We start from the raw sequence: 253746 nt of genomic DNA, 5'->3' as shown, positions 1-253746 counted from the left end.
GGAGGGCGGGGCTTCCAAGAGAACTTGGACCTTGTCATTTTTTTAAAGAAAAAAAAGATTAAAAAAATAAACATACCATTTAAAAAAAAACTCTAAAGATGTGTTTCTTTTTCCTTTTGATTTTTCACATTAACAGATACATCTCAGCTTTGTGATTTAAGTAAGCCTGGTAATGAAATTAAAGCCACAAGAGGGCGATGTTGCTCAAAGAATAAAGAAAGCAGCTTCCATCTGGAACAGGAGGGTATTTTCCAGAAGTTTGCTTACCCTTGTATTTTTTATTTTTCGTAGTGCTAAACAAGACCTGAGCACATTTACCAGTTCTTTGTTTGGTGCTGAAAGCCACGTTCAACTGGATTTTTTTTGTGTGCTAGTTGTCACAAATTTCAAGCTGCATTTCCCCCACAGCTGCTTCTGAATGAAAACACACCCCTGCCTAAACGGATCAACAACTAGGCTTCTCTCAACCACCTGAAAAGTTTACTTTTGATCATCTCAGGCAATTTATTTTGAAGGAACACTATAGATCATTTCTGTGGGACAGTCGGCAGGTTTTTGAATCTTTAAATATGTTTCAGAGTACATGAGAAAAGCCCAGCATCAGCTGTTTAATTTCAACTGTGGCATGTATGGATCTGCAAAAAGTAATGGTGTAAAATTATTGGCATTAATAAAAAGCCACTAGATTACAGTGTAATTTTGACAAATACGTTTTGTCACTTATACAAATACCCTGGGTCAGACTGTAACAGGTGTTTTAAACTGTACTATATATAAAAAATACATAAAATATTGTATTATGATAGAAAATATATAATACTGCTAAGGCGCTCTATATAATGTGCCTCATTCACCCATTCATGCAAGCACTTTTTTCCACATGTATGCACTTTCTGTCAAAAAATATACCGATGGATGCATCAGAGAGCAACTAGGAGTTAGTATCTTGATCAAGGATATTTGGGAGTCTGGAGCATCCATAAGTTGAACCTTCATCACTTCTTCTTTCTTTTCTCTTTAACTTCTGCCTCTAACGTCCAGTTTGACTCACTCACTATGAGGGGATCCTTGTCAATGACGCTGATGAGCTCTTGGGAGCTCTCGTCCTCTCTCACACACACAGGAACTGCAACACATGCAGATAAACAATGCACAAGATCCAAGCATGAGCCAGCTCAGTGTGCTCTTACAAATTCCTTTCACACTCACACATACACAGGTTGCCGCAGCTCCCCAGAGCAGCATCAGTACCATCTCTCTCTCACCCATATACAGACAGAGCAGATAAAAGTCCCGAGGCCATGCCTCTAATTAGCTACAGTGAGCTCTAAAGGGCTACAGCACCACAAGGACTAAAGATCTCCTCTGTATCCCACATCCCTCTGACAGGAGCCTGCCACCCCGCAGCCAGCCGTCACACAGGATTTTTAGTCACACATTCTCAGAAAGCCTTTTACCACCAAATTATCATAGCTGGTTCTGACATGCCCAAAACTAAACTTTCACTTTTTAAATAGTTTCAGCACAGGCTTTATTAGGTACACCTGTTCAACTGCTCCTTAGCATAAATATCTAGTTAGCCGATCACGTGACGGAAACTACAGTATACATGTAGACATGATCAAGAATACGATGACCCGCTGAAGTTTAAGTGAGCTTAAATGTAGCATGGTTGCTAGTGTCACATGTGCTGATATACTGCCCCACATAAAAACATCTCTATGGTTTACAGACATTTGTCTGAAAAAGAGAAAATGTCCAGTGAGTGCTCTGGGACAAAACGCCTTGTTGATGCCAGAGATCAGACAAGAACGGCCAGACTTCTTCAAGCTGATAAGAACACTTGTTACAACCAAGATATGCAGAAGAGCATCTCTGAAAGCGCAGCACATCAACCATCAAAGGACGTGAGCAGCAGATGACCCCACTAGGTGCCACCTAGTGGCAGCTATAAAAAGAAAACTAAGAACATAACGGTGAGTTCACAGCACTCAAACAACCTCTACAGTCACCACATGTCAGTCCATTAGAGCAGCATTTTCACGTGTTGGAACAGGAAATTTTACACGATGAACGCGAAAGCTGACAAATCTGCAGCAACTGTGCGATGCTATCATGCAAATATAGACAGAAATCTCTGGAATGTTTCTAGAACCTTGTTTAATCTGTGCCATGAAGAATTAAGGCAGTTCTGATGGTAAAAGGGGGGCTAACCTGATGCTTGCATAGGGTATATACTTGCATAGACAGTATATTTGGAGTCTATAACTGACCCCCCGTTATACAGTTGATGAAATTATGTACTGGGAAAACAGCACTTTGCAAAATCACAGTATCACAGAATGGATGTCTGTGTTTCTGTGTGGTGGTGTCACCAGAACAAGGATTTTATTTTCCAGGCGCTTCATGATGATGATGACTTAACATGAAGATTGCCTCTGAAGCGTCCCAGTGCTGCTTCATTACATCACGCTGAGCCACAAAATTACAGAAAACCAAATCACAACACACGTAATGTTGAACCGATCGTGTGTTTCAAACACTTTTTTTTTTTCATTTTTTCATTGTTCCTTTGTCTTCACTTGTTTTCGTGTGAAGCTGGATGATGTGAGAGGAGCAGTCAGGTTTGGGTGGATCCTGCTGCGACTGCAGAGCCTTTGATAGCAGAAGATGTGAGGGCTGACATTTGGGTGGGCAGGGGGAGACGGAGAGGGGATCAGTGAGGAAAATGGGAGGCAGAAAGGTGCTGAGAGAATAGACACACTGTTTTGCTCTACACCTGCTCGTCTGAAGGAAAACGGAGCGTGGAGGCACAAACGACAAGAGAGTGACGCGGTCACAGAGAATGGTTTGCAAACGTTTCAAACTAAAGTCTTCTTTTTGCTGCTTGATATTATTGCTAGCTACACCACAGTATAAAAAAGCCAAAATATAAATAAATGAATAAAATATCTATTTGATCTCTGGCTTTCTTCCACAACTTGTATCCTATCCTCACCCCCCCAACCAGTCGGAGCTGATGGATGCCCCTCTGTGAGCCTGGTTCTGCTGGAGGTTTCTTCCTGTGAAAAGGGAGTTCTTCCTCCCCACTGCCAAGTGCTCACTCAAAGGTCGTGTGATTGTTGGGGTTTTCTCTTTATTATGTAGGGTCTCTACCTTACAATTTAAAGCGCCTTAAGGTGACTGCTGTTGTGATTTGGCGCTATATAAATAAAACTGAATTAAATTGAATGGATGACAACCTTTTTCAGTGAAGGTCTTGCTTATTTCAGCAAGACAATCCCAAACCTCATCCTTCGTCTGTCATACATGTAGTGCTGAGTCCAAATCTGCCCCTCCCTAAAAAAATAAGAAAGAAAAAGGAGGTTATTGTGTATTACCTGAAAAAAAAAAAAAGATGCTGGAAGATATAACATCTACAGGACAAACTGGCAGTGTTGAGGGAGGCAAAAACTTCTCTAATTCTCAGAGAAAATGTAATCTGACATGATGAATTTAGCAGGATCTGACTGCGCTTTGGGAGGGACAGCTGGGCTCACGGTCCACTGGACATCATATAATCGAGGTCGGTGTCTTTTAACATAACCTTGGGACAGCTAAACTGTGTGAGGCAGAGTTATGTAATGCACTCACGATGGCCTGGTTTCGATGTTTTTGTCGAACTCCACAGATGTTGGTTTTTACCTCAAAGCATGAATATGAAGGCACGGCCCTCCGCTTTCTCCATCATCGGACCGTCATTAGTATGGACCACAATTGACACAATTGACTTTTCTTTCTTTTTTTAAAAAAAAGAAAAGCTTGATATTATAGTCCCGAGAAGCACAGTCACTCCACATCAGAACAACACATGCATATATCACAGGTGTCAAATCCATCTAATATTATATTTCTGTTTTTTAATCACAAACATCAGATCACTGTTTGTTTCAGTGATCTGATGCAGGATCAGTGAATAATGCTCAATGGACATGATGAAAGGGCAATATGAAAGCAAGCTTATTACAATGGAAGCATCAATTAATTGACTGGTTGAGCCCAAACAGTCCTAAGCTCTCAGTTTAATTGGAGGGAAGCGCTCGTTCAGATGCTTGGTGAGAGCGAGATTGCAGAGAAGTAATCAGATTGTACTCGGAGTCACTGGCATTCATTAATACAGTGATGTCAGAGGGATGTTGGGTACAGTAGATAACACAGTGTGAGAAAGTAGACAAGATCACCGATCCGTCAGGCAAGGATTCTGTGATGTTTTTGCATCAGAAATCTCACCACAGCAGGTTTTCAGTTTTCTGTTGTGCAAACTGAAGCCTCAGTTTTCTGTTCTTTCCTGACAGCGGTGACTCCTGATGTGCTCTTCTGCTGCTGTTGCCCATCTACTTTAAGGTGCTTGATTCAAAGTCACGCTAATCACTTTCTTCAGCACGTTATCATGACCATGTTAACATGTTTTTAGAGCTTTGTTGTCCTGACAGAGAGTTATAAAGTGGCCACTGCAGTAATTTATGCTTGGTGATATGGCTTTTTCTGGGAGCTACTCAGCTTTCCAAAGGCATACACCACTGGTCAAAAGTTTGAAAACAACCCAGTTTTTTATCAGAAGTTATGCTTTTAATGTCTCATTGCACTCTGAAATGAAAGCATAGTACAAATACTTAGTAATGGCTTTCTTGCTGCAACTCATCCTGTCAAACCTGTAGCTTGAAGTCTTCTCTTCAGAGTTGAAACTGGGACTTGTTTACTACAAACACTATTAAGCTGTTGTCATGTGAACAGCCTCTCTTCCATTGCCTTTTTCTCACCAATTTTGTAGCAACACACAGTACAGCACTGTTTAGCTGATGCTCACGAGGATATGGTACCACAATGTGTTCCAACACTGCTTTTATGCAGACAGAGGGGGTTCAAGAAAAGTTTGGAACACCTGTAGGAATTAGTAGCACCAGGTTTCAAGGCTTGATCAACCTCCATTGCTGCAGAACAGCTTTAAATTATAATTCTGAAATGTACATTATTTTTCAGTTTGGAGTAACCTTAACTTTTTTTAACCTCTGGCAGTTCACCATCACTTCAAGCTAATGGCAATAGGTCAAAAATGTGAAAACCGCACAAAATGGAGAAGTTGTTGCACAGACAACAGCAACCATGTACTGACTGTGGGAGCTTAAAGGGCGCAACCCTATGCCCCTCCCATTCAGTCACTAATTCACCATCACATCAACAAAGACCAGCAGCTGGATCATCACACAAACTCAACTTTTGAGTTTGTACTTCTGTGCAATAAACTGCAAAATGTATTAAAATGACAAAGATCTGAATCCTACTATCTGTTGCTTTGGACAGACCTGGAGCACATGGAGTCTCTTTTTTGGATCAAAGTAGTGACGATTGATTAAACAAATACTGTAAAACCAACTAACTAATTACCAGCTACGAATGTGTGTAAAATCTAATTCTAAATCCAGCTTTTCAAAAGAAACTGTTCTGTGTATTGGTGGCCTGGGAGTGATACATGCAGCGCAATGACATTCAACCTGAACATCCCAGAGAGGCTCCGGGTGATTAACTGAGAAAAGTGTGTGTGTGTGTGTGTGGGGAAACAGAGCGAAGTGTGAGATGTAAATGAGAAGGATGTGCAGATATAGATCTAAATAAAAACAAGGAGCTGCAGTGAGGAGAAAAAGAGAGCAGAGCCAGAAAAAATAATAAGGGAAGAGCCAGTGGTGACCCCAGAGAGGAGAGAGGAGCTACAGTGCTGTTGTTCAGTGTGATTAACTCCAGAGAAAGCAGCCTGCTGGAGGACTTACTGAAATAGCGAGTCCTTATTAGAGTCAACTACGGCAGCTGCCACTCACCTGCTGCAGTTTAGCATTGCAGATCCACATGACATGACAGTAGCTCACAGCGCCTATGGGAAGCCTGGTGCACTGATTGAACACAGGTAAATGGAAAGGTGACCATGTTTATGTTTAGAATATTGATCTGTCTAAATTCATCTTCTTTTACATCATTGCTGAGAAAAAAACAACAACACTTTTCTGACAAGCCTGTTTTGCCATTTAAGCTGCACTGCACATGGTGAACCACCAAACATGCAGAAAGATGGCCTTTTTTTTTTTTTTAGCAGAGTCTACGGCTACGTTCACACTGAAGGTCTTAATGCTCAATTCCGATTTTTTGATCAAATCCGATTTTTTTGTCTGCTCGCTCACACTACAGATAAAATGCGACAGCAAACGCGCTCTAGTGTGAACGCTCAAAGCGGCCCGCATGAGCAAAAGAAGACGTCACACACAACGCGCTCTGTTTAGACCCAGAGCAAACAGTATTGTTTGACTGATGGCCCTTAATATAAAGACTTCGGACTTTACGTTTCCCAATTTTTGCTTTATTTTGTTATTTACACAATAATGTAGATAACCTAATAATTATCCTTATTGCTGTTTTAGAGAGGAGCAGTCAAACAGCAGTCGCTTTCAAAAACATCGGATATGTATCGGATTCAGTACCACATACGAAAGTGACCCAGATCGGATTTGAAAATATCGGATTTGTGCCGTTCACACTGTCACACCATGATCGGATATGGGTCGCTTAGGGTCAAAAAAAAATGGGATTTGATGCGCTTTCGCCTGCAGTGTGAACGTAGCCTAATTGCAGCAGGTAGTGTGTGAAGTGTGAATACAAAAAGTGTTCCCTGTTTTACTTTGATGGTCCCTCAGCTTGCGTGTGTTGTGTTCAGTTTTGCTTCCCTTGGTTCATTTGTTGGATTTTGTTCAGCTGTGTTCCTCAGATGTGTCTCCACTATTTAAGTCCTCAGCTTCCCTCTGTTCTTTTTCATGTTGTTGTCAATTCTTCTGTCAATGTTGTGTTTTCTTTTGCCCTGTGTGTTTAGTGTTTCCTGGTTCCATCTGTGACATTATACCATCTAATACAGTAAAAAGACATTTAATTTTTTTCCCCACGCATTTAGTGGTGGACAGTTCCATCAGTGTTACAAATTTGGTGACCGATAAGTTAAATTTGGGCAACACACGTGGAACGTAAGATGAAACAAACAGAGAGAATAACACAACATTCACAGGCGATGATGATTCTTTTGAAATATATAAATGTTAATACGTGTGATGATGGTCTTGCAAAGTTTTTAGTTTGGCACACCCATTAAAGAGAACATAGAGGTGATTGCTTATACCTTAATGGCAGAGAAAATACATAGTATTAGTTCCAAACCATGAACTATTTTGTGACCAGTAATTCATTTGCGAAGTTTAAAAAGGATATTATGGTTTTTTTTTTCCATCGATCCTGCAAACACAGTGTGTAAATTATTTATTTACTACAATATTGCATCCACAGTCTGGTGATAATCACATTTGTCTGACAAACAAAACGTCTTCGGTAAGCTCAACCTTAAGGATCACAAGCCAGTGGGAATAAAGTAGCATTTACTCACTACAGCGTGACATCACTGTGTCTGTGTATCATATTTATCAAATTTTAATAATATACACATCTGAATAATTATTTCTGATCAGCTTTTTATCTGCCATTTCCCACTTTACATTTCTTCATAGCTGCAAACTGATTAACTTGCATTAATTTCATGCTCATTCATGATGCAGTTACTCTGAAAAGTCAAATTAGAGTGCAGGATTAGTTTAGATCTGCTGTGTTCAAAAACTGTGTAAAAATAATGTTGTTATCAATGTATTAGTAATCCTTCTGCAAGAGGAAGCCACGTTATTTCACGTATTCTGATATTTTCTTTCACCGTATGTCTCTAAAAGTCCAAGTCTAAAAGTCAAAAAGCCTTCAATGTGCCAGTAACCTCAGTTATAATGATGTCACGTTCTCCTGGAGCATACATATGCATTAATACTTGCTATAAGAAAAAGGGATTTCAGGGCTTTTTAAGTTATTCTTGTGTTTAGGAGGTAGCACACCAAAATAACCACTGTGGTGTGTATATGCATGAATCTGACTGGATGCTTCCACTAAGCTAAAAAGTGGCCTCGTATAGTCTTTGACTAAAAAAATGTGTGTTTACCAACTATTGCTGAGTGGTGTTACGTGGACAGTTTTTAACAGTGTATCTGCAATGATTTAAAACTACTGATCACTCTCGTGGCACATTAAGTGTTCTCAGATTCAGACAAAATAAACTTGACGACTGTCACATGAAACAGTTTAAGGCAGAGGCAGCAAATCTCTGCTGAAGTGTGTGGCGTTTTTAAGGCTCCTGCCTCTTTTTCATCACAATGTACTCTGTCACACATATATAGGCTTTGCACTCATCCACTAAGCCATCCCTCATTCTTCTGCTGCATTTTCTCTCATACACAGATTACAGATTTTCTCACATCCCTGCCCCGAGTCTCAGTCGGTCGTGCGTTTCTGTTCCATTTACGTGAGAACATGATTAGATAGTCAGTTTAAGATTGTCATTGGGTTAAGTGATTTAGATGAGTGATGGAGATTAACCCCTGATATTCCCCACACTAAAGAATTTGTACACGCTAGGCAGCAGTTTCATGTCAATTTTTTAAATATGTATTTATTAAACTCTCGAGATTAAAACTCTCTACTGCAACTTAGCTTCCACTTCAAATCAGTTCAGATGACAGAAACTGTGTCTTTTCGACAGACTGACACATGATGCCTGAAGCAAAAAAACAGTTCTAAGCTTGGCTGATGTAATGGGAAGTGCTGACACCTTGACCTTTTCCAGCTACAGCCCAGAAAAGTCCTTAGCTGAGTAGAAATCAATGACTTGACACAATTAATGGACTTTATGTCTCATGCATTGAGTTGTTTATTGAATTGTAAAATTAAACTCCAGAAAATGTTTGAAAGAGAGTGGGCTCTCTTTTACTTCTAAGATTTTAGACATGATGAAAATTATTTGGCCCATCAATCTATGAAGGGTTAGGACTTCATTATACTCTGCTGTGATAAAGGTGGTTTTACAAAGTCCTTAGTATTTCACACTGCCTCTGTATTTCGGATTAAGTTTGGGGAAAAAAGATAACACAATAAATAATTTTAGAATCTGGTAATGACGAGGTGATTTTATTTTAAAATTACATTTGACACATAAAACCTTAGATTTCAAAGATGTGCACTTTTTTCACATGTTGTTATATTGTGTCTAGTTTAGAAAACAACAGAAAATCAGCATATAGATCATTTTTAAATTATTACAGTCTATGATAAATGTAGTTAATAAATGTTGCACTGTAACAAATATTACTGCAAAAATTCAGTGGAACATTAATAGGTGCTACATATACTCATCCATGGTTTGAGAGTTGCCTCCTGAGCTGTTAACAGTTACTGAACTATAAATACAGCATTCTGTTATATAATGGGGTTTTACAGTAAAATGCAAGGGATTGTGTTGTCCTACATTTTATACTGTTTTTATATTATGATCTTTACAAGACAACACAGCTACAAGCTAGTTTAAAAAAAAGTTTCCTACAATAGAAATGACCCTGATAATAAACATTGCACGAAAAGTAAGGAAATTTGTATTTGGTTGATTATTTCTTTGTTCTTTGTAACAATGCTTCTTGGCAATAAATATCACACGGTTGGTAAGTTGGTTTATTTCCCCTTAAATGGTGCTACATTTGTAAGGAAAATGAATGTGGCAACCATGAAAAACTTTCCAAATCTTCCTTCCAAACCTTGTTTGGCTCAAGAGTTGGGAGTTCGCCTTGTAATCGGAAGGTTGCCGGTTCGAGCCCCGGCTTGGACAGTCTCGGTCGTTGTGCCCTTGGGCAAGACACTTCACCCGTTGCCTACTGGTGGTGGTCAGAGGGCCCGGTGGCGCCAGTGTCCGGCAGCCTCGCCTCTGTCAGTGCGCCCCAGGGTGGCTGTGGCTACATTGTAGCTTGCCATCACCAGTGTGTGAATGTGTGTGTGAATGGGTGGATGACAGGTTGTGTAAAGTGCTTTGGGGTCCTTAGGGACTAGAAAAGCGCTATACAAATACAGACCATTTATTTTATCAATTTTCCTTCTGACGATGCTGTCTGTGTTGAGCGCTCAGTGAATCTGTGTTCGACTACTCCGCCTAGGCTGCACTGTCCAGCGCAGATCCACTGAGCGCTCAACACAGACAGCATAGTCAGAAGGAAGAGCGCAGGGCAAGCTAGCGAGACAGAAGTTAAGCTCTCCTTGCAACAAGCAAATTGAACCTCATTCAGATCTGGCGTTTGGAATTATTTTGGTTTTCATGTGACGTATGACCCTGAAGGTAAGCGAGTCATGGACTAAAGTAAAACAGTATGTTGGATGTGCCATGCAATGCTCAATTACATGGGTGGGAACTAGTGTGTTAGCGCAGTTAGCTCGTTAACGTGTTGGCCGTCTAGCCCCATGCACGGAGCGATCGGCGGTAGCTCGTTAACGGAGATTTGCCGTGTTGTGGCGTTAAGGTCATTTCAACGAGATTAACCTGAAAGCACTAGTGGGAACACAACGAATATGACTGCACGTTTACGCCGACATCATCCTAGTGCAAAGACAAAAACAACAAGCATGCTACTAACTTTAGCCGAGTCATTTAGACAGCTGTTAGCACAGGATTCTCCTTATGCTGCTGAGAATATAGCCCAGAAGAAGCGGATAGTATAGCTTTTATTTTGGAAAGAGACATTTCTCTGTAATAAACTCTCTTTTCCAAAGATGAGTGATTCCTCAATCAGATACAGGGCTTGCAATATCGCTAGCCCGACGTCCCGGAGCTAGCGATTTTTTCAGTCGGGCTACCAAAATCTATCTCTTCCCTGCCCGTCGGGCTATTGTACGAAAAATATATGTCAATGCTTTTGCATTCTTTCAGAAATGTAGCTGGGTAATTATGTCATTGGCATCGGTGAGCCACTGTCAATATGTGACATATTGAAATCGCGTTTGAATTTGCGCTTGTTTTTTTGCTTTCACTTTGCAATCGTGCGAACTGTGTATAGAGAGCGACAGCACTGATCTGTGAGTGATGATAATTTGTGCACCAATTCCTCTGACATCGTCTTATTAATCGTTAGCTTACTATGCAAACATGACAAGTGAAATCTCCCGCAGCTTAAACATGTGAGAGGTTGGTCGCGCAGAGAATCGCTGAGCTTATGTGAGTGCGTGTAAAAGCATTTCAGTTCTGCTGAGCCAAATAAGACAGGTCGGGATGAAGAAGTGACAGCCAAAGAAAAGCTTACCACAAAACGGAGAAGTTATGACAAATCAGACTATAAGGCAAAAAGAAAGTGCAGCTTTATGGTTTCATGGACAAAAGAATTTCTGTGGCTGCAATATGATGAGCTAAATAACCAGGGCTGCACATAAGTGGTCCGCAGGTGCACATTCGCTGTCAAAATAAAAAACACGCACAAGGGTTAGGGTTAAATTTAAAAACTGTACTTTTGAGTTAAAATATATATTTATAATTTTAATAAATGACAAATTAAAAATGCATGAACATTTTTTTGTATCGAAAAAATATCGAACCGTGACACCAAAGTATCAAACCGAACCGAACCGTGAATTTTGTGTATCGTTGCACCCCTAATATTTAACAATTTGTTCATTTACCAAACAGGGTCCTTAGTAGCATGTGGAAGAAGAGCCATACACAGCCACAATAGCTTGGCACATCCTCCTCATGCTGTTCACCGGCATCGTCACACACTGCTAAGGGATGGTATCCCTCGTCCACCGTCTCCACTTCCAAATTCTGGAGGTAGTCTGAGATGGAATAGAACAGGATAGCCCTTTATTGTCATTGTACAAGTACAAAGAAATTAACAACAAAAAGGTGATTTTATTTACACAAACTTTCTTAAAATGTGATCTCTGGAAGGAATCATCGTCACCTTGTTTTTCCAGTGAGCAACATCAACACATTGCCTCCACGAAAAGCTATTCCAGCAATCAGCCTCTCTGAATCTTCTCCACACCGTGACCCTATTGTCATGGTCCTGGGTCGGTGACCCAGCGCTTTTAGTTTGTTATCATTTTCTAGATGATTGTTTAGGTTCTGTGTTATATTCGGTCTGCCTCTGAGTCTGCGTCTGTATCTGTCTGTCTATGGTGTCTCCCCATCTGTTTGTGAATCTGTCTGTTTAGTTCAATGTCTTGTCTGGTTCCATGTGTCTGAGTTTCCTGTTTTATTGTGAAGGTCCGTGTCGTATGTGAGTGTGATCAGTTTACGTTTCCCCTGTCCCGTCAGCCCAGATTCCTCCCAGCTGTGTTGCCCTCTTGTCTCTCATCCCCTGATTACTGGTGTGTGTATTTAAGCCCTGTGTGTTTTCCTGCCTGTTGCTGGTTCGTCTGTATTACTCAGTGTCAGTCTGTGTATCCACCATGTCTTCTCCCTGCTGTTCATCGTCATCCTCCTCTGCTCGTTTTCATTCAGGTTTGTGCTCTGTAGTTTAGTTGTTTCCCAGTTTAGTTTAGTTCGAGCCCCGTTTGCTGTTTGTCCACATTCTTTTTGTGTTCAATAAATCACCTTCACTTCTCTACGACTGCCTGCGATTGGATCCTCATTTATTCCACACGGCTCGCCTCGGCAGCCGTGACAGTACGAACCGGCCACTATGGACCCAGCAGCAGTCAACCCGCCCGAGGAGCTCCGGGAGGACATTATTTACTCGGTAGACAAATTAATTAACTTATGGCTCGAGCATGAGGGGAGAGAATTCCGCCAAGGCATAGCTGTTCGGCTACAGCGCTTAGTTTCTGGTCTCCCCTGGTTGCTCAGCTCACTTCACCCGCTCACACAGAATTTCGTTCTGAACAAGCTTCATCTTCTCCCCCCTGCTACCACCCACCCTGCAACTCATGCTTCACTCCCTGACCCGACGGAGAGTGTCCTGCCCGGCCCGTCGGTCCAGCCTTCAAATGGGAAACGGCACTCACGCCGTCGACGCCCCTCGCCACAGTCGGACCCAAGGATATCAGAGCGGCCGACTGTGGTGAGTAAAAAGGATAACAGCTCCAATCTGAACTTTAAGACTTTTTCTTCTGGGGTTGTTCGGGGTGTGTCAGTGGGAGCTAATTCACAAAGCTTACCTACCTTCGTGATAACCGATCTCTCCCAGGTTGGCATTTTTAAGACTTCAGTGAAAGCAAAGGGCTGTTGTTCTTCTGAACCTGTTAAACCCATGTCAGCTAACCCAGGGTCTGCTAAAACTGTGGCATATATCAAATTCAAATCAAATTCAAATTTTATTTGTCACGTACACAGTCATACACAGTACGATATGTAGTGAAATGCTTGGACAACTGCTCGTGACCTAAAGAGAACAAAAAAGGAAAGGCTATGAATAAGATAGGAAATAAATATGAAAAATTAAAAAGGGTAAATTTAACTAGGAAGGAATAAAATATAAATTAAGGTTAAAAATGAAATAACTGTACAACACAAATTAGAATGAAGGGTAAATTTAACTGGGAAGAATAAGATAAAGATAAATATATAAATTAAAGTTGAAAATAAAATAACTGTACAACAAAATACACAATATAGAACTATATAAGAATGTATGAAGAAATCTAAATATAAATAAATATATACACAATAACAGCAGCTGTACAAGTATTAACCGGAAATGAAGAATATAGTGACCAGTGTTGTGCACATATCCCAGAGACAATTAACACCAGCTCTGATAATACCAGGACTGTTTATTCTTTTGAACTGCAACCGGATGCTCAGGTAGCCGCCCGGCCTCAAGCTCAGTCTCCAATTCCACCACCTGTTGCCGGTTCGTCTGTATTACTCAGTGTCAGTCTGTGTATCCACCATGTCTTCTCCCTGCGGTTCATCGTCATCCTCCTCTGCTCGTTTTCATTCAGGTTTGTGCTCTGTAGTTTAGTTGTTTCCCAGTTTAGTTTAGTTCGAGCCCCGTTTGCTGTTTGTCCACATTCTTTTTGTGTTCAATAAATCACCTTCACTTCTCTACGACTGCCTGCGATTGGATCCTCATTTATTCCACACGGCTCGCCTCGGCAGCCGTGACACCTATAATCCATCTGCTGTAAGGCAGAATCCGGACTCCTCATTGAACATGACTTTCCTCTGCATGTTCACGTTCTAGTGCACATGTTGCCAATACCGGCGCATATGGAGCTGAGGGTGAATGACAGTCATGCCAGGCTTCTTGGCAGCCCTATGACACTGTAAAGTGGCAAATATGTTAAAGAAACAGGAGTCACAAAGATTTCTAAGTGCTGACAGTATAAGACAACTTACTGTGGTGTCTTCTTTGGGTGTTCAGTTCGTGCCAGAAGCTCAGGGTTATGAAAAAATGTGTTTCATAAGTTTGAAAGGGCATTTGCATTATCTATGGTTCATTTTTACAAGTGTCCTGTTTTATTGTGAAAAGTTTTGTAAGAGGAAGTGAGTGGTGTTTTGATCGGAACCCTGAGAGAAGTTGTGATGGAAAATACAAGAAGTTTGTGTTTGTATTGTATTAGTACAAGAAGCATGTATGAACTGGACTCTCTGCTTAACAGTCTTTGTCGATTAGCACATTTTGCAAACCGTCTGTGAGAAGCTGGGGGCATTTCTGTTTGAAATCCATGGTGCAGCTGCTCACTTTTGTTTTAGCATCAAGAGCCCGTGCCATCCTGGAGATGGCAGAAACATACCCTCCACTCCCTAAAAACATGAGATTACAGAGCCTACATGTGTAGAAGCATTATAAAAACGATATCTAAAATGAGTCAAACTTTGACTTTGAAAGACATCCCCAACAACCACATTTGATAAATGGAATGATTCTTCTTTAGCACTTTTCTACTCTCCCAGAGCAATCTATACAACATGCCACACTCACTTTCTTCTATGCTTTAAGTGCTTTCTACATAAGCATTTACACACATTCATACTTGGGATTAGTATCTTGCCCAAGGATACTTGGCATGCAGATTGGGATAGCCAGGGCTCAAACCACCAACCTTCCAAATAGCAAGTAGTCTGCATTCCCTCCTGAGCCACAGCCAGCTATTTATTTGGACTATACACAGCCCATACACGGAGGTCCTACCAACGTCAATCCAAGACGTTTAGCAGACGTTGAAAAAAAGACATCCCCTGGCATTACAAACCAACACCTTCTTCCATCCATCATCTTCCTCTTATCCTTGTCAGGGTCTCAGGGGGACTGGAGCCTATCCCAGCTACCATACAGCGAGAGGCAGGGTGTACCCTGGACAGGTTGCCAGTCTTGCCAGTAGGACTAACACAGAGAGACAGACAGACATGCACTCAACTCACATCTAAAGGCAATTTAGAATGACCAATTAACCTAACCCCACAAACGGCATGTCTTTGGACTGTGGGAGGAAGCTGGAGTACCCGGAGAGAACCCACGCAAACACAGCAAGAACATGCAAATTCCACATAAAAAGCCCCTGGCCAGGTGGTGGAACTGAACTTGGGATCTTCTTGCTGTGAGGCAACAGTGGTAACTTGAGTTACAAAACAACCCCTTCAGTAAACCAAAACTGGGGGTCCAAAAATGACTTATAAAAGATGTCACTCCAGCATCACTTTTCACAGTGAAAAAATATAGTTTATAAGGTTCTCTATCTATATATCGAAAGCCTTGTTCTTGGTGTTTTGTGTAGTTATTTTGATTGTCAAGAATCCTGCTTGCCCTGACTAGAGGTTATGCTACACTTACATGTTATTGCGGCCTGTTGGTGGCCTCTGACAGCCCCATTAGTCTTTGAGCTCTGCATTGCAGAACTAGAAGAATCTGAAAAGCAAACCTTATTTTGTAACTACAGTATTTGAACCCTTATTGTAAAAATGCCTCAACATTCCTGTCTTTATGTGTACTGTGTGAAGTAGACGGACTGGTAAGTATGGCTTAAATATTGTGTTAGTAACATTGCAGAGCATTTACAGTATTTACCCTATTTAAGAAGAATGGCAGCAATTTACTAAACTTTATTTCATGCCCTTCCTTCCAGGAACCTGGGCATTTGCTGATCTATTGCATCCATTTTTTCACCCACCTATCTATTCAGTTTTATCAGCTTTTGTCCATTTGTCTGTGACATGACTGATATTCTGCATCAAAGGTGCATGCCACCCACAAATTAAATGCACTTTGTTGGATATACAAACTTAAACAGAATGAACACAGATGTTTATGAATGTGTAAAGTAAAAATGTAGCAAATAATCCAACACTGGTGTTAAAACTATATGAGAGGAAAGAGAAGCAGCGGAGAGAGACGTGAATGCTGTGGGGAAATGAGATTCATTACAATTCTCTCCAGAAATGATGCCAGTAATGGACGCGGCAGCGTCAGGGCTGATTTGTGTCTGTTGAGGAGAGTCGAGGGCTGGGGGCCGAGGCCCTTCAAATTGCTAATCAAAGCAGGCCGTGAAGACTGACAGCTATTCTCACAGGGCGTCTGCACAGAGCTCATTCACTTCTATACGTTTCTGTATGTGCAGTTGTAATAGGCCCAAATGAAGCTGGATATTAGCATCTCCTTTGATTTAGTAAAGGTCACTGCTGACAGGGAGGTCCAGGGGGGTACTGAGGAGAGAGATGTACACAGTACCCTGATTGGACCCAACACTCTCACTCTCTTTGCTGCCCCTGCTTTGTGTCTAAATCATCCAAAAGGAGCCACTGCATCGTTTTCTTTTTCTTTTGGACACCTTGTGCCTTTCCTTTTCAATTAGCATACAGTCTCTTTAAACTGCACGCACTTATCTTTTACATATTTAGTACTTATTTAGCCTCAAGTCTTCCTTTTTACCTTTTGTGAAATTGTGTTCATTCCAGACAGCTTTTTACATCTCATCCTTTCTGCATCCCAAAACACAAAAATCTCCATAACCATCATTTTTTATTATTTTAAAGTCAATAAATAGACAAATCTAATAATAATAATAATAATAATAAGCAATAAAATTCAGAAAAAATTAAAATTTAGAGTTGTTTTAAAATTTTTGTTAATATATCTTAGTGAGGGGAGGCCGCAAAGTCTGTTTACAATAACTAAAGTCATTTGTGTGCGTATTGGGGATGTTGTGGTCATGCGGGCCGATTCAGGCCCTGTGGGCTCTGCTGCCCTCTTTGTCTTTGCTTTTTCTAATTGGCCGACTGTGTGGAGCTGAACATTCAGAGAAATGTCACTAATCATTCACCTAGTTGACTCTAATAACTTGGCTCTCTTGCTCTCTCTCTCACTCACTGTCCCTCAATAAACACCCTTTTCTGTCTCTTCTGGGATGCTGTTATTTCCATGCTGGAAAACCAGACTTCTGTCTTATCAGAACATAAAATTTCTGAAGATGATGTGGCTGAAAAAGACCTTCTGAAATACTGTGACAATCAGAGAATGGTCCATGACCTTAAGGACTGCTGGCTAGATCTGATTAAGTACAAGTCTTTATTTAGATCACTTTGGTTTTCTGAATAATCCCTGCCAAAAATATACTTTATTAGCATGTGACTAACAAACCTCTAACTTTACTCTCAGCGAACATAAAAAAAACAACTTTGACATTCGGACCTTTTTAAATCCATTGAGAAGTGTTTCAGTCTAATTTCAAAAGAGTTTACTCTGCATTTAAACTACCAGTCAAAAGTTTGTACACACATAACTTTCTACACTGTAGTGTCTACATACTGAAGACATCAAATATATGAAGCAAGATATGTGGAATTATGTAATAAAGAAAAAAATTGATAAATATCAGAATCAGAAGACTTTATTTATCCCCAAGAGGCAATTAACAAACAACCAAGCAGCATACGTTGAAGATAAGGACAATAAGAACAGGCAATGGGAGTGAAATAATAAATACACAGAATATACAGTATATACAGTTTTAAAATTAAAGTGACTGAAAGTGAATAAATAACTGCAAGTGGCTTAAAGTGAATAAAGTGTCAGTGGTGTAGGAAGAGTGTAGTTTATGTTTATGGGTGTGGGAAATGTTCTTATCGGCTGGAGTTAAAAAGCAGAGTGGCTTTGAGGACAAAGGTGGCTCTCCTCCTCTCAGTCCTGCAGGAAATGCAGCGGAGGCGTCGCCCAGAGGGGAGCCATTGAAATGCGGAGTGAAGAATGTGAGTGGGGTCGTTGATGATTTTGGCTGCCTGTCTAAGGGCCTGTTGGCTGAAAACCTGTGCAAGAGATCTGACAGGCAGGCCAATGACTTTAGAGCACACTGATGCAGTGTGCTGCAGTCTGTTCCTGTTCTGAAGGCTGAGGGAGTGGAGCCAGCAGGTGATGGAGAAGGTCATGATGCTTTCCAGGAAGGCATAGTAGAAAGTCATCATGATGGGTTTGCTGACTCCAAAGGAGTAGAGTTTCCTAAGGAGGTGTAGCCGTTGGTGGCACCTCCTGAGAATCTCCTCGGTGTTGACAGAGAATTTCAGGAGGTTGTCAAAGATGGTTCCCAGGTATCTGTACTCCTCAACTACCTCCACTGGCTTCCCGTGGATGGTGGTGGTGACTGAAGCAGCCAGATCTCTCTGCTTACTGGAGAAGGTCACCACCATCTCCTTGGTTTTGCTCACGTTCAGTTCAAGTTTGGAGCTGTCACACCACTCTACAAACTCCTGAAGAGCGGGTCCGTGGTGTTGTGAGGGGTCTGACAGCAGTGACAGGGGAACTGTGTCGTCAGCATATTGAACCAGGTGACAGTTGGGCTGTGTGGATCTGCAGTCATCAGTGTAGAGGATGAAGAGGAGGGGGGAGAGCACACAGCCCTGGGAGGAGCCAGTGGAGGTGGAACGGAGACTTGTTGACCCGAACTTTCTGAGTCCTGTTGGTCAAAAAGTCCAATATTCACAGGATTAGCTGATCATCCAGGTGAAATCAGGAGGAAAGTTTAGTGGCCAGGATATGAGGCTGCAGAGTGTTGAATGCTGATGAGAAATCAGCAAACAGAAGTCTGGTGGAGGAGTCAGGGAGCTCCAGATGTTTGTGGATGGAGTCTAAGATTAAGATTTTTGCATCATCAACACCTCTGCGTGCACGGTAAGCAAACTGGAGAGGGTCCATCAGGGGGTCAGTTACTCTTACGATGTGCTGTTTTATGATCTTCTCCATGGCCTTCATCACCAGGGAGGTGAGGGCCACAGGACGAAGATCATTCAGAGACTTTGGGTTGTTTCTTTTGGGGATGGCGATGACTGGAGTGTTTCCACAGCTGGGGGGGACGGTGTGACTGTCAATTGAGTGTTGAAATAGAGTCCAGAACACACGTCCTAGTTGCCCTGCACAGTGCCTCAGAACTCGACTGCTGATGTTGTCAGGGCTGGGTGAGATCCTCTCCCTGGCCCTCCTGAGGGCTCTCACCACGTCCTCAGTCCTGAAGGTGAGCGCAGAGCTGACAGGTTTGAGTGAGGATCTGGACTCCTCAAGTTGGGTGATAGTGTCCGTCTCAAACCTGGTGTAGAAAGCGTTGAGGTCGTCGGGGAGGGAGGAGGGGTTGCTGCCCTCCACCTGGATGGTTCTGGGTTTGGTGACCACAGTATTCACAGAGGCCATGGTTTTGAGGCCCTGCCAGGCTGAGTGGAGGTCCCCTGTGGTAGATGGCGAAATACAACAATGAAAAGAGCATTAAAGTATTAAAAGAAGCATCAAAGAAGCCACCCTTTGCTTTGTTGACAGCGCTGCAAACCCTTGGCCTTCTTTTAATGAGCTTCATGATGTAGTCACCTGAAATGGTTTTCACTTCACAGGTGTGCCTTGTCAGGGTTCATTTGTGGAATTTCCTGCTCCTTTGTCAGCCTTTGTCTATGAGCCAGAGAGGTGCAGGTCCATGACACCATGTAAAACTAATTTGAATTTCTAATTTATTTTCCGATATATTTTGAAAATTTACAATTTGAGCATATTTGTTTTGTCTCTCATAAAATGAACCTGACACAGTCAGATTTAAATACCCCAGCGGCATTACCAGAAGAAGGCGATTTGTCCTATCTGAATCCATTCAGGCTACTACCGTATAAGGTGCACCGGATTATAGAGCAGTATGATAAGTCAAACTTTACTCAACTCATTCTTCTTGCTTCCTCCACTTCCGTACCATTAATGTTGAATTCTCTCGCAGCTGCTCTATTCCCATGTTGTTGCAGTATATTAATGACTAACCTCGTATTGTGGATGGATTATCTCAGTTGTTCTCCTGACTGACGTTTGGTCCGTTTACAGCATCCTGCCATGCGACTGCATTTGTCCCTAACCGGCCCTCCCATTAACATTTATTGAGTGGAAAAAAAGTTAGCATTCATCCAGGTTCCAAGTATTGCTTCAACATGCAACAAGAAGAAATGAGAGTTGCAAACATGAACTCAGTAATGAGTAGCTCCACCGTTATTGTTGATCACTTCAAAAATTTGTTGCGGCGTTCTTAATGCCATTGTTTCTATGAGGTGAACGATGTCAGGTGGGAGTTCCTGGCAGTGAACCCCATAAGGCTGCTGGTCAGACAGAGTACCTGGCAAGGTGCTAAGAGTGAGTGCACACCAGCTCACCCTCAACTTCACCAGAATCTTCAACCTCTCACTACATCAGGCAGCCATCCCATCCGGTCTACAATCAGCTACAATCATCCCAGTGCTGAAGAAGTCTCCCATCACTAGCATGAATGAATATCCCCCAGACCTCGACCCCTACCAGTTTGCATATCGTGCGAACAGATACACAGAAGACACCATCGCCATAGCTCTCCACTCTGTGCTGCGCCTCCTGGAGTAGTGGCCAAGTTACATCAGAATACTTTTTGTGGATTACAGCTCAGCTTTCAATATAATCATCCCGGATATCCTCATCACCAAACTGGCCACTCTTGTCCTCCCCCTCTCACATGTGCCTGGATAAAGGACTTTCTCAGTCACCGCCTCTTGCCTATTTGGTGCATAACGAATGAAACATGCAGCAATGTGTCATCTTAAGTTCTCCTATTAAAGTGCCAGACAAAGAATGACCTTATATGGTCTCTGCTGCGTTAATGTATCAGATGCATCAAAACAAACTGCAACAGATTGACACATTTAAATTATTCTCCAGGCAAACACTATAGAGCCAGAACACTTCCTCACATTACATCCCATGCAAACAAAGCCCAGCACCCTGAGGAGGACTGTGAGGTCTGCAGTGTTTACTCCAGTCAAAACATGCGGAGTGCTAAATGTCTGACAGAGTCTCTGCTGGGTCGTGCAGTTCTACGGCGAAACACGGGTTCAGTCCTGCAGCATCAGAAACATCATACTCACTTATTAGCTTTGTGCTATGAACTCACAGTGTAGGCTGTCAGGTTCACGCACACACAGACACAAATATGTATGCAAATGCAGACTGACTAAGGAGATAAGACAGGAAAGACTGACAGCTGATGCCTGAGTATTTGTGCAAAAGTGAGAGACGATATGAGAATAAATTGCACATGAGAAGTAAACATCACAATGAAGCAGCATCTTCTACAGAGTGGAAGTAATACTATTTCATTTTCTGTATGTTCAGTATGTTTGTCTAAGGATGTGTGCATTTAGGAGCGCACACACTCAGTGCAGTACCTACTGCCCTCACAAGGTGATGTTGATTTTTAATTCCCCTTTTCAGCTCCCTGGAGTTTAAAATCTTTCTAATATAATGTGGACAAATGAGACGTGAACAAATGACATACACACACACACACACAGTATCCTCAGCTCCAGCATGTGCTCATGACCATATGAATGTAGATAAAGCAATGCCTGAATTAACATATGTAATTCGTATTCATGTAAAGGCCCTCGCGTGAGAGTTTATCTAGCTGAGCTCATTAGAATTGTAAAGCTGTAGCTGTGCTGTTTTACCAAACAGTGATGCGAGCCTTCCGATGCTAAGTTGTTCTGGATTATTTTATAAATACTTTCAGATTTCTTTTATATCCCATGAATGAACAGTTTTTTACACTTTCATAATTTAAGAGCTTCAGGTCAATCATATTATTTTAATTGTGATTTATTTCATTTTTGTTTATGTTATTCTTATATGTGCAATACTATCATTCAGTGTATGTACTGTAAAAATATGTCAATGTATCATTCAGGACTTTCACACAAGCCCTGGTGTGGTTGCATGCACTCGATTAGCCAAGATCAATAAGCTTATGTTTGTGATCAATCACCTTCCTGTTTTAAGTTTTTAGTCAGTCTGTTCGCACTAAAGGAGGTGACCTTATAATTGCCTGACCCAAACCCCTTGGAAGTTGAGAATTAGATCTGACTTTTACAACCCAAATCCAAAAAAGTTTGAACTTTGTGTAAAATTAAATGTTTTAAAAATCCAGCAATTTGAAAGTCGCACACACCTACATTTTATTCATAATAGAACACATAAAACATAGCAAATTGTTAAACTGTTAATTGCTAATAATACACATCTCAAAAATGTTGGGACCGGTATAACAAAAGTGGTGCAAAATAGAAACAACTTGAGGAAAATTTTGCAACTAATTGCAACTTAGAGAGGCAGAGTTTCTCAGAAGTAAGGACGAGCAGAGCTTGACCACTCTCTCGAAGCTGAGGAACAATTTCAAAATGAATGTCCCTCAACATGAAGTTGAGAAGACTTTGAATATATCATCATTTACAGTACATAAATATCATCAAAATAATCTTAAAAACCGTGAGAAATCTCTGTGTGGAAGGGATATATCTGATAATAAATATTAGATATCTGTGATCTTCAAGGCCTTAGGCAGCACTGCATTATAAACAGGTATGATTCTGCCGTGGAAATCTGTGCATGGGTTCAGGAACATTTTCAGAGGACGTGTCTCTGAACACAGTTCACTGTGCCACCCAATGCCGGTTAAAGCTAATAAAGAAAACCGATATGTGACCATGATCCAAAAACAATTGTATTTTTTTTTGGAAAGATGGACTGAGACAGAGTGAGAAACTGTTCTTTTGTCAGACAAAGGAAATTTGAAATTGTTCTTCAAGGTAGGCCTTGCATATTTCAGCAACATATTGCTAAATTGCATACTAGATCTATTACAACAGCATGGCTCATAGTGGAAGCGTTTGGGTGCTCAAGTGGCCTGCCTGGAGTTCAGACCTTTCACTGTTGAAAACATTTGGCACATCAAAAAGCCAGGATATCTGAGCAGCTGGAATGCTATATCTCTATATAACTATATATATGTAATGCATATACATTTCTATGATAAAACATTAGCGAAACTAATGTTTGCTTTAGCTCCACAACAGCTAAACCCTGTAAAGGTTACCTAACCTTTAAAAACATCTTGAAAATGGACTCTCAGATATTATGTATGGAATACTGCTGTGCTGTTTATGGAGCCACACTGTAGAAAAAGCCAACTTGTCACAGACCTTTACAAAATCTTAATGTATAACAGCGCATGAAATAAAATTTGATGGCTTGAAAAATCAATGATTGTGGCACAATTCTGGCTAACTCTCTGAATAACCTTTACTCTTAAGGCTGTGTTGATGCACACACATTTAGATTCAGTTGTTTTACTCAAACATCAAGATGCACAATCATTTCTCATGCAATTAAAGCTGGAAAGCTAGAAACAAGTACTGGTCACAGAGACACACACACACACACACACGGACTGACCTATCGCCTGAAACAGAAGACAACAGAAGCACTCTGAGGCTTTGATATGTGCAGACAGACGAGATCGACACAATCAGGGTTGTGGCGACATTGGGGTAGCGGGCAACTCACAGTAGTACTGGCAGTAGTACTCTTTTCAAAGTGCATTCACTGCATATTACAGTTTTTGCCCACTGCTTGAACACATTTTGCAAAACTCCGCTCTCTGTGCCAAAACTGTACACACAAGTACACATGACACAACACTGGGAAATATACCATTCACATCTGTGCCAAATTGAAACTCCACTCCCAAAACCTAAACTCTGCTGTCAAAACCTAACATTTCTTTGTCAAAATGTAACTCTGTTGACAAAATGACACATACTTGCATCATATGCAAACACTTACAGATCAGGGGGAACACACTAGTCTTCTTTACATAAAACACTGCAGTCCTTGATTTCCATTGTTTATTCAGAAGGCACATTTACAGGAGACACATTTCCAAACAACCAAAAACGCAAATAGACCTACTCAATATTGTACATTGCAGTACCATGAATTCAGATAAAGCAAAAAAAAAAAAAACAACAACACAATAATACTGCAATAGAAAAAACACTATACTGTAAACACAAAAAACCATGACAATTGTGCATAAGTGGGCTCATGGATCCCGCCGTCTGTTGGGGTCTGGCCACAGGACCTCATCAACATCGCAAGCAATGTCCTCTCCCGCTAGGCACCGGGGAAAATATCCTCTTGCATGTCGAAACCATCCATGGATTGCTGTCACCTGAATGTCGCCGCAGGCCTGTTCCATTGCCTGCAGAAGAGGCATGCGGGCATGTGGTTGGCGGTCATATACTCGCCATCTCCAAGCCGAAAAAAATTCCTCTATAGGGTTTAAAAATGGTGAGTAAGGGGGCAAGTATACCACTTCAAATTGATTGTGGTTGGAGAACCAGGCCTGGACCAGAGCAGCCCGATGGAAACTGACATTATCCCATATCACCACAAACCTGGGCTGATCTGGTCTGTTCTGTACAACTATATCATGGAGAGCATCTAGAAATGTGAGTATGTGTTGGCTATTGTATGGACCTAGTATTGCATGATGGTGCAGAAGCCCTCGAAGGCATATGGCGGCACATAATGTGATGTTTCCCCCGCGCTGCCCTGGGACGTGCACAATTGCCCTTTGGCCAATTACATTACGACCCCGTCGTCTTGTTTTGCTCAGGTCGAATCCAGCTTCATCAATGAAAATGTATTCATGAGGCTGTGCAGCTCCATCCATGGCCAAGATTCTCTGAAAAAAAGGGGAACATATCACTGTACTACAGTGCTACACATACAGCACCCTCACCCCATCACACAGGTACCTGTGTAGCTCTCAGAATAGATCCATGTGGTACTGATATGGTACATATTCAGCTGCTACTGGACTTCACCAATACTCTATTGTAAATGTAAGGGACAGTTACACGTACCCGTACATATTCAGCTCGAAGTCCTTTGACCCTGTCACTGTTCCTCTCGAATGGGACTCTGTAGAGCTGCTTCATGGTGATGCTGTGTTTACCCAAGATGCGTCTGATGGTGGTGATGCTCACATGGTCTATGTTGCTGAACACTCGCCTGTCTGCAAGTATTTTCCGTCGTAGCTGGTGGAGACGGATGGCATTGTCTGCCCTCACTAGGTCCACAACGGCAAGTTCCTGCTGTTGTGTGAACAGGCGTTGCCGTCCTCCCCCAGAAGGTCTTCGGGTCATTCTGGAGGAATACAACCACATATTGTCATCGGTTTGCTTATTTTTCTTACAGTACTTTACTGTATGTACTGTGTCATCCACTGTACAACACTGTACTTCAATATAAGGAATCAGCCACTTTGGCTGCAAAAGGAGCATTAGCACCCCGTACACTTGATATGGTAATGTGATATACTGTAGAACAGTGCTATGAAACCATCTGAGTAGAGCAGAAGGTATGGAGGTGCAGACAGACCTGTTTTCTAGTCGGAATGTTCGTATTACAGATGCCACTGTGAAGCGGCTTAGATGTGGGTGGACTCTCTGCCCAGCTTCCCTCATAGTCAGGCCATGGTTGATGACATGGTCCACCAAAGTTGCTCTTATTTCATCAGAAATATGGGTCCGTGCATGGCCTCTTCGGCCTCCTCCTCCTCTTCCTCCTCCTCCTCCTCTACCTCTTCCTCTTCCTCTTGCTCTCCCTCCATCCATGCTTGCAAAGTTCTTGAAATGGCTACGCTGAGGGCTTTTTGTTGTTGGCTAATTGGTGTTCGGTTTTGCAAGTAAGTGCCTTCAGGTGTGTATTTGAGTGGTTGCAATTACCCGATGTGTTTTGTATTTTGGATACATGTGTTTTCCGAATGGCACCCTGAAATTTCATTTTGTGAGCGAAGTGTCTTATGTATGAAATAGAGTGTAGCATGCAGGACCATGTGTGTTGCATAAAGGAGTAGGTGTGTTGCATAATTGGAACTGGGGTGCAAAGCAGCGCTTTTGTTTAAGGTAGGGGTACATGTGTTTGAGGTATGGTAACAAAAGCTTCAAGTTGTGTTACTTTAGTCTAGGCATGGGTTCATGGTGTTCAAGCAACGGGCAAAAACTGTAACGGTGCCTAGAACACATATGCGGCACACACATACTACACATTTACAGCATCTAGCAAAGACAGGCACAATGATGACAATAATTGAAGTAAAAAACACACAATCAGAAATATCAGGGTGGCTAAATATACAGTATGTGTGTGTTTTACAGTGTTGGAAAAGAAATGACACCAACTTCCCCCACAGGAGAATTGTAGAAAAGGGGAGAGGCCAAAGGGTTACCTAATATTTATAGGCTTGCACCAAAGAAGAAGAAGAATGAGGAGGTGCTCTAACTGATAATGAACATAACTACAGGCCTGGAAGTCCTAAAAGTCAGGTATGAAAGGAACAGTTTGGGGTCTAGAACACATTTTGTGTAAGTATAACAATATGTGATTTGTGACTCTACACTTGCCGTGTTGTTGCTTCTTCTCATCTCTTCCCTACATGGAGCTTCAGCGCCAGTTCATTCATTTTTTTCTGTCCAAGTGATAAAAACTGACATCAAACAGTAAAGACAACACTAAAAAATGTGATCCAGAGAATGTTTGCCTTCAAAGTGGTGGATTTACAGTCAGTGTACAAACTACAGACAGCTATAGTAGTGATCAAAGCTATTGAAAGGAGGGTACTGGTGCAGCACTGTATACGTCTGTGTGACTGATTTCTCCTAGCGACTGCCTGAGATCTCAAACAAGCATTTTCCACACATTTTTCTATAGTGACTGGTGATTATCAATCGGTCTCTAGGTGTATGTCATTGGGGTATAGAATATTGTATAGTAGTATGGATGTGAATTAAGAGTAACACTTGTCAGTAGAGGCACATAGAGCTAAAATACAAATATTCATAGATTCTGGGAAGTCATCACATTAAATATTCAATACATCTGGGCAATGTTGCTGCATTAAATGAGAGACCTGCAGCCACTCTGCACATCTCTAAATGAACTTTAATTAAACAAGATTATTTAGTATTCAACAACAGCCCTTCTGTGTTTTAACTGTATGACACACACACACACACACACACACACACACACACACACACACACACACACACACACACACACACACACTTTTATATTTCCATTCACTGCTTAACAAAAGCTAAGAGAGTTCTCATTTTGACCTCAATTTTCCTAAAAGGTTTTACGATAGTAGAAACACCAACTGGGATGCGAGCTGCTTTTGCACTTTTGCACTCAGGATGAAAATGCAGTTGGCACGTATAAGCTATAAACATCTGCAAAGTAGTGATTTTCTGTAACTATATATACATCACTCAGAGAGACATCTGAGCTGTGTTATCGGTGCATGTGTGAGTTCAGGGTGGTTATGGCCTTTGGGAAACTGTTTTTGAGTCTGTGGGTTTTGTGCTGATGCACCTGTAGCGCTTCCCTGAGGGAAGCAGGCTGAACATGTTGAAACCAGGGTGGGAACTGTCCTTGATGATGTTTGCTGCTCTGCTGAGGCAGCGGGAGGAATAAATGTCTATCAGGGAGGGGAGAGGGCAGCCGATGATCTTTTGTGCTGTCTTGACTACACTCTGAAGCCTCGCTCTATCCGCCTTAGTGCAGCTGCCGTACCATACCGTGACGCAATAAGTTAGCAGGCTCTCAATGGACGAGTGGTAGAAGGTTAGGAGCAGGTTGGAGTTCCTGAGGACTCTCTGCCTCGTCTCCCTTTGAGATAAGTCCCACTACCGCAGTGTCATCAGCAAACTTGATGATGATATTGTTGTTGTGGGTCGAACTGCAGTCGTGGGTGTAGAGAGAATACAGGAGGGAGCTCAGCACACAGCCCTGTGGGGAGCCGGTGCTCAGTGTGCGAGTGGAGGAGAGATGAGGGCCAAGTCTTACAGTCAGGGGCCGGTTTGTGAGAAAGTCCTTTATCCAGGCACATTTGGTTTGGGAAAACCCGAATGGTTTTGTCCACAGTCACATTTCCAATACAGAACTTGATATAGTCCAGTACTGATCCTGTGAAAGTTTCTGGTCCTGGTGTTCAAATATGTCCCAGTCTGTCTGTGTGAAGCAGTTCTGTAGTTTGGAGAGAGCATTTTCAGGCCAGGTTATTGTTTTGATCACTCTTTAAGATCAAAACAATAATGAATAACAATCCAAAAACACAAAACACTGGGTCAAAGACCCAGAATCACGACACTACTGCCTTGTCAAAATTCACTATTTAGTGTAAAAGCGTGCCAGGATTATGCAGAAAGATTAAGGCGGCGCTAGTTCGTCACCTGGGTGTATAGTCTGGTATTTTAAGAGTCACCCAGCTTTAACATCACATAGTGATTGATAGTCATCCACAAAGTCTGATGTTATTTTTTGATTACTCGTGTTGGGAATGTCTGTCATGAAGCAGCTGTGTGCACGCAGGAAAAGGAACCAAAAGCAGACTTCACGGAGTCGGAAATGTAAACTCAAAAACATGTTTATTGTTGGCAGGGAAAACTACAACAAACTACACTGGGAAAATATGAACTAAACATACAGAGAGGCACACAAAGAAACACACAGCCATGGAAGAGGGACAACAAGTAGGGGACAATAGAGGACTAAAATACATGACGGAGTAATCAGGAAACTGGAGACAGAAGGGAAACACAGCTGGTACTAATGACACAAATGAGACGGGGAACAGGGGCTGAACATAGGGCAGAACTGTCAAAATAAAACAGGAAGCAAAAGACAATTAACAAAGATGCACACTAGACACAAAGACGTGGAAACATGACAGACCTAAGAAAGCTGGATCAAAGTAACCCAGAACCATGAAAATGATATTCTGAGGATGATGCAAATTTGCAAACAGAGAAATAAAGAAATAATGCCAAATACAACACATTTGATAAGATCTCTTTATCATCAGTGTGAACATGAACAAACTGAACAGTAAATATAGCAAAAAATGATTTAAATTAAAACTCATATATGCAAATTATTATTTAGTTCCTTTAAAAAAATTGTCACATGGTTCAATAAAGACTCCAGTTTAAAAAATGAAAATGAAAATCTGACAATTATTTCATGGTTTGGGCTTTATGGGGTTAATTTATTGCATTTTTATGACATAATAAAGGGATGAGAGAGTTTAACACAGTTCCAGTGCAGAGCATGAAACTGATGATGTTGCAGAGAGTTTATAGCCACTGCCAGTTTCCAACACTTGTCCCTGGTTGGGCTTTTACATCCCCAGCACACAAATTAAACTTTACAGTATTCAAAGGTTTTCTTTTCCATCCTGGTTCTCTTTTAAAGCTTCTTGCTTTAAAAGTTTGCTGTTCCCAGCTCGATGACCTGCAAATCACTGTCCCATCGGCGCTATAGTCCTATTCTCACATAACAGGCATCTGAGTTTGTCAGCATCATGAGTCTGAAAATGATGAAGAAATGGACTTCATCCAGAAAAGAAAGTCCTTAATTTCATTTGCTTTCTAATCCTCCCCCCTCTCAGTCCTGCATCCTGTACCTGTCACCTCTCTGCTCCCTTCATCCTGTTCTCAAAACTCTCACCTCTACACCCCCCACCCAACTCCTTACTCTAAAACCTTCTCTCGCTTCCTTTTCTCAGTGTTTCGCCTCTCATCTTCAGCCGGTCGTTTCCCCGCTCCGCTACTCCACCTCTCCATCCCCTCTTTCTTTCCTTCCTTTCTCTCTCTTTTTTTTCTTTTCAATCAGCCTCCTCTCCACTGCCCTACATTGACTCTCTTCTTTTCATTCCCTCTGTTACACTTTCTCTCCCCTCTCTCTTTCTCTCTCTCGCACTCTCCCTCTGATATCCAGCACACAATACAGTGAGAATCGGAGGAAAATGAGGGAAGCAGTGAGTCTGGAATGACAGGACATAAAGAAGGGGATTTTTGGGACAGGCGATTAGCGGGAAGCAAAACAAAAAGCCCCTTGTCAATCTGGCTTATAATTCCATTAAAATTTGTAAATGTGGTAGTTTACTTTGAGAAAAGCTCCTATAATTGGCCTCAGTGGAGGCATATGAATATGTGTGTGAGTGCATGTGTGTGTGTGTGTGTGTGTGTGTGTGTGTGTGTGTGTGTGTGTGTGTGTGTGTGTGTGTGTGTGTTAGTCTTCAGCGGTGTGTGCCAGTCTCGGCTCCCAGTTTCGGTATTTCCTGCGCAGGTTGGTACTAAAACACAGGAGTAGGCAAAGCTAGAGTTGGACCCTCCTGACTCCTGAATCTGACACAAACAGATGCTTACAAGACACACACGCACACACCTACATGCACACACTCGACACAGAAATCCACAAACAAGTGTGTTACCTAAGCCTGCGGCAGGAGAGGAGGGCGGGGAAGAGACATGACAAGACGGAGAAGGGATAAGGATGGGGAGGCAGGGTGGGTGGACGACGAGGTGGGGCTTCTGTGTGTGTGTGTGTGTGTGTGTGTGTGTGTGTGTGTGTGGTATGATAGGGGCCAAGATTTCAACATATAGTAAACACACACACACACACACACACACACACACACACACACACACACACACACACACACAAACATTTGAGTTTTTTTCTTTTTTATATTTTCCCCATCTCTCTCCTTCCAGTCCTTTTCCCCTCTGGGAATGATGGGAAATGCAGCTGGATATAGCGCCCCTCTGCCCCCCCCACCCCCCACCCCCCACACACACGCTCTCTCCTATCTCTCCTCTCTCACTGTCTGGCACTGAGTGGAAGTAAACAGAGGCGGAGATCGCATTTGGTTCCTGAACTGTTTCAGGGCTCGGTGCAACCACCACACACACTCTTTTGATTTCTCTCTCACACATATGGACAAATACATACACACACACACACACACACACACAGCGCAAAGGGGATCTTGGCAGTAGAGGAGCCTAAAAGTCATTGACCGAACTCACATCAGCCGCCTTTGTCTGCACAGCGTTTGAAGAAGAGAAGAAGAGCAAGAGGTGATAGAGAGGACTGTAAAGACGAGTGTAAAGAGGGTCAAAGGAGTGCATCGCTTTGGGTTTGTTTAAGTCGTTCAATTAAATCAACGGCTGAAAATGGAGAACACGTGAGGGGAAAGAGGAGCGAGGGTAAACTTGGGGCAAAAATGCTGCTGGCTAAAGTTTGTGGATATTTCTAGAGGGATTTCATTTTATTGCCCTTGAACTTTGAGGAAGAAACGCACAGGGTCGACAGAGGACTGCGAAGAAGGTGAGAACCCAGTCAATGATTTTCAAGCATGAAATGACTTGCCTATTTAGCTCTTTCAAAACTAAACAAAATTGAACTGTCACTTGCTTTTCTGCATTTTTTTAATATCTTTGAAAAGTAAGTTGAGAAGTCTCCTTAGACTGATTCTCCCAGCTGATTATCGAATCGAATAGAAACGAATAGAATAGAATAGAATAGCCCTTTATTGTCATTGTACATGTACAACAAAATTGTGAGTGCTCTACACCAACTGTGCTGGAATAAAATATTAAATAGTAAGACAGCATGAGTAAATAACAAACATGAAAAATATTAATAATCACGAGGAACATAGGAGGAAGAAACACAAAAGAAGAACAGGTTGCAAAGTGTTTGGAAGTAGTGTAATGCACTTGGTCTGAGTGGAGTCGGTGTGTGATTAGGACAGGATATTGTATGTTAACGGTGGCAATGGCCCAGGGGAAGATGCTGTTTGTGAGTCTGCAGGTGTGGAACCTGATTGACCTGAGGCGACATCGGGAGTGGCAGCGGGTCAAACAGGTGGTGAGCGGGGTGCAAGAGGTCACCTGTGATGGCCCTGGTTTTACTGAGACAGGATCTGGTGATGGGCTCAAGGGATAGCAGAGGGCAGCCAATGGTTTTTTGGGGGTAGTGTTAATTAGCCTTTGCGTAGCCTTCCTGTTGTTTCCCCTGCATACCAAACACCCAGGGAGTAGGAGAGAGCAGCGAGTGTGTATCACATCGCCTTTTATGACAAAAGTCTCCGATAGTGACCTATTTAAAAATGTACTCTGCCCTCTTTTCATTATTGATTTCATAAATGTGTCAGATCAATAGATAAGTCATGTGTTTTAACAGGAACATGCTTTGAGATACTTCTGGGAATTTTTTTTAGACTGTGGGGATTTTTTGGTTTGCTTTTCTCAGTAAAACTACTTTTACCTTGTTTGATGTCTGTGCTGTTTCTCTGTTGCTAACACTCTTCCACCTGCTTCCCTCCTATTCAAAGCCTGTAGGTGGAACATTGGGTTCTCCAGGAAACATGGCAGCCACCAACCCTTTCTCCTGCCCCTTTTTTCTCTCCTTCCTCTTTTTATTCTTGGTGATCCGGCCAGCCTTCGCCCAGGGTCCATCAGTTACAGCTGTGGGAGTAACTGAGGATTCACCTACCACACTGACTAACCAGACAACTACCAGCTATACAGAGACCACCCAAAACACTCCTCCAGAGACAGGGCTTTCCACTCCCAACAGTGGTGGAGATACAGATGATGAGGATCTCCCTCCTGCTGGTGGGACACGTTGCCAGGGTTACTATGATGTCATGGGTCAGTGGGACCCACCTTTCAACTGTAACGCCGGTGTCTTCCTGTACTGCTGCGGTACCTGCTTCTACCGTTTCTGCTGCCAGTTCCGTCAGCAGCGCTTGGACCAGAACATCTGCTCCAACTATGACACTCCCATCTGGGCAAACACTGGCAAACCAGTTGCCACCATTACTGAGGGACAGGGAGACCTGGACCGGGACCGCACGCAACTTATCGTGTACATCATCTGTGGGGTGGTGGCCATCATGGTACTGGTTGGCATCTTTACTAAACTGGGCCTGGAGAAGAGCCGTGGGGGAAGCGGAGGAGGAGTAGGAGGGGCAGCACAGGCCGACCTCAACTCCAGGTGAAGAAGCGTGTGTGTGTGTGTGTGTGTGTGTGTGTGTGTGTGTGTGTGTGTGCCCGCGCGCATGTGTGAGAGAGATGCATGGGTTTCCAAATTTCTAGAAAACGCTCATTTATCCCCTAATTAAAACATACGACAAAAGACATGTTTATTCTTTATCGATGGGTCTTTTTTTCTTGTTGTATATGAATGTAGATCGTTTGTTGTATTGGAGTAAGCCCAACCACAGACACAGGAGAGGTACTCCTCTCCTTTGGCACTCTGTGCACACCAGCAGGTTAATAACCAAGCAGTAGTCATGAGGGAAAAGGAGGAGGAAGGTTATTCGTGAGGATTCATTTTTCCAGCTTACAGAGGTTATTGTTAGATTGCTAATAAATGAAGACAATGTTCCCAGCCCTTATACTTTATACCTAAAAGTCACCTCAAAACACAGACACGTGCAAAAACCATTCTGAAATACAAAACAGTTACAGTCAAGGGATAACAAATGCACATTTTGAATTTGAGACTGGTCTGTGACCCCCTTGTAATTACTGGTCTCCAGGCAAAAATATTGGACTCCCCAATTGCTTTGGTTGCTATCAAATTGTTATGGTCACCTGTACTTTGCATGGAACATGTCTGTCTGCAAACACTAGCCAGGTATTCTTCAAGCAGCATAAAACTGAAAAGTGCAACTAAAACCTGCCTTTAAAGGAAACATTGGGATATATATTAGTATAATACCCCTTTGCCACTGATTTCATCTACAGACAGCCAGAAACTTCTATGAACCCAACCATTGGTTGCATAATGTCCAATATGGTGGACGTGAGTCAAGCAATGTGTGTATCACATGATGCGCAAAATCGCTATACTAGGCTAGGCGCTGCTGAAGAAAGTCCATCAGACCATTTGAAACTGAGTCTGACTTATTTATTAGGAGAGTAATATTAGCTATTTGGCAATTTACTGGTATCAACATTTATCATGTTATGATGAAAAATGAAAATTTAAAAGTAAAGAAATGGAGAAATGCCCTCCAACTACAAACTTGGGTCATCTGTCCACCAGAGGGCACCCCACAACTTCCCCACAAGCATCACAACCAGCTGATCTGAGCAGAGTCAGGCAGAGGGTAAGAGAGTCGAGAAATAGAACAAATGCACTTGATAAGTTTTAAGAAAATGTGTTTATCTTTTTTTTTAAAGTAACTAAGTACTGTATTTTTAAATCACCAAATATTTTTTCCTCAAACATCCAATAGACAATGAAGCTTTAACCTGAAGTTGAGTTTTATGAGTGCAAATTTGAACAAATTCAGTAAAAACTTGATCTTCTCAGTCCAAACATCAGGCACATTATTGACATGTCTGAAAAGTTATAATGAGTATGGCATGTCCTGGGAAATATCTGCACATGAATGAAGATCACTTGCAAATATTACCAAAGCTCAATGACATAAGCGAACATCAACAAAAGTTCCCAAAGAACATTTTAACATTCGTTAACTCATCAGTTTTGAATCTGAATCTACTTAATGACGCATCTCATTATTTAAGTGATTACATTTTGTGCAGTACCAGCACTTTTTATTTCTTGGTTTTTGGAGATGCTGATGTATGATCCTACAGAGGTTTACAGGGATGTGTTTAGATTAGAATTGGCACTGAATGGGGCCTTCGTGGATGGCACTACTGAAAATGACAGTTCTGCTGAAAGAGAATAGCACAGGAAGACGCTTGCAATTGCACAAATACAATGTCAGTATTATTTGAGAGGTGAAATAGCGTAAACAACATCACAACAACACACAGTGTTAAACTTATCTCGGCTTTGAGGCAACCACCAATGGGAGTGAAGCGAATTGTTGATTGACATAACTGGGGGTTGGTAAACAAACATGAGGGTGGAATGTCAAAAATAGTGACCAGCTGTCAGCTACAAAGTAATGTGCTGTGAGCAAATTGCTTTATATGTGGGTGAGGCTTAATTTTCAGTTTAAAGTCTAAAGTGTCAGCTATGGATGTGAACTAGTTTATCTTCACCTGTGTTAACTAAGCTTTGAGCTAGTGCTTCATCGGTGTACACACCTAAAACTTTACATATTTATTCTTGTTTATTCTCTTGTCTATTCTTAGGGTTCATTTACTTGTTTCTTTTTCAGTTTTTCTTTTATATTTCAGCTCTTTGCGTACTGTTTGCTTTTCTTGTAAGCATGAAACAGAGAAAACCAACTTTCTAGTTTTTGAGGGTTTGTTTTTTGCAGCTAGGCACTTTTAACTTGTGCGTCTGTGTTAGAATGTCTCATGTGTACAAATGTGTCAGGGTTTCAGAAAGAGCACATGAAGTCACATTTTACACTGTGAATCTGATGCTTTTAAACTGAGTTACTGAAACACAACCTTGAGAAGAAAAAAGATTTGTAGTTTGAGTTTTAGCCTTTCTCCTGATACAAATGCAATTGTGCATACACTCCAGCTGCAGTATAGAGTTAAATACATGGTTCAAAGTTCAGTCTATTCGCCTCAGGAAATCATTACAGCGCAGCATGGGCTCACATCTCTCTGCTTTCATCCTGAACCAACTCTCTAGCTGCCTCTTCTTTCTTTTCTCCATAGAGTTTGTTCTTCTTATCTCTCCAGGCTTATTTTTTTGATCTCATTTTCTTGCTTGAAAATCTGTTTCATCACGCGCTATTTGTCCCTCTCATCCTGAATTACTTCACCACAAATCACTTTGTTTTGGTTCGTAAGAGTCCTCTCCTTCAGCCTTCTTCCACATCTCCTTTGTTCCTTCTTTACCAGGTCAAATGTCCTTCTATCAACCTCTCTTGCTTTTTATCCCCCCTGTTACGTTTCGGTGTTGTCAGTGTTTTGTTTTTGCGTGACTGTCATGTGTTTCCTGTTTTATTTTGAAGGTCTGTTGTTATCTTAGTGTGTTCAGTTTACATTTTCCCTGTCTCGTCAGTTCTAATTTGCCCCAGCTGTGTTTCCCTCCTGTGGTCCATTCCCTGATTGCTCCTTCTATGTATTTAAGCCTTGTGTTTCAGTATGTCATGGTCGCGATCTCCCCCGTGTTGTAAATAGTTTGGTGTTTTGTTATAAATAAATAGTCTGTTGTAAATACTTTCGTCATGGGATATTTTCGTTTTGGGATTTTGGTGGAGAGCCTTCGTGGTTTTATTTTCTTTATTTTTGTTTTTCTACGTTGCACCCCGGTTGCATAGGCCGGGGTGTAACATATGGGGGCTCGTCCAATCGCTGGAGGGTCCGAAGGAGGGAGGGACAGCTTCAGCCGTCCGTCTTCGCTGGAGGGCCCGGGGGCCGCTTCAGCCGTTCGCCGTTGCTGGAGGGTCCGTGGGAGGGACTGCTTCGGCCTCCGTCTGTCTTCGCTGGAGGGCCCGGGGACCGCTCCAGCCTTCATCCGCCTTCGTTGGAGGGTCCGTGGGACCACTCCAGCCTTCGTCGTCTGCTGGAGGGTCAGGGGGACCGCTCCGGCCTCCATCAGTTTCATCTGCCTCCGCTGGAGGGTCCGTGGGACCGCTTCAGTCTTCATTTGCCTTCGCTGGGGGGTCCGTGGGGCCGCCTCAGCCTTCGTCGTCTGCTGGAGGGTCCGTGGGACCGCTCCAGCCTTCATCCGCCTTCGCTGGAGGATCCGAGGGACCGCTCCAGCCTTCTGCAGCTGGTGGGCTGCGTGTCCGTGTGTGCAGCTGGTGGGCTGCGTGTCCGTGTGTGCAGCTGGTGGGCTGCGTGTCCGTGTGTGCAGCTGGTGGGCTGCGTGTCCGTGTGTGCAGCTGGTGGGCTGCGTGTCCGTGTGTGCAGCTGGTGGGCTGCGTGTCCGTGTGTGCAGCTGGTGGGCTGCGTGTCCGTGTGTGCAGCTGGTGGGCTGCGTGTCCGTGTGTGCAGCTGGTGGGCTGCGTGTCCGTGTGTGCAGCTGGTGGGCTGCGTGTCCGTGTGTGCAGCTGGTGGGCTGCGTGTCCGTGTGTGCAGCTGGTGGGCTGCTCGTCTGCCTTCGCTGGAGGGTCCGTGGGACCGCTCCAGCCTTCATCCGCCTTCGCTGGAGGGTCCGTGGGACCGCTCCAGCCTTCGTCGTCTGCTGGAGGGTCCGTGGGACCGCTCCAGCCTCCATCAGCTTCGTCTGCCTTCACTTCAGCCTTCGTTTGTTTGATCAAACATTTCACTTGGGGTTACATGTTTGATTTTTGGGTAGGGGGAAATGTTACGTTTCGGTGTTGTCAGTGTTTTGTTTTTGCGTGACTGTCATGTGTTTCCTGTTTTATTTTGAAGGTCTGTTGTTATCTTAGTGTGTTCAGTTTACATTTTCCCTGTCTCGTCAGTTCTAATTTGCCCCAGCTGTGTTTCCCTCCTGTGGTCCATTCCCTGATTGCTCCTTCTATGTATTTAAGCCTTGTGTTTCAGTATGTCATGGTCGCGATCTCCCCCGTGTTGTAAATAGTTTGGTGTTTTGTTATAAATAAATAGTCTGTTGTAAATACTTTCGTCATGGGATATTTTCGTTTTGGGATTTTGGTGGAGAGCCTTCGTGGTTTTATTTTCTTTATTTTTGTTTTTCTACGTTGCACCCCGGTTGCATAGGCCGGGGTGTAACACCCCTTTCACTCGCAAGGATAAGAAGTGAAACCAGCAGCTACTTTCAGTCACTCTGATCTTCATGCATTCCTCCCTCCTTTTCCATTTCACTTTGCAAACATCCCATCTCTCCCACATCATTTTTCTCACTTGAATTTTAATTGAGAAGCTAAACATGAGGACAGCTGCACTGGTGCCACCAAAACCTCCATTGACCATCAGTTGTCTTTGAGTGTCTCCCATTAACTCAAACTGCAAAACTCATTCTGCAGATACCAAACCACTAGGATTAACATTTTCTGCAGGGTAGCACCTAAGCTGAAATAGAAACACTGTGGCGGCATAAACATCCTCCCTCCGTGAGCCCATCTTGACAGATTACTGCTCCCCTTTGAGATTAAACAAATTTCACTGTGATTACAGCTTTACCATTTTTGGGTTGCTCTGCCTGCTTGCTTGTTTAGTTATTAGCCTGCTGACATAAATCCCTGCTATAAAAGTGTACGTGCAATCCAGGACTTCATATACAGCACACACACTTCATGAGGTGAGATGCACAAATTCTGCATGCGCTTTAGAGACGGATGTTAGAGCGGCCAAGCACAAAGCAAGACTTTTGCAATCTGCACGTGTGCTGTTGCAGCTCTCAAACTCGTGCTGTGCACCTGCTTCCCACCACAGGTTTCTCTTTCTCTTAACATCCTGCAAGCAGAGGGTGATTAGCGGGCTAAAATCCTAACAGTTTTCCCAAATCAGCTTTGAAAGTTAAAATCCAGAGTGATCCTCCTCGCAGACCTCCTTCCCCTCTCCTTCCATGCACACACACACTAAAACCACATTTTGAGTTTGAAAAATGCCTTCAAACTTGTGGGGACCGGGATTTTGTCCCCATAGCATCGTAAACTTCCAATTTTCGGTTCCCACAAAGATATATAAACAAGGACATACACACACACACCTTCTAATAGCCCTCGACTCGTTCCAGCCGCACAAGGTTCGGGGTATTTGCAAGCCGCACTAATCCCCAGCCAACAATGGAGAGCGCCTTAGGTCACGCGTGTCGTGTTTAATGAAAGGCTTCAACTGGAGCGGGGCTGGTTGTACACCGTAAACAAACAAAAATGACCTTCATGATTTTACGTGTACACGCACACATACACTCACACTCATCTTGATTTATAGTTCAATTAACAACAAGAATAATAGCGGTGGCATTTGGGTTACATGTGCATGGGTCAGATCACCACAGTGAGAGGTCAGAACAGCCATGAGGCGAGATGTGTTGCAACATAGCGTCCAGCTAGCAAAGCGGGAGAAACCTGGAAACAACATGGTGGAGGTCACATGGTTGGGATGGAGGGCTGTGTTTTTGCGCAAGTAAGTACATTAATGAGTGTGTGTGACACAGCGCTCCAGGTGCTCTCAGAAAAGAGAGGAAAAGATTGGGTGGATAGAAGAAGCCTCGCTTCCGAAATCTATTTATATTTTACTAATTTCTAGCAGCTAGCATGTTTCGAAGACAAGACAGCTGTGACAACTGTTAATTAATCTATGTGTCAAGGCACAACAATAATGACAGGAATTTTTAATTTAATGTATGAGTGACTTTTTGTTGCCAAAGTGATTATAAAATATTCATTTAGTCTTAAATAATAGCAGCGGCCAAAAATGCTAGTTTCGTGATGTCCCTCTGGCGTCACTGATCAGAGATAATGTGTCAAATACAGCACTGCACCTACTCTTGTCCTCAACACACTGCCAAGACTGAAACAATCAGGGGAACAGTCACAAGAGACAAGCATACACAGAGTTGTTCATTTAAAGATCCATTCATCAGAGACCCATTTATTCATTCATGTATTTTTGAACTGCTTGTCCAGTTCAGGGTCACAGGGACTGGAACCTTGCCCATCTGACTTCAGGCAAGCGGCTGTGTACACCCTGGACAGACTGCCGCTGCAGGGCTAATACAGAGTGACTGACAGCCATTCATGCTCTCATTCACAATTGTGACCAGTTTATAATCGCTGATTAATGCTAACAAGTGTGCGTGAACTCAGAGTGAACCCATGCGGGGACAATTGTGCCCCTAAAAGATTGAAAACTTTTTCTGGTGAAGAAACCTCAAACAAAAACCCTTCCTACATCAAAGGACGCTTCTGTTGGAATTCTTTTTCACAACATTATCCTTTCTGTTCTTGAGGTTTCCATCCAGCATCAAAGCTACATCTTTGACTGCTCTGGCATGTCATCTTCATCCGGTGTGTTTTTAAGCCAGCTGCTTTTTTAGTCCTTGCATTACATAACGAAGGACGCCATTGCTTAAATGGTTTGACTGCTCTGCCCTGTATTAAGGTCCGCAAATAAGTGATACTCAATATAGCATGGGCATATATATGGGTCCATCACCACTCACACAAAGCACATAGAATCACTTTGCTATTAACCCTTTCTCTCGCTTCCAAATAGAAAATATTGAGTCACATTTTGTAGCTCAAGGGCACTAGTGACACGTTGATGTAAACTTTTTAAAAATGAAATGTACAGTGGCCCTGAGAGGTCAAACACACGATCTGAGAAAACATAGGAAATGCAAAAAGCAGAGAGAAGAAAAACGGAATTTAAAAAAGAAGCAAACAACAAAAGAAAAAAACTACGCAACGGAAGTGATTTAGGGGATGACTCGCCTCCTCTTTCAATTCCCTTTTCATATAAATTAATATATTTTTATTAATATGTAAGTATACATATTTGTTACTAATTTCAGACTGAGTTTCTGTTATTATTGTGACCAACCTGCAGTACTTCAACAGGGGGCTCCAGCTCTCGCTACATGTTCACTATTCAATGCTTCTGTTAAATCATGTTATTGACTCACTAAATTACTTCTGCTGTGATTTGTGTGGTTTTGCAGTATTTTCATTCTATTTGCTAGTGTTTTTTTTAAGTTACAGTGTGTTTGACCTCTTAGGTCAAGCAGAGGAGCGAGAGAAGAGCTGTACCTCAAGCTATTTTAAAGCCTTGAGATAAGCATTTTGGACACTTCTTTGTTGTTGTTTTTAGTTTTTTAAGCCAGATGTCATAAGGGAGGTGAAGATGTTACTGATAAACTGCTAACAGGAGACTGTGATTGACAAGTTGCTACCTCAGGAACATGCAAAATACCCACACCTTAAAGCATGCCCTGCTTTATCATGGATTCAACTCTAAATGGGATAAAAGTGTACAAAATGAACATTAAGGCATATTAATGACGACTTGAAATTAGCAACTGAGAACATCTGCTCATCACAATGTTTTTAATGAGATCATACAATGAGGGAGAACTATGGTAAAACTTTTTAATAGATTTCTATACAATCTCTGCTCTTTTTACAACCAGAGTTATTGCTCTCTGCTGGCCATTACAAAGAACGCAGGTACCTCGTGATTTCACTTTTCAGACCCAGTTGCTCCTTATCTTTTATTTGAAATATTTTGGATTAGCAGAAGAAAAATGATGGATGTACAAAAGAGGGGGATGAGATGTGTCTCATACTTTTTAACTGAATCCAATCAATAGATATTGGCATTTGAAAGTTCCAAACCAAGGAGCATCAGACAGTCTGCATCCACAATGCTGTGCACACCTAAACCAGACCAAACTTGAGGAGATGCCCTTGATTATTAACAGCTCAGCATTAACTGCGAGGTCTCACCAGTGATAATTTCACATAACTGGACAGAGAAGGGCCAAAGAAAAAGATCAAGGATGAACAGAGACTTAAGGTCATCAGAGTACAACAACCACACCAAATGAAGTTAAATCCCCACTGTGTGCCGTTCTCTTTGCTCTGTGGCTCAGAGTAATGGGAGGTGACAGACAGCGACCTCAACAAACTTTCAACCTTTCACACCAAAAGCCTTTGGAGAATCCTGGCCATCGTTTGGCTGAAAGCGATCTCTAACAGAGCCCTGCTAACCCAGTGTTATAAATAACTCCATCACAAACACGGCTCTACGCTCAATGGTCAAAAGACACAAGAGAGTGACCCAACAGTACTTTAGCTCACATTTTTGGGCTCCAAATCAAGAAACTAGTAATAACGTTACAGCTATCTGCAGTTTTATAATGTAAATAACAATTTAAACAAGCTTGTCCTCTGAGGGGCTCAACGATATAAGGGATCTCTCTCTTAATTAGCTTTTAATAAAAGGATCTTGATTGGATTCTCTGGAACTGATACTGGAGGTGCTTAATCTGTGAAGGAAAAGCACCATGAAACCTGCATGAACAGCATCATGGTTCACAGCTTAACAGGTATACTAGAAAAGATAGATGTGAAGTTATCCCTGCAGCCTGCCCCGTACACGGACTGCAGACAGGAAGCAAGTGAAGCCACTACAAGCTGTAAATATCTACTACTACTGAGTTTCCTCCGCTCTCTCCTACACTTCCATAACCCCACCTTCCAAAATTTCTCCTACTTTTTCAGTACCTCCAGGGTTGAGCTGTCACTCTCTATCACCTCTCACCTGTCGCCACTGTTTGTGTGAGCATGTCTGCATGCATGCATACTTGCAAACAAATGTGATAAAGTGTGCATATGCATGTGCCTGCATCATCACTCGTCGCAGTTCCTCCCAAAGTGAAAGAACATATAAGCTGACAGATTCCTGGCTCCATCAGAAGTGACAATTTTCACCCTGCAGCTACTTTACCTTCCTCTCTCCTCCTCCTCCTCACCACTCCCGGGCTTCACTGGGCCCACACACACTTAAATGTGGGTCAACGCACACTGACTTAAGGGTTTGGCACTGTGTTGTTTCTGTGTTTGTGGTCGCCCCCCCTTTTTGAGTAAAGGTGCTGGGAATTGAAAATATCAAAGATAGCCATCCTTACATCTCTCATGTCTCGAACAAGGCATTTCAAAAAAAATTGAGTCGTAACAATTAGAGTTTTGTCTGTTTGTCTGTTAAAGTTTTATTCTATTACATTTGGATCATTTTTTGAAAAATTTGAACTGAAAAGGGTTATGAAGCAGAAATGCTGTCTGTCCATTAGTAATACTTCCGCAGGTTTAATGTTGATAAAAGAACATGTTGAATTTCCTAAATTGAAAGGTGTTCTTGTCCTTATGCATAAGTTGACTGACAGGTAACAGGCCAAAAAGGAGAAGCAGTCAAAAACAATACTGCATGAAGTGTGCTTGTCTAGACACTGGCACAGCTTCTTGTAAGTTTTCCTTTGCTTGTTCAATTTCAATTTCAATTTGTTACGCTGTGTAAAATGCAACAAAAAATAGAAAGCAATGATATCCAAATCACATAATCTCCTATTTTATTCACAGTAGAACATAGAAAAAGTATCAATGTCATGAAAAATATTGCAACAGGTCAGTAACATGATTGGGTATAAAAGAATATCTTAGACAGGCAGCGTGTCAAAGAAAAAACTTACAAACACTCCCACAGTTTGCAGTGCCATCCACTAATGCAGGTTAAAGCTCTATCATGCAGAAAGGAAGCAAAATGTCCAAATGGACTGAGGCAAAGTGGAAAACTGCTCTGTGGTCAGACAAATCGGAATTTGAAATTCTTTGCAGAAAACACAGACATTGCATTCTCCAGACTAAAGCGATGATGATGACACTCCAGCTTGTTATCAGTGCTCAGTGCAAAAGCCTGCATGGAGGTGGGTAAGTCCTGTTGAATTGCTCAGTGTATTGGTCATTACACACAAAAGCTTAAAGCGCTCTCATGACTTTCTGATATTCACTTCTAAATGACTGATGTTGCTGTTGGAAAAATATGCTGCCAGAATGGCAACAGAAGGGAACATTCACTTGTAGGAAGCCTGAATGAAGAGTTTTTTTGCAGAAAGTCTTAAGTATTCAAGCGGTTCTGTGCCTTCTGTAAAAATCTGTGCTCCTGCATTGAAATATTGTAGAGATGTCTGCAGATACTGACCTGCTTATTGTGCCCTCAGCTTCTCTGATTTGCATATGCACCAGCCCAAGTGGCAGGGGTGCGACCAGATACACTGACAAAAGAAAAACTGACACATCTCCACAGAGCAGTGCTTAATTGTTTTAAAAGTAGTAGGTGGAAAAAAGCAACCAAAAAAAGAAGGTCCTCTTGCCTGAAAGGAAAAAAAAAATCATAGACAGCGTAAAGATGGATGTAGCGTTCAGCTTTGGATGTAGGTTTGAAAAGTGCAGAAAGCATGGTAGTGCTGTAAACTTGCATTCTTTTTAATGGGAATGTTGGGGTGACAGCTAAGGTTGCAAGAAGAGCTCTGGTCCAATGTTATAGGTATTTTGTTGCACTGCATGCAGAAGTCCAGACTTTAGAAAGTGGTTTTGAACAGAAGACGGGTGTTGAACATATGCAGAAAAATGAGAGGAAGAAAGACTCAGAGTGGAATGACATCTGTTACAATGTGGTTACCATTTGCATGAAGCTTAACCGCTTTCAGGAAAAGGTCAGAGACAAACACTACTCATCAACGGCTAACCTGGTTGGAAGGAATTTTTATCTGTCATTATGTTTATCACTCAGACTCCACAGTTTGATGTTTTAGGGAAAGCCGTAAAACCAAAATCACCAAGAGCTTATAAAAATGTTTACATAGTAGATATTTACTGCTTGTAGGCGCAGTGTACAGAAATGGTGTAATGTACTCACTGAGAACATCTTACATTCAATCAGTGCAGTCATACAGCAGAGAGGATTTCACATTTCGAGAGTTACTGTTAATATTTGTTGGAACGACTCACTGTGCACGCTCTAATCTGGGTGACCTGAGAGGACTAATTGATTGTTACAGGACATTAGTGAAGTCTCATTTCACTGTGGCTCTAATGTGATGAGATAGGATGGAAGAACTGATGAGCTCTCTGATCTCAGGCACAATACTTTTATATAATATGTCAAAGGAAAATAAGCGCAGTGAGGGCAGAAGCTTACAGAATATATAAGTATAATACACATATAGGTTCCATAAGGTTTCTCCAAGAGTACAGAGCAGAAACAATAATTTTCACAGGGAACACTGTTGAGGGAACTTTAGGGCAATCCAGTGAAAGTAAAAGCTACTCTTCTGAGCTTTGGCCTGCCCTTTCATATCATAGAGGCATTTACATTGGGAGTCTGGATACTTTTGCATGTTTTTTTTATTAGCTTTCTAGATGTGAGTTTGTTGGGTAAATACAAAAAGTAGTGTAACAAAGGTGGTTGCCAATCTTCCCAGGAGGGAACAGATCAGAAAGTTTAACCTAAGGTCAGATCCTGCAAAATACAAACTACAAAACCTCTGGAACAATGGCTAAAGTGGGGCGATCGTGGCTCAATCGGAAGGTTGCCGGTTCGAGCCCCGGCTCCGACAGTCTCGGTCGTTGTGTCCATGGGCAAGACACTTCACCCGTTGCCTACTGGTGGTGGTCAGAGGGCCAGATTCTATGAAAAGATGTAAACTCAAAACACTGTTCACCCGACAGCACGTACATGGACATGCAAGTGCTGAAACATCTCATGGATTCCGAAACTGCAGGTTTCGTCACTCTCCGACCAAAATTCACTGAACCAAAAGCAAAAGAAGACAAAACTACGCATCATGTTTGAATAACATTGTAATGAATTCCATTCAAATCCCACTTCCTGCACAGTTCTCTCATCAGTGAGCTTTGAGACCAGTTTTCCATCAAAAATCTTTATTTTTGGGTTATTCGCTTGCTTATGACGCAACAATCTACCGTTGTTTACAGTGTTGTCAGCCGCTGGTTCTCCCCGCCAAAAAAAATTACCTCTGACAAGAAAGCGTAGTTTCTGCTATTCAATACCGAAGAAATTTCAACTTTCACAAATTATGCCAAAATTCCAAAATGCTTAGCTACGTCCCTAATAGAACCTCTGTAACTGTTTTTGTAATTATAATTTTACACATTTATTTCTTAAGATTTAAGTCGAAAGAGTCGTGCTGACAGATTTATGTCTTTGTCACAGGAGCTTTTTCTTTATCGTGTAGAAAAACAGCTAAATATGTAACTTCTTTACACTGGTAGAAAGGGGAGTTTCACTGGTCTGGCCTGGTTTCAGTGGGCTGTATGTGGCCCGGGATGTAAAATGAATTTGACACTCCCGTTGTAAACCAATAAACAAACATGAAGTCCAAGAGTAGTCACTAGCTGGACTTCAACTGATTCTGGTTCATTAATGAATGTGTTCCTCTTAATGTTCACATCTGGGTTGTTTTTGCAGATACTACAGACTTTTCTTGTCAATCTAGCCCACACTCCAGTATTAACCTCTTAACCAGCGACAAAGACGTCTTCATTATTTAAAGGCACCCACAGAAACTCTCATGAAGCTCAGCCAACGCTCCATAAACACCACACCGCCTGAAGACAGGTGCAGTTTTTGTTGCAGATTAAAAGTCCAAATCAGCAAGTTGTTTGAGCAGCAAGCCAAGAGAAGCGTGCGCAGAGGCCCGAGGCACTGTGTGGTGGTGAGTCACAGAAGGGATGAGGAGCAGAGAGAGGGTGAGGGAGGAAGACAAACAGTATGGTTTGAAGTGGAGGGAAAAGACAAAGAGTCAGATTTAGAACTGAGTTTAGGAAAGGAGGGGGGTGAGAGAGAAAGAACGAGACTCAAAGAAAAACAGACTAAAGAAATGAAAGAAGATGAGAGAAAATGATTCAAGACGTTTGGGTTTTTTTCCTCGTGTGTCAAATGTTGAGAAATGTTGAATGAGTTCAGAGTGAGAAACCAAGAATGGAAGACTCATTAATGAGAAAGGGTCTTATTAATGTTGGAACTAGTGTGTTTAGTCTTAACCATTGGCTTACTTTTATATAAGTGAATTAGACTCAGCATGAAGAACTGAAGATGAGTCGTGTCTGGATTCCAGTGCAAGCATTTACAGTACTGTGCAAAAGCCATGGATCACCCTTCATATCTTTATATTTCACTATGAAGAACTGAAGGAAATAGGTCGAGCGTTTTACAGCGTGGTATGATCACCTTTATTCTTCAACACAGCCAAAATATAATCTAAAATTGGTTCTTTGCTAAGTAGACACAACACTGGTATATTCCATATACTGTCTGGAATCATTATCATGCTAAAATGAAACCAATCATATGCTTTTGGGTAGTTGTGGAAGGTGGATCAACATCAGCTTTGACAGGATCCTCATCACCACTGGCTGAAATTCAGCCCCAAACCATGACACAGCCTCCACCATGTTTTACAGATGGCTGTAGATGCTCATTGTTGTAGCTCTCAGGTGACAGTTTTTTTAAGGCCTGCCATTTGTTTTGTCCTCATTGTCCAATGTTCTCAAACTATTTAAGACACACTGCACATCCCAAGTTTTCAGCTCTGAGAATCCACTTGCTGATACAAAATTCTTTTAAAAAAGGGATGAAAAATGCAAACAAAGAGAAAAAAGTCCATCTGAAAATGGTCGTGTACAGGTCTGGACTGAAAATGAAATTGGAAAAGCATTTCAGGAAGCCTGGAGAACTATTGCTTAAGACCTCTTTCAAAACAACAGGAAGGTCTGGCTTCTTGGAAGCCAATTATAAAGAAATAAGGGGTGACTCAAGACTTTTGCACAGTACTGTAGTTCCAGTCATTCAGTGAAATTATTGTTAAATCATTGTCCACGTGTTTCATCCATATATATTTTGTAGTGGCTTTATCATTCAGCACCATTTCGAGTGCTGGGAGTCAAATGTGGGTCACAAAGACAAGCAAACATGCACTATTTGGGCGATCGTGGCTCAAGAGTTGGGAGTTCGCCTTGTAATCAGAAGGTTGCCAGTTCAAGCCCCAGCTTGGACAGTCTTGGTCGTTGTGTCCTTGGGCAAGACGCTTCACCCGTTGCCTGGTGGTGGTCAGAGGGCCCGGTGGCGCCAGTGTCCGGCAGCCTCGCAGCACTGTGTCTGTCACGGTTCTGGGTCAGTTTGACCCAGTTTCATCCGTGTGTTCCCTGCCGCCATCATCATGTACCATCGTCTTCCTTCGTTCTTGTTCGTGCTCAGTAGTTTAGTTGTCCCAGTATAGTTTAGTTCTCCGTTTTGCCGTTTGCCTCTCTATTTTTTGTGTTCAATAAATCACCTTCACGCCTTCACGACTGCCTGCGTTTGGTTCCTCCTTTTCCTTTTCCACACGGCTCTTCTCACTCGCCGTGACAGTGTCTTGTATACCTGTGCATTTGTGTGTATGTGTGTGTATGAGTGGTGCTGTGGACTTCCTTTTGTAAAGCTTAACTACAAGTGTTTTGAGTCAATAGTGTTTTTCGGGGGAAATACACAGGCAGCAGATATGTGTTGGATGAAGGGTAAGTCCCCCAAACTGTGCATAAACATACATCTGTGTGTAAAGTGTGTGTGTATGTGTAAAGTGTACATGTTTAGACATCTTTCTGAGGACAGAAAATTGGCACTCTTTACTTTTGGAGACAAACAGTCACTCATAGGGACAAAATGCCTGTCCCCACGAGTTTGAAGGCCTTTATGTCAATTAGATGTCCTCACTAAGATATGAAAATGTGTGTGTGTGTGTGTGTGTGTGTGTGTGTGTGCGTGTGTGTGTGCACATGAACACTTGCACTCACACTTGTTTGGAAGCATTTCTTGCACTCAAACTCTTCTAGAGCCAAGTCTCAATGTGAACATATTGCAAACACGACAAGCAGCAAAAAGGCCGCCAGTCAATACAGCTGGCTGAGATTTAGCCTGAAAATAAAAATATGTTGCTCAGGCTCAATTATATAAGCATATTTCCTACAGTAAATGTAACAAGATGCAAACAGTTAACTTTGTCAGAATACAGGCAGCGGCATCTAATGTCTTCCAATCTGACACAAATCTTTTGCTTTATAATGTACATGCAGAGAGACCTGACACAAAGTGGTAAAAATGTTTTTTCCATGGTCATTTGTGCACACATGTACTTAACACTATGTTTGTGGCTTGGTTCAAATTGTTTGTTGGTCATAATACAGCCCACAACCAAGTGTGTAATTCCTCTGTAATTAAATGGAATTTCAGTGTATTTTAAATTAAATTACCATGAAATTATATTTACCTATAAATACTGCATATGTAATTTTAAGGTGGTGTACCATTGCATGGTCATTTAGCAGAAAAACATTATTATATTATATTTCAAAATATTTTTCCACTCACTTCGCACATTAAATATTACCATGAAATTACACAATGCTTACAATTACTCATAGTATAATTTGTGTCTCCTTTGCTGTATAATTTCCATAATTTAGGCACCACTTACAATATCATTATTCTTTTCGGTAAAATACATGAAGTTGTGCAATACACACATTTATTTATGCATGACCCACAATTACTTAAACTTTCCTTTAAATTACTTACCCAGTACTTAAATTTTCTTACAGTATTGCTTGTCTTTGTTTCCTGTCAATATATTTTATTGAGAATTCTGTTATGATTTCATCAGGGTAATTGACTGGATGAGGAGTCAAATTTAAAAGAAAAATAAGCATTTCATTAATAAAATATCACAAAAAGAAGTCACATACATTTAATATCTATTGTACTCTAACTTGGTTTATCAAATAAAATAAGTTGAGCACCGTTTTTAACCTCTGTGTGTGTGTGTGTGTGTGTGTGTGTGTGTGTGTGTGTGTGTGTGTGTGTGTGTGTGTGTGTGTGTGTGTGTGTCTTGGTCTCCAGGACGCTGACAGACCTGCTGAAACAGCAGGGGAATGAGGTGAGCTCGGTGGAAAATGCCACGGCCAGTCCGCCCAGTGCAGGGAGAGTCAACGGCGTCTCAGCCAGGATGCTGCGCAGCAGGAGTGGTAAGTGCAAAGAAAGATTGTGCACATACAAAAACACATGTAAACACACGTGCACATGTAAAAGGTAATGCAGTAAAAGATTAGTTTACTGCTGTCAAAGACTGCAAGACTATAGGCTCACCAACTAACAGTACTGTCCCTGTACTATGAAGCAAGATTTCATCTTACCCTGGTAATTTCAGGGTTAAGCCTGAGTTTCCTGTACTATGAAGATAGTTCACTTGTTACGGAGCATATTGCCATGGTAACTTATGAGTGAGTATTTTAATGCTAGACTCCTGTACAATGTTTTTCCTCTCACACACACTCATGCCACTGATTTGCTTGCAGCAGCTGTGTTGTTTTTCATCTCTATTTTGTGTTTAATCACTTCAGATTTTTCTAATAGCAAAGTCTCACGTGTCATGTGAACGTACAGGAAATATCCTGCGTTAACTTATTGAATTGATAACTAGTTTCATTCTCTCTGAAGTCTGTCTCTAGTGTCATAGGGTGAGAGGCAGCGTATACTCTGGACCGCTTGTCAATCTATTGCAGGCCTATCACAGAGAGACAGACAACAATTCACACTAAATCCCATGAATAATTTAGAATCACCAGTTAACCCAAAAAGCACGTTTGGACTGTGTGAGGAGATATCACAGGCATGTTCAAGGAAAACATGGAGACTACACAGAAAAGCCCCAACAAGCCAGCTGGTTTGAACCAATGACTGCAGAAAAGTAGTAGTTTTCTACAGTCATTGGTTTGAACCTGGAAACCTCTTGCTCAACAACCCAGTTGCTTTGAACTTCATGTTATATTCATAACATGAAGCAGGCCTGAACCCTGAAGGCAGCATGTGCCTTTTTCCTACATTTCCATCAGCAGATACAGCAACGTGGAATTTAAACACCTATTTTAACCATGTTTTACTCAGAGCAAACCACCTCTTGTGTGCTTGGATTGTTTCGGTTTGTGCATACCAGTAACTGATGGTGCACGTACATTGATTAGCGATGTGATGGTGTGTACTCTGCATCTGATGGTGTGGAAGGGTGGGAGAGGGCGTCTCGTATGAGAGACCCTGCAGCTTCTATCTCGCATTTCTCACTGTGTGGAATTTCACACCCCGCTAATGACATGATGCCACATGCAGTATGTGGCAGACACTTTAATCCAGTCATTGATCATATGCACTTGAAAAGGGCAACAAATATGCTGGCTGGAACTAAATCTAAGAGGACGATTGTTGCAGTGTGACTTTTCTCTCTCTCTTTCTGAACGTCTGCTATGTAGCCTTGAGTTGAGCATTTTCACCGTTGACATTTAGTATTTTGAAAGTGAAAGTAACCAGGGAGGTTTTTATAAACTTTGTTGGATTAGGGCGTAAGTGCAAAATGCAGGATTCTGAGACAGGTAGATGAACTAGAAGCGTTTTATTACAGCTGATAAAAAAATCCACAGAGTCCAAAGGTCCACAAGCAAAGAAAAAAAAAGAATCCAAAATAGGAAAACACCAAGAGGGAAATAGATGCTCTGACAAAGGACAAGGGCATTAGACACAGCTGAGGAATGAAGCACAGGTGAAGCCAGTTAGGATAACGATGCAGCCAAGTAAAACACAGGAGACGATGAAGATAAACTGACAGGAAAACAAGGAAGACAGCAGTAAGAAAACTATTAGTTTTATACAAACAGTAACTGCAAGTAAGATTACTAAAGAAAAGCACAGATGATAATATAATCATGTGAAGAGTCAAAGTCAAGCAGAGAACATTCATCATAAACAGAATTTACAGGTTAACCCCCCTATTGTTTGAGAATATACTTAAGAACAAAATATATTTGTCATTGAATGCTGTTACATTCTATATCTTTATTATCATTATAAATACATGAAATATAGGGAGATTAGGTGCCTTCCTTACGGAGGCGGTAACACAATTGCATGGGAACACCATCACATGTGTGCCAATATTGCACGTCTTTTACACATGGTGCAAGGTGGTGTCTAATGCCCTGATGGCTACTTGCTTTAATGCTCCTGTTATGACTCCTGTTCAGCCAAGTACATTTTTTAATGTTCTTGGCTTTCCTACGGCAGTGGGACCTGTACAGTTCTTCAAGAGAGGGTAGAGGACAGTCGATGGTTTCCTGGGCAGTCTTAATGATTCACTGGAGTGTTTTTCTCTGTGCTGCTGTGGAGCTGAAAACCACACACAGAAGCAGTAGTAAAGGATGCTCTCAATAGAGTATTGGTAGAAGGACACCCACAGTTTTTGAGAGATGTTATTTTTCCTGATGACACTCAGGAAATAGAGTCTCTGCTGGGTCTTCTTTGCCTGCTCTGCCATGTTCCTGAAATCCACAGTGAGCTCATTGGTCTGATCAGGTAGTCTGTGCACCATGCTGTCAGTCGCTCTACTTCATCCCTGTAGGAAGACTCACCCCCCCCCCCCCCCCCAGAGATGAGCCCCAGCAGAGTTGTGTCATCTGCAAATTACATTGCTAAAAGTATGACTCAGTACAGCTTTTTTAAACAACTCCAAATCCAGCACACCCACATCTCACATTTTAGTTTTAACATGTAGGGAACAAAAAAGAATGGTTATGTTTTAACAAGTTCTAGGCCCACTCTTTACCCCCTCAGGAACTCGAAATGCCCATTAGCATGGCCCGACCATCAACCCAACACCCACTTCTATGATGCAGGACCGAAAACAAAGAGAATAGTCCACCTAAAATTATTTTACATAATGCTGTATCAATATATCAACTTTGTGTCCGGTTTGCTAGTCAAGTTTGTCTGAGTGCAGCTCAATGGATGTTGGGTTTTTATATTTTCAGTGAGTTAATGGAAGTATAAGAATTGGACAGTGTGGACAGAAACAGGGTAAAAGTGAAAATGCAAATTAATTTAGATTTAAAGAAAGGGGAAGATAGACAAAAAGTTGTTCATTATTCCGTTGATTTTGTACAAAAAACATCTGTATTGATAAAAGTAGTCACTCAACTATCCCAGTCATTGAATTCAGGTGCTCCAGTCACTTCCATGGTCAAAGGTGGATAAACTCAAGCACCATGCAGACTGCATGTGAAAATATTTGTGAAAGAATGGATCATGGTAAAGCGATAGGATGAAACTTGTGCCAGTCCACTGGTGAAATTTCATCACTACTAAATCACGCTTCTCTGTCTAGAAGTCCAATAGATGAGTCTGGGTTTGCTGGTTGCTGGGGGAACGGTTCCAACATGACTACCGGTCTACAAAGCACGGTCTATAAAGGCAGGTGAATAAGAGTGGAGACTGTAAACCAGGCCTTCTCATCCAACATCAGTGTCTCACTTTACAAATGTGCTTGTGGAAGAATGGCCCCAAACTCCCACACACACTCCTAAACATCACTAACCTTTGTGGAAAGCCACCTTGAAAGAGTTGAAGCTATTAAAGCTGCAAAGGGTGAACCAACATAATATTAAATCCTATTGATTAATAATGGGATGTCAGTCGAGTTCATATAAGTGTGAAGGCAGATGAATGAATACTTTTAGAAATATAATGTGGATCTCCAAGGTGTTCAGACCTCTTGTGTTCAGATTTTGTTGCTCTTTATTTTACTTCAATTAGACAGTCAGAGGGCATTTCAGGGGCCCATACTGTCCAGGTGTGGGGTTCTTTGTTGTCTCATGTGCTTGAAAAGAAGGCAACTGGACTTCTTTACGTTCATGAAAACATTTCTAGTCTCCATTCAAGAGTCTTTGTCAGTTGTAAAACAACTGATGGAGAGTCTTAAGTAGGCATTTATCCTCAAGTGGCAACTGCCCCCTTGCAGGCGATCCTGAAAGTCATTGACCTACTATTAATCATTTGAGTCTTCACATTAGCCAAGTTGTGACAAAAAGTGCAGGTGGTTACTATCGCCTGGGCCAAGGTGTGAAACTTCTGTAAGACAGTGCCCCATTCCACCTCTGGCAAGGTGTGAGTGAGGAGTGTGTTTCATATTTATGTACATAGTAGTCATTTTTTCCCACAGGGAGAAAATGTCCAGTGGCTGTTACTGATCAATAACCAGAAAACAAACATCCAAACATAACTATCAACTTAGAAGGAAAAATAAGTGTTTGCCTTAAGACTGCCTTGTCTACCATCTACTATATATATATATGTGTGTGTGTGTGTGTGTATATATGTATGTATATATATATTTGGTTATGAAATGGTTTTAAGCAACTCACAGCATGACATTTAAGGGTCAGTGCACCATGAATCACCTCCCTCTGTCCCAGATATTCATTTGCTCTTCGCTCGTTTCTGAGCTCTTCATCTGCATCTGTTTCAAGGATTTATTTTTTTATTTTTTTATTTTTTTACTTTTCAGGCTATTTGTACTGAATCTAAACTGACAGACAATGTATGTACATGTATTCACCATCCAAACTGTTCCGTTATTGAGCCACAGGACAAAGTGGAGCACTGCATAGATTGCTGGGGTAGGAAACAGATGAACATTATTGGTTTTTCCACTGTAGACAAGAAAGCAGAGGTGGCTTTGGAAAAAAGTAAAACTCATTACACACAGAGTAATTGAACACATTTGAACTAATTGCAGGGTTGTTGAGAGGACTGCTGCCATTTTCTCTTGTGCTGACATTCACTTAAAAAAGATTGTGGACTTTATCCTTTTATGCGAGAGTGCAGATAGATCCTAAACTATAGCTTATTAGGTAACATGAAAACTAATCTAAATATAGGTTACACAGCACTCTTTTGCTGTGTAACCTATACCAGGCAGAAAATACCTTTGGGATTGTTGCTGCTGTTGGACCTGGCCTATAGGACGCTGTTAAAAAAGTTTGAAGTATCCACTTGGTTCCACTGAGCACCATAACGAGATGTTCTGCAGATCTGTGATTTTGTGCTCCTTCTTCTTTACAGCCTGTTGCTGTAGTACACAAGCCACAGATTATATCTAAAACAGCGGTCCCCAGCCTTTTTCCCCCATAGACAGGTTTATGTCCGACAATATTTTCATGGACCGGCCTTTGAGGTGTTACGGATAAATACAACAAAATAAAACCACCACCAGTACCAAAAAAAAAGAAGATTTATTCATAACACACGGGAAAAGACCCAGGGTAACCGATTTAACGATAAAAACGATTAAAAAAAATAACGCTAAAAACCGATAAAAACCATGAATTTAACACCCGAGTCTCAAATCTCGTGGCCCGTTACCAAACGACTCATGGACCGGTACCGGTCTGTGGCCGGGTTGGGGACCACTGATGTAAGAGTCACATATTACCACCCTGATGTCAGTCATTGAATTTTGGATTCCCACATAAAAAGCCTTAAGTTTGTTATCCTGGCTGTTGCCATCTGTCCATTGTCTCTAAAATATCTTATCCATCGTTTACTGACTCCATCATTTATTCCAACTTCTTTGCACCATTGCAAAGATGTCCGGAGCCCAATTCCATACGTGTGTCCACATACTTTGCCAATCAAGCTGATTCTGATTGTGGTAAAAGTGCACTTGGCCATTAAGCTCTTGGGTAGCAAGCAAACCAATAACTTTCAGCAAGCATATTTTAATATATAAATATTTTTAAATGTGGTTCTGGCAGCGTAACCAGTATGTGTTAGCTTTTGTCGTCAGACCTGTGTTTAAATCCATGCGCCCACGTTACATTTCATCTGGAAATATGTCACACTACAGAAGCTCTGAATCCTGCTTCACTCTGACTTTATAGGTTAGAAACGTCAAGAAGTCACAAGCCTTTAAAGTCACATACTTTGAGATGTACATGAACCATCCGTGATGTTAACTGGAGACAGGAGGCAAATATTTGGTCTCTAACAAATATGAGTCATTGCAGATAGAAAGCTTGAAGCAAAAAGCGATGACCTATTTATCAAAGTCGACTGCAGAAGTAGGGTGACCCAGTAACAAATCACTCCAAACACAAATTTCACCTCTTCTCCTCCCACATCTCTTTTTTCCCTGTTACCCCAGCTGTCAGAAGAGTGACTCTGAGTGCTTGTGTCATCCAAAATGTTTTCCTGCCCTCTCAACTCTTCCCTGGGGTCAATTAGAGGCAAACTACTTAATGATCTTAGTACGAATCTGTACTCCCGTGTTTTTGTCATGTTTATTATTCTCACAAAAGGCACGTGTACGCCTGACTCAGCCAGTCGCACAGAGCGAGGGTTATAAAGTAAGTGGATGTGGGAGAAGGTTGTGTTTGTTCACACTGCCTCTACTACACTCAGTGATGATGCACACGGACTTTCACGTTGGATCGTACCGTTATTAGACATTGTACCCACCCTCCTTACTCGCTTTATTCCCAGCACTTATGTCTCCTTATTCTTGCCACTGCAGTTTTGTTGTTCACGGACACACAAAGATGCTCCTGTGTTATCTTGGAGATGAGAGACGCCATGCAGTGCACTCTCTCCTTTATCTCTTTCCCCACGGCACATAAGACTCCTTTTATGTATCATTTGTATCATGCCAACGCACACTCAGAGATGCACAAACACGCTCAATGCACAGAAACAATGTTTCATGGTCTCGAGCACTCACAATTGCAGGCTGGTGCAAACAGCAGGAAGATGATTGGTGCGTGTGAATGTGTGTGTGGAAGTTATTGAGGGAGGGAGAGTGAGAGAAACTGAAGAAGTGTGAATCCCTTTGCATTAAAAAGCACTTAAACTTCTTGAAAACTCTAACTGCTTTTAAGTTTGTGACCTGAAAATGAATTTGAAGCTCCTGTTGCTGCATCATTAGCCTTCTAAAACTCTGCTAAATAGCTAGACACTCTGGAAAGTGAAGATATCTGGCAAACTATGAGCCCTTGCTTGTTAATTTATTGATAACCTAGTATTTTTCATGTTGCGAGAAAAACATATCGTCCTTTTCATCATAAAAAGCTGCAAATCAGAAAAAGTCTGTGTTATTAATAATCAATGTCTCGGTTATTTAAATCAGACGAGACGTCATCTGAACCTAAAATGATGGCCAATTACCAGCACCAGTTATTTTACCATTTAAATCAATGTGCTGTTCTCCTCAGCACAGTTTACTGAAGTTACTCTCAAATGCTCCAAAGGTTTTTTTTTTAAAAAAAGATTAGCTGAAACCCCTCAAATCTAAATCTCCAATAGGTTGGGAAAAATCTAACAAACATTTGCCACCAACGCTATGTTTTTTGCCCTCTAGGTTTTTTGGGTTCTAAAATGTTCCAAATTGCAAATCTCTGTAAGCAAAAATACAGACAACAGTTAACATAATGCCTCTAAAGTCATGTGTAAAAGACAATTTTCACAAGGTTCTATGTAGTCCTGTGTAGAAATAAGTAAACCCCTTAAACCAATAGGAATTAACAGGGTAAGTAGAACTGAGGTGCTGCTCTGTAGAAGCAGAGGTAGTAGTTCATGCTAAATAACAAAACAATAATCTTTATTTAAGACATCTTGGATGTGCTACCACACAGCAGGCTTATTATTTGACAGATCATTTCATTAAATGGCACCAATACTACAAATGTGGACTGTAGAGAAGTCCAGTACAGAGACACACTGCTGGCTACAGTTGCCTGTCTTGGCACTATTGTGTGTCAAAGTGACCCCGGCCCTAAAGTTAAACCTTCACAAAACCCAGCGGGTAAGTTAAAAAAAATCCACCAACTCGAGTTGTTGTGAAAGAGAGCATCAGTTCTTAGAGCAGTGTTGTTCTGTTATGGCAAGCAAGGCAAACAGCACTGCTTGCCCAGTGTAATCTAAATACAGACATCAATTAAAACAAACATGAAGTAATCTCTCTCCTTGCATCTCAAACAGCCATGTGTCTCATGAGCTTCTCTCACTGCCTGCGAGACAAGTTTCCCATCTTCTTGCCATCGTTGGCTATTCCCTCTGGAAGCAGGCTTGACTAAACTTATAATGTTTATCATTCAAGACAAGCTGCAGAGACAAGCTCTGTTTTCACTGAGATTATTTACGAGCTGTGTTGTGTGGAAATAAAGCTTTCATTAACAAGTAAACAAGCCCTCCGTCATCCTAACATACACATTTTCTTTTAATAACCACCTTGGCAATGTGTGATGTAGAGCTATTAGAGCGTAGTCTGAAAACGTTTTTTAATAACCTCTTAGGCATGTTAGTGAGGAAAGTCTGGATAATGGAGCGGTATACATCTCTACTTTCATAAAACAGGCAAGCTGAGAAGTTTCAAATGAGTTCCTGCTTGCCTTTCTATAAACTCACCCTATGCCACTGCTTTAAAGACAAAAAAAAATTGTGCCAGGCTGTACACATGTTCATTTCTACTGTTAAGTTGGGCATGGGGATGGACTTGGTTTCAGAGCCATGGCCACACCAGGAACTACAGTCTCACATCTGACTCTTTACACATTTACCATCGATTTGTAACACAATAATGTTACTTCCCTTCTCTAAACCGATTCATTAGGTTTAGATCGAAATGAATCAAACCTGTGGAAGCATATCTGGAAATCATGGCAAACAGAAGCCATTTCTACACAAGAACTATGCACAATGTTTGGAGAATCAGGTCGAGACATTGTCTAAAGTTGCCTGTTCTCACATGTAGCACACAACAGAAGGCAATTTTATCCGTGCCAGATGTATTCTTTTACTGGAAATACTTCTGCTTTTGGGGTAAATGTTCACTGGATGATCATTGGCTAGTCTCACATCTGTACAACACATCACAGGTCCATCACAGTGACTTGGAATAAGGAAGCTAGCATTGCACACATTTAGTGGATCCTATAAATAGGCTCACCGTTGGAGGTTGGGTGGCTGTCTGATCAAAACCATTTTACAACCAAATGTTAATCAAGTGTTGAATTAATAGCCAGTGTGTTGTGATCGCTTGGTTATTTATTGGTCCAATAGCTTCATGACAGGAAGATGGAGGTATTGATAATGATGATAAGGACGATGATGGCATAAAAAGGACTTTTCCCCCCACTAATCTGGCAAATGCTGGAACATCAGTACCACTAGGTTATTTACTTGTGTGTGTGTGTGTGTAGTCTCAGAGTTGTGTTAATGTTGTTACCATAATGGCTAACTCTTGACATTTCTCCATCCCGCTGTTTCTGAAAAATGTTCTAATTTATTCGACTAGTACATCCTACCATTTTCTGTAATACTCTCTGTCTCTCTCACTAGTGAATAACATTTAAAAGGTATACAGTGTACACATCTGTACCTCTCTCACATGTTTTCTGCTTCCAACACTGTGACACTATACAAGCACTATATTCCACCAATTTTGTCTTTCTCTTTCAGATGACCTCATGAAGGATGTTTAGGTATGTGTGTGTCAGAGTGAACATTCGTGTGTATCCATCCATCCCTGGGGCTCACATCAAGTGCACTGGCTGCATCAGTGGACTTCATTATTGCTAATAGCCAGGGATTTACTCTTTTACTCCTAGTTTGTTCCATTGTTCATTAACCTCGGTTCATTTAGCTTTGGACCGACTGCCTGTCAGGGATGGAACTGTTTCACCCAAAGTTACCAGTCTCAAAGTAAAAGGGCATATTTTTTTGTTTGTTTTTTAAACTCATGTTAATCCTGCACTTACAGTTCTCCTCTGAAGTTTACATACACTCATCATGAGAATAAATCACTTATCATTTTGGTGATTTTTTTAAACTGTTCTTTTTCCAGGCTGGTACATCTTAAATATAAAGCTCAATAAGTTTTAAATTTATTTTGGATTCTGGGTCCAAAGTATACACGCAGACTCAAATATATACATACCCTAACATTTGATTAAATGTCCCTTAAGAAGTTACACCTTGACCAGCTGCTTTTGGTAAAAAAAAAAAAAAAGAAAGAAGCTTGTGGCATAAATATTAGACCACTCTTTTATGGTTTTCAGGGTTTTTAATCGCTTTTTATCGTTATTTTTTAATCGTTAACTCGGTTTCCTGTGCGTTATGAATAAATCTTTTTTTGGGAGGGTACTGGTACTGGTTTTATTTTGTTGTATTTATCTGCGACACCTTAAAGGCCGGTCCTTTAAAATATTGTCGGACATAAACCGGTCCGTGGCGCAAAAAAGGTTGGGGACCGCTGGCTTAGGAACACCATGGAAATGGTGGAGGAAGAGGCGTAGGGAGATGCTGGTCTGGACATTGCTGCTTAGACTGTTGCCCCATAACATAGAACCAAAAAAATGGATGGATGGATGCGTGGATGGATGGATGCATGGATATCTAACATTAAATACAACAATGGATAAGGAAAAATGCTTTTTATAACAAGGAAAAAAGCAATTACTTGGAAATCTATTGCATGTGTTAAAAGTGAGAAAAGCTGGAGGCTAAAACAATAATAAACTCCTCTAAATGAGCGAAATCTCTCCATTATGAAGTTACATTCATCAGCGATTAATGACAGCCCAGCAGCATGCTGTGGCCTGTTGCTTTGGCTGGGTGTGTCATAACCCTTAGGCTGCAGTATCATCCAGCGAGGCCCTCCGTTGGTCAATCAAATGAGTTCATCCAAAGACAGATTCCTTTGCAGTGTACACAAAGAGCTATTTCTCCTTTCTACCCTGCAACTCTCATGATCAAAGATTTTAAAATACAGTAACTTTCCAGAGCTTGAAAATGCTGTTTTGGCATCTGATGAGGTTTTAAATTCACAAATCAACAAATTAAATTTTATGGATTTTATTTCATTTTTCACAATTATGTAGCTTTCTGTGTTCTGAATGTACATTTATGGTGTAACATCTTTAATGAAGTGCTTACTGGATGAACATGCAGTGGGTCTGTACAGTGTCTTTTATGCAATATTGCCTCTGGTGAGGCAAAGGTATATACTGCTGCAGACCACAGAGCGTCCCTATAGCCACAATTCATTATGTTGGTTTAGAAATATTAGTATAATCTGAACTGAAACTGTAAAAACCTTCAGGCAACACACGCAGACCTTTATTATTTCACTTTATATTACTATTAAACAAATCTGTGGGGAAATAATAAAGAAGTTGCCGCATGTACTGTGCTACAGTACAGGCACTTTGCACTGGCAGTGCTTCAAGTTGTAAGGATGCGTTGGCCATTCTTGCTCCCGGCAAATTTGTACTTCACAGTTAAAAAAAAGTCACATGGCCCAAAGCCATAACTCGTAAATGTATTTAGTGCCTGCATTTGGTAACTGCACCACAGTTACAATCAATTTAAAACACTAAAAAGCTGAAGTTACAGTTGTCCGAACGAGACAGGAATATGTTGTGAGACTGTTTTTAAAGGTAAAGCATGCATGTACTTACAACTGACTCTTTGTCTATCTCTTACCAGAACAGTACCAGCTGAATAACTCTGCTTATGGACCATTTGGACAAGGGCTTCCACAGCCTCACAGCAACCACAGCGCAGTGGGACTGAACAAATACACCTCCCTCAAAGCTGTGGGTAAGTCTGACACAAATACATGCTAAATGATGCTTATTTCAACTGACATTGCAACCTTTACAGTACAAGTTAAGAGTACAGGAGCTGTCAGATGATGAAGGGTCCCTTTACTTCGTGGAAAGCAGATTTAATCTTAAAGAGAGGCCCCCCACCATGATCCCATTTAAGTAACATTAATCATCTAAATGTTACTAAGTGATTGACGTAAACTGGACTTCACAGGAGATTTACTTCCCCATGGTACCACGTCATGCAGACAAGCATGAGCTATTGCAGTAAGGCCTTTGTGTGATTTGATTCAAAGAAACCTCACTGTACAGGAATATTTTAGGAAGATCTGACCCCACAGACCTAGTCATTGCTAAGGACAGAGCTCTATGATATATGGCGTGCAGGTAATACAGATATGATTATTTTTATTTCAACATAAAATGTGTAGCTAGCTTACTTGCATGTACACTAAAAAGTTGCACAGTACTTTACATCTTTTTATTCCATGATTCACTTTATAATCATATAAAGTCTTCCATGCAAATCATTGAATTCAGGTCTTCCAATGACTTGAATGGGCACAGGTGTATAAAATCAATCACCTAGGCATGCTGACTGCTTCTACGAACAAGTAATCGATCGCTCCCAGGAGGTCAGTGAGTTCCAGCATGGTACCATGATAGGATTTCAGCTAATAATATTCAGTCATGACATTTCTTTGCTACTAAATATTCCACAGTAAATCGTTATTGGTATTATAATAAAGTGGAAGCAAATGGGAATGACAGCAATTCAGTCATAAAGTGACAGGCCATGTAAAATCACAGAGCAGTGTCAGCAAATGCTGAGGAGTATAGTGGGCAGAAGTCACCAACTTTCTTCATAGTCAGTCGCCAAGGTCCTCCAAACTTCATGTGGCCAAGCTCAAGAACAGTTTGTTGAGAGCTTCATGGAAGAGGTTTTTGTGGCCGAGCAACTTACGTCACCAAGTGCAATGCCAAGTATTGGATGCAGTGGTGTAAAGCACGCCATTACTGGACTCAGGAGCAGTGCAGACATGGTGGAGGAGGGATTACGGTGTGGGGTTTTCAGGAGGAAAGACATTTTGGACGAGTTAGGCTCGGGTCAGCATACCAAGACAGAACACCTTTGGGATGAATTAGAGCGGAGACTGCAAGCCAGACCTTCTCGTCCGACATCAGTTTCTCATCGTACAAATGTGTTTCTGGATGAATGATCAAAAATTCCCATAAACACACTGCTAAACCTTGCTGGAAACATTCCCAGAAGAGTTGCAGCTGTTGTAGCTGCAAAGAGTGTGCATACATCATATTAAACCCTATGGATTACGAATGGAATGTCACTCAAATTCATATGCGTGTTAAGGCAGACAAGTGAATACTTTGGCAATATAGCGCACATACAGTTTCTTAACTTACTGTATAATGTCTAAATTTTATATTGACCTCAAATACAAAATCAAAACAGGTAAAATCTGAAGCCTATATTTGTAAAAGATAGGTTGAAAGTAGTCTGAAGCTAAAGTGTACTACCTCCCTGTGAGTCAAAATAGTTTTCAGTATCACAAATGGGCACATTAATCAACTAAGACTGTTTGCAGAGCGTCTGGTGGCTGGGCCTCAGTCCACGGGGCCTTGCCGGGCACAGCCCGAAAAAGGGACATCGGCCCATCTTCCTGCAGGCCCACCACCCGCAGGAGGCACCGTAGGGGTCGGCTGCATTGTGAGCCGGGCGGCGGCCAGGAGCAGAGGTCCTGGCGGACTGATCCCTGGTTACCAAGACTTGCACAAAATGTTTTCAGTTAAAAAATGAGATATTCTCATCCAATAGATTCCTTCATATCAGACTAAGAACACAGTGCTTTAATGATAGACTCTTTTTTTTAGTTGCACCACCTTACCTCACTTTTTTCCACATCTGCAAATCTCTGATTACAAAACTGCAGCTGAATTCTAGCTGCCATCTGGTTATATTATTGTTCTATTCCTACATAAAAGCAAGGTTGCTGAGTTCCTATATCATCTGCAGTTAAATTGCCGTGCCGCAGCAACTACAACACTAGCTGTGTTGGAACCTCAGATCTGTGAAGTTATTGCTGGACTCTGAATGCAAGTAACTGAATGTGATTTTTCTCTGATCTAAGTTAATCACAGTTAATCGCACCATTTTCAGAAAAATAAATTGGACATAATCGCCCACTTGACCCCATTTAATCAGAAACTCATAGCAGACTGACTCTGACTTATTGCTTTTCTATCACCATTTTGACACCAAAGTCACTTTGAAGACCGCAAATGGTTGCAGACCTGCTCCTCATCTTCAAAGCAATTGCGTTCTGCAGCAACATTTGAATGGTACTGTCAGAATTTTTTAGAAACAACATCAAAGGATGGATCCATCCTGCCTTATTTCAGCAGTTCAAACTTCTGCTGGCTGCAAATTGTGTGGGTGATACCATGGTGCTTAATCTTCGCATCATTAAAACATGAAAGCCTATCCGAGTATTGTTGCTGACTACTCCATCCCTTAATGACTGCAGAGTGTCCATCTTCTCATGGCTGCTTCCAATAGGATAACACATGATGTCACAAAGCTCAAGTCATTTCAAATGGTCTCTTGAACATGACAGTAAGCTCACAAATGGCCTCCATAGCCACCAGATTAGGGATGCAGTGGAACATGAACTGTATGGTGGTACTATCACCAGACCAAAACCTCTGAACAATGTTTTCAGCACCTTGTTGAATCTATGACATAAAGAATTCAGGCTGTTCTGAAGGCAAAACAGAGACCACATTTATTCATAGTAGAAGACATCAAACATTACAATTTTTAAACTGAGAAAATATGTCATTTTAAGATAAATATTAGCACATTTTAGAATTTAATGACAGCAACAGTTCTCAAAGAAGTTGGGACAGGGCGTATTTATTTTAGGGCCGTTATATGCTTGTTGTACATGCTTGTTCATTTGTTACTTATGCATGTAGCACAACCTTTATAGTGGCTGACTAAGTCTGTTAACGCATTTATCTAAATAACTTGCTCTCTCTTCTATGATAACTACTGATATATCACAAGCACAAAACATGTATTTGTCACCTGTCTCGTGTGCTCTTGGAGGCCCCTCCTGGTATAAGGCCCCCAAGCGGCACCTTAGTCTCCTTATGCCTCAGCTGGCTCTGAAGCTAGTTGCCAGGATATGCTAACATTCGCAGTTAAGATTAAAGGCAAAGGGTGAGGGTATTTATAAACCTCCATCGCTGTGTCCCCTCTTCCTGACACACATACCTTTACCTCCAACATCTCCATTGCACTCTTCAGTTTCTCCTGCTCCTCCTGCCCTCCAGTATCTCAAGAGAAGATTAACACCACTAATATTCACTCACCTCAAGGGCATGCCAGTTGGAAATACATAAACAACCAGCCTGCCCTTTGATCTTTTTCAGATCCTCTCTTCACCTTCCTCTGACTCTCTCCTTTCCGCTCCTTTAAATGTACTTTTTAAAAACTTTTACGCATATAAAAAAGGGCATTTTCATGCTAACACGGTCCATTTGTGAGGAGATCATTTTTTTCAATTCTGCCTACAGGAGTTGCATAAAAGCTTTCTGATATATTCAAACAATAGTGACATTGCTGACAGTTTGGAGCCAGGAGGCCAGAAATGCATCATGGATTAACCGTGATTCAGACTTGAGCCCTCCTCCTATGATGACAGATCATGTGTTTGTGAATTGACAGTTAATTTCTTAGCCTGCTTCTGCATGTGACTCAGAACTGCATCAGACTGTGATAAACTGAAAATGATTTCAAAGTGTAAACAAGTTTAAAGAGGCCAAATATAGCATGTTTGCGCTACCGACCCAACTTTTTAACTTCTACTGTAACACTGCACTGTGACAGAGCAAGAAGTGAGCAGAAAGCTATATTTATTAACACTATGAATGAGTGTACCCATATTTGGTACATAAATCCCACAGTCTACACACACGTTGCCATTGGTTAAAGGAATAAAATAGAATTAAAAAGAGTAGAGTAATAATAGCCATTTGTGCTTATTTTTTCCTCTTTGACAACTTTAAATTTGGGACAAATTCTATAAAGACTAAGATTTGAGGAAAGGTCATTTACTACTTTTATTGTCACATTGCATGTGCAGGTACACTGGTGCAGCAGATGCAAAAAGGATATACAGAGGTCAGCAGTTGGATATTGCGCAAAACAAGTGGCATTTATGTACAGTATGGAGTGCATAATGTTGAAGTTCTGGTAAGTGACGGTGAGGTGTCTACGAAGTGTTCAGCAGTCTGATGGCCTGATGGAAAAAGCTGTCTCTCAGTCTGCTGGTTCGGGACTGGATACTGCAGAACCTCCTGCCTGATGGAAGTAGTCTGAACAGTTTATGCTGAACAGTTTATAGAAAATAACAACACTAACAGTCATGTGAAAAGGACTGGAAGGAAAAAAATTAATACAACCTCACTGCTTCCATAGAAATTAAGAGGGTCAGAAGCAGCCAGGTGCTGGTCTTGAGCATTCAGGTGTGTGTTAATATAGTATCCCTCATGCCCTGCATCAATTTAGTAATCCAATTAGAAAAAGACTGAACAAGCATGGCTTGTTTGGTCAGAAACTAAGCCTCTTGTCTCTACACAGAACAAAGCAGCACGACTTAGGTTTGCCAAGTTGCGTCTAAACAAACCACAAGACGTCTGGAACAGTGTCCTTTGGACAGACAAGACTAAACTGGAAATACTTGGGCAAAATGCACAGCGCCATGATTAGTGACAACCTAGCACAGCATATCAGCCAAACATCAGCCAAACCTTGTCAAGCACGGTGGTGGAGAAGTGTATTACTACAACAGAAAACCGTAAGTTTAAAAATAGAACTAGACCTTTGTTCATGGTCACATCTGTCTGAAAATAAAAAACAGATTCGACAAGATTAATGTTGGGCTAAAGCTCCGATCTTTCTCGATGCTCATCAAACTGAAAGCCTGGAGGGTGGGGAGACTTCTCGGGTATTTAAAGGTTTTACGGCGATGGTTGTCTTTGTCTCACAGACTGTCTCCACCCTGTCTCTCTGCAGCTGAAACTGCATCTCGGAGCTACTACAAGAGCTTCCCTCTCATGGATTTCTCCCACTACCAGCCTGTAGCCCCGCCTGCCTTCCAGCCTGTGCCCATTCCACCTAAAGAGAAATCATACATCCATCACCAACCCCTGCCAGCACACCACGACATCCACTCCCCTCTTTCAATCTCCATCCCCCCCAGCCACCTCGAGCAATCACGCCTCTCTAAGACAACCACACACCCGTTTCTCTCCAACTCGGCCTTCAAAGCATGGGAGCCAAACGCCCGCCATGTCCACAGGCAGACCTCCGCCCCAGCGCATACTTCCACCTCTCTGCACAGCTCCACCCGGAGACACAACTACTCAACCCGGAGGCAGCAGAGCACAGAGAATGTCCCAGATCTCTATACTCAACCCTATGGAGGGATGTATGGAGGAACTGGAGGAGGAGCAGGACAGGGGCCACATGTCCAGGGGCAACATCCATCTCAACCCACTTATTACCACCACACCAGACAGAAGAGCTACTCCACCCACAGTGCAAATGAGGTGACTGTCTGAGCGGCAGCAACTCAGAGTGCGGCCTTCCACCATGTTTAACACAAAAACGAAAACGCTTTGGCGTAAGACAAAAGGGCCAGAGTTTGGGACAGCTCGTCCAACATGTGGTTAATTAAACAAGGAGTTTTTTTAAGACACGAAAAAATGAAAAGGGGTGTTTTCATAAGAGGAAACAGTCAGGTTCAGGAGGAAAACAGTGCAGAACCACCACTTTGTAGAAAATGGACTGTGCTGGTAAAGGTTATTACCGCACTTGACCAAATGTCTCGTATAATAAATGTTTAGATTTCACCCAAGGATATCTCAAATCCACTCTCAGGCTTCAATAGGCTGCAAAGCTATAAAAATGTCCAACTACTAAAGATTTTCCACTACAGTGTGCTTCAATTGTGGTTGTACAGGCCATATGGTACGGAGCCCCGCAAGGGACACAAAAAATAAAGATGAACATTTGCGAGATCTCGCAAATGTTTTAGCCGCATCCTTCAGAGGCCGCCAGCTCGAAGCCGACCGGGAGGTCGGGGCACGATGCGCCGGGAGTGCGGTGTTCCCCCCGGCTGTAGTGCACCTCAACCTCCCGTTAGCTTCGAGCTGGTGGGTAACAGACGTCTCCGAAAACGCCGGAGCACTTTTGCAAATATGTGATCTCTTGATAAACCGGGCAGATATTTGAAGTTTACACAGCTACATTCACGCCTAAAAATATCTTAAAAGTTTATTTTGTGACCCAGAAAGAGTAATATTAAAACTAACTAGCTGTCGCCATTGTTGGAAACGAATTGGCTGGGCCATGCTATGAATTCTGGGGAAGGTTGGGTCACAAAAGATACACTTTTGCGAGATCTTGCAAAAGTTCATCTTAATTTTTTCTCCCATGTCCCTTGCGGGGCTCCATAATATAGAAACATGGGCAGAACAAAGAACAACAAAATACTACTGCCGGCCACTCTAGAGGGGAGGGCTTGATACTTCGAGTCAAATTAGGCAAAAAGAAACAGTCAGTTTGTATTATTCAAAATAATTCTACCTGAGCACAGGTGAAGCAGGTGATCAGTACATGTGGCTACCAATTTAGCTAGAAAAAAAAAATCTAATTCCATTCCAAAGAAATAGTCACAGCTAGCATGCAGCTATTTTGACTCAAATGTAGCTTTCTGTGTACTCTTTTTTTTGTCAGTCACCTGCAAATGTTAGACCTCAGGAACATTGGAACTGTTCATGTCATTTAATGGGAACTCTGTCTGTGTTCTCCTACTCACTACCTCCTCCACTTTAAAGGAACTCATTGTAAATGATAATAGTTTGAAAACTTTTTTGAAATTAATGTTATCAAAAGAAACCCAAGAGCTGTTTTACTTTGAGGTGACAGTGCTAGCTACTGCACCTTGCTCCTTCTCCTGAGAAGCACAGGTATGAAGCACACTAACGCAGACAGTTAGCCTAGTTTAGCAATAACAACAATTTCTTGCTGGGAAATTATCAAACTGATGTTTTTCATCTACACTAAAGTATTTATCTGGATTAAACAAATGTATAAAATCTCTGTGGCTAATGGTGTGTTCCATTTGAAGTCAAAAGTTGGAATTTAGGAGTTCATAATTGGAATTTTCACCCACCCAAGTTAAATTTCCACCTTAGAAAGATGGAATAGCATCACCAACCTCAACTTCATAATCCAAGATGGTTTCAGAGCATGTAAATGTATAAAATCTATATTATGATGCTAATGCTAATGCTAATGATACATGAATAGCTCTGCCTCTTGCTTGCTTTTGCTTTTATAGCTTTTCTTAATTTACTACAGGGACGTGCTCTACTCGGGAGATCTCTAATAACTCTGACATCTGAGGCAAATGGAACGCAGCATTAATAATGAAGCCCATGAGGAAGTTTTGGAAACTGCAGTTCCTCAAATGGCCACTTGAGGTTGGCTCTTAAAAGAGAGTTAATCATTGGCGTTCATGTTTAAAAAAAAACCCAACTTGGGCTGGTGTACAAATGAATTAAAAATAAGTTCTTTTGATGGTGAGCCAATTGGAGCTGGCTTAGTTTAAGAGTTTTCTCATTGTGATCTATATAGATATCATCAACCATTCAGTGCAATCGTCGAGGTAAAAGTTCAGGTAATTTTCAGGCCCCACAAGCTTTTGTGTGCATCAAGTTACCTCCTGTTTATCTTGTAAAAACACCTCTTCTATTTTGCAGCTCTCAGTCTACCTCCATGCACAGCTGTTTTCTCCTTGTCCCTTTTTCTCCCACCAATTTTCTGAGATGAAGCGCTTTGCATTCTTCGCCATCAGGCCAAGCATACGGGGACAGCATCCCCGTGGGTCACATTAACTGACGGTGAGGACAATGGCACCATCATGTCAGGTCCCATCAGCCTCCATCCTAGCTAGAGAAAAGAAGAGAAGGAAAGAGAGGAAGAGCGTAAGAGCCAGAGGCTCAAACTCTTTAGAAAGGAGAGAAAAGGAGGAAAGAGAACAGGAAAATAAAAAACAAACACACACTGCTGCATGTTTTCCTTCCTTGGGGGAAGGAGTCAGTGTGGATCTGGTCTCCTACTATTGAACTGTCTGAGGCATAATTCAGAGTGTGCAGATGCCTGTATGTAATTTCTAACCTACAGGCGCCATTGCGGGAAAGTTTTCTGAGGCGTTTCCAGCCCTGGAGCGTTAGACATTTCTCATTTCATCTCTGAACCCCGGACAGCAAAGGACACTGTGCAGAGTTTCAGCTGTTGATTTAAACATTCAACAGTTTTTGCATTGCTTCCACTGCACTTGTTGGTGAAGATGTACAGCTGGAACACCCTCAGGAGATGTACAATGTACGACACACGTGTCCAGAAATGGTTCCATGAGGTTCGTGAATTGAATTTGTGCCGAAAGAGCTGAGGGGGGAACTTTCCTTTGATTATGTAGCAGCTGAATTAAGAGGCAGGAAAAAAGGTTGCTGTAGGTTAAATTGAGTCAAGACATTGGGCAACGCATGCAAAACAACACAGCTGCTAAATAAAGACCAAATATAGCTCTACAGCAACACATAGATGCACTGTTGGTCAAATGCAATTCTGCAGTACGGTATTTTAAACATGAAATCAAGATACTAAACAATAAGAATGTTATATGGTTAATATTTTCCTAAATGAAGGGTCCGTATATGAGTCCTTAACAATATGTCATAAGAAGACAGGTGAACAAAACAATCTGACCTATTCTGCCCTTTTGAGCAGACCAAAATTTTAACAACTCTTCCAAATGATCGAGAGGAACATTTTATTTTGGTCTCTACCCAAATTAAAGTTTAACACTTTCTCTCCTCTCACCTATATTTGTCTGTCTGCTAAGTTTTGGAGTTGTTTTCCACTGGAACAGCTGCCTGATGGAACAAGCTTGAATTTTTTTAAGACACCAAAATGTTCTGTTAAGCTGGACATTTGCATCATAATTCATTTTTGGTTCATCTCTCCATATGGACCTATTCATATTCCACCTGAACTTCTTAATAAAACAAAATACACGAGGTTTAAAATCTTGCCACCAGGCTTACAGAAGTTATCATTTATCCCTGGAGAAATGAGCATGAAAAGCAGCAACTTTGAAAATTTTCAATTTTAAAGGGATTTGATAATCTGTGACTAGCACTGTTGTCAGCTGCTGTCATGGAGGCATTCGTAACAGGGGTTTTAAACTGTTCATTTGAACCATGTGGAGAAATGTCAGAAGTTTTGATAATAGGTAAAAGTACAGTAAATGTATATTTGGTGTCTTTTGTCAGCCAAAATCTGTCATTAATGGGGATCTAGTATCATATTTTAATTTTGGACTTAATCCCACAGCAACCCATAGCTTGAAGCAATCCTCACATGTTTTATAATGAGCCTTAGTGCAGCCCCTTGATCCACTGTTCTAACGCCTCTCCCTTTAACCCATCCTCCCAACTTTGTTCTGATTGGTTGCCCCTTGCAAACAGAAGGTTGAGCTTCTTTATCCATAGCTGGAGCTATGTGCCTGAAATGACCATAACAGAGACATGTTTAACATAAGTAGCCACCACTGTAACAGTACATGAGTGACAGAAAATAATAAAAAACACACCGCAGGTCTCATTTAACACTGTTTCTAATACTCAGTCTGGTACATAAGCTAAGTGCAAGTCTAACCTGGTATTTATGAAGGCTCGAGCCACATTCACCTACTCTAAGCACTTCAAATCGCTTAACCTGTCATATCCTCCTGAGATCCAGCCTGTTCATTTATGTCTCCTGTAATGGACATTTGTTTTTGGTCTATATCTTTTTACTTATTTGAGCTAACTTAATAAGTCATGATGTGCTCAATAGAAGATATCCTGGCCTTTCCGATGATATCTCATGTGTTTGGGTGAAAACGTTAAACTGGAAGATACTTTTTTCCTCTGTTTGCAGGAGGGTATAGTCACACCTACTGCCCGCACACTGACATCACCCGTTAACATGCATGTCTTCGGACTGCAGAAGGAAACTGAAGTAAACCCAAATCTAATAGGAGCAGCAGAGATCAGCGAGACAAACACCTGCATCATTCACAATGATGTCACATTAAGTGAATGGCATTTAGAGCTCTGTGGCTCCTGCTGTGTCAAGAAAACAAAAAAAACAGGCAACTCTTTCACCGCACCCTCTCTTGTCTTCATTCCCTTGTATGTAAACACAAGAAGGACACGTCTGTAATTATGCGATTCCCCTCTTCAACAGCGCAGTGTCCTGGGCAGGCATCCGTTTCCCCTCCAAACGGTCGGTGTTGTGGGTTTAAAATGTTGAGAGCTGCTGCTTTTTTCCCCTTAAACAATAGCAGTTTAGTTCTTTGCAGTGAACAAGTGCTTCCAATGTTTGTTTGCTTTTCCCCCGTGGTATGGAAAACTGCATTTTTCTCCACCTGATCTTCTAGTCTTGATGAAACAAACCGCTTTTTCACGTCTTTGTGATAAATTCTTGACACATTTTGTACATTATTACTCCGCCTTTTGTTGATTTTTGTTTTATGTAGTGCAACCACCATCTGGGAATCATTTTGATTTGATTTATGACTATTGTGTAAATATTTTTATTTATTGGATTTCCTATATATTTTATTTATATAAGGGCTGTATGAACAGAGAGTATTTATTATTAGTAGTAGTATTACTGCTGTCAGGTTTTAACAGAATATTTGACTTTTTGTTGGCAGAGTTGGGCAATAGACAGGCCTTTTCACATAAGTGGCAAAACACAGTGGCACAAACGAACTGCAGTACCTCTGTCTAAGCCACTGGTGAGGTCTATATGGCCAGAAGTGGTGAGAAGGAACTAGATGTGCTTTGGAACATTTGTCCGCATGTTTAAAACTGGAAGAATTATTTTTTGCTGGGTAAAGACTGCTGAGTTTACACCACTTTGGCTCCCTCAGTTACTGCAAGTAATAAAATATAATAGATACAGATGAAGTCAGAGTGTATTGGAGAGAAATACAGTATGTAGTGTTTATGCTGTATGTATCCATACTTCTTACTACAACAGAACAGCTACTTTATACCCAAAATATTCTAGAGATGTTGTTTCTAACAGACTGTTTAGAAGACACTTTTAATGATGAACTATTAAATATTGATATTAAAGAAAATTTTGAGTTTGGTTTGATTGGTTTTCATATGAAATTAATATTAGACTTCTGATCCTCATGGGCATACCACTTCAGACCACTGATAAATTGGCAGCTCTCATTTCATCAGACAAATATTGTCATTTAGTGAACTTTCTGGAAACTTTTTCTTGGAGCAGCTGGAGTAAAATGTGTTTACTTCAGAGGTAGCAGGTTCAGTACATGCTGAATATTTGAAGCAGCGTCACTCACACAAATATTTGGTCATTTAAAAACATTTAATAGTCGACCTGCCTGACTGACAAATACAGCTGATGCTGCAGGACTGATCCTGTAGTGCCACCTTGTGGCTGCTCTTTATATTACATGGAACGAGAGCAGTAGCAGTTTTGAGTCCTGGAAACTTGATTTCTGAAGCGAATCAGGGATTGCTACTAATGACATACAGTGCAAAAGTCTGGCGCTGCCTCTCTTTCCTTTATATTTTGCCAGGAAAATGGAAATAGGTGCAGAAAAACTGTGTTTGTACAATTTTACCGAGGTTTGAAAGTTAGTACTTGGTATAAACACCTTTATTCTTTAACACAAAAGAAGCAAAACATGAAGAATTTAGAAGTGGGTTAAGATGCTTGATGAATACTATAGAACTGAAGAGAAAACATTTTAATAAAGTCAACAGAAAAGTCTTCAGAGAATAACAATTTTAATGGAAGATAGTATTTGAAAATGTCACACATTTAATAAAGTGCAGAGTTAAACATTTGCCTTGTGAGGTCTAGATCATCATCAATGATCACCCCAGTTTAAACAGCCCAGGATACCACCTATGATGGTTTAGATGTCAGACGAACATATATATTAATCATTTTAAGACAAACATTTGTCTAAACCACGTGTGACCCTCTGCTTGTAAGCAAACATCTTTTTTTTTTTTTTAAAGTACATTTTCCCCCCTCAACAAATTCAGGTTCAATTCAGTGATTTTAGATTCACAATCTGAATAAACTAAAGACCTATTTATATTTGAATATAAGCAAAACGATGGCCTTTTTGAGACTTGTGCATTAATGATCTACGCAGGATCAGGATGGTGAAGGAGCAACAGGTTAAACAATATTTAGAGTAAACATGTCCCAAACACAACAATTAAACACAGTTTGCCAAAACAGTGATGGAGGTAAGTGGTTGATACACATAGTTTTCCTATGCCTGGTTTAATCATGCAAATATAAACAGTCAAATATGCATAGTGTATATGAAACAGTGCGTCTTTATAAACTGAGAAAACTCTAAACCCGACAAAGCAAATGAAAGCTGTAAAGCTGAGTGGTCCTGAATTTAAAAAATATATATAATTCCCTGTGTTCATCAGATGTTCCTGGACGTGGCATTCTGAAGATAAAACTTTGGTCAAACGATACTTTTAAAGCCTGACGAGCCGGCAGAACGGGTTTAACTGAGCTGGCCTTGAAATGCATCCTGTTCTAATAACTACAGGAATACAAACAGTAAAAATAAACAAATAAAAAGAATTAAGGCACCAGATTACATTTTTTCTCCCTCTCCACCAAGTTCCATGAAATTCAAGTTAGTAGTTTTTACATTATTGGGATGACGGACAGAAAAAGTGGAAACGATTTCACACCCACACTGAAGAAAAGGCAGAACACAGCATGGCACGTTAAATAAACAAACTGACCGAAATGTGACAATAGACTAAGGAACAAATACCTCATTTTTGGCATTGGACTCAAATTCAGATTTCTGCCAAAACAACTGAACTTAAAGTATCCTGTTACATCCTGGCACTTTGTGCATTTTGATAGCAATTTGTTACCAGCGTAACACAATCAGAGTCTTTACACCACCATTTTCAACATGAATATTTTTTGTAATAAAGTCTTAGAGCAAGAAGTATAAGCCTTGCCAGTGATCTTTAAATGCCACTAGGCACTTATTTGAGTAGTTCCTAAACTAATTTTATTTTAAAAAGTCACTATAAAAACTTCACATATAGATAAATATCAAAGAAAAGGTTTCCTTTAATTCCATAAATGTCAGATTTTAAATTGGGAGTCCTTACATGCCATCTCTCTGCCTCACAAGATCTCTGGAGAAAGACACAAAAAGATCTGCTGTCCATGAAAACTATTACAAATTCTCATTATCTGTGTGAATGATTAAAACAGAGACATCCTTTAGACACATTAAAACAGAAGGATTGGAAGACAAGGCCAGTGCTGGTTATGTGATGATAGTACGATTCATGGATTCTTCATCATTCGATTTTTTTGAGCAGTCATCTAACTATAATAAACTTTGTGACAGACTGCCACAATGACAGAGAGACATACTGGAGCACCTCGTGAGAGGATGACAATACCTGTTGAAAACGCCTCTCGTAAGTAGCAGTGCATGAGAGGATGAATCCTGCCTCTAAAATGACAACTTTGAATACTAATCCAGAGGATATGCATGTATAGTGATCCTGCTGACTAGTGGTGCAACGGATCACGGTTGATCCGTAATCCGAACCGATCCCACTCCACGGTTCAGCACGGACGTGATCCAAAGATTCGAAAAAAAAAAAAAAGTATGTGTATGGTCCGCGTGGTGGGTCTGTCAAGCGATAGTTATGGCCAGCGCTAGTGGTCAAAGTGGAGAAGCAGAGGAGTTTGCGGTATTTGCTGCCCAGTCCGACCGGGCTAAAGCTATTACAAAAGCTACTGGGGTGTTTAGCTGCAGACGGGAGGGCGTATTCCGTTGTGCAAAACAAGGGGTTTAAACTATGATCAACGTGCTTGAGCCACGCTATGATATCCTGTTCGCGTCAACTTTAGTGGCAAGATCGTTCCAAGCATGTATGAGCAGGAAAAGTTTAAAGTTACGGCTGAACTGTCCCAGGCATCTTCTGTTGCCCTAACTACTACAAATGGGTGGAGCTCCAGGGCAACGGAAAGCCACGTGACCGTGACAGCTCATTATATCACAGCGGAGTGCGATATAATGTATTATTGTAGGGTCTACCTTACAATATAAAGCACCTTGAGGCGACTGCTGTTGTGATGTGGCGCTTTATAAATACAACTGAATTGAATTGAGTGGTAGATACAAAGCCCTATACTGCCCTTAATAACTGCATGGAATGAGTCTTGAGTTGAATGTTTTTAACAGGCAAAAAATACTTCAATAAGTAAATGTTAAATTTTTGTCTTTTTTCGCTGATCCGAAAATTGATCCGATCCGTGACTTAAAACTGTGATCCGATCCGAACCGTGAGATTTTTGATCCGTTGCACCACTACTGCTGACCCAAGAAAACGTAATCTTAAACACGTTAATGTACACAAACAAGTATAAGACCCATTTTTAGTCCCCTGTCCACAGAGTTTAGCACACCTTCACCCCTCGCATACACCTCAGAGTATGTTGAACAACACCATAAAAGTCAATAACAATAAGTGATGGCTGATTAAATATAGAAGTGACTTGCCAGCCACATGCAGGGATGTTATCAGTTATCTTCTAAAATCCACGACTCGGTCTATCATTGCCCAGCCAGGTTGTTGCCTCCAGGATTTATGACCATGGAATCCAGGAAGGGACGGAGAGCCTGGCCAAATGGTCTGTGAGGAAATACAGCAGAGAGTACAGTTACATTACAAACCAAAGTATTAGTCAGTTATATCATACAAGAACAGCAAACACTTAATACCACAAGAGTAATCGTTCAAAAGAGACGCAGGATGAAATGATTGTACAGCATACATCTTTAATGTCTTTAAATAACAAGAATTGGGCACTTAAGTTTCCATTTATTTCGGATTTTTCTACAAACGACACCGGGTCAAAATTAAATCACTCACTTAAATCTTTAATAAGTGGAGCTGAAAGTTCTACGTGTGAAAAAGGCCAATAAATGTCTGAAAGTGATCACAGCTGACCAAAATTAGTAGTTTATTTTGGGCAGTGTAAAAATAGTTTTCTCAACCCAGGTCTCTAATTTTTGACAACTGTACATTCATATTGTAATGGTGTATTTAATACAACATTCAGGGTGCATATAATTTCAAATGCATTTTTCCATTTATATTTATTATCTATAATATAATTGATATTATTATGCATTTTTAGTATTTTGCCATCAGTATCAGCAGAGACTCAATTTGACTGCACAGAATTAAGAAGCTTACGTGGCGAGGATGTCAGATGGAAGGTCTGTGATGTACGATGGGATCTTTCTGCCTGTCAGGAATTGAGCCACTTCACTGCTGAAAGTGTTGCAGTTGTTCTCAAACAAGTTGTAATTGGCACCTCTGCAACAAATGAAGGAGGAAGTCAGAGGAGGGAAGAAGAAGGAGTTCAAAGCGCAGAGAGAGGGAGAGAGAGGTGCACCACAGGGTGGAGAAAAGCAGGTGAGTAGCAGGAAGTGATGAGACAGAAACATTTTAAATGCAAAATAATGAGGGGGAAGAACACTATATGTACATTTTAGCTCATTCCTAAAAACTATTATTTAGACTCAAACAGGGCAGTAACGCATGAGGCTTGTTCTGTGCATTCAAGCTATGCACTTAATTCTACTGGTGCTACTTAAAAACAAATCATTTGTAACTGTTTGGTTCAGTTGTATTTTTCCAAAACAACAACAACAACAACAACAACAACAATTATAATAATAAAGATCTCATCATCTTCTTTTACCTGTACTTGGACTCTCCCAGTGAAGTTAAATACTCCTTAAAAAGGTCTTCAGGCACTTCAGTGGAGCCCATATCTACTACAGAATCAGGCGGCCCCAACAAGGTGCCTCCCTAGGAGACAAACAGATGCACACTTCAGTGACTTGTCACTGAGATTCTGACACAAGTTTCTTGATTTTTTGTCTAGATCAAACGGCTTTAAAGTGCACTGTTTATATGAGAGGATGGTGCTGATTCTTACAGGTGGACAATTGGTGATGCCTGTTGATCCACCAAAGTAGTGCTCTTTCCCGTGGACCACAACACCCGTGTGCCTGTTAGACGCCAATGCATTTGTTTTTTAAACAGTGGTATTAAAGTACTTAACTGCAGCTCAGGTGCTCAGTAAGAATACTTTTTATAGAACTTTCTTTATGTAAACTCACCATATCCCATCAATATGTCTCCCTGTAAAGATAAAATAATTTAAATTACGATCAACTTTTTCCGCCCTTAGAAATCAACAACTTTCACTTCCGAAGCATCCCACTGAGTCATGACAGAGTTTGTCAGAAACTCACCCAGCATGGAAGCACTCAGCTGACGGGCCATCCCTCTGGACAGGTCATAAACGTAAAGTTTTACTGGATAAGAATCAGTTTGGTCCATGATAACGCAAAACGATTTATTCGAAACGACAATGCAGCTAACCTTCTAGAAAGTTACTTAGTCACTACAGAGTTCCCAGCTAGCTAGCTTCCCGGTGGCAAAGAAAAGTTTAATAAACCTTCTGGTGGTGGAACTGTGAGAAATAATAAATTCAGGCTACAGGCTGTTTAAAATGCTAGTAATAACTGTAAAATAAAAAAGTAAATGTAAAACCTAGCTCGAAGTTGCCGGGAGTCAATTCCAGTGCTGTGTCACTGTCTATCAACGATAACGCTACTGTCCTATCACGTGAACAGCAGGCTTCCGGCTTTAGGGTAAATAAACCCCGCGTTTTTAAACGGGATTGGCCAATACCTTAGATTGGCAGATAAACTGCCAATAGACGATAAGACATCCAGTAGGCGTTTGAACTGTGCTTGTTCACGTATCTGAACGCGCCAGTGATTAAAACTAGCCTGGACTTGTGTGCAGAAAGGAGAAGCACACGGTAAGTGATGGAATTCTCTGACGAAAACTGTGTATGTATTTCATTTATGTTGTAAGTTTAGGCTATCAATTTTTGTGCCTCATTAGACCCATAACATTGTTACATAGTTGGCTCCTAAATGGAAATGGCACGAAAAGTGGCTAATTACAAGCTAAGCTAGCTAACATTTGCTAGCTAAAGTTAAAAACATAGTTAATTAAACATTAGTAATGCGTTAACGAGACTGTTTTGAAATGCCTTGTCGTGTGCATAATAATTATTACCTGGTGAAAGTTGCACCATATGTTTATTTGTAGGAGTACATAGGATGCACATTTTAAATACGCCACAGAAAAGCCTTCTGCCATTGATACTTTGTTTGAATCTAGTGTTGTAAATGCGGCAGTCTTTTATCCCTGGTTTTCACAGTAAATCCTGAGACGGGACTGAAGGCAGCACCAATGGCAGAGTGGAACGCCTACTACCAAAACGAGGATGAGGAGGGAGAGCAAGAAGAAGGGGAGCAGTCAGGGGGTAAAAGGAAAAACCGCTACTCAACGCTTATTTACACCGCTGTGCAAAAGTCTTGAGCCACCACTTATTTGTTTATATTTAGCTTCCTAAGAGCCCCACTTTGTTGTGTTTTGTGTAATAGCTTTCCAGGTTTTATGAAGGTCTTTCAAAGTTTTTCTTTAAACATTGGCTGCTTTCCCCCCTTTATTAACTCCAGTTCTTGAACCTGGCAATTTTCAGAGGAATGCTTTTAATTCTTAATTCACTTAACACTGACTTATAAATCATTCAGGTGTAGAAAGGCAACTAACAATAAAAGTTCAGCTGCAGAGTTAGGTGAGGCATCATCAATATGGAAGAACGGTCGTAAATCACAGCGGCATAGCTCCATATATTAAACGTCAGGGCTGATATAAGAGCATAAAATATAATACAACGTAGGCAGGTAGAAGTCAAGCCGAGCAAATGCGCCATCTTCCTGTCACAGTCAGGAAGTTTGAATGTTCTTCAAGAAGCCTGGAGAACTACTCCTAAAGACTACTTAATGAAATGACAAGAAACTTACCTTAGAGAGTTAGGGTTGTGTTGATGAATAAAAGTTGGCATACCAAATATTGACTTTCAAGTTTGTAAAATAGTATAAACTGACCTTTGTGAGAATACTTGCTTTATATACTGTATTTCCTTGTATCTTTGCACATGTTTCAATAAATGCTGCACCTGGCAAAAAGTCAAGAATTGAGGGGTGGCTCAGGATTTCTTAAATGATACTTTTGCTGTTATCACATTTTATTATCACATTTTAGTTATTAAAATCTACTTCAGCACAAGTAAAATGTTGGCATGTAGCATTGATACAAAAAGTGATACTGAAGTGACAACAGAATAAACCAGGTCTCCATCTTCAATAGGAGACTACAAAATTACAGGGAGAGACAGCTTGGTGTTCTTGGTTGATGCCTCCAAGGAGATGTTCATCAAAGGGGAAGACGGGGAACCCTCCAACTTTGATATGACCATGCAGGTGAGATGGCTGGTTATCTTTTTCTTTTGCTAGTTTTAATTTTATAGTAGTTATTTCGCTCTGCTTCGTATAGCAACCTTGTAACAATGATGGTTTGTGTGCTGCTCTTGTAGGTTGTGCGCACTGTGTACACCAGTAAGATCATCAGTAGCGACAGGGACCTGGTGGCTCTGGTTTTCTACGGCACAGAGCAGAGCAAGAACCCCAGAAACTCATTTAAGCATGTCTATGTGTACCATGATCTCAATGAGCCTGGTAAGATGCAGCTCTTTGAAACAAACACATAATTACACTTTATTTTGTTATTGTTTTGTTTCAAACACAAATGTAGGCAATCTTCTTATCTGCAGTTCTTTTTCCTCTTTTTTTTCTTTATTTCAGACCAAAACTTCAAAAGAGCAGAGCAAAGCTGCAGTCAATATTGGCTCATACTTCCTCAGTAGTTTGTAAACTGCTGAACATATCTTTCTTATACCCTTGTCTGTCTCTTGCTTTGGACAGGTGCAAAGCGAGTCCAGGAGGTGGATGCTCTGCGGGGGGAAAAAGGTGCCAAGCTGGCGGCAGAGACCATAGGCAGTGGAGAGACATCATTAGGAGATGCTCTGTGGTGCTGTGCCAACCTCTACAGTGACATCAAGCTCCGCCTCTCCCACAAGCGGCTTATGATTTTCACGTGCAGGGATGAACCACACGGAGGCGACAGCGTGAAAGATCGACAGGCTCGCACCAAGGCCAGTGATCTCAAGGAGACTGGTGGGTCTAAAAGAAGCTATTCACGCAAGCCCTTTTAACTGTAAATTTTATCACTGCCGCTCTGCTTTTATAATTGATTAACTTTACCAGCCTTTCGGGTTTCTATCTTCTGCTAATTCTGCAAGTTCACATTATTTTACTGAAGTGTGATGATTTGTTATCATTGGTAATTGTGTATGTGGGCTGTCTTCCCTCGACCTTCTTCTTTTAGGCGTCGTTATTGATTTAATGCACCTGATGAAACCGGGGGGCTTCAACATCTCGCTCTTCTTTTGTGACATTGTAAGTCCACCAGAGGATGAGAGTGAGATGGGGCTGCAGCTGCAGCCTTCTGACAAGCTGGAGGACCTCCAGAAACGGGTGCGGGCCAAAGAGCTGAAGAAAAGAACCTTGGCAAGGCAAGCAATGGCTTTCTTTGTCTCCATAGCGTATTTATTTACCTTTTCCTCTTGGCTGTTCTTTACACTATCTATTCTTTCTGCTGTCTTTAGGTTAAACCTGTGCCTCGGGGAGGGCATAAATGTAGCCGTGGGAATTTATGCAACTGCTGTGGCAGCTCGCAAACCAGGTTCCATCAAACTTTACAGGGAAACCAACGAGCCAGTCCGCAGCAAAACTCGAACCTTCCACACCCAAACTGGCAGTCTGCTGCTGCCCAGTGAGATAAAGAAAGCCCAGGTAATGAAAATCTCGTGATCCCAATCGAAAGCAGTGCTATGTTTATTCCATTATTTGAGTGCTTTTTATTTTTATTTTTTTAAGATTTAACTTACACATGAAAACTCCACTTTATCTGTGTGTGTTGTGTAGTATTATGGTGGTAAAGAGATTGTGATGGAGAGGGACGAGGTGGATGCCATTAAGAAGTTTGATGACCCTGGATTGTTTCTGATTGGATTCAAACCGATGGAAAAGCTCAAACTGCTTCACCATATCCGGCCTGCTGTCTTCCTCTATCCTGAGGAGGATGAGGTGAAAGGTAGAACTGTGTGTGCAGTCTGATTTAATTCTAGGAAGGAAGAATAAAACCACCACAGTGTTGACTCTGGATATTTCTAAATATTTTTTCAAAATAAAGTCAACTTAACTTAAGTTTCACTCATCTACACCCTGCATGCAAAGACTCTTTGTTCCAAGAACGCTGAGTTAAAGCTGAGTTATTTGATAAAATAAAATAGAATTGATGATGGGTTTAAAGTAAAAGCTTTAATTAAATTGTAAGCAGCTATAAAAATTGTCTGTTCAGTCATAGTAAATGTGGATCTCATTGATACTGAATCAGATATCCTGTGATTTTTATTTATTTATTTATTTATTTTTACTCAAGGCAGTTCATGTCTGTTCTCCGCCTTGCTGAAGAAGTGCAGCGAGAGGAACGTGTTCGCTCTGTGCCGTTTCATCTCCCGCAGAAACTATCCACCTCGGTTTGTTGCCCTATTGCCTCAGAATGAGGAGCTCGGCGAGGGGAAAGTACAGATTACACCACCAGGTAATGTGGTGCTGGGGTCAAGATGGCTAATTACATTTAATTATTTTAGCTTCTTTAAGTGCAACTTCAGAGTCTTTACAGCTTTTAGCAAAAATAACTAAATTTTACAGTAATACAGAGAACTCGCAAATACATAAATATTACTTAAACATTTGAACTTAGTTGTGTGTAATTAACTGCAGTGTGACGCGTCTTGTCTGCTCATGACTTTACCAGGTTTTAACGTCATCTACCTGCCGTTTGCCGATGATTTGCGGACTCTGGACCCTCCGCAGTTTCCCTCGGCCTCACAAACACAGGTGGACAAGATGAAAGAGATTGTCTCCAAACTCAGGTTCAAATACAGGTAACTCTAGAGCCCCTTTTTTTTTTTTTTTTTTTAACAGGGAAAACTGAGGAGTTATATCAAATTTCATAAAACTAACAACAAGAAGTACTCTGGTTTATAGCAGAGTCATGCATTTCCTTTTTTTGTTTTTTGCGTAACCACTAATATTATTTTCACACTCTGTAATGTCATGCAGGAGTGAAGGTTTTGAGAACCCAGTCATCCAGCAGCATTTTAGGAACCTGGAGGCCTTGGCTCTGGATATGATGGCTCCAGAGGAAATTGAGGATCTCATCAGTAAGATGCAGACCTAAACACAGATCCCAGTTTCCTTTTGTGGCTGCTAGAGTAATTCTGCTCATCGCGCTCTTTCTCTTCCTCAGTGCCAAAGGTTGACCAAATAGACCAGCGTCTGGGTCCTCTGGTCCAGGAGTTCAAAGATCTGGTCTACCCTGCCTACTACAATCCAGAGAGCAAGCCAGCTGCCAAACGCAAAACAGGTCAGAGCATGAACCATCAGTGAAACTACGTAAAGTTATGTGCTAGTATGTGTTGTGAATTACATCCCAAGCAAAATGTTTCCAGGTAGTCAGATTGACTTATTAATAACTTGCATCATTCAGTAGTTCGGGAATTCTGTGATTTGATAAATCTGATTATTCTTTTACTCCATGAACTCGCAGCTGATACTGGAGGTGGAGCTGAGAAGAAGCCCAAAGTAGAGCTGACAGAAGATGAGTTGAAGGCCCACGTGCAGAACGGCACTCTGGCAAAGCTGACCGTGCCCGTTCTAAAGGACGCCTGTAAGCAATTTGGGGTTCGAACCACTGGGACCAAGAAGCAGGAGCTGATAGATGCTTTGATTGCCCGTTTAGGCTCATGAGGAGTCTACACCAGTCTTAATCCACAACAGCTTTGCACAAAGTTCTGGTTAATTTTTGAATCTGTTTGAGCAGTCATCATGTATGGTTCCTGTGCTTGTTTTAAACTCGCTACACGGCCCTCACATGGACCAGACGCTGTGTTTTCCCGTTGGGCTTGATTAGATAAGAATAGCGTGACAGCCCCATTATGTATAAATACTGTTTGAATGTTTTAAAAAAACTGTCATTCTGTTGTGATCAAGCACTCACTCCAGTGGTGTTTGAAATGATAAAGAAGTCTAGAAGCATTGGAATACACTGATCTTATAAATACTGTAACTAGTGGTGACACTTGATGGCGTTGCATTTGCATTAATAAACTGTTTTATACTACTCACCTGATTCCTTTTATTTACATAATCACGCAGGTTAGTTCACCGTAAGCTGCATTTCTAGTTCATGTTGCACAAAAAAAGGTGTGTCCCAGGTCAAACTGCATGATCAGCATTCCTGGGCCTCGTCCTTGATTTGTTTTGCTGCATAACAAAAAGGAAGTACTGTTCCTGAGGAGGGCAGGCCTGCGCAGGCTAATACTTGCGCAAAAGCAGGAAGAAGAAATTAGAGTTTAAACCCCATGTGAGTTGTACTGACAGTCTCAAAGCTGATGTCACTTGGAGGGCGATTATCTGGCTACACATCAGGTAAAAGCTGTTCATGAGCATTTTGCTGTCGATAAAGCTCAAAAAGGACTTACCGGTAACAACATTATGTTGTTTGGTTTTTCAGCTCTGTCTTGTAGTCTAGACACCTATTAATCAGAACCCTTTCCTTTTATATCAGATGAGTTTTTATTGTTATAACTGAACACTTAGGAAAATTACATAAACATTGCAGCGTTTTTCAAGCAGTTTGTTTAACCTGTGTTAGCTCTGAGCAGAAGTGGTGCTGCCTGTTCTTCTTACCTTCACACCAACTACAGCGTTCCCATCTGCTGAGACATGGAGTGTCAGTGTGAGAAAGACACCCCTGAGGATGCAGGTAGGCAAAATATACATAAAAAAATAAAAATTTACACACAAAAAATATGATATTGACTTTTTTTTTAAATTTATTGGTCTTTTTTTAGTATCATATTCTGATGCATCTTTATTTCTGCAAAATGTATGTTACATGTAAAGTGTTGAGTTCAGGCATTGTAGTTTGCGGTCTTTACAGCCAAGTTAAGTCTTAAAAATAAGTGTAAACAATCAAAAACCATGAGACACAGCTTTCTTGGGATCCTTCAGGGGATTTCATTTCTATTTTTTTTTCTAAATGTGGGTGAAAGGCTAAACTGATGCTAAGTTGTGAACAGCTCTGCACCGCTAATGTCATGTTTGCCTCCCTGCCTTCTCCTTGATAGGCTGGTGGATGAACACCAACAGTGTCCAGATGGGACTTTTTACCGTGGTGGGGTATCTTCTCTACAGGTTCTCACAGAGTCAGTCACACAGCAACACCCACACGTGTTCTGTTTAATGACTTTTACTGATTCTAGAAAATAAATAATGAATCTGTAATAGGGAACTATTTTCAGGTAGTAAACAGATGTTTTTAAATCTTACTAGTCTTTTTTTCCATTTCTTTTTCTTTTAAACTTCTCCTGCCTCAACTCTCGCGGCCCGGTACCGGTCCGAGGCCCGGGGGTTGGGGACTGCTGCTGTAGACAGTCTATAGGCTCCTCTTGTTAGCTGTTTTCTTTTATTTATTTATTTTTTATATCTTTTATTTTAGATCTCACATTATTATCTGAGTGGTTGTCATGCCAGACCTGACAGGGTGTGAGGGCCAAGTTATCGAAAGACAGGAGATAAGGGGGGTGGAGGGGGTAATTGCGAGTAACATACCGCAAACATACGACACACTAGTCTAAATCTTTAAACCGAATCAATAACCTGTCATCTGAACACTTAAATGATTCAAAATGGGACAGAGACTAGAAAGAGAGAGCGTATTTCTCCTATACTGGCTTCTCTTTACTGGCTGCCAGTTAAATGCATAATCAAATTTAAAATCCTTCTCTTGGCATGAAGATCATAAATAATCAGGCCCTGTTCAATTTAATTCAATTCAGTTAAATTCAACTCAACTCAGTTTTATTTATATATCACCAAATCACAACAGTAATCTCAGGCATTTTCTGACAATAATAGAGAAAACCTCAACAATCAGAACAACCCCTTATGAGCGAGCATTTGGCAACATCGGGGAGGAAAAACTCCCTTTTAACAGGAAGCAACCTCCATCAGAACCAGGCTCAGAGAGGGAGACAGGACAAAAGATACACTGAATCATCTCTTAGTTACAGTGGGGCAAAAAAGTATTTAGTCAGCCACCGATTGTGCAAGTTCCCCCACCTAAAATGATGACAGAGGTCAGTAATTTGCACCAGAGGTACACTTCAACTGTGAGAGACAGAATGTGAAAAAAAAATCCATGAATCCACATGGTAGGATTTGTAAAGAATTTATTCGTAAATCAGGGTGGAAAATAAGTATTTGGTCAATAACAAAAATACAACTCAATACTTTGTAACATAACCTTTGTTGGCAAAAACAGAGGTCAAACGTTTACTATAGGTCTTTACCAGGTTTGCACACACAGTAGCTGGTATTTTGGCCCATTCCTCCATGCAGATCTTCTCGAGAGCAGTGATGTTTTGGGGCTGTCGCCGAGCAACACGGACTTTCAACTCCCGCCACAGATTTTCTATGGGGTTGAGGTCTGGAGACTGGCTAGGCCACTCCAGGACTTTCAAATGCTTCTTACGGAGCCACTCCTTTGTTGCCCGGGCGGTGTGTTTTGGATCATTGTCATGTTGGAAGACCCAGCCTCGTTTCATCTTCAAAGTTCTCACTGATGGAAGGAGGTTTTGGCTCAAAATCTCACGATACATGGCCCCATTCATTCTGTCCTTAACACGGATCAGTCGTCCTGTCCCCTTGGCAGAAAAACAGCCCCATAGCATGATGTTTCCACCCCCATGCTTCACAGTAGGTATGGTGTTCTTGGGATGCAACTCAGTATTCTTCTTCCTCCAAACACGACGAGTTGAGTTTATACCAAAAAGTTCTACTTTGGTTTCATCTGACCACATGACATTCTCCCAATCCTCTGCTGTATCATCCATGTGCTCTCTGGCAAACTTCAGACGGGCCTGGACATGCACTGGCTTCAGCAGCGGAACACGTCTGGCACTGCGGGATTTGATTCCCTGCCGTTGTAGTGTGTTACTGATGGTGACCTTTGTTACTTTGGTCCCAGCTCTCTGCAGGTCATTCACCAGGTCCCCCCGTGTGGTTCTGGGATCTTTGCTCACCGTTCTCATGATCATTTTGACCCCACGGGATGAGATCTTGCGTGGAGCCCCAGATCGAGGGAGATTATCAGTGGTCTTGTATGTCTTCCATTTTCTGATGATTGCTCCCACAGTTGATTTTTTCACACCAAGCTGCTTGCCTATTGTAGATTCACTCTTCCCAGTCTGGTGCAGGTCTACAATACTTTTCCTGGTGTCCTTCGAAAGTTCTTTGGTCTTGGCCATGGCAGAGTTTGGAGTCTGACTGTTTGCGGCTGTGGACAGGTGTCTTTTATACAGATGATGAGTTCAAACAGGTGCCATTCATACAGGTAACGAGTGGGGGACAGAAAAGCTTCTTGCAGAAGACGTTACAGGTCTGTGAGAGCCAGAGATTTTCCTTGTTTGAGGTGACCAAATACTTATTTTCCACCCTGATTTACGAATAAAGTCTTTACAAATCCTACCATGTGAATTTATGGATTTTTTTTTTTACATTCTGTCTCTCACAGTTGAAGTGTACCTCTGGTGCAAATTACTGACCTCTGTCATCATTTTAAGTGGGGGAACTTGCACAATCGGTGGCTGACTAAATACTTTTTTGCCCCACTGTATGCAGCAATATGCTTAGGATGCTGCAGACTTCCCATGATTCAATGAGTGTTTCGTCTTTAATCAGCTGTTTTCTCTCTGTGTGTTCATACACCACTCAGCATTTCATTATTAGTCACTATTCATCTCTTGCTCATGTCTACAGTGTCTTTTGTCCTGTATCAGCTGATTGAATGTAGAGTTTGATCATAGTAAATCCAAAAGAGACAAATAAAAGAGGGCAGTATGGATCCTACAGTTATGGCATATGAATAAATCCATGTTCATTATAGAAAATTATTATCACACTATTATTATCACACTCTGCGATACTCATTCTAGCCACACTTCCCTGCAGCTCTCCCAGCTCTGATTCGATGGCCGATTCGTCTCTTTTGTTCTTTAACTGGTGAGTTTATCTAAGCTAATACTTCACTTTGACTTCCAAGTTTCAGGACAAAACCAGCAAAATGAAACTGAGTTAATTCATGCACACTGATTATTTCTTTTCCCTTCAGGTCTGTCAGCTCTTTGGGGGTGGATAAGTCGGCTTGTGGGAACCCTCCGAGGTATAAAGCACATCCCCCATTTTACCATTTAAAACAAAATCTGTTAAACAGGAGCTGACTTTTTCCACTCCATGTCTCGTGTCTCAGTAATCCAGACCTTGTTTAAGTGGCTGTCTCGGATTTGGCGCTTTTTAGCCAGTAAGTATTTCTCGTATCTTTGTTGGATTTTGTTTTCTCTTCACTGCGTGTTGCAAATAGGCTTTTTCGGAGAGAGTGTAAAAGAAAACGTTTAGAATCTGAGTGGCTATCAGAGGACGTGACCCAGCAGTGCAAGGAGACATGTGACAGCAGTTTAAAATGTGAAGGCATCACAGCTGTTTCTGTGATACATGCGAGTAATTACAACACTAATGTAAATTTCTGTTTGCTTGCTTCCTCAGCATTTTCCTCAAGGTTCAAGTGGATCGCTGCTGTCATCAAAGCCATCAACAGTCAGTTTGTTGTCTTTTTTATTAGCTATATTTAGCTACATACTCTATATATCAATATGTATTTGTTCATTTTTTGTAGTTTGTTTTTGTGCTTTTATGGGATTTGTCTCACAAAACGATCAATGGTCTCAGAAGCTAGTGGTTTTACAGAATCAACCTTATGAGAGGTTTTCTGGTATGTTTAAGAACTCTCATTCAAAACTCCTTCAGTTTCAGGATATTTCAGGTTCTTGCGTCCTTATAATGCCCATTTTGCATTATAAGGATTATGGAGTGATTCATTTTTCTGAGATATATTTCTTGTTGTACTTGCAAATCTGTTCAGGATCATTATCCTGAGCACAAGATCCACTTTCAGCTCAGCCTCAGGTTTCAGACAAATGGTCTTACACTATCTCTCAAACTGGCCTAAAGCGTTCACTGATGTGACACAAAATTCATTCTTATGTCACTGACTGTATGTAAGTGAGGCAGCGATGTGCCCTCTTTTCCTGAATCACCATCTTTGGCATGTATTGTATTGTTTTCGGCAGCAAATATTGTTATTCCACACAAGTTCTTAAGGCTCTTCTTATAAATTTCCCAACTGAGAAAATGAAAAAAAAAAAAGAAATTTTAGATCATCAGATTGAGCTCTTTTTGATTTAGAATCACAGCTTTACCCCATAAGGCTTTTTTTTTTATTCTAAAATAATATTGTATTATCTCTGTAGATTCATCCAGAGACGGGTCTTTGAACTCACAGAATGATCAAGTCATTAGCAGCTTACTGAACCAAATGCTTGATCCCTCTGGTGGCAGCATTCCCAAGAAACCAGGTCTCAGGCTGGTCCTCCTGGGGCTTCCTGGTGGAGGACGGACTTCCTTAGCAGATACTTTAATGAACAACAGTGAGAGAAGCACCAAAAGGGTTCCTCTAAAGGAGAGTACTGTGCAAAGGAACTTTATAGATGGTAGAGAACTTATAGTAATTCAGACCCCAGATCTTTTGGGGACGTCACTAGGGAACAAAGAGAGAGCACTGGAAGTTCTGAGGAGTGTCCAGCTCGCCAGTCCCGGACCACATGCCTTTCTACTGGTGATGCGTGCTCCAGGCTTCACCAAGGGGGCTGAGCAGGATGCTGCCCAAGCAGTCCAAGCCACAATGGAACTGTTCGGTGTGGAAGTCAAGAGGTACATTATCCCAGTGCTCACTCGTGCAGACCGTCTGGGTCGAAGGAACACTTTAGATCAGCTGCTTGATGCAGATGCTGGAAATCTGAAAAGGGCTGTGGCACTGTGTGGCCAGAGGCCTGAGCTGGTGGATAACAGTCCCGACCGCCCTGCAGAGGAAAGAAGTGTTACACGCAGGCAGCTGGTGGAGCGTGTGATGGAGGTAATGGAGCTGAAGGGGCATTTTGTCCACGAGCTACAGAGAAGAGAAGACCACATGAGGGAGGTGCTGCTGGCTGATATGACCTCTGCACTGGCTAAAAGACTGGGATATATGTAGAGAGAGAAGAGAAGAAGAAAGGGCATTATGTGCAACAAGTTGGAAAGATGGTGGAGGTGGAGGTGTTTGCCACTGTTCAGTAGTGGACAGTGGTATGTATTATAGTTTCCAACATACCCTAGATTGTTTAAAAATATATTTCATATCAATTTTTATATTCTTAATTAGATTAATCCATCAATTTTTCATCACTTTGTGTTCTCCAGACGGCTGTTTACAGCTACTAAATGCTTAAATGTTTACTGTTTACTTTTCTCAGCAAAGTACTAATTGCTGATTGTGTGGCCCAAATATTTAGCTGTAGCTGTAGATGATAATTTGTCTACCTGTGATGCATAAAAGTCACTATTTGGAGAATTAGCATTTTAGAAATGAATATTTTATCAAATTTACTTCTGTTGTTCATTCTTCTTCCATAATTTAAGTGGGGGAAAAAACTACAAAACCTACAAAAATATATAAAAATTTTAAAGAACTAACTTGTCTGTCACTTATAGATAGATAACAAATAATTGTACGCCTAAATATGATAACATGATAATATGATAACAAATAAATGTACTCTTAAATATACTCATGAAACAACAATTACTTAAATTTTTCAAATGTATGGCTGTCAGTCAACTGTGGTTACCTAGCTTTGATAAGTAAAATTTTCCACAGACTTCTCTTGATAATGTAGCTAAAATGATGATAATGAATATAAGAATAGTGAAGCAGAGTTAGTTACATCAAATATTCAATACACTATGTGCTCTTATACTTTCACTCCCAAAAACTACAGTCAGAGTCACCAAGTATGCCAAATGTCATCTGGCTAAATAAATCCCATTAATACTAATATATTGCTATAGACTCAAAACCACAACAAGAAAAAGTTGTAATAGGATATAAGGACATAGGATTAAAGCCCATAAAATGTTTAAGTATTTTGTAGTTTACATGGTCTGAGAGGCACCTGGACCCCTACACCTCGTCTATTTTCAGGTTCCAGATTTATTCCAGATTCAAGTGTATTAAGACGCGTTTTTGACTGTTAAAAAAGTTGAGTGACAGATACAAGTAACTTAAGCTGTTCGGAAATATGAAATGATCCTCCTGTTGTTGTAATTACAGCAAATATCTATAGAAATGTTCTATCTGTTAAGTCTTTCTCTCTGATCTTTCCTGATTAGTAATGTTTCTCATATAACTTTCTACAGACACTAGAAGAACAGTAACAGTACAGTCTGTAAGCATAACACATATCAGAGAGCTGGCAGAGAGATGGGACACATATTGAGCATCTCTGCCACTCTACAAAACTATGATTTATTTATTCTTCACTATAAATCCCGTTTTCAAGTTTTTCTCCAAATCTAAATAACTCAATCTGTTATAGTAATTAACAGTAATTAATCAATTAAAGTCCGGCATCGGGATGCAAATATGTTACTTACTATCCAGGCATTTAATAATATATGCCAAAAAAAAAACGGTGAATCTCTTTTTTTAAAATAATGTTTTTATTTTTATTTTCCCTACAATTAACCTCGTTACCGTGTTGCCTCAAGCATCCTCTGCTGGTTACAAAAAGGTTTCAAAAGTTTTCATGCTTCTATAATATTTACACCTACTGCGATACACCAGCTACGGCAAGCGACGAGGGTCCATTAAGTTTAAAGCTTTCCGGGTTCACCCTGTCAACGGTCGCTGGGTGTGCTGCTGCTGCTACGGAGGAGCAACGATGTCGGAGCAGGAGTCTCTGAGGTGCTCCAGTGCCAGAAACCGTGGAGGCGTACAGAGGGTGGAAGGAAAACTGCGAGCCAGCGTAGAAAAGGGGGATTATTATGAAGCACATCAGATGTACAGGACTTTATTTTTTAGGTGAGACTTCGTTTTTACGCTTGTTCATTCGGTTATAATTGCCGTTTGGCTTCGAGGCCTGCCTGTTCCAGATCATTCTGCTGTCAACCTTGCTTCTACACCTGACTGTCTGTGATTGGTCTGCTTTCACAGCGGGCCCACCCACTCTTCGTGATCCTTGTGTTTGTTTGGACGGTCGCGTTTTCCATCTAGTCTCAAAACGGGACTGCTAACTAATGCTAGTTAGCCAGCTATGTGTTTGCTTTTGATGGCTGAAGTGTAGTTAGCTACCCGGACAATGCCTACCACAGATATTCTGCTTTTATGTGTAACTTGAAAGTCTCTTTATTCGTACATAACCGAATCTAGCGGCTAACTATTTTAGTAACTGCTGAGGTTGCAAAAACTTGTTAGTTGAAGATGTCCGGCTGAGTTAGCCAGTTAGCAACATTCTGCACTGTCGCGGTCTGGACCGAGATGGCTGGACGTGTTAACGCTAGCAAACGTGTCTTCATTCACAGCCTGTCCATTTAGAGACCTGAATAAGCCTAAGCGTTTGTTGAGTGTTTCAGTTTTTGTCATAAAAGCTCAGTCTTAACTCCCTGCTCCAACACTATGAAATCTGAGCTCTATTTAGTGCAATAACATTATTAGTCAAGGTGCAATACTGCTTAGCTCCGTATCACCAGCTTTTAATTAAAAAAAAAAAAGGTGCTATAAACCTATTTGAATCCAATTTGAAAACGTTCTTTCTCTCACAGTGGGTGAGTGTTGGCCTGCTCATTCACTGGTTTTCATGATTGAAGTGTTAACACCTGGAAATAAAGGGAGTCTAAAATATTGTTTTCCTTCATTGATACCTGCTGTGAAAAAGAAGGGAAGCAGGACTGAGCTAGTGTGCCTTGGAAACGGATAGTGTCATCTCTTGTGTAATACTGATACTCTGTCTTGCATCAGGTACATGTCACAGGGGAAACATGCGGAGGCCAGGGAGCTGATGTATAACGGAGCATTGCTCTTCTTCAGCTACAACCAGGTACATGCAGCACTGAGTTTGTTAGAAAGCAAATAATTTTGGCTGTAATAATTGACTTGTTTTGTGTAATTATAATATTTTATAGTAGATCATTAACCCAAGTTCCAGACAGTTCCTGACGGTGTAGATTTAAAAAAAAAAAAAAAAAATTACACTTGCTGTGTTTTGGTTTGCAGCAAAACAGCGCAGCAGATCTGTCCATGCTGGTGCTGGAGGTTTTGGAGAAATCTGAGACAAAAGTTGAAGATGAAATATTAGGTGGGTGCAAGACTTTGTGTTTTAAAGTTCATCTACAAGACTTCTTGTAAATAGTGGTAAATACATTTTTTCTATTGAAATAAATATTACCAAACTAAAATCACATATAGAATATGTGCAGCTTATCAAACATATCCTGATCATTAACTGCTGCAATAGCTGAACTGTGGATTTGTGCTTCATATAAATAATTGATCAGCTAAATCTCACTTCTCTATCTGTGTGTATAACTGATCGCAAATGATGTAGCAATAAATCCTCATGATAGTCAAAGAAGTCTGCACAACAGGGCATTTCATTTATATTTCTCTGATTTATTTATTTATTTTTTTAAGAATGTCTGGCTAACCTGTTCAGCCAGATGGACCAGAACTCTCCAGAGAGAGTAGCATTTGTTTCCAGAGCCTTGAAATGGTCCACAGGAGGGTCTGGCAAGTTGGGTCATCCAAAACTACACCAGCTGCTTGCTGTCACTTTGTGGAAAGGTAAAAGTTGATCATGTTGATTATGTAGCGCAGAGAGTAGAAGGTTTTTAAATGTACGTATTAAGATATCAGTAGACACCATCGGTTTACTGATAGTCTGTGAGATATATTGATTAGTAACAGTGAACCCATGACTGCAAAGTAATAATTAATGCCAGATTGCACACTTTGTCAATGGCTGATTGGCTTGATCAATAAAAAACATACAAAATGTTTCGATGCACATACACACTAGATTTAATTGTGGGTGTGTATGATGTCTAGACTACTCAGAGAAGACACACAACACCCTATTCCAAAAAAATTGGGGCTCTGTGTGAAATGTAAATAAAATCAGAATGCAATGATTCACAAATCACACAAGTACATATGTTATTTACAATAGAACATAGAAAACATATCAAGTGTTTAAACTGAGAAGAACTATTTTAAGAAAAATATTAGCTCATTTTGAATTTGACGGCAGCAACACATCTCCAACAAGTCTCCTCGAGCTGAGGAGAGCAGTTCTTTGACTCTTGGGAGAATGTTAGCAAAAGGGTCCCATTCTTGTCTTATAGAGATTCCAGCTGCTTTATAGTCCTGACTGTTGCTGAAGTTTTGCTTCATGAAGCACTAAATGTTTTTAGTTGGTGAGAGTGTAATGTACTGCAGGCAGGACAGTTCACCACCTACATCTTCTTCTAGTAAGGAGCCATGCTGTTGTAGTAGTAGTAGCTGCAGTTTGGCATTGTCTCACTGAGATATGCAAGGCCTTCGATGTAAAAGACATCCAGATGGGAGCATATGTTGCTCTAAAATCTGTACAGATAGATGAGATATTCAAAGTGTTCACAGCTTTACACTTAAGAACATTATTTTGACATTGTTACACAAGTTGTAGACTGTTTTTTGCAGATTGGTGAAACTCTGCCAATCTTTACATACTTTACTCTGCTTCTCTAAGATGCCCTTTTTAAAACCCAATCATGTTACTGACCGCTTTCCAGTTAGTTTAGAAAATATTCCTCTCACTGTTTCTTTTTGTGCCACTTGCATTTCCAGCCTTTTGTTGCACCCTTTCCAACATTTTTGTTGAAAAGGGTGCAACATCCAATGTCTTTAAAACACCTTTGAGACATTTTAACTGCCATCAAATTCAAAATGAACTAATCTTTTAAAACAATGGTGCATTTTTTTTTCATTTCAAACAATGGCTATTCTATTTTAAATAAAAGGAGTTTGTGGGTTTATGAAATCCCTGCATTTTGTTTTTATTTATATTATACACAGTGTTTCAACTTTTTTGAAACTGGGTTTAAAATTCAATAGCTTTGTATGTGTTAAAACATAGTGTCATATCACAAGGTCAGAGTGTGTCCTTATTCTAGAAACACGGGGCATTTGCTCCTTGTATCAGTCCGTCTTGACTAATTATGCTCGCATGACATCTTCTGTGTATAATGACATCCTGTTTGGTGTCTTTCCTGGTAACGTTGTTTTGTTTTGCTTGCTACATCATTACTGTCCTGATGTTGCCATCTTGGAAATTAAGATGTTGTTGTATTTTTCTTTTAAATCGTCAGAGCAAAACTACAGTGAGTCTCGTTATCACTTCCTGCATTCCTCTGACGGGGAGGGCTGTGCACACATGTTGGTGGAGTATTCAGCATCACGAGGCTTCCGCAGTGAGGTTGACATGTTTGTGGCGCAGGCCGTCCTACAGTAAGTGAACTGTCACCTTGTCACATTCTCAGATGCAAAATTAGGAAACGGGGAGGGAGCTAAATTTAAGTCTGTGAAGGTTCTCAGTCATCCAGGTCATCGAGCTAAATTTAACAGTGGGGTTTTTTTTGTTTTGTTTTGTTTTTTGGAAAGCTGAGTTTGATTTCATTAGCTAAACCCCAGATCTGTTTGATCAAGACATCAGAGAGAGCTCCAAGGAGGCCAAATACAACACAAAGTCTCACATTTTCAAAAAAAAAAACCATCTTGATGATCCCCAAGACTTTTGGGAAATATTCTGTGGTAAAACTAAGACAGCATTTCATAAAAAGTTCATACCAACAGTCACGCATGGTGGTGGTAGTGTGATGGTCTGGAGCTGCTTTGGCGCCTGCATGACTTGCTGTAACTGATGGCACCATGAATTCTGCTTTCTCCTGAAGGAGAATGTTCGACCATCAGTTCATGACTTGAAGCTCAAGTACACTTATGCATCCCATCTCTGAATGATTAAACATAAATGAATAAATAACTCAATAAGTCACGGTTTTGGAGTGTCCTAGTCAAAGTTCAGACTAAAATCTGATTGAGATGTTGGGCATGACACTAAACAGGCAGTTATGACAAATGCTTGATTGCAGGTCTTGCAGCCAAAGATAACACAACCAGTTATTAGGTTAGAGGGCAATTCATCTGTGGTTTTCTAATGTTTCTGATTGGAGTAGGTGGCACTCATAGGAATCCTTTTGTGCAGAAGAGTCACATGACATGCATTTTTATGTGAGTGACCAAGCGCAGAGTCTGAAACAGAAATTCCACCTTAACAGAGAAATTTGATGACAGTGCTAGTGATTCCTGTTATAAACGGGGGATTTAGGTTTTGTTGAACCAGCTAAATGCAAAAAAGCCTAGCTGTGTGGAGCTTGGTTTGCAGTTTACCCCTCAGGAGTATTGAGTATAGTGTCGGTGTTCAGAAGCGGTAGAAATGGAGAAAATGGTACTGACGCATCCATCTCCAACATGTCGACCAGCAGCTGCATCTATTTTTAGTCTGTCAGCCATTTCTTCAAAGAGGCTTTGAGCATCATTTACCTTTATTATCATGCCATCTCCATAACTCTCCCTTTCTTCTCTCAACTCTCAAACCCTCCAGGTTCCTCTGCTTAAAGAACAAAAACAGCGCTTCCGTGGTGTTCAGCACGTACACAGAGAAACACCCGTCCATAGAGAGGGGCCCTCCTTTCGTGCAGCCTCTACTAAACTTTATCTGGTTTCTGCTGCTGGCAGTGGACGGGTGAGGACAGATGTTGGGATTGTTGAGTTTGCTTATCATGCCTGACAGAAGTAAGCTTAAAAATATCAGTGAATTGTTTTCATCATTTAGATGCTTTTTGTTTGTTTTCTTTAGGGGTAAATTAACAGTTTTCACAGTGTTATGTGAGCAATATCAGCCTTCCCTGAAGAGGGATCCCATGTATAATGAGGTGAGTGTTGAGCTGCAGCTTCTACTGTTTGTCTTTGCCCAGAATGTATGTAACAAATGACTACGCCATGTGCACTAGGCTAACTTAACCTTTGAATTCATTTGGTTAAAGATGTTGGAGAAAGTCTGTCATTGAAGTCGCATCATGGGGTTAAACTGCCTGTAAACACAGACTCTACTCAGGTGTAATCCTCTCTTCCTCTCTCTCTTGACATTTTTGTGACTCCTCAGTATCTCGACAGAATAGGACAGCTTTTCTTTGGCGTTCCACCCAAACAGTCCCCATCGTATGGCGGACTACTAGGTGAGTTGGCAAACACAACTGATGTGTATATACACACACACGTTAATAGACTTACCAGCAAGATGAAGAGAAAAACTGATAGCGATGTTTTTCATCACCAGCTACTTTTGAATGTGATGCTACCAAGAAACTACCTGAAGCGTCTGCATCATTTATGAAGGTGCTTCAAAAGCTATTAGACAAGATGTAAAATAACAGGCAGCTTAATTAAAGGAACTGTTTGTAGTCGTGACTCTTACCCATGTAGAATGTAGGCTGTCTGACCTGGTTTTAACCCCCAGGAACTTGTATGTTTAAAAAAAAAAAAATGAGGGGAATATCATCACTGTAGTTTCAGTGGCCACATGGACATAAACACTTTGTGTCACCAGACCACCAAAACAGTTTAAAAAGCTGGATATTAACCTTATCCGTTTCTATTTGAGATTTCTATTTCTCTTTTTTACGTCTCTGTTGGAATTTGAAGTAGGAGACTAATAAGGTGGCAGATCCTCTGACAGAAGGAGGCTTGTGACCAAATACGAAAGAGCAGAAATGGAGACCGTGATGGATGGCTCAGCTTACCGCTGGAAATGTTTAATCCAAATCTTTTAAATTATTAAAGTTTAAATGTTTTCCTGCAGTTGTTTTTTGTGTTCCTTGTCAGTAAAATAAAGATATATTTCACCTTAGGGCTGTTCGATATAACGATATATATCGGATGATGATATAAAAACACCTATCGTTTCATTTTACGCTATAGTTTGTTTCGTGGTGTCGCAAAATAAACTGTTTACGGCAATATTTTTTTCATCGTTTTGATGGTCACTGTAGCGGCTATATTAATTTCTTAAAGTTCTCTCTTTCTCTTATGTTTAATATAACCACACTACGGAGGGACAAGCGCCTGTTTTTATGCGTTGTTGTTAGCAACAATGACAGTAAAACCATTGCGTGTCTGCTTGTTTCCACATAAACCTTTCACAATAAAGCTCAAGATTCTGTTGAGACTTTTCAAAATAAACCGAGTCACGTAAAAGTATGCAGAGTACTTACGGATGAGAAGCAAAAAGCCGTCAGGTGCTAAAAAATAAATGTTAGACTCAAACGTTAGAACAGGCTTTTTCCCGCAGCACGCCGTGTAATAAATACTCTCAAAGAAACGGCGGCTGTTACAACTTATGTCTAAAAATGTATAGTTTGATGCATCAGTTAAAACACTCGACTCCAGCTACACGACACCCAGCTGGAAACACTTTACACAAGTCGAGCTGCCTGCGATTCACAGAATTTACAGAAAATGTTACATTTCTGTGATTTATATCGTTATCGGGACGATGGATGTCTTATGACCAAAATCTCATATCCCGATATATCGCACAGCCCTATTTCACCTCAGTTGGCTTTGCAGCAGCCTTTGAAAGAATGATGATTGCTGTTTTGCACCTTGCAGGCAATCTGCTGAACAGCCTGATGGGTTCGGGTGAGGAGGATGACGGAACTGAAGAACCTCCAGAGGACAGCCCCATAGAATTAGACTGAGCACGCAGCCTGGGACGAGGGAATCAAGAACAAACACACGAAAAATAATGAATAAGACCACCCAGCCTCCTTCCTTCAGGTCCACCGCGGGGTCAGGGCACGGTGGTGGTCTGTGATTTCAGAGGTGTGCTGTTTAACAGAAACATCATCTCTCAAATCATCCAGTCAAAAAAAAGCAAGAAAGAAAAACTATTGGACCGGCAAAACAAACAAATACAAAAAAACACCCCCGTCAGCACTGCCTGGACTGACAACGCCAAACTGCAAACTGTTTTTGTGTTGAACTGTTATATACAATTATTTTAATCATCATTTTTGTTCTTTAAGGGTGTAAGATTTTTAAACAAGACATCACAACTGTCCTCTCTGCTTGTGAAAACCTGCTCCTAGGAGGTAGTTGGAGTCTCAGTGGAGAGGACAGCATCACAAGTCTGTCTCCATGACATAATGTCGCAGATAAGAGGGTTTAGTTGACTCACAGCAAGTCTCCAACTTGCCACGGTATAGCTGCTGTTGGCGTTTTTCAACTTATTCCGTTACAGGTTTCTTCTTCATCTTCTTCTCTCAGTAGGATATTAAATTATGCTTTTTAGTTGAGGTCAGGTTTCAGCATCTCATCTGCGGTTTAATGGACATTTAAAAAAACAAACAAACCCCATCAGAGCTCTGAAGTTATTATCAGAGGTCACGTTGCACCTTAAACATCCACCAAACAAACCATTCTGCAGTGTCATTTCTGTTGTGTAACACTACTGCAAACACACAGCTGTCTGTATCAAACGGCTCCGTTGTTGTGTGGTTCAACTTTTTGCCCTATGCTGGCTGAACTGCTGCTGAGTTGCTTTAAATCTCCAAGATGAATTCTGCCCCCCCCCCCCCCCCCCCCCAAAAAAAAGAGAATAAAAAACCCTCGGATTTGACTTTTTGTTCCAACTGCAAGACATCAAATTTTAAAGCACTTACACAGCTGCAAAAGTGACCTTTTTTTTATGAAAGGAGCGAAATCGGACACTGTGAAACGAACGTTTGTTAGACTTAAACTTGCATCGCATGTTGTAAATTGCTAATATTTAAACCAGCTGCTTCACTCTCGTTCTCGCGCCTCTGTTTTAGGTCCGAACCAGGTTTTTCTTGGAGGCGGTGAAACATCAGTTCAGCCGGTGCGAAATAAGAAGCATGATTCATTCAGTAGCTGCTGCTTATCAGTGTTAAAGTCATCGGCCCTCGGAGAGCACAGCGTTCTTGTCTTTTACTCACATTGAGAACTTCTCATTGTGACTTGTGATAACTTCAGGTCTTGTCAGTCTGTTTTTCGAAGTCCCAATTGTGCTCCATGTTATCTGAAAACACCTTTTTCAGCCCTGATTATTTGAAAAAGGTGTGCAACACTTTTCCTTCAATAAATGGCAGAAAAATTGGAATGTCTACAGGTCTTCCAGTGTAAAGTAATCTTTATTTGGTTAAACATTTTTCTTCCCATCAGCAAAGAAACAGATTTTAATCCACATCTCCGTCGCTTTTTTTAAAACTGCAAAAAAATAAAGCGTCTCTGCTCTCTGAGGGCTGTTCTAGTTTACTTTTATGTAGTTACGTGTTGGGCTGTGGAAGTCCTAAAAGGCCAATATTAATAATAAAATAAAAAGAACAGCAAATAACCAATGAAATACATTAAAAAAACAAACATTAAATGGTCTGATAATTCAATACATTAATTTCTGGGGAACTTCAGTTTTTGTGTTTTTTGCATTTAAGTATATTAAATAAAATGAAGACAGTAGGTAGCAGTCAGAATAATTTATTGAAACACATCATTACTGACATTCCCCACAGAATCGGGCAGCTGCAGAGGGACAGACTGAATAGTGTAGACGCTCCGTGTCGTCAGTGTTTATCTCGTGTTGGAGAGAGACCATTTCTTTCTGCAGTTGTCGTCAGAAATCCTCCTATTTAAACGGCTGTTGTTAGTCATGAAACATTCAGAACTAGGTTCATCCTGCTGGCTTCTGTTACCCCACAGATCCGGGTCCACCTTCCAAAAGGGAAATTCAGGCCAAAATGACTTTCAGGCGAGTACATCCAAGCACGTGTTACCGTGTTGTCAGTTACATTTTTATTCAGTGTTAATTTTTCACAGCATCCTTTGAGTTTTGTAAGCAAAGGGAAAAAAATAATTTTGTTTTCTTAACCTGAAAGTCAGTTTAGTCAGATGTGTCCTGTTGTTACCAGGAAGAAGTGTGTGACCAAAGGCCTGCAGTGTGTGTCGGTGAGCGTCATCACGACTGTTTGCTGCTGTTTCTGATCATTTTGTCCTTTGAAAGCTAAAGCGAAGTGTTTGACTTTTCAGCTGTCACTAAATAAGAAAATAAACTACAACTGAGAAGAGTGTGAGAATGTGAAACGGCTTCCTTGTTGTTATTTATTTGCAAGCACTGGGAACTACAAAAATTATAAGCTGGTAAAACAGCTAGCACCAGCGAGACAGAGGAGTTTCTCTGTGAAACCATTTAAACTTGTGTCATTAACTTGGGCTGTGAGGCTGCAGCTTATCAGAGGTTTAAAGGTGGTGGTTCAGCTCCTGATAAAAGTATGTGGGGTCCTTTATCCCCTAGCAAGGCCTATTTTAGTTTGGTGGGAGGCTGTTTGTGTCATTTGCAGAATAAATCACTCAGCTGGAGGCCACCGTCTTGCAGTCTTGGACAGTCAACACACTAAAGGTGTCAAGGTGATCTGATTCAAGTACTCAGACTATATAAAAGTCTACACAAGACACAGAAAACAGGCATATAAAATTCCTTTGTTAGGTTTTATTTACACAAATTTAAATTGAGCAGTGTAACATGTCATTGAGTGTGGAGCTCAGGTGCGAGACTGCAGCGTGAGCCTCTGGACCATATCTGACAGATGAGTCATGTCCGGCTGCTGAGTCTGATGTTTGATGAACTCCAGAGTCCGAACCTGCAGCAGACAAAGATGAGAAGTCAGTGAGGCTGCATTCACAAATACAGCAGATTTAAAGTGTACAGAGTGGGCCTCGGAGCTCTGAAACATGAACTCACGGAGGTGCGGGTCTCGCAGCATCCATGTTTGTGGCTGAGGTTCCAAAGGTTGACTGCCAGCTGGCTCAGCTTGTTGTTCCTCAGATCACCGTGAGCCAGCAGGACACCAAACAGGGAGAAGGCCAGAGCGCCCTGGCGGCGTGTGCTCTGCTGCAAGAGAGTGGGAAATGCATGTCAGCGTGGTTTTCCAGTTTTTGGTTTTCATTCCCACATGTACATGAAGGCAGCATAACTTTGGTTACACAGCATCCAGATTTTGGCAAGCTTGAAATCTGGATTTTCACTAAAACCAGATTATTTTTCTTTAAAATAATTCCTTCAGCCATGGAAGCAGTTGCTTTTTGTTTTTGAATTTAGACACATCTAAGCACCGCATCCTCACCTCATCACGACCGAGTGTCTTCAGGTGGTCGAGGATCTGTCCAATCAGAGTCTCACACAGCTTGTTGATCTCTGATAGGAATTTGGGATCTCCGCCATAGAGCGTGTCATTAGAATCCACTGAGCCAGGAAACAGAATAATTAGATTAACGGGGAAAACTCCTCACTGTCTTACTACAGATGAAGACAGAATTATTACCCCCCTGTGGAATTTGCAGAACAAGGGACTTTAATTTTTTCATTTCCTTAGCATTTCTAAACATACTACTAGTATGTTTATACTATACTACTACTACATACTACTGCTTTTTATTTGTGGGGTATTTACATGTCTATCTAAAACATTGTAATATGTAATAGTAATACATTAGCTAATACATAATATTAAATAAATTATATATATCTCTATATATAAATAAAATAAATTATATATCTATCTATCTATCTATACACACACACACACACACACACACACACATGTATCTAATATCTAATAACCATGTTAATAAAAAATCTTAATAAGATTGAGGACGATCAGTTACGATACACAACAGTAAGTTGTAAGTTTGTGTGTTTGTGGAGATGTGCTTGGTTTCAGCCCCTGGCGTCTGATCCAAACCGAGATAAGTCAGAAGCATGTAGCAGATGTCATTAAATGAAGATATATTATTTCTGTGGTAATACATTATTCTCTCTAAAGTCACGTATTCTGTAATAAGACTGATCCAGTGGTTCGGGAGTAGTGATCTTTTGGATTTCCAATTTCAAAATATAGCTTTCTTGGCAATAGAGAGATAAAGAAGAGCTTGAGAGATTCCTTAAAAAAAAAGAATGGACTGGAATCCCTCTGGAGACGTGTGAGAGACTTGTTGAAAACAGCACTGTCCTCAACTGTACATGTGACAAGAACAGGAAACGTCACAAGTAAAAGCTCAACGCGTGAAACTCTTAACTTTTAGGGCTTACAGAAATTAGCCTGGGGAAAATCTGTAAAAGTCTGTCTTTGTTAGAGCTCTCTGATGTAAATTCAGTGTTTACGTGTGTGCCGTTACCTTTGGGGATAGAGTACAGATAGGTTTCCTGGCTCATGGCTGCCAGCAGGGGCAGAGCACTGATGTAAACCCGCACCTTTGCATCGCTGTTGTCTTCCCAGGTATAATCCTGGACCATGTTGAGCAGACCCCGGACTAAGTAGAGCACCCCATGCTCTGGATGGTCCTGTTAAAAGACAACAACAACAAAAATCAAAACATTTGTCAAGCTGAACTGAGACAAAAATGGGCGATTACAGGTGTGGTCCGTCTCCTGTAAACCCACCTCTGAACCGTAATGAACCTTACCGGGATAACCAGCAGCGTTGCCAAGAAGCTGTTGATAAAGTCCACGAGGCAGCTTTCAGAAGAGCGAAGTTTTCCCTCCACGCTGATGGAGCGAGGAACCTCCGGAAGAATGCTTACGGCTGCCTTTAGGAAAGCATCGGCTGGAAGAAGGAAGGTGGAGAACGAGTCAGAAAAGGCGTGGGAAGGACAAGAGAAACAGAAATGATCGCAATACAGTAAAAACATTAGGGACACAAGTTTTGATCAACTAAATCTTAAACTTAAATCTCGAATGAGACAGCTACTTACCCTGGGACAGACACTGATTGGCCAAAGCAACCTGACCGGACAACAGGTAGAGGCTGAGTCGACTGAAGATGCTGCTGAGAGACGGGATGGTGATGAAACTGTAGGCGGCACATGCCTAAAAGAGAGAAGGAGAGGAAAATTTCATGCAATGTTATTTCTGTAAGACAGGCCTATAAAAAAAGCTTGCTAGCATTAGGTGATAAATTAGCATTAGCCAAAATGCTAATGTTGACTGTCTTTTATATACAGTCTGTGGTTTTTTGACTTTTCCTTTGGCATTGCTAAAAAGTCATCCAAGAGGAACGTACGGTGATGTGAAAAGATTAGAGACTGCATGTGTGGACTCACTCTGACGAAAGCAGCGGTCTTGCGGGAGTGATTCCCTCTCATCACCCTCCTGGTCTCCATGGCCAGCTGGTTCACCGTCTGTAAACGACAAGGTTACATGAAGGAGATGGCGTTGTGGCTTCTGTCACTTAATGCTGAAATGCCAAACACAGGCTTACATGAATGAGTTGCACCAGGACAGGCTCCAGGTTACAGAAGGTGGCTCTAGCCTCCACACAGAAACTCAACTGCTGCTCAAAGTCACGACCAAAGGAAACCTGAAGTGCAGAGAAAAAAATTTTAACCCCAAAATTGAAACAAAAACAACAGATGCAGATCAAAACAATGCAATACAAGAGGCCGAAACAGCAGTTGTGATTGTTGTTGACATAATATAATAGATGTGATAATCTCACCATGCGGATGAAGCCGATGATCAGCAGAGCCAAAGATCTTTTCTCGTCTTCGAGAGTAAGAGCACTTCAAGACAAAGAGAAAAATAAATGCGCTACCGCACGAACACAGCTGAAACGACGACTTTAAGTCACAGATATGAAAGTAGCATACGTCTGTATAACACACACAAACGAATACCCTACTTGACAGAGTCGTGCATGGTCTTGCAGATGTGCAGCATGGCGTTGAGGATCACCGGGTCTCTGGTGAGCTCCACCTGGTGTCTAAAGGCCAGAGAACAGAGTAGAACATCAATACGAAACATCAACGTTTCTGCCACAACTCTCAATAATCTCATGACTTTAACGAACTCTTACTTGATGAAGACCTCCATGATGGATTTGCAGACCTCCACCCTCACGCTGTCCTTCTGGAACATGTCCAGGAACGGCAGGAATCGCTCCTGAAGAACCGAAAAGAGCAAAAACTGAAAATGTAGCTCGACTTATGGCACTGGAATCACAGTTTCATCGTTGCAGCTCAAGCTGTAGAAGCTCACCATGGAGAAGAGGACAGAGAAGTCGTGGAAGTAGGTGAGGATCTTCCTGATCACCGACTGCAGCTACACGCAGAACAGACACGAGACAGTTAGTACAGAGCAGAAGGAAAGAGGAGGATGGAGAGTAGCAGAGATTCAGGGAAGCATCGTGCACCAACCTGAGGGTAGGCGTCCTCGAATGCTCGGTCAGGGGTCATGTGTTTGATGATGTCAGCCAAAATCGTGTTGACCTCCCGTTTCTGACAGTCACGCAGAGAGAGGATTAAGAAAGGTAGTGCATTTCCAAAACATAAATAAATAAAATTTGTGTTTGACTGCTTTCTACTCACTGTAAAGTGTCTGCAGGTAAACTCCACCCAGATTTCAGCACAGTTGATGTAGTCCTGCAAACCAAAATGAGATTTTCAGTAACAATCTGGAACATTCTGGCAGGAATAACGGGACCTTTTGAAAACTACTGTCAGCGGTTCAGAACCTGAGGACTGCGGACTTTGGTGATGACTTTCCAGGCTTCATTCAGGATCGTCAGCCTCTCGGATTCTGGAGGATCGGCAGACGCCAGGCTGCGACCCAGAGAGCCAAACAACAGATGCTGAAAAGGAGACAAAATTCATTCCAAAAAGATTTAGACAATGACCTGAACATCTGCCTCTATCCTTTATATATCTTAATGACTTTATTACCCAATGAGATTGATTTTTCATACTCGTTGTGAATTATGTGAAGGTGTAATGACTACTTTTTCTTCAGCTTTTATAAACCTTCCCATTAAATTATTGGCAGTAAGGAATTTTCACCAGTTGATTGTGTTGACTATAATCCTGGAGGAGCTGTAGAGGAAACAGAGAGGTTTCAGATCTGGCCATCATCATGGGAAAGGAGTGGAGAGAATTTGTCATCAGTGTTGCTGTTTGAATCCAGCTGGAATCAACACACTGTCTGGATTCCTCCATTAGCTGATGCAGAGGCCATGTAACTGTGGCTGTAGACCTTCTGCATCACTTCCTGCACATACAGCTGAGCACATCAGTTTCATTTCCACTGACCTCATACCAACAATACCTGCATTCATTTTAGCTTTGAGCTCCTTATTGTGTCCATATTTAGACTTTAATTCACTGAGCTCTGACATGATTTTTGTGGTGTAATTGTTTTCCCTTTCCAAGCTGTTTTGCTCTGGGATATTTTAAATTGTGTTACTGCCAAGTTGTTTTTCATAAGTATTTTTTATCTTGTACTTATTTCCCCACATCCAATAAACAGAAGATGACTTCTTTGTTTTTAACCAAGGTAAGAAAAAAGATGCAGTGAACATGAAACGTTCTCTGACCTTTGGGAAGCCGGCCTCGTCGCAGTCTTTGATCATACCGATGAAGTCTGTGGCTCTGGCTGCAACAAACTCTGGCCTGAACGCCCTCATTACTGAATTCAAAAGCAAAGCACTGTGGGAAAGCAAAGATGAATTAGTGCTGTGCCATACATTCTGTGACAACTTTAGCTAAACCCATGCTAATAACGGTCATTTCTATGAAATAAAAGGATCGTGACACTTCCAGGTAAATCACATGACAAGAAACAGCTACTAATAATTTTAAAGCACTCACTTGTTTCCCAGTTTTTTGCATCTCTCCATCATCTCTGTTAGCAGAGACTGAAACAGAAACACAAGCAGCATTAAAAGCAGAAACATCACTGAGGTTGTGCCCCTGCGACGCTCTCACCGAGCTCCACTTTTTCAATAAAGTCTAAGTAAATACCTCTGGAGCTCTGTACGCGATACACTGCAGGATCCAGCTGATGGCAGGTGAGTAGAGTGTCAGGTACTCGGGCATCTCCACCCTCTGCAGCACCAGCTGGGCCCGGACGTTCTCGCTGCTGATCTGTCGAAAAGTGCCGAGCAGGTCGAAGAAGTTGCGGTTCAGGCTGTCTTTCAGGTGGGGGGCCACCTCCATGCCCACCTGGAAAGAAGGATATAGGTGTCAAACAAACAAAACCTACAAAGCTGGTAAACAGCGCAAGTCAAAAATAGCATTGTTCATGCATTTGCAGCATTTTTTTATGGCAACTGATCTGGACAGGAGGAGTTGCAATATGCTCACTCAGAAAAAAGAGGCATCAACGACAAACGACAGGAGACAGAAATAAGTCATAACATGAAGGAGAGAAGCTGGGGTCACAGTGGGTTGCAGATGTAGCAACAACAGCCTAAATAGGACACCCCAGAAACACAATCAGCAAGGTAGGGAAATTAAGGAAAGACGAGCAGAGTCCATCTCACCCTGCAGAGGTAAGCTCTGGCATATGCAGCCACCAGAGGGTCTCCAATCCCTCTGACCATGGCACTCAACCGAGGAAGGGTCTCCTGAATGCCGCTGCGGACAGTGGCAGGACAGATGGTGTTTTCTTTATGTCAAACGATTTTATTCCAGTTTACAAACATGGTTGATGCATCACAGCTATTAAAATGACATTTTCCAAATATTATTGCTAAATCTTTACGTTTTCTAAAGAAAAATCCTTGTGGAAACCAGCTGATAAACTGTGAGGACTCACGATTTGTTGAGGAACCGGTTGCACTTGAGAATGGCAGCTTCAACATAGCTGTATCACGAGGTTAAAGAACCAAATTTACATACAAATTACTTACAAACATACATAGCTGAGCCACTTTGCATTTAATCGTTATTATTAATATCTGGTTCTCTTTCAAAGTTTGTGTTTTTGGCCTGTCTCCCTCCCCACACCTCTAACCGGTCACAGCAGATGGGTGCTCCTCCCTGAGTCTGGTTCTGCTGGAGGTTACTTCCTGCTAAAAGAGAGGTGAGGTGACTGTTGTTGAGATTTGGTGCTATGTAAATAAAACTGAATTGAACTTGATTTTAAAACCAGGTCTGCGAGTGAATGAAACTCCAGCCAAAAGCAGACTATGAACAGAAATCCTGAGTGAGGGTGTTGAAGGATACAGTCTGGGAAGGAGCTCTCTGATGGAGGCGATCTTGTAGAACCAGTTGAGGCACGTCTCCTTTGCGGTGTCATTCACATCTTCAACTGTGAAATTATCTGAGGTGGCAAACAAAAGTCAAATGTGAATTAACAAAAACTAAATCAATGCAACATGACTTCAGAAGGTGCAAGGATCGTCTAAATGCTCTGAAGAATTTAAAGCTTTAAGTTGATTGTCAGCATTTCCACTTTACCTGGTAAAGGCCGTGGGTCTGAACACATGGTCCAGATCCTGTCGTACACCAGCCGGCCTGCAAACAACAAGGACCCGAGTCACAAAACTTGCACATTGTTCAGGTTCAACTGTGGAAAAAAATCTTTACTGACCAAATGTGTCAAGGATATCAGTGATGAGAACAAATTTGCTGGGGTAGAACTGGATCACCGAATTGTCGGACAGAAGCTTGGAGCACTGCAGCACAGATCACAGATCAGGGGTGATATTTATTAAGGCGACACCAGTTAAAATGAGCACCAATTAAATAAACATTACCTGGATGACAATCTTCAGGGCTTTGACCTTCTGGTCAGAGGACCAGGCCTCCTTTAGGGACTGGTTCAGCTCCTCGATGCGGTTGGCGTAATCCTGTTGCGAGAGGTTCAGCAGCTCTCTCTGGGAGCCCTGCACACACACACAGGCAAGAAGATCCAATAACATCCCCCATCGTATTTCTTGAAAGAATAATGCAAGGCCAGCCAACAGTGGGACGCCTACCTCCTCTAGATCATCCAGCTCCTCCAGACGAGTGCGAACCTTCTCTGAAACAGCCGATCCTTGACTGGTGGCTTTTCCTAGTGAAAACAGGAAGTGATGTATAAGTTGTGAAGTTAAAGACCAAATAACAACTTAATAAGTGATGCTGACATTCTTTTTGTTTGCCCATTTTGTTTTTGCTGCCATTTATGGTTATGATAGACAGAAAAAAGCAATTTGAAAGGATTTAGGTAGTAAAATGAATATATTCTGATGCTGTCACAGGATTTATCGATACGACAGATAACTATAGACATTGAAAGCATTCAGAAATTTTCTGAAATCATTATATGTGATAGAAACAGGTTGCTCTTACCTCTGTCAGAGCCTATGAACAGATTCTATGGAGAAAAAACAAATTATAATTAAATTTTAGAACATCAAAAAAGTGCTAAACTCTCTTGAATATTTTGTTAATTGGTGAAGCCATCAGGTTCATTTCCACTATGTTTTCAAGCAGCATTAAATTATGAGACAGCAGGCCCTTGGGTAAGAGGTAAGCATAACAACAGCCTTGCTGCTACGATAGAGGACTCACTATGGAGAGTTTTTCGGTGGTGGTGAACCTGGCCAGGATTTCCCCTCGCTTCAGTGACCAAGGTTCAAAATCTGGTCCCACTGCCTCTTCTTCCTTCTCTCTCTTCCTCCTCCCCAGGTCCTGAAAGCACATCTTTATTTAGTGAGACTTTCAAATGAGCACATGCTTCAGGATTTACATTTGTCCAAGTCACTGACTCCTGTGGAGCTGCTGTGGGACATGGGTGGCGTCTCGCTGGCCGAGGCCGCGGCAAACATGGACAGGGGGTCGGTCCCGTCCAGCATGGAGCTCAGAGGGTCTGGTGGTGCTGAGGAAGAGGAGGATGAAGAGGAAGAGGTGCTGCCTTTGCGGGTCCCACGGCGGGTCTTTGTATCGGTCACCTGGACGGATTGAGAGAGGGTCAAACCTGTCACAGGCCCATTAAAAAAACCACAACAAGGTTTCTGCATGTTTTCAGTGAATTAAAGCGAATAGAGATGCAGCTCAACACTGATACCATGATGGGTTTGAGTGGGTGGTAGTCTCCAAAATCGACAAGAGCGGCCTCAAGACGACACCTCTGCAGCTCTGTGTCATAGTTGCGGCCATGCGAACGCCTGGTTGCAAAAGAGATAAGACAGCTTTTTGGTCCTGCTATCGTTGATAAAGCACTGACGAACATGACCCAGTCACACAAACAAAGCTAAACTAATTATGGCACAACTCTGTGAAAGAAAGGCATAGAATGTGTGAAATTACAAAGAAATGTCTGATTTCATCGTCTGTGGTTCATAATTAAAAGTCTAAAAGAATCTGGAGAAATAAACGTACAGGAAAGTGAATGGCTGCTACATTTCTGAGAAATATGTTGGATATCTACACTAATAAGGACTGTGTAATGGGTAAGGAGTGAAAGGATGGTACGTTATCAACCTACAGATGGCTAAAAGCTTCAAAACACACAAAATTTGATTGCACTAACTCAAAACTGTACTCAGTAGTTTGTATAGCCCCCACATGCTTGTAGGTATGTCGAACAATGTTGGGGAATGCTCCTGATGAGATGATGGATAGTGTCCAGGGGGATCTCCTCCGAGATCTGGACCAGGGCATCACTGAGCTCCTGGACAGTCTGAGGTGCAACCTGACAGAGGCAGTTGGACCAAAACAAAGTCCAAGAGGTGTTCTACTAAATTTAAGTCAGGCAAGTGTGGAAGCCAGACATCGGTATCATCCTCAAGGAACTGCCTGCATACTCTCAACACATGAGGCTGGGCATTGTTGTGCACCAGGAGAAATCTGGGACCCACTGCACCAATGTAGGGCTCAAAGGTTTCATCTTGATACCTGATGGCAGTCAGGGTGTCACTGCCTGTAGAGTTAGAGTGCACGTCCATCCATGTATATGTCTCCCAAAAGCATTACTGAGCCACCACCCACCATACCACTCACAGTGAACAACATTACAGGCAGCATCATGTTCTCGATAACTTCTACAGACTCTTTCATGCCTGTCACATGTGCTCAGGGTGAACCTGCTCTCATCTGTGAAAAGCACAGGGTGCCAGTGGACCTGCCAGGTCTGGTACTCAATGGGAAATGCTAGTGTAAATGTCACAGTGCTGTGCAGTGAGTACAGGGCCCACTAGACCATGCTGGACAATCAAGCCAGCTTCATGCAGTTTGTTTCTGATTGTTTGATCAGAGACATTGACACCAGGGTCCTGCTGGAGCTCTGACAGTTCTCATCCTGCTCCTCACAAAAGAGCAGATAGTGATCCTGCTGATTGGTTAAGGACCTTCTCCGATCCTGTGTCCTGAAATCCCCTCCATGCTCTTGAGACTGTGCTAGAAGACATACAAAAACTTGTGGCAGTGGCACCTATTAATATGCCATCTTGGAGGAGTTTGACTACCTGTACAATCTCTGTAGGGTCCAGGTATCTGCGGCCAGCAGTGACAATGACCCAAGGCAAATGCAGAACTAGTGAAAAATCGTCAGAAAAGACGAGGAGGGAAAATGTCGTTATAAGCCAAATCTACACCGTAACCGAAGAAGGCGTCTGATTCAAAGTCACAGTCATAATAATACCATAAAAAGCTTCTTCGTCTTTAATGTTATGTTGCAAGCCTGAAAAAAGTTGACATTTAGTTTACGACGCTAACTGAACATTAAACGCACGACAATCGTATCTACGCTACATGCGTGTGCTCAGGCGTGGCTCAGTGTTTAAATACTAAAGATTTAAGTTGTTAATAAACCGTTTGTAAAATAAGAAGACAACATCTTACCACTGCACTGCAGCCATTTTTCTGCATCATATGACACCTCAGGCCTCAGCTCGGAAGTTAATTTAATTTGGGTGGTTTTTTTCCACAGTCGAGGGGTTAGTTAAATATCTATCGCCGCCACACTTAATGGATACCGCTGTGAATATGTATTTAAGTTTCATTTATAATTTTTTACGAAGACAGCGTGATTTAAGAGGCATTTTAATGAACTATCGCAAAATACAACTTCATTTCCCAGGATATATTGCGAGCTTTCGACGCACTTTCGCCACAGAAGAGAACAAATAGACAGGAGGCGCCACTTTGGAACAATATACCGGGTAGCGACTTTTTATGTTTAACGCTACTGATTTTACCATAATTCTGACTGTTGCTGTCAACTCCTGGCACACTTTTCCTTACAAATATTTTCCAGATATTTCGCTAGCACTCCAGTCTAGAAGCCAGAACAGAACAAGCTGCCAGCTTTGCTGCTGTCAAGCAACTCATCTCGTCAATACACGATCTTCTTCGTGAGTCTCGCCGCTTACAGTCTGATGGCTGCAGTTAGGGGAGTAGCTGCAGGTTCCAGTTCAGCCGAACCATGACCTGACCGTGGTGCTGCAGGTCTGTCTGCCCAGTTCTCCTGACCAGGTACAGTCTAGCGATGTTAAGTTTGGCTCGGGGCGGCAAATAGTTTCTATTAAAACAAACACGTAAAGGCTGGCGTTTGGAAGCGGCTACAGTTAGCTAGCAGCTAGCCAGCTAGCGTTAAAGTGTGACATGTCTGACTGTGTTCCTTCGAATCACCCCCCACCCCCCTATCCATCCCCTGTGGCTTGTCATGTGCTCTGATGTTGTGATGTGGACATTAATGTGCTCTCTGTGCAGAGGAGTTTTTTTGTCTCCTGTTCTCATGCTGTCCTCCCATAGGTTGCCCAGCGTGTGAAGAGGTCTCTTTTTTTCCTCTTGTACTTTTCCAAATGTTGTGTAATTTTTTCAGTGTTATTCTCTCAACGCTGCCGGTCTCCGACTGTATTCCCATGTGATGTCTTGTTGTTGTGTGTGTAAGTCGGGGGGGGTCCTATTCCTCTGTGGGGCAACCTGCATATGGCCAATAAAGCATTCATTCATTCATTCATTCATTCATTCATTCATAATGGACACGAGTCAAACTGGTTGTAGTCCTGTGGCCATTAGTAATACTGTTTTGTCTTTTATATGTAGACTTCATCAGTCATAACCAGTCACTGTGAGAAACATGTTTTGTTGTTGTTGTTGTTGTTTTAAAAAAAAATATAATAACATTAAAACCAATAGCAGAACTGTGATTTGATAAACTTTGAACTGTGGTGGGGTCTGAGCACAATGTATGGCTTACATGTCAAAGTGATGACCAAGTGGAGACCTCTTGTGTTCATTTGACTCAGCCGGACCTTCCTGTGAAACATCCATCAGTTTCCATTCATCCAGCAGCGCAGTGTAGACGCCGGTTTGATGATTTTTATAATATGATAGCACGAAAGTGTTCTTGTGATCTCACTTCATGTCAAGCTGAAGGTGGCAAAGAGTCAGACTCTGATTCACAGTCTCCATTAGTTTTATAACTTGAAGCTGAAGAAGTGAAATAAAAACCTTTCATCCAGCAGCATGATCAATAATGCGCAAACCACATCACAGTCACTAAAGCTGCTATCAAAGGGACTGAAGACAGGGCTATACTTAAGATTATCTCCGTGTCTGTGTTTAATTAATCAGTTTCAGAAATAGTGAATGATATTCTTTGAACATTTCCAATATCCAGAATCCAAAAACATGAAAAAGCAAGCTGCTGACTACAAGTGAAAAATATCAGACAATCCCCCCTCCTCCTCTCTGACTCACAGAAGACAGTGCAGAGGAAGAGGACAAAGTAAAGCTTATTATAGTGAGACTGTGAGGTAGTGACCTTATTCTATCTAAGTCCAGATTTAGGGCAGCAGGTTGCCATAGAGACTGCTTCTTCTCCCATGAATCCCCCATCTGTGTGGCACGATCTCCTTCTGTCTGTCAGATACAACCATGCACGTTAATATTATGCCCTTCAAACACCCTTCAGACGCCCACCAGCCTTCCTGTGCAGTGGTGAGACTCGTTCAACTTGTCACACAACCAGAAATCGTGTTCGCTCTCTTTATTGCTGAAGTAAAGGAAGTAAAGGCCCTCTCAACAAGAATTTGTCTAATGTTTCTGTATGTTACATGTAGTCCCTGACTTATGCGATTATGTTAAACTTGACAGATCTGTACATGTCACCTGTTGCTGGATGTCCCGTCTTATTTTCATCTTCTTTTAAATGTAAATAATGAGAGATGCGCTCTCATTATTAATGCCATCCTGTTTTGGAGAACCTGAACAAGTCTTATCTGTGTAACCAATACTCACTTTCATGACCCGATGCTCCAGGATCAGGTGGCCACTTTATTTTCCTTAAGACGTCCGTTTGCGTTTCCCTCTTATAAGGTTACCAATCTGCATCTCCCCTGAGAGTCCCCAATAGGTTTTTGGCCTGCAGATGAAGATTTGCCTTCAATTATTAAGAGGAGAAGTTTATTTGTAGGGGCTGATGGGCGTAACTCCTTACCTGATAGCCCTTGTCCTTGTGTGCTTTGATGGGCATATGTCACACAGGAGATGCTGTTACTGTACTTGAGTAACTTCAGTGTTTTCTAGGGAAAGGGAACACTTTCTGGGAAAGGGATCCCTTGTCCTCTATAAAGCTCACTAGTCTTCCTGTTGCCTGCCTTCTCAGATACACTGGGAGCTCTCAACAAGCACTCGGTGACGATGGAAAGCTCCGCATCTGTCAGGCTGCGTTACGAGGAGCTGCTGTTTTATGCGGCCTGTGTTTCTAACTGCTGGTCTGTGTGTCTGTGTGTCTGCGTGTGTTTAGAAGGCAGAGTGTGTAGGAGAGGAGGCAGTGGCGGTGGTGGCATGCGTGTGAGCAGCAGCTGGAGGTGGCAGCTCTCCCGAGCCATGCGACTGGCGCTGCGCTGGTGCTGGCTGTGCCGCACGCAGAGGGGGGGCCAAGGCGGGGGTACCAAAGCGGGGATCGGCGGCAGGTTGTCAGAGGTGTGGCGTTACAGCAAGCTCCTGCTCAAGTCGCTGTACTTCAACAGCCTCACCAACTCAGACACTCTGCTGGACTGTGCTTTTGAACCCGTTTATTGGATTGTGGACAATGTGACCCACTGGTTTGGAGTGGTAAGCTCACTTCCCTCCTCTCTTGATTCCCACGCCTGCTGCTGCTTTCCTTAATCATTTTTCCTTCTCTTACCCTCCCAGGTGTTTGTCTGTCTTGTCGTCTTGCTGACATCCTCAGTTGTGGTCATTGTCTACCTGTTTGTCCTTCCCATGATCGTCAGCACTTACCCTGCACACTGGATTGTGTGGCACCTCTGTTGTGGCCACTGGCTTCTCATTATGGTGGTGTTCCATTATTACAAAGCGACCACCACCTCTCCAGGACACCCACCAAAGGTAGGAGTCACACTCCTCAGAGGCTGACATAGTGACTTATTCTGCTGCCATCATTGATTTTTACATTTTTTTAAGTACAAATGTGAATACTTTTTAACATTTAAAACTTTTCTTTTTTGGTTTATGCGTTGGTTTGTAGGTATTTTTTGAGATAGGGTGATTATATTTCAAAGACTGTAATTGAATTACTTTTTGAATATTAACAAATCATAAAATCATAAAGTAAAAATCTACATACAAAAGTATTTCTGATTTCTTAGGGTTTTTTTTTTTTTTGCATATTTGTCACACTTACATGTTTATATGTTACATAACCCAAGAAAATGAATTTTTTTTTAATGATTTTATTTAATTAGGCAGAAGTTATCCAAACTTACCTGCCCCTGTGTGGAAAGGTAGTTGCCTCGTAAACCTAATAACTGGTTGTGCCACCCTTTGTAGCAAGAATTGCAGTCAAGCATTTGTGATAATTGGCTATGTGGCTTTCTAATGGCTGTGGAGGAATTCTTTTGATTCAGTCACACTGGACAGGTTTTGAGCACGAACGGTCGGTTTAAGGTCATGCTAAGGTCATGCTAAAGCGTCTCGATTGGATTGAAGTCCAAACTTTAACTTGGCCGCTCCAAAACCTTCAGTTTGTCTTTTTGAGCCTTTCGAAGGTTGACTTGCTGGTGTGTTTACCATTGTTCTGCTGCATACCCATGTGTTCTTGAGCTTCAGGCCATTAACTGATGGTTAGAAATTCTGTGTTAGTTTTACGTCAGATGTAACCTTTTGTCTCATCAGAGTATTTGCCCAAAAGACTTGGGGATCATTAAGATGTTTTTTGGCAAATATGAGACTGGCCTTTGTGTTATTTTTGATCAGCAGTGGTTTTCTCCTTGGATCTCTCCCGTGGAGGCCATTTTTGCCCAATCTCTTTCTTATTGTTGTATCATGAAGTCTGACTTTAACCCTTTAAAGCTGGTCAGAGCGGGCACGCTCTGTTTTGCGTAGCTATTTTTAAATCCCGGTAGAACTGCAACCAGGTAAGCTCGCGCAATAATTTTTTTTGCACATGAAACCAGAGGAGTTGTACTTACATCTTATGCCATCAGCTTGTCCTAGGTCACAGTTTCCTTCCACATATAGCTTTGCAAAAATGGCATAAAAACCACTTGCAGCAATAAAAACACAATATTCCAGAAACACGCTTTACCGATCCGATCAGCTGTTCGTAACACTTCCTATGTTAGAATAGATCATCAGCGCAAACTATCGCACGTCCGCCATTACCTGCCCGAAACCGGAAGTGACGTCATTTTCTCGGAAATGTAGTTTTTCACCTTCAGGGCCCCATCAGCCTATACTGGTGTTTTAAAAGTTATGTTTGACTTTATGACTTTCTGTGTCGTTTCTGGGATGCTTAGAAGTCATATTGCACTGCTGGAAATAGTTTATTTTGATGCATATGCTGTTTTTTTGCAAATTTGCATTATAATATTTATTTTCGTTTTTCCTGTAGTAAATAAAAATAAAATAAAACTATGAAGACACTCAAAATAAATTTCCTGTGGTGGGAAACTATTTTGTGCAACTTTTTTGTATTTACAGTTTTGAGGGATAAACCTCTTAAGTTTCTCTAACTAGAAATATATGTTAAAAAAACCAAAACGATTTTCAATTTTTTTTGTAGTTTATTGCACTTTTTTGTAATTTATGTAATTACTATGCACTTAATGCAGACATATTATTAAAATTTGGGCTATAATGGTTGTATTGATGTATAGCAACTTGAAACGCTCCCAAAAATGGCTCCACAACATGTAAAAATATAATATAAGCTCTGGCGGACTTGGTTCTATGGTAGGTCTTAAAGGGTTAACCGAGACAAGTTGAAGTCTGCTTTAGATGTTGTTCTGATTCTTTTGTGACCTCCTGGATGAGCCGTTGCTGCACTCTTGGAGTGACCTTTTTTTTTTCCTTAATGAATGAAATCTTGACTTTAAATACAGCGTTTTGTATTTACTCAGGTTACCTTTGTCTAATATTAAAATTAGTTTCATCTGAAATATTCAAATAGTCAAAAAATGTAGAAATCAGAAAAGGCAAAAACCTTTTCACAAAACATAACATTGTAACAAAAGACATCAAACCTGTGAAATAATTTACTAAGGTCATAAATCAAGTGAGAAGTAGGTAAAGTGTTTTTTTTTATAAACACTTATACAATTTAGACTTTTTAAAAGCAGAGGAACTGCCCCTGATGGTCGTTAGAAAGAATGCAGGTTTATGTGTCACTTCTCAGACCCAGCGGTCCATCATTCCATCTTTTATGTACAGGCTGTGGTATTTTCTGAAGATGACAGAAGAGCTTTTGTCAAGCTGCATTTTTTTTTTTCTATTTTAGGACAAAAGTCCCTTCCCTTTTGTGTCCATCTGTAAGAAATGCATCACTCCCAAACCACCGAGGACACACCACTGCAGCATCTGCAACGTGTAAGTTCTTCACGTAGTTCCAATGTGGAGAGTTGGCGTGTTTTATATGTTTGTTTTCTTTCATCATATTAAAATGTTTGCTATATTGCAGGTGTGTTTTGAAGATGGACCACCACTGTCGTATCCTTTGAGCGAGGAAAAACTCATGAAAATGACTTTTATTCTGTTCACTTTTTGTTTTGGTGTCTCCTGGTGTTCCCGCTTGTTACACGTATTGAACTGAGCTCTTTCCAGCCTGGTTGAATAACTGCGTGGGACATTTCAACCATCGCTACTTCTTCTCCTTCTGCGTCTACATGACCATGGGCTGTATCTACTGCAGCATCAGCAGCAGGAACTTGTTTCTGGATGCCTACGACGCTGTAGAGGTAAGGCTCGATAAGGAAAGATTCAACCATCTATATGTTTGGGTGGCGTTTTCGTCATAGCAGCTGCATCTCATTGTTCCAGTTCAACTGAGATCCATTCTGACACGACATATTCCTTTAAGCAGGTTTTTCTAGGTATTATTAACACTACCCCTCTGCACAGTTTGGGTGAGGAGCTATGAGGAAATAATTTGCATCTGTCAGTAAAGCATGATTTGCAAAATTACTCTGATTAAAGACTGTGCCAGCTGGTAAACAAAACTGTAGGCTTTGGATAGTAACGTTAAAGGAGCAGTTCAGCACAAAATACAAACTTTGGACACTACTAACTGTCCTTCCTGTCCACCTCAGACCTACTATCAGACCCCTCCTCCGGACTACAGTTTTAGAGAAACCACTGCTCATAAGAGCATCATCTTCCTCTGGGTGCTGACCAGGTGTGAGACACTTTACCTTTTCAAAAAGTCCATAATGCCACTTGTATAGTGCAAATTGTAATATGCCCCTTCTCCCTCTTCCCTGCAGCTCTGTGGCAGTCGCTCTGGGTGGACTCACCCTGTGGCACGCCATGCTTATCAGCAGAGGAGAAACCAGCATAGAGCGGCACATCAACCGCAAAGAAGCCAGAAGATTAAAGGAGAAAGGAAAGGTACGTGCACTCCTGTGCAGAGTCAGTTGCTATATATGAGCAAAAGTTTAGTCTTTTATTGGACAAACCAGTTAAAGTTCACCAGACATGAATCCTGCATAGGAACAAAATTCAAACTCATCGAGGGTCTCTGAAAATCCTGTTTTCTTCTTTTCCTAATCAGGTGTTCCGAAATCCATATCATCGCGGTAAAATGAACAACTTGAAGCTACTGTTTGGTGTGCAGAAGAGGAGGTGAGCTCCGTCACTGCTTCAGCTTTTGATGAATATGTGCAAGTATTCCATCTAGAGAGAGGTTCTTATTAGTCATAGCTGGGATCATGTGCTCAATACAAACTATTATTCCACCTGTTTTTCTAACTGCATAAAGGAAAAGAATAGGAAAATATTTTTATATTAAATTGACACATTTGATGGTTTTCATGCAAAGCCAGCTGGCAGGTTTCTTTCAGTGTTGTGCTTACTGAAAAGCAGGGACACAAATTACCACTGTTGTATGTATGATTTTTGAAATGATCAGTTGTGTCCCCTTTAAAAGATCACAGCTTTGTCATCCTTCATTGTTTTCAGTCACATTTCATCCCATCTGTTCTTCTGTTCCTCAGTCACTGGCTCACACGGGTCCTCTTACCCTCCAGCCATCTTCCCTGCGGAGACGGCATCGTGTGGGACTGCACCTTCGCCAGGAGAGACCCCATGGCCATCTGACTTTCAGCTTTTTAATGTCGTACCATATTTAAAAAAACTTCAAACCTGCATTTATAACCAGCAAAGAAGAAAAGACTGGTTACACAGATCAGCAGCCTTTTGCTGTGTCTGTATCAGCACTGATAAAAGTGGAGAAACACAGGAGTGTCTCAACTTCTTAGATCCAACTGTCACTTTTCCAGCATTGTACAGTGAGACTAAGCTGTGACTGCAGAGCTGTCGACTGATCTGATTCATGGATGCTGCTGGTCAGCATCTCAGTAACGCCTCGTTCACACAACTTTTATTGAAGAGGTGATGAAATGTTGTGGGATTCTGTTACATGGTGTGGTTTGGCACCATCACAGGAGCCGAAGTTAAAGCTTGTTAATGGTGCTATGTGTTGCATACAGTACAGCACGTTAAAAAACCTATTTTATCGTTATTAAGTGAAGACCTGAAAGTCATGTCGGCAGACCGTTTACAGCAGACTCTTCTTCTCAGTTCATGCTGTAAAACAGACTTGCACATTTCCCCTCAATCTGACTTTAGCTTGTAAAAGAGAGCGTTCCACCTTTATGTGCTTTTTATAAATTAGTGATAAAAGTGCAAAACACGGCACCATTAGCAGCTGAGACTGTATCAATCTCCAGCTCTGTTTAAGGATCGGCGTCTTCAAAATAACAGAAGATAGCTGTGGGAGGCAAATCGTGAAAACATTATTTAAGAAGTGTTGTGTTAGTATGTAAATAATTGTTATTTGTAAGTTGTTTTTAATACAAACTACTCTACATGTGTTTCAAAAACCATCCCCTGGCTTTACTGGGAGCCACTGACCTGAACTCATTTCTTGGTGCCAAAGACGAGTGAAAAACCAACTACACAGCTCTTGATTTCAGAGAACTTTAAACACAGATGTGGTTGTGTGCCTTGTTTGGTTATTCAGCCTTGAAATATGTGACTCAGACACTGAAATATTATTCTGTCATTTAATCTTTTTTTCCTCCCCTAAAGCCACATTTTCATATCGGCAACCTCATGATGGTTTTGGAGGCTCTGCAGTTGCCATAGAAACAGACATCCAGCTGTGATAGTGTTGGAGCTGTGCTCTGATTTCATTTATCTCGCCGCCTTAAAATAAAACAAGGTTTTGATATTTCTGGGTTGACGTGTTTCCGTTTTGAGGTGACGATATTCAGACAGACACGAGTGAAATTTCAGTGTAAACAAAGGTTTAATGACATCTTAAATATTGTCTTGTTTTCTTGGCATAAGTTGATGTGAGGTCCAAAGTCAGCCAACATTTATGATTTAATATTAACAGAATACAAGGCAGATGTTGAACATGACGTTCACATAACTTAAAAGCCAAACAAAAGTACATTAACCTAAACGGATATTTCATTCTGTAAAAAGTATCCTAACATTTCAGTCAGCGGAAGCTTTCATGCTCGATCCATGAACAGTTGGCACATTCATATTCTAGCAAGTCTCAACTTCGGTTAGAGACGTCACTGCTCAGGTATACATTCACATGAGAGTGTAAAAAGGTCACTGATGTGTCTTCCACTGCTGTGGGGGTTGGAAGAAAAGTGGTTCCAAGACTGGAGTAGGTGCCTGCTTTGTCTGCAGTGTGAAATTGCTGGGACACAGTGTGTTAACCACTGTTAAGTATCCAAGTTTCTGCTACGTTACAGTTCTCAAATCTGCTGAAATAATGGCTGCTACTTAAAAGGCATCGAGGCAGATCTAGCGTCACGCTCTCTGCTTTTATATGCAGTGGGAAAAAAAATTGCTTCTTTTTATACAGGAGCTGAAAAATCCAATTCCCTGGCACTACCTCATTATGGTGCCTACTGACAGATGTTCATGATCTCAGGACAGTAACACTAGATTTGAGACATTCTGAAGAAACACAAATGATTACATGATCTTTGTAAGTGGTTTTTTGTTATTTTGTTAGCTGACCAAACCAGTGTCCCTTCATTATGATTATGACCTTAATGCATATATGATTTTACCAGCTGTAAAACCTAAAATATAAATACGCCTAAAATCTCATTTTGAAATTTTTGCACCTTCAGCAGTGAAATATTTCCCAATCAAAATGGCGTCATCTCATTTCATGTGACTGTTTGGTCCAACAGGACAACAATATTCATGAGGCGTAATAACAAAACACTCATTTCATTCTTTTGACTAAGCTCTGCCATCAGATTTATGTGCGTTAGTCTATACAGTCTTGTGCGTTTGTGAAAATACAGACAGTTAAAACATTTCAGTATAAAGGGGAAGAGTAGGAGGGGCAGAAGGAAGCTGGGAGATCCTCGAGGGTGGAGGCTGCTGGAGAGCTGACCCGCAGAGCGTGAGCCGTTGAGTGCTACTTGGTATCTGTAATTTGGTGGCGATTAGGGGGGAAATCATCTTCCACCAGGACTTCCTAAGAGGAACCTACAGGGACAGTTAGAGAAATAGCCATAAACACATGCTTTACTAAATGCTATGGCACCTGTTTACATGCTAGTAAGATTCACAGGACTAGGAAAAGAGTTAGAGTAACATCAGTATAATCACAAGCTGACATGTCTTCTAGATAAATCACTTGTTTTTGGATTTTTTAGAGGAGTCCATCTTTAATAGGAAAAGGTAGTTCTTACCACTGTGCTCTGGCCTGAACCGCCTCCCTCCTCACCAGCCTCTTCTTGTCATCCAGAGGTTTGGCGAGCGCTCGAAGTACTCGGGCCCGAAATGGCAACACCTTAAATCACACACAGATAGGAGGAAAAAAATCGGTAAAGCAATTAATATGTTAACATTACACTTTTTATACAAGTTTCCTGTTGAAAAAAAATGTTGGGAAAAGTGACGATTAGAATCACGGACTCTTCTTCTAAGGCCTTAAAGGGGCAGTTCACCACAAAATCCTGTTATGCTCATGAGTGGGTGACAGGATGTAAATATTAATGGTGCTCATCTCGGCTGAGCTGTAATGTTTCTCATTGGTTTAAGTACACAGTAGACAGAAAACAGGTCCCACATGGAGCTGCTCACAAAAAAACTCATGATTTCTAGAGAGAAACATCACTGCTGAGCTTCTCAAATACATTTAACGGTACTTTTGGCAACCAAGCACAAATGCCATTGATAAACAGCACTATGTCCAGGAGGGAAAATACAGAAATTTGACTTATGAGGATCAATAGTGTCACACGATGACAAATTTGTAGCTTGTAATTCTCTGACTCAAACATTGTGGTGAAATCCAACAATCATAAAGACTCCTTTAGTAATTAGCTTCAATATAACTGACTGCATTTAGTCAGATTGGTCAATTCAGTCTGATCGCTAAATGTTTCCATGTTCAGGAACCGTAGTTTATGTTTGTGAGTCCTTATTCAGCTTTTGTAAAACAAAAACATATTTCAATAAACTGGTTGAATTTAAAGTTTTTCAAACAGTTAAAGATAAAACACACAAATTAGGAATTAAAAAAAATCTTATGGAGGTTGAAACCAAAGTATTCAAAGATGGTACGTTTTACCTCATGTACAGGGAAGTAGGAAAGAGCGCTGATGCAGGACAGCGAAGCAATCCGTACACTCTGCAGTGTAAAGGAAAAAACACTGTCATCATTTAATGAACTTATACAGTCCAATAATGAAGGTAGGCTTTTTGTAGAGCACTTACAGCATTAAATACTAAAACAAAACAACAGTTTATAATCTTGAGGAGACTGAATAGTTAGTGAACAGACTGTGGTGATCTAACTAACCATAGCTGGACTGCAGAGGAGGGCCAGCAGCCTGTTGACCAAAGCTTCCAGCTGCTGTATGAGAACTTGTGGTGGGTTGACGAGGACGGGCTCCAGACAGGACAGAGTTGTCAGATGAATGTCCTGATCAGGACCCGACAAGGCTTCCAGCAGCAGAGAAAGAAGCTGCACAGGAACAGGACTTTGATGATTACAGGCACCTACCAGCTCGAGTCATTTCTTACGAGCATCAGAGCTGCTCTGTGTTACTCACCGCTGGAAGTTCAGTGACTTGAACCTGCTTGGGCAGCTTATTGACGATGTTAGATAAAGCTTTCAGGTAGTTGGGCTTCTTCTCTGGTGGAAACAAACAATACACAAATAAACCAAAAACATTACATTCTGAATCTTGTATATACACTGATCAAACAGGGTTTAAAGCATGGAAATCTTTGTCTTCATCAGTTTTTGGTGACAAATTCCTTTTTTTTTTTTCTTGATGTTTGTGACACTTAAATGTTTCAGATAATCAAATATAACACAAGTAAACACAAAATGCAGTTTTTAAGTGAAGGAAGTGAAGAAAAATATCAAAACCTTATTGGCCCTGTTAGAAAAAGTGATTGAGCCCCTAACCTAATAACTGGTTGGGCAAACCTTAGTGGCAACAACTGTAATTAAGCATTTGCGATAACTGCCACTGTGGAGGATTTTTGACTCACTCATCTTTGCAGAATAGTTGTAATTGCTGTGAATTGCCCTTTGTTTTTCATGAGGCATTCGGAGGTGGACTTTCTGGTGTGTTTTGGATCATTTACCTGCTGCAGAACAGACAGACACCTTCCCAAAAAGTTCCACTTTTGTTTCATCAGTCCAAAGAACGTTTTTTTTCCAGAAGTCCTGGGAATCATCAAGATTTTTAATGGCGAATGTGTGACTGGCCTTTATCCTCCTTTTGGTCAGCAGTGCTTTTCTCCTTGATATCCCCCCCCCCCCAGGCCATTTTTTCTCAGTCTCTTTCTTAATGTTGAATCATGAACTCTTGACTTTAACTGAGACAAGTGAGGCCTGCAGTTCTTCAGTGTTGTTTTTGCCTCTTGGATGTGTCGTCGCTGCGCTCTTGGGGTAATTTTGGTCAGCCGCTTACTCCTGGGAAGGTTCACCACTGTTCCAAGTTTTCTTTATTTGTGTATGATGGCTCTTACTGTGGTTCAATCGAGTCCCCAAGCCTTAGAACCCCTGCCAGACTGATAGATGTCAGGGATTTTGTATCTCAGGTGTTTCTTCAGATGGTGGCACGATGTGTTGCTTTTTGAGATCTTTCAGCCTGCTTCACTTTGTCAAACAGCTTCTAATAAAGTGATTTCTTGATTCAACAGGTCTGCCAGTAATCAGGCCTCAGTGTGTTTAGTAAAACTGAACTCATCTTTCCACAAAATGTGGTTAACCGCAGTTAATTCATAGTTTAGCAGGAGGGGCAATTACTTTTTCGGAGAGGACCAGGAGAGTTTGGACGTTTCTCTCTCAATCAATGAAATCATCATCTAAAAACTGCACTTTGTATTTACTCTGGGTATCTTTGTCTGATATTAACATTTGTCTGATGATCTGAAAAATGTAAGCGTGACAAATATGCAAAACACTAGAAAATCAGGAACTTTTTTTTTTTTTACACCACTGTAATATAAATGTCTGGACTAAACAGCTCACACGTGTAGTTTTATATGTTTCTGCTAATGGTGAAACATTTTTTACACATTTATTTTCAGTAATCTTGTACATCTGAGCACTGCTACTGCACTCTAATTAGTAGGTCTAGTGAATAACACTTCTAAACCTGAACATCATGTGTTGGCTAAGACTTTTGCTATTTTCCCTTTAAGTCTCCTCCATCCAAAGAAACTATTGGTGCAATATTTGCAGTACTCAAGAATAAAAAGCTGTTTCTTTTTTTGCTTCTAAACATTAACGGCAGTGATGGGAATAATGGCGTTACAAGTAACGGCGTTACTAACTAATCACTATTTCTATCGTTACAACGCCGTTACCGTTACTAACAAGAAAATGCGGTCGCGTTACTATTTTTCAACAAACAGACGGCTGAAGCTGTGTTCAGCTTACCGCACTTTATATCAGTTGCACGGAAGTAGCTGTAAGTAATCTGGGCGCTACAGCTTTAAGCAGCTGCGCGCGCTCCCGCGGACGGCAATCACTTTCTGGCAGACGATCACTTTTTGGCAAAACACCTGTAGCTAGGGGGGTAATTAATCGTATGAGTGCTGCTGTTTGACTGCGATTGGCTTACCATGACTACTTTAAGAAAGCAACAATGTGATCTATACCAGTTTTTAAATTGTGTTGATAGGCCACGTAAAACCAGAGTCATGATAAACAATATATACGCTGCGTTTTTTCCTGAGTAGTTTCGTCACCTTTACTCTCTAAGGACAGCGCTAGCAAGCACTCTCTGCTTAAGACAAAACTTGTGCATATGATTTTAAAATTGACAATTTATATTTGCATTTAAAGTTATGAAATATGATTAAATAAACATGTTTGTGGTTGCTACAGTAAAAAAATAGAACTTTTTCTACTCTGATTTTATGTTTTTGCCTGATTTTAGATCAATTGTGTTAATACAGTATGTCAAAATGAAAACATAACTGTAAATTCAGACACGTGAGGTTGTGCTGAAAAGGATGATACCAAACAAGGCAAAGTAAATTGTAAATTGTTTGTGTAGGTTCGACTGTCCTGGTGCCTTTACCTTGGGGTGCAGCGTTGAACCCTTGCACCAGCTTGGCTTTGTTCTCGCTGAAGAAGCGCTGGCGGTACATGATGCGTACATCAGCGTGGCAAGCTCTGTTCAGGACGTCAGTGGAGTCACTCATGAGTAGAGAGAAGCCGTCTGCCGCCGCCATCGGACCTAAACCGGCATCGTCGAGCAGAGAGAAGAGCTGCGAGGTACACAGAAAAGAGAGTAACACCAAATGTGTTTTCCACTAAAAACACAGTAAGCATGAAAGCTCCACTGTGTGCTGCTCAGTTTTGTACCTTGTCGGTCAGTGTTGTGAACAGAGGGTGGTATCGCAGAAGCAGAGCCTTGGAAACCTGCGGACAAGCACAACCTTACTATCATTCTGAAAAAGATTTGTAAGGTGAGTGGTGAAACAAGTAAAAGCTCTTAATGCGCTGATGATTAGGAGTGAGCAGTACAGACACAGTCACTCTTACCCAGATCATAAGTGTAAATGCCTGAGTGTGAACAGAGGATGAAGGTGAGTCCAGCTCGCTGCACACTCTCTTCACTGTCCTCTGAATTAGGCTGTCGAGGGAATCTCCTGAAGAAGAAACAGAAAATGTTTTAATAAATGATCTAAAGCTTTTAGATTTAATAAAAGCCAAGCTGTGACAGGACACAAACTGACCCTGTGGTTTCTTGTTGACCAGGCCAGCAAAGCACTTTGCAGCTGACGTGTATGACAGCGGGTGGCTGCAAGTGCAGCTCATCTCCTCCAGTGCCGACAGCAGTTTGTCAATCTGGGGCACCTCCACCTGCAGACGATACTTAACACTGTCAAAACAAACTTCAACATACATTTCCTAAAAGTTTTTATTTATTTCTTTAAATTTAACGGAAATCTGAATTAGTTGTTTAACATGAGACTCACGCCGCGAGGTAGAGAACACACACTGCCCATAAGCAGACAAACCAGCCGAGACAGGCTCCAGGAATCCCCCTCCTGCTTCTGAGAAAAGTAATCACACTTGTTACCCGAGACGTGACCTGATGGAGTGGTTCCAGTTTAAAGCTTGCTTCTACTCATAATGGAATGTGAATGTTGGCATTAATGTGCTTTCAATACTTTTGTCAACTGCTCTTTTTCTCAAGTCAAATAATGGCAAAACACACATTTAAGAGATAAACAAATAAAAATAAATAAATAAAAACTAAACAAATGACTTTTCACTTGAGCTTTTCTGAAATAAAAACATTGTAAAAATATGCATATACCCAGTTGGGTGTTTAGGTTAATTGCCCATAGGTGTGAACGTGAGTGTGAATGGTTGTTTGTCTCTACGTGTTAACCCTGCGACCTGTCCAGGGTCCCTGCCTCTAATGCTGGGCATACACTGTGCGGTTTTTGGCCCATTTTGAGCAGTTTTCAGTCGTGCGACCGTTTTGGGGGTTGGCCGAGTTTCGCCTTAATCGTGTGTCGTGCATCGTGTTGTAAACATGGGGTAACGAGAAGCGATTAACACCTCACAACCAGCTCCCGATCATCAATCGCTTGGTCGTAAGTAGGGCTGCCACGATTTGTCGACTAGTCACGATTACGTCGACTATCAAAATCGTCGACGACTGATTTAATAGTCGACGCGTCGTTTGAAGCTTTGTAAGATCCCAAAAGACGCAGGAATAAGTAGCAGGATTTAAGAGTGTAATAACGGACTGAAACAGAAGATGGCAGCACTGCATGTACAAGGATGCCAGCTGCCGTTAAACCCCGAAGAAGAAGAAGAAGCAGCTGTGTCCCAGAAATCATAGCGCGGCCCAGCTTAGTTTCCAACAATGGCGGCAGCTAGTTAGTTTTAATATTACTCTTATTATTCTTTCTGGGTCACAAAATAAACGTTTAACGTATTTTCAGGCGAGAATGTAGCTGTGTAAACCTCAAATATCGGCTCAGTTTATCAGGACACCACATATTTTCAAAAGCGCTCCGACGTTTTCGGAGACGTCTGTTACCCACCAGCTCGATAGCTAGCCGGGGGCTAGGTCACTAGCGCGGTGAGAACACCGGACTCCCGGCAAATTGTTTTCTAACCCACCGCCATCTTTCGCTACTCAGGTTAAATATATATGAGTCACTTAGATAAATTAAAAATGTTGTTGTTTGGCTTTTTTTTTTTTGTATTTTATTTGTTCCTGAGTAAATCGGTTTGTCTGAGATTAAAGTTATAGTTTTTACACAGCTGAATAAACGTCAAGCAGACAGCTGATTATCAAAAGTGTGAGATGCTGGAGAATATACTCCGTTGTCCTGTTATATTTTAGATAGCAAGGAGTTCATTAAACTTCACCGAAACAATCTGCAAATTTCATTAAAATTGAATAAACTATCATCTTGTCTTTATTTTTAGTTAGCACAGACCTTACACACTTAAAGCTGTAAGCTAATGATAGTTATATAAGAGCAGATGCTGCTGGTGCAATAAGCTGTAGTTTTACGTCCAGTGGATGATGATCTGATTAGTCGACTAATCGCATAAATAATCGGTGACTAGTCGACTATCAAAATAATCGTTTGTGGCAGCCCTAGTCGTAAGAAAATCAAACGTGTTTGAAATCCTGTCGGCCTTCGTGAGGGTGTCACCGCAGCCTCTCACACTGCGCACGCACAAACACAGAAATGAAAGTGAAAAGGTGGAGCAGCACGGCAGTGCGGCATGTGATCTGGACACAAGCGATGAAAGCACACCTTGTAGAACTTTGGCAAGCTCATCTGAGCCTTTTCGATGTGGCCTCACGAAGTTATCACGACCGCTCTGACCATGAAAATAGTTGGATCTACGCTGCTGCTCAATCACAGCTGCCTGATCAATGTTTTTCATGAGCAATTTAGCAAAGTTGATGGTGGTGGTGTGTCTGTGTGAGTGAAAGACAGAGAGGGAGAGCGAGAGACAGATTTTATGTTATAACCTTCATGTTATGGACGCACAGTGTGAGCACTCAGGTCGCATCAGAGCATCGGGCCGTATAGTGTGAGACCCTGCATCGTGACCTACGAACTTCTAACCTCTGCGAGTCAATCGTACAGTTTGAGCAGGAGCTGAATAACGCAACTGAAAAAAAAATTGCACAGTGTATGCCCAGCTTAAGACAGCTGAGATAGGCTCCGCCCCCCACTGAAGAGAATAGATGAATGGTTATGTACATTTATGACCCTATATGTAGTTCTGGCATTGTTTATTTTAGAAAGCTTAAAATCAGAAAAAGCCATCCAGAACACAACACTGCCTTGACATTTGTGTTGACTGCATCAGTTTGTATACCGTCTGATTCTTTATAAACTAATTATACAGTCACTAATATTTAATACATAAAATAAATGAGCACAGACAAAAACAGACCTTGAGAAGCTGCATGTGTGAAGGGAACGAGTTGTCAGGCAAAAAAGAGACATCGCCATCCAGGAAGAGAGACACAGCTCTCGACGCCGTCTGCCCCGCCAGGCTGAAAGGAAGCCACACACACCTCATCAAAAAGTACGCTCTGCATTGTGCAAACAAATCAAAGGCATTCGCAAAGAAGAAAAAAAGAGAGACTGTGAAACAGACAGGAAATAGTATATTTAGATCAGCAGGTGTGACACAAAGGAGGAAATACAGCAAGTACAAGCTACTTTTAGTGCAACTTTGTTTTGTTTATCTCTGCATTTAGAGACACTAGGTGTGATAAGAATAACAACATTTACTATGTGTAAATGTGTCAAAAGACAAAATAAAATCAGGCCAAGAGGTGAACAAGATTACTGACGTGGGCTGCAGTCTGGAGCAGGAAGTGCTGATGACAGGAACCATGGCAGACAAGACCACCTCCTCTACCAGAGGACTAGGAGTTCCAGATGATCCCTCACCTGAAGAGCAATTGTTTTTTAAAGTTGGGGGACTAAATGTTTTTGACATGAACACGTTTTACAAATGAAAGCTCAATTCAGTTGTTAGAAAAATATAACTGTAGCTTCAGGACTCAATGGATGGAAGTCTGTTAATTCATAAGTTATACTGAGAAGATTCAAATTAAAACTATTTTGATGACGTAAGATGAAGCTGGTCAATCCTTTCACTGATCCTTTCTCACCCTGCAGTGCTGCCTGGAGCGCCAGAGACAACAGGTGTGGGATGATGATGTTGTGGAAGCAGCGTCCCGCTTCCTCGGTGTCCTGGACCTGCTCTGCTATTCTCTGAAGGCTGCGGCACGTCAGCACCACCTCATCCACTGAAAAACTAACATCACCTGAAATGAACAAGATGTCACAGAGGTGTTAACCTTAGAGCATTTCATAGGACAACAACACGCTTTGGTAAAGCTTTTTGAATTTGGAGACTAACTCCAGTGAAGTGATGTGTGATTGTAAATTTGCACCATGACCCACTGATCAGTTATAAACATACTATATATAAATATAAGTACTTGAAGCTAAAAAAAAAAGCATCTTTTTTGCCAGATTACCTGTGTGTGCTGAACGAAGGACCTCCAGGAGGACAGGTGTGCTCTCCTGGACAACACTGGGTTGGATGGACACTGCAGCCAGAGCTGACAAACACCGCTGACGCACTGCATGATGGGAATGTAGTTCAGAAACCTCCCCTTGGTCTTGATTCATGGGCTCTGAACAGACAGGAGGGCCAGGTCACATAAACACTACTTGTATGTGTTCCTGTGCCTAAAATACATGATATTTTCAGCAGCTTACCAGTATACATCTCGTTCTTTAGTCTTGGAATCAGTTTGGAGATGACGAGTGCCGGGTGCAGCTGCGCTAAGGCTCCAGCACACTCCGCCACAGCAAGACTGGAGGCAGAAACAAGACAAACACAAGAGAGGTGTCAGGATGAACGGGATTCAAATAGATAACAGGGAGCATCAAAGAGAAACGAAAGCTCACCTGACTCTGTCATCCTCTTCAATCAGCAGCAGTCTGGTCAGATGATCAAGAGCTAGCTCAATATCAGATTCTAACAGCAGACCTGAACAAGGGGAAAATATTTACAACATTCGTGAAAAACGTCTGACTCTGTTATAACGCTTTTAAGCAATTATATATTTTTAAATTTAAGTACCTGCTTGTTGTGCCAGTGATGTGAGCACAGAGGTGGCAGTGATCTGCAGGCTGGAGTTGTTCTCAGAGAGAGCAGAAAACACGACGCCGCACAGAGATTCTCGGAAGGCTAAAAACACACTCTCATCTGAAGTAAAGAGACGAAACGCAGTTACGAGAAACAGAGGAGGTCAAAGCTGTAGTTCCCTTGGTCACAGTCAAGCAGCAAGTAAACAGTTATCTTTTTTTTTTTAACCACACTATAACTGTTTGAAGTTTGTGACAATTACAGTGTAAACACACAGAAACTGACAATGATTAAAGGTCAACAGCCGTAACCAAGTAAAGTTTTTCTTTGGTCACTGGACTGAATGTTTTAGCTTGACTCAGTTCAAGCAAAAGACAAACAAAACTGTTTGATATATATCAGCAAAGTCACAGTCAAGAAGATTCAAATATTTACAGGATCGAGGACGTGCATATCTGAAATGTAGAGTAACAAATGAAGAGCTATAATTTCAAGATTTTATGGCCGATGTTGAAGTTTAATGAGATGCAGCGGTGACTAGAAGAGGGAAAAACAGCAGTGAACACAGCACTCACCATTGTCTGAAGACTGGCAGTTTTTTACTGAATGGATAAATCGCTGCACCACCTCCAGTAATGTCCTTCTATGGGAACACTGCACAGAGAGAGAAACAGATGTGATCATGGACTTAGTTGTGTTAAAAACAAAACAAAAACATAAAAATCCAGATGTTAATCAAAGAAAACAGGCTCTAGAGTTCTCATACAACACATTCTCTCTACTCTACCCATACTTAAATAGCCCAATATTAAACCAGTTAAACATGTGGACATCAGCTGTCTCTATTACCTGTGCTCTGTTGTTATATTGCTCAAGTAGCGATGGCATGACAGCAGCTGTAATGATGTGACTCGCACTAGTGGAGGCGCTGCAGGCGGCTTGGAGGAGCTTTGCGCTCGGCCATACAAGCTTTAAGTCTGGTTCACACAGGTGATGTTTGCAGTCTGAAAAAAAGCACAACACAGTACAACACAAGACCCATTTGAATGTCTCAGAGACTCATTGTTTAAAACTACGTTTAACAATAAATACTGATTTCTTCCAAAGAACCGCTGACAATTACAGTGTGTTTACGTTGACTGTATAGACTGTAAATAAAAGATGGACCCAGTAACTGTGACGTCACCCTCAGTTTTTTGGGCTCCTCATTATAAAGCCTCAACATTAGCAATTTTGGTCACTGCACTGTTGTTTTTTCTGGAGCTAAAAGTGTTTAGTATTTAGGCAAGAGGGGGTTGCTAAGTTATTAGCTAATGCTAAGTCTAAAAAGCTCACAAAGGCCTGGCAGAGAACCCCTGGCTACAGCTATCTGTGTAGACATCTGTCAGTCAGAGAGGCCACGACCCTAACTTTACAACAGTATCCAAATATATCTGCTGTATTTAAAAAGCAGCGGGTAGAACACTTTTTCTAACAGGTTGTAAAAATGCATTTCATGGTGTCATGTTGGGAATTTTAACACTGAAGTCAGCCTCAGGGGGCCTTGAGAAGTACCAATTTTTCCATAGCAAGTGATTGTTGCCATAGGAGTTGGGATCTAGGCCTTTTGGACCCGGCCCTAAGACTCAAATATTGTGTTTTCAACCCACCTGTACAATCAATCTGTTAGACAGCAAACATGATATATTAGGTTATGAAAAAGTTGTGGTGGTATACACAGTATATATATTTAAAAAAAAAGTTTCCTGCCAACTTCCTCCCCAGTGTACTGTACTACATAGTGCCATATTCCTCCTCATCAGTATACAGAATTTCATTTCTATGTTTCTTTCTGGAACAAATGTACCTTTTTTCACATTTTCATGCATGCATAACAAAGCTGCATTTTACCTGTGAGAATGAAATCCAGGAATGTGCTGAGGGAGTCCTCAGAGTCAGAGCTGAGGACTGAGCGAGACAGACAGGAAGTGAGTGCGGTAAGAGCAGCGAGGCCTGCAGACTCGATCCTCTCGCTGGAGGTTTGAAACACCTGCAACGACACAACAAGCACAACTTAACTTGACTCTGCTGTTGTTAGTTAAACAGCAGTGAGGTCTTCATTCGCTTAATGCTACAAAAGAAACCTAGTATTTGGTGTTTCAGAAAGCACTACTGGCCTTAAATGTGCCTATGTTTTTTATGAGGGTGGAGTGGGTCAAAACGAGCTAAAAACAGAAATTAAAATCACACCACACCGAATAAAGACCAGCTACAAGATATTAAAATATGTCTTAACAGAGCCAAGGCACAAAATAAGTACTACAAGTACTACTGCTATTTACATTTAAAAACTGATCTCAAACAGACCTCTCTGCGTACTGCTGTCCACAGTCCCTGCAGGAATTCAGCCACATGCTTGTGTTCATACTGTGACACACAAGCAGCCTGAAAATGTAAAAATAATCACAATTTATCTACATGACTCTGCGCTGGACCACTTGTGACAAACGACTCTGCTGCTTAAGGGAATCGTGAGCTGTGCATCATTCACCTTTACTCATGCATACTCTGTGCAGCTGACAGTCAAATGTTTATATCTGAACTGTAAGCTCCTGTTTTAGCTGGAGGCACACAACATTTTTAGAGACGAGTTTCTCACCAGAGTCTGCAGCGAGTCCAGCTTTGCGCTCTGAACGTCTGAGTCCAGCTTCTCGATGAGGAGAGGTAACAGAAACTGTAAGATAGCAACAAATATTAGCGCAGAGGCCCTTCGTTTAGTTTGCTTAGGAGGAAAAGCTCCAAAACAGAAAAAGTAAACGACATTTGAAAAAAACATAAATAAATAATACTTTCACTCACCTCTGCAAAATTTGGAGTCCCAGTAAGGACGGCCCTCAGAGCCTGAACCAGTTCCTCCCTGGTGATGCCATGTGGGTCATTAGGAGGCTGAAGTGAGAAGAGATTTAAGAAGTCTATTAAAACATGCAGAACCCTACAAACATTCACAGATAATGGAAAGTACATCACACCCCCTCCCAGTTTCCTGTCCCTCTTCACTGCGCTATCAAATAATGAATATAAAGACTCCAATGCATATATGAAAGATGTCTCTTTTGTTATACAAGCACCAAGGTGAGTGTCGATATTTCTGACAAACACAAATATATAAATGCAGAAAGACTCGTGCTATTGCAGACTTGCATTTGCATTTCATTTAATACCTGAAATAATACAATAAAAATGTAATCTCAAAGACCACTGATCAGTCATTATCAACTGGCAACCAATCGTGAAGCAAAAATGCTGCCCAAAATTCACAGGGTTAAACTTTAGATCTCTGTCTTATATTGCTTTACAACACATGAACAATATTTATTACACGTTGTTGTCACATGTATCCCAGTTTGGCCTACAAGGAGTTCTAACATCAGTGTTAATTTCCTCAACCAATAATTCTAATGAGGTTGTTGATGCATTCGCTTTCATCAACACCCCCCCCCCACACACACACACAAAAAATGCACAAGGACAAAAACTACAGTTTAACGTATCAACATGTTCATTAACGAATAAAAATGAAATGAGTTGTAAATAACTCAGTGGCAGAAGCAAACTTTTACACTTTTTGTCACCTTTAGATTTAGTCTATGATAACATTACAACATTTAGCTGATAAAAACTTAAACGCCTAAATTATGAATGAAACTAAATGATGTTTTAGTCAGAAGATTAAGATTAAAGCTAAATCAAAATTTGCTGTGAAAATGAAAACTTTGTAACATGTTATGGTTTAAAATGGTCACTAATTAGTGAATCAGTAAATATAATCATTATTAAATATAAACTATGACTATCATAGCATGCTCATATAGATCAATGCAAATGTATAATAATAGATTTTCTAAATGATCCAATCTGTCGACTGATGTGTTGGGATATATTGTCTAAAGTGTTCAGAAACTAATGCTGATCCTGCACTGTTTCCTGTTTCCTCTTCAGTTTAGACTGATGAGGGATGCTGGCCTTGAATGCTTAATAATACACATGGTTAAATATGCCCGTTCTTATACTTTACATGATGTTTTACGTCACATACACAACAAGCTTTGCACCCATGTGCTGCTTTGCTCCAGAGAGACCTGTGATGCTCTGTGACATTGAGCTGCTTTTCGCGAGCAGTCGCTGCGTTATAACTTCCTACAGAGTCTGTCTGAGGTCACAGGAAGTCAGTGATGACATTTATGTCTGCTACACTCAGTTCTCGGTCCAAACCAGCTGAGTAAACAGGGACTTACTGGGGAGAAGTCGATTGGGAAATAGCAGGACGTCACTTCAAACAGTTCCTCTGTGAATTTACCTGAGACAGCAGATAGGAAAGGAATGGGAGTTACAGTTTGATCACTGTGGCAGAAAAAAGGTGAGCTGCAGGTCAGGGACGCACAGAAATACAGAAGAGGTGACGGTGAGAAGAAATTATGGTGTTCTCACCGAGCTCATAGCCTCTGTGAATAAGGTTTTTGGCAATCTGAAAGGCCAACAAGAGGTTGCGAGGATCTCGCTCCCCGTCCATGGACTGCACAAAACCGAAGACAAAGTCGGCACCCAAACCCTTAAGTTCTGTGGGGAAACGAAGCAGGGACACATCATGTGGGGAAAAAAAAGTTTTGCAACACAACAGACAAACACTGGTTCACACAATGACTAACAATGGCTTGCGTGAGAGTGCCACGATAAAGGAACTATACAACCAACCGTCTCTTCCTCAAAACTAGGAAAGCTGGTGAGGGTGTATCGGTGAAGCTTACTACCATCTCCAGGTGGGGATGATTATTATTTTGGCATGAAGAGCAAAAAAACCCACAAGATTAATTTTCTTATGTGAAGTTAAAATATTAAAATGGAAGAAACAAGTAACAGCAGCTAAAAAAAAACCATTGGTACTAAGGGGATTTGTCAGTTTTCTAATGATTGCATCTTCTTCTCAATCATTCACTTCCTCTTATTTAACCTACACACACACACACACACACACACACACACACTCTGACTGCTCCTGAAGCAGCTGTATGACGTTTCATTCCCTAAGTCAGAGGGCAGATATCAAAGCTCATATCAGAGCCAGAGATCCCAGCAAGATTCATTCATGTTTACTTTGATAAATCAGTCTTTGATGACTCGGTCTGAATCGTGATTAGAATGTTGTGATTAGTCATGTTGATTATCATCATATTGGAGATGAAGAAGAGTGTAATGATTTTTAAGACTCTGACAGTGTTCTTAATATAGTTTAAAACAGAGTCATTAAACCCCACAAATCACCTACAATCAGCCTTACTGGATCGGATTAATATCACCAGTTTGTAATTAAACTGTTTTATCTACAGTTGCTGTAACCTGCATGCTGTACCTGTCAGGTCACAGCTGAATAACGAAGATTTACAACTCATTTAAAATCTATTTAGATCACAGCTGTTTTTTTATATATAATAATGAAATGATTCTGTGTAAATGAGTAAACATCTCTGCTACTTATATATATAAAAATCATATTTTTCCCCTCTTCTGTTGTTAATACAAACAACGCAATCAAACATGATCCACAGAATTAAACAGGAGGGTCTTGCCCGTTGCCACGGTGAACATGGTCTGGAACCAAACAATCAGAGCTTACATTTAAAGTTTGTTAAATCTGCTTTCTGGAACAAAGCCCAGGTCACAGTACCATCCCTCCTGTAAGCGTTTCCATTTTAACAGCTGGTAGCTAAACACAACTATTCCACTGTCAGCCCTCCATTTTCATTTTTTACATATGGCTGTTATCCTAAAATATTAGCCAAACAGAGGACAGCGTGTCAGCGCCTTCCATTACTGCTGTGAGATTGTCCGACTTTTAAAACTCATGCTCAATTCTTAAATCACCGGTTATTTCAACATGACCTGCTTCCTTCCACAGAGCTTTCTGTCTCTGTTAACTGAGGTTTTGTGAATCAAACCATAATCTCTTACCCGCCTCTCTGGTCTCCATGATGTTGATAAGCATGCTGTAAACACATGCTCTCTCTGACAGCATCAGAGACTGCAGGGGAAATAAATACATTTGTTATTAGTAGGAACGGTTTTAGATGAGTCAGTTTTACCAGCAAAAACAATAACAGAGAGGAAACAAGAACATCTAACAAGTGTGGCACGATGTTTCCGACAGTGTGCTACATTAGGTTTTAAATGCATTACTTTCGGAAAAAACAAACACCGCAAAACTAGGAAAAGTCACAAAATGTCCACTAACGTCAGAAAAAACAACTCAGACAGTGGAACTGTTGACATCATATGTGGAATATAAAACGTGAATTGTTTGGTTAATCATAATAAATTCTTTGATTAATGGTGCAAACTCGTGCACTGCAAATTGCTTAAATGTAATTTTTAACATTAGCATAACCCTCCAAGTACAGTGACCTAGATTAGTTATAGATGTTAGGTGAGTTATTTCTAAGCAACAACTTGATCTTGGCAATAATTTTGGTTAAGTAAAATACACCATGCGGTCTTTGTAAAATCCATGTTCTCTTCAATTCCCATTTTAAAGAACACAAAGACAACAAAGCTCACAACTAAGTATTAAAACTATGACATTATGTAGGTAAAAATCAACCCAGCACTGTCATTATTCCTCAGAATAACACTTTAAATGTACAACAATATGACAGTCTCACCTGTACGTGGATGTCCTGGAACACTGACCTCAACATGGACACAGCTGAGCCAGGAGGCAGGTTTGTACACTTTGTCTGAATTGGGGGGGGGGGGGGGGGGGGGGGGTGTACATTAACAAAACAGTAAGAGGAAATCCACAACCACAACCTTCACATCTGGAACTTCTCAAAAAAAGTCCCTCAGCCTGAAATGAACTTGCAGATTTGAGCAGAAACTAAATGTTATCAAAGAACGACTAACCAGCTCCTTTAGCCCCTTTAAGACGGGAGGTGTGACGACATAATGATCCTTCAGACGGTTTTCATAGAAGGCAATAAGCACTTCCACTGTGGAGAAGAACAGGAAGAAATGCTGAGTGCTGATCGCCCCTTGACATGAATAAGCGTCATCGTAAGACATATATGAATATAAAATGTAGTTATTTGAGTGCATTTTTGATTTGTCACTTTGCAAGAAGCTGTGCAATGCTGGCACAGTATATGGAAGGAGAAAGGTGTACCTTCTCTCTCTGTAAGCTCTCTATAGCACTCCTGCAAAACCTCAGAGAGCAGAAGGACTCCTCGGGCTCGAGTGTGAGGCTGAGAACTGGTCAGACTGGACCTTTAACAGGAAAGGTAATGAAGATGGAAGTTGATATTAGATAGGAATATAATTGCAAACTCTGGCTGGTTCGGGCTGATATTTTCCCCTGACATGACGATGAACACAGCTTACCCCAGTGCTTCCACCAGCTGCAGAACTGTAAACTTCCCATCTTTGACACCTGAACAAAACAAACAAACAAACAAACAAACAAACAAACAAACAAACAAATAAGTTTAGTGAAGTGAAGTGATGAGCTACAGCAATGCAAGAACACGCATGCTCTTAACTCTAGTAGTTGTACCAGGTTATAATTCAAAGGTAAGGCCACAGGGTTCATTGACAGGCTACCTTACACAAACTCAGCAGCTAGCAACCAGCATGTGCTTTAACCACTACGGACTAGCATCAAATTAAGAGTCCTTGTGAAGTGGCAATGTGTTCAAACTCGATGTATACATTCAGAGTGTGCATTTACATCGACAAAATGAGCAAATATATTTTCACGGCGAATGCTTACTCTTTATCTTGCGGTTATAACACTACACAGGATGTTGTGGCGCTAAGTTAGCTAGTTAACCATCACGTCTCGCTGCGCATCCTCGGAGAGCAGCTCTACAGCCTCTCCGGTGTTACTCTTATGAAAAATGTCACCGGCAAACCGCGACGAAAGCCTTTTACCTTTTGCTGCATCTTTGGCCTTGCTGTCCTGCAGTCCAGACACAAATTCCTCCACCAGAGACAGCGCCAAGGTACTGTCCGCAGCCATCGTGTCCCTGTAACTACTTCACTGGCACTACGCATGCGCGAAAACTTTAGGTGAATCGCGAAAAGCGATGGGTTTTAGATTATATCTGATAAAAATAAAACCGTTAAAACCAGTATAATATTATTTCCACACGTTTTTCATATTTATAGAAATGGTGGAAGAAAATCTTCAATATTATTTTTCCTTTAATGCTGCATTCAAGTACTGTCCGAACAATGCATTACAAATACTAGAACTAGTACGTCCTCTCCCTTCCACTAAAGTTTTGCTTTTCAAGAGGTTCCAATTAATTACTACCAGTATGATTTCAAGTAAGAGTATTGACATTAGAAGAACGTGTATCTGTTATATGATAACTCCGCTGTACAAATTAATTTGCGGACTCCTCCGTTCATAATTGCGTCAAGTCCCGACGCAATAGAAACCAACACCTGGCTGGATGCTTTTGCGCAAGCGTAAAGAAAAAAGTTCGGCGGCGCTAGCAGACTGCCGCTGGTCACCTTTCACCAGCGAAGTAGGGAGAATTTTTTAGGGGGGCTATTTAAAGAAAACACTGTACCGAGCTCGTCAAAGAACTGAAGTACTCCTTCGTACGGCGGACAGAGGGAGACTGTAATGACCCGCTGCGTTTGTCAGAGACGGAAGATGCGGGGAAATGATATCGTGCGCGCGGAAGTTTGTGTTTACTTACGCCGTGGTAGCTAGCGTGTTGGCCCTGTTAGCCTGTTAGCGAGAAAGGTGCGCTGTGTCTGGACGGGTTAATAGCAACACTTACAAGTCAGCCCAGCTACGTTAAACAGTAGAAACATACTGTATATATCCTGAAGCTAACAACGAGCTGGTGGCAGATGCTGGGGATTGCTCAAACTCTTGAAACATTGGTGCGGGCCACGAGCCGTGAACTCTGCGTGCGCGTGTCAACACGCAGGCAGAAGTTATTTACAAAGAGGGCACTTTAAGCCCTAATCTCAAACGTATAGACCTGCAAAACGTGATTTAAATATTAACTGCCGCCCTCAGTGCGGTTACGAATGACATATCAGGCTTGCGTCCCTGTGCGTGAAAACCATCCTCCTCATCGGACCTAGTACATCGTCCTCGTCCGCAATGGGGCCCCTGTTTAGCCAGTGAGACCCGTAAAAGCGATCTGGAGCCCGTTAGCCATGGGGGGATGTATGGGCAGATACTTGGAAGGCTGGGAAGACTCGCAGAGTCGGGGCTCCTCCAGGAACGGTGGACGAGGAGGTAAGGCAACATTGTGTGGATGTTGTATTAATATGCGGAGAGGTTTCTTTGAAATATAAGAGCTGGAAACTTAAAGTCAACAGTGTCTCTGTCCGTTGATGATCAGTGATGCCAAAAAAGAGAAATATTTCGGCGTTGATAGTTTTGTGTTGCTATAACAATAGCAGGTTCAGATTTATCTGAGAGTGCATTTCTGGCCACCACTTGTGATTCGCATCCCTTTTTTGTGTCGTGGCTGCTGTTAAACAGAGGTATCGACCTCTGTTTAACAGCAGCCACGAGAGGGCAGGTGCACGAAATCTCCATTCACGATTCCTCACACACATCAGGAAACTGGATTCTGCTGTAGCTGTCTGACTTTGATGTGTGCCTCTTCTGTATCAGTAAAAAAGGGCTTGATTCTTTAGCTTTGACGAGGTAGTTTTTCATCTTATCAGTTCAGACTGGTGAAGCTGTATATTCAGATAACATCTGTACCAAAGTTGATGACAGTAAGCTCGTTGGGTGATTTTCGTATATTAAAATCTAGGGCGTAAGCTCTGTGTTGTGGTTACTGTAACAGCCAGCTACGTTACATTAATTCCAGAAGTTGCTCTCTTTTCACATCAGTTTATGTCTGTTGGTTACGGACTTTCCTGGAAGTTAACATAATAATAAACTGCTACTTTGTTAATCAAACTAAAGTTAACCATCAACACACAGGCGCAGTGCAGCTGAATTATTAGACACTGGGAACTTCTACTTTTGCAGAAAACAATGGTGATTATATTTTGTGTGACCTTGTTATGATACAGTCATTATTGGGAGATTAGGGCTTTACAGCCTGGCAGGTTCATGAATGGGGGTCACGTAAACATTTTGGGATGGGAAAAGACTTTCCAGCTTTTTCATATTTCTGTCATATTGCTTTAAAAGCATGCACGGTTGTGTGACTACAGTGCAAGCACACTTGAGCTCAGTGTTTGCCTTAGAGTGGCTGCTCAGGAAACTAAATGTCTGTTATTCATTTGGATGCAGGTTCTGTCCCCTTGATTTGTTACTGCTGGAAAGTTTTTCAGTCCGCCTTTTTCCAGTGGGAATTGTCTCCAGTTTGCATCAGAAAGATGGGAGGTTTTGAAGATGGAGTCCAACTTTCGCCATATAAAAAAGGGCGTTGTTTGAATAGACTTTCTGACCCCTGCTTATGGAGTTGCATCCTAAAATTAGACTCTAACATAGATTTTTGATGCCAATATGACCTTCAAGGTAAGTTTCTTTGTCGTGTGCCAGAGTAGCTATTTAAAGTTAAAGCTGTCAGAGCCAAGATACCCAGGCTTTCTGGCAGTGGCTCATGTTGATTTCCCAACTTGATTAGACTCAACACGCTCCCTTTGCTAGACAAGGCTTCGATCAAGAACAAGTCACATCATGCCCCGCTGTATCAGTGACTGAGACTGATACTGACTGTAACTCTGTTACATACATGCTCATAAAGAAACCCCATTTGATAAGAGGAAGAATTGGATAGCTCATATGGGATCTCAATTTTTTCGTTTGTTCCAATTTTGTTTGGATAAGAGCTCACTAATTTGTGTTACTATGTTCGTGTTAGGTCTGCCTACAACACGCTTAAAGGAACAAAAAGGAGTCTCGTTTGCATTGTGATGCTGAGAAAAATAATGGAAGAACATGTTTGGACTTTAAATAAACATCTGCAGAAACCCGTTATAAGATAGTAACGCATTTAGAAGCAGCATGGATGTAACTGAAAGGTGATTAGAAATGCACAATTTCCAGTTTATTTTAAATATTGATTTTTAAAAAGTCAAATATCAATCAGGCTATAAGAGTATACAAAACCTGCTGAATATATATGCACAAGGTTCGCTTGCTAGTTTTGTAAATCACCTAATAATAACGGTAGACTGATTAACCATGATAATGTCAAAGCTCTCAATGATTAGGATCTCAAGAATCAACAAAACAATTCACTGGAAAGTAAGCTGAACTGTAAATGAAAGTGAAACCTGCCCGTTCCAAGGTGGTCTATCTATTTTGAATGTAATTGCTTTAGAAAACAGCTTGATTAAGGAGAAACACATTGTTTTAGTTGACAATGTCTATAATTTACAAGTGTTGTTGTGTTTTTGTTTTTTTAAGCATCTCTGTAACAGTGGTTTACAATTTCAGTAAAAAGCAAATATAGATCAAACCTCAAACCAGCCTTCCCATGAGTGGCTCTCAGCACTGTCTGTATCCAGCTGTCTCAGACTAACCAGAAATCAGCTGGGCTGTTGTATTGTCACGTCTAGGCTGGATTCTGACCTGGAGGCGTTCAAGTCATATTTTCACTTTATTGGCTCGTCTCGTACCGAGCAGGGTTACTGCTACATCAACACATCATCGCTCTGGTTGAACCAAACCCGTTTCACAGCTGTCTCAAGCACATTCCCATTTAAAGGGTGACCGCTATTAGAGTGATCAATCCAGCATAAACAACATAAACATACACATGGACAAAAGTAATGGGCCACACCTCTTAATCTTTGAATGCAGGCTTTGTCACAACGTATATAATCAGTCACATCTTTTTGCAAAGTGGAAAGACAGCTGCTCAGCCAGCTAAAGTTAATGAGTGGGGTCCTTCTCTGGTTTTAACATCAGCACAAAAACTGTACACCGGGAACTACAAGGTATGGCACAGCTGAGCAGTTTGTGTTACATGTGGGTGTCCCAGTACTTCTGGCCTTACAGTTTACAGTACATGCTTGGGCTTGATTTTTATTGCATTTATGATTATCTTGTTTTTATGTTTGCTGAATGCCCGAATTATAATTGGAAAAACAAAAATAATTACCCAGTCTTAATATTAAGATTAATTACTTTTGCTCAGAGTTTGCTGAAAATATTCTGTAAAATATTATAGTTGCTTCAGGGATCATTTTCAGATTACAGAGACTCATTGTATCTTTAGTGTAGTGTAAACATTGGTTTGACAAGGAAAAGATCCCCCAGATCCATCCTGGGAGGAGACCTGAATCCCTTTGGAGTTGTGTCATGAAGGGCATCCAGCATAAAAACCTGTCAAATCCAACACGCAGAGCAACCCGCTGTGACGACCCCCTGTGGCTGTGGGAGCAGCCGAAAGTAGCTTTTAGAGGCTGACTGTATCTTTAGCTGCAGAAAGGTGAAGGAAACAAAAGTGGTGATAAGATAAGCAGTTACAGCACGTGAGTGAGTGTGCGCCAGTACGTCCTCATATTGATTTGGTCAGTGGCAATTCGGTCAGTGTCATCTGGCAGCGGCGTTATCTTTGTTGCTCTTTAAAGGAAGAACGTGGACAACCACACCTTCCCCCCTGATAGTTTGCCTTATTTCAAGGGAATGTGTGCAGCTGTTAAATGTCTTTGCAGGTTCAAAGCAACATCTTGGTAAAGTAAAGCATTTGTTCCTAGCGTTAGGTAATCTTCATCAGCCACCTGTAGTTGTCGGGTGTGCTGTTTTTGCAGCACAAGGAAGCCTTGTTGCTGTTTTCTGTTTTATGAGGCATTTCACCGAGTTTTTTTTAAGACACACACACTTATCCCCATAAATTTTATTTCTGTCACTCGCGCTCTCTCACCGTACTGCAGTTTCAGCAGTATTCTCCTATAATGTGAACATTTTTGCACGCGGTCACACTCCCTATTCTTTTTCTATACAGTTTAGCTCACTGCTTATAAGTACAGACACAGTGACACTGATTCATAGGAGTGTACTGCAGCACTGCTGTTTGCCTGCGTGTATCAACCCATCCCCTCTTCTGATGAATTTTGTTAATATTCAAACTTTAAACTCCTGAGCATCTCAGTGGAAGATGAAGAGGATTAACCAGTATGAGGCCAAAGTCTCTGTTACCTTATTTGACCAAAATAAAAAAGCTTAATGACTAAGACATTATATGTGCACTACACTGCTCACATAACGTTGAGGTCCGGGCTTTGTGAAGGATAGTCTGTGACCGATAGTGTTACACGTACATATTTCCTACCCAGGTATGCTTTTACTGCATTTATAGTGTTTTTGAGATCATTGTCATGCTGAAAAATGCCAACTGTGAATCAATACCATGCAGTACCATTTGGAAAGAGATGGCACTGCTTGGCAGATTATACCCTAATGGTACTTTCCTGTGTTCATAATTCCGTTAGTTTTGAGAAGATCTCCAACATCACTGACTAAGGGTCAGTAGACTGCTTTAGACCAGGGGTAGGCATCTCCAGGCCTCGAGGGCCGGTGTCCTGCAGGTTTTAGATCTCACCCTGGGTCAACACACCTGAATCAAATGATTAGTTCATTACAAGGCTTCTGGAAAACTTCAAGACATGTTGAGGAGGTAATTTAGCCATTTAAATCAGCTGTGTTGGATCAAGGACACATCTAAAACCTGCAGGACACCGGCCCTTGAAGCCTGGAGTTGCCTACCCCTGCTGTAGACATTGCCCTTTGCACCACTCCTGACCTCATCTGTACTTACTGATAACACTTTGCCAAAAATCTCATATCTGGATTCATCCAGCAAAGACCTTTGCCAAGTCTTTGCTGGAGTGTCTGGTATTATTCTTAAGAACATGACTTTTAGACACTTAATTTGTTGTAGATGATATTCAAGGCCACTCCATTTATCTTTGGTCTTCCACCTGTCGGCTTTCCTCTTTAGGAATTAACTTTTAGGACAACATTACAATGCTGTGCCTGTCAAAATGTGTAATCTTTGGCATTGTTCATAGATTCAGCAAAAGAAATGGGTATTTCGTGCTTTGGTGACAGGCTGCTAGTAACAAAGTGCCTAAAGAAGCCATTCACAATTGGCTCTTTTCTAAGTTGCCTGTTAGGCACAAAACTGGTTCATTCCTTGAGTTAGAAGCCTTTTTGATGCTTGAATGATTTATAGGTCGTTGTTAAATGGCTTAACAAGCAAACAGAAAAGGAGTAGGGTCCAAAGAAAACCTTTGCAAGACCTTCAGAAAGCCGGGAGAACTATTGCTCAAGATCCCATTAAAAATTACAAGTCTGGTTTCTTGGAAGCAAAATATAAAGAAATAAGGGCTGGCTCAAGACTTTAGAGCAGCCCTGTACTAACCAATAGATATGAATGCAGAATAAAGTGACACAGACTGTGGGGAGGAAAAAAACAGTTTGCAATAGCTGTAGGCAAAACTTGAAAAGAAGACATTTAAGTAGTTGTTGTTGTTGTTGTTGTTGTAACACAAGCCTCTTTTGTATGACGCGTTTTGCAAGTGTTACGTCACGTTGCCTCGGCAGAATGGAAACAGATAGTTGAGGATTTACAGCATGTGTTTCATCTTAGAAATGAGGAGGTCTTTATGGTGTACCCAAGTTTTATAGAGCCATGTTGCACAATGGAGTTTTCAATGAGCTCATGAGAGTTTGGAATCTCATAGTGCCTTTAATGTATGCAGTGTTTATTACTGATGATACTGATGCAATAAGCTTCTAAGAGCCAGCATGTTCCATGTTAAGGGCTATGTGCTACAAAATAGGAGCAGGTGGACCTGTCGGTAGCTTTTCTGAGCTGAGTGATCTGTAAACAGAGCATATAAAGACAGTGGCGGCACTATTGTAGTAATAATGCATGTGGTGTTTTTTTGGGTTTTTTTTTAAGTACCATTACAGATGCTTTAAAAACACTTTTAAACTACAGAGGCGGGCCGTGTCTTTAACTGCAGAAAGCTGAATGATGTAGCGTGGTGATAAGATAACTGACTACAAGGTTGAGCCCACTTGGGTGTCCTGTACACTGTGTACGTCCACGTTGACATAACTGCAATATGTCTATAGCTCACGAATGTCAAACACATCTTCACATCATGGGCCACATACAGCCTAATCAGACCAGTCATAGTCCTTTCTGTCAGTAAATAATATAATAGTAAAAATAGTATAATACTAAGTGCAATAATCCTTTCTGTCATCGTTGTATTTTTACTCAGTTGTATATAGTATTTGTATTTGTATTCTATTTTTATCTTATTGTATATTTATTTTATTTTATTCTACTGTATATAGTATTTTATTTTATTCTATTCTGTACAGTTGTGTACTGTATTTATTCTTATTGTATTCTAATTTTTGCCTCATAACTTTTGCACTGTCCACTTCCTGCTGTGACAAAACAAATTTCCCACGTGTGGGACTAATAAAGGTTATCTTATCTTATCTTATCTTATACAGAAGTTTAACCATACATCGAATTCCTCAGATATCTTCATATTAAGGAAAGAAGTACTACAACCTTTCTTCATCATGTAGAAAAACTTACTTTTGAAATTGTAAGTTAAAGAAATCTGTCACCATGACTCTGTGGAACCAGGTTGTACATATTAGGTGTGTAAAATTACAGAAAAAAATGGTTGTTACTCTGTAATAATATAAAATTTTTTAACCAGGACCCATAAATACATTTTTAAAAAAAGCAAAAACAAAAACATATGTGTTGTAGGTAGTGAAAAAAATCGACTTTTCTGCCATTTCATTCTGTATGAATTACTTATTTACCTGGTGTAGTATATATTGCCATGTAGGTTTTCATCAGTAATGCTATAAAAGTTATGAAAATAAAGCTAAAACTAGGAATGTTCCTAGTGAATAATTTCTTAGCGTACTTTTCCCCTTCATTTAGTCAACTAACTATTCTAAAATGAAGAAACAAGTTAAATTTGTCAAAAACTCTCTACACAAAGGCATTTTAAGCATTTAACACATTCCTTAATCAATCATGTTGCTTAACTGTGCAGCACCTTGGTTATGAGCATTATGAGCATTTCATGTTCTCCAGAAAAACACTTCTTCACCTGTTGAAAATGTGACAAATTATCATCAGAAAAACAAATAAACTGTGACTGAAAAGTGTGGCACATTGTGCTGTGTGTTATGAATGATGCACGCTGTTCCATATTCATGCCAACCACTTCAATAAAAGTTTAAATCTAAAATGACAAAACGATAGAACGATAGCAATTTTCTTTTCTGTTTATCTGGAGTCGGGGCGCAGGGGCAGCAGCCTATGCAGAGAAGCCCAGACCTTGCTCTCGCCTGCAACCTGATCCGCTTAATCTGGGGAACGTTGTACCATTCCTAGGCCATCCGATAGATATAATCTCTCCAGCATATCTGGTGCCTCCTCTCAGCAAGACATGCCCGGTCACCCAGAAACCTCACCCAGAAACTGCCCGCCTTTACTTTCGATGTGGAGTAGCAGCGGCTCTGAGCCCATCCTGAATGGCTGTACTTCTCAGGGAAAAACCATGCACCCCTGGGTGAAAGTCCATTTTCGCCGCTTGTATCCACGATTTCGTGCTTATACCTTTTAAAAGGACTAACAATATTTGTGTTAATAATAAGATCAGTCCCAAGATTGGTGCATTCATGCTGTTTCTCAACAATGATCCTCCATCTGATGGCAGATGGCTACATAACATTTGGGACACAGCAATTAATCTGCATTGGATATCAATTCAAATGTTTTTGGCTCTCATGGACACCACAGGCCTTTTTTTTTAAATTTTTGCTCAGTGGTAGTGAGGAACCTGCTTTTCTTTACTTGGGATTCACTCGCCTTTAAATGCTAATCCTACACCAGGATTACTTGTCCTGAGCCTCCTGCACTATAGATAATTAGTCTGGAAGAAAGGCAACTCTGCATGCGAGGTGTCCCTTTTGTATGCTGTATTTTCCATCAGTCCACTCTTCAATGTGTGGCAGCTGTGACGCAGGCATTAGCAACTATAGGCAAGTTTAGTACTCAGTTTTATTGTCAAGCTTTTACGTTGATTTATAGCTTCATGTATTTTATTTCTGGACATCCGTAGCTTCAGTCAGAGGAATTTTATGCCGGCTATGATACAAACAGGTGTGGAAAATCACTGGAAGTTTCAATGATGGGTGGCTGATCCTAGCCTGTTGTCCTTATGCTTTCCCTCCAGATCAGTCAGTGTTCTCCTGGCCTAGGTGTGCTCTGTATTAATAGTGAATAGTGGGAAACATGAAGGTAAGGTTACATAGACAGATATAGAGTAAGCATACGCTTCATGGATACAGCAAACTCTGAATGACCTCCTAATTTTAGATTGAGAAGACATGTTAGGGTGGGGTAGGACGATCTTTCTCTGATGACAGCTCGAGTTTCTGTCTGGCAGTTCTGTTTATTACAGTGAGGAGATGAAAGAACAGAGTTAAGGCTGGGCTTTCCTCATTAGCCAAGCTGCCTGCTCTCTGCATTCGGCATTCACACATGATAATGAGGATTGTGAAAACGACTTCCACTGACTGTCGTGTTTGGATTCCTGTTGTTTCTTCCTCCATTTTTACAATAGTAAGAAGGGAAATAAATTGTACATGTGGGTGAATTAATCAACACTTGTTTTGTAATGAGAGGACCTCATGCTGTGTTCAAATGTTACCTTAAATTAGATGTTTTCAGAATTCTGCCTCTGACCTTAGAATTTAGTGGGGTGTTTGTTTTATTTGTTGCGCATTATGAGTGTGAAACTTCAGCATTAAATTAATACACTCCTCTACCTTTACAGGGCGTAACGAGCCTCTGAAAAAAGATCGTCCCAAATGGAAGAGTGACTACCCGATGACGGAGGGCCAGCTACGGAGCAAGCGGGATGAGTTTTGGGACACGGCGCCGGCCTTCGAGGGCCGCAAGGAAATCTGGGATGCTCTGAAAGCAGCCGCTGTGGCCTTGGAGTGTAACGACCATGAATTAGCTCAGGCTATAGTGGATGGAGCCAGCATCACACTGCCACACGGTGAGGACAGAACACACACAGTATACTTATACAGTACAGTTCTCACCTCACTCTCACATAGGCTGCTTAAACCAGACTTAACTTACAATGTGACCTGTTTTTCTGTGGCATCCTCTTCTCAGGTACCCTGACAGAGTGTTACGATGAACTTGGGAACCGCTACCAGCTGCCCGTCTACTGCCTGGCACCACCCATCAACCTCATCTCAGAGCGTAGTGACGAAGACCCCAGTGACAGCCCTGAACCCCCAGCAGCATCCAAGAAGGAATTCCAGCTCAAGGTACCACGACTAGTACATCTCCTGTAAGAGACGGGTCACGTTACCAACTGATTAGGACTAAATGGTGTCATCTGCATATTAATCCACACTGTAAACACTGTACTCAATGTAATCAAATAGATGTACTGGTCTAATATTAATTCAGAGTAACTGATTAAGTTTAGACGAATATTCAGTTGGGTGTATTAGTAACTCAAGAGGCAATGGTTGCCTCAGTCTTTGTTTTGGGGTTTTCCTTAAAGTTTGCATAAAAAACTAAATATGTAAATCTCCATACAGTCATGCCAAAACTACAGTTCCAAGGTTTTGCATATCAGAACATGCTAAAAAGTGGTGTAGTCCTCGAGCAAGTCATAAAAACTGATAGAATTGACTTTTTATACTGCCATTAATCATGCAATAAAAAAAAATGCAGAAACAGTGTGTGAAAAGCTGAGTACACCCTTACTGCTTCCACAACAATTAAGGGGGTAGATAGCAGCCAGGTGCTAGTAATTTGAATAGATTTGTTTGCTGGTCAGCAAGTGTGAGCACTTCTATAAAAGCAGAAGTTTTAGTAGTTTGCTATTCTGGAGCATTCAGGTGTGTGTCGACACAGTTCCAGACAGAAATGACAGCATTATTCGTACCTACAGTTCATTTAGTCTGCTCCAAATCAGTTGATGACTTTGTAAACTTGTAGCTTTTGCTTGTATTTTGGTTTCTTTTTGCACACAGAAAAATCTATATTAATTCCAAGTGAACCAAAATGTTTCACTGCAAGTCAAGTGAGAGTGTTCAGTTTGCTGATTGGCCAGATGTGTCTGAGGTGAGAACAACTAAAGTAAATACAAGAAGAAGATGCTGTGCTCCCGACTATTGAACATGAACATGAAGAATTTGCAATCACGTCACAACTAGTTGTCTGTACAGACCTTTGTACATCTATAGTACCTTGCCTCATCCCAGAATACAAAGCATACAAGGGTCCAGGAAGATTTTAGCTCAAGCCTACAGCATTTGCACCGTAAAGAAAGTTTTCTGGAGTTCATTTGGAACCACACCAAGACCAGCTCCTCCGCAGTGGTGTGGTTGTTTTTGTCCGCACCCAAGTGCGATTACCGTGGTCACACCTGCACAAACGAACTGCAAGGGGGAAAACGAACCAGTTCAATTTAAATGGACCAAGCACTGCAGATATGAAAACACCCTAAGAGAAACAACGATTGCTTCCACCTATGTGGGAAGGGTTATGAGGCCATTTCCAGTGACAAAGATGACTCTCATGTGGAAAACAATTATGTCAGCCACCATTCTTCCCAGCAGTGGAAGTAACAGAAAATTCCCCCACTTCTCAGACTCTACAGCCCTACTTTAACATTTAACATGCTGAAGTGAACTGTTAAAGTTCTTGACAGAACAACTAGACAAAGACTGAACAAAGTCTCTTCTCTCTAAAAAGAACAAGGCAGCATGTCTTAGGTTTCAAGAACTGCTAAAGTCTAGGAAATTTTTTATTATGTTCTGATATGGAAAACCTTAATATTAGTAGAGTGTGACTACATCTGGGTCAAATCATCATTAATGTTGTGGCTGTGCTTCTCCTGATTAATTGTTAAACTGCTGCAGATTGACAGGCTCTGGGAAAGTTGATGTAGTTACACATTACTCTGTTTTTGTGTTAGCTAGCTGTTTGAGCCGGTTTATCAGCAGCTGGTTTCACCTTTGGACAGAAAAACAGATTTCATCCAACATTTACTTCCTGTGGTTATGAGTCATATCCTCATATGTGCCTAATAAGTGCAAACAGATGCTAGAGAAGCTTATGTACTAACATTCATGCAGCTTTTGACATTTATTAAGACTTCTTACGGGGTTAAAACTGTAAAATGCCAACACAAAACAAGCCACGGACCAGTTTTTGAGTTCTTTGCATTTGGAACTTGGCTAACCTCTCCATGCAGCATTGTTAGCTCACTCTTCTGCTCTCTGCTCCCCTGTAGGTGCGGCTGTCCACAGGAAAGGACTTGCGTCTCAGCGTCAGCATGGTTGACACCATAGGCCAGCTGAAGAAGCAACTGCAAGTCCAGGAAGACATCGACGCCGTTCACCAGCGCTGGTTCTTCTCCGGGAAGCTGCTCACGGACAAGACACGGCTGCAAGACACTAAGATCCAGAAGGACTTTGTGATCCAGGTCATCGTCAACCCACAGGCACTCCAAGCCCCCAAACCATCACCGCCGACAACCACCGGCTCCTCACCTGTGCCCGAGTAACCGAGGACCATCAGAGGAGCGATGCAGTCTGTGATGGACCAGAGGTGCCTCCCAATGCTGGATAACTTATTCTTCTTGACAAAAGCTACTGTTACTGAAAGAGAAATAAACTGTGGGGGTGAAACAAACAAAAACAGACAAAGAAGAAACTGAAAAGTGCTGCTTTTTTTCCCCCTTTTTTCTAAATGTCCCTGTGTGTGCACGTGTGTGTTTTTTGGGGGGGATCTGCTGAGTCGTTCCAGTCATCACACTAACCAGAGATGCCTGTCATCGTTGCATATTAAAGCAGAGCTCCTCGCGCTGGTGTGCAAGCCTTTTCTCAGTGCACAGAACGTGCACATCAGAGCTGCACATGCAGACTCTGCCTTTGCCCTTTAGCCTGCTAACACAGTGCCAACAGAGGAACTGCAGAGGCGTTGGTTCTAGAGCGTATTTCTGCTATGACACCTATAAACTCAGCACTGTTGCTCTCTTTCTCCTCCACAGAAACAGGAAAGGAAAGCAGGAAAAAAGAAACGTGCTGAATATTCTTCTTCTTTTTCCTTTCCCTTACTGAGGAAATAAAGTCAACTGGGCTTTTTTTTGCACATTTAAAGATTAGTACTATACTTTTGTGGTAGTTTGTGTGCCTTCTACAAGACAAAAGGGGGGGGGGTAATCACCTGCAATTTTATTGTTGGGCTAATATATCTTCTTTTTTTTGTTTGTTTTTTTTTAGATTCAGGAACTTTTAGATGGACCTAAGCTATAAGTGTTGCCTTTATTTCTTTTAAAAGATTTCGTAAGTCTTGCGGACAGAAGAGAATGGTTGTGTGTGGGTGTGTGTGTGTGTGGAGGGGGTGTGCGACAAGATTACGAAGCTGACCCATACGATGCATTGAGAGTCGAGACTGGACTAAAAGTCATAGCTTAAGTGAATCACGTCATTGATTTAAGGGAAAGCGGAATTCCCTTGAAAAAAGTGTCGTCTTAACCGCTGCATTGCTGACTGCGCAGTGACGCCCTGACCAGCAGGAGGGAGCAGCACAGGCCTTATTAAATTTGATCAGATCAGTTGTTTATGGTCACTTGTTTTGTTTTGTTTTTCCCCTTCCACCACCGGATGAATGTAAATCCAGCTCTTTTTGCTCTCGATGTGGTCTGGTAATGTTGAACAATAAAAGAAAGAAAGGAGGGGAAAAGGGCATTTTCTCTTCACCAGCAGGTATGATACGGAGCGGCGAGTGAAAACAAAAAGCTCAAGCTGATTTCTTCTTTTCTTTTTTTTTCTCCCTTCAGTAAAACTGGCCATACTGGTGATCCCCTACATATCATGACTGTTGCTTACAAGCACACCCCAGGGATTTCCACACGATGTCCAGTTTGCTTCTCATGTAAAAGCAGTTGTTTAAGGCCTTCTGTGTGGCAGGAAGGCCCCACAGAGTGATTTAAAAAAAGGTGGATTTGGGAATTAAGCATTCATTTTGCATATAGCAAACTCAGCGTATGGCAGTAGGCGAGGTATGGTCTTAAGCAGGCAGGGAAAGGGAAATGCAGCATGCTGCTTTATGGGATTTTTTTTTTAGGGGGGTACTAATACTGCTGGAGTTTTCTTTTAACAAATTTTAATTTAATCATATTTTCACAGATCTGACTGGAAAGCTAAAAATAAAACCAACCAAAATCTGTGCTTCAAGGCGAGAATGTTTTTTTTCTGTGGTGGCTTTCCTGTAAGCTGGTGTCGATTCAGAGAACAAGGAGAGGTTTTTTCGAGCTTGTTTGTCTGTCTTAGTTTCACACTGAGCGGTGAGCACGCACTGCCTGTTTGCTTTACATCATAGCACATCTGTTAGTGTTCATGCCCCGACTCTAACCGGCTCTTGAAGAGCAACAATAATTGTTTGGAGGGAAGAGAGCCATCAGGTTTGTCGCCAGCCGCAGCGGTCACCAGAGGAAACAAACGAGTGAGATCTGATATCTGTATGTAAATCTGCAGACGAGCTGCAAGATCTTTGGCAGTGGAACATTTTCACTTTTTATTTATAGCTGCTAGCAGTCCAGAGTTCACTCGACTTCGCTCACCTTAAGCAGCCTTTGTTTGTATGTACCCGTGGAGAGCATTAGCTATCATCTGGGAACTTTTTAAATTTAACAGTATTCATAAGTGATGACCAGTGCACAAAATAAGCTTGGCTGATGCTGGAATCCCTGAAAAATTAGATGTTGTCCCCAGAGGCTGGACTCCCAGATTGATGAGCTACAAACAAAACAGCCCCACATTCATCCCCCTCATGCTGGACCATCTGAATCCACTTTAAATCTCTGTGGCTGTGTTCACACTGGAGCTCAGTGAAGATGATTTTGACTGAATAATAGCCATGGATCACTCGGTGTGAAAAACACCGTGCTTTATTATCACAATCACCCTTTCTTGTATTTGCAATCAGAGATATGAGACTGCTTTCCTGAGCAGTGTGTTTGCACAAGAGTCTGTTTGTATGGGAGGAAAAATAAAAGCCATAATCCTGATCATGACATTTATGTCACTGCGTAGCACACCCCAGCTGATTTTCTTTTTTTCTTTTCTTCAGTGACTCATTTCAAACTCAAAGTGCATTTAAGCTACTTTTTTTTTCTGTTGTCCTGTTTCTGCACACAAAGGAGGAAAGCCAAAGATACAAGAGCACTCTGTGCATCAGTTCCAGGTCACGTTGCAGAATAACGCATCAGCTGGTTCACTGTCACAAACGTCCACAGCTGGACGAGCTTTGTTTTCATTCTCCGCTCCTGTCGCACAAATATCCTGCATCATCAGCATCGTGGAGGTAATGAAACTGACCTGAGCCACAGCAGAGAGATGATGTTCCTTCTCTCTTTGTCTAGCCACTTTTCAGCCTTGTGGTTCATTAACTTGTGTGTGTTTTAAGGATGTTTTTCTTTCTTCCTTCACCTTTTACCTGTGGTTCCTAAAGGGATATGTTTTGTAACTATCGTATGCAAACTTGAACAAGCGTTTGTCTCTGTATGTGCAATACAATAGACATAGACCTCATCAGTTTCGTGTCTGATTTCTGCTTTTTGCTGATATCCAACAGCACCAGCCATGAGTATTGTCAAAAGGTACAATCTGCAGTGCTGCAATCACCTGTGTTTGTGTTGTCTCTTTAAAATGTGTTGCTAGCTGTCGCCTTGACCGCCCCGTCCCCACGGGCTCTTAATATTTCTAGAGTAAATATCAAAAGATTAAAATTTGCCTACACAGTTTCATTTTAGTGTCCATTTAGCATTCTGCGGCGCTCATCTCGGCCGTTAAGGTTGGTGTCGTCGGACTTGAGGGTGCTCTGCTGACAGTTTTAATTATGGCATCTCCTGTTATGCCATTCTTGCTGAAGTAAGCTTGTTTGCTTGCTCCGTGTCTTCAATTTGTCCTCTTTATTAATGTCTTTGAGACTTTGAGCACTGACCATTGTCCGACATTAAAGGGACCACATGTTATTACACTGTAAAGTGCTTTAAGGTGCCCTCAGAGAACTGCAAACAGGACCCCTGATCGACAGTATACAAACTACTAAAGCCCATCCCCTCCCATTAACGGTTCAATATGCCAATTAAAGGCAAAGTATAAATATCTGTATGGTTGCATCATAGGAGTGTGCTTCAAAGCACAGCCAGACATTTAGTTATTGCATTATTTAGTCCCCTAAACCTAGAACCCTAGTCACAACCTTGGTTATTTTTATTAAATGTCTTTGTTAAACCAGGCTCTGTGCACACTCACCATATCATATAAAATATGGACATGGCTTGTAGGACTAACAACTGAAGCCTACACTTAAGTGCCTTAAACTGGGATTGTTTTTAACGGCCACCAGGGGGCCACGACTGTGGTTGCATAAAAAGATTTCTCATCCTATAGTCGTCAATGGGAAACCGTTCCTTGTCCAGGTTAAAGGGGAGCCTAAAAACACTGGCTTACCTCGCTAACACATTAATCTTGCGCCGTAGCACACCCCTCTTGGGTTACTCTGGAAATTCTCTTGTTATCAGTCTTTCTGATATGCTGTTGCACATATAGTTCAGACAGAATTTAGGACAGGTTTGTGTTTTGCGTTGTTGCTCTAATCACTGCTCTGCAGCTTTGTGAACTAACCCAGAGAAAAATGTTACCACTCGCAATAGTCTTTTCTTTGTCTCATTAGATACAAGTTACTGAAATCTGTTCCCATAAGGAGATAACTTATCCTCTCAACCTTAGAATAAGAGGAAAGATGAGATAAAATTCCAATTCTGAGGCGTGAGATTAAGCACTAATACACGTTTGTCAGTCGAGTTGTGTTTTGGAGCTCACTCTTAGAGTAACAGCGGGTAATTCAAGATAAAGATGATTTAAGATAATCTGTGAAGATGCATCAGCACAGGCAGCATGTGTGTTTATTTAGCCCCCGCCTTTCTGTCCTGAACCACTTCACCTCCTTTAGTTTGAGTTGAGTCCAGTGACTCATCTTTTTCAGTGAAATGTAATCACAGTTTACGTGACGTCAAGCACTCAAAAATGTGATAAAGTAGAGCTTAAATCAACTTTATGATATTTTTGAGCATCTGGAGATGTTTTTAAATGGGCGGGGACTTGAGAGCAAATCCTTTAACCACACTTTGAGGTGATTCTCAACTGCAGACTGTATAAAAAACATGGACATAGTTTTCAGGTCTTAACAGTGACAATGTGAACGTGCCTTAAACCTGCATTCTCTTATATATCCAGCAGGGGGCAGCTACTGTCAGTGTAGCAGAAATCCAGTTGCATAGAATCTTTGCATGAAAATCCCCCTACTTCTCCCATGATCTACAATCTCACTAAACATGTTCCTGGTGAACTTTATGGGCTCAGTCACTAGTTTCAAGTCTACATTCATACAGTCTGATGTTCATTTTGTAAGTTGTGTTTATTAAGAGTCAAATTCATGTTTATGTTTATTACGCACCACCTCTCGTTTTAAACACGAAAATCCTTGATGGTCATAACTTAGGGGTGAGGTCACTGCGGCTACGTCCAGCTTTTATATACAGTCTGTGTTCTCATCAGATGCCGTTTAGCCTCTTTCGTCTGAGCACTCTCAATGTGTCGAACTTCAATCGAGCAATGCAAATGGACACTGATCACACACACTCAGTACTGGTCTCAAACTCCTTGGAATAGTGCTGCGTATCTGCAAACATGTAAGACTTGACTGAAATAAATATGTGACATCAGGGACATATGTTCATGATACCCAGGAATTAAATTCCATGTAAAGCTGGTTATAAAAGCCATAACAAGCTAGCGATATTTATTAAAATTCTTTTTTTTTGTGGCTATTAACACTCCACACATTACTATTAAAAAACTTTAATTATTCTGGCACAAGAACAGCCATATGTAAAGCACTCAAAAAAGGAAATGGAAAAAAAGAAAAATAGAGAGATCCTAATACACATTTTTGAAATTGTCCACACCATCCAAGTGCATAGAAAAAAACAAGCATCTTTTAATGAATATGTCTTGAATAACATCTGCAAAATAATTATACCTTTGTTGGGTTCATTTTTGTGCTGACTTCTTTTTAAAACATGATTTTAAAAGGTTGAATAAAATCAAACTATTATACAAATGAAGCATGTGTTTTATTCCAGAAATAAGGATATATATTTGTTTGGTTTTCTTTAATTCTTTACCACAGGATGGCGCTGTGCTCCAAAGCAAACACTTGAGTGAGCTGGTCCCAGCAGAGGTGGATGAAACACTGCGTGATTTACAGGATGTGTGTTTCTCAAAAACAGTACTGCTGAAATAAAGAGGTTCAGGGAAAGAGTTGTGGAGTACAAAAATTCCTTTTTAGTGGAAAAACGTTGCATTTTAGCATTTTCACATGCTTGCCTCATAGCTTTTGTAGGAATTATAGTTCATAAGCTGATAAAAGTACTGACTTTCATAAACATACTTTAAAGCCCTTTCAAAATAAGGGAATGCAGGGGTGTTATAGACCTGTTAAAGTACTTGGGATTCTATTGTATCCCACTTTTTAGATGCTTGACATTAATATTTCTGCACTGCAGAAGTGTGGATGGCAAAACAATCAGACAGTCTTTCCAGAAGGTTCCCCTGTTGAAGTTCTGGTTTCTGTAGGTGGCGCTCTTCTCTTATGCAGCTGACCTGTGGTGAGCAGACTGTACAACTGTAAAATGCATCACTTCCTGTCTAGGAGGTAGGAAACCGCAGGGAGTGCAGTGTTAACCCCCCCCCCCCCCACAAACCTTCAGTTTTTGGTGCCGTAAATAATAAACGTAGACATTTATCATTTTTCTACTGCACTTTTGTTTTAAGGGCTTACATTTTTAATAGAGAACTTGTAGCGCAGCTATGGGCTGCCTCTTTCTCAGTCTCTGCAAATACAGTCAACAGAGGGTCTCCGGAGGGTTGTGGTGCACCAGGCCTGGAAAAAGCCCCTTTTGACAGTGGAATTTCACCGGGAGCGCTGTGTTTGCGGTCACTCGTCCAAGTCTTATTCTACACTCTGTTCCCCCACAGACAGTCCCAGGATGACCCTGACTCCACAGCAGAGAGGATTTGAAAACTTGGACAGACACAGATGCCCAAGGGGTCCTAACATTGTCATGGAGACTGGATGTCAGTCATATTGTTTTATGTAACCTTCCAAATTGAATGTACGACGTTCAATTTTTTTTCTCTGTGTCGCAAAACCACTGTAGTGGACATCATACATTTTTACACTAATCCTCCCCAATGAACGGCAAACTCTGAACTTTTACAGGATCAATTTAATACGCAGTACTCACAGGCCTGACAGGAAGAGGTGAACCAAAAATGCAAGTGAAAATCCACATTTGCTGACCCCCAGTAGACATAGACATGCTGTTCTGCTCAAAGCTGGAAATTCCCAAGTTATACACTGTAATTCTAAGGCTTCTGCTCCTATTGACTGTTACCTTATTGTGCAAACCTAAAGCTTGCTGGTCAGTAAGGGCGTTTGCAAATGAGTCACTTTGATAATTTCCAGCTGCACAACTGAGATTAATTTTCTAGTCAGTTTATGGATTTACTGTCATGATTGATGAAATATTTGTTCTTCACTTTAGGTGAATTCCATTTTATTCATACAGCGGTAATTCAAAACATTGATCTTGACCATAGAGTGTTGCAGTTATCCTCTATAAACAAGTACTTGGCGATGTGGGGGAAGAAGAAGTCTCTTTCAAACAGAGTCTATTCAGTCTTGATGCATTCTCAATCATCCAGGATTCTGTTCATCTGGACGTAGCGTTTTCAGTGGGAGAAACTTTTCATCACTCATCCAAGTGACTTCTTCAACATCCTTGTTAAAGGGTTGAATTTTGCTGTCACACCGAGACAAATCCCGCTAATGGAGCTGATCACAGCCACAGAAAAAGCAATTCGTAACAACAATATTGCAGAAGTGGAAGCAGAGCAACTACAGACGAAAGTTTCGGCCTGTCTCAGCAATGCAAAGCCCCCAATATCCAACATCACCATGAAGGAGAGGAAGGCACTCACATCACTTAGTGATGACAACAACATTATCATCCTTCCGGCAGACAAGGGTAGGTGCACAGTATTGCTAAACCAGAAAGACTATTATAAAAAATTTTTGTCACTACTCAGTGATGAAAATACAAATGAGCTCCTGAAACGAGACCCAGGAAGTGGCTACAGGAAGAGGGCGATAGACTGTCTGAAGCAGTTAGAACAAGACAAGGCTATTGACCTCATACCACAGGCTGTACCCAGGGGAGTCTACACCAAGTCTGTATGGTTTACCGAAAATACATAAACAGGGTGCTCCTTTAAGACCGATTGTCTGCATGATCGACTCTGTCACCTACTATAACATCTCCAAGTTTTTGGCTTCAATCCTCAACCCGCTGGTGGGCAGCTCTGAACACCACATCCAGAACATCCTGGATTTTGTTGAGAAGATGAGAGATGTCATTATGGAGGCAGATGAAACCATGGTCTCGTACGACGTTACATCTCTCTTCACTTGCATCCCAGTCACGTAAGCGTTGGAGGTAGTCCGTAAGAGATTACAGGATGACACCAACCTCAGCAACAGGACCACTCTCAGCATCGACCAAGTGTGTTTGCTGTTGGAACTGTCTTCATTCCACCTACTTCACATACAAGGGTCAGTTCTACAGGCAGAAACATGGGTGTGCCATGGGCTCCCCAGTTTCACCCATCGTGGCCAATCTGTACATGGAAGAAGTGGAAAAGAGGGCGTTTCTATCCTACCCTGGAACACCACCAAGCCATTGGTTCAGATTTGTTTATGACACCTGGGTGAAAATCAAATCTCAGGATGTACCACATTTCACGGATCACATTAACTCGGTGGACCGACACATCAAATTCACCAGGGAGGATATGAAAAGTGGCAGGTTAGCCTTCTTAGACTGTGAGATTTCCATCAGTAATGGCGGTACATCTAAAAGCTGACGTGTAACGTAAACCTACACATACAGATCAGTATCTAAGGTTTGACTCATCATCCACTGGAGCACAAACTGGGTGTCATCAGGACGCTACAACACAGAGCGAACACCATCCCCACTGACACAGCGGCCAGGGAGGCAGAAGAACAGCACAACAAGAAGGCCCTGAGTAAATGTGGTTATCCCAGCTGGACTTTTGTCAAAGCTGGAAAGGCACCTAAAGAAAGCTCCAGCTGATCCATGAGAGAAGGACAACCGCTGCCCAAGCGAAAACCTGTAGTGATCCCATATGTGTCAGGAGTATCGGAGCAGTTGAGACACATTTTTTCTAAACACCGGGTCTCTGTGGCTTTTAGGTCCCCCGACACAAACAGAGTAACATAGTGTACGCTGTTAAGTGCCAGGAGGATTGCCAGGATTTATACATCGGGGAAACCAAACAACCTTTGGCGAAGCAGATGGCACAACACAGAAGAGCTACCTCGTCAGGCCAGGACTCTGCAGTCTATTTACAGCTACAGGCCAGTGGACACTCTTTCAAGGATGGGGATGTACACATCCTGGACAGGGAGGAACGCTGGTTTGAGCGCGGAGTCAAGGAGGCCATTTACGTGAAAAGGGAAAGACCATCTCTGAATCGAGGAGGGGGCCTAAGGGTACATCTTTCGCCATCTTACAATGCTGTGATTGCAGCCATTCCCCAACTCTCTGTGAATGGTACTCATGGCCATTGATCAGTGGTCTTTGATCAGTGGTCTTTGATCAGTGGTCTTTGATCAGTGGTCTTTGATCAATGGGTTTTGGTCAGTGGTTGTTGATCAATGGTCATGAGAATTTGCATAATTATGATTAAGGAACTGACCTCCCAGCCCATTGTCCCTTCAGTGGGCTGGTTTCAGTCATTATGCAAATGTACTGTTTATAAGATTGGGGAAACCTGCAGTCAGCTGAGACTGAAGAAGTCACTTGGATGAGTGACAAAACGTTTCTCCCACAAAACGCTACGTCCAGATGAACAGAATCAACTTTTGGAGAGAGTCTATTCAGTCTTTTAAATCACGTCTTAAAATTCACTTTTTTACTTTGGCTTTTAATTCGAGTTCAGCATGAGTACCATCAGGCCTGTTTTATGTTTTTATTGTTAATTCACTGCCTTCTTATCTACCTGTATTTGTTTCTAATTTATCTACATTTGTTTCTCTGTCATTTGCTCTTGTGTTTAACCGATTGTGAAGCACTTTGGTCAAGTCTGTTGTTTTTAAATGTGCTATACAAATACATTTTGAATTGAAACACAAACTACATGAGAAAAATAAATAACATAGAATAGAAGCATATAAATGCAGTGAGAGTGGTGGCAGTCAGTCTAGGCTTCACCTTAACTTTGACTACAATGGATTTATTTTGTCACGTTTGTGAATTTTAGAACATTTTTAAAGCAACCATATAGAGGGATAATGTAGTTTTGTTGTTAATTGTACAAAGATTTTTTTCTTTTTAATCTAACCAAGCTAGCTAGCATTAGCTGATAGGCTAGCACCCAAACACCAAACACACACACACACACACACACACACACACTACTTAAAAAAAACACAATACCCATCGTAAAAGAAGCAAAGATCTTAAACTCAAGGTTTAAAAGTGCTCTCCACACAGCTACTTTCATCTTTTATATACAGTCAATGGCTCTGATGCCCTGTTAAAAATTTGTATTCCTCAATCATCTGATACAAACTAGCCACGGCGGTCTACATCCCACCCCAAGCGGACACAGGTATGGCTTTGTCCGAATTACATGATGTGCTGAGCTCGCTTCAAAACAAGGACCCGGGCGCAGCCCTCATTGTAGCAGGAGACTTTAACAAAGCGAACCTCAGACAAGTCATGCCAAACTTTTACCAGCATGTCTCGTGTCCAACGAGAGGGGATCGGATTTTGGATCACTGCTACACGCCATACAAGCAGGGCTACAAAGCTGTCTCACATCCGGCTTTTGGGAAGTCTGACCACAACGCCATCTTCCTCATTCCCCAGTATAAACAAAGCATACGGAGGGAAGACGTGACCAAGAGGGAAGTAAAACGGTGGACTGCCCAATCAGAAGCTACGCTACAGGACGCACTCAACGACGTAGACTGGGACATGTTCAGAGCATGCGCAGTCGACATCAGCGAGTTTACGGAAGTAGCAGTATGCTTCGTCAATATGCTAACGGAGGAGATTATCCCCACTGCGACAGTCACCACATTCCCAAACCAGAAACCGTGGATGGACAGATTGATCCGCACTGCAGTAAACGCCAGGACCGCCTCCTACAACGCGGGTCTCGCCACTGGCGATATGAGCGCCTACAAAGCGGCCTCATACGGCGCGCGGCGCGCGGTGAGAGATGCCAAACGCCGGTACCGGGAACGTGTGGAGTCCCGCTTCCACCAGGGCGACACACGGAGTATGTGGCACGGACTACGCACCATTACGGACTACAAAGCCAGGGACACTGCGCCGATCAACGCCGACTCTGCATTCACCAACGAGCTGAATCGGTTCTACGCCCGTTTCGAGGTTAGCCAGGCGGCTAATGCTATCTACCGCCTGACTACCGAGGACAGTGACGTCATCAGCGAGAGACCGGTGACCAGCATCGCGGAGCATGACGTCCGAGCGGCACTGAGGAGAGTGAACACAAGGAAAGCGGCGGGGCCAGACGGCATCACCGGCCGTCTGCTGCGCTGCTGTGCTGACCAGCTAGCAGGTGTGTTCACTTACATCTTCAACGAGTCCCTGGCGAAGTCTGTGGTCCCCACATGCTTCAAAAGATCCACCATCATCCCTGTGCCCAAGAACAGCAAACCCTCATCCCTGAACGATTACCGGCCAGTTGCACTGACCTCGGTAGTAATGAAGGTGTTTGAGAGGCTGCTGAAGAACATCATCTCCTCCTCCATCCCAGACACCACAGATCCGCTGCAGTTCGCCTACAGATCCAACAGATCCACAGAGGATGCCATCGCCCACGTCCTACACACCACTCTCAGCCACGTGGACAAGAAACAGGGTAACTATGTGCGAATGCTGTTTGTTGATTACAGTTCAGCGTTTAACACAATAGTGCCCTGCAGACTGTTCACAAAGCTGAGGGATCTGGGACTTAACAGCCGTCTGTGTGCATGGGTGTTGGACTTCCTCACTGGCAGAACTCAGGTGGTGAGGGTGGGCAGGTGCTTCTCCAACAGCATCACCATCAACACAGGAGCACCTCAGGGATGTGTCCTCTCGCCACTGCTCTACTCCCTCTACACTTCAGACTGTGTGGCCACCCATGGCTCCAACACCATTGTGAAGTTTGCTGACGACACAGTGGTGTTGGGTGCCATCTCCAACAACGATGAGGCGGCCTACATGGATGAAGTGAAGAATCTGGCATCGTGGTGCCAGGACAACCACCTCCAGCTGAACGTCAGCAAGACCAAGGAGCTGGTGGTGGACTTTAGAAGGGGTCAGCACAGAGACTACAAGCCCATTATCATCAATGGAGCTCCAGTGGAGAGGGTACAGTCCTTCAAGTATCTTGGTGTCCACATCTCCTCAGACCTGACATGGGCTGCCCACATTCAGGTCCAGACCAAAAAGGCTAGGCAGCGCCTGTATCACCTACGACAACTGAGGAAGTTCAGGGTCTCTCCAAAGATCCTCAGGATTTTCTATACAGGCGCTGTGGAGAGCATCCTCACACAGAACATGACATCGTGGTTCGGGAACAGCTGTGTGAAGGACCATAAAGCTCTCCAGAGAGTGATCCGTACAGCAGAACGCTGCTGCAGGATTGCTCTCCCCCCGCTTCAGGACACCTACACCAGGAGATGCCGGACTAGAGCAGCGCAGATACTGAAGGACCCGTCCCATCCTGGCAACAAACTGTTCCAACTTCTGCAATCTGGTAGAAGGTTCCACATCTTCCGGGCAAGGACAGAGAGACTCAAGAGGAGCTTCTATCCCCAAGCCATCCGTGCCCTAAACACACACACCCGCCCTCTCACATCATCTATAATTGACTGAGACAGGACTCTCTTCCAGACACTCTAAACCAAGGCACAATGTACATTTCAATTCCTTTAATTTTAAATATGTTTATATTGTCTATCCTGTAAAATAGTCAGATGTCTATTCATATTAATGTACAGAATTCACCTGCTTGCTGCTACTACTGCACATTCACCCAGTGTATATACTGTATATATATATATATATATATATATATATATATATATTAGGGGTGCAACGATATTTGTATCGATATTGAACCGTTCGATACAGTGCTTTCGGTTCGGTACGCGTATGTATCGAACAATACAACATTTGTAATTTATTTTATCAACTTTCCTTCTGACGATGCTGTCTGTGTGGAGCGCTCAGTGAATCTGCGTTCGACTACTCCGCCTAGGCTGCACTGTCGAGCGCAGATCCACTGAGCGCTCCACACAGACAGCATAGTCAGAAGGAAGAGCGCAGGGCACCTCCCCCACCCTCATTCAGATCTGGCGTTTGGAATTATTTTGGTTTTCATGTGACGTATGACCCTGAAGGTAAGCGAGTCATGGACTAAAGTAAAACAGTATGTTGGATGTGCCATGCAATGCTCAATTACATGGGTGGGAACTAGTGTGTTAGCGCAGTTAGCTCGTTAACGTGTTGGCCGTCTAGCCCCATGCACGGGGCGATCGGCGGTAGCTCGTTAACGGAGATTTGCCGTGTTGTGGCGTTAAGGTCATTTCAACGAGATTAACCTGAAAGCACTAGTGGGAACACAACGAATATGACTGCACATTTACGCCGACATCATCCTAGTGCAAAGACAAAAACAACAAGCATGCTACTAACTTTAGCCGAGTCATTTAGACAGCTGTTAGCACAGGATTCTCCTTATGCTGCTGAGAATATAACCCAGAAGAAGCGGATAGTATAGCTTTTATTTTGGAAAGAGCCATTTCTCTGTAATAAACTCTCTTTTCCAAAGATGAGTGATTCCTCAATCAGATACAGGGCTTGCAATATCGCTAGCCTGACGTCCTGGGGCTAGCGATTTTTTCAGTCGGGCTACCAAAATCTATCTCTTCCCTGCCCGTCGGGCTATTGTAAGAAGGAAAAATATATGTCAATGCTTTTGCAATCTTTCAGAAATGTAGCTGGGTAATTATGTCATTGGCATCGGTGAGCCACTGTCAATATGTGACATATTGAAATCGCGTTTGAATTTGCGCTTGTTTTTTTGCTTTCACTTTGCAATCGTGCGAACTGTGTATAGAGAGCGACAGCACTGATCTGTGAGTGATGATAATTTGTGCACCAATTCCTCTGACATCGTCTTATTAATCGTTAGCTTACTATGCAAACATGACAAGTGAAATCTCCCGCAGCTTAAACATGTGAGAGGTTGATCGCGCAGAGAATCGCTGAGCTTATGTGAGTCCGTGTGTAAAAGCAGCAGGATTTATATTTGACTACGATGACCTGGATGACTGAGAACCTTCACAGACAGATATATATTTTAGTTCTGCTGAGCCAAATAAGACAGGTCAGGGTGAAGAAGTGACAGCCAAAGAAAAGCTTACCACAAAACGGAGAAGTTATGACAAATCAGACTATAAGGCAAAAAGAAAGTGCAGCTTTATGGTTTCATGGACAAAATAATTTCTGTGGCTGCAATATGATGAGCTAAATAACCAGGGCTGCACATAAGTGGTCCGCAGGTGCGCATTCGCTGTCAAAATAAAAAACACGCACAAGGGTTAGGGTTAAATTTAAAAACTGTACTTTTGAGTTAAAATATATATTTATAATTTTAATAAATGACAAATTAAAAAGGCATGAACATTTTTTTTGTATCGAAAAAATATCGAACCGTGACACCAAAGTATCGAACCGAACCAAACCGTGAATTTTGTGTATCGTTGCACACCTAATATATATATATAATGTTCTTCCTCTACACCCCCCCCCCAATTTCTGCACATGTCGAGGAGCGTGTCAGGCTACATTTCACTGTGTGTTATACTTGTATAACTATGCATGTGACAAATAAAGAACCTTGAACCTTGAACCTAGCTCATAAATAAATAAGGTCTTTAAAAAAACCTGTTGTTTCCATCTTGAAGCTCTGACTGCCATTTTTCCTTGGTTAAGTGGAATTTCCTACAATCCACAATCCCAGAAAACACCAAAAGAACCATAAAGTTACATAAAGGCATTGAATGATTTCTGTTTCATGGCTGTTGCTCCTGCTGAGTTTAAAGCATTTAATTTCAGATCCCATTCACCCCTTTTCTACTGTTTCCATCTTCATCTTATCTCAATTCATGAGATTTTTTCTATTTTACTGCTGCTTTTTTAAATACTTTGATAGTTTGATTATTTTTGTCAGACAGCAGAAGAAGTTTGCAAATAAAATGTGTTTCATAGCAAAAGTAAACCATTCAAAAGTGGTTATTTTCCTTAAATATGGTGGGTTTTTTTTGTTTTACTGGCAACACTAATCTGCTTTCTTGTTAATTCTCCTCTCAGCTGCTCTGTCATCAGTGTCATGCTGGTTTGCTTTACAACAGAACCTGCCATTGTGGCCAAACACTGATTCCTTTCAGTGTAAAGCAGAATTACAGTGAACCTATCAGCCGCACTGACTTACAGGAACTATAGAGGTCATTCTTGAGTCATCAGGATGTTTATCAGAGGAGTGTCTGCACTCCCTGTGGGATAAATACAGGGAATTGTTATGCAAAGCAGACTTTCATCCAGAATAGATGAAGCTCAATCCTCTCAGCGCAGAGCTTGGTGGCTTGTGCGTGTTTGGCTCTAGGTATTGGAGGTTTTAAATCAAATCCCTCTTTAACTGGACCCTCATCCACTTACCTAACGCTCACCTTGCACACACAGCTCACGCCTAAACCTCCTCTAATTCTATGTTATGTGTGTGACTCACCTACTATTGCGAACCTGGTCACCCCATGGCCTGACAGACACGTCACAGCACCCACTTGGAGCAGAGTCAGCGAGAGGTGTTACAAGATGAGGAAGGTTTCCAAAGCTTAGCGCTGTACGAAGCATTGAAGGATTACTGAATGGGTCGTCATAGGCGCCATGGGTCTGGGGATCTAGTCCACAGCCTTTGTTGGAAAGTCAGTAAAAACTGCAGGCAAGCATGTAGAGAGAGGGACATAAATACAAATAAAAAATCATCACAAATGACCACAAGCAGATGATATAAGCGACCCTCGAAGACCACAAGCAACCACCATCAGAGAACAAATGGCCGCAGAGATATAAGAACAGAGAATGTCCACACATGCACAAAACTATCCAAAGAAAACAAAAAGGAAACATCCGTAAATATCCGTGAAATGGCCACAAACATACAAAGTATATTTAAAAAGTCTGCAAAAAAATGCAAAATGTCTACAACCAAATTCAAACAATCACAAACATACACTTGCTTTATAAAGTACACCTGTCAAGCTGCTCATACCTAATGCACTAGATATCTAATCGGCCAATCACATGGTAGTCAATGCTTTTAGACATGTAGCAGTTGTGGTCAAGATGGCCTGCTGAAGTTGGTCTGAGTATTTCAGAAACTGCTGATCTGCTGGGATTTCCCCACATCTCTAGAGTTAAAAGAAAGAATGAAAACATCCAGTGAGCTGCACTTGTCTGAGTGAAACAGCCAGATTGCTTCAAACGGAAAGAAATTTGCCATCAGCAGCATGAAAGCACGGATCCATCCTGCCTTGTGTCAACATTTACGTCTGGTTGTGGTGGGGCGAGTATTGTTGCTGATCATGTCCATCCCTTTTTGATCACAGTGTACCCATCTTCTGATGGCTACTTCCAGCAGGATAACACAACATGCCACAAACCTAAAACCATCTCACACCTGTGCTTTAAACGTAACATTAAGTTCCCTGTATTCAAATGTATCTCCACAGTCACCAGATCTCGATCCAATCAAGTGCCTTTCGGATGTGATGAAAAAAGAGGGTTCACGTAGAGCCAATAAATCTGACCTGCAGCAACTACGTGATGCTATCAAATCGACAAGGATTAAAAGAACTGTTGCATCCACGTCACAACAAATTTTCTCTGAAGGCATGATGTGTACTCAAAATGACCTCAAAAGAGAATATCCACCAAAAAGATGCAAGGAAGTCACAAAGACACAAAAAAGCCACATCAAAAGGAGCATCACGTGTGGTTATCTGCATTGCCAGGTCATTGAAAATTGAGATTGTCCATCCATCCATCCATCTTCATCCGCTTTATCCGGGACCGGGTCGCGGGGGCAGCAGCCTAAGCAAAGAGGCCCCTCTCCGCAGCCACCTCCTCCAGCTTATCCGGGGGAATACCAAGGCGTTCCCAGGCCAGCCGAGAGATATAAGACTGAAAATTGAGATTGTTCACAAGGAAATCATTTCTGACAGCTTATGTCACCTGCACATGTAGACTTCTCACCCCATAAGTAGAGCTGGGCGATAGAACGATAACGATATGTATCGCGATATAACTTTTACTCGATAGAGAAATTAAGCTATCACGATAGACCTCACCGCTCTTGTCCTCTTAAAAAAAAAAAAAGGTCAGCCAATCCAAATTAAGTAGCGCAGAGCCGAACCAATCACAGCCGCAGCATCACGTCGCGTGGCTTGTTAGGTACAGCACAAGTGCCAAGCCGCACGTGTGTTTGTTTGGGAAGCAGCCAGCGGGTAATGGAGCCAGCGCGTAATGGAGGAAATGAGTGTGCCGACTAGAAAAATCAACCGAGCGTGACCGAAGAGAAAACAGATGATGGTTCCAATGCCGGAGAGATTGTCGAACGGAAGAGCCATAGAAGTTCCGTAGTGTGAAGGTATTTCGGCTATTTCAAGTCTGACAAAAAAACAGAGTAGCGCGCACTGTAAATTGTGCCGAAAGCAAGTCTGGAAATACAATAAACTGGTGCATGCGTCACACTGTGCGCCACGTTATTGTTTCGGTGAAATGAATTTCTACAATACTGTTACTGTTAATTCTACTCTCTGCAGTGTTTAAATGCTTACATATACACACAGTTACTGTCCCTCCACACATACGACTCAGTTCTGCTTCTATGCCCCAGCTTTGTTTACTTTTTCCCACCGAGGCTTCTAGACTTCTGATTGGCCAACATTTCTGCACGGTTAGGAATCTAGCGCCACCTGCTGCTTTGGCATGTTCATAGCAGCGTTTTCCTTCATTTCTCCCTTTATGTGTGGACGGGATTATTTTTTAAAACGAAAACGGAAAATCTCCGTTTTCAAAAACACCCGTGTACGTGTGGACGTAGCCTCAGTCTCTGACTGGAAGCGCTAATTCGTCATTCGGCTTTTGTCAGACTAAAGTAACTGTTACAACTGTTTGAAAAGCTAAGCTATACAACAAGGAGAGATTGAGAATTTCCTTTTAGTTCTCAGTTTATTTGATATTGACAAAAGTTAGTCAGTTTTGTCTGTTCTTCTGTAAAACAAACTAAGATTTATTTTTAGAATTAATATTTTGTTTCTAAGTGGAATTGACAATTTAGTCTGTTTCGTTTGTTCTATTTTGAAACTTAAACGCTTTAGCGGCTGCCTTTTGTGTAGTTTGCAATATTTGCCTTTATTTATCTGAAAAAGTCTCATGTTCCTTAAGTACATCTACCCTGTTGAACTTATTATGGGAAATAAATATTTAAATAAAAACAAGCTGCTGATTATTTCACATTTTACTTGTGAGCAACGGCACATTTAAATCTTACAAATATAGTTATTTGGCTTATATCGTGATAGATATCGTTATCGCCTGAAATGAAAAAAACATATCGTGATATGAAAAAATCTCATATTGCCCAGCTCTACCCATAAGCAGTGATGTTTGTGGGATTCATGGAGCTAAGTTAATGTTTCCATAATGTGTTGTTAGTGTGCTCATTTTAAAAGTGAAAATGTGTTTCTTGAAAACCCTGCAATACCAAAATCAGAGGCCTGGGTGAAGTGAGACGGCGGCAGATGGAGTGCTGGATGTACATTCCCACATATACAGAGCACATAAGGACATGGACAGCTGCACATGAGCAGGCATGTTTGTAAAGCCAATTAGGCGTACTCTGTTCGCAGAATCAACACACTGACTAGACCAGCCAATAAACCAGATCCGCTGTAATCAGCAGACTGTCAGAGCTCTGACTGTACCCGACTGCAGCTTAGGTGAATCTCCCGTGGAGCCACAGGGTATTAGATGCTGATATGAGTTCTGTCAGAGGAAGATTTTCCCAGACCTTTGACTGGAAGTCTGGGGAGTTTGATTTATTTTCTGAAAAATGAAAAACAGAAATGTTTCTCTCTAATATTTAAGAACCTCAACCTGTGTAATTGTGTGTTTTTGAAGTTAGTCTGTCTTTGCACTGATGTTCTTTAAGTGAACTAGGGTGCCATGATAGCCTGGTACTCAATGATAACTGGGATATTGTGATAGAAAAAAGGAAGGAGAAAAAGATACATGTGTTTATGAAACTCAAGTTTCAAGTCTTTCAAGTTTTCTGTAATAAATACCTATATTATCAAGTTAGATTTTCTGTTAGCCAAATTTTACTTACTCATGTTGGTTGGAAAATAATCTGAAGTTTATTTTTCCCCTCATAACAACTGTGCACAGGATGATTTCTTCAGATGACTCTTCATTTAAAAGGCTTCGATGCTTACAGTTATGCAGAGTCAGGCTTGGAAAGGCTGCTCTTTGTGACAGGTGGGTGCTCTCATACATGGGTGTAGCTGCCAGATGTCATCTAGGCTTCACCTCTGCTAAACCCGTGTCTCTGAGCTGGACCTCGTCAGTGTTTGTGGCCTCATAAGCTCTCCTGTGATATTCAGTTTGCATACTTGGATTATTCAAATGAATGATTAATATAATATGCTACATCTATACAATTTTTCCCACATTGGATATGACAGTAAGAGTTTGTATACCTCTATTAAAGTCTCCCTCTACAGCCTGTTGTTTCTTAGATTGTGCAATGAAACTGAATTTAAAACAAAACATAGATCGTCTGTCGTCTAGGCAACCACCAAGATCCCATTGCCTACAGACATTCAGTAAAATGTGCTGGTCATTGGAGAGTGTTAATAAATATCTTTAACTAAATATAAAAGTTTACATTATGGAAGAAGTTATGAATGAGAAGGTCAAATACTTTTCCACTAAAAAGTCATCGTCTACTTTGACTAGGGTTGTTTTTAACAACCATTTATTAAAACCTATGTTTTGCTTTTATTTTATTTTTTACTGCAATTCTGTTCGAATAGCTTTTATAGTTTTAATTCAACATATACTAAAAATAAAAGTCTTTCCTTACAGTGGGTTTGTGGGCATATTATTTTGAAATGTATCCAATCACAGCACTACAAAAGGCACAAAACCTGTGATGTCATCACATGGACACAAAGCATTTCACTACATGTTGTACCCCGTATGATTTTGTATGTGCCAAATAAAGTTTGTTTATATGTTTTTTGTTGTTTAAATGCATAAAGTGGGGAGAAATTCGGCCAACTTAAACAACTTGGTTGTTAAAACAAAGATAAGGCAGACGCAGAGAAATGCGGACGCAAACGCTGAAGCATCTAAAATGGCAGAAGCAAAAATGGAAACGGCCGTCAGACCAAAAATAAGGATTTTGCAGAGACCGAAAAATTAGCATGAAAACCCCAAAACCCCAAATCCTGAAACATGTCCTGTGGCACAAGCTCAAACACAAGAAACACAAGAAAAAAAAGTGTCTGAAGAACCCAGAAGACCGATTACTCGGGCATATGCTCGGGCTCTTCTAGAAGCTCAAAACAACACGGCTGATGGAACAAACCAGAGGAATGAAGAAATGCAAGAAAACACCGAAGCAACTTCCGATAGGGAAGACCCTGAATCCCTCACAATTTCAGAAGCAAAGGAGGATATGAATATGGAGACAAAGGGAAATGCGAATAACCCCAGCCGGCAAAACCCTGGGCATAATGGATGGACTTGGCAACATCAGCCCAATCCCAGATTTAGACCCCATCAGGACAGACTCCAGTTTAATCCATGGAGTGAGATTGCTGCTCTCAGACATCAACTTCAAGCCTCCCAAAACCATCAGAACGAGCTTTATTGGAAACTGGTAGCTGCTAATAAGAGGGCTTCTTATTACCAGTCTAAGGTGAACAAACGTCATGCACAGACAAACTACGACAAAAAGAATGCATGAAGAAACAATTAAAGAGCTCATAGAACAGCTGGAGGAGGCTTCTAATAATAAGCCTGATAACAGGGAAAAATAGGTTCGCACAAAAGACAACCAAGCAGTTGTCATACTGGATGACATTATCCGTGTCCTGCACGAAGATGTCAGCAACCCTACCACAGAGCAGTGCATGGATTCTTCAAAGCAAAGCACAAAGGTTTCACACATGGACTCCGTAGGCCTGAAGGAGGCTGAATTTGAGGTCCAATGCAGGACTCAACAAGAGCAGATAGAAATGCTCCAACAACAGCTCCTAGAAGCTCAAAACCAACTCAAAGAACAGGCGGTTAAACATAGGCAAGACCAGGAGACACTGAACATGGAAATTAGTGAGCTTAAATCCCAGCTCTGCTGCAACAAGGCCCTTCATGACATGAAGGTAGAGACTCTTGGTCGAGAGCTGAAAGCAGCCAAAGCGTCCTACCTTAAAATCACACAAGAGCAAAATGAACAAAATTCCACCATTGCAAATGAAAAATCTGAGCCTCTGGTGGAAAAAGACGCTGGAGAACAGGACAAAGAAGAAGAGGACTCCCTGCTAAAGACTGCAGTGTCTGTACATAACTCTTTACAACAAACAGAAGACAGACAGAAAATGACTACTAGCAAGCCAGCTGAAGTCAAAACTGAAGCTAAGACTGTGCAAGAGAAAAAAACAAAGAAGAAGAGGAAGTGGGGCTGCTTGGGCTTTTTAGCTGTGCCAGTCCCAGATAGATTAGACAATTGTGGGGGGAACAAATAAAAAAAAAAAAGGGAAAAAATAGATTTCATATAGATTTCTAATAACATACCATTTGATGTCAACATATTTTTGTTACATTTGCAGTGCTAGTGGTGTTATATTCTTATAATTCTGTTCATCTTATATCATCTTATATCCTTCTGCCTTGCTTCACATATTTACTGCTGCTTGGCTAGCTTTACTCATGCTTGCATCAGCAAAGGTAGAAACAGCCATGCATCGGCCAGTCTAAATACAAAACATTAGCTAAGTTATTGGCTAATGAGTGAGATGCTAAACTGAGGTGTAAAAGTAGAACATGTAATTTAAAAAAAAAAATGGTTGTAGCCACCAGACGCTAACAGTCCTTCTAGTAAAGACCAAACCAAACAAAAAAGCCTTTGACTGTTTTGAGAGGAACATCGCTTTTTAGTAATGGGATGCAGAGTCATGATGCACTTCACTCAGCTTTATCACTCTCTGTGTTTATGCACCACTGTGCATTAGTTAATAATAACTTATGATTAAATTAGTTAATATTAATCTCTGTCTCTCCTTCACAGTGCATCTTTATCCCATGTTCCTCCCCTTGTGCTCAACCGGTCGTGGCAGATAGGTGCCCCTGTCTGAGCCCAGTTTTTCCTGTTAAAACTGAGTTTTTCCTTCCCACTGTCGCAAAAGCACTTTCTCATAAGAAGTCATCTGATTGTGTGATTTTCTCTGTATTATTGTAGTTTCTATACCTTACAATTTAAAAGTGCCTTGAGGCAACTGTTGTTTTTATTTGCTGCTATATAAATAAAATCAAATTGAACTTAATCTTTCCATAATTTATAGAAAGCCTCTCATTTCAGTGTGGTTTGAAAAGAAATACCCCACTGAGAAACAGAAACGGAAACATAGTCAACAAATCAGGCTGTTACATTGAAGTCATGTCTTTCTTTCTTTTAAAAATGTTCTGCTGTTACAGAAAAGTGAAATTTCAGAAGCTATTTGCAAAATTCAAATTCAAAATTCAGGTTTTTGTCTCCTGGGTTTGAGTCGCTGAGAGAGCAGCTTTAGGGATATTGATGCAAAAAAAAAAAGAGGCAGCTCACCAGCAAAGCAGCAAACAATAAATAAATCAATCAATTGAACTATGTGTTTACGCTTCTCTTAAACTTGTATGTCTTGTGCTGTACCATAGTCTCTCATTATCAGTTTAGGGCACTTTGTAATTATATTTTAAGAGCCATTTAAATAACATTTTATATTTTGGCATAATGACACGGATAAGTCAGAAATCACCGCAGATATTTTCTTCGGGACAAACCAAATAAATGTTTGGCTGTCACAGTAGAGGGGCAGTAACATTCCTAATGGAATCACACACACACACACATAACTCTAATCATGCACAATTACTGCTGGCCTATATTGCTACATCCAAACCGCGTGACATGGCAGGATAATAGGAACATGACAATTTATGAGGAAAGATGAGGTCCTATCGCTTTGCCCCTGCTGTGTGTTTTTGTCATTCTGTGGTTTGTGATGACATCTGACTGTCACTGTGGATTTGAAGCAGAAACGGTATACTGGTGTTTCTCCATTTGTGCATTATTAACATGAATCTTTCTACATCTTCACATCTGACTAAAAATTTGTCAATCTTCTTTCACAGGAAATGATGTAGGTACAGTTTGAAGTTCCAGTGAAGTGTTAAATTAGATGCAGGAAAAAAAACACAAACTTCCTTCCTTCCTTCCTTCCTTCCTTCCTTCCTTCCCTGGTTTTATTTTATCAAGAATTTTGGTGGGTTTGCAGGCATCTTTGTTTTGTGTTGCTCATTACTTCATTGCTCACGCTTCCCCACTGCTGATAATACCGACACTACAGCTCATGGTTTCTTGTGAAATACATTAGTGGTTATGTCACGGCCAGAATGGCCAGTGTTTTTGTGGAGCAGACCTAAAGGCAGACAAGCGAGAGACGGAACTGAATCATTAACAAAAAGTGAGCCGTTTATTTTGGGCTGATGTCAAAAACAGAGAACAAGGCTAAACGTACTGGGAGCAGCTAAATTACTATGATAACTGGAACATGAAAGCAAAACTGAACAGGTATATGCGAAACATGAACCTGAGCAGTAGAAATAAAACTCTGTGACCAGTCGTGACTTGACGTGGAGACAACAAACAACCTGACAAAGAACAGAGAAGGAAAGAGGACTCAAATACACAGAAGGGTAATAAGGGAAGTGGAAACACCTGGGGAAACACAGCTGACACAAATGAACCTGAACACCACAGGGGAAACAAAACTAAACACACTGAACATGGAATACGACACACCTTCTCATTTAATGTTTTTTCTTTACTTTCATTCTACATTATAGATTCTCACTGAAGGCATCAAAACTATGAATGAGCACATATGAAATGATGTATTAAACAAAAAAGTCTGAAATAACTCAAAGCACCCCATCACTCTCCTTCCTGGTCAAACAGCCTGGAGGTGTGTTTGGGGTCATTGCAAACCGGATTGGATGGTATGTCGCTGCAGGATGCTGTGGTAGTCATGCTGGTTCAGTGGGCCTTCAATTTTGAATAAACCCTCAAGGTGTCACCAGCAAAGCACCCCAACACCGTCACACCTGAATTTGCAGTCTTTCTGCTTTTGCTTCAAATACAGGGACCAGGTCTGCAACCACTTGCAGTCTTCAAAGCAACTTTGGTGACAGTACTAAAAGTCCTTTGTGATTATAGGGGGATTAACCATAGAAGAAAAAATCCACTGATGAAACAACCCAGACATTCAGTATGTTCAGATAGCTTCATTTTTTTGGACTCATAATGTTGGACCAACTGAAGGAGCCCTGGATCTTAACGATGACATCATCGGTTTATATAAGGTAGGCACTGGGCATCACTTCACATGCCTTTTTTCCTACCCAGGAACAGAGTAAATCTGGACTCGTCAGATCACATGACCCTTTTTCCATTGCTCCAGACACTAGTCTTTATGCTCCCTAGCAACCTGAGGCCTGTTTCTTTTTTTCCAGATTAGCCTCACTGAGAAGTGGTTTTCTTGAGGCTTTTACTTTCACACTGAAGACGTTGGTTCACCACTTTTCTTTCTGCTATTCATAGTGTGTTGGGCTGTTCTTAATCTGGTTTTAGTAGTTTCAACAACCTCATTAGTTGTCTTCTTTGCTTGATGCATGCCAGTAGTTTGACCCTTCTGAAAAAACAAATATGTTTTCCACAACCACACAATATGTCTTCCATTTGCTTTCTAGGGGCATGATGATAGGATGTGGGGATTTGTGCAAGCAAGGCTTCCAGAAAATATGGAAAAGTGAGGGACATGAGTGCATTTGAAGCATGAGAACGGAGCAAGCCTGTGTGTGTCCTGGCTGTGCAGCTAGCTGAAGTAAATGCTGTGTAACTGTGAGAAATGTATCTGATCCCAGAGTTTGGTCACATCATGTCTCCTGTGTCTTTATACGTGAACTCACCCGCTCTTCCTTCCAGTGATGTGAAGCTTTTATTAGGAAGTGGAGGTCACAGTGGACGTAGATTTATTTAGTTACTTATTTTCTGAATGGAGAGTATCAATGATTTCCTCAGAAGCAACATTTTATTTTCCCCACGATCTTTAATCAAAAGAATATTTTTAATACAAAAACTATTGTAGTTGAATTGAATGTAAATCATTTTCATATTTCAAAAAAATGAAAAAATATATTAAGATACAAAATGACAGCTACTTACTTGCATTCCTTAAAAGAAAAAAAAATAGTTTTAGTGGTTGAATATTAAATTTGAAATACATATTGCTTGTCAAGGAAATACACAGACTTTAAAAACTTTTTAAAACTTGCTTCACCCAATTAATGTCTTTTCTATGAACATAATTTTTCAGACATGTAACTGGTCAGTGAGCAGTAATTTCATATCTACTGATCTTTTATCATGAACCTGATCCAGTCCAGGTTAGGTCTGCAGTGTAAGTTATCATTACACTGGTTTTAAAATGCTAAAGACGCAGGCTTAAAGTGACCTCAGTACGCTCAAATCTGCTGTAGTACAGGCCTCTGATGAGGTCATGCAGTGATAACACACATAAATATCACATTCAACAGCTGAAAATAACATGTAACCCATGAGCAGTACAATAACTGCTATTTTTCAACCCTTTCTAATTGCACCTCTGCAGCACAATTCTGTTGCTCTATGGCAGCTTTTAATGAAACCGTCTTAAAAAATAATCTAAATGCACACAAATGATTTACTCCAACCACAAATGATGTCAAATCAGAATCAGCTCTTTGCACATTCACTGGTGAAAATAAATTTACAACGTTACTGTACTTAAATCCAGTTTTTAAAGTATTTTATTCAAGTGCTTCTATTTTACTCTTCTTTCTTCTAGTATATCATTATGGTGTATTTTACACTATTGATACATAACATATAATATTAAAGTAATCCTGCAGATTGCAGACTTCATTCTGCTTTATATGTGCTAACAAAATGTCTGGACATTTGTTTGTAGTAGCTTTGATACCATGTATTTGTGCTTCTTCCATCACTGGTCAGAGACCTTTAAGAAAACAACTTTAGAGAATAGATGATAGTTTTTGAATTGCTTCACCCCCATCCTCCACCCCCCCCTCCCACCATCTCATTTTAAAACCAGGCCACCCTCATTTCTCTTGATCCCTGAAAACAAGCTCCATGTGTGTGCCTGAGCGTGTGGAAGGAACACGCTGTGAGCTCTGTTTATGCTTCTTGTCGGGGGGGTTGCAGTGTAATAAAGGGTCTAAGGTACAATCAAAGCCTACTGGAGACAGTCTGGGTCAGACCAACCTGAACACAATGTAACAATGTTACAGTAGCAATCGTTTTATAACTACACTGTGACTGGTGCTACATGAAAATATTATTCTATAAGTTTGCTGGTTTGGTGCTTTTTAGAATCATTACAGAGAACTTCCATAGCTCATACAGAGCTGTTATAGTAGTATAGATAGTGGTGAAAGGTAATGGCAGAGTTAGACAGACACTACAAGATCGCGAGCACATGTAATGTGTATAACTGAGGTGGTGGAGGTAAAGGAGAAGAGGTGGAAATGGAAGGGGAGGGTAGTCTGTGCCACACAAGTTGCCCCTGGGGCCTGAGCGGTCATGTTGGCTTGGCAGAAGGAGAGAGGAAGCACAGAGGGGGGAGTGGGGCATGTGGGTGTGTGGAGGGAGGGCAGCTCCGGGTGCCACGTTTGCATCACAGGACTGTATTTCCTTTCACCTCAGAGCAGAGCCGGCACAGTGGCTGCTTCACTTTTCTTCTTTTTTTTTTTGACTTACTTCGACCAGTCGTTGCTCAGCTGACACCCACAGAGGGACATTTTAACATCAGAAAATAGCTTTAGCATTTTTAGACTATGACCGACAAAAGTGGGCTTTTCTTTTTTACCCAGTGACCGTGAAGTTTGCCATTTAAAATGACTTGTTCTAAAAGTTTGCACGTGGGGTTTGGACAACCAGGTGAATGATGGGAAACTGAGGTGCGTGAATGTGATTGTTCTGAAACATGTACAAATGTGCAGATGCTATCAGGCTAATCTTTGTTTGGCGGCTGATAGAAATAGTGAGTTGTGGGGGTCAGAATTTGCTTCTAAATTGGGGCAAGCCAGAAGGCGTTTGAGAACCACGTTGTTCACAGGAGCTGAAAACATATTTGTTGCTTTCAGCTGTGCGTAGGAGTCTTCCCTTCCTTTGGGGAGCAGGATCCAAAGCAAGAGACTTGCACATGGCACAAAAGTGGGAAGTTTGATAGTTATTCATAACTATTAATTATTAGTATTAGTTTAGTAATAGCTGACGGTTTTTATGTTACAGTTGTAGATTCTTTGTAGAGCTGAGGACTGACCCATTGTGAGTTATGATAACAAACACAGCTTAATGCGACAAAAGTACATGTATTTGTGGTTGGTGGAAAGCGAGTGGACCCACACAAACACATCTGACAGGATGTTCCTAACTGTCATTTCTGTTGCTACAAAGACGGGATATTGTACGAGCTTGCAGCCATCATATCTTGATTAATATAAAGAGTGTGGAAGATTAAATTTAAATGCATTCAGGACGTTTTAGTAAACTGAAGGTAATATACACTAATATATTACTTAATACTGGGTTGGAGCCTCTGTTGCCTTTGGAACCGCCTTTAATTCTTCCCGACATCCATTCAACAAGGTGCTGGAAACGTTCTTCAGAGATTTTGGTTCACATTGACATCACAGCATCACATAACTGCTGCAGATTTGTCAGCTGCACATTCATGACATGAATCTCTTGTTGCACCAAATCCCAAAGGTGGAGAACTGGACTGAGATATGGTGACTGTGAAGGCCATTTGAATGCAGTTAAAAGAGTGAATTGGCGTGTTCAAGAAACCCGTTTGAGATCATTTAATGAGAACACTGTGGTCATAAAGGGCTGGACAGCAACAATAACTCAGGCAGGCTGATGCATTAAAACCATGCTCAGTTGCTACCATAGTGTGCAAAGTATATCCCCCACACCATTACACCTTCACCACCATTGTTACAAGGCAGGATGGATCCATGTTTTATGTTTAAGTATGCCACATTCTCACCTTAACTTCTGAATGCTACACAAGAGATCGAGACTTATCCACTCTTACAATCATCCAGTTGTGTGTGATTTGTAATCTCATTTTCCTGTTCATAGCTGACAAGAGTGGCACTGAGATGCTCTTCTGCATCTCTGAAAAAAGTTTGATGTAATTAATGGTTACTTGAGTTACTGTTGCCTTCTGACCATTCTCCTCTGATCTTTAATATCAGTGAAGCTTTGTCACCCAGAGAACTGACACTCACTGTTATTTTCTTCTCTTTTTCTGATTGTTCTCTGTAAACCCTAAATATGGCTGTTTGGGAAAATCCCAGCAGATCAGCACTTTCTGAAATACTAACACCCGCCTGTCTGGTCCTAGCAACAATGGCACTTTCAAATAGTGATGGGATTTCCGGCTCTTTTTAGAGAACCGGCTCTTTCGGCTCGGCTCACTAAAAAGAGCCGGCTCTTTAGGTTGTTTTGTTGCTTTAATTAATTTATTATTAACAACAATATAAAATTATGCACAAAAGGAATTACTAATGTAAAAAAAGTGGTTTTATTTATATATGTTTGTATATAAATATATGCATTTAACTATTTAAATTTTCAGCTTTTTCCTTTTAAACATATTTAAAATGAAACAACACAAAACACTGCAAACCACAACACAATTAAATATAAATTAAAATATGAAAACAAACAGAAGATGCACATTCTCTGTCATATGGACCTGCATGAATAAACTTTCTGAATCGTTTATCATCCGCAACTGAAAACAGTTGTGGATGATTACTATACCTTTCTAATGTGACGTTGTTGTCCCTGGCTCTCTTTCTCTCTCTCTCCCTCCTGCTCTGTTCCTGTGCTACTGCGAGTGTAACTACGGCCCCTCCCCTTCCCAGTGCAAGCACAAGGCTCGTGTGCGGAGTGAAGCGGGACAAAGTGCGAGAGAGAGGGTGAGAGAAAGAAGAAAAAAAACCACACAGCTCGCGATAAGGAGCCGGCTCGCGTCGTTCACGTCAAAGATCTGGCTCTAAGAGCCATTTCGTTCGCGACCGACACATCACTACTTTCAAAGTAACTTAAATCACTTTTTTTCCTCATTCTGATGCTCGGTTTGGACTTCAGCTTCCATTAATGCATTGAGTAGCTGCCATAGGATTAGTTTATTAAATACATGTGTTATTGCTGAACTTGCTAAGTGCTAAGTGGCCAGTGAGTATACTGTATATGATTTGGCAGACATAGATCCAGACACTGGCAGTTGTTACTGTGGGGCATGATTAGGGATTAGTGTTAATACAGTAAGTGTAAATGAAAAGAGTTGAATGAAAGCCTGAAATCAAATTGAAAGCCGAACACACACACACACACACACACACACACACACACACACACACACACACACACACACACACACACACACACACACACACACAGTCTTGCAGCAGTATGAGTCAGCAGTAGCTTCCAGTGGAAGGTTGGAGCAGCCTTCTGTGACACTTGGGGTTTTCCAAAGTCCACAACATCACCAGTGCTGGAAAACTCCTTCAGAGTTGACGGCCAGGTGGTCTTTATTGAACCGATCGCAGGATGGCTGTCGCGACCTTCAATCTCAGGCTGAGAGCACAGATATTATGACCCCAGCAACGTGCACTTTTGATATATGATTCATATTTCCAAAATCGTGCTGGAGGTCTAAAATTTAGCTTTTTTTCCTCTTTACGATGCAACTCAAGTTGTCAATGCTGAGTAAAAAAGCGACATTAGAAATACGCTATGGCTAGATCTTTGTAACAAATGTATCCCCACATGCCCGCAGCAAGAATTGTGATTTAATGGGAAAAAAGAGATTCTCGTGTTGCATTAACATTTTCAAGTGACTGTGCAGAAATATTAATAAAGTTAAAATTAACATTCATGCGTTGTAGTCATGTGTGGAGGTTCAGAAATAGCAAATACGGTCATAATGAACCACCGCAGTGCTAACGGGACAGCTTTCTATCTTTCCAGCCTGCTGTTTGCACTAACACCAGTTACCATGGATACTAAGGGCATCAAAATACAGGCACAATGACAAATACCAGTGTGTGTGTGTGTGTGTGTGTGTGCGTGCGTGCATGCTGGGTCAGTGAGGTTCAGTCTTGGTGGTAATGTGAGACCAAGATGAAACCCTCAGCCATCAGCACATTCCTATGGGCCTCGGTTTTCTTCAGCCTCGAGAGAGAAAGAGGGAGGGAGGGAAAGAAACAGCTGTAAACATGTCTTGGACTAGAAATGATGCAGCTGCCATTTAGTCACAATCATAATCATATGGCAATAACTCATCCACCTCTCATTACTCTGTATGTTGACTTAAATTTTACATAAAGAAATGTTTCGCGGGAGCTTTACGCAGATACATTGTGGTGTTTTGGGGGTGGATGGGTGGGTTGCCGAATTTACTTGCCACAAATATCGTCTGAATATCTGTGAGCCAGACTATAAACAGAGAGCTATCTTGAAAATTATTGTTGTGGTGTGGCTGCAGAGCCGCTTAATTCCCACTTGTAACCCTGTGCAGCTTTGTTAAGAGTAAATTAGGATGCAGAGAACTTTTTAGCTGTCAGCTGTAGGTTTGAGAAGTGGAAAAATATGTTTCTTTTAATCAAGGCCACAAAGTTTAGTTAGAGCACTGCTATAAACCTGAGATATACTCAAACTGTGCTTTGATAGAGCATTCTGGCTGAGCTAATCTCTCAGTGTGTGTCCAATTATCCAGGCGGGATTTATGGTTTATTATTTTGAACAAAAACAAAAAAGCAAAGACATAAACATTTAAGCAAAAGTGAAGGATGACAAGGACGGAGGATCGGGAAGGTGATGCGACAGGAAGGGAGAGTCCCACCTGCTGTTATTCTTACTTTTCTGCTTTCTTCAGCTCTCCCTCAAGTCTGTTTGAGGACCGACTGCCTCATTTTCTCCATTCTTTTCTCCATTTTTTCTCATTCAGCCCTCCCCTTTCAACATCCCACATCCTTCTCTCCTCTGCATGCAGAGGGGAAAAACGCAGACTCCACAGTAATTATCCAGCTGGATCTGCTCATGGGGACTGTTCAGGCTGTATTAAACTCATTACCAACCAAAGACAAAGAGATTCTGAGTATGCTCTAAGCGCAGATTGTGTCTTCATATATACTAATTTATCAGTGTTACATGCAGGGTTGTTGGCAATTTACTGAGCAGGAAGGTGATGCTCTGATACACTTGAATTCAGGTCTTCCTGTGACATCATTTCCTGACAATTAGGGAGGCAGAGGTTGACAGGTTACCAATAAGCTTATGATAAGATAAGATAAGATAACCTTTATTAGTCCCACACGTGGGAAATTTGTTTTGTCACAGCAGGAAGTGGACAGTGCAAAAGTTATGAGGCAAAAATTAGAATACAATAAGAATAAATACAGTACACAACTGTACAGAATAGAATAAAATAAAATACTATATACAGTAGAATAAAATAAAATAAATATACAATAAGATAAAAATAGAATACAAATACAAATACTATATATCAGGAAGGAGCCAATGGTGTATTCCTGAAGTATTCAGGAAAATTAAAGGGAAATCACTCCATCTGAAATAAAGAAGCCACGGGAGAATGAAGGCATGTGGAAAATCCTCTCTGTTCCTCTCCCTCTCTGTTCCTCTCTCTCCCTCTCTGTTCCTCTCCCTCTCCCTCTCTGTTCCTCTCCCTCTCTGTTCCTCTCTCTCCCTCTCTGTTCCTCTCCCTCTCCCTCTCTGTTCCTCTCCCTCTCTGTTCCTCTCTCTCCCTCTCTGTTCCTCTCCCTCTCTGTTCCTCTCCCTCTCTGTTCCTCTCCCTCTCCCTCTCTGTCCCTCTCTCTCTCTCCCTCTCTGTTCCTCTCCCTCTCTGTTCCTCTCCCTCTCCCTCTCTGTTCCTCTCCCTCTCTCCCTCTCTGTTCCTCTCCCTCTCCCTCTCTGTTCCTCTCTCTCTCTCCCTCTCTGTTCCTCTCTCTCCCTCTCTGTTCCTCTCCCTCTCTCTCTGTTCCTCTCTCTCTCTCCCTCTCTGTTCCTCTCTCTACCTCTCTGTTCCTCTCTCTCTGTTCCTCTCTCTCTGTTCCTCTCTCTCCCTCTCCGTTCCTCTCTCTCCCTCTCTCTTTCCCTCTCTGTTCCTCCCTCTCTGTTCCTCTCTCTCCCTCTCTGTTCCTCTCTCTCTGTTCCTCTCTCTCCCTCTCTCTCCCTCTCCGTTCCTCCCTCTCTGTTCCTCTCTCTCCCTCTCTGTTCCTCCCTCTCTGTTCCTCTCTCTCTTTTCCTCTCTCTCCCTCTCTCTCCCTCTCTTTTTCCCTCTCTGTTCCTCTCTCTCTGTTCCTCTCTCTCCCTCTCTCTCCCTCTCTTTTCCCCTCGCCCTCTCTCTCTCCCTCTCCGTTCCTCTCTCTCCCTCTCTGTTCCTCTCTCTCCCTCTCTGTTCCTCTCTCTCCCTCTCTGTTCCTCTCTCTCCCTCTCTCTCCCTCTCTCTCTCTCCCTCTCCGTTCCGCTCTCTCCCTCTCTGTTCCTCTCTCTCCCTCTCTCTCTCCCTCTCTGTTCCTCTCTCTCCCTCTCTGTTCCTCTCTCTCCCTCTCTCTCTCCCTCTCTGTTCCTCTCTCTCTGTTCCTCTCTCTCTTTCCCTCTCTGTTCCTCTCCCTCTCTGTTCCTCTCTCTCCCTCTCTGTTCCTCTCTCTCTCCCTCTCTGTTCCTCTCTCTCCCTCTCTGTTCCTCTCTCTCTCCCTCTCTGTTCCTCTCTCTCTCCCTCTCTGTTCCTCTCTCTCCCTCTCTGTTCCTCTCTCTCTCCCTCTCTCTCCCTCTCTCTCTCCCTCTCTGTTCCTCTCTCCCTCTCTCTCTCCCTCTCTGTTCCTCTCTCTCTCCCTCTCTGTTCCTCCCTCTCTGTTCCTCTCTCTCCCTCTCTCTCTCCCTCTCTGTTCCTCTCTCTCTGTTCCTCTCTCTCTGTTCCTCTCTCTCCCTCTCTCTCTCCCTCTCTGTTCCTCTCTCTCTTTTCCTCTCTCTCCCTCTCTCTCCCTCTCTTTTTCCCTCTCTGTTCCTCTCTCTCCCTCTCTCTCCCTCTCTTTTCCCCTCGCCCTCTCTCTCTCCCTCTCTGTTCCTCTCTCTCCCTCTCTGTTCCTCTCTCCCTCTCTCTCTCCCTCTCCGTTCCTCTCTCTCCCTCTCTGTTCCTCTCTCCCTCTCTCTCTCCCTCTCCGTTCCTCTCTCTCCCTCTCTCTCTCCCTCTCCGTTCCTCTCTCTCCCTCTTTGTTCCTCTCTCTCCCTCTCTCTCTCCCTCTCTGTTCCTCTCTCTCCCTCTCTCTCTCCCTCTCTGTTCCTCTCTCTCCCTCTCTGTTCCTCTCTCTCTCCCTCTCTGTTCCTCTCTCTCCCTCTCTGTTCCTCTCTCTCCCTCTCTGTTCCTCTCTCTCCCTCTCTCTCTCCCTCTCTGTTCCTCTCTCTCCCTCTCTCTCTCCCTCTCTGTTCCTCTCTCTCCCTCTCTGTTCCTCTCTCTCCCTCTCTCTCCCTCTCCGTTCCTCTCTCTCCCTCTCTCTCTCTCTCTGTTCCTCTCTCTCCCTCTCTCTCCCTCTCTGTTCCTCTCTCTCCCTCTCTCTCCCTCTCCGTTCCTCTCTCTCCCTCTCTCTCTCTCTCTGTTCCTCTCTCTCCCTCTCTCTCTCTCTCTCTGTTCCTCTCTCTCCCTCTCTGTTCCTCTCTCTTTCCCTCTCTCCCTCTCTGTTCCTCTCTCTTTCCCTCTCTGTTCCTCTCTCTGTCCCTCTCTGTTCCTCTCTCTCTCTCTCCCTCTCTGTTCCTCTCTCTCCCTCTCTGTTCCTCTCTCTTTCCCTCTCTGTTCCTCCCTCTCTGTTCCTCTCTCCCTCTCTCTCTCCCTCTCTGTTCCTCTCTCTCCCTCTCTGTTCCTCTCTCTCCCTCTTTGTGCTGACAATCAAGCCAAACACCAACATCATCAAATATACAGTGGAAACCAGATATTTACTCTTCAGGTAAAAACACTTTTTAAATTGTAACATCAAATCAGACTAAATGTTTATTTTTTAGATAAGTAAATATAAAAACATATTTGTTAACTTCAAGAGTAAAGAGAGAAACTATCTGTATTTCTTAATTGTAAATGGCACCAAATTGTATTCATAATTGAGCCACACTTATGGAGCTCCATGATTCTTTTCCTGGTGTTTTGGTTGACATCTCTTGATTTTCCCATGTCACAGAAACAGGCTCTGTGTTTACCTTATATGCATCCACAGGTGTGCCACCAATTTACTCACATGGACTCTACTAACCTATCAGAAGCTTCTTCAGCTCAGAACAGAAACGTCTGGAGTTTCTTATTAATTAACAATAAACTTAGTGTATATGTACTCCTAAATTTGATGAAAGTGATAAAAAATAGACAGCTCTGTCTCTCTTTATTCTGACATTTAACTAATTCAAAAGATATTTCAATATTTATCTAAAACAAAAGTTTACTCTAAATTGATGTTGTACAGTAAAAAAAATGTTCTTGTGTTTTCCATAAAGTGTATGTAAATATCTGGTTTCAACTGTGAATATACTGTTGTGTATTGAAATTCCTCTTGTTTTGCATAGAAAAATACTGAACAACATACAAAACATAATATATAAAATAACATTTACCTGAGTTTTTTCTTTGAAAGAACCCTCTAATGTCCATTCTTATATTTCAGTACATAACTGAAACCGATTTATTTAGCCGTGGAGGGAAACAACTGAAAATATGAAATAAACACATGTAAGCTAAGACTCTCTAAAGAAACAGCATTGTTGTTGTTGTTGTTCGGCTTTTCATTTCGCAATTTGTTGATTCACTTGAAGAGCAAGTAATGTAATATGGGTCAAGTGATCAGTTTGACATAAATCTTTCGTGATACACCGTCATATTTACATTATTTGTACAGTACGAATGATTTGCTTTGGTACCTGCTCAAACTTCAGTTCTCCTCTGTCTGCCTGGCTGCGCTTCTCCAACAGCGCACTCGCAGGCAGCAGCTCCACCCGCTCAGTCGCTTAGTGTCTGAGCTCGGATCGTACCAATATTAGGGGGGATTTACGCACAGTCGTAAATTCCCACAGTGTGCGCTATGTGCTTCGAATATTGTGTGAAGTTTTTGTTTTATACAGTTGTCAGCCAGGCATCTAACTATGAAAAAATTACACTCCAAAAGACCCCGGGCTTCTGACAAAACAACCCGGGCTTAAGCCCAGTAAGCCACCCCCCCCCCCACTGCTTTGGATGACAGTTTGCCAGTAGTTCTCATGATAGATGCTGATCTGTCTGCAAACACTTTCCAACTGCTGACCAAATGATAAAGAAACTGTTCGAAAAGTGCAAGAAAGAATAAACAGTTAATGTTTGCCTTCTAACGAACTTGTGCCTTTTACATGTTGGTTTCAGTGGTAATGCATTAGTTTTTATTTTGGTGGCATTCTGTTTACAGAGAGGCGCAAATTACAGGTGAACTCGTCCATCTGCAAATGACCAAAGCAATCAAAAGGAATAGCCAGCGACCACATGCCAACTGATCAGCAAATAAACATTTTTCACTAGTGACTGGAAATAGTACATACATCTTGGGCCTATGAGTGAAGTCAAAATGTATATGGGGAGTCAGCTGGGAGAGTATGAAACTGTCCAAATCAGTAACGCAGGCATTTATATGAATCTAACAAAGATCACAAAGATGAAACTTTCTTTAGAAGCTTAGGAGTCAACCTTTATTGATACTGTTCAAAAAGTCACATCAAACAACAGAAAATTATATACGTCTTTCATATTTGCTTCAGTACTGCTGTTTATACTCGTATGCTGCATTTCTTATTTCTTATTACAGTTGAACTCAATTAGCAGAATATAAAAAAATATACCCAGTCTGCAAGACATACAAAAATCTGTAATTTATTGATGCTCCAGCTCCATAAAGCACAATGTTTGGGAGTCTGAAAACAATTAACATTTCTAAGGCAGAATCTTATTTTTTGCAGTGGCACATAAAAACAAAAAGGTAACAGTAATCCATAGCAGGATATCAAACGGAGCCATAGAAAACAGGGTGTCTGGTGGTATAATCTCCATTTTCATCCTCTTCCCTGATGTATATACTGACACCTTGTAGGGTCATACAACACCTCCAAGCAACAGGCAATGCAGCCAAATACGATGCTAGAAACTGCTAGCAAAGCATGTGTTTGTCTTGCTAATGTTACATTTTGTTTATGGACATTACAACAAACCAACTGGTTTGATTTAGCACGTTGACATCAAAGGTATGAACTACAATGAGCTAATTGGAGTTTTTCAGCTGTTACCAATGCATGTAGCAACACAACGGTACAGGACACAAGTGAATGACGTACATTGAAATTGTAATTATAAAAAAAAAAGATGATGAAGAAGAAAACTTGAAAGGGCATCGGATATAGGAGGAATACCAGCAGTTTCAACCTCTTTCCTAAACCAAGAAATCTAAATGTTTTTGCTAATTTCTGGCAGGTTTGATCTCAATTACGATGAGTTAATGCTAGGCTAAAAAATTGTCTTTTTATCTGCTAGCTAGAACGATTTTCTAATGTAGACAAAATCTTTTTCAGATTTACCAAAATGCTCATTTTTAGTGTAGCTAAGGGGCTGATAAATGCTGGTAAGCCTAAAATGACCTTTAAATGGTTATCTGTTGTGTTTCCTAACTGTTCACACAGTGTTCATCTCGGTGATTGGACACCTTGTCAATATTCAAGTACTCTCCTATATTTCTGTCGGGGAGTAAAATAAATTAGATGCGCTTTGAACTGCCCTGCAGTTGCAACGTGACCGGTGATGATATAACTGAAGACATACAATACACATAATAATGGTATTAAAGTACAGTATCAGCATTGTGTATAAAAATGTGAGGAGAGACATGAACCTGATTTTTGAAGATTGATTTCATCAGCTTCACTGCTAAAAAAAGCAAATACACATTGTAATTTCCCAGCAGTCTATGTGCGCAGTTACAAAAAAAACCAAAATCAAAACAAACCAAAAAACATAAATTGCTGTAACCTAAAATCAACTACATGAAAATGCGGTTAAGGACAAATTCCAAAGCCTCAAGATATCAACCAACAAAGTATTTAAAACACATCTCAAACATATACTGTAAAAACACACCTTCCACATAACCTCCGTACACTTCCCTGTCACAAAAGGTACAAAAACCTGACCACAAATTATATAACTGGATCATCTCTGGACTATATAGTCGGGATTTGTTACTTTGGCACGTTGTTGTTGGGTAACAAAACAGCACCAAATTGCAAATCTTTTTGAAGAAATTTAGAAAAACATATGTTTCTTATCAGTTACGTAACACCATTAAAAATATGATCAGCTAAGATTACTTGGAAATCCAGTTCTGAAAAACCCTTCATTGGTCACACAGCAATGGAGAAATAAGCCAATTGATTCTACCTAGCACTTAATACAGTTACTGTGATTTTAACTTAACAAAGACCTAACTCAGTAGTTGATAGAGACAACAAAGAACTTTCATCCATTGCAGTAATCTTTCTTTTTGGACTTTTCCGTTCCCACATGCTTTGCTGTCCAGCAACAATCCTCCCTGATTTCACAAATGCAAAGTAAAATACTTTCCCAAATAGCCCCATTCACTTTATATGAGACAGAATATTAAGTTGAACTGCTATGCAAAATAATTTTTTTGCTTATCAGCAAATAGTCACATAGTCTTTTTCACAGCCATATGAAAAAGAAAGGTTTACCAGGACTCTAATCAGCTCTGTTAAAAACTCCTTACATCCTTACTGGAGTTCATAAAGTAAGTAGAAGCAAGTCGCATCATCACAGCTAATGCCAGACCATGCAATGCTCAGAGAAACAGCAAAAATCTCAAGAGCTACATCTCAGACTCAACAGGCCTCGGTTAATATGTTAAGTACTAAAATTCACGACAGTAAAGTAACAAAAAGACTGAACCAGTATGGCTTGACATGACAGCACGAAAGCAGGGCTTAGGTTTGTAACGTTGCATCTGAACAAATCACAAGTATTCTGGAAGAACAATGTCCTTTGGACAGATAAAACCAAAGTGGAGTATATAAAGCATATAAACATAAACTTCCTAATACCAACTGTCAAGCACTGTGGTGGAGGGGTGATGATTTCAACTTGTTTTGTAGTTAAAGGACCTGGACAGCTTGTAGTCACTGAGTCAAGTGAACTTAAGCAATGCCATAAATATCCATCCATCCATCTTTTCACGTTATTGCTGCTAATGGTGGTTCTACAATCCTGGGTTGCACTTTGTTTTTCACAGAACTGCACAGAGGCCTGTGAAAACTTTTTCATGTGACTATATTTTATTTTTTTGGAGGTTCAATCTTAAATTGCCACATAAAAAACTACATACAGAGCACAGTTAGATATCCTGTATTAAAAAGGCTTAATTGTCAGCTAACAGTTTCACTTGATATGCTATCCCATACCAGATGTGGCACACAGAACAACTGGGATTCAATATACTGCTGATCTTTGGCTTATAGTAGGAGTACCTTTGGCAGTGAGGCCCACAACCTTCAAAGTGAAAGAACTAGTCAACAGGACGGTAATATCAATGTGATATCAAAGCAGGTGCATTGGTAAGGTGGGAGGAGTTTGTCTGTGTGATTTAGGGTCGAAGGCTTGGGGGAGGACGCGATGGCGGTGCACAGGGAAGCCCTGGGGGAGTGCGTGATGGCGGTGGTCCTGGGGGCACCTGGCCTGATGGTGGAGATCTGGCAGGGGGGCTGGTGGCAGTGGTAGATGGTGGAGTGGTGCGAGTTATGGGGCGGTAGTCTGGTGGTGGTGGCGAAGGGGTGTGGATAGGGGTACGAGGTGGGGCCTTGGCTGCCGCTGACTCCTCTTTCACTCTTGTGAAGTTTATGCATCGACCCTAAAGGAAAAGAAAGAAAAGTGGGATTAAAAAAGCTTTAAAATAATTTTTAAAATAAACATAAAATAATTATATAATCCTGTTTTCAGGTCTTTCATGTTGGTTGGACCCCAAACTTAGTCCAGACTGAAGTATTAGCAGATAGTCACGGTGATGAATGATATCTAATGGCGCCTAGCATTAGCAACCACGATGCTAATGTTTACAATGAAATATCTAACCAGCTGTAATAAGGCTCATCTTGAAATGATCTCTTTGTCTGATACAAAGAAATCTTGTAAATAGAGTCATGCAGAGAATACATGTAATTTTTTTCCTACCGGCTAGCATGCTAACAGGGCTTTGAATGTAAACCACACAGCCACAAATCTGCACAGTCAGCATATTACCATGCTAACTAAAACCACCATATGACCATCCTCACAGAGCCTTTTGCTGCAGACTCCGACCCCTTCCTAAAATAACACAAATTTTATAATTTACCCTTCTATGCGTTCACACTAAAAAGCACAGCTGCATGAAATAAAGAGTAAAAATAGGACAGCAACCTATAAAACAAAATTTCACCCTGCTCTCCAGCGCATTTTTAACTCCCGAATGTTCAGGTTGTTGTGGTGACCAACAGATCGCACAGAGGTTAGGGATGGAACGCCCTAAACTTCTGAGTCATTTTGATTACAAGGCAACTGATCAGGTTACCTTGAGTAGATAATCCTTCTCCAAACAATCACAGTTAAACTCAGATTCACTGCAATCATTCTCAGACATACTACCAACATGGTTACAATCAATCTCTGTCAGTCTGTCTGTACCAATGAGCTCAACTCATCTGCATCTCTTTGCAACTGGTCACAAAGGACCTGTGTCATTTTGCTGTTAATTTAGGGTAAATATGATCTTGGAGCAGTTTCCATCCATAGGATCACTGTAGCATAGCAACAACAGTAGTTTTCAGTCAGTGATGGTACGTGAGGTGGGTTTTTTTTGTGTGTTTATGCATGTTACGTTCTCATCTTCAGGATAGATAAATATAATATTACTTATGTTCAGCAAATGCAGCAGCTGCATGGCATTTGTGATCCAATGCTGCTGTACCCATTTCCAGTCATCACACTACCTTGCCAAAATTCAAGCATTGCACAAATAAATTAATAGAGTATTACATGGAAAAGTACTGAATGAAACATCTGAATTGAGACACAGAGTATGTGTTGTTAAACGTGGTTTTTTTTTAAGATAACATGGAAAATACTACAGATAAAAAGCATCTGATGCAATATATAATACATAATCTATACATGCGAGTTGTTTTAGATTAAAAAGAATCTGGAGGAAAAAAGTGTCTAATCTAAAGTAGGCTACATCTGGGCTAAGAAGGCATCCGAGCTCAGGTCATGGTACAGTCACTGCTCTTTGTATGCTTGTGTGTGCCAGTCTGTGTGTGTGGCCAGCTGGTGTTCCAGATTATGCTTAAATCCCCGCTTTTACGCCCCCACTCCAAATTATCCCTGCTAGTCCAATGTTCTGTACCGAGAACTGTAGGTCCGAATGCCGACGGTCCATATGGAGAGAGAAGATTAGGGTTAGAGGCTGGGGCTGAACTGTGCCAGAGGTGGTAAAAGTTAGCAGTGAAGCTGGAATACTTTAACAGGTTGACTTATCAGGGCGTAAAAGCAACAAATTTATTTAGACAGAAATCACATTTTAGTTACTCATAAAATGTTACACCAACCACTGGTTTCAGCGAGTTCACAGAGGTCACTGTTACCAATGAAACTCTACCCGCTGCATAGCTGCATGCGGTTGGCAGTCAGGGTGGAATGAAGTAATGTTAATCTGCTAATAAGCAGTATCAGCGACTTGAGCCGCAGGTCCCTGGTTTTACATAGTGGAAAACGAAGGAATGGGAAATGATGTCACTTGTAAAACTCTAATGAAAAAGACCTTAGGCACAAGGGAAGATAGATTTTGATCTTTAATGTTAATATAATGTGACAGTGTTGCAGATAAAGCACGACAGTGAGTAAAAGTGAGACACAGAGAAAAATAGCCAGAGAAGAAATGAAAGACAGAATAATCCAAACTGAACTGAGAGAATTTCCCATTCTTAAGTTTTTCCCTTTATTCAAGCCAACCAACCTCTCCTGTCTTCTTCCATTTAGCAAGAACATCTCTGGATCTACAACAGACTCCACTCTGGCACTGATGTTGACGTTCATCAGAGTAACTTAAAGCTAAGAGATACTTTAGATGTTAAAAATAAGGTAAATATATAAAAAATGCATGATGCAGATTAAGCAGTGTCTTTTTCAGCAACACATACATACACTCATCAGCCACTTTGTTAGGTGCACCTGCTCAGCTCGCAAATATCTAATCAGCCACTCTCATTGCAACAACTCAGTGCAGACATGGTCAAGACTACAAGTAGGGTTTGATCCACCATGCAATACCAAGAAAGTGTTTGATTTGCAATGGATTTATTTTTCAGCATGACAATGATCTCAAATACTCCACCAATAATGAAAGCACACCTGGACGGACAAAAGAAAACGCAATGAAGAACTATCAGTCGTGGATTGGCCTCCCCAGAGCCCACACCTCAATGAATCAATCTGGCATCATTTTAACAGAGAACAGAAAAACGCAGCCAACATCCAAAGAAGAGCGTCTTTCAAGAAGCCTCGAAAACCTTTTCAAAAAAGGTGTTTGAAGAATAACAAAAATCATTAAACTAATTACACTGTGGGGGGCTGAGATAAGTATTTAACTAAGAAATGTTGACATTAATTGTATGTGAATTTTGTTTCAATTTCTTCATCCTTAATCCATCTTTGCTTCTTGAACGTCACTCTGTTAGCACCCAGCTGTGGTTTGAACCTCTCGACATTTTCCTGGATTAAAGAAAGCCACACTCGCTTGGTCTTTTTCACTGACCTCCACCACTGTCTACAGTCTTACCAAGGTCATTAAATTGTCTAGGACAACGCAAAATGTATGTGTGTGTATGTGTGAGAGAGTTTTGTTCAGTTGGCTTCTGAAGACGGGCCTGGCAGACATCTGCCAAAGGCATTACCTCGTGTCCTTCAGCCAGCTAAATGGCTCCCTGTAGAGCTCCGTGTTTATGTCAGTGAAAGACAAAGAGGGGAGGCACTAGCTCTGCTTCATACTGTACACTCTGACGTCAGTGTAATGGATGTGGTTTGGTGACACACATTCGCATAATGGCTAACTCCGTTCTCCAGTTTAGAAACTTTTACTGTAACTCTTCAAGTACACACACACATTCTCACACACTGCTGCTGCAGTATTTTTCCACGGTTAAAAACAGGCTTTTAGGGATGAAAACTCACATATGGCAAAGAGTCAATGCTACTGCATTCGACAGCAAGTCAAATTTGTGTTATTTCTGATTATTCGACAAACATAAATGTCTGTTATAGTTGAAACAAAAAAATCAAATACCAGCTGAATAAAATGCTTAAAAACAGAGTGATTTATTGTCACGCTGGAGATTTAGCTATGCTGCTGTCTCTGGCTGAAACCTCTTTGGGAGCACCAAAAATTCCTCAAACATCCCTTTGATGAACAATTTAAAGAAGCAGAGATGTTAGTAGGTTCATTGCTGAGCGAGAAACAGTGTAGTCATTGCTCTATAGAACACTACATATTTTTAAGCACTACAGGATCCTTAAGTAAATTTACCTGACGCTCAGGAGCACAAACACACTTCCTCTCTTTAACCCTGGACAGCTCATCTGAATCACAAATGTGGCTCTGGTATCGCCCACTTGCTAATTTAAATGGCATCTTCTTTCAGGACCAGCTGTCCCACTAACAGAACAGATGCTGGTTTGGGTATTTTTTTGGCAGAAGGTCGTTCCTCACCAAATGACCTAATTTTAGTCAAGTCAGTCAATCCAAGTCTTTTGCATTCATTACCATGAATCCATCATCCTATATTAAAAAAGCACAATCATGTTTGGTGCTGTTATCTCATTCAGTCGTGGCCGATAGCCGCCCCTCCCTCAGCCTGGTTCTGCTGGAGGTTTTTCCTTTCCACTGTCACCAAAGTGCTTGCTCATAGGGGGTCATATGATTGTTGATTTTTTTTCTCTGTATGTATTATTGAAGGGTTTAATTTACAATATAAAGCGCTTTAAGGCGACTCTTGTTCTGATTTTGTGCTGTATAAATAAAATTGAATTGAACCGAATCGTCATACTTGATCATCACTGAATGTCCTCTGACTTTTGTTTTAGCAAGGGAAAGTTTTAGTTCTATCTTTTTTATACACTGAACAAAAATATAAACGCAACACTTTTGTTTTTGCTCCCATTCCCCATGGGATGGACGTAGAGACCTAAAATTCATTCCAGATACACAATATAACCATCCCTCCCAAACAGTGGTCACAAATCAGTCCAAATGTGTGGTAGTGGGCACATCTGCTATATTGAGATAATCCATCCCACCTCACAGGTGTGCCACATCAGGATGCTGATCTGACATCATGAGTAGTGCACAGGTGTACCTCAGACTGCCCACAACAAAAGGCCACCCTGGAATGTGCAGTTTTTTGCACTATTGGGGGTCTGGGGACCCAGAACCGGTCAGTATCTGGTGTGACCACCATTTGCCTCATGCAGTGCAACACATCGTCGCATGGAGTCTATCAGATTGTCAATTGTGGCCTGTGGAATGTTGGTCCACTCCACTTCAATGGCTGTGCGAGGTTGTTGGATATTCGTGGGAACTGGTACACGCTGTCGTATACGCCGGTCAAGCACATCCCGAACATGCTCAATGAGTGACATATCCGGTGAGTATGCTGGCCATGCAAGAACTGGGACATTCTCAGCTGCCATCTGCCCTGAACAATGTGAACCATGATTCATCCGTGAAGCGCACACCTCTCCAACGTGCCAGACGCCATCGAATGTGAGCATTTGCCCACACAAGTCTGTTACGGCGACGAGCTGGAGTCAGGTCAAGACCCCGATGAGGACGACGGGCATGCAGTTGAGCGTCCCTGAGACGGTTTCTGACAGTTTGTGCAGAAATTGTTTGGTTGTGCAAACCAATTGTTCCAGCAGCTGTCTGGGTGGCTGGTCTCAGACGATCTTGGAGGTGAACCTGCTGGATGTGGAGGTCCTGGGCTGGTGTGGTTACACGAGGTCTGCGGTTGTGAGGCCGGTTGGATGTGCTGCCATATTCTCTGAAACGCCTGTGGAGACGGCTTATGGTTGAGAAATGAACATTCAATGCACGGGCGACAGATCTGGTTGACATTCCTGCTGTCAGCATGCCAATTGCACGCTCCCTCATTGCTTGTGGCATCTGTGGCATTTTGCTGTGAGACAAAACTGCACATTCCAGGGTGGCCTTTTGTTGTGGGCAGTCTGAGGTACACCTGTGCACTACTCATGATGTCAGATCAGCATCCTGATGTGGCACACCTGTGAGGTGGATTGGATTATCTCAATATAGCAGATGTGCCCACTACCACACATTTGGACTGATTTGTGACCACTGTTTGGGAGGGATGGTTATATTGTGTATCTGGAATGAATTTTAGGTCTCTACGTCCATCCCATGGGGAATGGGAGCAGTAACAAAGGTGTTGCGTTTATATTTTTGTTCAGTGTATAATCGTGTTATCAGTGAAAAGAAAATGGAACAGCCAAAAAAGATTGAGACTGTATCTGATCCTACTGAGCAACTGCGTGGGTGTCTGATAATACCAGTGTTTCTAGTAGAGTGATCACAATCATTTCGTTACCAAATTAACCGTCAATCAGATACTTTTGGATAAAAAAAAACCCAGACATACACATTTGCTTTCTTATTTGTTTTGATATAATAAATAGTTCTTTCTTGGTCAGAGTTTTTGATTGATCCACTGCTGTGTGAGGACTGTAAACATCTGTCTGTGCAGTCTACAGCGTACAGGTTTAGACTTTGTGTCTTAATGACAGAAAATAAACCAATGAGCAACCAAGCAAACTGTGAGTTTTCTGACAACAATAGGAAACAGCTTGTGTACTGCTTGATTATTAAAATATTTTGGGGTTTTTACCATCATTAAAAAAAACAGGAAGTTGCATTACCACAAAATGAGTTCACTGTTACAGGACTGCAGCCGAAGTCAGTCCCCAGGGTGACAGTCATGCTGTTGCAATTAGCATAAAGAAACATGCATGCGGGAATGCAGATGGAACTAATTTAGAGAGTTTTCTTATGGATTTGAATGTGTGCCAGCTTTGCAGTGTGAGACTGTAGATCTGAAAACCTCAGGATGAAATTGAAAACCACCAGCTTTTCAGGTAACATAAAAGGGAATGAGGTGTCTGACTCTTGTTTCTGCTGTTTCCTCTTTAATAAAAACATATTATTCTGCCTGGAAACGAGCCGGCACGCTGGCCTGTAGGCCTGCTTCTTTTGTTACAAACCACAAATGACTGGTGGAGGCGACATCGTTGGAAAGAGAGGATTTCTTCAACAAAATAGGCATTGCGTCATGTTGAGCTTGCCCGAGCAATCATCATTAAAAAAAGCTTTTCTGAGTAAGAGAAATTTGTCATTAAGGAAATCTCTTTTTATCTGTGTGCCAGGTTGTCTTTGGTGAAGATGGAATTGGAAGCTGAGGGTGACTTTTTTAGGTCTTGGGGAATCTGAATGTTTATTATGTGGCTGCAAATTCTATCGCTGTACATGTTCGTTGTGCCCAGAAAACAGTCTTAAATGTGGAATTCCTGCTAAAGAAGATCACTGGAAATTTTCTGCTAATAAGGCCGGATTTTAACTAGTGCTTTGGATGGGTCCCGATCAGCAGGAGAGTGAGCTATGGAGAGGAAAGAAAAGAAACAGGGAGGAAACAACTGGCAAAAGGAAAAAGGTGGAGAAGAATCAAGGGAGGGGAAAAAGGAAATGCTAACAACTGTATATGTCACCAAAATGGCTTTGAGTCAAACCATAGAGAATTTGAGGGTAGTGCAACACAGTTATGATCTATCATTGAATTACAAAGTTGCCTTTAAGACCAACAGAGATGAAAATAATATGCAACACATTTAAACATTAAAACAGTCTTTGCTAAGATTGTCGGCGGGATTTAAAGCATCCCTAGAGAGCTTCCTCTCCCAACATTCAGCCCAAACTCTTATCTAAGGCTTTTTGATAGAAAGGCCTCAGGCGTTAAAACTAAACCATGTGGCTTATCTGCTCTGAAGAAGAGAGACTTTTTACCAGCTTACGCGCACGAACACATCACAAAACTCTCCCGTTGAGCTACAAGGATGTGAGCTGCGGTTTGGCTTAACATCCGATTTATGGCGTATAATGTGAAGCAGGTGTGAGATCGAGGCTAGCTCAACAGCATGGAATGGGCTAGCTGAGGTGTCAGCCAGCACAGCCACACCAGGAGTGAATGAAGTGCGCTCCCAGACGGTGGAAGGGAGGGCAGGGTGAGCAAACAGCACAGATGAGCTGGACACTTTTAAAACTGCACCACTTCTCAGCCTATAGTGGATCACCGCTCATCTTAGACACTCAATGCGCACTTGGTCAAAACTGTGCAAGTAAATGGATACATCCATTATTAGTGAGTTAGATTTGTTCCTACTAATTGATGCACTTTTATTGCAGCTGACCAGTCACAATGTTGTGATGTCATAATTTTGCAACAATCAATTCCAGTTTCTTTATATAGTACCAAATAACAAGACAACAACAATTGCTTCAAGGTGCTTCACATTGTAAGATAAAGACCCTACAATAACAGAGAGAAAATACTTGGCAACAGTGGGAAGGAAAAACTCATTTTTAACAGGAAGAAACTTCCAGCAGAATGACGCTCAGGGAGGGGCAGCCATCTGCCATGACCGGGTGGGGGTGATGGAATACAAATTTAACAGGCAAACTTCACATGAGAGCGGCTAAATTAGGCTACTTCTGACTGCCCACTGATCTGCAAGCAACTTTGCAACCCAACTTGACCATAGCTCCTCCTTTTATGCTGAATGTGACTTAATGAACAGTGTAGCTGTTGTCATTGATGCCTGCTCTCTGTGTTAGGGTGTTGCTCTTCCACCTCTGGCTTTGCATGTGTGTTTAGTTGCCTTGGTAACTAGTGATGATTAAATCTATCAGCAAGTGTTTCAGTTGATTTATAGTTTTGAATTGAGACGCTTGAAAACCAAGGCTTTGAAATCAGGGGTTCATTATTCCTGAAAAACTCCCTTGATTTATGTGCCACTCGTATTACTATTGGATGAAAAATAAATCTTTCTTACTTTTGAATTCTCGCTGTCCAGTGAAAAAAAAAAATCAACAAGATGGCACATATGAAACGAACATATAAAAACATGACATATAATTTAAGATGGAGAGAATGCAGTGAAGGAGGGATGACCTTGCAGATGAATTCTTAGACATCTGATGAAACAGAGATACTTACATGATCACCGGGCTGGGGTCTCATTAGAGAGACCTGGTCATACCCACGGCGGAACAGAGCCCAGATGGCGTCCAGTTTCCCCTGAAAAAGAAGCAGAGGAGCAAGAAGATAAACAGCTGGCCAGATGTGAATTGCACACTTCTCCACACTGCAATCTATCACCTAATAAAAGACTGCTCATACTGACTTTTCTATATCAGCAAACATTTGGTCTGTGGTTCTTTTTCAAGGCTGAGACCAGGTTTTAATCCCAAACAAACACCACGGCAGCTGATTTGACTGATTAGTTCCTTCCCCTCTGGATAAAGCTGCTGAATCACTGATTAGTCACAAAGACTGCTGGATATATTTTAGTTAACTCCGGTCATGAACGCTTTAACCTTTAGCAACATAAAGCAATTAATAAAGCATGATAAAACACACGATCTGCCAAGAATCAGAGCGTGGGCTTACTTCTCAGAGACAGGAAAGAGCTGATCCCAGCTAAAACAACTGTAGGAATCCAGCGTGTATTTTACTGCAGACAGTATTTAACATTTGACAGAGCTGAAGGGCAAATGTTTTGAGATAAAATCTTCTGGATTAACCGAATAAAAAAATGCTAAAAGATGTTGCATTTGCTTGGACAAATAAGCAGTGGTGGCATGGATCCTAAACAGAAGTGCACTCACACATCAAAAAGTTTTAGAAAGATGGGGCCAGCCACAGCCCAATTTCCACATTCAGTGATCAATTTACAGTATTTACCCCACAGTTCAGTGTTCACATTCACCTTCTGTACATGCTGTTAGGCTGCTGTGAATGAATTATGAATGCAGCAGTGTGTACAGATAACAGTACGTTTACTGTATGAAAAGCGTCACACAGAGTGGTTTTATTTTAGGAGTAATATTTATGCTGTGCTGGCAGTCTCACTATGGGCATGTGTTGGTGCTATGGCACTATCAACTAATTACATGTATATAGCATGTATATACATGTGTGCTGTCTGCTGGGAAATTTCTGCTGCCCTCATGCCTTTAAAAAAAGTCGGTGGGTGAAAATTCAAAAATGCAAAGTGGTCTGAGTGTAAACAAAGCACATTTTTGACTTTCTAAAAAAGGAGGGTTTTTATGTAAGAGTGGTGAGCGTGAATTCCTGAACTAAATGCAAACAGTACGAGCGTCTATACGGGATAACAGAGTGTGTGGGTATATTTTACATTACAGTGTCCCATTGTGTGCTGATTCTGTGAGGCTGTGTTTACCCGGATGGGCGTGTACCACTTCCGGCTCTGAGGTGGCTTCTTGTTCTGAGGTTTCTTAGGTTTTGGCTCATAGGGTTCGTACTCCTGCTCTGGCATTTTCACCACAGCGTTCTTTGGCTTTTCCAGCTTAGCCCCCTCCTCAGTTGAACCCTTCCCTCCCCAGCGCACCTACAAGACGGTAGACCATACAAAAACAGAAAAGGTCACTGTAATCTGTTGTCTACAGATTTAATCGTGACTTTATTTCAGCAGCGTAAATGCATCGTTTTGACACCTCCATCCTCTTGATTCCCCCAATTCCTCTTCCTCCATAATATGAGGCATCCACAGTGGGCCACTTCTTTTTGGGAAGACCGTCGTCGTCGTCATCTGACTCCTAAACACCGGTACACAAAAGAGTTTGTCTTTCACAGATGAAATAAAGGTGCAGGAAAGTCTTGGGGTATTACTTAGTTAGGCTGTATTTATGTGCGTGTGTGTGTGTTTTGACTCACAGGCTCAGGAGGAGGTGGAGGAGGAGGCTCTTTGATCACCTTTAGACAAATAACAGACATGCCATGATTTTAAAATAACATAACATCAATGCAAGTGTTTATTATTTGTGAAACTAGTCGGTGTTTCTTACCACAGTGCAGCAGAGCGGCCAGAACCACCACAGGAAGAGCAGAGCAAGGAGGAGGAACAACGCCAGCAAGGTGATCAGGAGAATGGTGCCATCGAACTGGAGGGCAGACACAAACACACGATGCTAGAACATTACGACAAGTGCACCGTGCACATCATGTTTCACAGGCTGGACATAGATGCTAGCTAAAAAAACATGCAGGCGCCGTATCTCCAGGAGATAGAAGGAAGATGGCAACTGGCACAACACCTGATAAAAGTAGTAGTACAAGTAAAAAGGGAAAGTAACGCTGACAATTTTAAGATACTTGTAAATTATTTTAAAAGTACCTCAACTACCAAATTTGTGGCATGTATACATCCATAGCTCTGATCTGGGACCTCGCTGCCCTTCTTCACTCATGCATAAGGTGCTAGCCTTCCATGTATGCGCATAGAAATCTTGACTTACTTGTTGTGTAGTGAGATAGACAACACATATATAATAAAAACGGTGATGTAGTGACTGAATGCTCGTATTATCCACAGTGGTAGTGCTGACAAGAAGAAGTAGGACAGTATTTTCAGCACTAATAGCAGTAGCGACAACAGATTAATCATAGCTGTGGTATGACTGATTTGAAGGAAAATAGTAAAAGCATATAGGCTCTAATATTCATGTTTTCCTTTCTCGAGGACAGTGGTTAATGTGAGCTTTTGCCATCCCTGACTGAATCCTTATGTTGACATTTCTCGCTTTAAGCTAGGCAGACGTCCGCTGGCCAAACATGGTTCTCATTAGAGACCACAGATGAGGATCACATGTGGTTAGACTTTCCCCTATCTATCTATCTTGTGGCAAAGCTGTGGAGGATTTATCTGAACTCAGCAGTGGGGCCCGCTGCAGAAAGCACGTCAGCGGTGCCAAATGATTATTTATTAAAAATCACCCGGATTATGATTTCCTGTGACAACAACTTAATTTGCAGAAAAGTTAAAACAATAGATGGTGGGGTGGGGGTGATGGGGCAGGGTTACTGCTAGCAAACAATGCTGAAAATTTTAATAGTGGCCACATCTGCATTTTGCTGCTTTTTCACATGTGAAGTGTGCGTTTTCTCCCATGCAATATGGGTGTTTTTTGTGGGCTAAGTACAAAGGCTGAAACCCCTCAGTGTGACACTTTGACAGATTCTAGGGAGAGGATGCAGGGGGTCAGTGGGTTTGTGGCTTTTGCTTTCAGCTTTGATTCAGAGACTCCAACTTGCACGTTGTTTATTGCACCAGGCCCTCCAATCTCCAGCTGACAACTTTCCGTGCCTTCTCGAGCCTGGTGTGACTTCAGTCTATATGTTTTAGTTTAGTGCCATGAGGCAGCTAATTGCAATGGTATGTCTAATTGAGGTCTCTTTATCGTGAACCACAACACAGTTGTTTAAATTTGCAGCGTCTTCGTGGATATGATGCTGCGTGGATGGAGGCGGTGCAGCTTCAAAGACTGCATATCTTTTTGTTTTTTGGGCCTATTTAATATGTTCCAACATACCAACTTCATTTAGTTAAACTGCTTTAAATTGCATTTGTTAACTTGTTTTCATGGACTGAAAAGCTGCTCCGTTTCACACATGCACCACCTCTAAATAGCAGTACCAAGAGTGCATCTGTCACAGATGTTTCACCCACAAAACTAAAATATTAAACCGGGAACTCCAAGGTCACCAAGCAGCTTCTTTAACCTTTTTTTGTGCCCAACACACGGAGGTTCATAAGGTCTTTGTTGGGTGGCTCACTGCTACCAACCTCTGTGGTTTGGCTACCAAAAAAAAAAAGGAGAAAAACAAAACTGAGAGTGGAGAAAGTGAGACAACTAAGAAAAGAGAGAAATGTTGGAGAAAGCAGAAGAAGAAGCAGAAGAAGAGTACAAACTACACAAACGTTTTTTCTTTCTATTTTTTGCACAATTAAAATCTTTGCAGTGTCCCTGCGTGGATACATGAAGCTTCCACTTACACACTCTGTGGTGGTGATGTGAACGTTGCTGCTGATGAAGGACAGACCGTCGTTCATGCTCACTTGGAGATAAATCACCCTGAAACAACACACACACGCACACGGATGAAGGAAAGGAGAGTAGATCAGTGTTTGGGTATAACATTACAATCCACGCTAAGCGAATTTAGATCGGTTTATTTAGTCTGTCTGAAGTTTTTCCAGCTCAAGCTCGACTTTGTTTGATGGGAATGATGTCATTTAAACTTGGGTTCGTGCCAAATAACGTCACCGAACTGTCTGCGAAAGGCGAGGTGGTTCGTTACATGTGAGAACGAAATCTGAACTAACAGGGAACGACCACAAGAGCGGAGGATTATGAGCTGAAAGTGACAGATTTTTAGCTTAGGAGAAAACTGAAATCTGAGCAATTTCTTTTCTGCAGTAACTCGAAAGAGGTTGCTTTTGACTGTTTCCAGCTGCGAAAATCTCAACCCAGCAGGAGGAAATGTTATTAAAAACTCTTCCTAATAGATGAGGTATGCGCTGAGTCGTGTGACTCTTGTTTACGAGCCCCGTATCACTCGCAAATTGTGCAATCTGACTCCAAATGAACCAAACCTTTTTTTAAAAAAAAGAAAATAATCGGCAACGGTTAATAAACAAAGACAGAAAGTTTAGAGTGTTTTCATGTGACTGATTGTGCAACACAGCAGGCACGGCAGCCAATCCAGGGAAGAACTGAAAACACAACCTGCTAGTTCAGGCTATTTTTTTATGGTTCTGGACAGGTTGTGTGTGTTTTTTTGTTTTTTTCCAAGAAATGACAACATGCTAAAAGCATCACGAGGAATAACAACAACAACCACTTCTCCTCTTTAAAGGCAGTTCATCATATCTACTTGGAACTACAAAATAATTTGTTCAACAGATCTCAAGTAAATATTTTTCTCACTTCAAAAATGTATAAACTTGCCAAAAAGAGTACAGAGTACAGATTTGTGTCTGTATTCCAGTGGAAACCATGTAGGTTTTCCTGAAGGCCTGAATCCCTTCTCCCTTTGAGAGGTGAAAAACAATTCAAGTGACCCCCAGAGACCTCTCCGAAGCCTGTTGTTATTCACTTCATAAAAACATGGATGAAAGGCATGCCTGGATGTGAAAGAGGTATGACAGATGGAAAGAAGGTGGGTGCAGACAGAGAGGTGAGCTGGGTTAGTGGGTGAAGTTCATGATCAACATCATACGGATCGTGCCGACGACAGACATCTGGACACGAGTGGATCGAAACCTAAAGATAGCCTAGACCCGAGCATGCGTTTGATCACTTCAGCATGGATGCCGACTCCGTCTCCTTAGTTCAGGTCTGGACATCTGTAGACAGAATGTGGTATTAATAGCATCAGTCCACGTATGCATCCTAGCTGATCTCAGTGGCTGACTGACGGCATTTTAGTTTCCATATTACCAATAAAACCAATAAAAATGTCATTTATATAGCACCAAATCCTAATGCTAACTAGCGCATCTGTTAAGGGCTAAATAGAGATTAAGTCCTTTTGATATGTAGCCATGTCATCAAGTTTACTGCAGCAAAAAATGCCAATGGGAGTAAAAGGCCAATGACCATCACTGATCATAGTGGTCTGTAGTATAATGTAGTGTCTCATAAAAGGAAACTATTACAAGAAAACCTGGTGAGGAAATGTAGGCTGGTGTAATAGACAGCTATTAAGTAAGGAAGTGAAACAGACAGGAGAGATAAACACCCACTCACACTTTTAGATGTGCAGTATAGAAACGATACACTGATTAATTGGTCAAGAACCTACTTTATTAGTCTGAGTTTCAGAAGAGTTTCAAAACCTCACTAAGAAGTTTTTACACTCTGCTGAGAATCATACATAAACACACATGGCAAGGCCAGGGTAGGCGCTACATAGCTTTGATCAGCCGAAGCTGCAGAAGCAGACAGCGCAGAGGAGTGATGATGGGATCAAATAAGGAGGTAATGATAAAAGACAGAAAAGAGAGAGAAAAATAAACAGATGGGCAGGCAGGAGCTGTGGTGAGGTTCCACAGAAACTAGCAAATAGGTCAAAAAGAGCCAGCCTGGCACTAAAAGCTGCAGAAGTGGAGTAAAAGAGAGAGTCTGGAGGTGGTGTTTAGATTTGAAAGAACTTGAAAGTTTACAAGTGCTAAGGTAAGATCAGAACAACAAACAAAGATCCAAATGAATCTAATCAGCGGGAAGTTGTGGGGTTGTAATGCCACCACATCTGCTTTACAGTCCTTCCACCTTTGACTGAAGTTTCAGCATCGGAGCCATCACTCCAGGTTTCCTAAATCTTTCTCCAAGGACGCAAATCAACTTCTCTCTGCTACCGTACCACAGCCAGCACAAATATTACCTCTAGTGTTAAATAAAGGAATTTGTAAACAATTATAGAAATACAAGAAGTACCCTAAAAAAGTCAAGAAAGAAAGCGTGAGAAGAGAACCTCTGGTATTAGCTGACAAGGTCTCGCCTGCCTACTTTGTGTGTTTAAAGTCTTTACCACCATCCACTCAACCTTGTATTCTGTGGCCCAGTGTACTTTTCTTCCCATAAAGACTTAGGTTAGAGAGGTTTGTGGATTGTTGATGTTGGAGCATAGTTGGGCTCTAAAAGGAGAACACAGCTAGCTGATGAGAAGCAATTCTGGCCCCTTCTTAGGTTACACCGAGAACTTGTGTGACAGTCATGTGGTCAAAGTTCGAGTAGGCCAACCTCAGTTGTCTTAGTTTTCAGAGCCCTTCATTGCCCCTTTGAACACTGACAGAAACACTTCTTTTTAATGCCCTGTGATCCTGAACTTTAAAATGCAGCTCATTTTTTCTATTGTACTGTTAATCAGCTTCATGAACCTCAACAAGCACAGATCCCTGATTTGAATCTCATCTAAACTTGGACTACAATAATTTGAAAGTCATTATACCAGAACTGATTCATTTTTGGACACTTCAGAGCAAATTGTAAACAAACTATTGATGTGGTATCAATTTACATGCAGATGTGGAACAGTGTTAGCTTTTATTACGTTTTTCTTCTTGAGGCAGTACTTTCTATGTCTACCAAGAATTTGCTTTAGTTTTCACTGCTCTGTTCTAATTTACGATAGAACTAAGACGTATTTATGAAGGGTTTACCACTGAATATGCTGCCACAGTGAGAGAGCCTCTTTTATTTTGGTAAGCTCTACTGGGATCGAGAACGGAGGAATCTGGCCTCGGATGGGGATCATAAACAGCTAATGTACAGCAGGCGTCTTATGGTCTGTGCACATATACATGCGAATATATTTATGTGGTCTAAGATGCACATGGACGGCACTGAAGTATGAGCACTTTTGCTTGAAAGGGTGATGAAAGTGGATCTGCATAACTAAATGAAATCATGAAGTTATAAAGAAGAGGGACTTACTTTCCAACTTCATCGATAACAGGAGCTGGACACAATAAGAATGTGTCTTCTACATCAGCTGGCTTTTCATCTACAAGAAAAAAGAACTGAGCTATGTGGCATATATGTAGCATGTACAGACAACATACACGAGTGAAAAGTGAATTTTGTTTCTTTGTGAGGGTTTCTACTTTTTCCTCATAGAAACTGTATACTAATAACACATGCATCTGTCACAATTCAGCTTGATTTATATTAAGGAAACAAAGCATAGGTGTACTCACTGATGGTGATGGTGTCATTGATTTTGAAGCTGCAGAGCACCTGGTCGATGTTTCTTGCATGGAGAAACCCATTCCCTTTCACCACCACTTGAAAAGACTCTGGTTACACAAGGTAATTTTACATTTTAGACACTTGGCAGACAGTCTTTGCTAAGAAAAATCTGACACTTTATTACTTTATCCTAAACAAAGCTCACTTTCCTGTTTAATGTGGCACAGTTGCACACCAGCATGGTGTGATGTCTCTCTAATGATGTAGTATTATTTCAGAAAAGCCAAGAAGCCTCCAGCTCAGCTCAGCTTAGCTTATCAGTCTCACACAGGTCGTTCTATTTAAGCCTCTCCACAGTTGCTGCGCGTCTGCAAGCTGCCTTGCAACCCACCCTTATTGCAGCTCCTGCTTTTCTTGCTGTTTCTGACTAAATCAGTGCCACAACTCCTGTTATTAATGTCCTCCCTGGCTTGCACTTATGCACCTTTGCAAATACAAGGGTTTTCTCCATCTTATCCATGTCATAAGGTGGATGAGAAAATAACAATATCTTGACTGTAGTGGACCTGAGTGAAACTGAGCTTATTTTTCCACCATTGTCATGTAGAGAAAATAGCATGGGCCTTAGTCTCCTTACATTGCTTTAAAATACAATAAAAATGAATAATATAAAATAAATAGAACTAATGTCTCTGCTGGACCTTAAATAGTTACAATGTTGCCTGTCAAAAATTGAAACTACTGTTATATATCAGCCGTATACGTATATAATAAGGTTAAATCTGTGAGGCAGCTTGCTCTAGCAGCAGGCCATGGTATAATATTCAGTGTGAAGTTAAATAATTTCCCTCTTTATGGGTGAAAGTAATTCATTGCTTCATAAAAGGCAGATGTGAAAAACAGTCAAAGTCCTTCTGCTATTGCCAGAAACTTTTAATCCAACCCTGCTTTTATCTGTTCATTTGTGGCTTTTAATGTCCATTTATTGTTGCTTTAACTGTCATAATCTTTCTCTTGGCAGGAGAGTAAAGAATGGTGTCTACTTTACATCATATCCGCAGGAAATCTCACCCCTGCCCCCCGTCTCACGGTCCCTCCTTTTAATGAGACTCTAATATTTAATGAGACTGTAATATTATTCCCTCCGTGTTACCCCATCCCAGCAGATTTCCTGTAAGTAACCTGGATGGCCATAAATGGTCATTTCTTTCAGTCTGGGATTGTCATAATTCAAAGAAGCCGAGACCAGGCACCCACTAATGAAAATGACACAGTGGAAGGAGCAATGGTTTGCTGGCATATGTGTCGATGACTCAGGAGGGACCGAGTTCAGGCTGTAATTGTGAATGTGTGAGTTTTATAGCTCCTCACCTCCTGCACAAACACTGGAAGGCTCAGCTGCCAAAATTTCAATGCAGGATTTCTTGATGATCTGGGGGAGAAAAGACAGCAGTGATTTTTCCACATTTATTTTGATACTAGCCTTGTTCATGAGCCAAGAGCTCAATTAATATGTTTTGAGTATATTTGGGAGTCATCTGATGTAAAATAATCCTTAATAATACTTATCAGTGTGTGTCTAAAAAACAAGTTTGGGTTAAACCTCTTCCCAGAATACTCAAAACTCTCCCTGCTTTGCAAATACAGCTGAATACTTTCATGTTTTGATTTCCTTATTATTTTAGTACAATGATGAGTTTTTCTCCCTGGTGATATTATTATTGAGTCTCTAATTTCTGTCTTTTCTTGACGACTGATTTGTTCTGAGTTTCAGTTTCATGTGTCGTGGTTAATGTCTTGATTTTTATCTATGACAGTTGCAGTTCGCACCCTTTGTCTCATTTCTCTGTTTTTGTGTTGGTTCCTCTTTGTTCCCCTGCCTGAGATCTTGCTAAGTGTAAGTATTTATGTAAGCACTAGTGCTCTTTTAGTTATTTCCTGTTATTTCCTGCTTTGAAAGATCTTATGTCTTGATTACCTCCATCAGCCTCTAGTTCCCCATTCTGTTTCCAATCCCCAGTTAGTCATGTGCATATAAATAATCCTGTTTGATTTTTGTCACATGATTTGTAATGCTTGCGATTCATTCCCCTCTTTTCAACCCTTTGAGATCTTCAGTTCTCTTTATGGATTTATTTTACATTGATATACCTTTTATCCTACCTTTTAGCAATTAAAGCTTTTAGCTGTTGGATCCTCCGAGTTCTGAATCCTGCCTTTTATGACTCTGACTCTACACTCTGCACATCTCATTGTGACAACTTTATCTTAAATTATCAAAGTGAAGGGACTAGTGTAACTTACTTTCCGATGGTTATGTTCTCCAATCTTAATACTTTTACATTAGAGATGTTTAAAGCATTAATAAAAGCAAGACTTAAAAATGACCGATCCTTTAAATAGGAAGTGAAAATCTTTTAAAAGAAATTCCAGCCTTAGATATTTTTCAGGGTTTTTTTCTTTTTTATATACTCTGCGTAATAAAACAGTGAGACACACAATGCATTCCATTAAGGTCAAGGAAAAATGATTTGGTAATTACATAAGATAATGTTTTTAGCTATTTGACCATTATCAAACTCTTGGAGCTACAATGGATTAAATGTTCAAATGACAATCATTTCAGCTGGAAATGATCTGGTCACTGGCTAACGACTATGAGCCTACCTTTGTTTATTATTCGCCAAAAGGACGACTGCAGCTGAGAATATTAGGCTTTAGAAAATTGTGATTTAGCTGAGTATATTGAGATTTCTCATGTGATGTCATTGCCTAAAATTTGGATGTGATACAGCCACAGATTTCAAGGGAAAATTACATTTTCCCAGACTGATTGGCAGCCGTTCCTGGAGGTTGCTGGCTGTTGGTGGGTGAGAAAGAAGAGGGTAATAAACCAAAAATCTCCTTGTGACAGCTTTGCCTGTAGATTCACGTCTGTCTGCAAACACTTCCAACTACTAGCTGAGTGGTATTAAACAGAAATGGAGGTTTGCCTCAGAGCTTCAGCCAACATGTTTCAAAAGAAACAACTTTCACAATGAAGGTCTCCAATTCCGGTTTGTATTGCAGTTCTTACATTTTCACTTCAGCTCAGAGAGCAGCTGGCCAGTGTTTGTAGACAAGTCCATCACTTCCATGCAAACCATGGGAGACCGCAACAATATCCTAGCGACCAAAGCAATCACAAAGAATGTTTCTGCCGACCAGCTGAGGAACACACATTTTTCCCAACTGACAGGTAGGTTGCTAGGGGAAAATGGGGGTCACTGATCAGTCAACAAGACCATGTGACTCGAGATTTATCAGTCATTTTCCCAATGACTGCCATAAACCTCAAACAACCACTCTCTACCAGTTGATGAATACTAATTTGACCCCCATGACCGGTGGTTGCCAGATGTTCGTGAACAAGTCTCAAACCTGCGCGACTGGTCCTTGATTCACTTGATCCTACACTGTCACTGTGATTGTCACAGATCCAAAACTGAAAAAGCAAAATATTGCTCAGTGAGCTGATAAAAAGCTTTTTTTTCACCATGCTAGCTGTAGGAGAGAACGCAAGTTGAAGTAGCTTACCCTGCTTGAACTGAACTCTGACTGTGTGTGTTTCATGACAGAATACTGAGCAGAGAGTTGAAACCTAGACAAGTCAGTGCTCCTTTTAAAAGCTTAAAAGGAGCACTGTATTAACTGGTCTGAGAGAAAATAAAATCTAAAATCTTAAAGAGATATTCAGTCATTATGAAATTGTACAATAGTGTTTTCAAAAGTCAGGTTTTGCTTTCAAATAAACAACTGTTTAAAATGACATTGCAGTGAAAAGGGATCTTGTGTTGAATATGTAAATACAGATGTCTGAACGGAGCCTGTATGGGCTAGTTTCTCTGCAAGGAAAAGTATTTATTTACCGAATCAATGACACCCCGCAGGGCGTGGAAGCCTCCCAACACAGGAAACACATGTTCAATGGTGTCTGCAATGGTGGCCAGCTACAGTGGGAAAGAAGTTCAGACAGAGGTACACAAACAGAAGAGAACAGAGGAAGGATTAACAAACTAAATAATCAAAGGAGGCTAAATAAACTTCAACAATGAACAATGAAAGATGAGGCCATGACAGGGGGAAAGCTGCCTCAAATGCACTCATACTCATTTGAAGCAATTTCAGATGTTTTAGAGGTAAAGAACTGTACAGTAAGAGAACATTTGAAGAGATCAGAGTTAAAAATCACTGGAGTTGGTTCACAGGGAAAATGATGGGTTACCCAATTTGTAAGATTTCTTCTTTTCCAGAATAATGAGCACATGTGGTAGAGTACATGTCCTGTGGTGAATTTTTGCTTTTTTCTCTAATCAAATGTCTTATATTTGGGGGATTAAAGGGAATAAACTTCCATATACTGCACAAATTTGTTACATCTGAATTACCTGTGTCTCGTTGAAGTCTTTGACACCAACACAGTACACAATAGCTCCCAGAGATCTGGCTTCATTCGCCTGTTTGAACAACAAAGGCAAAAAGTTGAGCAAACTCCAGAAAACTGTCAGTCATGAAGCTAATGAGAGCAATTCTGCTTCCAGTTTAGCCCTGTTACTGAGCTCTAACCAGAGTCCCCTGGAAAATCAGTGTTAGTGTGAATTTGTTACCTGATGTTGTGCATCTCTAAGCTGATGCTCATGTAGCTCTCCATCAGTCAGAGCAATAATCACGCTGGCAGTACCTGCAAATCATATACGCTGTGTTGTAACTTCACTATGTGCTCCATTGTTGCCCAAAAAATGAGATAATTATGTTTATTAATGCTTACCAAAGTTCTCTTTCCTTATCTGCTGATTTGCCTTTAAATAAAGTCATAGCACATTTCAGATTTAAACAGGTAATAGAAGGAGCCTTGAGTAGCTCTGTTCTTAACAGACTGATTTTGCAGTGTAAAAATGTTACACATTACAGCACACACTCACAAGCTGTAATCCGAGGTGCATGAAGGTATCTCCACCGGGAACCTCTCTGTTCAGTGCGTTCAAACCCTTCGTGATGTCGACTCTGCAGAAAGTAACAAAGCACAATTGGATTCCTGTCCTGCCTGTGCATTTCTGGAAGCTAACCTACGGTACTGATTAAACTTTTTTGGTTATTATATATAAAGCAAATACAGAGTTTGTACAATTCTAATGAGCTTGAAAGTCAATATTTGGTATGACCACCATTATTCTTCAACACAAACTCAACTCTTATATTCAAGCTTTCTTATAATTTTTTTAAGTATTCAGGAATAGTTCTCCAGTGTCATTCAATAATGCTGAAGTTTGGGCTCTGGGGAGGCCAATCCATGACTGACAGTGTTTCATTGTGTATTTTTCTATCCAGTTATGCTTTTACTCCATTGGCAGTGCATTTGGGATCATTGTCAAGCCGAAGAATGAAGCTGCTGCCAGTCAGATGCTTTCCTGATACTGCATGGTGGACTGAACTCTGAAACTACTTTTCTGCATTCATAATTCCATCAATTTTTACAAGATTCCTACCACTGACTGAAATACAGCCCCAAACCATGACAGATCATTCACCATATTTTATGGATGGCTCTAGATGCTCATTGTTATACTTCTCAGCTGACCTCCTTCATATATATGTAGGGTGATTATTTGCACCAAAAATTTGAAATGTCATCATTCCACAAAGACCTGTTGCCACTAATTTTCAGTCCAGTTCTTGTATAATTTGGCATACCTATGCCTTTGTATGTATGTAGAGCAATGTGATTCCCAGCAATCAGCTGAATCACCTTGGCATATCTCTGCAGAGTATGCCAAGGTGATTCAGCTGATTAGTGGGTATCCCACTCTTGGTGCAAAAATACTATTTTATATTCTATTTATCCACTAAACTATGTTATCTTTGCCAATTTCTTGTAGATTCAACTAAGGAAATGAGAACAAATAATAAGATGCTAATAACAAAGTGCCTATAGATACAGCTTAAAAGTTACGTGTAGACACAAAACTGGTTCAGAACTTTTTCTCAAAAATACTTTTAAAACACAACAAGACACTTGCACACCAAGCCAAAGGAAATAGTGCTCTGGGGATTCTCAGAGCACCAGTATTTTGCATCAGTTGCTGTTTACATTTTTGCTTATTAATTACTGACTCACTTGGGACTTCCTAGCACTCCTGTTTTCAGTTTTGTCTTTATTAGTTTAATTTACTACTATTAGCTTCTGGGGGATCCCATCTTGCTTACATGTATTCAATATTTGCATTTAAGATTTTTTTTTAAACTGCATTAAAATCGTTGCTTCTTATGTGTTGTGTTCCTTTGAGCTGTGAATTTATTGACAATGACATATTTGGGGGCTTGACCAGCAAAATATCTGAATACTTTCACTACTTAAGGATTATTCTATTCTAAGCTATAGCCACTTCTGTTAGAAATGAAACTTGTTTACACAATAGCAATTATCAGTGCTCTCATTCTCATTCTTGTCTCTTATTCAACAAATGTTATTCTGTGACAGTTCCACAGTGACATGGGCCAATTTTCAGTTTTATCTGCATTGATTCTGATGCAGTGGATTAAGTTTACTGTCGCGTGAGATCACTTCATGCTACAAAAATTTGCACACGAAAACACTCAGCTAATGTTAGCTGTGTCTAAATACTGACATTAAAAGGTTGTATTCATTGTAAGGTTATATAAGAGAAATTAATTCACCTGTTTTCCGTCAGTTTCAAAATGATGGACGCTCTTGAGGAAAATGTTATGAAAGACATCCTCAGCATAGGACTATAAAAGGTAAAAAGAAAGAGCAAATAAAGCATCACACGTATTATTAACGGTTCACCCAAAAGAATGACCAGGAAGTACAGATATTAGTATTCGTCCACTAAGGACAACACCATGTGTGAGCAATACAAACATTTCTATGTCATCTGAGATTGATCAGAAACAGTTATTCTAAGTAATAACAATAAAACACAAACAATATAACAATTTTCCTAGAAAACATAAAATAACTCTTCGTATTCATGACTTTTCTTTCTTCTCTTTTCTTCAACAGATATCTTGCTGGAGACAAACGACTTAACTGATTCACTCCAGCAATCTGTGTTTCTAGCTTGAGATCGATTATTTGTTTAGAGCACACAAAGAAGCCATGTGACATGAAGTTGTTCCAGTGTGCAGGATTTGAACCCTTTGTTGCGTGACAGTGACATAAATGTTGATATTGAGGCTGCATTGCTGAATCTTCAGATGTGGAAAAGTTCTGTTTACTGGTGAAAGGAATTACTCACACTTCAATTATTTGAAGCAAGAATGTGTGTTTCTTGTTTGAGACAGTAAGTTAGCACAGATTTGGATTGTTTAAAACTTTTTGCATAGTTGTTAAAAAACTACAGCTTTGAGGAGGAGCTGTTCTTTGCTATGACTAGGCCACAAAGCTCCAGGTGTTGTGGCCTTCAAACCGTGTGGGGAAAAAGCCTTTCAGTCTGGCTGACAGCTGGCTATTTATTGAAACTTCTTGCTTTTAAATATATGCCATATTTTAAGAATGATATTTCAATTTTGAAATTATAGATGCAATATCTGCATCTTAGAGAGATGAGAGAGATCTTAGAGACATTTGGAGGAAAAGAACTTTAAACTAAAGACAGTCCATCAAACCAAGCCAGCTCACATACATAAAGACATTTTTGCCTGTAGTCACTGACACAACTACTGGAGACTGAGTGAATCATCAGCCCGGATACTGAGTGACTTAGCATATGGCAAGCTGTAGCTGTAAGGACAGATTTTTTCACTTTACCAGAGTGACTACTCTGTAAAATGTGCTTTTCTCTTCAGTAATTTATATCTCTGGGCTCCAGGAAGTCGAATACGAGGCAACATGCTGTTTGGAGACTGACAATGTTGGTTCCAAATGTTGATCTTGCACTATACGGTGTATATCACCTATATTACCACATTTATCTATGCAAATCTGTTGGCTTAATTGTGTCTGTTCACACACGCTCATTAAGTGTCTCTTACCTTTTAAATTTTTCTGCTAAGTTCTTCACAAACTCATAGATTTCATTCCAGTGATCCTTCACACTGCCAGATCTAGAAAACGGATGGCACATTTTAAAAAAAGGTTATATCAAGAAAAATGTGAGAAATATGACTCTGCTTGATATCATAGTAAGTGATTGTAGCAGTTCAAATAAAAATAAGAAAATGAAAACATAAAAAACAACTTCATAAGTTATCTACTGTATCAGTTAGACTCTAACCTTCATATGCTAGAGTACTCATACAAGAGGATAAGAGCTTCGTTAGCCAAAAATGACAGGGGGTCTAGTCATTAGCTCCACAACATGAAGAACAAGCTGTATATATGCCAGGCAAAACACAACTGCTCAACCTGTTAGCAGTGCCTTTACTGCGTGTCATTTACTTGCAATAAAAGTACTGTTTTAATTTATTTAATTAAAGTAATTTGACTTTCATTCCTGAGCTGCCAAACATAACAAACATGCTATCATACTCATTAGCAAGAAATAGTTAATCTAATACGCCATTTGTTAGTGATCCTCAGAGGGATAAATGTAAAACTTAATTTTGTTATGAATATGGATTATTTTGTAACAAAAATATGTGTGTAATAGTCATTTGTGGCAGGAACGGGAGTATGATTTAGCAAACTCCTGTATCATTAACGTGGCCCTTGAGGATGAGGAAACAGACCGTGGTCTCCCTAGATGATCCTCCATAAAAGTGAACTATCATAAAATGATACCCTGTGGAGCTGCCTTCATTTCCTCTAGCCAGACACCATGTGTGCTGTGGGGCGATTTTATTAAGAGCGATCATTAGGGGAGAGAGTTTTGGGCATAAAGTAACCAGCTAGGGAAGAAGCCAGAGAGATAACAACGTGTAAATGAGCCAACTGATGGTGGTAAAATTGGAAGAGGATGAAGCAGGAATTATTTAGTGTTATTTTCAGTACTGATATGAGTACGTTTTGTTTGTTTGTTTGTTTCAATCTTAATTCAACTTATTCACCTGCATTCATCTATGCAGTTCTCTAAGAAAGAGACGAAACACAAAGGCATGTCATATGCTTAAAGTGGAAGTTCATATCCTTGTGATGGGAGAAAATGGGAAACAGACTAAACATCCACTCTGTTATCCTACTTTCTAGCTGAATGAGTTCCTTGCACACTAATGGTCCATATAGCTGTCTGAGACCTCTAGACACAACAAGGTGAATCAACCATTCCTTGCAAGCAGGTTTCTCATGCTTTAAGCTGATAATAGTCATGTGTATTTGTATTTGTATTAAATGGATAGCTAAACTTGCAGGAACCAACTTAGCCTTTCTTATAGGAGTTGGGTGTTTTGGAAAACAGCGCCAGTTGCATGGCCTGGCTTGAAATGGAAATGAATTGTGACTAATGTTATTTTCCTGCAATAGCATGTCAAAGAGGTTTTAACCCCTGGTGTTTTTGTGTTATTGCTTGGAAGCAGAGGGGTAATTATTGAATTTGGCCAGGATTTGGGGAGGATAGAGCCAGGGAATACCAGGGAGTTTCCCATCATGCCTCAGTCATTCAAGACTTTTTATCGTGCCAAACCAGACTCTAAGCCTTCATTAAATGCTTTGTTAGATGTATTTGTTTCATATAATTTTTGTTTAAAGTAGGAAATAATACTTCCACTGCTCATTTAATATATCCAAGAGGTCAGTACAGCTGCCCACGAGCAACGCTGACATGTCTGACTTACAAAGCTCAAGACTTATTTTACAGCTACTGCACAGAAATTTCAAGCGTGGTTTATCAGAACTTCTTTGACTCATACAAAAACCTTATCAAGAGCAAATGCTAAAAAAACAAACCAATTGATTGCTCAAATGAAGCCAAAACGCCTCTGCACTATTATATCTATGTATTATGTAACTCTTAGTGGTTTTATCCTTTAATTCAGAATGGTTACAAACGCCGGTCAACTGGGGAAAAAAGCCTCTTCTAAGCGTTTTCTCTGTGTTTTTGCAGTTCTGATGACATGACTTGCTCCCCCCACATCAAGGCTTACATTCCTGGGAGGCTGACTGAGCAGAGAAAGAGGACAAGACCTACAAGCTAAACAAAATTCTCCCAAAATAAGAAGAAAAAAAAGGTCTGAGGTAGACTGTAGCATTTAGTTCAGTAAAAAGTGCAGCGCAAACAGAAAGAGTCCCACATACACATGCAGACGGGTTCAAACCTGAAGGAAAGGCAGCAGCCAGGTTCTTGTGCAAATTGTTCCATTATAGCAACAGAGGAGGGGAGAAAGAATAAAAAGTCTGGTGAAATTTGCAGCTAATACTTGTGACGAAGTGTGGGGATCATTCTTGAGTATTTACTTAACACGAGGGTGAATCTGAGGACATCCACGTTTGGTTTTTAGCTGCTTATCTGTGCTTCTGGACCACTGTGGCTCATGTTTGCCTTGGAGCAGTTGTGATTGTCTGAGGTGGCTACAGTCGTGGGATTGAGGCCTAGCTTGCAGTTTCACTCACCTGTCCAAACAGTGCTGGGAGAGGAAGTGGTCCTTTTCATTCTCTGATTCTTGATGACACCATTTTATACGGTGTCTTATTCCCACCACAATCCCTTGATCTAATTTTAATGACCTGAGTTGAACACCGAAGTTTAGCAGTGTGCGGTCTGGACTCAGAAAGCAAAAGTTCAGAAAGGTGAGGGCCGGCCACAGATTGCCGACTAAGTGATGACGCCCAACGGCGGTGTGAAGTTGTGTCATAGCAACTTGTCATAGCCGAGTGACAGCGTTTTCTCTGTACTAATGAGATGAAAACCATGTGTCTTGTTGTAAGCCATCTGAGAGCCGAGAAACAAAGAAGCAAAAGAAAAGGAAGGACAGAGCAAGGGAAAGATGAAGAGCTTTATCAGTCAATTCCACTGTGGGAGTGAGATAATGGGAAAAACCTGTTGGCTCATATCAAAGTGCAAGAAAACATGCCAGTGGTTCAGTGATTTAGTTCAACTCCAAGGCCAAGTTTCTGACCTGCTTTGGTCTGTCTGAGCCAGCATGGCCACTAGAAGACCGAAGCAGCAAGTAAACAGTCTGTTTAGTCACTGTGCAGTTCTCTGTTTTACAGAGACTGGAGATCTGTGTTGCTAAATAGCTAGTTTTCAGTTGTTTTGCCAGATTTAAGACCACTCCTGGAAAAACACTGTAATCCATTAAAAAAAAGAGTAAGCACGCTTAGCTTAACATGAAAAATACTGTGGCAGCCAATTACATAACACTGTATAATTTGACATTAAAAGAACATTGAATGTACTGATCTGATGAACATATTGCAGATAAATCAGATGGAGGAAAAGGTGTTTAATGTAGGTTTTGTGTAGGTTTATAATGAAAATACAGCTACAGGGCCTCTGCCGTTTCACAGTGGCTTTTGCAGTTTTGCTCTCAAGTGCAGCAATGGTTGCTTTTACGTTGTCCTGTAGGGAACCTGTAGGGGTTTTCTTGAATTGTTTGTCTAATAATTTTAGATGCAAGGACAGGAAATGAAGAAGAAGAATGTCGGGTAAGAGACACATTTAAGCTCTTTGTCCAAACTAAAGTGAGATCTCAGGGAGCAGCGCTTCAGACACGCTAGAATGAAGCATTTGAACATCCAAATTACTTGTGGTGCAATTCCATCTGATTTTCAGTAGAAGTAAACTCAATTTCCTTGTTAATACAGAAGATCAAATGTGACAATATGTATTTAGATAATATCTATTTTTCTAAAGTTTTAAGACGCATAGTTTCAGGTTAGATTGCTGAATTTACAATCGGGTGGTCTTGCTTTCTTTTGTCTCTGCAGCTGAGTCACATCATACGTGCTACATTCAGGTTTACATTCAGCCCTTAGACCAAGCTATTGTGCATTATACAGTATTGGGAACATCGTATCTTCTGCAACATTATGCATATGTATGATTATTTGTAGCAACCTTGAGTTTCCAAAATTGCTAAAAGCACAAAGGGAGGTACTATGCATCATTACTAGTCACTGATGCTAAACACACTGTGACTTGTGGGTTGAAGTCCCCCATGGGTTTGAGTAGCCCTGAAGAATAAAAAATCTTTAATCATTCTCAGTAATGTCTTTTTCTGCTGACTGGATAGATTTCGCAGTGAGTGGACCTGCAGAAAATTACTCAGAGACTGTGTGTATATCTCGAAAGCACAAAGTTCAGCAGGAGGGGAAGGGCAGAAGAAAGACAAGAAGAAAAACATTGTAGAGGAGACAGAACAAGCAGGGTACGGCATCAACAGCACAAAGAACTTGAAGCGTTTATGACCTTCTATGTTCATTGGCTTTCTTTTTATTTCCATCCACTGAACAGTCTTGACACACGTATGATTTTTTACTTTTCAGTCATCTCTTTGTAAGAGATACTTGCCATTTCAGTTTAGAGTGATAGACTGCTAATATTTGCTAATTAGTATAATGAGCTGAAAAGCTCAGAGCTTTCAATGGTTAAGTGGGATAAATGACACACTGCAACACGATTAGCATTATGTAAGAAAATACCAGTCTAAAGCTGCTTTGGAGAATATTTCAGGTTTTCACCAAACCCAGATAATTAACACACAGCTCTGCACTTTATTAAGTTTATTAAGTGTTGTAGCATCTCTCAGCTCACCTCTCTGGGTGTATGGCTATTTTGCTTCACTGCTCTCATCAGCCATGCGAAGAAAGCAATAAGCCTGATGTAAAGTACCTATATAGCACCAGTTGACACACAAATTTAGTGACGGGTTTGACGATTAGCTTTGGAGCTGGTGGAAACCGAAACAGACCTTAACAGCTATTTGACCATTAACATACATGATCTAGAAAAGGCTTTCATTTCCTAACAACAAATTAAATTAAGGGGAAAAAAGTAAAAATTATTTTATTGTTGCATCCATTGGTTGCTCTATTACCTCCAGTTGGCTAGGTAATAATAAAATTGCTCAACGTTGCAGTCACAGTGGAGAAAACAGTGGTTGCCGACCACAGTATCACCAAAATTGTTAAGACCATGTGCAATAAACTTGCAATCTCGTCTTCTATCAGTTTGCTAATGAATGGGGTCGAGTACGGAATTGTTTGTGATAATAATGTGAAATTGGAGAAAACCACAAATCTGTTCCTGTCTGTTGCAAATATGTTGCCATCTGCTTCGACAGAAATTCAAATTAAACAGAACATTCACATTAACTATTTACACTCAAATTCCAAGAAGTAACTCTAAAACACAAATTCCATTGCAAACATTGACGCAGCTACTGAAGTATTCTGGATACAACCAGCTGGAATGGGAAGTACAGCTGTGTGGTGGTTAGCATCGTTGCCTCATGGCAAGAAGGTCCTGAATTTAAAACCAGAATGGGACTTTTCTGTGTGGAGTTTGCATATTTTCACTGTCTAGTGTGGGTTCTCTGGCTTACTCCCACAGTTTTTGGCAATCTCTCCATGTTTAGTAATTAATTGGCAATTATATAAACCTCCAATCTGCTTGAGTGTGGTTGCAGTCAGTCTGATATGAACTGTGATTAATTTGTAAATAGGTTGGCTCCAATCAGCTGGTCTGTGCCTAGTGATGGAAAGTGGTCGCCCAGAGGTTGAAAGTGTTGCACACATGCATCTCTGGGCAACCAGCTGGCTGCTGCAACAACTTGCAATCAGTTGCCAAATGCAAAAAATAGACAAATAAAAATTAAATGCAATCACCAGGGGGCAGCATGCATGTGGGAAAAAGCTCCCTACACCTTAAAGCTTAGTGGTGCGACATTCTTCTCGTGGTTCAAAGTGTTGAAGATGAAAAAACAATCCCCCCAAAAAACAAACAACAAAAAAACTCCACTAAGGAGTCCATCTACCATTCCAACTGGGCCTACCCACACCACCCCAGCCTGCAGCCAATGATGCCGCACCAACTTAACTGAGTGGGAACAAGGATTTGTTTGTTTAAAATCACTAACCTACTTTTACAGCCACTGCAGAAGTCAGAGTCTTTACTGCGTGATTGCTGAGCTAACGCTGCGTGTCTATTCCAAAACCGAGAGGAATCGTTAGGTTTGATACTAAGTAACAAGCTGATGAACATTATGTATTCTTCAAAGCATGCTCTTCTTTCTGCATCAAATATTAGAGCTAGAATGAGATACAGTATATCTACTTTTTATTCCCCCAGTCTTGTTTTTGCAACCCAAATTCTTGAATGACAGATAACACAATATCATGTCAACAGGCATTTGTCCTTGCTGTAAACGTCACAGCAACATTTTGTAAAAAGCCCCAGACAGCAAAACACAGAGCGGGTGTCATTCCACAGCGAGAACGTATTCAGACATTTGAAATGTATTCACAGACTGCAGCTGCACTTAAGGTTTTCCACTGACTCGTCTGGATTCCGGAAGCATGACCCAACGCCCAGCCGGAGCGCTAACTTGTGACTACATTAAAAGACAAGAGAAACATTTTGCAAAAACAACGACAAGACTTGATGAGAAAATAACAGATAAACTGTTATTTTTTTAACACAATTAATAAACTGAATAATGTGTTTCCCCATCTGTAGTCAATAAAAGTAATACTGTAAAATGTAAAGAGGATGTGGAAAAAAGGACTAGTACTGCATAACACTGTTGTAATGCATTTTTGCATAAATTCAATCACCGGATACTGTTGATTTACCATATTTGAATCTGCACCCACCCATCAAAAGAAATGCAAACTTCATTTTGAGGTTGAACATTAACATGTACCCTATATGTGAATTCCTTTATCTGCTATGAACACACCCAAAACCATTCCTCAGGCAATGTGTTCCATATAAAACAGCAAGCTGCGACCCACCCGGTCTGAATCAGCAAATGCAAAAAGTATGCAAACCCGCAGCTATATAGGACTTAAAGATATGCAACATATTATCACAGAGGTTAAAAGGCTTCATGATTTTAGGAACATCATGCACAGTGCACCAAGCTAACTTAAATGATAAATTCATAACGTCCTGTTTGGAAAGTCGGGACATCATCTGTTGGCTGGTTTAGTTTAGTTTGCACGCTGTTTGTAAGCCTAAGTCTGTAGGTCAGGGCATGTTAGTATTGGTCTTGGGACCCTATCATCCTATGAGATTTATTGCTATTCAAAAGCCTAAATCTAAATCCTTTATTATTATCCAAGGCAGTTTAAGGGCTATTTGACCAAGAAGGAGAGTCCTGGAGTGCTGTGCCAGGTGGCCTGGCCTCCAGAGTCACCTGACCTAAACCCAATCGAGATGGTTTGGGATGAGATGGACCACAGAGTGAAGGCAAAAGCACCAACAAGTGCTCAGCATCTCTGGGAACTCTTGAAGACTGTTGGAAAACCATTTAAGGTGACGACCTCATGAAGTTCATCAAGGGAATGCCAAGAGTTTGCAAAGAGGGTAGCTACTTTGAAGAATCTAATATTGGGGTGGCTGTAGCTCAGGTGGCAGAGCAGGTCAGCCACTAATCAGAAGGTCGGTGGTTTGATCCCAGGCTGCATCCTGGCTGCATGCCAAATATCCTTGGGCAAGATACTAACCCCATGTTTGCCTACTGGTGGTGGTCAGAGGGCCCGGTGGCGCCTGTGTCCGGCAGCCTCGCCTCTGTCAGTGCGCCCCAGGGCAGCTGTGGCTACAATGTAGCTTGCTATCGCCAGTGTGTGAATGGGTGAATGACTGAATGTAGTGTAAAGCGCTTTGGGGTCCTATGGACTAGAAAAGCGCTATACAAATGCAGGCCATTTACCATATATAAAACATATTTTGGGTTATTTCACTTTTCTGTTTACTACATAATTCCATATGTATTAATTCATAGTTTTGATGCCTTCAGTGAGAATCTGCAATGTAAATAGTCTTGAAAATAAAGAAAAACCATAAAATGAGAAGGTGTGCCCAAACTTTTGACTGGTAGTGTACATGCGCAGTTTACTTAGAAAATGACTGTGCCACGAACAGCCCAGGGTTGGCTGTCCACAGCCAGGGGCCCAGTATAGAGACGAACGAAGATTAATACACTGACTTCTGTGGAATTAGCACGAGTTTGATGATGCCATATCGCTGACCTTTATTTCACTAAACTTCTTCTTTTTTTTTGCTAATAGCTGATAAAAACATGTTGCGTTTTGGCAGCATGTCAGCATGCTTACAGCACAGCCTCGCAGAGCTGCTCGTACACTTCTTAGTCTTGTTACTGTGTTAACTTGAGGACCATAAACAATACACCACAACAAAGGCATATGATGTCACATTATTAACTATGGATGGTTACTGTGCCTAAAACCCTTTTTTTATTAACTTTTATTTACTAACACAATTTTTAGTTTTTGTCAGCGAGTACTCTTCTTTCATAACATTTTATCTGGACACCCTTTGTTTTCTACATATGTATACTGTAAATCTTACCACCATATGTGTTGGAAGGCATCCATTTACACAACCATCTGTATTATATTAGATGTAATGGCCTGTGTATTAAAGTAGAACTTAGATGTGTGTGGTTTGGGGGCTTAAAATGAGACCCAACATCTATATTTACTGGATTTCAGGCTGTGACTGGACGCTCCTAGAGAATTTCACATACAGATCTTCATGGCACATACCATTTTAAAATAACGTATATTGCTACAGCAACCACTTTTTCCAAACACTGTCCCAGATGTTTCAAATTCAGCAGACTGCCATGCAGCCATTAGCCACCTTGTCATCAGAGTGCAGCTACCCAGATGTCTAAACAAGTAGCATCTCACAACTTTGAGCCATCACATGACATCATATGCTCAAGGCTGCAATAAACTCCACTTACAGCATGCATCCCTTTTTCTACATTTAAACTGATCCATCGAATTTTCTACAAACTACCAATTTGATCTGCAGTCGATCGATCAGGTGGTTAGTCTGTCCATCACGATGGTGAGGACTGAAACAGAAGAACCTAAACTGTACTGTGTGTTTAGGGTATAAACACTAACATTTACTTGCTAAACACTAACATGTTAGCAATGTCTTTGTGAGGATTTAACTCAAAGTATGGCTCTGCTTAACTAGAGCCTCAGAGCTCCACTAGCACAGCTTTAAGCTTTAAAACTGATCTTTAAAAAGTGAAAAACAACAGAGTTGAAATCTGTGAATCTGGCTTGATCTTACTATAAAGCAACTTAACACTTCAAAAAGAATGAAACACACAACTTTGCACCCAGTGTTGCCTCACATATTTAAAAAAACGAGAATGACTACAGCGCTTATGTATTAATAAGCTAAATGATTTCACCTTTCATTAAGATAAACCAGGGCACAGGGTTGAGACTGTGTCTCATAAAGCCAGCTGAGGCCTCAGGGATCGGTGGTGAGCGACGGCTGTAGGAGGCCGACACCGGTCTCTAATGAGCTTCCTCTCGTTTGAAGTCCGCAAATGATGACTTGTTAGTCAACCTTGGAGTGGGCACCGCAGCACGCAAGAGTGCTAACAATAGCATCAGACACACAGAAAAAATGAGCAGATTCTTTATTTGCAGCATGTGTCAGTGTTTACCTCACAGCACAAGACGAACACAGCCGTCCACATCTGGGAAGCAGTCCTGTGTTTTGCGTGTGTGTGTATGTGTGTGTCTTTGCATGTGTTTTCTTGGGACTGAGTTCCAGGAAAAAACTAAGCCTTACTAAGATTCTGTAAACTTCAATGGACATAGGAAGACCCTTTTACCGTCTTTACATATGGAGTCTTTTTTTCCCCTCTGGAAAAAGCCAATGGCAACGGAGATGCTTTAAATACCCCATGAAGCCCCCCCTCCCCACCAAAAAAAAAAAAAGGTGCTGTGTGCAACATTTCCTTCACCAAATTAATACCACATTATCCATAAATGTTGTTGTTTCCTGTCTCCTCTTCTTTCCCCTCCCATTTCTGGCACTGGTTCATGTTCGCAAATTAGATTGTAGGTGCTGCTGGTTAAATGTTTTTTAATCATAGTAAGATTATCTCAAGATAACTGCTGGCAGTCAAAACATGAGAGCAGCATCACTGCTTTAAACAGATTCTCCACAACATTTGTACCATTTGTGCTCTAAAATAAACTGAATATAACTGAATCACAGTCATGTTCATGTCTTCAAAGTAAATGCAGAAAAAATGACATGTTAGAAAATAGCGAGCAGGAGAGAGGGCAGGCACTCCAGAAGTTTCTCTGACATTTTATTTTCTCTCCAGCTGTTGAAGTCCAGTTCAAAGATGTCACTTAACCACAACATTTTTCCTATGTGGGCGTACAGAGTGGAAATGAAAGAGCGAACGGTGAGCAGTCACATAAAAAAAAAATCCCTTCGGAATGGATGGGAATAAAGGAAACTGCTTAAAAAGTTGTATTTCTTTATAAAAACGAATTGCCAGATATAGAAGACGAGGGTTAAACAATTTAAGCCAACATATATCGCGGGATTTGCTTCCAAAACCCCACTCGGTGTTTTCGCTTATTCAGCAGCCTGAACTCTGACAGTCAGCCTCCTCTCCAACGTCATCACGCGCGCGCACACACGCGCAGATGCTAATCGGCTGCAAGCTCTCGAGCCCGACTTTTTTTTTCTTTTTTCAGTCTTTTTTTTATGTCAAAAGTTAAACTTTTCTATCATTCCCCTTTCCTTAAAACAGCGGCGGCTAGTTTGTTCACACTTTGAGAATGACATGCTTCAAAAGAATATTAAAATATAATAATAATAATAAAAAACCTCTGACAACAACAAAAAGTTAGCTTATTTGTGGTGTATTGCTAACAACCTCCACTTACTTATCAAGCACGAAGTACAGGTCAAAAGCACCCTGGCAGGAGCTCTCCTCCTCCTCTTCATCCAGCAACCCCGGCTCGGCTCTTGCAGATGGAAAAGAGAGCAAAAATAATCCGAACAAAACCAAAACGAGACTTATGTTCAACAAAAATCTTGCCATAATCTCTCCTCCCGGCGAAACAGCGTAATTCCTTTATGGAGAGGGGGAAAAAATGCCAAAACAAGCCAAAGTACTTCAGCGGGTCTTTACATCCCACAAACAATATAAGTGGAGAGACAGGGATGCTACCGAGACAAAAGAAAGGATGCCGGTGATGATTCAACTATTTTGAGATCAGTGTACAATCAGGACCACCCGCATCCCGGCCTGATTGCAGCAGGAGAAGTGTTTTGACTCAGAGAGGTTTTTTTTTTTTTTTAATGCTGGTGGTCTTCAGGCTCTTTTTCGGATAGTTTTGAATCCACATGCAACTGACAGGCAAAAAAAAGAAAGAGAAAAGAAAAAAAAACCTGCAAAAAATAAAAAGTTAATTGAATGGGTGGTTCGTAAAAACGGATAATATTTTCCTGTCAGTGTGTCAAAAGTGATTTAGTTCTAAAGAAGCCAAATGGAGCTGGGTGATGCAGAGCTGTGTTTGAAGCCGGAGGAACTGAGAGCCCGGGGGACAGACTTGGCTGAAATGGCCCAGGTTTCAAATTTCATCTTGAGGAGGAGAGAGGAAGGGAGGCAAAAAGAAAAAAAAAGAAGAAAAAAATGGCTCAAGATCCCATTTTGCGCCTCCCTCACGTGGCAGACCGGCGCATGGGTGACAACAATTTATATCATTACAATTATACAATCTATATGAACTTCACTGTGGCACTGCGTCCTCAAGCCACACCAGCGCGTTTATTTATCGAGCCTAGCATTTTAGCACTTTGTCCTCATTTGTTCGTTTACTTTCAGCATGCTGCTGATGGTTAACTATAAGCAGCAATATCCACTGTAATTACAACTCAGTGAAGCAAAGACTGTAATGAGTGTGGCAGATATGGTGAAGGGCACATTTAAAGAGTAAAGCAAACCCTCACATGAAGTGTGAGTGCTGCCATACATCAATCACATGAGGTAATCTCTTTCTTCTAAAATATGTTTTTAGAAATAGGTGTACGATTATTTTGAACACCCATGAATACACTTAAATGATGACTTAATTAGAAATTATGGCGTCCTATTTTTAAATGTGTGTTTTGCTTTGGTTTGGTTTGTTTTGAATAAATAACCTGTTTAGCTTTTCTTTGAGTTTTGGAGCTTGAATGCATCTTGTCATCTGAGCTTTCATTAGCTAATAGGTAATCATTCACTCTATGATCAAATATGGTCATTTGTTGCTCCAAAATACCAATATGACCAAAGGATTTTTGACACAAAAGTGTATGCCAGGAAAGACTGACAAAATCAGCTGCTACCCTGATAACATCTTGAACAAATAACATCTGAAAGAAATGAGAAATGACAGTTAATAGAAACAGGACAGAAAACAGGAAGAGAGATGTAACTGTGAAGCTGAAAGGAGTAGAGTTAGTGAAGGTAGATGAGTGGAAATACCTGGGATCAACTATCCAAATCAACTGACAGTGCATGAGAGAAGTGAAGAAGAGCATGCAGGCAGGGTGGAGTGGGTCAAAACAAGTGTCACGAGTGATTTGCGACAGGAGGATAGCAGTAAGAGTGGACGGCAAGATTTACAAGATGGATGGTACACCTGCTATGATGTCTGGTTTGATGATGGTGGTGCTGTACAAAATACACGAGGCCAAGCTGGAGATGCTAAGAATGACCAGAATGGACAGAGTTCGAAATGAGTACATCAGAAGGACAGCTCAGGCTGAGTGCAGCTAACAAAATCCGACAAAATCGAATCTAGTTGTTTTGTTCTTTCAGCTTACTTTCTACACTGATTTTTGTAGTAATTGCCAGGAAAAAGTCCTAGTTTTCTGTCTCTTTTCATATTTCCTCTCCCAAAGCCATATTTGCTGTGATCTATTATGCTGTCACTTGTACAAAAACCAGGCAGAAAAATAGATTCCTGAAAAGTAAACAGCAGCCTTGTTGCATCACTTGGACACTCTCCCTTTTTTCCATTAATCCCGTGGCCCCAGGCTCAAAACATGTGCTCACTTATCTATCCAAGACAAACATAGTTCTTCAGTTTCTCACATAACATGGTGTAATCTTCCCAACTGAAATATCACTGAAGAAAAAAAACACACCATCTGAAAAACTGCACATCATCCCTTGAACTAAATGTGCATTGCTCTGCAGAGCTAAACATCATGTAATGTATACTTTATTGATCCCCGTGGGGAAATTCCTCTCTGCAGTTAACCCATTCACTCAGTGAAGCAGTGGGCAGCCACCAATCAAGCGCCCGGGAGCAGTGTGTAGGGACGGTACCTTGCTCAGGGGTACCTCGGGGTAGCCGTTCACTGGATTCGAACCCCCGACCTTCCGATCATGGAGCCACCACTCTACCTACTGAACACCATCTGCACATCAAGTAAAGTCTTCTTTCTCCCTTAATCTGTAAATCTTGCATTTTATACGAAAATAAACCAAATATACTGTTAAAATAATGAAATAACTTTTGTAGTGATGAAAAAACATTTTATCTTATGTCATGCTATCCAAGGGGCGATCGTGGCTCAAGAGTTGGGAGTTCGCCTTGTAATCGGAAGGTTGCCGGTTCGAGCCCCAGCTTGGACAGTCTCGGTCGTTGTGTCCTTGGGCAAGACACTTCACCCCATGTTTGCCTACTGGTGGTGGTCAGAGGGCCTGGTGGCGCCAGTGTCCGGCAGCCTCGCCTCTGTCAGTGCGCCCCAGGGTGGCTGTGGCTACAATGTAGCTTGCTATCACCAGTGTGTGAATGGGTGGATGACTGGATATGTAAAGCGCTTTGGGGTCCTTAGGGACTAGAAAAGCGCTATATAAATACAGGCCATTTACCATTTTACCATGCTTTAAAAAATGAGCACAACACTCTCCGTCATATATTTCAGTTTGTTTTTTATTGTGTCTGATAAAACCCAGAAATGTTCACATGGCACGAAGTTCACTACATAGTGGAAAAACGATGCATGTTGTATCCACAGTAAGAACATCACATGTGATAGTTTCTTCATCAGAGTAACAAATTGATTATTATACAGAGCTCCTAATTATAATTTTGCAAAGTTTTGTTGATGTTTTTTCCAGACGTCTTTGACAAACACTAACTTCACAAAGAACTGCATAGGCTTTTGAGAGCCATTCATTCTCAACCACCTCAGCACAGTAATATTTGACAGAAATGAAAACTACAGAAAACTTTCCTCTACTTTAAGAACAGACTAAAAAGGCTTAGTTATGAGCAACAGATTATACTTTATTTTTTACATAAAACCTACGTTGTTCACTTCTTAAACAAGTCTAGACTCTTGAGATTATTTGGCTGCCAAAACAAAGAGGTGATTGTGTCCCCCATGACTTTGTTCAGGACTTGGTTTCTTTAACTGCGAGGTGCTTGTTGAATATGCCTTTGGCGGTGTCGAGGGCAGCATCAGCTGGGACGGGAATGTGAGGTGCAATGCCGGCTCCCTCCCAGGCTGGCCCTGCAGAATTGTCGGAGTGAACAGTGGGGATGCTGAGGAAGATATCGGTCTCGCCGACCTGGAAGGTCTTGGGTGGGTGGGACGCCCCAGCTGTAGTTTCGCCAATGATCATGGCGCGGCCCAGCTTCTTCATGATGTAAACAAACTCTTCTGCAGCACCAGCAGTAGCTCCACTGGTCAGGATGATTACGCTTTTCTTGGAGCCATACCGTACACCTGAATAGGAGAAAGGTAGATAGAGATATGGCTGAAAGTCAAGTAAACAAGGGAAGTAAGTTATTTCTGAATAATGGAAAGGATTAAGTTTGAGCATGATAACAAGCTGGTAGAAAAGGGATATGGATAACTGTATGCCAGAGAGGCTGGATTATATCGTGGGGTTCCAGGTGAGGGTACAGATGAGAAAATAGTTTGATATATTCTAACTACAGCTGCCCTGCAGATAACTTTGAAAGACTGGTATTAAATTCAGAAAGCATTACAACCTCCAGCACAGGGCCAGCTGGTCTGTTCGTATTAAAAAGCAAAGGTGCCTTTTTGTCTGTTCATAAATCTGCGTATCACTGTTTCATCAGACTTGCAAATATAAATATATATATAAATAAATGAATATATAAATAATATATATATATGAAGCAATGGGAACAATTTGGAGACAAGTTTCTGGATACCAGATGAACGTCTCGTTTCAGCTCTGGTTTTGAATCTTTACCAGATTCTTATTGAAACATCTGTCTTCTACTGAAATCTATTGCACATATTCAAAAAAATACACAGACTGGATTTTTTTTTTAACTACCGGTGAGTTCCTGCAGAGTTTGGAGCTCTGTGATGGTTCCAGATGATCTGTCGTAAAGCTTGTCCAACACAATCTGCTTGTCCGCGTCAAAAAAGTAGGAACAGAAGCCTGCGATAGCTGTTGTTGGCCCCCCAAGATTGTTCCTGCAAATTCATTCATGGAAAGGTTTGATTCTTAGTTAAATTTAATGGTCATTTGTGATTTCTTTTTATTGATGGATGTCAACCCACATTAGGCTATCTCTGGACATCAACCTGACGATTTGAGGAAAAAGCATTCTACATTCTTCAATAATGATCAAATGCACTTTATTAAGAGCTAGACTGTTGAGCTATAGCAGCTTTAATGACTGATGTAGACACAAGGAACGTTTTTAATAGAAACTTGGACTGTCACGTCGAGTAATATTACTCACCTGAGGTCAACGATCAAAGCATTAGTGTTGAGAACTTTGTTCCAGACATGTTCAACAATAACCTGGGCAATAGGCTTCACCTCCTCAAAGTCTCCAAACATGTCAAAACGCAGATAGCCGATGTTGTTTTCAAATACGTCAGTATGGAAGGAGACTTTGATCAGTTCAATGTACATTTCTGGGGTATAATCCTGTGGAAATCAACAGGCACCAACTTAACATGTATCATAATTGTGACCAATATTTTGCATTATATTTTAAATAGCTCACCAGTTCATTTGCTTAACAGGAACTTTTGTCCATCAAACTGAAACAAAATAACAACCTCAAGTCTGAGTGTCTTACCATAGGTGGTAGGGCTGGAGTGTTGCTGGTGGTCTTCAGGCTCTTGTCCCCAGAAAGGGTCTGCAGATCAGCAGACAACTTCCATTCCAAACTCTGCTTGGAGACAACCATATTGTACGTGCCACTTTCCAGCTGCTCTTTGAGCTTTGCTGCAACATCTGACCCAATATTTTCAAAGGCATAGTTGTCAGCGATCAGGGTTGCTGATCCCTCAATGATTGCTGGAACTTGGGCACGGAGGTTGATGATCTTGATAGCGGTAGCAAGGGCATCCTCAGCATTTACCTCCACATCTGGGGTGACACCTGTGACCTCCCAAGTGGAGCCAGTAACGGGGTTGATAGACTTAGCAGTTGGTACAGTGACATAGAAGTCAGAATCACCAGCTTTAAATTTATCAGTTTTCACCGAGCCTCCCGCTGTCTTCTCACCAACAATGGTGGCCCTTTTCAGATTCTGAAGACAGTAGGCAACATCTTCGGCAATGCCCTTGGTGTTTTTGCTGGTTAGGACAATGATGGATTTAGTTGCACCATATCTCTGCCCAAGCAGATCCGGCATAGTAAAAAATGGAGTGGTGGTGTTCGAGGGACGGTCATAAATGCTGTCAATGTGAATCAGAGGCTCAGCTTCGGTGAAGTAAGACACAATGTAGGGGATCCCAGTGACTTCCCCACTGCCAGTGTAGCGCAAGTCAAAGATCAGGGCAGATGTAGGCAAGATTTTACTCCAGACAAGGTCTAGAAGCAAAGGACCAACCTTTTCAGCTGCCTCTTCTCCAAGGATGTGATCAATCCTCAGATAGCCAATGTTGCCCTCCAGGATATCAAGCTTCATGGAGTTCTGGATGACTGCGATGAGCTGCTCAGGGGGCAGGGGAGGCAACTTTGGGGGAACTGCAGGAGCGTAGTTTGGCTCATAGGAGACCTTCAGGCGTGGGTCACTGACTGTGTGCTGAACCCCACTGCTGAGGACATTCGCCAGAGTTTCGGCATCTGGCATGTTGAGAATACCCGTGTTGCTGCTGGCTGCTTCGATTGCCTCCTTCATCCCCACCAGCTTCTCTGGTGAGCAGTAATTGTTCAAGATGATTGTTGCTATGTCTACGATGACACTGGGGGAAAAGGAGGCATGGCTAAAGAAAACATTTCCCAAAATTAGCAGAGATGCAACCAGAACGAGAGTCTTTGCCATTTTTTGCCAGTTCAGCCTGACAAAAAAGCGAGCAGACACAAAACGCACGTTGTTGAACCAAACCTCTTTCCCCAAAGAGGTCTTCTGTCAAATGGCACTGTTTTGGCTGCAAGGTTTCTGGTTAGTACACTCATAAGAGGATTTATCCCACATTAAACCTCTAATCGCATTATCCTGAGTGCTTCTGCAAGGTAATAACAACCTAGCTAAGTAGATGTAGTAATACAAGGTGCTGCTAAAGATACTGGTGCTAGAGTTACGCAATGTATCCTGGAGTGAAAGGTTCCTGTGTCAAATAAGGTCAGTTTTATAATTGATAAAGGCATTAAGGGTAGTGAAGATATGACCTGGGGAAGTCACTACCTGCAAATACAATATACAAATGGGGGTCAACATTATATCTTAAATCTTACATAATATTTGAAGAAGGAAAACAATGGAAATGGAGAATAACTGTAAAAACATTAAAAACCCAGCAAATGCCGAATACACCATCAATAATGTTCCATCAATAACTGAGAAACACCTAAGTCTTTATTATTTTTAGAAATTATACACATTTAACAGCAAAGCATCACAAATGAAAACTAAAGAGGGAGATCTGGTTTAGGTTTGTTTGCTTGGTACTTGCTCCCTCTGCTGGACTGTTCTTTTGTTAAAGACCAAAACAAAAAAATAAAAATAGAAAATAGAGCATTATTACAGTAAACTAAGCAAAAGTACACTAAAACAAGTAGGCAAACTCAAACAAAAAACAAAAAGGGATTTCACGTGACAGGGTCGAAAGAATATCCACATTATTTTACATATAATTTAAAATGTGATAATTTTAAAGAGTAACACAGAGAAAACAAGTAAAGAAGAAAGAAAAAATACGAAAACCTTTCCTATATTATGAATAACTGGAAGTTGTTTTACTTACACAATATTCACACTTAAATGGGGCAAATGTATTGTAAAGGAATCATCAACTATCACATGCTTTTCACAGTTAAAATGTCCACAGCTTATACATTCCCTTCTGTAATAAGATCAAATACTAATTCATGCTACTTAGTTACTCAAAGTCTCTCTAAATGGAATAACAAGCAAGTGCTCTTGGAGCTTAAAATTTCATATTGAAGTGAAGTTGAGTTCCTGTAGAAAGGCCTTCGAAAAAAGTAAAAAGACTAGATTACGTGAAGCCTAATGCCAAAAAAATATAAAACAAACCAACAACTGATGACAGTTTGGTATAATAGAAGACCTTCTTTGTTAAACTACTAAAAAACACTGCCTTTAAATCAGGGTGTCAAACATACCATTTGGTCAACTCTGTCCCACTGAATATCTTTGCAATATCAATTGTGAAAACAGCAGAGAATTAATTAAAGTTTCTAATTTTTAAATAAAATCTTCTTGTGATTAAGCAAGCTTAACTGAACAGGAGTGAAAATGTATGGAAAAAGTTTAATTTTATTATAGTTTTATTGTAGTGTACTGTAATATTATTTGAGGGCTGGATCTTTAAAAATCCAGTGATTTTCAATGCATGTAATAAAAGTGAGCTGAAGAAATGTTGAGAAACTGAGACAAATCTGTTCATCAGTTTTGTAAATGAACGGTGTGCTAAATGTGAAGCTTTCCAGCATATACTTGTTTCTTTACCCCTTTTTGATCTTTAGACTGTTCTGTTATATTGCAGTTGCTTGTTCTTGCAAGATCTGACCTCTGAATGATCTCTGATCCTTTTGTGCTGCATATAAGATCACTCCTATGCTATTTTACTTATTGACTGTTTTAAAGACCAACAGGTGCCTGCATCTGTGGGAACATAGGGAAAAGTGCTGGAAACACAGACAGTTCTTTTGAAAGTATCAAGGTCCCCATGAGTTTCAAGATTCTCTAAAACCACTGTCTTCATTGAGTTGACCCACAATTTTGGATCTAAAATCAATCTGAGGAAAGTACCCATTGACTAAAATGAGTTTGACACCCATGACTTAAAATAAAATTACTTTAGGTGCCAGTTTAGCTCAGTGAGCGAGCATGCCCATTCATTCAGTGGGTAGCTACCAATCTAGCAACCGAGGAGGAGTGTGTGGAGACCATTTGGTGGATTTGAACCTGCAACCTTGCGTGCATGGGGCAAACACTCTACCTATTGAGCCATCCCTGCACTTTGCTGTCAGAGCCAAAGAAATTAAATAAAAAACAAAACATCTAATTACAAGGCCACACATGCTACATATGGAACACAACAACACACACATTTACATTGAAGTGGTGCCTAAGCAGAAAAACTAATTAACTAGTCATTTTAGTCGCATTTTTATTGTTTACCTTGCACTCTCTTCAGCAACCTTGACTCTAGGATTTTCTGAGCTACAGATAGAGCCTCATTTGCCTGGACAGCAATATGGGGCTCAACCCCCGAAAAGCTCCACATTTTTCCAGTGATGGCACTAAAAACAGCTTGGTTAGGAATGGAGGCATACAGGACAGTGTCTCTGATCTGATAGGTTCTACTTGATAAAGACCCACCAGTTGTTGGCTCGCCAACAATTGTGGCCCGATTTAGGTCCTTCATTGTGCAAGTGAATACTTCGGCTGCTGACCCAGTCATATGACTGGTCAAGATGAATAGTTCCTTGGAGGATCCGTATCTTTGACCTCTCACCTGTGGAATTGTCATGACTTCTGTCATTGTGGTTGTTGTTCGGTCAAAAACAGAGTAAAGATGGTGTAGAGGTTCTGCATCAAAGAAATAACTACACAAAAGTGGAATCGCGGTTGAATAACCACCACTGTTGTACCTCATATCAATTATGAGGGCATCTGTATTTATTATCTTGCTCCAAACAGATTTTATGAGATGCGGCCCGATGGCTTTTACCACTTCTATGTCTGCCATCATATCAAACCTTAAATAGCCAATGTTACCTGGTAGAAGCTCAATTTTAAAAAGAGCATCAATTATATAGCCCACTTCCTCTGCTGTAGGAATCTTTGAGAGTTCATGAAGTGACTCAGGCTCAACCTCACAGTGGAAAACATGCAGTCGGTGATCACCTGAAGTCTCTTGGAGATCTGCTGTCAGCTGTGATGCCAAAGACTCAAAGTCAACCACCGAGCGGTATAATCCGTCAGCCCATTTACTTACCAGCACCTTGCTAACCTTTAGCGCGACTTCATGGATTGCGTAGTGATCTTCTAACAAATCTCCAGCTCCTTGTATGAGGGAATTTAGTCCTTTGTGAAATTCAGCAATCTCATGAACATGGTCCACTGCTTCTTCAGCAAGCACAATGGCATCAGGTACCACCCCACCTCCCAGCCAGAATTCTCCGTTGTTGTCGATAAAGTTTATGAAAGGAACAGTGATGGCAATATTGGTCCCCTCTATTTTAAAGGTCTTTGAGTGCATCAGGGTACCAGATGTTATTTCCCCAATGACTGTGCCACGATGTAATGACTGTATCAGATAAGCAAACTCTTCGCCAACACTTGCTGTGTAATAACTGGTTAACACGTAAATCTCCCGCTTTGAGCCATACGCTGGTCCTGTAATTTTAGGCAAAGTGTTGTGTTCTGTTGTACTATTCTGAGTTTGGTCATATATTGTAAAAAAGTGTTGCTTCTGTGATGTGTCCTGTAGATAAGACAAAATAATGGCTAGAGAGGTAGAGGATCCACCGGTGTTATAGCGCAAATCAATAATCAAGTTAGCAGTATCTTTGAGGGGTACCCATACCTTTTTAGCCATGACCTCTTCTAATTCAGCAGATGACTTGACAAACCTGTCAAAGCGGACATAACCAGTGTTGCCTGGGAGAATTTCCACTTTGAGCAATGTATCAATGTATTCCGTTAATAGTCCAGGTTCGTCTGGAACTTTCTCATGTTCATGGCCTTCCTCTACATTGGCTGCATATTCTGGCATGTATTTGATTGTCAGTCTGGGATCTTCAGACACAGTCTGGAGCACTTGGTTGAGTCTGATTGCTAGACCCTCTTCAGATATGACAGACACGAAGTCTGTAGATTCCAAGAATTGAAGAAGAGCTGGAACTCTTTCAGTAAACGTGTAGAACCGGTCGATTTTGTCAGAGATTCTTTGGACAACTTTTGGAATAGAATTCCTTATAGCCAGAAGTGATTTGGCTTTTGCAACAGCGTCCTTGGCAATGATGTGGACATTTGGAGAAACACCAGTGACCTCCCAGCTCTGACCTGTAATTGGACTGACAGATCTTGCCACAGGAACTGTTATGTAGAACTTCGACTGAGCAATCCTTATTTTTTGGACTTTCACCGACCCACCAGCAGACTTTTCTCCAACTGTGGTGGCCCTCCTTAGGTTTTTTAGAGCATACGCCACTGCCTCAGCAGCCCCCGTTGTGGATCTACTGGTCAAAATAATGACATCTTTTTTCTTTCCATACCTTTCCCCCACTATAGATGGGATGGTCCATAGTTCCCTGGTTGAATTTGAAGGCCTGTCATATACAGTGTCAATATGAATAACGGATTCAGGGTCTGAGAAATAGGAGATAATAAAAGGAACTCCAGAGAGCTCTCCAGCTGTGCTGTACCTTAGGTCAAAGATTAGTGAGGATGTGTGAGCAATATTATCCCAGATATTTCCCATGAGCTGCGAGCCAAACTTTACTGCTGTTTCCTCCCCAATGATCCGATCTATCCGTAGATAGCCAACATTGTTTTCCAAGATATCCGCCTTGACAGAGCTTTTCACCAGCCGGATCAGCTGTTCTTTTGGAAGAGATGACAGAGTTGGTGGCATCACTGGGACAAAATTAGGCTCATAGGAAATGGTCAACCGAGGATCATTCAATGCTCCTTGTACTCCAGCTGTGAGCACAGTTGCCAGGGTCTTCCTATCTGAAATCTGCAGGATTTCTCCACTGTTGATAGCTTGTTGGATGGCCTCTTGCATCCCAACCAGGTTCTCAGGGAAGCAGTAGTTTTCCAAAAGAATCTTGGCCATTTCTAATACTAGAGCAGGCTGGAATGACGAGTTGCTGGATAGAGTAGATAGAAAAAACATCAACAGAAGTGGCACTGTCGTATGCGCCATCTCTAATATCTTCATCAACGCTGATAGAAAGAGAACCACCTCCGTCTTTGCTTTTTCTGGGTTGTGTTAGTTGATTTGTGTTCAGAGACTGTGGATTTCACTGGAAGGAATATGTCATTGTCAAAGGTTTTTCGGGCAGCAACATCAACATAAGAGGCTTTTGTCTACAATAAACCTTTAATCGCATTATATGTAGTGCTTCAGCCTGCAGACGATAGCAGACAGAATGAAAAATGATAAATGGGAGGTACAGTTTCTCACTGTTTTTGACACAAATGTAATAGAGGTTTGGGTTCTGGTACCTCTAGTTTTAACACTTGTAACTGAAAGACAGTTTACTGTTTATTATTTTTCTACTTATTTTTCTATTACAGTCTGCATCATTTACCAAATTCTCCCCGTGGAATACTCAGTACTAAAAAGGTGATAAATGAGGCTGCACTGATTTGTGCCAAAGCCCCAACTGAAACACTCCCACTCCTTTTTACCTCTTTCTTCCTTGCCTGTTACGAAAGCTGATGGTGGTGTATTTTGGTGCTGTTGGTAGCTTTAGTGGGTCATGTCTGGGTCATTTCACTGGTGACATGATTACACAGTTTACAGACAAAGCCTTCTTAAAACACATCCAGGATAAGAACTGGGTAACAAGTTCCTTAATTCAAAGTGTGTGTAACACCCACACTTTGAATTAAGGAACAAACAGTTGAGTGGAAAGTTTTTATGTCTATTGAATGCCTTATTTTCACAACAAGGACAAGTTTGGATATAATAGAAAATTGATAGCTGGTAACTTTCCATCGTTTACTCAGATTTAAACAGCAAGACATCATAAGACCAGCTCACAACTAATAGTGCCAGACATGAGCTTATTCCAAATACTAGACTTGCTAATCTTAACGTCTTAGCCTTTATTACGGCCTCATACCTTACATAACAAATTCCAGTCTCATCCAATTCCCAGGGTGCTTATCGAGAACTTCGAAACACTGAATACTTCCTGATGTTGTCACTTTGTGTCAAATAAAAGAACAGATTATATCATTTTCGCTGATAATAAAATACCTAAGGGTTAACATTGATTCAGAACTGATTCAGAAAGTAGACTGTAGAAATGAAGTGGCGTAAGAGTTAAGATGTTAGCTGTGATAGTCACGCAACAAAACGTATTAATGTCAGCAAGATTTAGAGCTGAGTTCCCAACACACATTCAGGAATGAACAAACACAAGAATCATCAGTGTCCATTTCATGTTGCCTTTCGTGGCTGTTCTAATCGCTGTTTTTAAATGATAATATTAAACAGTAGAAGCAGAGACTTAAAGGCTCTGTTGTCCCATGCTGTTGGTGATTGAAGGAACACACTGTTATGAAGCAAAAAACTAATGGAGCTTTTTCCTTGGTTCTCAGGAAACAGGAATTCTGACCCCGACACTGATGTTATTTTAAAACAAGATCAGTTTAGTGCTACAGGACATGGAAGTGTTTGCACAAACTTGTCCCCTCATTGATTTCAACATGGTGGGTCAAACTCAGATAAGACTATGTCACTGACATTTAATATTTACACAGCTGACAGTATAGATTACTGTATGATGAGTGTGTGTAAGGGGGATAACTAATTGTTTTTTCCACATAGTCATTAGTTTATACAGTCATTTTTCCACGATTACATTAAAATGTAGAACCTCACTTTCTCTTTCTCTTTGTTGTTTTCTATAATTTGTGGACTTTTGGAAAATAGCATTCATGGAGACGTTATACAGGCTTTTTTGTAACGCTATTACTCTGTGCAATAAAAAGTCAGCATTGCACAATGTGAATAACTGTGGTATTTCTTATTTCATCACCTGCCTCTAATCATCTTATTAGTCTTCCACTGTATAGCAGCTGTTTCAGTACCTAATGAATAATTGTCTTTGTGGATCAGCCAGTCTCCCCAACTGTATCTTGTGTTTTGAGTCCAATTGATATCGGATTTTTAGGAGCAACGGTGATATTTAATGATTAAAAATCTGATATTTTGGCTGTTTTTTCCTTTCATATGCATGTAAAAGACAGATTTCCCTGATTTGTTATATGTATTTGTTTACAGTTGTTTTAGGAACATATTAATTAATTCATGCTCTGGACAGCTATGGTCAGGTCAGCTGGTTAATGTGCTTGTGGTTTTCCAGACTCACGGATGTTGCCAAAAGGGAAGTGGCAGAGTGCCCTCTAGTGGACAAACTGTGGCCTGTTGACACTCACAGCATTTCATTTATTGGCCATAAATATCAATAACAGGTGAGGAGGTGAGTAAGTCAAAAAGGAGACTTCTGGCTGAGAAGAGCCCAAGAATTTTTTATTAATTTCAGGGTTGGAATGCCTTAGAAACAAAATGATGACATCATGCTACATATAGGAGAGTAAAAATCTGCACACTGAGAGCAAATATTCTAATAATTATTATTTCTTTTAAATATACATTTTTCTGTAATTTCTTTCTCTCAGGGATCATAAGTACAGATACACACCTATCAATTTTTGACTTCTGCCCCTCTGTAGTAGCCCATGGTGGGCATGTTTATGCTGTCAATGAATGTAATGTTAATAATTTACAGACTAATACCAGATATATATCAATATAAATAATTTATACTTACAATATCAATATACAGATGTGTTATATCAGCAAATGAGCAGTGATTATATGTGAATTTATGTTTCACCAGCTTATTACAAACAATAATTATACCTATTTTACCTGTAATAGTAAACTCGTTTAACTTTGCTTTTTACATGCTTTTTATTATGTACTCCACACATACAGGGAAAACCTTTACTGTACACATAATGAGAATTAAATACAATAAATGCAAAATGTGTCCCTTTCCTTTGCTCTTCCACTATTCTGTTGGTCTGACAAACCGTCACGCATATCTTACAATGAACTCTCAAAAGCAGCAAGTCTGTCATGCTGTTAGCATTGGGGTATTAATTTAAGTGATTGCCAGTTTTTTTTTTCATCAATTATGCATAGTACCTTACTTCTGACAAAAAATAGGTGCATAGTTTAGAGCAATTCTTTATTCCTTAGTATTCATTTATTTAGAATATTTGCTAGAAAAGTTCTTATCTTGAAGTTTAGCTTCTTCCTAGCTTCACCTAAAATTGAACCTAGGGATGGGAGATATTTTTTAGCACAATCAACATCTTGTATGACATCTCTTTTCACGCTGTAGAGAATTCTAGTCCACAATGATAGATTAGAAATACCCCTTCTAGTCTAGAAGAGCTAATCACAGCTTTTTTCACAGTAAAAATAAAATAATATGGAGAACTTAAAGCTAAATACAGGTGGTGCGCGTTTATTATGAACTTTCACGAGGGAGGGTGGCGTTTAACTCCCACATGAAGCCATAGTTTGCTACTGAACTTTTTTCTACATATAAGTCATGTGCATATATCAGTTGAATCAACAGATCACTAAAAAAAATCAGTAGAATTAATAGAAAAGACTTTAAAAAACAAAACAAAACAAAAAACTCTGGAATATTTTACAACCTTTTGGACCAATACAGGGCATGAAAGTTGCCATATGACCTGTTATCCTTGAACATTGAACTAAATGGAATAAAATTTAAATTTAGGATGATCATTACCTTTGCTAGGGTAAGGGCAAACTACCTGCAGCCACACTCTGCTACCTTCATCTCTTCATACAGATATCTTATAGTGATGCGCCCATTCTCCTGATACATGACTGTGATGGGGTCAAGTTGGATTGGGACGCAGCATGCCATGTTGGCCTTCTTGGGGTCCCTGATGTTCATCAGCGTCTGGATAAGGGCGTGTTTTGATGGAGATGACTCATCCGTCAGTGGATGGTAACACTGGCCGCGACATTCAAAGGCATCATATTCCCGAGGCGCCACGATCCAGCTGTCCCAGCCAATGTCTTTAAAGTTGACCTTGAGCGAGGTCCGCCGGCAGTATTCCCTCGGTGCTCGTCTTTTTGTTCTCTGTGGGTGCTGAGAATCAGGGATCTCGTTTGGTAGCTGATATCCTCTGTTCCAGTCAGCCCCTGAATGTAGGATGGTTTCTTCTTCATGAAGGATCATCTCTCTTAGTTCCTTCTTCATCTCCCTCCTCTTGTTACTGAGGTCATTTGAGAAGACAATCAAAGCCGCAGAGGTATTATCGCCGACGGACACGCTCATGTTTAAACAGCTGGCCCCTGCCGCCCCGCTTCTAGAATCCCCACAATCTTTCATATCCACCGCTACGTCAAAAACAGTTGGTGCAGGGCCTGACTTGATCCAGCTCTGAATAGCCGTGGTCACATCAAACGTTGTCCATGTGCTCTGAGAGCCTGCCACCTCTTTGCCCACCAGCAGTTGGGCCGAGGATGTGAAATTGTTCGTATCGACTTCGTAGACTTTAACCATGATCTTGAAACTGTGGGAGGTGACTCTTGGCCTGAAGTTTGGGAAGAAGAAAAGCTGCAGCTCAGCAGTTGTGATCTTTTCATGGCTGGGGATGCTGATGTTGAACTGCAGCCTGTACTTTGACTTTGTCCCATTCGTCATAGAGAGAGTAAAATCTGTCAAAGAGAAAAAACACCCTGATCACTGATACATCTGAAACAGCAGCAGGGATTGTCATGGTCGGCCACGGACTGTGTACCTATTACAGTCAGAAGTGAAATCCGAGTCTTATTTCATTTTCTGCCGAAATAGTACCCTAACATTGACAATATTATGTTATTTGATAGATTCGATATCTGTCTGTCGAGACCAAAAACAGTTCACGACCACTAGAGATCCAAAGACCACACAGGCAGTAACCATAATACAGAAACTGATGTGTAGTTCTCATTGGCTAATCAATCAAAGGAAATCATCTGGGGATACTTTCGTTGGTACTTTACATCCTGCATCTTCACCAGAATATATAAAATCATGTAATAGCAAAGGGAAAGCCACTGATGAGGGCTTAGAAGTAAATATTTCTCTATTTCTAAGAAGTTTCAGCTCATATATGCTAGGAAATGTTAATATTACCCCAGCTGAACATTTCAAGAAACAACAAAAAAAATAGCAATGTGGGTTTATCAGCTAGTTGTAGCTCTGAAGAGGGAAACCTGTATTACCTGTGTTAGCTGCAAAGATCTAAACCAGATATAACACAAATGTGCATTTCTCAAGGTGGCTTTTCCAGATATGGTTCTTGATTTGGAATACTGGAATAAACAAGACTCATTTTCATGATCCATGAATGTCCCTCTGCCATCAGCTACATGTAACTCAGAGTGTACTTTTGCTGTGTCCAGTTAAATCCAATTCAGATACCTTGCACAGTGAAGCTTCGTATGACATCAGACTGAGGGGCTGCCGAGGTGTCCGAGGCATACTTGTTGTACAGTTCCATCATGAACTGAGGGGGGATGATCTTGCTGTGCTCCTGAGGAACATCTGACAAGTTGAGCTGTCTCAGAAAACCCTCCTTCATGGTTCCCAGGAGGTTCTCCATCCTCGAATCTGTCTCTTCCTCTTCCAGAAGGTCCTCTGAGAGCTGAGAGTAGAGTTCCTCCATGTTCCTTCTGATGTCATTGTTGATAGGTTTACAGTGGCAGGAACCAATGGTAGCCACCAGACTTAAACACACCTGGAACAGGGAGCTTCTGGAGAGCTGCATTTTGAATGTGACTAAACTGGTGAGAACTTCACCGTCTCCCCTGCTCGAAAACAGACTTTGCTGTGGCAAATTTTGAAAATGGCAATTCTCAGTACACATATCAGACTCCTGGTGTCCGCTCCCATGCTCCCAGAGTAAACAGGGGGACTTGTGTCAACTAAAATAGTAGCTTGGCCATGCTTATCACTGCAGCCGATGCCTTCTTTAAAGCTTTGTTATCATTAGAGGGGTGTCTGCTAATGAAGACACTGTAAACAGTTGACAGGGATAATGAAGGGGGTACTGGAAATTGCGAGGTTACTGAAAAACAGACATTTATAAAATTACTTTCCCCAACTCGGATGTGGCTTCATAACGAAACCAGCCAAAAGAAAAAGAAAAGAAAGAAAAAGTGATAAAATGTCAGCTTGAAGGCGTAACAGCCTTGCTTGTTAAAATCTGTAGCTAGATTAGCATTGTAGCTCTCGTGGTTTCAGTGCTGTGGTCAAAATGTCAAGAAATTTCTAATTAGACAGCAGGATCCAACCAATCCTATCAGTGTGCATATTTCACATTTCACATCTCTGGCATCAGTTTTCTAGCCCATTGCTCAAACACTACTTGTTTTTGCAAATGCAAAAGTTCTTTACAATGACCTAATAATCCCATTATTTACAACCATTATACTCATGTTAAACTTTTGCTAGTCCCACAGAGTCCACTGAGGATACACATTTTGGTGATTAAGTTATGTACAGGCAACACAATGGAGAGCATAACATCCTATTCACAGGGGGATGATGAAATTAACTTAATATACACGAAAAGCCAAAGAATTTGGATTGATGTTTCTTTTTAAACATATAGATATTAATAATCACTGTATGTGTGATTGTGTTTGTTTCATTCAGATTGTCCCAACATTAAGGAGGTGATAGAGTATGTAGACATATATGCTACAATCATATTTATACTGATAAAATATTAATAATATAATCTGTGTTTGATTTCAAAATGTATTTATGTTGAGTTTCTTGTCTCAATGGAAACTCTTCCATAAAATGAAAGAAACTAACAATGAGATGTGACCCTATGTGAAGTTTTGGAGCAATTTAATAGCAGTAATGCATTACTGTAAAAGTACAGCTAATACAAAAATAAAATAAGAGATTGCATATCAGGCAAGTTCTATATGTTGTGGACTAATCTTAAAAAAGTGTGTGACTGTATCTCTTGTTGTGCACTTCTTCTGTGCGAAGAAGAACCAGACGCAAAGCAGCATATGGAAGAATGTTGACGAACTGGTTGAGCCCAAACCACAAGCCAGTGAGTCTGGGGACGTTGGCTTACATCCGACCTATAGTGGAATTTCTTTCTTCTTCTTCTTCTCAATTATTCAGTCTCTTATTACTTGGTTCACACTGGGTTTCATAAAATGGTTTCGCTGTGGCCCTTTCATGGTCTAAAGAGGTCTGCTCTATGGAGTCCATCAGTGATGAAAGACGAGGAGCAAATGTACTGGCATGGGTACAGCAAACAGTGTAGGCATGCAGAAGGAAAACAAACACGATGAGAAAACTTTAATATGATCTAAACCTGATCAGTTGGATGAACTTGTGAAAAGAAAAGAGAAATAATAAAAATGTTTTAGGGTAGTGAGGACTTGATCATGTGTCATACCAGCAATATGTTTTGGCCCAAGCTTTGTTTTCAAGGCATTTGTCAGTATGCTGCATGTTTGTTCCAGATTCTTTTCTCATCAGGTAGCAAATCAGTCTCCAACCTGAATAAAAACATTTTTAGGCAATAAAAACAGTTAGATTAAAGACCTTAATAGTCTCCATGAGGTCTACGTTTGTTTCTGTTATGTGGTGATATTCTCTGTAGCTTCATACAAGCGACTCCTGCCCTGTGACAGCTACTCTGAATCTTCAAAACATACATTACATTAACAATTTGAAGTTTAAGTCGTCACTGGTGATGAGCCTAATCGTAACACTATGCTATCAAAAAGTGCTTTTTAAAAAAAAATTTTTTCTCCCAATTATTGGCAATTAGGGGATAAAATAAAATAAAATGTATTTTTAAATACTTTTTTCTTGTCTCCAGACAGCAGGGTTGGGATTTGGAGCTGGGATTGTGGTTATCATCAATAGTGACTCACATATCACATCGATTTATATAAAGTACCAAACAAAAACAAAACTTTTTTTAATCAAATGTATTTACAGGTCATGTAGACTAGCATTCATAACTAAAAAGCACTAACCTGCCACTATTTAAAAAAACGCAAAAACCTGTAACCTGCCAGAGGGTCTGCAGATGGACATTAGCCAAGGCTATAATCTGGCATATTTACATTTGTTAAAATGTTCATTAATATGTATTGTCCCTCTTTCTAAATAAATTAAATAAAATCAGTAAACCTACAGATCAGACCTAATGTCCCAATTTGCTGAATAAAACATCAGCAAAGTTGGAAATTAAAGGAAAAGTTCACAAAAGTGTCTGAGGTCAGCACAAATACCCTTTGGCACTGGTTCTTTAAGTGTCTGGAAATCTACTGGAGACATGGAAACCATGACCTCAAAATATATTTCCTCATTTGATGATGTTAGTAGTGTTGAGAGCATATTCATCCAAAGTCTGTAGTAGGTTTTAAACTGGACTGACATCTGCTGATTATTAAGGTATATGATTCAAGCATTATCATCCTCAGGAAATAAGTATTTATAAAATGAAGGTGAACAATTTTGCACTTCCTCTAAAGTGGAATTTAAATGTTTTCCCTCCATCTTTATATATGAAATTTAATGTTACATGACAAGAGGTACAGTGTGTATAAAGTACTGCATGTTATGGTTAGGTATACATACTTTAATACATAAAAACCTACGTTAACAAGTGTTTTTGACAGTATGTACAATTCAGTTTATTTTTACACCAAGCATACACCAAGTCTGTGGTCTATTAAAGCACACATCAGCACATCCCATTAATATTTGATTACAGTTTAGCAATATCTCCTTTAGTTACTGTGGAAATCTACTTTCATTACTGTACACATTAAAAACTGTACATGTCTTTATGGATAAATAATGTTTTAGTGTTTAAAGGAAGTGGTGAATAAACACAGGAAGTACAGAAAGTCATCCAAGTTTGACATCCTTTCAACTGAACAAAATGCACAGCAGGTGGCAGCAGTGCATTGGTTATGTGTGATTGGTGAACGGGCTTAACCCTGCTTTCAATGCATTAACAGTCACCATATGGCAAAATACACTCATTATATACAAGATATAAACAAATAGTTGCTGAGATATAGTTTGAAGAAGATATGACCTCTCATGCATGATAAAGGGCTAAACTCACTAAGTACCACTTAATGTTCGTGTGTAATGATTTCCATGACAAATGCTGAGTAACAGAGAATATGAATATGCTGCCATGTAGCATCTGTGTCCAAAGTTCTTCTTATCAGTTTGACCACAGTTCAGAACATTTGATTAGCCTTTTTTGAGCTCTTTTGAGGAGTCTGAGCAGATTCCCAAACCAAGTCCAGTTAAGTCTGAGTCCAAGGTGATGGTAAAACAACATCCTTCTAAAAACTGAAACAGAGAAAAAACTTGATAAACTGCTCCAAATAAATAAATAAAAAAGCTTTTTAAGGATCAGTGGGAACTTGATCTACTTGCAGGAACTTGTAGATTAAAAGTAATACAAACACGTGTTTCTTTAAGGGCACCCAAGCATTTTCAGAAAATAAACTTGGATGAAAGGCATCTATGAACACTGTTAGACAAGCAGAAAAATACTTAAGGCAATGTCCAATCCTGGCAGACACGAAACAAGGCCATGATCTCGGAAGAAAATTCTGTATGTATCAGTTATTCTCACTGTTTCTCTCTACAACTGTTCTTCCATCTGACACGAGCTTCCTGTTAGGCGCTGAAGCTACACTTTCTTTGTATTCATTGTCTCCTATCTTCATTGATCACAGTTTCCAGCGGCTCATGCAGTGGCCCTACCGGCAGGCGCATGTATCCACAGACATGTTTGGGTAAACCTTTAGCACCATGTTCCTGCTTGGATCCAGGTAAAGGACGCTGAGGGGGCTCATTTTGTCTGGAACACAACATGGCTCAGGCACACCAGGGACAATTCCCACAGCTCTGACAATGCTCTGGATAGTGGCGTGATTGGAAGGACGTGCCACCTGAGGAAGTAAGGAGTTGTAAAGGACTGATTATTAGTAAAATAACAAGAGAACTTTCCTAACCCTTAAAATAAAGTCATGTTTTTATAATAGTTTTAATAGTTTTTCTACTTGTGGATTTGGTAAAATAATGAAGTATTCTACTGACTGAATTAAAAAAAATCAGCTAATGGTTGGAGTGACAATAAGAAGGTTTTCATGTCTTACTTTAGGTATGGGGAATCCACAGGTCCCGGCGCAGTAGTAGGCATCAAAAGCCTTTGGTGCCAACACCCACTCGCTCCAGCCGATGTCTGCAAAGTCTACCCTGAGGTAGCGCCTGGAGCAAACCCTGGGCTCACTCCACTGTCTCCTCCTGGCCTTCTTCATCGTCCTCTCATCAAAGCTCAGCACTTGTGGCTTGCTCAGGCCCTCGCTGCTTACCAGGCCATGCTTTCTTCCCGTTTTGACCACAGTTTTTGCTTTTGCTGGGAAATATGTGCTCTGCCACAGTTCGTGGTTCTTCAGGTTATTGAAGTGCGCCTCCGGTATGTCGTTGGTTTGGATCTGTAGATGAAGCTCCCTCCGAATCCTCGAGGCTGACGTTGAGGCGGATGAGTCATCCCCTGCTGGAAAAGGCCCATACCTCTGTAGTGACATGGCCACGCTGTTTGGTTCATCTATAGCTCGATCGTCGGCATACACCAAGATATACGGCAGGTTGGCTGGTGAGAGGCGTTCTTGGCCATGAGGGCTCCTCTGCTGTACCCGAGCCCCCCCAAATCCCATATCAAACTCCACCATGACCACAAGCTCTTTGACATCTCTGGCATGTTTCAGCACTGCAGTTACGTCCTGCGTTTGCCAAGAGCTTTTCTTGAAAGGAGACAGAGTTACGTTTCCCAGAGGCGTCAGAAAAGCCGAGTTTAGGGACGACCCATAGAAGAGGAGCCGCGAATGAGCAGGATCGGGATGCTGGATGCCTCCAGACGGGTGGCGAGGCGTTCGGAAACGCCACGCCGGTCTCTGGTGGTGGCGGGGCCTCTTGTAGAGGAAGTGAAAAGAGGCGGAGAGGATGAGCTCGGCGTTTTGGATTGAGGACAGGTTGAACTGGAACATGTCTCTGCCCTGTGAGACTCCTGGGGAATATGAAAAGGAATCAGGAGACAAATGAAAAGCTTGGCAAGAAAAAGTTCTTCAGGTTACAAAATGTCTGAGAGAAAAACATTTTCATCCCGCGCACAGTGCTTTTTATGATCCGAATACAGGAAATACACACATAAACAGTGATGTGATGAGCTCAGCTATACAGATCTTTTGCTGAACAGATGCTACAGCCCTGAGGGAGCACCTCTCTCTGAAATGAACAATAAAGACGAGTGAAGTGATTGCACTGCTGCCTTGACCCTTTCCCCTTCTCTTTATCATGTCACGCTGGCACGTTTGATTCAACTCAGTAACAATGTCAATATATCACTCGCAAAATGTTGCTCAACACATCTGATGGACATAAGCAGCAGCACCAGCAGCATGGAAAACATTAAGCACGGCACGGTTAAATGCCTGCCTCGTGCATGACCAAAAAACCTCACCCTCGAAAGCTACACTATTGAAGTTCAAATCTTGTCTCCTGCACTTCCACCGCAGCCTGAAAGACAAACATTGGGTCGGACCAGCAGGTCTATCATTGACATATGGAAATGCTTATAGCAGAAAGAGCTCCTCTGAGGCTTTATGCGGTGTGTGAGTGTGATAATGGGCTCTTGTCTGACACCTAGGCTGTTACAGCTACTGGGGAAACAACAGTGTTTGAGACATAAAGTTTTCTCAGTTCAGTAAATCACAGCATAGACAGAGGTGAAGACGTTTGGCACAAAGGGAATCGAGGTCTGCTGGGCGATTGACAAAACACCTGTGCTGAGGATGCTAAGGATAAAGAAATGAAAAGTTAAAATTTGAAAGATTAAAAGTAATTCAGATCTTTTAGTCTCTTATCTTATCTACTAAAGTTTAATTTGGACATTTTTTTCCTCCTGTATTTTTTTTAAGTTAATATTTGGTGAAACAAAAATGAAATTAACCGTACAGTGAGAGAACTGCACTTTTATAAAGATAAATACATACATGTTGGTATCCAGATCCACACATTATTAGTTTTGTTGCTTCTGTAATTTCCCCCCTTTTTTGCAAATCGACCAATTGCATTAATACGCTGACTTAGTGTTCGACTACAGTAATTATGATATCAGCAACAACAAACCTGCTTCAATTTGTGCTAAAACATTTTAACATGTTTACCAAATAATTAACGTCATCCAATAAAAATGTATAACTGAATATTTACTTTGTAGTTTTACACATGAAAATCTTGTTAAACAAAACCACGCGCGGCTCTGCTCTGACATATTTATCGGTGAATTTAAACAAATATAGGTGTTGTCACTCACTCGGAAGAGCTTTAAAACTTCTCACGGTGTTTCCTTCCTTCTGGCTCTGCGGCTCTTTACTGTATTTCTCGTACACTTTGAACATGTTGATGGTGACCATGTCCCGGTTCGCGCTTTCTTGCGCAAAGACGCGCTGCTCTGCAGAGACTTCGGCACCTTGACGCACGGCTCTTTCCAGACCTTCAGATTGAAAGTAACTCCAGCTGGACTCCAGGACCGCCAGTAAACACAGGGTGTAAAAAATCCGGTTCTCCATCGTAGCTGATGTGGAAGCAGATTCTATTAAAATTATCTTCAATCAATAAAAATTTTTATTTGTCTATTTTTAATAATTAATTAATTTTTAGTTGGTTTTTTTTTTTTGTAAAAATCTCTTTCTGGTCCTGCCAGTTTGCTGCCCACCCAGACTTCAAATCAATGCCCAGGTTATCCGTGTCAGATCCGAACTCCACGGTTCATGGTCTACAGCTGTTTCTACAATGGGAGGAAATCCGCGCAGACGCTGCTGCTGCAGGATGACAGATGGTGACGCCTCAGAGCGCGCAGCCAACGAGAGCCATGCAGCCCATTATGTGAAGTGCTCATGAGCACTGACAGGCTTCACAATCCAAAACTTCTTAAGACAGTGACCTCTGACAGAAAATGCATCAACACTAAGGACTACATGCTGAACACCATTCTGCGCTATCACTGAGAGTTTTATGAGGGCGTTTAAAAAATAATTATGATGGAGTATAATAATAATTTTGTTTTATCATGCTGCACTGGAAGACTACTTTGAAAATCCAACTAAAACTCATCCATCCATCAATTTTCTTTACCACTTAACCAAATCAGGAACCTATCCCACCTGTGACAGGGCAAAAGGTGATGCACACCCTGGACGAATTACCAGTATACTGCAGGTCTACACCTTTTGTGGTGTCACCATTAGGACTGGTTAAGCCTTTAAAATGTAAATAAAACATATACATGTTGTTACTGTGACATCAGACAGATTTCTCAAGTTCTGATGCTTTAACTTGAAAAAAACAACTGACATCATCAGCCTCAATCTGACTGACAAACCGAAGAAAGCAAAATACCCCCATCAAACAATAGTTTACAAAAATGATCATCATGCTGTATTAAGTGGGACTTAGAACTAGTGATCAAAACTATAAACTCATCAGGAAAATGTTTACTGTGGTCATAAATAAACCGAGAAGCAGGGATGTTTTGTCAGAGATTTAAATAAACCTGGACTTTTTCTGCAATTAGAGGTCTGGTGGTCATTAGCGAGAATGCAGCTTTAAGGCACTTCCTTCAGCTGTATTGCGCAGACCGTGAATACATGTCCATGTTTTCATCTGCACTCTACAGTCAAGCCAAACGCACACTGATCCTGGCTTACAAGTCATCCCAACATATTCATATATCGTCCATGTCACTCTTTAAACATTGCCCATTATTACAATTCAATAATGACCATGTAATTAACTTCTGTACTCTAACTATCTGCAAGCCATCACCCATTTTGCAAGCAGTTTATACTCAAACAAAGGAGAGGCAATAAAAGATGCTGCAACAACACCTTCTTCATTTCTCCTTCCCTTTGAAGTTTGCCTGAAGGAATTTCTTGGATGACTCCACCATTACAGCACAGAAAAGGTAAAAAGTCTTGAAAAGGGTCAAAACCCCAAGACCTCTTGGGATTTTTGCTTGCTTCAAACAACAACTGCTTGAGGCAGATGATCACCCCTCAAGACTGTGGATCTGCTGCAGATTTCTATCTGTCGAAAGGGAGAAGGTGCCAAGTGCTTTCACAAAGAGAGGTATTGGAGTTTTCCTGTTTAATACTGTAGGGACTCGACCTTACTATATAAAGTGCCCTAGAAGACTTGTGTTGGAGCTATCCTAGCAAAACTGCATTTTAAAACAACACTTGCACTGTTGCTAATATACTGCAGGTTGCTTGTTCAACCATGAAAAACACATATTTGAAACAACAATCTTGTAACACAGAATTAGATATTACTACTGTCTTAGTGTTTACCCACATAGCAAACAGGTCTGGCCCAGATCTGGTTTCAAGCCGGATCTGCTGGCTGACTTCTGGCATGATAAGACGTATGTCATCCAGATATGGGTCAGGCCTGGCATAAATGGCATTGTCTATGCAATGGCATGCCATATCTGGCCCGATTGTGGTTTGGTGTATGTGGCCCAGGCCCATAGAAAACAGGTCTTCCCTGCTGGCACTTTCTGACGGACTGGTGTCATGGCAGGGTGTATGTCAACCAGATGTGGGCCAGGTCTGGCAATGATGGCGCTATTTATGTTCCTATTTTTCTATTTTAGTTAGAAGACCCAAATGCCATTTGCAATACTATACTGCTGTGGTAGCCAACGTTTCAAATGCAGGTTTGACAGGTTTGTGAGTGTACACTTCCAAAACCTAGTAACGGTTTGCTCATCTTTGCCAGTGGGTGGCTGTAGCTTAGGAGGTAGAGCAGGTCACCTATTGATCAGAAGGTTAGTGGTTCGATCCCTGGATCCTCCAGTCACATTTGTCAAGAGTGTGTATGTAGTTAGGAAGCACTCAGTTAAGAGAAAGCTTTTGGTTGGGAGAATGTGGCATGTTGTATAGAGCACTTTGAGTAATCCGGGAGAGTAGAAAAGTGCTATATAAGAATTAGTCCATTCACTGTCTGAACAGAGTTTTGTCATGTAACTTTTGCACTGTTTTGCATGTTTTGGCACATGTTGTTATTGCATGGCTTGATTAAGGTACACATTAGGCTGACATCTGGGGCCAGCACAGGGCCAGCAGTGTGTCTACAACTGGGCCGTGGCTGCACACCACTTACACATGGCCCACATACTGCAAAGAATGACGGCCCTTCTGTGGCCCAGATCAGGTTTGCCAGAGGTAATCCACACATGGGCCAGCACAGGACCACTAGCGTGTCTGCAACTGGCCTTGTGTCTGGCCCATGTGTGGGCCACCTCTGGCAAACCAGGTCTGGGCCACCAAAGGGCCTTCATTCTTTGTGGTATGTGGCCATGTGTAAGCACATTGTGTGGGCCAGATCCAGGCCATACCAATTTTGCTATGTGGGTATATGTTCGCTTCAGCTGCAGTCAGTTAGCCCTGGGTGATCAGAAAAATGTTATTTTTATACCTCTGGAAGCTTTATTACTAAAGCTAGATCTTCCAAGCTTAGAAAAGCTGAACCATGATGAGTGTTCAGACAGGAGCTTCACTGACTGATGGCCGAGTCTCAAGGTGAAACACGTGTCATTTTGTTGCCTGACAGTTTCTTTTAGGCAGCGAGTAGCAGAAAAAAAGGAGAGCTGCTTTGTGTGTTTCTGCTGTAGCACAATGGTTTCCCTGTAAGAGACGTGCTCTCACCACCACGGGTCAGACATCCATTAAAATACCTCCTGCTGGTCCTTGAGAGGGATCACAAGGCACTCTTTGACACCACTGTGTCCTACATCAGAGATAAAGGACTCTGCTGGGACTGGGATCCCCTTCAGTAAAACAGTGGCGTGTTAAAAGGTCGTGCTGCTTCAAGGAAAGAGCCAGATAGTATCAGCCTCCTCCCAGAGAGTAATCAAAAGATGTTATCACTCAGCGTGGGGCAGTCTAATTGGTTATAATAGGGTTTGGAAAAGTAACATTGCTCTTGTGAGTCTTCTTTTTGTGGTGTTGTGGTTTTTGTGCCCCATTTCAAAGTAGGCATATGTGACTGTGAAAACGATCAGCACAGTTGTGTTTGTCCTCATCAGAAAAAAAAGGTAAAAACATTAATAATTTGACCAAACACTTATCAAAACCCTTAAGGTGAAATTTTTTTTTTTTGCCTTGGCTGGATTACTATCTGCCCCCTCTGGGATTTGTAGCCCTGGTATTATCTGGAAGTTGTTACAGTGCCACAAAACTGATGAAGAAGCAGATCAGTTAAGATGAATGGGGGCACAAAGTGCATGCTGCTGATATTCGAGACCACCATTCACATTTAATCTGTTAGAAAGAAACAGCGGACCTGTGGTTTCTTTGAAAAATGACTACAGTCGTTTCCGACTTTTGGCCTCATAGTCTTGGTCGTTCAAGGGCTGTTTTCCATCAGGTGGTTTTTGGGTGGCCCCAACCTTTACGTGTTTTCTCACCGTGAGGTTGCCTGTTGAACTTCTTACAAGGCCATCTAAAGGTTTGCCTGAGGTTTGCTTTTTGGGGGATGTGATTGGTGGGAATAAATCCCTTTTTGCTAAAACTTGTCAGATGCTCCTGGCTGCTGCTTTTAACTTAGATTAATGAATAATATAAAATATAACCCATTTCCAAAAATGGAAAAGAGTTGGTTGGTTTTTGTTTTTTTAAGTTAATGGAACTTCATAATAACACTTTATTCTACAGCGGAAACTTTCCCTATTCTGATAACAATATATCTAGAAAATTCTTGCTTTAGGATAATGGTGTTTATTTATTTCATGCGTCATGATCATTGGCTCAGGGATCTGGTCGATAGTCATTTATCGTCCAATATTTTTTCACAAACTCCAGCAGTGTCATCAGTTTTCTTTCACCTGGCCAAAGAACCGACGAGTTTGCACCATGGACAGGCACCATCATTCACCTGCCCAAAATTCACTACTCCAGTCACTTGTCACTACCCCTCCTTCAGTGCTGATCAGATTTCAGTGAAACTTGCACACAATGATAACCTAATAATGGGTTTTCATATAAACCCTGCTCAGGGTCAGTGTCAGATGATTTCTTTTTGGTATAAATAATGTCTTAAACTCGGTTAAGGCTGCCCAAAAACAGGGCTGTGATATGATTTACATAAGATTGTCAATGTTGATACATTTTTCCTACACAAATGATAAAGAAAAAACTTCATAAAATACAAAATCATATAATACTTGAAATATCAATTGCCACATACTACAGAACATGCCTACAGCCTACAGAACAATTGATGACTATACACTAGAGAAGCACTAGGGGAAAAGTCTACAACCAGATGCAAGTGGTTTCTCTGGGTTTCTAGCAATTGCTGTAAAATTGATCGATAAAGCCCTGATCCCAGGCCAAGAGATCAGCAATTGACACTTTGATAACCGGTTGCTTGGGAAAAGTGTTCTGCATCTG

The 253746-nt window shown here is 41.2% G+C and overlaps 15 protein-coding genes and 1 long non-coding RNA gene across 26 annotated transcripts; 6 read left to right on the top strand and 10 right to left on the bottom strand.

Annotated features, from left to right (window-relative positions):
- Positions 1-23784: 23784 nt before the first annotated feature.
- LOC309712379 (uncharacterized protein) lies at positions 23785-25798 on the bottom strand. Of its 2 annotated transcripts, XM_082543105.1 has the most exons (3): positions 25614-25798; positions 25097-25379; positions 23785-24915 (listed from the first exon to the last, which is right to left on the bottom strand). In XM_082543105.1, exons 1-3 carry the CDS (start codon positions 25697-25699, stop codon positions 24271-24273), a joined length of 1014 nt encoding a protein of 337 aa, XP_082399231.1. In that variant the 5' UTR covers positions 25700-25798; the 3' UTR covers positions 23785-24270. The 2 variants fall into 2 exon arrangements, with proteins under 2 accessions (XP_082399231.1, XP_082399230.1); XM_082543104.1 differs by lacking the exon at positions 25614-25798 and having other exon boundaries at positions 25097-25571.
- Positions 25799-30941: 5143 nt separating this feature from the next.
- Positions 30942-68209, top strand: shisa8b (shisa family member 8b). Of its 2 annotated transcripts, none has more exons than XM_082544287.1 (5): positions 30942-31412; positions 32429-33086; positions 49364-49488; positions 60824-60937; positions 66044-68209. In XM_082544287.1, the coding sequence occupies exons 2-5, from the start codon at positions 32455-32457 to the stop codon at positions 66589-66591; spliced, it is 1419 nt and encodes a 472-aa protein (XP_082400413.1). In that variant the 5' UTR covers positions 30942-31412; positions 32429-32454; the 3' UTR covers positions 66592-68209. The 2 variants fall into 2 exon arrangements, with proteins under 2 accessions (XP_082400413.1, XP_082400412.1); XM_082544286.1 differs by having other exon boundaries at positions 32422-33086.
- Positions 68210-72898: 4689 nt separating this feature from the next.
- Positions 72899-78423, bottom strand: desi1b (desumoylating isopeptidase 1b). 3 transcript variants are annotated; one of them, XR_014278452.1, is made up of 7 exons: positions 77475-77860; positions 77340-77361; positions 77156-77228; positions 76916-77025; positions 76405-76527; positions 75705-75837; positions 72899-74322 (listed from the first exon to the last, which is right to left on the bottom strand). XR_014278452.1 is itself a non-coding variant. In XM_082544104.1 (7 exons), the coding sequence occupies exons 2-7, from the start codon at positions 77503-77505 to the stop codon at positions 75759-75761; spliced, it is 438 nt and encodes a 145-aa protein (XP_082400230.1). In that variant the 5' UTR covers positions 77506-77509; positions 78313-78423; the 3' UTR covers positions 75344-75758. The 3 variants fall into 3 exon arrangements, 2 of the variants coding, with proteins under 2 accessions (XP_082400230.1, XP_082400229.1); XM_082544104.1 differs by lacking the exon at positions 72899-74322 and adding an exon at positions 78313-78423 and having other exon boundaries at positions 75344-75837; positions 77475-77509; XM_082544103.1 differs by lacking the exon at positions 72899-74322 and having other exon boundaries at positions 75344-75837; positions 77475-77859.
- On the top strand, positions 77945-83391 carry xrcc6 (X-ray repair complementing defective repair in Chinese hamster cells 6). The gene is made up of 13 exons (XM_082544100.1): positions 77945-78049; positions 78458-78562; positions 79453-79565; positions 79679-79820; positions 80067-80318; positions 80530-80716; positions 80810-80996; positions 81129-81297; positions 81646-81807; positions 82024-82153; positions 82332-82432; positions 82519-82635; positions 82819-83391. Exons 2-13 carry the CDS (start codon positions 78490-78492, stop codon positions 83016-83018), a joined length of 1833 nt encoding a protein of 610 aa, XP_082400226.1. The 5' UTR covers positions 77945-78049; positions 78458-78489; the 3' UTR covers positions 83019-83391.
- A 104-nt stretch (positions 83392-83495) lies between these two features.
- On the top strand, positions 83496-89932 carry LOC309712912 (GTPase IMAP family member 7-like). 2 transcript variants are annotated; one of them, XM_082544102.1, is made up of 8 exons: positions 83496-83699; positions 83936-84036; positions 84401-84478; positions 87285-87335; positions 87445-87495; positions 87583-87633; positions 87876-87926; positions 88640-89932. In XM_082544102.1, the coding sequence occupies exons 2-8, from the start codon at positions 83997-83999 to the stop codon at positions 89416-89418; spliced, it is 1101 nt and encodes a 366-aa protein (XP_082400228.1). In that variant the 5' UTR covers positions 83496-83699; positions 83936-83996; the 3' UTR covers positions 89419-89932. The 2 variants fall into 2 exon arrangements, with proteins under 2 accessions (XP_082400228.1, XP_082400227.1); XM_082544101.1 differs by having other exon boundaries at positions 83926-84036.
- Positions 89933-91061: 1129 nt separating this feature from the next.
- On the top strand, positions 91062-100452 carry get4 (guided entry of tail-anchored proteins factor 4). Of its 2 annotated transcripts, none has more exons than XM_082543860.1 (9): positions 91062-91284; positions 92221-92299; positions 92476-92557; positions 92893-93042; positions 94608-94746; positions 95900-96040; positions 96155-96230; positions 96461-96533; positions 97966-100452. In XM_082543860.1, the coding sequence occupies exons 1-9, from the start codon at positions 91145-91147 to the stop codon at positions 98052-98054; spliced, it is 969 nt and encodes a 322-aa protein (XP_082399986.1). In that variant the 5' UTR covers positions 91062-91144; the 3' UTR covers positions 98055-100452. The 2 variants fall into 2 exon arrangements, with proteins under 2 accessions (XP_082399986.1, XP_082399985.1); XM_082543859.1 differs by lacking the exon at positions 91062-91284 and adding an exon at positions 91374-91591.
- A 386-nt stretch (positions 100453-100838) lies between these two features.
- Positions 100839-111433, bottom strand: vps35l (VPS35 endosomal protein sorting factor like). Of its 4 annotated transcripts, none has more exons than XM_082543262.1 (31): positions 110768-110785; positions 110592-110659; positions 109193-109292; positions 108894-109076; positions 108697-108816; positions 108475-108499; positions 108120-108196; positions 107898-108026; positions 107732-107816; positions 107599-107655; positions 107365-107461; positions 106955-107002; positions 106680-106773; positions 106159-106359; positions 106006-106052; positions 105732-105843; positions 104877-104993; positions 104731-104784; positions 104560-104640; positions 104402-104464; positions 104220-104305; positions 104046-104126; positions 103863-103926; positions 103626-103724; positions 103468-103545; positions 103120-103234; positions 102832-102971; positions 102544-102709; positions 101493-101611; positions 101111-101260; positions 100839-101009 (listed from the first exon to the last, which is right to left on the bottom strand). In XM_082543262.1, exons 1-31 carry the CDS (start codon positions 110768-110770, stop codon positions 100911-100913), a joined length of 2958 nt encoding a protein of 985 aa, XP_082399388.1. In that variant the 5' UTR covers positions 110771-110785; the 3' UTR covers positions 100839-100910. The 4 variants fall into 4 exon arrangements, with proteins under 4 accessions (XP_082399388.1, XP_082399389.1, XP_082399391.1 ...); XM_082543263.1 differs by having other exon boundaries at positions 101111-101257; XM_082543265.1 differs by lacking the exons at positions 110592-110659; positions 110768-110785 and adding an exon at positions 111324-111433.
- Positions 111434-111488: 55 nt separating this feature from the next.
- Positions 111489-119803, top strand: zdhhc16b (zDHHC palmitoyltransferase 16b). 2 transcript variants are annotated; one of them, XM_082543267.1, is made up of 10 exons: positions 111489-111600; positions 113879-114189; positions 114271-114465; positions 116855-116943; positions 117035-117063; positions 117178-117311; positions 117663-117748; positions 117837-117960; positions 118124-118194; positions 118566-119803. In XM_082543267.1, the coding sequence occupies exons 2-10, from the start codon at positions 113920-113922 to the stop codon at positions 118666-118668; spliced, it is 1101 nt and encodes a 366-aa protein (XP_082399393.1). In that variant the 5' UTR covers positions 111489-111600; positions 113879-113919; the 3' UTR covers positions 118669-119803. The 2 variants fall into 2 exon arrangements, with proteins under 2 accessions (XP_082399393.1, XP_082399392.1); XM_082543266.1 differs by lacking the exon at positions 111489-111600 and having other exon boundaries at positions 113758-114189.
- Positions 119804-120847: 1044 nt separating this feature from the next.
- mms19 (MMS19 homolog, cytosolic iron-sulfur assembly component) lies at positions 120848-138674 on the bottom strand. The gene is made up of 31 exons (XM_082543261.1): positions 138209-138674; positions 137660-137708; positions 137445-137545; positions 137186-137271; positions 136945-137019; positions 136238-136307; positions 134720-134848; positions 134527-134588; positions 133091-133177; positions 132891-132965; positions 132599-132676; positions 132143-132281; positions 131102-131256; positions 130828-130906; positions 130247-130372; positions 130072-130153; positions 129880-129977; positions 129636-129794; positions 129264-129419; positions 128940-129039; positions 128534-128636; positions 126070-126147; positions 125827-125953; positions 125633-125739; positions 125453-125509; positions 125166-125355; positions 122673-122755; positions 122420-122584; positions 122189-122248; positions 121305-121405; positions 120848-121098 (listed from the first exon to the last, which is right to left on the bottom strand). Exons 1-31 carry the CDS (start codon positions 138294-138296, stop codon positions 121068-121070), a joined length of 3096 nt encoding a protein of 1031 aa, XP_082399387.1. The 5' UTR covers positions 138297-138674; the 3' UTR covers positions 120848-121067.
- Positions 138675-138747: 73 nt separating this feature from the next.
- ubtd1b (ubiquitin domain containing 1b) lies at positions 138748-153902 on the top strand. Its single transcript, XM_082543268.1, has 4 exons — positions 138748-139541; positions 148109-148336; positions 148459-148616; positions 150599-153902. Exons 1-4 carry the CDS (start codon positions 139460-139462, stop codon positions 150869-150871), a joined length of 741 nt encoding a protein of 246 aa, XP_082399394.1. The 5' UTR covers positions 138748-139459; the 3' UTR covers positions 150872-153902.
- LOC309712462 lies at positions 150877-167917 on the bottom strand. Its single transcript, XR_014278299.1, has 3 exons — positions 167840-167917; positions 166335-166541; positions 150877-150965 (listed from the first exon to the last, which is right to left on the bottom strand). It is a non-coding gene; the product is annotated as an uncharacterized lncRNA (long non-coding RNA).
- A 19033-nt stretch (positions 167918-186950) lies between these two features.
- On the bottom strand, positions 186951-225554 carry antxr1c (ANTXR cell adhesion molecule 1c). Its single transcript, XM_082543260.1, has 18 exons — positions 224853-225554; positions 214046-214117; positions 212729-212800; positions 210976-211057; positions 210822-210852; positions 210661-210734; positions 210442-210510; positions 209923-210003; positions 207386-207446; positions 206023-206121; positions 205760-205829; positions 202318-202396; positions 200330-200425; positions 200199-200237; positions 199979-200080; positions 199705-199872; positions 198459-198539; positions 186951-190000 (listed from the first exon to the last, which is right to left on the bottom strand). The coding sequence occupies exons 1-18, from the start codon at positions 225008-225010 to the stop codon at positions 189737-189739; spliced, it is 1698 nt and encodes a 565-aa protein (XP_082399386.1). The 5' UTR covers positions 225011-225554; the 3' UTR covers positions 186951-189736.
- A 2325-nt stretch (positions 225555-227879) lies between these two features.
- Positions 227880-231352, bottom strand: rbp3 (retinol binding protein 3). Its single transcript, XM_082545322.1, has 4 exons — positions 230040-231352; positions 229695-229885; positions 229280-229422; positions 227880-228696 (listed from the first exon to the last, which is right to left on the bottom strand). The coding sequence occupies exons 1-4, from the start codon at positions 231231-231233 to the stop codon at positions 228362-228364; spliced, it is 1863 nt and encodes a 620-aa protein (XP_082401448.1). The 5' UTR covers positions 231234-231352; the 3' UTR covers positions 227880-228361.
- Positions 231353-231745: 393 nt separating this feature from the next.
- Positions 231746-236453, bottom strand: irbpl (interphotoreceptor retinoid-binding protein like). Its single transcript, XM_082545321.1, has one exon. The coding sequence runs from the start codon at positions 236323-236325 to the stop codon at positions 233545-233547; it is 2781 nt and encodes a 926-aa protein (XP_082401447.1). The 5' UTR covers positions 236326-236453; the 3' UTR covers positions 231746-233544.
- Positions 236454-239971: 3518 nt separating this feature from the next.
- gdf2 (growth differentiation factor 2) lies at positions 239972-242014 on the bottom strand (the record flags this gene model as incomplete). The annotated part of the gene is made up of 2 exons (XM_082545437.1): positions 241640-242014; positions 239972-240891 (listed from the first exon to the last, which is right to left on the bottom strand). The coding sequence occupies exons 1-2, from the start codon at positions 241983-241985 to the stop codon at positions 239972-239974; spliced, it is 1266 nt and encodes a 421-aa protein (XP_082401563.1). The 5' UTR covers positions 241986-242014.
- Positions 242015-244819: 2805 nt separating this feature from the next.
- On the bottom strand, positions 244820-249165 carry gdf10b (growth differentiation factor 10b). Its single transcript, XM_082544542.1, has 3 exons — positions 248607-249165; positions 246388-247298; positions 244820-246180 (listed from the first exon to the last, which is right to left on the bottom strand). Exons 1-3 carry the CDS (start codon positions 248860-248862, stop codon positions 245989-245991), a joined length of 1359 nt encoding a protein of 452 aa, XP_082400668.1. The 5' UTR covers positions 248863-249165; the 3' UTR covers positions 244820-245988.
- Between the last annotated feature and the right edge of the window lie 4581 nt (positions 249166-253746).

Source organism: Aulonocara stuartgranti (genome assembly GCF_965226115.1).
Source record: "Aulonocara stuartgranti genome assembly, chromosome: 8".
Lineage (NCBI taxonomy): Eukaryota > Metazoa > Chordata > Actinopteri > Cichliformes > Cichlidae > Aulonocara > Aulonocara stuartgranti.
Note: the sequence above shows the minus strand (reverse complement) of the source record. Positions and strands in the feature narration are given on the sequence as shown.

Excerpts from the sequence above, each read along its gene's own strand:
- LOC309712379 (XM_082543104.1), bottom strand. The coding sequence starts at position 25,516 with ATGCTCCTTTTGCAGCCAAAGTGGCTGATTCCTTATATTGAAGTACAG. Across the intron at positions 24,916-25,096 it reads TTCGAGCTGAATATGTACGG|AGAATCTTGGCCATGGATGG; the intron begins GTACGTGTAACT and ends CCTTTTTTTCAG.
- shisa8b (XM_082544287.1), top strand. The coding sequence starts at position 32,455 with ATGGCAGCCACCAACCCTTTCTCCTGCCCCTTTTTTCTCTCCTTCCTC. Across the intron at positions 49,489-60,823 it reads GATGCTGCGCAGCAGGAGTG|AACAGTACCAGCTGAATAAC; the intron begins GTAAGTGCAAAG and ends ATCTCTTACCAG. Across the intron at positions 60,938-66,043 it reads CACCTCCCTCAAAGCTGTGG|CTGAAACTGCATCTCGGAGC; the intron begins GTAAGTCTGACA and ends GTCTCTCTGCAG.
- desi1b (XM_082544103.1), bottom strand. The coding sequence starts at position 77,562 with ATGGACCAAACTGATTCTTATCCAGTAAAACTTTACGTTTATGACCTG. Across the intron at positions 77,026-77,155 it reads GCATCACCAATTGTCCACCT|GGAGGCACCTTGTTGGGGCC; the intron begins GTAAGAATCAGC and ends TTTGTCTCCTAG. Across the intron at positions 76,528-76,915 it reads CTGGGAGAGTCCAAGTACAG|AGGTGCCAATTACAACTTGT; the intron begins GTAAAAGAAGAT and ends CATTTGTTGCAG.
- xrcc6 (XM_082544100.1), top strand. The coding sequence starts at position 78,490 with ATGGCAGAGTGGAACGCCTACTACCAAAACGAGGATGAGGAGGGAGAG. Across the intron at positions 80,717-80,809 it reads AAGAAAAGAACCTTGGCAAG|GTTAAACCTGTGCCTCGGGG; the intron begins GCAAGCAATGGC and ends TGCTGTCTTTAG. Across the intron at positions 82,433-82,518 it reads GGAAATTGAGGATCTCATCA|TGCCAAAGGTTGACCAAATA; the intron begins GTAAGATGCAGA and ends TCTCTTCCTCAG.
- LOC309712912 (XM_082544102.1), top strand. The coding sequence starts at position 83,997 with ATGGAGTGTCAGTGTGAGAAAGACACCCCTGAGGATGCAG. Across the intron at positions 84,037-84,400 it reads AGACACCCCTGAGGATGCAG|GCTGGTGGATGAACACCAAC; the intron begins GTAGGCAAAATA and ends TCTCCTTGATAG. Across the intron at positions 87,336-87,444 it reads TCTCTTTTGTTCTTTAACTG|GTCTGTCAGCTCTTTGGGGG; the intron begins GTGAGTTTATCT and ends TTTTCCCTTCAG.
- get4 (XM_082543860.1), top strand. The coding sequence starts at position 91,145 with ATGTCGGAGCAGGAGTCTCTGAGGTGCTCCAGTGCCAGAAACCGTGGA. Across the intron at positions 91,285-92,220 it reads TACAGGACTTTATTTTTTAG|GTACATGTCACAGGGGAAAC; the intron begins GTGAGACTTCGT and ends GTCTTGCATCAG. Across the intron at positions 96,231-96,460 it reads GGGATCCCATGTATAATGAG|TATCTCGACAGAATAGGACA; the intron begins GTGAGTGTTGAG and ends GTGACTCCTCAG.
- vps35l (XM_082543262.1), bottom strand. Across the intron at positions 107,003-107,364 it reads AGAGAGCTCCTTCCCAGACT|CTATGTTGAAGCTGCCATTC; the intron begins GTATCCTTCAAC and ends CTCGTGATACAG. Across the intron at positions 106,053-106,158 it reads TCGCGTACAGAGCTCCAGAG|TCTCTGCTAACAGAGATGAT; the intron begins GTATTTACTTAG and ends TTTCTGTTTCAG.
- zdhhc16b (XM_082543266.1), top strand. The coding sequence starts at position 113,773 with ATGGAAAGCTCCGCATCTGTCAGGCTGCGTTACGAGGAGCTGCTGTTT. Across the intron at positions 114,190-114,270 it reads TGACCCACTGGTTTGGAGTG|GTGTTTGTCTGTCTTGTCGT; the intron begins GTAAGCTCACTT and ends TTACCCTCCCAG. Across the intron at positions 114,466-116,854 it reads CTCCAGGACACCCACCAAAG|GACAAAAGTCCCTTCCCTTT; the intron begins GTAGGAGTCACA and ends TTTCTATTTTAG.
- mms19 (XM_082543261.1), bottom strand. The coding sequence starts at position 138,296 with ATGGCTGCGGACAGTACCTTGGCGCTGTCTCTGGTGGAGGAATTTGTG. Across the intron at positions 132,677-132,890 it reads TGGACTCGCTGCAGACTCTG|GCTGCTTGTGTGTCACAGTA; the intron begins GTGAGAAACTCG and ends TTACATTTTCAG. Across the intron at positions 130,154-130,246 it reads ATCACTGGCACAACAAGCAG|GTCTGCTGTTAGAATCTGAT; the intron begins GTACTTAAATTT and ends CCCCTTGTTCAG.
- ubtd1b (XM_082543268.1), top strand. The coding sequence starts at position 139,460 with ATGGGGGGATGTATGGGCAGATACTTGGAAGGCTGGGAAGACTCGCAG. Across the intron at positions 148,337-148,458 it reads CAGCATCACACTGCCACACG|GTACCCTGACAGAGTGTTAC; the intron begins GTGAGGACAGAA and ends TCCTCTTCTCAG. Across the intron at positions 148,617-150,598 it reads AGAAGGAATTCCAGCTCAAG|GTGCGGCTGTCCACAGGAAA; the intron begins GTACCACGACTA and ends GCTCCCCTGTAG.
- antxr1c (XM_082543260.1), bottom strand. The coding sequence starts at position 225,010 with ATGGCAAGATTTTTGTTGAACATAAGTCTCGTTTTGGTTTTGTTCGGA. Across the intron at positions 210,735-210,821 it reads GATAAGGAAAGAGAACTTTG|GTACTGCCAGCGTGATTATT; the intron begins GTAAGCATTAAT and ends TATGATTTGCAG. Across the intron at positions 207,447-209,922 it reads TGCGGGGTGTCATTGATTCG|ATCATCAAGAAATCCTGCAT; the intron begins GTAAATAAATAC and ends TTTCTCCCCCAG.
- rbp3 (XM_082545322.1), bottom strand. The coding sequence starts at position 231,233 with ATGGCAAAGACTCTCGTTCTGGTTGCATCTCTGCTAATTTTGGGAAAT. Across the intron at positions 229,886-230,039 it reads CTCCAGCCCTACCACCTATG|GATTATACCCCAGAAATGTA; the intron begins GTAAGACACTCA and ends TGATTTCCACAG. Across the intron at positions 228,697-229,279 it reads AACTCTGCAGGAACTCACCG|GTGTACGGTATGGCTCCAAG; the intron begins GTAGTTAAAAAA and ends TCTCCTATTCAG.
- irbpl (XM_082545321.1), bottom strand. The coding sequence starts at position 236,325 with ATGAAGATATTAGAGATGGCGCATACGACAGTGCCACTTCTGTTGATG.
- gdf10b (XM_082544542.1), bottom strand. The coding sequence starts at position 248,862 with ATGGAGAACCGGATTTTTTACACCCTGTGTTTACTGGCGGTCCTGGAG. Across the intron at positions 247,299-248,606 it reads AAGTTTTAAAGCTCTTCCGA|GAGTCTCACAGGGCAGAGAC; the intron begins GTGAGTGACAAC and ends CATATTCCCCAG. Across the intron at positions 246,181-246,387 it reads GTGGATTCCCCATACCTAAA|GTGGCACGTCCTTCCAATCA; the intron begins GTAAGACATGAA and ends TTACTTCCTCAG.